The sequence below is a fragment of the Scyliorhinus torazame genome, chromosome 18 (genome assembly GCF_047496885.1).
Source record: "Scyliorhinus torazame isolate Kashiwa2021f chromosome 18, sScyTor2.1, whole genome shotgun sequence".
NCBI classification, from domain to species: Eukaryota; Metazoa; Chordata; class Chondrichthyes; order Carcharhiniformes; family Scyliorhinidae; genus Scyliorhinus; species Scyliorhinus torazame.
This window is the reverse complement of record NC_092724.1, coordinates 150334828-150578620: the sequence shown is the minus strand read 5'-3', so window position 1 is coordinate 150578620 and position 243793 is coordinate 150334828. Positions and strand designations below refer to the sequence as shown.

General features: G+C 49.1%; 2 protein-coding genes across 5 annotated transcripts; one reads left to right on the top strand and one right to left on the bottom strand.

The window, feature by feature from the left end:
- Positions 1-293: 293 nt before the first annotated feature.
- Positions 294-79292, top strand: tmem235b (transmembrane protein 235b). 2 transcript variants are annotated; one of them, XM_072483582.1, is made up of 4 exons: positions 294-636; positions 35095-35175; positions 50704-50841; positions 78772-79292. In XM_072483582.1, exons 1-4 carry the CDS (start codon positions 387-389, stop codon positions 79002-79004), a joined length of 702 nt encoding a protein of 233 aa, XP_072339683.1. In that variant the 5' UTR covers positions 294-386; the 3' UTR covers positions 79005-79292. The 2 variants fall into 2 exon arrangements, with proteins under 2 accessions (XP_072339683.1, XP_072339684.1); XM_072483583.1 differs by lacking the exon at positions 35095-35175.
- Positions 79293-88857: 9565 nt separating this feature from the next.
- tha1 (threonine aldolase 1) lies at positions 88858-178623 on the bottom strand. 3 transcript variants are annotated; one of them, XM_072483594.1, is made up of 7 exons: positions 178291-178623; positions 141634-141717; positions 104924-105012; positions 96608-96790; positions 94250-94387; positions 92726-92918; positions 88858-91814 (listed from the first exon to the last, which is right to left on the bottom strand). In XM_072483594.1, the coding sequence occupies exons 1-7, from the start codon at positions 178490-178492 to the stop codon at positions 91522-91524; spliced, it is 1182 nt and encodes a 393-aa protein (XP_072339695.1). In that variant the 5' UTR covers positions 178493-178623; the 3' UTR covers positions 88858-91521. The 3 variants fall into 3 exon arrangements, with proteins under 3 accessions (XP_072339695.1, XP_072339696.1, XP_072339697.1); XM_072483595.1 differs by lacking the exon at positions 178291-178623 and adding an exon at positions 175848-176020; XM_072483596.1 differs by lacking the exon at positions 178291-178623 and adding an exon at positions 147759-147989.
- Between the last annotated feature and the right edge of the window lie 65170 nt (positions 178624-243793).

Genomic DNA, 243793 nt, shown 5'->3' with positions numbered 1-243793 from the left:
TGCAGCTTTCCTGTTCCATGTTCCCTGTGTATTATCGCCACCAATCATTGGCGAGGTCTATTAAGGGCTATAAATGCACCCTGTCGCCAGGAATGTGCCCTGTAACCAGCCAGTGGGTTAACCATCTGCTTGTAAAACCTTTTGAATTGATTGCCAAAGCGTTGGAAATTGAAATTGATTCGGTAAAGAAAGGCGAGTATAATGCAGGAGACCATCTATAAATGGAACTCGTTATGACGGAGGGTGGGGAGGAGAGGAGGGAATTTAACATCCAACTGCAGACATTTTCTGCCTTTCAAAGCGTTCGCCTAATTTCTCCTCATCTCTAATTGCGAGGAAGATTGCCACGGATGGGAGTGGTGTGAGCGCAGTGTCTGCACAGGGACATGCAGAAAGGGGAGGACTGCAGTGATAAAGGCACCTCGCCTGCCACACTGAGCGATATTTGGAACAGGATGACTGTGGGAATAGTCTGCCTGACCGCTGGCTTAACGGGACTCTCAAGTTTTGTGTTTCTGACGGTGGCGATCGGTACGGATTATTGGTATGTCATCGACGTCTCAAACTCCAGGTATAGCTATGGGGAGGATTGGGAAGATTTAAACTCCCATTCTGGTCTCTGGAGGATTTGCGAAGGTAGGGAAATCTAGAGGACAGCGATTCTTCAAGTTATATTTCATCGGGGTAGTAACTTGTGAGTGGGAAACGATGGGACATTTCGGAAGGGTTAACAGCCCTGGGTGTTGTAATGAACCATGTTAGTTTCACTGTGTGTGGCTGCAGTCTCACCCAGCTGTGGACTGGACATTGCACCTGTCTAAACACTGTCTGACCAATTGACACATAGCGAGCAGCACTTTCTCATCATCAGACCTGAACTTCCATCCCGTTTTCTTCCCGTCTTTGCTATGAAATTATTGCTGTCGGTACAAAAATAGTCATTCCCCGAAATTAGCCTGGATTTCAAAGATAGACACAGCTGGTTTTCCGGGATAGTAACTATCTCCCCAATTCAAACATTGGAGTTCAAACCCTGTCCAGCATTTAACATAAAAAAACGAGCCTTTTTACAGGACGGGGACAACTTTATTTTCTTTCTAGAAGGCAGCAATTGCAGTCACATTGAAAAATATTTCGAAAAGTAAATCTTAATAAAATTCGAGGTGAAGCATGCTGTTAATCTCCAGTCTCGGGTGGCGATTTAGATGTGAATGATAGGTCGCATAATTACTAACAGAAAAATAGGGCGCAAAATCATAATCAGCAAAAGGCAAATGGACATTTTCAAGGCTCCAGAACACTGTTTCACTGGGCTGGCCAAATCCAATCTACACATTCTGTGTCTCAGAATGTAGGAATGCTGTCGCAATAAGGTCCTTATATATATTGTGGCTTTGAGAGGAAAATTAAAATGCCCTTTTTCCTCCAGCCACTTCGGGAGAAGCAATAAAACAATTTGAATGTATTTGCTGGTAAAATTTGGGGTTATTCGGGAGCTGCTGGCTTGCAACAGGGCTCTATTGGATCAGCAAGTATTTAGTTTAGGGCGGTGTCTGTGACTGGCTCCGGTGTGCAGACCAAGATAAGCATTGCAGATCTGTACAGCCATCTGAGCTGGATCCCAGCTAATCCCTGCGGTCCTCCCTATTGATTCTGTTTCTGATCATTCTAGAAAATAATGTAACTGGCGTGGATTGATGTGGAATGAATGCAGTCCAGCAACATTCTCAGACTGGAAGTTGGTCTGGCTGGACCACATAGAGCATAGAAAACATAGCAGCAGGAGGAGGTCATTCGGCCCTTCTAACCTTCCCCCAGTCATTCATTATGATCATTATCATCCAACTCAATAGGCTGATCCTGTTTCTTCCCCACCCCACCCCCATATCCTTCAATCCCCTTTGCCCCAAGAGCTATATCTAACTGCTTCTTGAAAACATACAGGGCGGGATTCTTCATCCCACCACACACGTTTTCTGGTGCGTTGCACCCCCGCCGACAGCGGGATTTTCCGTCCCGGCAGCCGGCCAATGGTGTTTCCCATTGTGGGCACCCCTACGCTATCGGTAAATCCGCAGGCGTTAGTGCGCTGCCGGCGAAATGGAGGATCCCGCCGACGGAGAATCCAGCCCACAATGTTGTGGCCTCAACTGCTTTCCGTGGTAGTGAGTTCCACAGGCTCACCACTCTCTGGGTGAAAAAATGTCTCCTCATCTCAGCCCTAAATGGTCTACCCCAAATCCTCAGACTGTGACCCCTGCTTCTGGACACCCCCACCATCAGGAACATCCTTCTTGTATCTACCCTGTCCAGTCCTGTTAGACCTTTGTAGGTTTCTATGAGATTGCCCCTCATTTTTCTGAACTCCAGTGAATACAATCCTAACCGACTCCATCTTTCCTCATAGGTCAGCCCCGGCAAGAGCATCCTTCCTCAGATAAGGAAACCAAAACTGCGTACAATATTCCAAGTGTGGCTTCACCAAGGCCCTGTACATTTGCAGCAAGACATCCCTGATCCTGAACTTGAATGTCAGGTCCTACTCTCATCTACTATCATCCCGGAATGCAAAGATGACTTTTGGTGTCTTTTCTCTACTGTAAGCTTCTTTTCTTATGCTCCTCTACCCTGTCTCCTCCACGCTCACCAAACAAGTGTGAGGAACCCATGGACTTCTTCATCATTAAGATTGAGACCATCTGATCAGCTGTCTCTGCCATTTCCCTTCCTTTCGACCAATGGATTAAATTTCTTAAAGATTCTCCAATGCCTGAATTTGCATCTTTCTGTAATCCCTCTTCCATCTCCCTTCATGCACTCTCTCAGCTCATTTTGCCCATAAAACCACTTTCTGCTCCCTTGACCCAATTCTGACTAAACCATTGACCACCCAATGTTCCTTGTTTGGTTCCATGTCAGCTCACAGTGTTTCCCCAGGTCTCCTTCTCCTTCTGATCTGCTGCCTTCACCTCACTCCATTAAAAAAAATCCTTGATCCCTATGTTGCAAACAGCCATTCCATCTTCAACATCTCTTTCCACTCCAAAGTCCTTGAATGTGCTGTCACCTTCCAAATCGATGCCCATTTTTCCTGGAATTTCATGTTTGAATCCCTCTACCAGGTGTCCACCTTTGCCACAGCACTGCAACACCAGCAACAACATTACCAACATCTATGTACTTCAGTTCCTTAAACCAACCCATATTTTGATTTAAAGGCAGGCTAAACCTGCATTGCAGATCAAAACCTTTTATACTTTGGAAACTTCACAGCCAGAGAAAATCAGACCCTCTGTATCTGAATGTTTTACTTATTTTATAAAAAGAAACCCAGGCATGGACGTAATGAAATAAATCCAAGATTTCATAGTTCATGATTCTCAGAACCATCTCCTTTAAAACAATTACAGAAGTGATTGATGAAGATCCAAGTCTATGTTCTTGTAGTCTCATTGTAACCGTGTTAGAGCAGGGACACTTCTTAACCTTTATACTTTCTAACTCTGCCTGTGATGCTCTTGGCTGTTAGCTGAATCCACAATTAATCACATTAGAGGTACTAATGATGTGCTTTATTTCAGTAAAGATCACTGAGATCTCTGATGTGCTTCTGATCAATACTTTCAAACACTCGCTAGCATTGATGGTTACAAAGTGCTTTAGGGTGTGCTGTGTTTTTTCAAAGGTGATTATACAAAAATAATGTTACTGAGATGATACCGCACTGTTCTGACCCTGGTCTCCTTCTGATTTATCATTGCCCCCTCTTATTTCTTATCTATATACTGTTCCTTGGCACCATATGTAATTCAGGTTCCACATGAACACTGTTGATACCCAGCTTGATATCACCACCACCTCTTTTTAGCCCTCTGTTGCTTCCATGTTGTCCAACTGTGCGTCCAACAATGAAGCGCATCGTGCTAGGCTTGGTCTGGAAAGTTCATAGCAGTAATAATCTGCAATAAGAGAGAGTCCAACTATCTTCTCTTGGCATTGCCATTCATAAATCCCCACAATAAATATCCTGGGTTGGAGGTCACCATTGAAGTTCACCTAGATCAGTAACTATAACAGTAGTAAAGAAGCTGGGTATTCTCTGGTTAGTGACTCACCTCCTCAAAGCTATTCCATCACCTACAACGTACAAGTCAACAGTGTGATGGCATACTCTCCATTTGTCTGGATAAGAGAAGCTGTAACAATACTTATGAAGCTGGATACCATTGAGGCTAAACAGCCTGCTTAATTGGGAACCTACTCATTTCTTTAAACATTCACTCCCTCCACCATCAGCCCAAAATGACCACAATGTGTACAGTGTATAAGATGCACTGCAGCAACTCGCCAAGACTCCTTCTGCAGTACCTTCCAATTGCATGACTGTTACCAACTAGAAGGACAAGGGCAGAAGATGCACAGGAACACCACCATCTGAAAACTCTCCTCAAAGCCACACACCATCCTGATTTGGAAATTTATCAGCATTTCTTCAGGTAGTTGGATCAAAATTCTGGAACTGTCTAAAAGCACTGTTGGTATACATATATCACATGAACATCACCACCATGTTCTCAAGGGCAATTAAGGATGGGCAATAAACGTGGCCTTGTCAGTGATGCCTACATCTCTTGAATGAATAAAAACACAATCCAATCAAGGCAATTAGACATTAGTCTCCTGCTGGAAACTCTGTTCCCTCAGCACCAATTCCACACTCGGCTATCCCAGTGCTTTTCTGCTCTGACACTTATTGCAAGGATTGTGGGGCGAGGCAGGTGGAGGGCAGGTCACAGGTGGATAACCCTTGGTAGCTGGGTGAGAGATCACCTTGGAGGGGCTGCAGTGAGAGACTGGAGGTGGCAGATATACCCTGGATGTGCGATGAAGGTAATTCATCTTCCTGCACTGCTGCCCTATCCTCTTCTGGAGTGAGCTGGCACGCACTAATGCAGCTATAGCCTCCCAGGCGGGGATGGTCACCTTGCTGGTCGGATGCTTCCTAGAGTACAGGTACAGGACGTCCTGCTTCTACTGCACTCCATCCAAAGTCTGGTCAGAACTCCCTCTGAGAATCTTGGTGTAGGTTTCTTGGCTGCCACCCCTCCAGTGGATCTGGAACAAGTGGGGAGGAATTTAAATGAAGCTCCCCAGTGACTGCAGTGTTTAAGTTTCCCCGGGGTGAGTGAATCAGCGGGAGGCTGCCAAAAGCGCGGCGTGATTCAAGTGGCGAGAAAAAACTATTCTTTAATAGGCTTAAAATAATTCTTTGAGAAATTTGCACTGTTTTTCTCACCAGTTCTGATACTCTGCCAATTTTTGGTAAGATTCCACCCGGGGTTTTTCCGGCTGTTGGGCCTGGCTGGAAAACCCACCAATTCCTCTGGTTATGACCTCGTTAATTGTGCACCTGGGTGTTTTGCGCTGTATTCAGTGGTGTGACAGGTCTGGATGGTATGTAGCCTGCCATCGTGTCTGGGTGCCATGTTGAACATCGCTGGCCCACTATTGAAGAAAGAAGGTGGACCATCTGAAAATGAAGATGTATCTCTGGGAGCACTCTGAGACCGGAAGATGGACTTCTTGAGAAAGAAGATGGATCCCTGGGAATATTCGGAGGCCGGAAGATGGATCCCCCTCAAGGACACTGAACTTGGAGGGCCCACCTGCACATGCTCCCCCCCACCCATTGGTGTTCCAGGTCCAGGGTTGCAAGCGACCTCCATCCTGAACTCCGGAGGAAGCCCCAGGCATTGTTCAGGTAAGTCCCGACATCTGCATTCAACGTTATTCCAAATATGTTTCACACTGACATGGTTCCCTGCTGGCATGACAGAGAATCTGGCATGCGGGGGGGGAGGGTTGGGCCTTTATCTGCATCCTGTTGACAGGATACAAAGGGGTTCACTGCGGCCTCTGGCGGGTTTTCCAGCCGCCATGGCAGGCACCAGCAGAAGATCCTGCTATAAATTCACGCCGACATCAAACCAATATCTGGGCCTCCTGTCATATTATTTGCCCACACTCACCTGCCATGGGAGGGTTGGGACAATTCCGTCCATTGGTGTTTTCATTCAGCCTTGTTCATTTGCTCTGCTCTGCCATGATCTGATTGAATGGCGAAGCAGGCTCGAAGGGCTGAATTACCTACTTCTACTCCTAATTCCTATGTTCCTATGCCTACTCTCAATCCTAATATACTAATTCTATTGCAAAACACAGTAACAATTTAATCGCGCCTGTTGTAAAATTATTAACTAATTTTTCACCATCATAATGCATAATCATAAATATCAGTGAGAAATGAAGTTTTGAATTGAGCAAATATGATGAGCAGTGAACAGATCAAAAGCCAGGTTTGCTGACAATATCGGGCAGATTATAGTGACCCTGTGAGGGAGAATAAGAAAGTTTGACAAGTCTGAAGGGTTTCAATAAATAAACAGCAGATCCAGTTACCAGGGAATTGAGGGTCAAAGCTGTCTTTTATATTTATTATAGGGAAGGATTCCAATTGAAAGAAAAATATAAATATGAGTCTAGGTCATAACTTCCTCTTTTTCTAAGGCACCTAGAGGATAATCTGATCTTTCAGCATATTATTTGATTTGAAATTATTTTGTGTAACCATAATGTGCCATGCGTTTTGGATCTTGCCTTAGATGGTCTCTTGTTTACTGTGAAACTGGATGTTATCATTAGTTGTCTGATCATTTTGTATTCAAAATGTGCTTGTATTGCCCAATAGTTAATTATGCAGTTGTGCAACCCTGGAGTGTAACAATGTGACTGCCAGATGATCAGAATTGGATTTCCTGCACATGTCCTGACGTATATCTTTGCAATCTTTTCAAGGGCAAACTAACACTAGGTGAGACAAGTTAGACGTGAATGGCCAAGCTGATTTATTTTACAGATAGCAAGTGAACATAAACTAAAGACAAAATAAGCTTTTATAAGGTGACGAAGGAGTCCACATCGAGTAGTTCAAAGAAACCTAGCTTATTTACAATAACTTTTATATACATCACACGGTTGATCCCTCCTGGGTCTGGCTTGCCAGTGCCTAACTGGCCAGCTTTATATGCCATACAGCTATACATTGTTTAGAGGTACCCCACTCCCTTAACAGGGGAGCTCATAGTCTACCAGGTTCACAGAGAGGTTAACTGTTCCCACCTCGTAAGATACTTGCAGGTTCTAACATCCCTCTCCCCAAAGGTCCAAAGAATCCTCCAACATCTGTGGGGAAAGAGGGCACCGAATTCTCTTTGTGCCTGGTCAGACATCGCACATCCAAGGTGCCGGATCGGGAGCCATGCACCTGAAAGGCGGATGCCGCTTCCATTTGGAACGTCGCAGTGGTTGCTCCGCCGCTGAACTATTGACTCCCCATCGGAGATTTCCGATGCTTGAGTTTCCATCTCTGAATTAGTGTCCATGACCTCAGTCATCTCGCCATCTAGACCCACTCGGGGTCCCGTTAGGGGCTGCTGTGGCCTCAGAGTCTGCTGAATGAAATATTTACGCTCACAAGGAAGCTGTCAAAGAAGTGGTCGTCTGGACCGAATGTGATCAAGATGCTTTTGCATGACCCGACTGTGGTGATCTCATGGTTGTGTTGTAATTCACCGATTGACCACTAGAAGTCTCATTAGTATATAAGTGAATGGTAGAGTCAGGTGACTGCAGACTGACTGAAGAGCCAGAAGAGAAAGGTTGCTTGTGCATGATCATACTGTTATTCATCTATTGTTTTGTATATAGTTGACCCACGGTTAATGTTAATAAATTGTTTATAGCTTTAGCTATAAGTGTTCTTGTAATATAAATCAAGCCACCCGACAGGAACATTACATGGTACCAGGGCTGGATTGTATTAAACACAAAAAAAAACTATCAGCCTGCCACGAGGTCCAGAGATTTGAAGATTTTGCAGACTGCCAGAATTAACAGCAGGGAGTCATTGAAACCACCAATTAGTCTCATATTTCATGGTAATGTGGACAACAATTTAATCTGTTTCTTACTGCAGTAAATTTAGGACATCAATCAGATTTGTGTAAGGTAGCGATGCTCCTAACAGCGGCAGACCCAAAGCAATTGCTGTGTTTAATACGTTTAAATTTGCAAACGATGAAGATAGTAAAAATTTTAGCAAAGTAAATTGAAGATTTGATGCACGTTGCAGCCCCAGAAGAATGAAATTCATGAGTGCTATGTGTTTAGATCACGTTTACAGAAGACAGGAGAGTCCATAGACCATTTCATCACTGATTTAAAGTTAAAAGCTAAAATCTGTAATTTTTCTGCGGTGGAATCTTCAATGATTTGGGACCAGCTTGTGTTTGGTGTGAATGAAAATAAGCTGAGAGAACAGTTGCTGAAGGAATCAGTGCTGTCTTTGGAACAAACAGTTAAGATTTGTCAGGCTCACGAACTAGCAGCACAGCATTCTGAAATGGCGGCGTCTTCTTGGAGGAAAGCACCTTTTTCCAAAGAGGCGGGAAACTTCAGAAAAAAAGGTGGGAAAGTTCCTGCAGCTCCTCACACACCAACAAACAGGTTAAAGAGCAGGACAAAGTATTTTTGTGTTAAAGATGTGGTCAAAGGCACAAATTAAGGCAGTGTCCAGAGCTTGGCAAATTTTGTCCCAGATGCAAAGGAAAAAAATCACTTTGCTCAGAATTGTTACTCTAAGATCAAACCCAGATCAGTCAGCACAGTGGAAGACACAGTCTCCAGTGATGAAACATCATTGTTTGTTGGAGTAATAACCAAGAAGAAGAATTTTGGAGACATCAAATCATTCTCCAGCATTAAAAAAAATGCAAACTGATACTCCATTTAAAATATCATAATCATTATTAAATAAATGTGGTCGAAGTGGCTACCACTTGAAGTGAACGGTACAGTAATCCAATTGAAGTTAGACACTGGTGCCAAAGCCAATTTAATCAGCATGATTGATTTAAATTAGAAGAATTCACAAAATATCTCAGAGATTATAATGGTTCAAGCATTAAATGTTATGGGGCTTGTGACCTGAGTGTGGTGGTGACGAATAGAGTTTATCCCGTCCCTTTCTGTATTGTATCCGAGGGCTTGGATTCGTTATTAGGTGATCAGCCCTGTGAACAATTAGGTCTCGTGCAGTTGCTATATAGTATCCACAAAGGATTTGATCAACATTCAGACGATTCTGAGAACATTATCAGCAAATTCAGTGATAGGTTCACAGGTTTTGGTATACTACTATTGACCTACAAGATACAACTCAAAGAGGATTCAAAACCTGTGAGGCACCAAGAAGAGTACATGAACCTCTTCGGGATCGTCTCAAAAAGGAGCTCGACAGAATGACAAAATTAAAAGTAATCAGAAAGATAGAAGAACCTACCGATTTGATAAACTCCATAGTTTGTGTTTCCTAAAGGTCTTAATGAGAATATCAGATGAGAATATTACCAAATACTAAAGTGCGCGGAAATCACATGATGGCTGGTGCACAATTCTTTATGAAACTTGATACATCTCAAGGTTTCTGGCAATTAAAGCTAGAACAATAAAGTACAAAATACTGCACTTTTAATATGCCATTTGGATGGTATTGCTTTTTGAGAATGCCGTTTGGCATAATTTCGGCATCAGAAATCTTTCACCGTACCATGGAGTACATAATCGAAGGCGTACATGTGTACGTGGATGATATCATCATTTGGGGCTCAACCATTGAAGAGCACAATACGAAGTTGCTTAAAGGTCTCCGGAGCGACAGAAGAAATGGGCTGAAGCTCAACAAGCAAAAGTGCCAATTTGGATTAACTGAGGTCACATTCCTAGGTAACAAGCTCTCATCGCATGGCATTGAACCTGACAAGGACAAAATCCAAGCAATTCTCAACATGCCAAACCACATGACAAGAAAGCCATCTTAAGAGTGATGGGTACAATCAATTTTTTAAAAGAAAATATTAAAAATAAATAAATTTAGAGTACCCCAATTCATTTTTTCTAATTAAGGGGCATTTCCAATTAATGGGCAATTTAGCGTGGCCAATCCATCTACCCTGCACATCTTTGGGTTGTGGGGGCAAAACAGGGAGAATGTGCAAACTCCACACGGACAGTGGCCCAGGGCCGGGATCGAACCTGGGACCTTGGTGCCGTGAGGCAGCAGTGCTAACCACTGTGCCACCCTGCTGCCCAGGTATGATCAGTTTTATAGGAACATTAGTTCCAAACCTGTCAGCAAAAACAACACATCTACGTGAACTCCTGCACAAGACAAGAGATTTCACTTGGACTGAGCAACGTGAGCAAGAGTGGAAGAAGCTCAAGACTTCACTAACCACCACGCCAGTTCTCACATTTTTTATCCCACCTAAGTAGATTGAAATGTCAACAAATGCGTCCAAAGGTGTTCTGAGAGTAGTTCTTCTGCAACTCAAACATGACAGTTGCAAACCAGTCGCGTATGCATCACGATCCATGACGACAACCGAGCAGCGGTACGCTCAAATCGAGAAAGAATGCCTGGGTTTGTTGTAGGCTTGGGGAAATTCCACGGCTACATGTATGGGCTTCCAACTTTCACAATTGGGACAGATCATCGTCCTTTGGTTAACATCATCATGAAAAATCTCAACCAGATGTCTCCGTGCATTCAGAGGTTGATGATGAAGTTACAAGGCTAGGACTTCAATCTCATCTACATGCCAGGCAAATATTTGTTCTTAGCAGATGCATTATCGAGAGCGGCGATACAAAATATTAGGAGTGAAATTGCTGAAGATGTAGACCTGCATGTCAATCTTATTTCCACACTACTACTAGTATCAGATATGAAACTATGTGAGATCCAAGAAGAGACCAGGAAGGATCAAACTCTTCAAGAGGTGATGAGGAACATCAACTCACACTGGCCCAGAGGTCAATGTATGGAGTTCTACAATATAAGATCTGAACTCAGTATTATTGACACCCTTGCAGCTCCTGGTTGTGGTGCACTTTCGCACCTATGTCAGGTAAAATCATACGAAGGCGGGTTTAAAGCCTACGTCCCATCAGCAGCTAACCACTGCGCCACCGTGCCACCCCCATTGAAGTAAATAAATATAATCTAATAGCTATTGTTGAGTCCTGGTGACAAGATTGGGTGCTGAATATTGAGGGGTGTATTAAAGAAGGAAAAGAAGGCAAACAAACTAATTGAGCTCGGGTTGACAGGTTTTTGGGTGCTGATAGATTTAAAAGCGATGGCAAGAGAGGTAGTAGATGCGTTGGTCTTAATTAACCAAAATGTTCTTTATTCTGGAAAGGTTCCATCAGCTAGAGAGTAGCAAATATAACCCCTCTATTCAAGGAGGAATTAAGGCACAAAATAGGGAACTGATAGGCCAGTTAGTTTGATATCTGTTATGGAGAAGGTGCTGGAATCGATTATTAGGAGGTTGTACCTGGACACTTCGAAAAACTCAAAATAATAGGGAAGAGTCAGCGTGGTTTTGTGAAAGGGAAATCATGTTTAATCAATTTCTTAGAGTTCTTTGATGGAGTAACATGTGTTGTGGAAACTTGGATTTCCAGAAGACATTTGATGAAATACCACATCGAAGGTTATTGCGGGAAATGAAAGGTCATGGTGTAGGGGGTAACATATTACGCTGGAGAGAAGATTGTTTGGCTGGCAGAAAACAGAGAGTATGCATAAATGGGTCTTTTTCTGATTGATAAGATGTGATATCTTGCAGGGGTCTGTGCTGGGGCCTCAACATTTCATAATTTATATCAACAACTTAAATAAGCGGAATTAAGGCATGATAACTAAATTTGCAGATGACACAAAGATAAATAGGAAAGTATGTTGTGAAGAGGACATAAGAAGAGATTGAAGATATATATAGATACATTGAGTGATTGGGCAAAACTCTAGAAGATGGAGTACAATGTAGGAAAATGTGAAGTTGTTCATTTTGGCAGGAAGAATAAAAAAGGAAGAGCATTATTTAAATGGAGAATGGCTGCAAAATTCTGAGGTGCCGAGGGATCTGGGTGTTCTAGTGCATGAGTCACGAAAGTTGGTTTGCAGGTACAGCAAGTAATCAAGAATGCTATCCTTTATTAAGAGAGGAATTGAACATATAAATAAGAATGTTATGCGTCAGTTACATAGGGCATTGGTGAGACAACATCTCAAATACAGTGTGTTAGTTTTGGCTTCTTGTTTAAGGAAGGATGCAAATGCGTCAGAAATTATTCAAAGGAGGTTTACTAGATGGAGACCTGGAATGAGCGGGTTGTCTTATGAGAAAATGTGGAAAGACTTGTTTTCACTGGAAAAGTGAGGGGTGACTTGACTGAAGTGATCTTGACAAGGTGGGTGTGGGAAGAATGTTTCCTCTTATTGGTGAGTCCAGAACTAGAGAGCATTGTTTTAAAATTAGGGTCACTCTTTTAAACAGCGATGAGGAGAATTTTTTTCTCTGCGAGAGTTGAGCAACTTTGGAACACTGCCTCAAAAGGTGGAGGAGGCGGGGTCATTGACTACCTTTAAAGGTGGAGGTAGATAGATTCTTGTTAGTCAAGGGAATCAACAGTTATTGGGCATGGATGGGAATGTGGAATTTGAAACGAACAGAAGATCAGCCATGATCTTATTGAATGGTGGACCAGGCTCGAGGGGCCAAATAGCCTACTTCTCCTATTTCATATGTTCGTATTCTCCAAATGACTGAGTGCGACAAAAGTGGGATTGTTGCTTATTTAAGGAGCTGACAGAACACAGACAAAATGCACAAAGTTAATATCAATTCTCACAGGGACAAAATGTGCAAAATTCAAAGAGCTAAAATGACTTTCACCCGTTTTGGCTCTGACCAAAAAATAGTATTGTTGGTTTTAATAAAAGGATAGGTACATTTTGTCATTTCAAAATCTCTTTTCTTGAATAGGATTTGTAATTAAGACATCGAAAGAATGAAGTAGAAAAGACTGCAAAAAGCGTCATTGGTCAGATTAACTTATTTAGAAAGTATTACAATTTTAGATTTTTGCAGTACAATTTTCTCTCCTGAATGGTTCTGCAATTCCTCCAACAATTGTTCATTACCTCCATGGTCCCAAAAGCTTTATTTTTATGTAATTTGCCCTTGCATAGTGCTGTGAGCCTAAGGGTTAACAGTTGTCTTTACTTAAAGTGATCTATTGACTGAATTAAATGGAGCACCACGCAGCAATATCCCACTCCCTTAGGAATACTAGAAATTAGATTCAAATCAGATTTTAAAGGCTAAACAACTAATACATTTATTTTTTGCTAAATGGAAACATGAAGTTGGGTGAACGTTAATGCCATAATATAAATATTGAGGAAAGTCTGTACTGGGTCAATTATCCAATTACTGATAGTAAGCACTCCTTTCTAAATAAATACAATCATCCTCTCCATTTGAAAACAATAACCATCTTGATTACTAGCAAAATTGATCCATTCATCATTACATTTTCTTGTGCTGATCTCTGTATTGAGGCAAAATATCATATCACAATACATTGAACAGTGTCTCCCAGGTAAGGAGCAATGCACAAATCTTCCCTTTATTCAAACAACGCAATTGGTCATATCTAATGAACAAAAGCAACCTCATATTTTTAACCCCTCAATTCCTCTGAGGTCAAGATGAACATACTATTTTATTGTTACTTTGCAGTTATATCACAGAGAAATGCTCCATAACAATTGTATATATGCAGACACGCCTCTTAAATCCACCAATCCAATCAACACGTAAATAACATTTTTATTTGTGAATACCAAAATACCCCATTTCTGATCAAAGGAAACATTTAGGGCAGCATGGTAGCATAGTGGTTAGCACAATTACTTCACAGCTCCAGGGTCCCAGGTTCAATTCCCGGCTTGGGTCACTGTCTGTGCAGAGTCTGCACGTTCTCCCCGTGTGTGCGTGGGTTTCCTCCGCATGTTCTGGTTTCCTCCCACAGTCCAAAGATGTGCAGGTGGATTGGCCATGCTAAATTGCCCTTAGAGTCCAAAATTGCCCTTAGTGTTGGGTGGGGTTACTAGGTTATGGAGATAGATTGGAGGTGTGGGCTTGGGTAGGGTGCTCTTTCCAATAGCCGGTGCAGACTCGATGGGCTGAATGACCTCCTTCTGTACTGTAAATACTATGATATTAGAAACAAAACAATTTAAGATTTGTGGCACGAAGGAATTAATGAAATATGATACACCAGAAAATGCACAAAGAAGATTCAATGACATTGTAATCCCTCACTTAAAAGACCAAGGTACAAATTGTGTTCATTCCAGGGTAATACATCTCAAATGCTCTGAAGACAGAAACATTCACTCTTTTCAATTTGCAACACACTCGGTGGTTGGCATTCATGTTCTGTGAGAATACATATGAAATTTGTACATAATTGTGTACATGAGGGCGGCATGGTAATGCAGTGGTTAGCACTGCTGCCTCACGGCGCCGAGGTCCCAGGTTCAATCCCGGCTCTCGGTCACTGTCCGTGTGGAGTTTGCACATTCTCCCCATGTCTGCGTCGGTGTCGCCCCCACAACCCAAAGATGTGCAGGGTAGGTGGATTAGCCACGCTAAATTGCTCCTTAATTGGAAAAAATGAATTGGGTACTCTAAATTTGTAAAAAAAAATAATTGTGTACATGATGGTGACCAGTTTCAAACAACATTACAGTGCAACATCCACTAAATACAAGTTTGCTTTAAAATTAGTCAAGTAATAAAGTACTCCTGGACTTATTCGATAGGCTATTAGTCAAAGATTGCTCAGTTAAACATAATGAAGGATAAGGATTCATATTTAGTTTTTGGATTCATAATCAAAGTCACCCAAAATTTAGATAGTTAACCACCCATTATCCAGTAAGAACTCTGTCATTGGTACAATTCTGTTCTACTGGTGATTATTTATTTAACACACCATTTTTTAAAATACATTTAGAGTACCAAATTATTTTTTTTCCAATTAAGGGGCAATTTAGCGTGGCCAATCCACCTACCCTGCACATTATTTTGGGGGGTGAAACCCACGCAAACACGGGGAGAATGTGCAAACTCCACACAGACAGTGACCCAGAGCTGGGATCGAACCTGGGACCTCGGCGCCCTGAGGCTGCAGGGCTAACCCACTGCGCCACCGTGCTGCCCCTCTTGGTTGGCTTTCTGGACATCAAGTAAACATATAGGGTGGAATTTTCCTGAAGAATGTCACCCAGGGCCCAATGAGCACCTCGAGGGAGAAGGAACCACTGGAGCTCATCCCAGGACCTCCCCCAAGGAGACTTTGGTAGTCCCCCCCCCGCCTCCTGACACTGGCGCATCTGAGGGGCAATGGGCAAAACAGGGTGACACGGCATCACAAGTAACACCTGAAGGTTGGCTATGTCCCTCCAGATCCAAGCCCTCCAGAGGATGCCCACCAAGGGCATCTCAGACTACATGGTGCAGAAGTCAGCTGGCCACCTCCACCTCTGATGTGCACCCTGGTAACACACCTAGATGTAGTGGTAGGCTTTGTAAGATTAAGGAGTTCTAGGTGCACAAGAGTGGGCACAGGTTAAGTTAGGCACCGGTTGTTAGGGTTTGAACAATGTGTTGCTATTACTAGCCACCAAAATAAAATCTTTTAAAGATCAAAGCCTTAAGGCCTCACTGTCTTTGACCCTTCTGCCACATGGAAAGGTCATCACCCCATCTGAACTCAGCTCTCCCCACAGGCCCTCAAAGCTGAGGGTAAGACCCAATGACACCCTCAGTGAGAGACTCTCTAGCAGACCTCGGCTATCACTCAGTAAACCCTCCACCTTTCCCCTCTTCCCCCTTTGGAGCTGCAGAACAAAGGAATGTTCCCCCGCTCCCTCACTCAGACAGGAGACCGGGAATCAGTCAGCACACCGACAGGAGTCAGACATCAGCAGAGCATGAGGAGCATCGCAGCTTTCCTCACTGTGAATCGTCATCACCCTCCTGCCTTGACATGAGATTTACAAACGTGACCAATGCAGGCCCAGCATCCTGATCAGATGCTAATTAACCCTTCTGCGGGGGGGGGGGGGGGGGGGGGGGGGGTGTTGGAGTACTTTGCGGGGGGGGTGATTTGTGGAGATGCTGGACAACAATCCTCACTAGGCGGTGGGCAGCACTGTGCTGCAGGGGTTAGCACTGCTGCCCCACGGCGCCGAGGACCCAGTTTCATCCCGCCCCTGGGTCACTGTCCGTATGGATTTTGCACTTTCTCCCCCTGTCTGTGTGGGTCTCACCCCCACAACCCAAAAGATGTGCAGGGTAGATGAATTGGTCACGCTAAACTACCCCTTAATCGGGAAAATAAATGACAAACAATCCTCCTATTGGGAGAACATGGAAGCGATGAGGGCATCCCTGGTCTTCCTGCCCATGCGCACCCTTGCCGCTGCCTGTCCTCCGTCCTCCTCGGGCATCCACACATCTCCCTCCTGGTCCACCTCCTCATCAGAGGAAGTGACACGTTCTTCCTCATCCTCCTCCAGGATGTCACCCTGCTGCTGTGCCAAGTTGTGGAGGGCACAGCAAACCAGGGCAATGTGGCAGAACCTCTGGGGACTGTACTGCAGGACCGCACCAATCAAACTATGTACTTGTTGCGGACACCTTGTGGTCCTGCGTTTGTGCCCAAGCACAGATTGGCATTTAACCAGTATCCTCCGCCTCCTTCAGGGGCCATGCCGTACGAGGGTATTGGTAACCATGGTCTTCCATTGGATCGGTACCTGATTATGGTTGGCAAAGTACTGCAGTGCTTTGCCCTTGCCGTCTGCAGTCTGGCTGACCAGGAATCATCAGGCACATTGGAAGGATTTACAGGCTGATTGTCAACCTGTGTGGCCACATAATGAACACACCTTCTGTGGGCAGAGGTAGGGATGTTACCCACTGCTCCACAAGACGTCTGCCAGTGTCACAAAAACTCAACTTAAAGTCACTGTAGAATGTGGCATGAGTGGGTTTAGCCCTGTCATTTAATGATTCCTGAAATTGTTCACAATGGTTTTGGTATCTCACAAGAAGTAGGATGGAATAAATAAAACCACTCAGGAGAGTTTAAAATATTTTTTGCATTTCTGCTGAAGGCAGTTTGAGGGAAAGCAGATTGAAAGATTGGACTTGTTTGGTTTAATGGTTCTTGTTCCTAAGGAGTGTCAAATTCTACTCTTATGTTCTTCTTTTGAGTGTGAAAGAACATTCTTTTTTGTGTTTATATTTCTTGAATTTCCCTGCAGCACACACCAATCCCAGCTCAGAGGCTGGGCAGGGATCCTGGGCGCCATTCTCCGACCCCCCAGAGGGTCGGAGAATGGCCGTTGGCTGCCGTGAATCCCGCCCCCGCCGGTTGCCGAAGTCTCCGAAGGGAGAAAAGTCGGCGGGGCGTTAATGTCGCCGCTGCCGCGGAGAATGTCACGGGTCTGCGCAAGGCAGCCGATTTTCGGCCTGCCGATATTCTCCCTTCCGGATGGGCTGAAGTCCCGTCGACGTGATGACCGTTCACGTCGACGTGAATCAAACCTCCTTTTCATCGGCGTGACCCGGTGCTCCAGGCTCACGCCGACCAGCGTGGAGGTGAGTGACGGCCTGGGGGGTTGGCTCTGGGCAGGCGATGGCGTGGCCGCAGTCTGATTGCGTGAGGAGGGGTGTGTCTCGGGTTGTGTGTGTGTGTGTGCGGCGGGGGGGGGGGGGGGGGTGGTTAGAGTAGGCTGGGCTCCGGGGGAGTGCTGGGAGGGGGTCCGTGCCGAGGTGGAGGTTGGGGGGGGGGGGGGCGTGCCGGGGTGGAGGTTGGGGGTTGGGGGGGGGTCCGTGCTGGGGTGGAGGTTGGGGGGGGGTCCGTGCTGGGGTGGAGGTTGTGGGGGAGTCCGTGCTGTGCCGGGGTGGAGGTTGGGGGGGGGTCCGTGCTGGGGTGGAGGTTGGGAGGGTCCGTGCCGGGGTGGAGGTTGGGGGGGGGGTCCGTGCTGGGGTGGAGGTTGGGGGGGGGGTCCGTGTCGTGCCGGGGTGGAGGTTGGGGGTTGGGGGGGGGTCTGTGCTGGAGTGGAGGTTGGGGGGTGGTCCGTGCTGGGGTGGAGGTTGGGGGGGGGTCCGTGCCGTGCCGGGGTGGAGGTTGGGGGGGTCCGTGCTGGGGTGGAGGTTGGGGGGGTCCGTGCCGGGGTGGAGGTTGGTAGGGGGGTCCGTGCTGGGGTGGAGGTTGGGGGGGGGTCCGTGCTGGGGTGGAGGTTGGGGGGGGTCCGTGCTGGGGTGGAGGTTGGGGGGGGGTCCGTGCCGTGCCGGGGTGGAGGTTGGGGGTTGGGGGGGGGGTCCGTGCTGGGGTGGAGGTTGGGGGGCGGGGTCCGTGCCGGGGTGGAGGTTGGGGGGGGTCCGTGCTGGGGTGGAGGTTGGGGGGGGGTCCGTGCTGGGGTGGAGGTTGGGGGGGTCCGTGCCGGGGTGGAGGTTGGGGGGGTTCTGTGCTGGGGTGGAGGTTGGGGGTTGGGGGGGGGATCCGTGCTGGGGTGGAGGTTGGGGGGGTGGTCCATGCTGGGGTGGAGGTTGGGGGGGGTCCGTGCCGTGCCGGGGTGGAGGTTGGGGGGGGGGGTCCGTGCCGGGGTGGAGGTTGGGGGTTGGGGGGGGGGTCCGTGCTGGGGTGGAGGTTGGGGGTTGGGGGGGGATCCGTGCTGGGGTGGAGGTTGGGGGGGTGGTCCGTGCTGGGGTGGAGTTTGGGGGGGGGTCCGTGCCGTGCCGGGGTGGAGGTTGGGGGGGGGGGTCCGTGCTGGGGTGGAGGTTGGGGGGGGGGTCCGTGCCGGGGTGGAGGTTGGGGGTTGGGGGGGGTCCGTGCTGGGGTGGAGGTTGGGGGGGGGTCCGTGCTGGGGTGGAGGTTGGGGGGGGTCCGTGCCGTGCCGGGGTGGAGGTTGGGGGGGGGTCCGTGCTGGGGTGGAGGTTGGGGGGGGGTCCGTGCTGGGGTGGAGGTTGGGGGGGGTCCGTGCCGTGCCGGGGTGGAGGTTGGGGGTTGGGGGGGGGGGTCCGTGCTGGGGTGGAGGTTGGGGGGGGGTCCGTGCTGGGGTGGAGGTTGGGGGGGGTCCGTGCTGGGTGGAGGTTGGGGGGGGTCCGTGCCGTGCCGGGGTGGAGGTTGGGTGTTGGGGGGGGGGTCCGTGCTGGGGTGGAGGTTGGGGCGGGGGTCCGTGCTGCGGTGGCGGTTGGGGGGGGGTCCGTGCCGGGGTGGAGGTTGGGGGTTGGGGGGGGTCCGTGCTGGGGTGGAGGTTGGGGGGGGGGTCCGTGCTGGGGTGGAGGTTGGGGGGGGTCCGTGCCGTGCCGGGGTGGAGGTTGGGGGGGGTCCGTGCTGGGGTGGAGGTTGGGGGGGCTCCGTGCCGGGGTGGAGGTTGGGGGGGGATCCGTGCTGGGGTGGAGGTTGGGGGGGGGGGGTCCGTGCCGGGGTGGAGGTTGGGGGTTGGGGGGGGTCCGTGCTGGGGTGGAGGTTGGGGGGGGTCCGTGCTGGGGCGGAGGTTGGGGGGGGGTCCGTGCCGTGCCGGGGTGGAGGTTGGGGGGGGGTCCGTGCTGGAGTGGAGGTTGGGGGGGGGGGTCCGTGCCGGGGTGGATGTTGGGGGTTGGGGCGGGTCCGTGCTGGGGTGGAGGTTGGGGGGGGGTCCATGCCATGCCGGGGTGGAAATTGGGGGGGGGGTCCATGCTGGGGTGGAGGTTGGAGGGGGGGTCCGTGCCGGGGTGGAGGTTGGGGGTTGGGGGGGGGTCCGTGCTGGGGTGGAGGTTGTGGGGGGGTCCGTGCTGGGGTGGAGGTTGGGGGGGGTCCGTGCCGTGCCGGGGTGGAGGTTGGGGGTTGGGGGGGTTCGTGCTGGGGTGGAGGTTGGGGGGGGGGGGGGTCCGTGCTGGGGTGGAGGTTGGGGGGGGGGGTCCGTGCCGGGGTGGAGGTTGGGGGTTGGGGGGAGGGTCCGTGCTGGGGTGGAGGTTGGGGGGGGTCCGTGCCGAGGAGGGGGATGGGAGGGCAAGTGAGTTGGTCCACCTGGCCAGGTGCCAGCCTCCAACAGTTGGACCCATGCGGTCCATGCCACCTGGCTGGGGGGAGGAGGGGATATGGGCAATGATGACATGTCGTCGTTCCCCTTCCCCCCACCAGGCCGTCATGTTTTCAGATCATCCAGCGATGTTGGCCGCCGTGGTGGCAGCTGCTCATGTCTATGTTGCCCTGGATGAGGAGGAGGAGGAGGAGGAGCATGCCAGAGAGGCGGCGCAGGCTGCCGCAGAGGGGTAGGCGGCAGCCGCCCAGGCTGGAGGGACACCTGACTGACAGGACGAGGAGGGGGAGGAGGACGTCGCGGCCCCACGGCAACGGAGGCACCCGAGGGCGCCCGTGTGTACCGGCCCCGGCAGTCATACCAGGACCTCACGGACCGGGAATGCAGGAGGAGACTCCGGATGAGCCGGGAAACCGTGGCACACATCTGCCACCTGCTGGCACACCTGTCACCGCGTGGCACTGGCGGGGGACACCCTCTCCCCGTGTCCGTCAAGGTTACGGTGGCCCTGAACTTTTATGCAACGGGGTCATTCCAGGCACCGAGTGGGGACCTGTCCGGCATATCGCAGACATCGGTGCACCGGTGCATCCGGGCAGTGACAGATGGCGCACCGCTACATCCGCTTCCCCGTGGACCAGGCCAGCCAAGATGCCCGGGCCGTGGGCTTCTATGCCGTTGCCGGGTTCCCCATGGTCCAGGGCGCGATCGATGGGATGCACGTCGCCGTGCGGCCACCTGCAGATAACAGGGCCGTGTTCACTAATAGGAAGGGGACCTATTCGATGAACGTACAGGTGGTCGGCGACCACCGCATGATGATCCTGCACGTCTGCGCCCGTCACCCAGGCAGTGTACACTACTCATTCGTGTTGTCGCGGTCATCCATCCCCGGCATGTACGAGGGACGCCATCCCCGGCTGAGGGGCTGGTTGCTGGGCGACAGGAGCTACCCATTGCGATCGTGGCTGATGATGCCTGTACGGAGGCCACGCAATGAGGCGGAGAACCGCTACAATGATGCCCATGTAGCGACAAGGGGAGTGATCGAGAGGTGCTTTGGTGTGCTGAAGATGCGTTTCAGGTGCCTGGACCTCTCTGGGGGCGCCCTCCAGTATCGGTCAGATAGGGTCGGCCGCATCATTGTGGTGTGCTGCGTCCTGCACAACATAGCCCAGCAGAGGGGCGATGTGCCGCAGGCAGAGGAGGGCGGAGTGGAGGAGCAGCAGGAAGAGGCCCAGTCCTCCCCAGATGAGGGGGATGGGGGCAATGGTCAGGGCAGACGGGGTAGACACAGGCGGGTGGCTGTCCACCGTTACCGGCTGGCCCAGCGGGCACGGGACAGACTGATAGACGCCCGCTTCACTGACTAGATGGGCGTGGGAATCGGGTAGTATGGCCACAGACCGCACACCATGGCAACAGCCGACCACCCACACCCCCCACCCATCCACCCACCCAGCACCCTCACCCCCCTCCCCAACCCCACCCACCCCACCCGCATGCACACCACCCACCCCCCCCCCCCCCCCCATTGCCGATCCACCTGCGGCACAACGGGCCGGGCTCACACAGTTGTGGGTGGACGCGTGTCTAACGCAGGCCATGGAGGATGATGACAACCCGCCCTGCGATGAGCCCCTGGCTCAACATCGTTGGACTATGTCTGACCCATGGCCACAGTACCACCATCCACCCGGACCATCCCTGCATGCGGCTGTGACACTGCAGCGCACGGTCCCGTCCTCTGCCCGGGGGATGTTGATGGCGGCCCAGGGGGAAGGGGGCAGACTCACCTGGGGCTGAGGTAAGACCACCCCTCACACACACACTTGCGCTCAACGTACATGACACCCCCGCACACTTTGGACAGAGCACAAAGGCAGCTTCGGTAGGTGTAACATTGACTTTAATAACCAAAGGAGTTCATGCACGTGCCCTAGCCCCTAAAACTCATCTGTGCCCTGCACCCATGCCAACTTACTCAGTGTCTAATTGTTTGGCCTTACGGGCCCTTTGACTACATCTACGTGGTTCCCCAGACGGTACAGTAGAACTGGAGGTGGACTCCTGTGATTCCTGCCCTCTGACACTGGATCCCTTTGGCGGCCGTTTCCTGGGGCGTCCTGGCCTAGATGGGCCAGGCTGCGGCCCGGGCGACTGGGATGGCGAGCTGCCAGCCTGTCCTGCCCGTTGCCCACCCGATGCACCTGGGACGGAAGGGGGGGAATCCGAGGTGTCGCGGTGTACCGGGACCTCCCCTACAGAGGGAGCCGGGACGGACCACACCACCTCCTCCTCCCTCGGGGTGCCCGATGGCCCCCAGGCCTCTACATGGGTGGGGGATGCGAACGGACTGGCCATCCGACGCCCCCCCGACATCTGGCGCTGCCAGTCCTGGAGGCCCGTGCTGGTATCGACAGGGGTCTGCAGGTTTGCAGCCATGGAGCCCAGGGGGTTGGCAAACCCTGTCTGTGACAGTACGACGCCGGCTCGCACATGGCCACTGATCTCGATGCCCTCAGCGATGGCCTGCAGAGACTGGGCCATGGCCTGCAGAGACTGGGCTATGGCGTTGAGCGCCTCTGCCATCTGGCGCTGGCACTGGCTCATGGCGTCCTGTGAGAGGGCAGCCATTTCCTGGGCCACAGACGCCGCCTGCACGGAAGGCCCCAGGCCTCGCAAACCGTTCCCCATGTCTGACACCGTCGCACCCATTGCCTCCACCGCGGACGCCACCCGTGCGGTGTCAGCCTGGGTGGCACGCATGACCGGCACCACTCCCAGCTCCTGGACGCGGGTGGACTCCTCCACCTGCGACCGCAGCCGCCGCAAGCCGCCCGTCACCCTCTTCGCTCGTCCCCGGGTCGGTGGTTGCATCGGATCTATGTGTGGGTGTGGTAACTGCAGGAACCCGGGATCCATCTGGGCGGCAGATGTTCGCTTGGGCTGGGCTGCCCTCCGACCGCCCGGTCCCTCTGCTGCTCCTACCTCCACCTGCTGTACCGGGACGGCTGTGTTGTGCGCACCAGTGAGTGTACCAGACGCCTCATCACTAAAGTGCCCAACCGTGGTGAGTGTTTCTGCGATGGTGGAGGGTGTTGGTGACAGCAGTGGCGTTGTGTCGTGCTCTTCGTCCCACTCTGAGTCCATGGCACTTTGGGGTGGGGGTTCGTCTCCACCCATCCACTCTGAGTCACTGTCCGGTATTTCGTCTTCCTGGGTAGTGCTGTCCCGGGTAGGGGTGTCCTGGGTAGTGGTGTCCTGGGTAGTGGTGTCCTGGGTAGTGGTGTCCTGGGTAGTGGTGTCCTGGCTTGGATGTGACGGGGGCCTGTGGCTGCCCCCCTCGTCGCTGGGTGGTCGCTCCCGCACGTGACGGGGGTGTCGTCTCCCTGTTGCTCCAGGTCTCTCCGTCTCCCGTGGTGTGCGAGGGGCATCCTGCGGGCGTCGCATGCCGGAGGGTCCGGGTCTCTCCGTCTCCCGTGGTCTCCGAGGGGCATCCTGCGGGCGTCGCATGCTGGAGGGTGCGGGTCTCTCCGTCTCCTGTGGTCTCCGAGGGGCATCCTGCGGGCGACGTGCATCTGCGGGGATGGGTGCCTGGACGTTTGGTCCTGCGATACACAATGAAGCATGCATGGTTAGACATCAGGCAGTGATCAGGTGATACGGGGGAGGGGGATATAGGGCAGGGGGGATATGGGGACGGGCTGTCGGTGGCTCACTCGCTAGTACGCCCCCGACCTCTGCATCAGCAACCTCCCGGTCCTCAGGTCCGCCAGCCAGTTCCAGGGCCCTTTCCTCGTGTACGGTCAGTGGCCTCTCATCAGCGGGCCCTCCTCCAGTCCTCACATGCTCCCTATTGTTGTGTGCGCGCTTCTCCTGTGGGGGGGGGGCGGGGCAGGAGTAAAAGGCAACAGTGTTAGGCAGGTATATGAATGCACGCCATCGGTTGCGCGTGCATTGCAGAGGTTAAGGTTAGGGCTGGATTCACTTGGGGATATAGGGGATATGGGGGAGGGGGGATATGGGGGAGGGGGGATATGGGGGAGGGGGGATATGGGGGATATGGGGAGGGGGGATATGGGGGAGGGGGGATATGGGGAGGGGGGATATGGGGGAGGGGGGATATGGGGGAGGGGGATATGGGGGAGGGGGGATATGAGGGATATGGAGGAGGGGGGATATGGGGGAGGGGGGGATATGGGGGAGGGGGGATATGGGGGAGGGGGGATATGGGGGAGGGGGATATGGGGAGGGGGGATATGGGGGATATGCGGGAGGGGGGATATGGGGGAGGGGGGATATGGGGAGGGCGGGATATGGGGGATATGGGGAGGGGGGGATATGGGGAGGGGGGATATGAGGGAGGGGGATATGGGGGATATGGGGGAGGGGGGATATGGGGGAGGGGGGATATGGGGAGGCTCACCCTGCCTGCTCTGACGAGGTCGTTCACCTTCTTGTGGCACTGGGTGCCTGTCCGTGGTGTCAGGGCCACAGCAGTGACGGCCTCTGCCACTTCCCTCCACAGACGCCGGCTGTGGCGTGGGGCAACTCTGCGGCCGTGCCCGGGATACAGGGCGTCCCTCCTCTGCTCCACCGCGTCCAGGAGCGCCTCCACATCGCATGACTCGAACCTCGGGGCTGAGCGACGGCCAGCCATCCAGTCGGGTGTTGCGGTCGGGTGTTGCGGTCGGGTGGGGGGGGAGCAGCGCGGCCTTATGAGCCGTCACGCCGTGCAGCGCGTATGACGCTGCACGGCGTGAACCACTGCACAAGCGCGGATCCCGTTATGTCGCTGCTAGCCCATTTTGGGCCGGAGACTATCGACCCATTTTTCCGACGTGACGCAAGTCGGATTTGCGCCGTTTTTTGCGCCGATCGGCGGACTTTCCACCGATAACGGAGAATTTTGCCCCCTGTTCTGAGGCCTCAACCAGTAGATTTTGATATGGCCACTGGAGAGTGCCAGATTAAGATTAACAAGCATCGTCTCTCTGAGGTCTGTGTGGTTCCAGGATAACATCTGGCGACAGAAGTTATGAATCAAATCAACTGTCTATGGTAGACTTTTCTAATCCAATAATGAGCTTGAATGTGCTTTGCACTGGTTGTCTGTGGGTTTTCACTGGTTAAAGCCCACAGTAACCCTTGGGAGTCTGGATACTCTCTATCACTACGACCCTTGGGAATCTGGATACCCTCTATCACTACGACCCTTGGGAATCTGGATACCCTCTATCACCACAACCCTCGGGAGTCTGGATACTCTATCACTACGACCCTCGGGAGTCTGGGTACCCTCTATCACTACGACCCTCGGGAGTCTGGATACCCTCTATCACTACGACCCTCGGGAATCTGGATACCCTCTATCACTATGACTCTCGGGAGTCTGGATACCCTTTATCACTACGATTCTCGGGAGTCTGGATATGCTCTATCACTACGACCCTCGGGAGTCTGTATACGTTCTATCACTACAACCCTCGGGAGACTGGATACCCTCTATCACTATGACCCGTGGGAGTCTGGATACCCTCTATCACTACAACCCTCGGGAGTCTGGATACCCTCTATCACTATGACCCTTGGGTGTCTGGATACGTTCTATCACTATAACCCTCGGGAATCTGGATACCCTCTATCACTACGACTGGAACCAGATAAAGAACAAAGAACAAAGAAATGTACAGCACAAGAACAGGCCCTTCGGCCCTCCAAGCCCGTGCCGACCATGCTGCCCGACTAAACTACAATCTTCTACACTTCCTGGGTCCGTATCCTTCTATTCCCATCCTATTCATATATTTGTCAAGATGCCCCTTAAATGTCCCTATCGTCCCTGCTTCCACTACCTCCTCCGGTAGCGTGTTCCAGGCACCCACTACCCTCTGCGTAAAAAACTTGCCTCGTACATCTACTCTAAACCTTGCCCCTCTCACCTTAAACCTATGCCCCCTAGTAATTGACCCCTCTACCCTGGGGAAAAGCCTCTGACTATCCACTCTGTCTATGCCCCTCATAATTTTGTTTGTTGCTGTTGGGTGAATTGGACATTCTGAATTCTCCATCAGTGTACCCGAACAGGCGCCGGAGTGTGGCGACAAAGGGATTTTCCAGTAACTTCATTGCAGATGCTTCCTGACTGCTCCCATACATCACCAAGTAGCCCAATGGTTAGCACTTCACAGCGCCAGGTTCTCAGGTTTGATTCTTGGCTTGGGTCACTGGCTGTGCGGCGTCTGCACGTTCTCCCGTGTCTCCGTGGGTTTCCTCCGGGTACTCCTGTTTCCTCCCACAAGTCCTGAAAGACGTGCTGTTGGGTGAATTGGACATTCTGAATTCTCCATCAGTGTACCCGAACAGGCGCCGGAGTGTGGCGACAAAGGGGTTTTCCAGTAACTTCATTGCAGTGTTAATGTAAGCCTACTTGTGACAATAAAGATTATTACTATTAATTATTTTTAAAGTTTGTCCAATTGACTTGTACACACCAGCAAGGCTCCCAATTTCAGTATCCTGTCTGTGGTGAATCAGCTGAGAAGATATCGGCTAACTGGCTTCAATGCCCTCGAGTGAAGATCAGCTAGATTTCCTGCTTCTGATAGCACCAGTGACTGATCCTTACTGGGAGTGAATGTGTGTGATGAAATTAGGATGTGAACAGGACTGGGCTCCGAGATGACGCCCGACAGTCAGATTCCCCTCTACACTCACTATCTAGTTTCACATATGAATATACTGAGGTACTACACGTGAGCCTGTCAAGGATTGTACCTCAGCAAAGCCATCATGTGAAGAAAGAAAGGGAGAGAACAAAGAACAAAGAAAAGTACAGCACAGGAACAGGCCCTTCGGCCCTCCAAGCCTGTGCCGACCATGCTGCCCGACTAAACTACAATTTTCTACACTTCCTGGGTCCGTATTCCTCTATTCCCATCCTAGTCATGTATTTGTCAAGATGCCCCTTAAACGTCACTATCGTCCCAGCTTCCACCACCTCCTCCGGCAGCGAGTTCCAGGCACCCACGACCCTCTGTGTAAAAAAACTTGCCTCGTACATCTCCTCTAAACCTTGCCCCTCTCACCTTAAACCTATACCCCCTAGTAATTGACCCCTCTACCCTGGGTAAAGTCTCTGACTATCACTCTGTCTATGCCCCTCATAATTTTGTAGACCTCTGTCAGGTCGCCCCTCAACCTCTTCCGTTCCAGTGAGAACAAGCCAAGTTTATTCAACCTCTCCTCATAGCTAATGCCCTCCATACCAGGCAACATCCTGGTAAATCTCTTCTGCACCCTCTCTAAAGCCTCCACATCCTTCTGGTAGTGTGGCGACCAGAATTGAACACTATACTCCAAGTGTGGCCTAACTAAGGTTCTATGCAGGAGAAAATCAGTAAAGAAGAACATATAGTAATTTGTACCACTTTCTATTTATTATCCCTGTAATTTTACAAGGTGGAAAACAAAGTGAATCATTTTAAAATGTGGATCGCACACTTCCTTTTCTGTTTGGTTGTCCCTGTTTCCTATGGGATTTTATTAAACTCAGCTTTCTTTTCTTCGACGTTTACTGAGATGAAAAATGATTAAATATTTTATGGGCTTAATTTATTTCTGAGATAGGTTTGCCTCAAGATGCCATCCAAATTGCTTTTATTACCAAGATCAATGAGGCAGGACACCACAAACAAATTTTGAACAAAGTGCTTATTCTGACAGCATTTAACCTTAATCGGTAACACTATGTACTTGTAATTTATCTCACAAATGTCAGTCACAAACCTTCACACGAATATAAACTAATATTTAAAGCCTAAATATGTTAGAAACACCAGCAGAGCGTAATAACAGGGCAAGTGAGGAGGTGTGTAGCCATTTCCATTTTCTGGCATGCAGTTCAAGGACACCGGAGCTGCTGCCCCAGTGCTGGGGGATGGGGGGGAAGGGGGAGGGGAAGGGGGAGGGGGAGGAGGGAGGAGGGGGGAGGGGCAATTGGGGGGGATGGAGGTGGGGGGGATGGAGGTGGGGGGGATGGAGGTAGGGGGGGTTGGGGGGAGTTGTGGTGGCATACCTCAGGGGCTTGGGCTTGGTTAGGGGGGCTGAAGCATTCTAGATCAGGGGGGTGAGGGGCTTTGCATCTGTGAGGCCTTCCAAACCCCCCGAGGACAGAACCCTTCTGCAGCTTCTATCCTGAAATTCAATTTCACCCCCTTTGACTGTGAGCAGCCTCTAGCTTCACAGTTGAAGGCTATTTCAAATGAGGAAGTGGCCTTGTTAGTTGTGACTTCACGCTCCTCAACTCTCAAGTACCTCCCGAGAGGGCACACGTGCCATGCCTCAGAGGATGATTAGTGTACTGCATGTCCAGCAACCTCTGATGCCTGAACAGTGTGCCTGAACACTAGGAGCATCAGCACCATAGAAGCAGCTGCCAACAATCAAACACTACAGAGCAGGGCTTCACCACTGAGAATTTTCTTGCGGGCAGAGGGTAGGTGTGTGGATGAGCGGAGGGCAGCTGAGCATGTCCTCCGCAATGTTCCCGGCAGAGATCTGGGGTCTAGGGGTTCCTGACGTGGCCGGGGGTCAGTGTGCAGAGCAAAGTTTGCCAGCACAACTGGCTCGCTGGACGGCACTCTGAGAGAAGGCGGGACAAGTAAGGGTGGGGGAGGTTTGAGGGATTTGAGGGTCCCGGGGTGGAAGGCCTAGCTGACTGTCAGTCTCTTTCCTTCTCCAATTCCTCCCAAGTAAAATGATGTTTGGTGGAATCGATCCTCTGGAGGCTGCCCTTGTGTTGCTTGTGGCTGCCGAGGTGGACAGACGCTGTGGAAGGCAGCAGCTACAACGCACGCTGGAGGTGGCACCCCGTGTGCAGAAGGCTGCTGCACATCCTGAATACCTGGCCACCCATCAGGCCGATGAAGGACCCAGAAGGGGAGGCCTGCGTGTACAAAGTGTACAGTTGTCGTTGGTCATTGAATGAGCTGACGGACACCATGTGCCACAGAAGACTGCATCTCAGAAGAGAGACAGTGCCGCACTGGTGCCACATCCTTGTGGACATGGCACCTCATGCAGGAAGAGGACACCCACTCTCAGTGGCTGTGAAGGTCAATGCAGTGTGACCTTTTATGCCTCTGGATTGTTTCAGGGGACCTGTGTGGCATATCACACTCTTCCGCTCACAGCTGCATCCGGAAGGTGAGCGCTCTGTATGCCCGGGTATCCAACTATGTCACCTTCGAGCTGGACCAGGCCCACCAAGATGCCTGGCCTCCAGAATTTGCTGCCATTGCCAGATTCCCCAGCACCAGGGAGCAATCGATGGCACGCAAGTAACCCTGCGAGCACTGGGGCATTAGGGAGTGTCCTATATTAACATGAAGGAGTTCCACTCCCTGAATGTTCAGATCGTGTGCGAACACCACTTCTGAATCATGCACGTGTGTGCCCGCTGGCCTGGGAGCTTGCATGACAGCTACATCCTGGGGCACTCAAACATCCCCGGTATCTTCGAGGACACCCCAGGATGACGGGTTGGCTTGTGGGGGACAAGGGATACCCGCTGAGGTCTTGGCTGATGATGCCAGTGCAGAGCCTCCTCCCTCATGGTGTGTTTGTGCCCTGAGGGACTCCATGGGATGGAGGGGCAGCTGGAATGAGCTCCAGAGGCCTATGAGTCACCTGGCGCTGCCAGTCCTGGAGGCTCCCCATTGTCTGCACTGGTGTTGAGCCCTCAGCGATGGTCCTCAGTGACTGGCTCCAAGCTCTGGAGTGCTTTGGCAATGCCCATATGTGTCTGGGACATGTTCCTCAGCAACTAGGACATGATGTTGCGGCCCTCAGCCATGGTTGTCACAGACTGAGCCATGCCGTGGTCACCACCACTCAAGATCAGGGGGTTGGATAGGGTGGACAGTGAGAGCCTTCTCCCGCGGATGGATATGGCTGGCACGAGGGGACATAACTTTAAACTGAGGGGTAATAGATATAGGACAGAGGTCAGAGGTAGGTTCTTTACGCAAAGAGTAGTGAGGCCGTGGAATGCCCTACCTGCTACAGTAGTGAACTCGCCAACATTGAGGGCATTTAAAAGTTTATTGGATAAACATATGGATGATAATGGCATAGTGTAGGTTAGATGGCTTTTGTTTCGGTGCAACATCGTGGGCCGAAGGGCCTGTACTGCGCTGTATTGTTCTATGTTCTAAGATGCGGACATTGTCCTCCAGGTCCACAAAGGACATTCACACCAATAACTGTGACAATTACTCAAATTATCCACATGGAATACTCATTGAGCACAACAAGAAAAAAAAAACACAAGAAGCACAGCAGAAACAAGAACAACAACAGCCAGAACAAAAATAACATGAAGCGCAACAAGAACAACAAAAACCACAAGAAGCATTGCAGGAACAAGAACAAGCACAACAACAAAAACTACAAGAGCAACAAAAACAACAAGAAGCATAACAAACACAACAACAAGCACGATAAGAACAATGATGAAAACAACAAAAACAGAAACAACAAGAAGAACAACGAAAACAACACGGCAGCACGGTAGCATGGTGGTTAGCACAATTGCTTCACAGCTCCAGGGTCCCAGGTTCGATTCCCGGCTTGGGTCACTGTCTGTGTGGAGTCTGCACGTTCTCCCCGTGTGTGCATGGGTTTCCTCCGGGTGCTCCGGTTTCCTCCCACAGTCCAAAAGATGTGCAGGTTAGGTGGATTGGCCATGATAAAAATTGCTCTTAGTCGAAAACTGCCTTTAGTGTTGGGTGGGGTCACTGGGTTATGGGGATAGGGTGGGACTGTGGGCTTGGGTAGGATGCTCTTTCCAAGAGCCGGTGCAGACTCAATGGTCCAAATGGCCTCCTTCTGCACTGTAAATTCTATGAATGAATGAAGAAACAACAAGCATGACAAAAACAACAACACGAATGACAACAACAAGAACGACAATGAAACAACAAAGACAGAAACAACAGAAACACCAACAATGAAACAACGACCTGTACAACATGGTGCAACTTTGCACAATGCCACAGCATGCTGCAAAACAATGACAAGACTATAAACATGCCATGGCATGACAAAGAATCTCACGGATTCACATCTGCTCCAGAACAAGCAAGCACACCAGCTTTCAAGGCAGATGACACATTAAATCGATACCACAAGCACAAAAAAACGTCCATGTCAGTCAACATCAGTGGTTCGACCATTCAAACACCTCGGGATGACTTGTTGGTTACTTAACACACAAGAACACTGACGACATTCACAAAGGAGTTGCAATATCAATATCACCACGTCAACAAAAAAAAAGAAAAAAAACTCAATGACCAAATTCATAAAGTTTGGACTCATAAATGTTTTTATTCAGATTGGACTCATAAATATCAATTGACTTTGTATAATAATCAATATCATCACCACTTGTACAGATATACATATCATAAGTAATCTAACTGTTTTGTACAATTTTCTTTACCACTGTACAGAAAATATGTAAAAGAAAAAAAGGGGGATGTAGTGATCTGTATATATACAAGGGGTCAATGTAGATGCAATACAACTGAGCAAGCACCAGAGGGAGCACGGGAGAGGTATAAATAGAGACAGACAGGAAGTTAGAGGGCACTTCACAGGAACGGCAGCTGGGAGCAGAACAGACAGGCAGCTCAGATGTAACATAAGTTAAGCGCAGGAGAGAGAACAAACTCACAACAAAGCATCTACTTCAACTTTAAGACTACGAGCTTTATTCAGAGACAAGGAACAACACAGTCACCTCCCTAGCAGTGTTGGCCTCAGGGCCATGCATTGTTGGCACCATTGCCTGCGCCTGCAGCCTTTGGGGCTCCTCCAATCGACTGTACAGTCGCTGAAATGTCGCTGACACCCCCTCCTAAATCTCACGGCTGTGCCCTGTCATCTGCATCAGCTCTGGGAGAACCTTGTCCAGAGGCTTGGCATCTGGCTGGGACCCAGCTGAGTCCTGGGAACCAGCAGACCTCCGACTGCTGTCTCCATTGGATGTTCCTGCCTCCACCTGATGTGCATCAGCAACGGTGTGGTGCTCACCAGATTGTGCCCCAGAGGCCTGTCCATCTATGTTACCCACCGAGCTGTGTGCCTCTGATCTGATAGAAGGAGCGGGTGATAGCCTTGACTCCTTGCCGGTGCCCTCCTCGGAGCTTTCCTCTGAGGTGGTCTCTTGGGCGGCAGGGGGTGGGGAGTTGGGGGGAGGAAATGACTCTGGATGCCCCGGCCCCATTAGATGGAGATCCTGCGAGAGAATGGATATGTGGTCAGTGAGCGGGAAGGATCATTTTGGCTGACATGAACAACTCACTTGAGACAGATCATCTGGGTGAAGAGACATTGTTCACTGTCTAAAATTACTAACTGCATAAGTAGCTGTCAGACTGTGCTGTGGTTAAGGGGTCACTGACTTGGGACCGTACAACATGTGTCATTTCCCCTAACAGCACTCAGTTTCGTAGAGAACTTAGCCCATCCTTTATTTGAATGGGATGAAATCAGATCCATTGCACCAGCTGTCTGATATGATGTGGGACACATCTCACAATTGTTTCCCTTCCCTTCCTTTGATCTCACAGGTAATGCACATGAAAGGCAGGGGATCAGAGAACTGGAAAGCTGGCCCCACTCTGAGAAACAGGTAAAGAGTTTCTAATGGTTAACTCCATTCTACCTGCGGAAGATGGAGAGATGGTTGGGATATTGCACGTTGCAGGTGTACAGGTGCAGTCACTATGGCTTCCTTGTGAAGCAGCATCAAGCCAGAAATTTTTGTAACCTTCTCTGTCTCCTTGGGCCTAAGGGGTATAAGCTCACCCATTCTGATACCCTTGTTTCCTGCAAATTTATCACAGTGGAGGGTCTGATGATAAAGAAAAAGATGATGAAAAGGAGCAGAAGTGAAGGAACCAAGCGCTCACAAACTATGACGATGACGAGAGTCTCCAGAGCAAGATTTGGCTCCATGTTCCTCTGCCCCAACCCCCTGGTGTTACTTCCTATGTCACTTGCTTTGTTACAGCCATACATTGACTAAAATACTCGTATTTTCCATTCATGGGATGTGGTCATCACTGGCAAGGCCAATATTCATTTCCAATCCTTAGTTACAGTAGAGAAGGTCGTCGTGAGCCATCTTCTTGAACTGCTGCAGTCCAAGCAGTGAAGATATTCCCACAGTACTGTTGGGTAGCGAGTTCCAGAATTTTGACCCAGCAATGAAAGAATAACAATACATGTTCAAGTCAGGATGATATCTGGTTTTGAGGTGAACTTGGTGGTGGTAGTGTTCCCGTGCAGCTGCTGCCCTTGTACTTCTGGGTGGAAGAAGTCACATATTTAGGAGATTTTGTCAATGAAGCCTCAGCTTACTTGGGGCAGTGTATTGTGTAGTTGCGTACATACTGCTGTCACTGTACACTGGTGGTGGAGGGAGTGAGTGTTGTTATGATCCCCGCAGAGACAGATAGCTTCTAAAAAAATAAATTTATATTCTCTAGTGATCAACTCAAAGAAACACATGACAAGATTTTGTGTTTTAAGACTTTTATTGTAACAAACAAACTAAAAGCAACATTGACTAAACATTTCTAATAGGCAACTAATACACTAAACTATAGGGAAATATATCACCCCTTTACTTCCTAACACAACTGAAAACCCCATGTCATGTTTATACTTTACACTGCAATCCCCACAGAATTGCAATCTTCAGGGGAACCGGGCCAAAGTTACTCGCAGCTTTTCCCCATTTCGTTACCATCCAGTGTCCATCAAAAGTAATTTTCATCAGTCTACTGAGAATCCCTGAACCGAGTTCTAGCAGCAAGGCCCACTTCAGCTATTCCTTCTCCTAGCCATACCAGGGTGAATTTTCCAGGGTCCTTAAATTTCCACAGGTCCCGTCTACACGACCAGAGAATGGGCTCCCACCATCAGCTTGCCTCATAACTAATAGAAATCTTTCCTCTGTCTTTTCCTCTGCTAATTACAGCAGTTGCTTTTCAATCTTCATCTGTCTAGGACCTCTGAGTCAGTAAATCTGTCTGCAGTAAGGCCAGCTGCTTTTTCCTTTGTCTCCAGCTGTTAAAGATTGGCATCTCTCTTTCAATAGGGCTTGACCTGGACCCTGTCCCCATGGCAACCAGGTCACATGGTCTTGTTGCCAGGCAGAACTAGGAGGGGGTCAAATTTTCCTCTCACCCACTCCCTTTTACCTTGATTTAAAGGAGACAGTTTAAAACATAACTATCTTTTAAAACCTCACATTTGTAACAAAGCATAAGGTGCTAGATGGGATGTCAAGCAGACTGTTTTGTTCTGGATAGTGTTGAGTTTCTTGACTGTTGTTGCAGTTGCACCTAACCAGGCAAGTGAAGAGTATTCGATCCTGACTTGTGCCTTGTAGACATTTTAGAGACTTAGCGGAGTCAGAAGGTGAGTCGCTTGCTGCAGAATACCCAGCCTTTGACCTGTTCCAATAGCCTTGACATTTATGTGGCTGCTTCAGCTTCTGATCCATGACAATTCCCAGGCTAACAACGTTAGGGGATTTAATGATGATAATGACATTAAATACGATGATGGCTGGTCAGACTCTCTTGTTGGGGATCCTCTTTGCTTGGCACTTGTTGTTGAACAAAGTTTACTTGCCACATACCAGTCCAGGGCTTTTGTGACTGTATGTTAAGAATTAGATGTGTTATATAAGGATGTCTGTAAATCACCCACCCCCTTATATTAGCAGTTCCCTAATTTTACAGATAAACTTTATAAAACTGAAATGAATAAAAGTTAAACTGGTGCATGCAATTATTAATGTACATTAATCTGAATAATAATCTAATCTAATAATGAAGGTTGTTACATTCACTACTCTTTACTACAAATATTTAAACAATATTTAGGGTCCTGTGTATAAAATATTTTAAGTCTCATTTTTATTTTACTTTCAGGTAAAAATGCTTGCATTGCTTTAATAGACCCTTTTGGGGAAGAGAGTCAGAATGTACCTGAATCACAACGTCACTTACTGTGTAAGTCATAGTATATTCTGTGTGAGTCCTGGCATTTTGTGTGCGAGTCCCAGTGTTTTCAGTATAAGTGGCAGTATTCTCGGTGTAAGTGCTAGCATTTCATGTGTGAGCCCTTGTATTTTTTTCTGTAAATGCCAGCTACTTCTGTGTTTGTCTCAGTAACTTCTGCATGAATGATACCTTCAGGGAAGATTTTTATTGAAGGGACAATGAAATTGTGGAGCAGATTACCAGCAGGTGCAATGGAACAAAAACCCATGGCAAATTTTAACAGTAGGAAATGGATAGTTCCGTAATCACAGTAAGAGAAGTGATGAGGGGTGGAAGTCTCCGACCCCACGCTGGGTTGGAGAATCGGCCGGTCGGGGTATGTACCGACTCTCCGGCCCGGGTCCCGGAATGGGCGGCGATGCCGGAGTAAAACACTCCCCTTTGTACTCCGGCATCGGCACTTAGCCGCCGTTGGGAGAATCCCGCCCGAGCTATTTAAGGGATCACATGTGGTCTGCCTAAAATACTAGTGTTTCAATGTATCAATAGCACTCACTTCTTGAAAGTAACCCATTTAATCACAGCCTCCACCAGTTTGCTGAGAGAGATGAGAGGAGAAGGTAGTAGATTTAAGGTGATTGTTAGAAGGAATGGAGGGGACATGAGGAAAAGCTTATTCACCCAGAGGTTGGGGGGGGGGGGGGGGGGGGGTGGCATCTGTAAGTCACTTCCTATGTTGGTGGTTGAGGTTGAAATGCTCAACTCATTTAAAAGGTACCTGGATCTGCCTCTGAAGTGCTGGAAACTGCAATGCTATGGACCAGGAAAATGGGATTAAAATAAGCGGCTGGTTTATTTTTTTTCTCTTGCTCTGGCCAGCGCAGACACAATAGGCTGACTGGCCTCTTTCTGCTTCATAACTTGTCCACGGTTCCATATGGAAAGAGGGAGATTGTGAGGTTAACAATTTGTGCAGAAGAAAAGAGATTCGGGAAAGAGGGATGGAACGAGGAACGGAGATTGAAAGAGAGACAGATTCTTGAGTAGTGTGAGAAAATAGGGAAAGAGACAAAACAAACAACGGTGCAAGAAGAGGAAGCGGTTTCGCAGGAGGCCATCCGGCCACAAATTTCCCCTCCTGTGGATAAACATTCCAGCCAATCTGATCAATTGCCTCCCTCCTCCTCGTGGAACAATTGGTGCTGCAAACTCCTGCCCCTCCAGCCCAACAAGTGAAGGCTCGTCTGGCTACTGAATTAGTTGTGGACTTCATTCTGACCTCCAAATGTCTGAGCATGCACAGAACAAGTGGGTGAATGACAAAGAAGCAGCAGGTGGAGGCAGCCCAAAGGATGATGTCCTTATTCCAATTCACAGTTAATTGTTCAAGCCCTCACATCAGAATAGCAGTGCAATTGGAAAGGCATGATCTCATTGGTGGGAGGGAGGGAGGGCAGGCTGTCAGGAGGATACAGATGGTTTACGGAGAGATATTGACAGGCTAAGTAAGAAGGCAGAAAATTGGCAAATCAAATTCAATGTGGGAAAATGTGAGCTGGCTCATTTTGGGCTAGTTTAGCACAGTGGGCTAAACAGCTGGCTTCTAAAGCAGAACAAGGCCAGCAGCGCGGGTTCAATTCCCGCACCAGCCTCCCCAAACAGGCGCCGGAATGTGGCGACTAGGGACTTTTCACGGTAACTTCATTTGAAGCCTACTTGTGACAATAAGCGATTTTGATTTTGTTTGGATGAAAGAATGAGAAGGCGGATTATTATTTAAATGGAGAGAGAATGCAGGAAGCTGTAGCACAAAGGGACTCGGGGGTTCCTGTTCATGAAATCCAGATAGTTAGCATATAGGTGCAGAAGGTCATAGGGAAAGCAAATGGAAATCTGGCTTTTATTTCAAGGGGGCTGGAATAGAAAAGTAAAGAGATGTTGATGCAAATGTACAAGGGACTAGACATGCCAGATTTGGCATACCGTTTACAGATTGGTCCCTTTATTTACGGAAAGATATATGATCTTTGGAGGCAATGCAGAGAGGCGGTTTACTAGGATGATCTCGGGTATGGAGGGACTGCCATATAAGAAAATTAAACAGGTTGGGTCTGTACTTCTTGGACTTCAGAAGAATGAGAGGTGAGATCATTGAACCATATAAGATTCTTAGGGGGATAGACAAGATAAGTGTTGGAGGATGTTTCCACTCATGGGAGAGTGTAGGACGAGGGGAAAGTCACAGAATAAGGAAGTGCTCATTTAAGACGGATTTGAGGAAGAATTTCTTCTCTCAGTGGTGAATTTTTGGAATGCTTTACCCCAGGAGGCTGAGTCCCTGAGCATTTTCAAGGCTGAGATCGATAGATTTTTAAAAATAAATTTAGATTATCCAATTAATTTTTTCAAATTAAGGGTCAATTTAGCGTGGCCAATCCACCTACCCTGCACAGCTTTGGGTTGTGGGGGCGAAACCTACGCAAACACGGGGAGAAGATGTAAACTCCACACGGACAGTGACTCAGAGCCCGCATCGGACCTGGGACCTCGGTGCCATGAGGCAGCAGTTCTAACCACTGTGCCACCGTGCTGCCCAGATCGATAGGTTTTTAATCAGTTGGGGAATGAAGGGTTATGGAGAGAAGGCAGGAAAGTGGACATAGTGGGGTTGATCAGCCAGGATCTTATTAAATGGGGGAGCAGGCTGGAAGGGCTGAATGGCCTACTCCTCTACCTATTTCTTATGGTCTATTAAGGGTCTGAGAAGTGTGGAACTTCACCCCACAAAAGCAGGAGGTAGTAGCTGGATCAATCATTTTCAATCAGGAATTGATAGTTCTTCACCAGCTAAGGTATTAAGGGACATGCAAGCAAACTCAGAGGATGGAGTTGGGATACAGATCAACCATGATCTCATTCTTATGGAAGCTACACACAAACACACACGTGTCAAAGAGCTAACCATATTGCAGGACAGCAGACAAAGGCTGGAAGAATCCCATCTGGCATCACCTTTCCCAGAATTGTTACTTCATTACGGTTCCACATTCCCATGAGGAGCCTGGGAAAAGTTAATTCCAGAGGGCAGACCCCGATACTGAAAGAAAATTAACAAGAGGAAAAGAAACAGAAGACCACAGGGCATGCCTTGCTTCAGAACTCCCTTCGACTTCTTTCTTCCAGAAGTGCACCTAACCTCGCCAAGCCAATCTGCTGTGTTTTCCTCCCACCCAGTGATGAACAAACTCCAGAGAGCCTGTCCAGGGAAGGTTGTCATTTTAATAAGGCCTGTCTTTCAAAACTGTAGGGCGGCACGGTGGCATTGTGTTTAGCACAATTGCTTCACAGATCCAGGGTCCCAGATTTGATTCCCGGCTTGGGTCACTGTCAGTGCGGAGTCTGCACATTCTCCCCGTGTGTGCGTGGGTTTCCTCCGGGTGCTCCGGTTCCTCCCACAGTCCAAAGATGTGCAGGTTAGGTGCATTGGCCGAGCTAAATTGCCCTTAGTGTCTAAAATTGCCCTTAGTGTTGGATGGGGTTGCTGGGTTCTGGGGATAGGGTGGAGGTATGGACCTTGGTTGGGGTGCTCTTTCCAAGAGCCGGTGCAGACTCGATGGGCCGAATGGCCTCCTTCTGCACTGTAAATTCTATGATTCTATGAAAACAGGTGGAGACCTCTCTCATCAGGAGTTGCTGACTGTCTGAGAGTTAACATCTCCTCCTTTATCCCAAGTGCATTATCGCTAGCTCCTGCCTCATGGTGAACCCACTTTCCCCATTACTACAACCAGTAGAGAAAATATGTACAGTACAACATTAATATCGACCAAATCACTATCACAAATGCATATACCAAACTTACCAAGATTGTCATCAGGGACCAGCAAAAAAATCAAATTTGTGAACACGGGGACCACCTTATTATTAATAATCAATTAAAATTACACTTTCCAGTGATTTCATTGTTTAAACTAGGTTTGTATTCCCTGGAATATAAAAGATTAAGGGATAATTTGATTGAGGTTTTTAGGGTTTTTGAAATAAATTAATAATATTCCCGATCTTCCTGTTGGTGGGGTAGTCTAGGACGAGAGAACATCACCTTAAAATCAGAGCTCGGTTACTCAAGAGGGAAGTTAGGAAAGGCCTTCTTCCTGCAAAGGGTCTGAGAAGTGTGGAACTTTACCCCACAAAAGCAGGAGGTAGTAGCTGGATAAATCATTTTCAATCAGGAAATGATAGTTCTTCACCGGCCAGGGTATTAAGGGATATGCAAGCAAACTCAGAGGATGGAGTTGGGATACAGATCAACCATGATCTCATTGAATGGCTGTCAGGGCCGAGTGGCTGAATGGCTTATTCCTGTTTCTATTAAAGCAAATTACAGCGGACGCTGGAATCTGAAACCAAAGAGAAAACATTGGAAAATCTCAACAGGTCTGGCAGTATCTGTAGGGAGAGAAAAGAGCTAACATTTCGAGTCCAGATGACCTTTGTCAAAGCTGAAAGAATTAGAAAGTGAGAAATATTTGTACTGTGGGGTAAGAGAATGAAAGATGAGTCATGGCCACAGAAACCAAGGGAACAGAGTGCAAATAGCCACAGAAACCAAGGGGAAAGAGTGCTAATGGCAGTCCCCAGAGAGAACAAAAGGTGTGAAAGGCCAAACAGCAGAGAAACTAACATCAGAGGGTAAACTGTGACAGATGTAGCTGTGGGGGGATGGGAAGGGGAAGCAAAGGGGAGAAAAGGTAAGGGAAGGGTGGATAAGATTGGGGGGGGGGGGGGGGGATATATATAAAGAAAGACAAAAATGAAAGAAATGGTAAAAGACAGTTAAAATGAAATCATTCAGTTAGACTTCTAAGGGTTGATATTATAATCTTTCAATCCCAGGTTTGAGTCAGAACAAATGTCATCCAGGACACCTGTGTCCAGGGATCCATATTAATTCACAGACACTCTTGAATGTGTTTAAAGATATTGACTGGATGAAGCAGGCTTGTGGCACAGTGATTGCTGAGGATCTGACTACACGTTTCTTATGGTGATGGATGCAAAATCAATGGGCAAATCAGCACAGGCTATTCCTTTGTACCTTATTGGAGCAGTCTCCAGAGCCATATCAATGAATGCCTGTTAAATCAAATGCGATATCATTTAATTCCAAAACTTCTTTTACATTTTAAGAGGCAGATCCTGCCATATTGTTACTGTTTGTTCCTGTGAGAAAATATCTAGGGATTCAAGTAAAATTAAGGTAACATTACAAACACAACTGTTGTTGACAGTCAATTAAAATAAGGGCATTAAGATGACGGTGATACTTCATTGAAATATGATACTTAGGTTTTGTTTTGCAATGGTTTTACACATCTACTTGTACATCAACATCAACTGTTATTCTTTGATCTTAAATGATCAAATTAGATGTTCTAAACTCACCCACAAAATTATTAAACCACTGTTGTAAGACCAGAACATAAACAACATTGGCAATTTCTGGAGCAATTTTCTGCCTTTCCATCTCCTGCTCATAGAATGCATCAAATCAATGGTCAGAAACTCTGATCCCTGCTTTGTTAGCATTGAGCAATTGTCCCACACACTTTCTTCTTTGAATCACCTTCTCAAGTGGTAGCTCATATTCTGAGACCTAAACAATCCCTCGAGTCATGTCAAACTTTCAGCTTGGAGCAACAACCTCGGATAAATGAACAGAACAGAACAGAAAGGTCAAAATCATCTTCTAAAATGGCTCTCATTTTGTTAGTTTTCCAGCAGGAGTGAGAGTATTAAGAGGGACTGGACATAACTAGACATTCACCAAAAACAAAGTCTGGAGAAGAATCATAGAATTTACAGTGCAGAAGGAGGCCATTTGGCCCATCGAGTCACACCGGCCCTTGGAACGAGCACCCTACTTAAGCCCATACCTTTACCCTATCCCCGTAACCCCACCTAACCTTTTGGACACTAAGGGGCAATTGATCATGACCAATCTACCTCACCTGCACATCTTTGGACTATGGGGATGTTGATTCCCAAATTTCTTTCTCTGTCAGTCTGGCCTCAATAAAAGTTGAGATGGATTCGCACGTAAAAAGAAGTTATTTATTTAGCTTGCAAGCTTGATTCATTTCATAGAAATATAAGAGACATCCAGTTTCCTATATCCCAGAAAGCGAATGAACAAAGAAACAAAGGAATCTCTGCAAATCAATTCAAATGGTATCAAGTTTCACATACTCGACGCCCATAGGTCAGCCTATATCCCTCCTGACCTGTTTGATCTATTCTGATTGGCTCACTTCCAATCCCTTTCTCTGGCCCCTATCAATGCAGCATCACTCTCATAGACACACCTCTTCCTGCTTTTTCCATGCGGTCTCAAATCCCTTTCTCCCTAACTGCCAGAATCAAAGTGGCTTATTTCTACATTACATTAACTAGTATCTCTAAAGTAACTATTTTATATCACATTCGTCATTCCCTCCTTTTATCATTCCATGATAACCGAACTATCCAATCCATAGCTACGGTTCCTCATCTAAAAGATCCGTCGCTGCATTTCCAATTCCTGTCTTAGCCCCCCTTCATCTGCCTCACCCTCATGGATTTTAACAGTTAAATTTTTTTTCGATGATTGGGGCGGTGATCTGATCCAGTGCACCCCGCATTCTACCCATCACACATTTAAGGATGGCCAGGCCCACAAAGATGCAGCCGATAGCTACCACTAGATACATGGCCATATTTATCAACCAGTCCTTCCATCCTCCAAATCCCCAGTTACCCCAAGAGCCAGGATCCTGCATCCCGTCCAAGTGATCCCGTATGCGATCCATAACTTTAGTGATGTTAGCGGTCAAGTCCTGAACTCCCATGATACACTTGCCCTGTACTATGGCGCATACCCCACCCTCACGGGCCAGAAGATAGTCAAGAGCATACCGGTTCTGCATTGCAAACAACCGTAGCTGAGACAACTCCTTGGTTATTGCCCCGAGGGCTCCCAAGGTTTCATTTCCCAAGATGGTAAGGCCGCAAATAAAATAATTCCGATCACTGACAGCCAAGGGACCCCCCACACCTCCCAGTTTATCCAACTTTGAAATGCCATTCGGGCCGCCCAGCAATGCGGAAAGCCCTAGTCCCAACAGTGATATGAGAGACATTCGCCCAGCCACAGAGGAGCTGGAGGCCGGCGTTCAATGGAACGCAAGTAGTGTTGTAACAAACGCATTGGCCAGACGCCTGGGTGATATGGCACCTCCTGTCCGTACAGGTGGGAAACAGACATGTTATATTTGTGTCCACCTCTACCAGCAAACAGCCATATCCTTCACTGCTGAAGCAATTCTCGTACGACCGGGAATCCCTATTGGGAGTGAAGTGGCTAGGTATGTACGCCCTCCACCGTCGCAGCCTATCGTACTGTGAATGGGAATTATCCTGAGGAAGGGGAAGGCAAATAGCCGGTGGTGCTGAACCCGGATCGTAAGGAAGAGTGACCTGATCGGGCAGTGGTTCGGAATGCTGACAATGAACCACCGTTTGGGGAGTGCCCCAAAGCGGTGAAACAGAAAATAACCTAGACACCGCTGCGGGGTTTGGGTAGCAGACAACCCGTCCCTGGCCATACAAGCGGTGGTAAATCTGGTAGAAGAGATTCATACTACCCGGGTTTTCCTCAGTTTGGCCTTTAATTAACTTAGGTGTATCTCCCGGTAACCTACGTTCTAGCTGTACTTCCCTTCTCATACGCCCCGTCCTCTCTCTAGTCCCTTTCTCTTTCTCATAGCCTCTTCCTACACTCTTCTGACAGCCTGATTTTACCTTTATTGTACCACTCTTAACACATCCAAAATCAAATTTACAAGTATTTCAAAAACAAGGCAATGTCCATATAATGTTCCCTTCCCATCGCCGGGACCGGTGCAACTGCTTCATGACTCCTGCATTCTCCTTAACTTTGATGACCTTCCATGAGTCGATACCATGTCCTCGTATATGGGGCAGCGAAGAACATCACCTTTGCATAGGTGATGTATCCTTGTAGATTGGTTGGGGCTACACAGATACATAATATTCCCCTTTTCTATGTCCATCGCCAATAACACACCAAGTGAAGTGAGGCCAAATATCAGACAGACGATGCGTAGCCACTCCATCATGCTCCACACCTGTAAAATAGCACTGGAGAAGGGAGGCAGGTTAGTATCCAACCTTTTACAGTAGTGGAGATGGACTCAATTTACAGTGATGTAGGTGGACCCAAGCACTTCGCCCCTCCACTTTAACTGCTGTGGGGGTGGTAAGGAGAACTTGGAAGGGCCCGTCCCATCGCGGCTCCGACCCCTTCCTAGTCCAATTTTTGACCATGACATAACTACCGGGCTGGACTGAAAGTGAGCTAGGTACTGGGGGCAATGGCTGGTGAGCCGCGCGGACCTGGCCATGGAGTTCCTTGAGCACTTGCGTGAGGGCTAGAACATAGGCGGTCATTTCTTCAGTCATCTGATGAAACTTTGGGCAGCACGGTAGCACAAGTGATTAGCACTGTGGCTTCACAGCGCCAGGGTCCCAGGTTCGATTCCCCACTGGGTCACTGTCTGTGCGGAGTTTGCACGTTCTCCCCGTGTCCGCGTGGGTTTCCTCCGGGTGCTCCGGTTTCCTCCCACAGTCCAAAGACGTGCAGGTTAGGTGGATTGGCTATGCTAAATTACCCGTAGTGTCCATAAGGGTTGGGAGGGGTTATTGGGTTGCGGGGATAAGGTGGAAGTGAGGGATTAATGTGGGTCGGTGCAGACTCGATGGGCCGAATGGCCTCCTTCTGCACTGTATGTTCTATCTATCTATCTATCTAAACTGAACCAGTCTGGGAACCTGCAGGCTCCAGGGAGTTCTAAGAGGCCTGCCATAAAGAATCTCGGCGGGAGAGAGCCGGGCCGGTCCCGCAGGTGTAACCCGCAGCTGGAAGAGGGCAACGGGGAGCAACTTAAGCCATGTCAGTCCCGTGTCTGCTCTTAATTTAGCCAATTTAGTTTTGAGGGTCTGATTGTGTCTCTCAACCAACCCGGCCGCCTGCGGTCTGTAAGCACAGTGTAACTGCTGGCGTATGCCCAACTGGGAGCAAAACTCCTTGTTAATTTGTCCAATAAAATGAGGCCCATTATCAGAACTTAACTGAGCTGGTATACCGTACCGGGGAATGATTTCCCTCATCAAGACTTTAACCACAGTAGCAGCTTTATTATCGATAGTCGGATACGCCTCGACCCATCTGCTGAACACATCCACAATGACCAAAACATATTTGTAACATTGACACCTTTCCAACTCAATGTAATCCATTTGGAGCGTCTCAAAGGGACCACTGGGCAACGGGGTTTGCCTCTTCCCACAAGGGATACCTTTTCCGGTGTTATATTGCTGACAAATCAAACACCGATTACTGATACTTTGGGCCAACCCCTGCATTTTAGGGTGCCATCAAGTGTCCAGCAACAAATCACTAGTCCCTCGAGCCCCACAATGAGTTGCAAAGTGTACACATTCAATGACCCATAAAGCCAGCACATCAGACATACAAGTCTGATGTGCAGGCGTGGTCCATAAAGAGGAAACAGAATCATATGTACAACCTAACCGTTTCCACATTTGTTTATCACTCTCAGGAGCGTACTCCTGTAACCATATGACGTCTTGGATGGTTGGCATTGACTTGTCAGAAGCAGACATATTTATAGTAGATCGTTTAGTCTGACTTAACATCTTAGGCACCATCACTTGCTGAATTTGCGCGGCTGTTCGCGCTGCACAATCTGCTCGTTCATTACCAACGTCAACTGGGGTTGTACCATTCGTGTGGGCAGCGCATTTAATAACGGAAATCTGCGCGGGCATAAGGAGGGCCTGCAGTAGGTCATTAACTAAACCCCGGTGGGATATTTGACCACACATAATCATGTCAGGTTGTTCTGACGAAATGTCACTCAAATCGCCCCTTATTGTGGTAGTTTCCTGAATCAAGGCTAAACAGTCGTGGCCAGGTGCGTCTTCATGGACAGGGGGACCACTAAGAAAACAGGCTGGATTGATAGTGGTACAGTATTTAAATGTCAGACGTGGATTGTTCAAAAGGTATATCTCATACCTATTCTGACGAGCTGCGGTAAGATGCTGAGTCTGCAGTTGCCTCAGTAGTGCGATGACCGAGTGGGAGCTATACACCGTAATATCCTGTTGGAGGGTGAGAGCATGTAACGGCTATGCAATGGCATTGATTGAACGTAAATCCTGTACTAATCGGTACTGGTCTGGTTTGGCTGGTTTAGGCACAGCAAGTATGGGGGTGTTACATTCTGATTGGCAAGGGACCAAAATACCCTGTTTCAACAGCTCTTGAATTAATTTATCTATTGATGGAGCAGCTTGAGATTTCAGGGGGTATTGTCGAATGGAAGGTAGCTTTACATGATCCTTAATCATCACCTTAATAGGTGTAACATTTGTCTTTCCCACTTGTGATGGGTATTCCGCCCAGACTTGTGGATTGACATATTCCAACACATCATGTCCCCTGTGATGCTGCAGTCGAGTGTTAATCGTTTCAGGGACCTCAAAATATTTTATGGTAGTGCCGTCCGGCATGACTTGAAGTGCGTAGTCTGTTGGATCCGAATGATCCACTGCCCTCCTGACCATTCGCCCCATATCCCTGGCATGGTATTGGTCATGGACCTGACGTGTAATATGAGGGCTTACCGAAGCTGACTGTGGCCATAAATGTGGTGATATTGTAACAAAATCGGCTGTACCTTCTTTTCCCGTGACTGTGGCTGTAACCTTGACTGGCCATTCGGTCTCAAGTAATGGCCGGTATTTGTCCTCCAACTCCCTGTTTCGTCCAGTTCTGTCATAGGCCAGGGTAACGTGATGCAGTGACTGTTCAACGTCTAACGTCCACTACTGGGGGGTGATAGAAATATAGCACTGTTGTCTCATCCTCCTCTTCGCTGATCCACCCACCCAAAGTCACTATATTGGGGCTCCTGCTGGTAAACTACCATTTCTGCCGCTTGTTGGGGTCGCAGATCATCCTTTTTCATTACATACTCAGTCTTAACCTTTGTAACTGAGCCTCCTTCTTGGCCTACACTCTCCTTCCAGTAAAATCTGACTGCCCTTGCCATCTGGGAAGGGTCGTTCTCTGTCCAATTCATGTTATTACATTTCACAGCAGTAACCACAGAAGGTGGTAGGCAATGCATTAACATAGCACAGTATTGAGGGGAATTCTGACCATTTTGATACAGCAAATCGCCTGACTGCCCCCGGAAGATTTCATTAAAACGCTCCAGAAATTCCCCTGGCTCTTCAGTTTTCCTAGGTTTTAGGTCTAAGATAACAGAAAGATTTATGGGCCTTTGAAATGTGCTATTCAACGCATTCAAGATCTGTGTCCTTCTTTTCTCTATTTGCTCTTTTTTTTTTTAAACTTAAAAATGTTTGAAAATTCAAATTGAATTACAGCAACTTGCAAGCTTAGCTCTGATCTCAACTCAGAACTAAATTTACAATTTGCTTAACACAAACTTGTATAACATTTACAACTTAATTATTTCTTTATCTTAACAATTTTTCTTTTAACAAGTTTTTTTTTCTTTTACATACACATAAGTATTAGCAAAATCAACTATCATCTCCAGATTGACACTTTTTAAAATGGTGTCCATGATCTTCTTTAAGTTTCTATTAATCTCCAGATAAAATGAGATAAACCTTATTTCAAGTAAGTAAAACTTAAGATTCTGGCAATTTCAATCAATTGCTTTCGAAAATAATAACTTTTATCAAAGAGGTGGAGAAACCCACTGGTTTCCTTTAATTAATTCAAAACGTAACTTTGCTGGTGTTCACTGACTCAAAGGAAAGGTATCCGATTACACTACGGCTGCTGCTGTTATCTCAAAGCCTGAGTGAGAAGCACTGTCTGTTTTCAACTTCGCCTGCTGCTGTTAACCCTTTGAGAGACTTCTGCTTCAACCAATATGCAGCATTCCTCACAATCTCAACTAGACCTCGGAACTGCGTTTTTCGCCAATACAGTCCAAGGAGACAATTTTAGCTTAATCAACTATATATTTAAAACACTCACACATAGAGTTGAACCATCTTCAGATTTAAAAACAGTTATACTGGACTGAACCTTCATCTATTGAAGTCCCATCAGCCCCTGAACCCATATAATAGACTGAACCTTCATTACTGAAGTCACATCAACCTCTGAACCCTTATACTTGGAATTGAATCATCATTTGAGATGTCCCATCAACCCAAAACCCTAACCCAAGCCGAAACAACAATATGAAATCCCATCAATTAAATTGCTAATCCCCAGACTGACCTGTGATTTCGTCGAGGCGGTCTTTCTGTGCCAACCGCGAGTGACCAGACTAATCAGACGATAAGAAGAGGGGAACAATCAATGCGCGGTCGTTTTCCAGTTCTACATTGAGGGCCCTTTGTTCCCCATCCTCCTGTTCATAATCAGTCTAATTCTGATTTCGCAGTTGGATCAGGACCGCCCTGAGAAATCCCGGGTTTCGGCACCAAATGTTGATTCCCAAATTTCTTTCTCTGTCAGTCTGGCCTCAATAAAAGTTGAGATGGATTCGCACGTAAAAAGAAGTTATTTATTTAGCTTGCAAGCTTGATTCATTTCATAGAAATATAAGAGACATCCAGTTTCCTATATCCCAGAAAGCGAATGAACAAAGAAACAAAGGGATCTCTGCAAATCAATTCAAATGGTATCAAGTTTCACATACTCGACGCCCATAGGTCAGCCTATATCCCTCCTGACCCGTTTGATCTATTCTGATTGGCTCACTTCCAATCCCTTTCTCTGGCCCCTATCAATGCAGCATCACTCTCATAGACACACCTCTTCCTGCTTTTTCCATGCGGTCTCAAATCCCTTTCTCCCTAACTGCCAGAATCAAAGTGGCTTATTTCTACATTACATTAACTAGTATCTCTAAAGTAACTATTTTATATCACATTCGTCAGGGAGATACCAGAGCACCCGGAAGAAACCCACGCAGACACAGGGCGAACGTGCAGACTCCACACAGAGTCACCCGAGACCGGAATTGAACCCGGGTCCCTGGAGATGTGAGGCAGCAGCGCTAACCACTGTGCCACTGCGCCGCCGTAAACTGCAGGCAACCCGTTCCAGCATTCACATATAGTGCTGAGGACTGTGTCAGGAATTAAAATTACTGCTGCGTGATTGTTGAAAAAAGTGTTTCTAAACTACAATGGAAGGCTTGAATGCAGAAAAAAATTACCATTACCGAAATTCAATTTCCTTCCTGTACGTTCTGAGAATGTGATAATGAGACACAGCTCAACCTTTTTCTTGCACAGACCAGGGATTAAATCTGAGAGTTTCCATATGCTTTGTTATCTGTGTGAGAATATTAATCCATAATAATGATCAATTGCAGCTGCCTTTTTATGTCGCTGATGAAATGTCGTTCCTTAAAATTTTAAGGTGCTTTTTCCTCTCTCTGGCATTTTTTGTTTTTATTTTTTAGAATTATGTGGGTAGATTTTATGGTCAGCACTATTGTCACTTAGTGTGTGTGAACCATGGGCGTCATTGTCCGACCCCCCGCCGGGTCGGAGAATGGCCGTTGGCCGCCGTGAATCCCGCCCCCGCCGAAGTCTCCGCTCCCGGAGATTGGGCGGGGGCGGGAATCCAGCCGCGCCGGTTGGCGGGACCCCCCGCTGGATTCTCCGGCCCGGATGGGCCGAAGTCCCGCCCAGGAATTGCCTGTCCCGCCGACGTAAATCAAACCTGGTATTTACCGGCGGGACCAGGCAGCGTGGGCGGGCTCCGGGGTCCTGGGGGGGGGCGCGGGGCGATCTGACCCCGGGGGGTGCCCCCACGGTGGCCTGGCCCGCGATCGGGGCCCACCGATCCGCGGGCGGGCCTGTGCCGTGGGGGCACTCTTTCCCTTCCGCCTCCGCTACGGCCTCCACCATGGCGGAGGCGGAAGAGACTCTCCCCACTGCGCATGCGCGGGAAACTTTCGGCGGCCGCTGACGCTCCCGCGCATGCGCGGGGAAACTGACAGCGGCCGCTGACGCTCCCGCGCATGCGCCGCATTTCCGCGCCAGCTGGCGGGGCAACAAACGCCATTTCCGCCAGCTGGCGGGGCGGAAATCCCTCCGGCGTCGGCCTAGCCCCTCAATGTTGGGGCTAGGCCGCCAAAGATGCGGAGACTTCCGCACCTTTTTGCCGGCGCGATGCCCGTCTGATTTGCGCCGGCTTTGGCGCCAGTCGGCGGGCATCCCGCCGTTGGGGGAGAATTTCGCCCCATATTCTTCTCATTCTTATTCCAATACAATCATTAACCCATTTAATTTAATAGTGTCCAGGGATGACGTTCTTTACAAATCTCCCTTCTCATTGTCTGGCCTCCATATCAGGGTCCCAGGCTCGATTCCCGGCTTGGGTCACTGTCTGTGTGGAGTCTGCACGTTCTCCCAGTGTCTGCATGGGTTTCCTCCGGGTGCTCCGGTTTCCTGCCACAAGTCCTTGTTAGGTGAATTGGATATTCTGAATTCTCCTTCTGTGTACCCGAACAGGCACGAGTGTGGCGACTAGGGGTTTTTCACAGTAAGTTCATTGCACTGTTAATGTAAGCCTATTTATGACACGAATAAAGATTATAATTATATAATTAGGCAGCAGCCTAGCTAAAACAGCCCAGACCAGCAACTTGGGGAGTTCAACTTCCCTATCGAGTACATTCCTAATATCCTGCAAGTTGAAACTCTGATATCCCACAGCAATAGTGCCCCTGTTACTGTCAAGCTTTGTAAGAAATAAACACATCCGAATCACTAAGCAATATTATATATATGTGCATGATGTACTCACCTTTTCCCGGGAAGCAAAACAATGCAAAACAAAGCTCAATTGTGATTTTTAGAATGATAGTTTATTTTTCTGCAACTTATTTTGTGCTAGTCATGCACTTTGCATTGAAAACTAGAAACAAGCATATTTGCTGCTCAAAGTATGATTTGAAAATCACAAGCCAACAGTCAGTCTCCTGTACTGTGTCAAGGTATATATTTTGTGCACCTCATCTTGATTTTCACGACATTTCAAAATTATTCTATCTGCACTGAAGATATTTAATTCAATCATGTTTCTTCAGTTACTCCTAGCTCTCCTAACTTGGGACAATATTTATCTATCCCAACTCATAAGATATGGACAACCAGCCAGGGAAAGTGTCGAAGCAAGGCACATTAAAATATAACTAGACTCTGAGAGCACTGGATTCCATTAGAGGTGGACTTCATATTCTACCAATTATTGTGTCAGATTTATTTGCTGTATTTATAGCTCCACTTCTGTGAGATAATTGATGCACTGGCCCATGTCTTATGTTCACTGAGTTTCCAACATTTCTTAATGGAGCAACTAACTGGCCATTTTTCTCTTTTCAGTAATGCAGAAAGTGTTTGTCATTTTGCTCCCTCTAAGTCTGGTTGTCCTGGTGATTGGAGGTATCTGTGGGCTGGTCAGCTCTTTGGCTCACGGTCTCTACATGTTGCTGTTCACTGGTTCCTACTTTCTGGTTGGAGGTAAGATTTCTTAATGTCTTAGTTCGGATGGAAATAGAAATCCAGTGCTGGTACCTTTTTGAGACCCATTCATTTTCTTTCAGTGAGACAGAAATGATTTCACAGTGAATCATTCAAAAATTAATGTTTAATTGAAAATATTTCATTTGAGAAATAGTGTTGAAATGTTTCTCTTTCTGGAAAAGATAATGGTGCATCTTGTGATTGGCGATAGGAGCTGGCAGACTCAGTTCGGTAAGATGTTGGGGGGGATTATGAGCCGCACTCGCTGTCCGAGAGAAACTCGGCAAGGGATCAAAATCCTGAGAGAATCGAAAATCGTGATTCTGTCTGGCGTGATTGGTGTTTTCAATTTCCATCTCCCTCCCTTTAACCTGGTGTTGTAAGATTTCTTACTGTACCCATCTCCCTCTCACCAGTGGAGTGATGTGAATTGCACAAGATGCGCTTCTGGTGTCTGGATTGGTTGGGGATGGGGTCTGGGGGGGAGGTGCTGCCGTCCAATATAGCCCCAAGAGGGTGTCCTGCATAATTATGGCCTGCTGCCCTCTGCACAACCTGGCAGTGCAGAGTGGAGACTGTTACGACATTCTGGGCTGGGTCATTTCCAGACCACATGACCCAGACTCGCAACACAATTGAATTAAGCAATAATTCATCAAAAGATACCTGGTCAGCGCACGGTAGCACAGTGGTTAGCACTGCTGCCTCATGACACTGAGGACCCGGGTTCGATCCCGGCCCCGAGTCACTGTCCGTGTGGAGTTTGCACATTCTCCCCATGTCTGCATGGGTCTCACCCCCACAACCCAAAAGGTGTGCCGGGTAGGTGAATTGGCCACACTAAATTACCTCATAATTGGGAGAGAAAAAAAATTGAGTACTCTAAATTTAAAAAAATTAAATAAAAAGAAAAGTCTTTGAGCCTTGGCTGGCCAATAATTGCAGTTGTTAGGTTTGTAAATTTAAACCCAATTACTTTTTATTTGTAACAAATGCTACAATGAAATATTCAGCAAATACAACTGGTTAATGATCAACTAATTGATAATCCATCACCCTCTATACATACGCACAAACACATAAGACTGACAAACACTGAGGGGATGAGCAAAGTGAAAATAATAAGTAAAAGGAAAAAGAGTCTTTGTTTTAGATGGTTGACTTTAATAATAATAATAATAATCACTTATTGTCCCAAGCAGGCTTCAATTAAGTTACTGTGAATAGCCCCTAGTCGCCACATTACGGCGCCTATTTGGGGAGGCTGGTACGGGAATTGAATCCACGCTGCTGGCATTATTCTGCATTACAAGCCAGCTATTTAGCCCAGTGTGCTAAACCAGCCCCAGCAGACCTTAAGCAGACCTTTCTTCACAGTAAGCTTTCAGATCCAGGTCTCTGTTTGCAGCCTGTAATGGTTTCACTGTAGATTCATTCAGGTCTCTGCAGTTTCAGAAATACAGCAACTCACATCATTTCTGGAGGCAGACGGAAGAAGTTGATCAGGTCCTTTCCCTGAGTGTCCATGATTCAAACTGAACTCCAAGGGTCTCTGAAAATCATTCCACTCATGTAGGACCCAATCACCATCAGTTATCGGGCAGAATATGGCCTTTTGGGCAATTCATTGGCCTCCAGCCAATCAATCGAACCCAAGTCCCACAACACCTTTGGAGGAAAGTCTGGTTCTTGCTGTCCAAAGCTAGCAGCACCATATACAATTGCAACTTCTTGAATACCTCTTTCTCTCTGCTGCGGATACATGTCCATTAAACATACATCGGTTGAGGGCAGCATGGTGGCACAGTGGTTAGCACTGCAGTGTCACAGCGCCGAGGTCCCAGGTTCGATCCCAGCTCTGGGTCACTCTCCGTGTGGAGTTTGCACATTCTCCCCGTGTCTGCGTGGGTTTCGTCCCCACAACCCAAAGATGTGCAGGGTAGGTGGATTGAACATGCTAAAATTGCCCCTTATTTGGATAAAATGAATTGGGTATTCTAAATTTTTATTTTTTTTAAATAATTGGTCAAAACTGATAACAGCAAAAATAAAGAAAGGGGGGTGTCATCACTAGCCCAGGTTGTCGCAACAACACTAATGAACCAAAAGAAGAAATAGGGGGCACAATTTAATCAGAACAAATCTATGTTCGGTTTTGGCGTGTTTAGCATTGTGTTTCTCAGCAGCTACAGAGCCGTGAAACACCCGCCTATTGACTTTGGGGAGTTTTCTCCAGCGAGGCCGCACTGAGTGTCATTTTCTGCTGGCGAGCCCAGCAGGAAAGGCTCTTCGCAGATTGGGACGTCATTTTGTCCAGCTGCTCCGATCTTTCTCCCGATACCCCCCCCCCCCCCCCCCCCCCCCCCGGCATCTTAGGGAGACCTGGGAATGCCCCTCACCCTCCTCCACCTGGTAAAGGCCCTCCCCCCTGGCCCAATCACTGGCAGTGCCACCCTGGGAGACCTTACAGGGTGCCAGGGTGTCAGGATGCCAGTTTGGAACTGCCAGGGATCGGACCTGGGGGCTTTATCAGGTTAGGGGGTGGAGGAGGGGGGAGGGGTGGGGTGAGGAGGGGGTGTTCGGGGGGCCATCCCAAGGTTGAGGGGAAGGGTGTTCGGAAACGGGGGTGGGGTGCATTGAAAGGTGTGGGGGAGGGGGGGGGGGGGGAGATCATGGCAGCCAGACAAAATGGCGCCCCAATGTGGGAGGAACCTTTTGTGCTGGGCTCGGCAGCAGAAATGAGTTGAAGTGAGGTCTGGGCGGAGAGAAACTCCCAGAGGCCTAAATAAACGGCCAAGGTCCGTTGAATAGTCGGTTGTATCTCTGCACTGCAGCTACAGAGAAACATCCCACCAAACACACCCAAAACCCGACACGGATTTTGTCCGGTTAACTCGTGCCCCTTAATTTATTTAGTTGCTCCTGAAAACGGTTGCTGTGATAATATGGCAAACAGTTTTTAACCCCTGAAGTTTCATGTTCACTCTCCCCACTGGGAGGTTCCTCTCATTCAGTAAAAAAATCAAAATTCCCATTTATCCGTGGCACATCTCTTGAGCCAATGAATTTTGTCGGCAAATACAGGAGAGTTTATTGCACTCATGAGGCACCAGAAACAGCAGTGAAACAAAGGATCAGATAATCGGTTTTGGTTGATGCAAGAATGTTGCTCAGGCCACTCAGAAAACACTCCGCTCTTTGTAACCATGGAAACCTAGCATGGTCCCAGTTTAACATCTGATCTGAAAGAATCTTCTCCAACAGTGTAGCACTCCCTCAGCACTGCACTGGAGTGTCAGACATAACGCCTCAGAGGCAAGAATGAACCAAGCTAATGCAAGTGAAAGATAAAATCGCCATAGTCCTAGGCTACTTTCCCCTTTGAAGGGGAGTGCTGACTGGTGGTGCTTAAACCTGTGGATCACTACACCTCAGGCGAGGGTGATACCCACAATGCTGGCCTCGCTCTGCATCATGAACCATCATCGCGACATCGTAGCACAGTGATTAGCACTGTTGCTTCACAACTCCAAGGTCTCAGGTTCGATTCCCGGCTTGGGTCACTGTCTGTGCGGAGTCTGCACGTTCTCCCCGAGTGTGCGTGGGTTTCTCCGGGTGCTCTGGTTTCCTCCCACAGTCCAAAGATGTGCAGGTTAGGTGGATTGGCCACGCTAAATTGCCCTTAGTGTCCAAAAAAGGGTAGGTGGGGTTACGGGGATAGGGTGGAGGTGTGGGCTTGGGTAGGGTGCCCTTTCCAAGTACCGGTGCAGACTCGATGGGCTGAACGGCCTCCTTCTGCACTGTAGATTCTATGATTCTTGCTGTCTAGCCAACTGAGCTGAAAGGTAAGTAAAGAAATATAAAAGGCTGGACCCTCTCAGGATTCAAATCAAAAGCCCTTTTATCTCAACTTGACCAGTTAAGCTACCAACATCTGAAATATAGATAGAAACATCAAATAATGCTTTCGATTTTTTAAGTGAATTTTTAAAACTTTTTTTCTTTAACTTTAACGTACCCAATTGTTTTTTTCCAGTTAAGGGGCAATTTAGCGTGGTCAATCCACCTACCCTGCATATCTTCTTGGGTTGTGGGGGTGAGACCCACGCAAACACGGGGAGAATGTGCAAATTCCACACGGACAGTGACCCAGGGCCGGGATCAAACCTGGGTCCTCAGCACCGTAGGCAGCAGTGCTAACCACCGCGCCCAACTGAATTTTTAACTTGTCCTGAAATTCATAATTTCCAGCCCCTGTTTTGAAATTTGATGATCCACTGTATTATTCCTTCGTGCGTTTATAGGGGAACGTGAACCTAATCTCAAAAATGGCTTCCTCCACCCTCTTTCCCATGGCAACAGCAAACACAAAAGTTTTGTATATAAGTAAATATGCTAATATTTGACGACGATATACAGCAAAGAAAAAGTGTTCAGCAAAAGGAAGGGGAAATGCGTTAAGGGGAAAGTTAGACTTCAGGGACCATGATTTAAACATTCCTGTTTAAAAAAAACCAACAAAGAGAGAATAAGTCTTCAGAATGTTCTACAAATCGCAGTTTCAGCAAAATACTGAAGTGTCTATGTGGTGAACCATTGTATTATATTGTACATACTGTTCTTACTTATGGTACTTACTGTTCTTACTGTTTGTTACATGTCTGGGTTTGTCCCTGCTGGCTCCGCCCCTCGGGCTCAAGTATAAAGGTGGTTAACCTCCAGCCCTGTCCTCATTCTGGGACCGGCTGCCAGCAGGTATCTTTGGCTGATTAAAGCCACAGTTTACTCTTCCGACTCTCGTCTGTCGTCATTGATGGCACATCAATTTGATCAGCTAAAATTTTAAGATGGATCCATCACTCAAGCCTGATTGCCTGGAGCTGGACCCCCAAGCAGCCAACACCACTGCCACATTTGAACACTGGCTAAGCTGCTTCAAATCTTACATTGATTCCTCCGCCGCCACCGTTGCTGAGACCCACAAGCTGTGAGTCCTCAACTCCCGGGTGAGCCTGCAAGTTTTCCTTCTTATCAGAGACGCTACCTCGTTCGAGGATGCGATAATGCTGTTGAAGGGGCAGTATGTTAAGGAAGTCAACGAGGTGTACGCTAGGCATCTCCTTGCCACGAGGCGACAGCGCCCCGGAAAATCGCAAGCTGAATTTCTGCGCGCCTTGATCCCGCGGTACATGTGCCAGCGCACAAGTAGACTGACTTCAGGCCCTCCACAATAACCTCTGTTACCCGAGGGTCACCCGTTTTTTCCATTTTATCAAGGCCCGCAACCTGCCTTACTCCATCGAGGAGGTCAGGACCATGACCAGGGACTGCCAGGTCTGTGCGGAGTACAAACCACACTTCTATCGGCCGGATAGAGCACACCTGGTAAAGACCTCCTGCCCCTCTGAGCACCTCAGCATCGATTTCAAAGGGCCCCTCCCCTCCACTGACCGTAATGTGTACTTTCTCAACATCATTGATGAGTACTCACGTTTCCCTTTCGCCATCCCGTGCCTTGACATGACCTCTGCCACAGTCATCAAGGCACTGCACGGCCTCTTCACCTTGTTCGGTTTCCCACTTACATCCATAGCGATCGGGGTTCCTCCTTCAGGAGTGATGAGCTGCGTCAGTTCCTGCTTAGCAAGGGCATCGCCTCACGCAGGACTACCAGCTACAACCCCCGGGGAAATGGACAGGTGGAGAGGGAGAACGCGACGGTCTGGAAGGCCGTCCTTCTTGCCCTACAGTCTAGAAGTCTCCCTGTCTCCCGTTGGCAGGAGGTCCTTCCCGATGCGCTCCACTCCATCCGGTCGCTCCTGTGTACGGCCACCAATGTGACCCCTCATGAGAGGATGTTTGTCTTCCCCAGGAAGTCCACCTCAGGGGTCTCGCTCCCATCCTGGCTGACGGTTCCAGGGCCCGTCCTCCTCCGGAAGCATGCGTAAAGTCACAAGTCGGACCCCCTGGTCGAACGGGTCCTTCTCCTCCATGCTAACCCCCAATATGCCTACATGGCACACCATCACGGGCGGGAGGACACAATCTCCCTTCGGGACTTGGCACCTGCAGGTTCCCCAGCGATCATCACCACTACCCCTGACTCTACACCGTCTCTCTCCGTTGCTACTTATTCGGAAGACGACACGCTCCTGGATATGCAGGCCTCAATACTTCACCCGACACCAGTGTCCTCACCACAGCCGGGACTGAGGCGATCACAGCGGAAGGTCAGAGCCCCTGAGAGACTCGATCTCTAATTCAACCCGTCCACTTCACCCCCGCCGGACTCTTTTTTAACAGTGGGTGAATGTGGTGAACCACTGTATTATATTGTACATACTGTTCTTACTTATGGTACTTACTGTTCTTACTGTTTGTTACATGTCTGGGTTTGTCCCTGCTGGCTCCGCCCCTCGGGCTCAAGTATAAAGGTAGCTAACCTCCAGCCCTGTCCTCATTCTGGGACCGGCTGCCAGCAGGTATCTTTTAGCTGATTAAAGCCACAGTTTACTCTTCCGACTCTCGTCTGTCATCACTGATGGCACATCAGTCTAGTTCCAAACTACTAGACCAATTGAAAAATGCCACCAACCCCTTATATTTCTAATGGTGTCTGCAGTATGGAGGCTTTGCTGTGCACAAAATGGTTCACGTTTTAGAAATAATTACTTTTCTTGAAACATTTCAGGACATACTTAGATAGTTTTATAAAAGTGTGTAGAACACTTAAATCATTTGGCATACAGTGAAATAAATGGGCTTTCGTAAATTTAAGATATTTTGCCTAGAGTCTGAGATTAATGCACTGATTGTTGCGAGAATGATGACTTCAGGGTGTACCCCTGCAACTCAACATCAGCTGGTGATTGTTTGATATTACTAATACTCAGTCGGTTATATAAATTAAATGACTGCCTCTCTGGGCAGTGAAATGAAAGCATTTCTGGAGCAGCAATTACATTTCTCTCACTAGTGATATATAAGGATCTACAAGCACCATCAGACGTATCTTCAAATGCCACTTGTATATGTTAATTCAACAAGTTATTTGTATTGACGTGAATTTGTAATATGACAGCCTACAGTTTTTTCCCCCGTTCCAATTACAAGTACTCCTCTAGTTCATAATAACAAAATGAGCATACCTGTCCACTTTGTGCAGGCTTTGGTCAGAGGATATGATGGAATGCCAGGCAGCCTGCATATAGTACGCCAGCTAATTCAGCTACATGTAATTCTGTGTAGGGATGTTACAATGTCAGTCCTGGATGAAACATATCCTTGCTCCTGCAATATTCCCACCAACTTCATCAGTGCATTTCACACACACATGCACGCACGCCGAGACACATACGCATGCACGCCGACACACACACATGCAAATGCATGCACGCACGCTGACACACACACATGCGAATGCATGCACGCACGCTGACACACACACATGCAAATGCATGCACACACGCCGACATACACACACATGCAAATGCATGCACACACGCCGAAACACACACATCCAGTTGTCAGTGTGTTAATATAGCATCTTTCACAATATTCCTCCGAATATTGCAAAACATTGAAATCATAGGATCACTACATGCAGAGGAAGGCAGTTTGGCCCATCAAATCTGCACCGACCTTCTGACAAAGCACCCTACCTAGGCCCAGACCCCCACGCTATCCCTATAACCCAATTGATGCTCGATCAATAATTCCAGAAGCGAGATTGGAGACAATTGAAGGCTTTATTACACTAGATGTTTCCCCCAGCAGCGAGTACAGAAGGCAGCTGCTGGGGCGACACGGGCTCTTGTACCCGGCCTTGCTGGGCGGAGCCAGCAGGCAGGCTTAACCAATGGGAACAGAGTATCTTCTACACCAATGGTCTTCCGGCATTACAGAGTACCGTAATACCTCTAATACTGACTACCACACCAATAACCCCACCTAACCTTTTGGACACACAAAGGAGGAATTTAGCACGGCCAATCCACCGAACCGGCACATCTTTGGGCTGTGGGAGGAAACCCGAGCACCCAGAGGAAACCCAGAGGAAACCCACGCAGACACGGGGAGAATGTACAAACTCCACACAGACATGATTTAGTGATCACCATACCCAACGACATAAATGATGACAGAGCGGAGCCTGGAGGATGAAGGAGTGCAAGAAAAAACTAGGCTGACAGCGGAGCTTGGTAAATAAAAGAGCGGGAGAAGAAGTGAGACTGAGTGTGGAGCCAGGGGGATCAAAGAGAAAGAGCGAGACTGACAGCAGAGTCAGGGAGATAAAAGACCCCGAGAAAGAGCGGGAGTCTGAGAGTGGAGCCAGAGAGACAAAGGAGTGCGAGAAAGAGCTGGAGTGCTAGCTTGGAGTTTGGAGCTCCTGAGGTGGCATCAGGATTCAAAAGTGACACTGGACAAGTGGAATCCACTGAGTGGGTGAGTACATTTGGGTAAGTATTTAAAATAATAATAATCGCTTATTGTCACAAGTAAGCTTCAATGAAGTTACTGTGAAAAGCCCCTAGTCGCCACATTCCGGCGCCTGTTCGGGGAGGCCGGTACGGGAATTGAACCCGCGCTGCTGGCATTGTTCTGCATTACAAGCCAGATGTTTAGCCCACTGTGCTAAACCAGCCCCTGCCTACTGTGCTAAACCAGCCCCTACTACTTTAATTACTTATAGTTTGTACGGTTTATATTTTGTGGTCTATAGTTTGCAAAGGCTATATTCTGTAGTAAAGCGGACCAGGGACAAAGGGCCGAGAATAATTTGGATTTGCTTATTGTCATGTGTACCGAGGTACAGTGAAAAGTATTGCTCTGCATACAGTTCAGACAGATCATTCCATACATGAGAAAGATACATAAGGCAAACTTAAAATACACAATGTAAATACATAGACACAGGCATCGGGTGAAACATATAGGAATGTAGTACTACTCAGTGTGTGAAGAGATCAGTTCAGGCCATAACAGGGTCATTTAGGAGTCTGGTAACAGCGGGGAAGAAGCTGTTTTTGAGTCTGTTCGTGTGTGTTCTCAGACTTTTGTAACTCCTGCCCAATGGAAGAAGTTGGAAGAGAGAATAAGGGGTCTTTGTTTACGCTGCTTGCTTTCCCAAGGCAGCGAGAGGTATAGACAGAGTCAATGAATGGGAGGTGGGTTTGCATGATGGACTGGGCTGTGTTCACGACTCTCTGTAGTTTCTTACGGTCTTGGGCTGAGCAGTTGCCATACCAGGCTGTGATGCAGCCAGATATTTAAAGGGGTAAGTCATAGCAGGAGAGCGTAAAGCCGTGTTGTGCTCCTCCTGCTCTATGTGGGAATCCAGGGACATGACCAGTGCATGTATGCAGGAAGTGACTCCAGCTGTAGCTCATGGAAGCCTGTGTTTCAGAGCTGGAGAGGCGGCTGGGGAATCTGCAGCATTCACAAGGCAGAGAGTATCATAGACTGCACGTATAGAGAGGTGGTCTCACCACAGGCTAAGACTCCACAGGCAGGAAGGGAATGAATGACCACCAGGCAGAGCAAGCAGACTAAGCAGGCAGTGCAGGAATCTCCTGCGGCCATTCCCCTGCAAAACAGGTATCCCACTTTGGATACTGTTGGGGTGAATGGCCTCTCGGGGGACAGCAGCAACAGCCACATACTTTCAGAATGCTGCACAGGAGAGGAGTAAAATGTGAGGCAGCAGTGCTAACCACTGTGCCATCCTCCAAAGTGGATGATATGGCACTGGCCCCTTCAAAAAACGACAACCATTTCTCAGACCACCATCAACTGGCAGAGCATTTTGTTTATTTGATAATCTGAACCCGGATAACATCAGTTAAGAACAAAACGGAACTGACAGACATTCCAGAACAATGTGTTTTTTAATAAGTGTGCTGTGCAAGTAAATGAGACAATCTCCTGTTATTGACTGTTAAACCCAGGGAAGAGGTATAATTCACTACATGGCTGGATCTTGCAAGCTTTTCACCAAGTGTCATTTCATCGAACAAACTGCTCAGAGGGTGGAAATCTTGTGTTGTGTTATGTAATTTGGAATAACACAAGCTGCCACTTGATGCAGATTTGAGTAAAAGATGCTGCAGACTTTGAAGTGAGTTCAATGTGTTTTATTGAACTATTAGCACAGTTCTCAATGAGTTCGACTCTCTGCTAATCAAAATGTAGTAACTCAGTCTAACTGAACCAGCCTTGCTCTAAGCCACGTGCTGGGTTGTGATGCTGAAGGTACACCCTGTCTCACTCTGTAGATGTTGGTCTGTGGAAAGAGGCAGGGTGAGAGTGCCTCATCCCTTTTACAGTGAGATACCACCCCTGAGTTGGTTGTGTCCTATTCTATGTGTTCATTAGCTGCATGTTTGCATATCATGACATCTCCCCTTTTTTATGGTTTGTTGGCGTATGTGAATGTATTTACATGTGAATGAGTCTGTCTAACGTGACTAACGGAGGACAACAGAACAGAGCAAACAAAACAAATGTTCACAAATCCAGTCTCTGGGGCTTGCGTCTGATCCTGGTTGACTGCCGGAGAGGTGGCGGAGGGGACGGACGGCGCCTTGACAGGCGGGATGGAAGCCTGACTGGTGGCCTCGTGGAGCGAGGTATCAGGAGGTGGCAATTCAACATATGGAAATGGAGGAGAAAGTGGTTGCGGGCAGGCAACTTTGCGCAGTGCCCGTCGATTCCTTTGCACAATGGAGCCATTAGCCATACATACAACATAAGAGCGGGCGCGGCCTGTCGAACAACGACAGCCGGGGCAGAGCACCCACCATCTGATATCTTGATCCTGACAGTGTCTGCCGGGTATAGCACGGCCAGATCGGTGGCATGAGCATTATAGCCCTGCTTTTGACAGTCTCTGAGCTGCTGCATCTTCTGCAGCACCGGGAGGTGATCCAGGTTGGGCAGGTGTAAGGCTGGAAGCATCGTCCGCAGGTCCCTGTTCATCAGGAGTTGAGCCGGCAACATACCAGTGGACAATGGAGTCGCCCTGTACGCGAGCAGTGCAAGATGTATGTCAGAAGCAGAGTCCACGGCCTTGCAGATGAGCTGTTTCACAATGTGCACCCCTTTCTCGACTTTTCCATTGGACTGCGGATAGTGCGGACTGGAAGTGACATGCTGGAAATTGTATGACCTGGCAAACGTGGACCATTCTCGACTGTTAAAGCACGGGCCATTGTCGCTCATGACGGTGATTGGGATGCCATGCCTTGAGAAAGTCTCCTTACAGGCTTTGATGACGATCCGAGAGGTGAGGTCCAGGAGCTTCAGCACCTCAGGGTAATTCGAGAAATAATCGATGATCAATACGTAGTCACGACCATTCGTATGAAAGAGGTCGATGCCAACCTTGGACCACGGAGAGGTCACTATGTCATGCTGTTGGAGCGTCTCCATGCTCTACGCTGGCTGGAACCACTGGCAGGTAGCACAGTGCAGGACCATGGTCGTGATGTCCTGGCTGATGCCAGGCCAGTAGACAGCTTGCCGGGCTCTGCGTCTGCACTTCTCGACGCCCAGGTGTCCCTCATGAATCTGGCGCAACACCAAGCTCTGGAGACAGAGCGGAATGACAATCCTGTCCCGCTTGAGGAGGATACCATCAATCACCATCAGGTCCATCCTTCAAATTGTAAAATTGTGGGCACTGCCCTTGCTGCCAGCCATTGGTGAGGTTGTGGATGACGCACTACAAGAGGGGGTCTTTGGCTGTCTCATCACGGATGAGAACTACCTTCTCATCTGTTGCCGGGAGAGTGCTGGCACACAGCTGCACCTGCGATTTGATGTGCTGGATGATCTCCAGCGGCTCACTGGGCAAGGTGATGGAGCGGGACAATGCATCAGCGATGATGAGCTCCTTGTCAGGTGTGTACACCAAGTTGAAGTCATACCTCCTAAGTTTAAGCAGGATCCTTTGCAACCGAGGTGGCATGTCGTTCAGGTCTTTGTGGATGATGTGGACCAGAGGCCTATGATCCGTCTCGACAGTGAATGTCGGCAGTCCGTAGACATAATCATGAAATTTGAGGATGCCGATGAGAAGACCCAAGCACTCCTTCTCAATCTGAGCATATCTGGTTTCAGTGGGCGTCATCGCCCTTGATGCGTAGGCTACTGGTGCCCAGGATGATGTGTCATCTCGTTGAAGCAACACCGCACCGATGCCATCCTGACTCGCACCTGTTGATATCTTTGTCTCCCGGTCCGGGTCGAAGAGTGCCAGGACTGGTGCAGTGGTGAGCTTGGCTTTCCGCTTCAGCCACTCTGTCTGGTGTGCCGCCTTCCACTCAAAGGCAGTTGACTTTTTCACCAGGTTGCGTAGGGCCGTGGTGTATGTGGCCATGTTTGGAATAAACTTGCCCAGAAAATTGATCATACCCAAGAAGCGCAGCACCGCCTTTTTGTCCTCAGGGACCTTCATTGCCTCGATTTTGGCTGTGTCCGGGCGCACACCATGCTGTGAGATCTGGTCGCCTAGGAACTTGAGCGTCGATGTGCCAAAACAACATTTGAACCTGTTTAACGTTAGGCCGTTGGCATGTACACGGCGGAATACCTTCTGGAGACGGAACACATGTTCTTCAGGGGTCGTGGACCATATGATGATATCGTCCACGTACACACGAACCTCTTCAATGCCTTCCATCATCTGCTCCATGATGCGATGGAATATCTCCGATGCCGAGATTATGCCAAATGGCATGCTATTGCAGCAGTATCTGCCAAAAGGCGTGTTGAAGGTGCAGAGCCTTCTGCTGGACTCTTCCAGCTGGATTTGCCAAAATCCCTGTGATGCATCCAATTTGGTGAAGAAGCACACGTGTGCTGTATATTGGTGCTGCTTCAGTGGAAATTTCACCAGCCCACGCATGGCCCATGCAGAAGCTAGAGCAAGATCTAAAACCAGGGAGAATTTCCACCAGGGTTTCTGAATCTACCCTCCCTATGGCAACCCCAAGATAGGAGTATGAAGAAATCATAAACCATTAACCAGTGGAGAAGGTGGCACAGGGAGTGGAAATGAAAGAAAAAAACTATTGTAAATAACTGGGAACAAGGTTGTTCTTGCGTGGATCAGGTTAAACATATAATTATAGTTCTGTAATGTGATTTATGGATTTTTGTATCTGAAAACATGTACAATGCAGGGTCCATATACCTATTATAAATCATGAGGTGGGTGCGTTGGATGGCATTGTGCGGCCCCCTTGGCAAGCACTGTCAGCAGATGAATTTGGCCCCCCTCCCTCCCTGCTCACCTCATGTACTCCCACAATGGTGCAATTCTATGTGCGTTTAGAATCCAGCCCTGGAGAGTTCCATTCCCCAGCAACATAGGCCACATTCAATTTCAACATAATTTCCTCTTCTTGCTGCTAGGTGACAGGAGGGCCTAGCACATCGCTGTCTTTAAAACATGAAATGAACTGAAATCGCTTATTGTCACAAGTAGGCTTCAAATGAAGTTACTGTGAAAAGCCCCTAGTTGCCACATTCCGGCGCCTGTTCGGGGAGGCTGGTACGGGAATTGAACCGTGCTGCTGGCCAGCCTTGGTCTGCTTTAAAAGCCAGCGATTTAGCCCAGTGTGCTAAACCAGCCCATAATCGCTCGAAAGAGTCAATGATACTCCAACTGTATGCCTGAATAATGTTTTTCAATATGCTCATGGTTATAACTCTTAAAGTCTTTTGGCACAGCAGATATTTGTTTGGCCAAGGGCCCTGATGTTTTGCACCCACCATCACTTAAATCTGGCCTGGGTCTCTTGATGATGCCTGACCTTTAATGGATGTTATTCTTGAAGCGGTCACTGTCTCCTGTTGGTGAAGCTGAGCAATAGATTGATGGGCAGTGCTCAGCAAGTGGGACCTGCCACCCCGAGATTCTGATCCTATGGAAGGCCCAACAGTGGCCTGTTGATTGCCTGACTGGGGAAGGCCTGCTGAATTACGAGCTAAAGGAGGCAATATAATACGTACAGTATTTCAAGCCTCTATATGCCTCCCCAGTTAAATTTGATCTCATTCTTAAAGTTGCAAAGCCAATGTGCAGAGTGGACAGGGCAAGCCCCAATCCATCTCATTGCTCCAAAAACCAAATTCAAGTCTTCACAAGATCCAAGCTGAAAAGAAAAGGCATTGCACCTCATCTTAGGCTCAATCTGACCCTTTATCTTAGACAAAAGGCCAAGTTAAAAGTGTTAGTAATCGACGCAGATGCACAGCACAAAACCGGCCATTGTTTCGCATGCAATGGTATGAAACATCAGAGTCTTATTTTGATGTAAGATAGAAATGTCATTGTTAACCTTCAGAAACATGCACAATGTTTTTCAAGGAAAAGGTTTGTGTAGAAGGTTATTTCAGTGTAAACTGTAAATTAGGATGGGAAGACTGGTTTATGAGGATTAATGGGCAATAATGTGTAAAAAAAATACAGCTGAAATAATGGAATTGATAAATCAGTACAGCTGCTAACCAGGAGAAAGGCGAATTAACCATCGCAAAATAGGACTAGATTAAATTGCTGTGTAATAACACCATAGTCAATTAGAAAGGAAAATTGAGATTACTGCACTAATTGTGTGACTAATGGGAAGGGACATGATCTTGGAGACATGCTGCCTCAGGTACTAGCTCTCATGAATTCACTTGGGCGGCAGTGGTTATAATAATAATCTTTATTATTGTAACATAGAACATACAGTGCAGAAGGAGGCCATTCGGCCCATCGAGTCTGCACCGACCCACATTAATCCCTCACTTCCACCTTATCCCCGCAAACCAATAACCCCTCCCAACCCTTATGGACACTACGGGTAATTTAGCATGGCCAATCCACCTAACCTGCACGTCTTTGGACTGTGGGAGGAAACCGGAGCACCCGGAGGAAACCCACGCGGACACGGGGAGAACGTGCAAACTCCGCACAGACAGTGACCCAGCGGGGAATTGAACCTGGGACCCTGGCGCTGTGAAGCCACAGTGCTAATCACTTGTGCTACCGTGCTGCCTAGGCTTACATTAACACTGCAAACCACTGATACCATGCAGCACTGTTGCTTCATAGCATCAAGGACCCGGGTTCGATTCCTGGCTTGGGTCACTGTCTGTTCGGAGTCTGCACGCTCTCCCTGAGTCTGCGTGGGTTTCCTCCGGGTGCTCCGGTTTCCTCCCACAAGTCCGAAAAGACGTGCTTGTTAGGTGAATTGGACATTCTGAATTCTCCCTCAGTGTAACTGAACAGGTGCCAGAGTGTGGTGACTAGGGGACTTTCACAGTAACTTCATTGCAGTGTTAATGTAAGCCTACATGTGACACTAATTTAAAAAAAATTAGGTTGAGCATTACAGCATAATTTTTGGAAACTTGTGAGACAATCCCTTGAAGATCTTTGACTTGAAGGCTTTAATATGCCTGGCCATTTCCTCTGTGATATACTTATCCTTTGCATTGATAAGAACTTAAAAAATTATTTTACATCAGTTTGAAAGTGGCAATGATGGTCCCTTCAATATGTTTATCATTTGTTAATGTTTAATCTCTGAAGATTTTACACAGATTTTCACTCCCAAAGATTCTGGTTGAGCTATGAATTATTCTGAGCGAATAAAGAGACAGATAGTATAAAGATAGTCACACTGACAAATTGTGAACTGTGAACCTGAACCCGAGAAGACACCCATGGAGCACAATGCACCCAACATATTGTTGAATGGATGGGGCCTGAAGTCATCACACAGGTTGGGAGTGGGCCTCATTAGACTTTCCCTGGCCCACCTTAGATTTGTTAAGATCTTTCTCACCAATGATGGTGGGCGTGCGCTGGGGCAATATGGACCCATGGTTGGGATTTGACCCTTATTACCCTGTGATCCACTCCTGATAGTTTTCCATCCCATTTGGTGGGAGGCGTTGACGGCACTAATCATAATGCTAATATATAGCTGCTCTATAATTGTATGGAATGCATAATTGTATGGAATGATGCTGGTTCTGTACTGGGCCTGAGACGGGTTATGTAACATTGTCTGGTGCATGTAACATCCTTTTAGAACTGAGGTTCTCGAGAATTTCTTTGTTTTTTTTATGGACGTGTATAAAGAATCCGTGATTGGATCCTGCAGGGGTACAGGCAGATCTGGTATCCGGGGCAAGGAGGTGACGGGTGTGTCATAGGTGCCTCTGGCACTACTGGAGCTAAGGGAGATGTATATTGGAGTGCACCTGAACATGGTGTGAAAAGTTTATCCTGAACTCTTGTGATAATTGCGGCCAATCACCGCGTGGGAAGGAGTGCAGCATTCTACTGTTTTCATTGCTTTATCCTGTTTCTCCCGTTTTCTCTAGCAGGACTTTTAGAAGTTTCAGTTTATGTTGAATGATTGTATTGTTGGGATATTGTTGCAAAATCATTTCTGTCCTGTGTTCCCCTTCTTATCCCTGTCCTGTTACCTGCTTTGATCTATAGTCTTCTGGTTAGATGCTACAACATTACTACACCCTTTGGGAATTCTGTTTAAATTACAGTGTTTGGACACTGAAACACCCCTGTCCTGTTCGGCCAGGCCAAGACGTCCCCTCTAGGTTCTACGGCAGAACCTGTGATTTCAATCTGATAGACTTGGCAAGCGCCAAACGGTGTATATCGAATTCGTAGCCAGCTCCTATTGTTGCCTGTGATTGGTGGAGCCAGTCAGAAACTTTCAGGAAAGATGGCAGGTCTTCTGCAGAGCTCCATCTTTTGTTTCAATTCTGTGCAGGAAGCCAGCTAGCCAGGACCTTGAAGAAATGAAATGAAAATCGCTTATTGTCACAAGTAGGCTTCAATGAAGTTACTGTGAAAAGCCCATCGTCGCCACATTCCGGCGCCTGTTCGGGGAGGCTGGTACAGGAATTGAACCGTGCTGCTGGCCTGCCTTAAAAGCCAGCGATTTAGATCAGTGTGCTAAACCAGCCCCTCTCTCCTTCTCTGTCTTTGGCAGGCAATTTTAAGAGACATTTTAACTAAATCTGTGAAGACTTTCTTGGTTAAAAGACACAGAGAGAAAACAGGCCTGCATAAAAGATCTCTGGAATGAGAAAGTGCCAGCCATTTTCCACGTCGGTAACATTCTAACGCCGTGTCTGAGGGGGCTGGAAAGAGTTTAGATTGAAGCTTAAACTAAGAATATTCCTGAAAGTAAGGCTGGGGTTTCTGTGCAGAGTTCAGACAAAGGGGATAAACACTGGGTTGGGATTTCCATTCCTGCGTAAGTGCTGACGCCAAAGGAGGATCCACGGAGTCTTGCGACAGTAAAATAGGTGCCACACCCGCACTGATTCCGCTACCGGTGATGGGCGAGCACCGGCACCACGTGAAATACCCGCACAACATGCGGAAAATGGTGGGAGAATTGCCGGGTCTTTGCTGGTCACGGGCGGGGCTGGCTGGCGGGCTAGCCCCCCCCCCCCGCCAAATTGTACCGATCGCACCTGAAAAGATGGCACCAGTTGTGCTGGACCACGTACCTCTATCTCTGCAGCCACCATACCATGCTCACGACTGTTGAGACCACGCGTGGACTGCGCGTCGGGAACTTGGCCCATCAGAGGTGGAGCATCGCGGGAGGGCCTGATAATGAGGAGATGCGAACGCAGTTTCAACTGTGTGCGGCACGGTGATGCCGATTTGGAAGGGGCCAAACAGGACAGGGGTGTTTCGCGACCAGGCGTCAACCTGCGCCTGCCATGATTTTGGCTTTGGGAGCTATTCTCTGCCTGATCGACGTTCCCGATTTAGGCATCGGGCAACGGAGAATCCATCCAATGTGTTTACTCAGGAAGGCTGCAAAAATTTCACAGGGAGACAAATGCTCCATTTTGTACTGATCTGAACATCCTGTGAATAGCAGCCGGTGGCCGGCATTGGGAATTGCACTGACCTGAACATCTTGTACCTGGCTCCATCCTGTGGTGGAAAGACAGAACTGTAGCGATTATAATTCCTTGAGCAAATCTACTCCTAGAGAAGCAAACACAACAGCGAAGACACCCCTCAACCGTTTCTCTTTAATCCTTGTTTTCTTATCCTCACCAATCCTTACCTTGTGTCTTGTCTTGTGTCTGTCTGGGTGGAGGGTGTGACGTTGTCTTGTGATTAGGTAGACTGGTAGACCATTATCCTGTTATTTATTTTCCTCTTTTTATTAATGAACAGTTTGTTTAATGTTTTACTTATAAATCTGGTATCTGTAATTCATTGGAGCAGTCGAGTGTTAAAGATCTTCGGAAAACATGAATTATTGGTTAATTCCCTTATGTTGCGATTCCGGGGTCTGTGGGGCTGAAACTGACCGTGCACTCACCCAGGGTGTCATAACAGTATTGGCCCAGTTGTACTGTTGTTCTCCCTTTCCCCTCTGTATTCATGTATGTGGAGCCGTGACATTTTCTTGTGGTGCTGGACCACTTCTGTGGTTTTGTTGTGTTGTTTGTTAAATGTAAAACCTTAATAAATATAGCTTTAAAAAAATATATAAGCTTCGGCATTTGTGGTGCGTCCTGAGCGAAGCAGCTAAGGGAAGCTGACATTAAGTGCTTGGGCCAGACCATTTGAGTAGTAAAGAGTTTAACTGAACCTGGCTCCTATGGCATAGGGCACTGAAATGGAAAAATGTCCCTTTCCCTAGTTCAAGGTGAATATGCAGACTCGATGGGCCGAATGGCCTCCTTCTGCACTGTAGATTCTATGATAATCTATGATATGCTTTGCTGCCAAAACAGCAGCAGCCAGAGCAGTGGCACCACGACTGGCTCTGATGTTCAGCAGGGAGGGTCAAAGCGCAGAAGAGCAATGGTCATAGGGGACTCTATAGTCAGGGGCACAGATAGGCGCTTCTGTGCACGTGAAAGAGACTCCAGGATGGTATGTTGCCTCCCTGGTGCCAGGATGTCTCAGAACGGGTAGCAGGCATCCTGGAAGGGGGAGGGCAAACAGGCATAAGTCGTGGTACATATTGGTACGAAAGACATAGGCAGGAAGGGGGTTGAGGTCCTGCAGCAGAAGTTCAGGGAGCTAGGCAGAAAGTTAAAAGACAGGACCTCAAGGATTGTAATCTCGGGATTACTCCCTGTGCCACATGCCAGTGAGGCTAGAAATAGGAAGGTACAGCAGCTAAACACGTGGCTAAACAGCTGGTGTAGGAGGGAGGGTTTCAGTTATCTGGACCACTGGGAGCTCTTCTGGGGCAGGTGTGACCTGTATAAGGACGGGTTGCATCTAAACTGGAGAGGCATAAATATCCTGGCCGCGTGGTTTGCTAGTGTCACATGGGAGGGTTTAAACTAGTATGGCAGGGGGGTGAGTAGCAGAGCAAAAGGTCAGAAGGTGAAAAAATTGAGGGAGAACTAGGAAATAGGGCCACTATTGCTCTGAGGAAGAGCAGACAGGGAGAAGTTGCTGAAAACAGTGGGACTGGTAGCCTGAAGTGCATTTGTTTTAATGCAAGAAGTATTATGGGTAACTATGATGTGGAGATGCCGGCATTGGACTGGGGTGAGCACCTTTCCTGCAGCGTATGAGGTAGACAACGTTGGCCGAGTCGCACGCGTATGTACCGCATACCTGGTGGGTGGTGTTCTCACGTGTAATGGTGGTATCCATGTTGATGATCTGGCACGCCTTGCAGAGATTGCCATGGCAGGGTTGTGTGGTGTCGTGGTCACTGTTCTGAAGGCTGGGTAGTTTGCTGCAAACAATGGTTTGTTTGAGGTTGCGCGGTTGTTTGAAGGCAAGTAGTGGGGGTGTGGGGATGACCTTGGCAAGATGTTCATCTTCATCGATGACGTGTTGAAGGCTGTGAAGAAGATGTCGTAGTTTCTCCGCTCTGGGAAAGTACTGAACGACAAAGGGTATTCTGTCGGTTGTGTCCCATGTTTGTCTTCTGAGGAGGTCGGTGTGGTTTTTTGTTGTGGCGCGTTGGAACTGTTTAGGGTGGAAGCTGGAGAAATGGAGCATCGTGGGTTTGCGGTAAAGCGAAGTGCTGAGGTGACCGTCCTTGATGGAGACGAGTGTGTCCAAGAATGCAACTGATTTTGGAGAGTAGTCCATGGTGAGTCTGATGGTTGGTTGGAACTTATTGATGTCATCGTGTAGTCGTTTCAGTGATTCTTCGCCGTGGGTCCAAAGGACAAAAATGTCATCGATGTATCTGGTGTATAACATAAGAACATAAGAACTAGGAGCAGGAGTAGGCCATCTGGCCCCTCGAGCCTGCTCCACCATTCAATGAGATCATGGCTGATCTTTTGTGGACTCAGCTCCACTTTCCGGCCCGAACACCATAACCCTTAATCCCTTTATTCTTCAAAAAACTATCTATCTTTTAACGTCGGTTGAAGGTCCTGTGCGGTGAGTAGGTCTTGTTCAAACTTGTGCATGAAGATGTTGGCGTATTGGGGTGCGAATTTGGTCCCCATGGCTGTTCCGTGCATCTGGATGAAGAACTTGTTGTCGCAGGTGAAGACGTTGTGATCCAGAATGAAGCGGATGAGTTGCAGAATTGAGTCTGGAGATGCAGTTGTCTGTGTTGAGTACTGAGGCTGTTGCAGCAATGCCGTCGTCATGGGGGATGCTGGTGTAGAGTGCCGAGACGTCCATTGTGACGAGGAATGTTCCTGGTTCAACTGGTCCATGGGTGCTGAGTTTCTGTAGGCAGTCCGTTGTGTCGCGACAGAAGCTGGGCGTACCTTGTACGATGGGTTTCAAGATGCCCTCGATGTAGCCAGAGAGGTTCTCACACAGGGTCCCATTGCCTGAAACGATAGGACGGCCTGGTGTGTTGGCCTTGTGTATTTTCGGGAGGCAGTAGAGATCTCCAATGCGGGGAGTACGTGGGATGAGAGCACGTAGGGTGCTCTGAAGATCTGGATCCAAGGTCTTGATCAGTCTGTTAAGTTGGCGGATGTGTTCCTTGGTCGGATCTGCGGGTAACTGTCTGTAGTGTTCTTGGTTGTTCAGTTGTCGGTATACTTCTTTGCAGTAGTCCGTTCTGTTCAGTATGACAGTGGCCCCTCCTATGTCTGCTTGTTTGATGACGATGCTGCGGTTGGTTTTGAGAGCGCGGGTGGCATTGCGTTGTGCTTGGGTGACGTTCGGGGCTGTCTTGTGAAGGCGACTGATGAATCTGGCATTGACGCGACTCCTGATGCCTTGAGCATACATGTCGAGTCGAGGGCAGCGGCCTTCCGGAGGGGTCCAATTCGACTCTTTCCTCTTCGGTTGTCGCACCGCAGATCTCTCGGTCTGCTGTTCCGGTTCATTGGTAGTCTGCTTGGGTTCGCTGTTGGCCTCTTGGGGTCTGTGGAAGAATTCCCAGAGCCTCATTCGCCTGATGAATTCCTCCATGTCTGCCGCGAGACTGATGGGGTCCATTTTGGTGGTGGTGCAGAAATTGAGCCCTCTGCTGAGGACTTCGATTTCATCTGGTTGAAGGGTGTAGTCTGACAAGTTGACAATTGATTTCCCTGTATTGTTTTCTACTGTGGTACAGGGGGTGGCTTGGTTGCTGCTGGTGGTGATGCCGAGTTTCTCAAGCTTCCTGTTCTTGGTATGCATATAGGTGGCATAGTATTGTTGTCTCATCTGTTTGGCGGTGTTCTGCAGCTGGTCTGCTGCGTCCTGAGTGCAAGTTGAGAATATGGCCTCTATCTGTGTTTCCAGGTTGCATCGTCTGCTGTAGAGCTGGCGTACGAGGTGGTTGAGGAGTGTGAGAGAGGTGCGACGGCAGAGTCTCTCAGCGTAGTCTGTGTTGTATGTCGACTTGAGTGGGTTTGTGATCTGTAGCCCTTTCAGGATCTTTGTCTGCTTTCTTGCATCTTTGTAGAAACTTAATGTCAGTGTCTATAGAACAACAAAGAACAAAGAAATGTACAGCACAGGAACAGGCCCTTCGGCCCTCCAAGCCCGTGCCGACCATACTGCCCGACTAAACTACAATCTTCTACACTTCCTGGGTCCGTATCCTTCTATTCCCATCCTATTCATATATTTGTCAAGATGCCCCTTAAATGTCCCTATCGTCCCTGCCTCCACTACCTCCTCCGGTAGTGAGTTCCAGGCACCCACTACCCTCTGCGTAAAAAACTTGCCTCGTACATCTACTCTAAACTTTGCCCCTCTCACCTTAAACCTATGCCCCCTAGTAATTGACCCCTCTACCCTGGGGAAAAGCCTCTGACTATCCACTCTGTCTATGCCCCTCATAATTTTGTATACCTCTATCAGGTCACCCCTCAACCTCCTTCGTTCCAGTGAGAACAAACCGAGTTTATTCAATCGCTCCTCATAGCTTATGCCCTCCATACCAGGCAACATTCTGGTAAATCTCTTCTGCACCCTCTCTAAAGCCTCCACATCCTTCTGGTAGTGTGGCGACCAGAATTGAACACTATACTCCAAGTGTGGCCTAACTAAGGTTCTATACAGCTGCAACATGACTTGCCAATTCTTATACTCAATGCCCCGGCCAATGAAGGCAAGCATGCCGTATGCCTTCTTGACTACCTTCTCCACCTGTGTAGCCCCTTTCAGTGATCTGTGGACCTGTACTCCTAGATCTCTTTGACTTTCAATACTCTTGAGGGTTCTACCATTCACTGTATATTCCCTACCTGCATTAGCCCTTCCAAAATGCATTACCTCACATTTGTCCAGGTTAAACTCCATCTGCCATCTCTCCGCCCAAGTCTCCAGACAATCTAAATCCTGCTGTATCCTCAGACAGTCCTCATCGCTATCCGCAATTCCACCAACCTTTGTGTCGTCTGCAAACTTACTAATCAGACCAGTTACATTTTCCTCCAAATCATTTATATATACTACAAAGAGCAAAGGTCCCAGCACTGATCCCTGTGGAACACCACTGGTCACAGCCCTCCAATTAGAAAAGCATCCCTCCATTGCTACCCTCTGCCTTCTATGGCCTAGCCAGTTCTGTATCCACCTTGCCAGTTCACCCCTGATCCCGTGTGACTTCACCTTTTGTACTAGTCTACCATGAGGGACCTTGTCAAAGGCCTTACTGAAGTCCATATAGACAACATCTACTGCCCTACCTGCATCAGGTGCGCGATCTTCCTGGAGATCCTCTCCACTTTGAGCCGGCAGTTTGCGGTGTCGATGGTAGCCATGATGTGGAGATGCCGGCGTTGGACTGGGGTGAGCACAGTAAGAAGTCTTACAACACCAGGTTAAAGTCCAACAGGTTTGTTTCGATGTCACTAGCTTTCGGAGCGCTGCTCCTTCCTCAGGTGAATGCGGAGGTATGTTCCAGAAACATATATATATAGACAGATTCAAAGATGCCAGACAATGCTTGGAATGCAAGCATTAGCAGGTGATTAAATCGTTACAGATCCAGAGATGGGGTAACCCTAGGTTAAAGAGGTGTGAATGTCGCATTACATTCATCCCCCACCATCTGGCCTGCGAAATCCTTCCAACTGTCCTGGCTTGGCACAATGGTGGCACACCATTCATCACCTGGATTGACACTTCACTGGCATTGGCTGGTGGGTCCTGCTTGGAGACATCCGGTTCCTGTCAATGACCGCAACGCGGAAGGCTTCCCGGTCGTCTGTATCACGGTTTGTCTATCGTCCAGGTATGACTCGGAGTACGGAGGCTGAATGGTCCACACGTCCCTGCGAGGCTGTCGGAATTGGGGAGCGTTGGCAGGTTGAGCTGCTTGATAGCAGGCAGCGTAGTGGCCCATCTTGCCACAGCGGTGGCATTGTCGGTTCTTTTCTGGACATTGCCGCTTTAAATGTGCGGATCCACAGTTGCCGCACGTCGTGACGTCATGGCGTTCGTTGCGCCACCGCGCATGCGCAGTTCAGTCCTGCGTAGAGCGCGCCTGCGTGTCACGTCCCTCTGCGTCGACATCTCTTTTGGCACGTACAAGCGCGGGAGGCCGCGTAAAGCGAGCAAAATGGCCGCCCTCGTCCGGGCGGAACCCGATCGCCTGGACCCGCTCGGCCTCGTAGGACCCCTGCCGCGCCGATTCGGCCGAGTAGGACCCCTGCCGCGCCGATTCGGCCGCCTGGAATTGGGAGTAGCGGCTGGTCACTTTTCATGAAGGGCATAGGCTCCGATTGAGGAGGCTAGGGTGAGGCTTTTAATTTTGAGGAGCTGCTGGCGTAGGGTGCCCGAGGTGACCCCAAAAACAATCTGGTCCCGAATCGTGGAATCGGAGGTGGCCTCGTAACCGCAGGACTGCGTGAGGATACGGAGGTGTGTTAGGAAAGATTGAAAGGGCTCATCCTTACCCTGCAGGCGCTGCTGGAAGAGGTACCTCTCGAAACTCTCATTTACCTCGACGTTGAAGTGTTGCTCGATGTTTGAGAAGGACCGTCTGTACTTTGTCTTGTCCTCACCTTCCGCGAACACCAGGGAGTTGTAGATGTGGATGGCGTGTTGCCCTGCCGTGGAGAGGAGGAGGGCGATTGTCCTGGTGTCCGAAGCATTCTCCCTTTCTGTGGCTTCTAGGAAGAACTGGAAGCGCTGTTTAAACAGCTTCCAGTTAACGCCGAGGTTTCCAGCGATTTGGAGCGGCTGTGGCGGGCTGATGGTGTCCATGGCGCAGGATGGCGGATTCATTAAGATGCGTAGGTAGGTCTCACAGTAACTGGGTTCCAATCCTGGTACTATGTTGTGTTGGGTGCTCTGCTACACAGACGAACCAACACGGTTGCGGATGGTACAACTCAGTTTTATTACTAACAATAACAACATCTGTAAACTGGTTACTGTGGTTCGTTCATTACCCTCTAATCTGTGGACCTAGCCCGAACACTATCTTGGAGAAGCAGTCAGCACATGGTGGATGTCTGAGTGGCTTGCTGTGAGCTCTGTGTCCTGAGCTGTCTCCCGCTGGAATGCGTGGGAAGTATCGTGTTCCCCGTTTTATAGTGTGTATGCTCTTGCCTGTGATTGGCTGTGATGTTGTGTGTGTATTGATTGGTCCGTTGATCTGTCCATCAGTGTGTATGTATGTTTGTACCATGATGTTTATCTGAATATCATGACAAGGATGACCAGTAAGCACACAACACAGCACAGCCAATCACCAGACAGGACACTATCACCATAAAGCCAGAGGGCACTAGGTTTCCCGCTCTCTTGGGACCCAGCCACTGTGACAGTCAGAGTCCACGAGTTAGCAAGTGCAAACACCATGCGGTAGCTAGTAAATCTGGTCAGGCTAGACGTCTGTTTCTAACTTCCCTGCATCGAGTGCAGTCCACATCGAACCTACCTGCCTAACTCATCAATAGGTTGACAGATTTTGGAATGGAGTAAAAGCAACAGGGTTGTTGTGATGGGAGACTTTAACGTCCCCAATATTGACTGGGACTCACTTAGTGCTAGGGGCCTGGACAGGGCAGAGTTTGTAAGGAGCATCCAGGAGGGCTTCTTAAAACAATACGTAGATAGTCCAACTAGGGATGGGGCTGGACTGGACCTGGTATTGGGGAATGAGCATGGCCAGGTGGTAGAAGTTTCAGTAGGGGAGCATTTCGGGAACAGTGACCACAATTCAGCATGTTTTAAAGTGCTGGTGGGCAAGGATAAGAGTGGTCCTAGGGTGAATGTGCTGAACTGGGGGAAGGCTAATTATAACAATATTAGGCGGGAACTGAAGAACATAGATTAGGAGCGGATGTTTGAGGGTAAATCAACATCTGACATGTGGGAGGCTTTCAAATGTCAGTTGAAAGGAATTCAGGACCGGCATGTTCTTGTGAGGAAGAAGGATAAATATGGCAAATTTTGCGATCCTTGGATAACGAGGGATATTGTAAGCCTCGTCAAAAAGAAAAAGGAGGCATTTGTCAGGGCTAAAAGGCAGGGAACAGACGAAGCCTGCGTGGAATATAAGGAAAGTAGGAAGGAACTTAAACAAGGAGTCAGGAGGGCTAAACGGGGTCACGAAAATTCATTGGCAAATAGGGTTAAGGAAAATCCCAAGGCTTTTTACACGTACATAAAAAGCAAGAGGGTAGCCAGGGAAAGGGTTGGCCCACTGAAGGACAGGGGAGGGAATCTATGTGTAGAGCCAGAGGAAATGGGCGAGGTACTAAATGAATACTTTGCATCAGTATTCACCAAAGAGAAGGAATTGGTGGATGTTGAGTCTGGAGAAGGGTGTGTAGATAGCCTGGGTCACATTGAGATCCAAAAAGACGAGGTGTTGTGCATCTTGAAAAATATTAAGGTGGATAAGTTCCCAGGGCCTGAAGGGATCTACCCCAGAATACTGAAGGAGGCAAGAGAGGCAATTGCTGAGGCCTTGACAGAAATCTTTGGATCCTCACTGTCTTCAGGTGATGTCCCGGAGGATTGGAGAATAGCCACTGTTGTTCCTTTGTTTAAGAAGGGGAGCAAGGATAATCCAGGGAACTACAGGCCGGTGAACCTTACGTCAGTGGTAGGGAAATTACTGGAGAGAATTCTTCGAGACAGGATCTACTCCCATTTGGAAGCAAATGGACGTATTAGTGAGAGGCAGCATGGTTTTGTGAAGGGGAGGTCATGTCTCACTAACTTGATCGAGTTTTTCGAGGAGGTCACAAAGATGATTGATGCAGGAAGGGCAGTGGATGTTGTCTATATAAGGTCCCCCATGGCAGACTGGTACAAAAGGTGAAGTCACACGGGGTCAGAGGTGAGCTGGCAGGATGGATACAGAACTGGTTAGGTCATAGAAGGCAGAGAGTAGCAATGGGAGGGTGCTTTTCTGATTGGAGGGCTTTGACTAGTGGTGTTCCGCAGGGATCAGTGCTGGGACTTTTGCTGTTCGTAGTATATATAAATAATTTGGAGGAAAATGTAACTGGTCTGATTAGTAAGTTTGCGGATGACACAAAGGTTGGTGGAATTGTGGATAGCGATGAGGACTGTCAGAGGATAAAGCAGGATTTAGATCGTTGGAGACTTGGGCAGCGAGATGGCAGATGGAGTTTAATCCGGACAAATGTGAGGTAATGCAGTTTGGAAGGTCTAATGCAGGTAGGGAAAATCCAGTGAATGGTAGAACCCTCTAGTGTATTGACAGTCAGCGAGATCTTGGTGTACATGTCCAGAGGTCACTGAAAGGGGCAACACAGGTGGAGAAGGTAGTCAAGAAGGCATACGGCATGCTTGCCTTCATTGGCCAGGGCATTGAGTATAAAAATTGGCAAGTCATGTTGCAGCTGTATAGAACCTTAGTTAGGCCACACTTGGAGTATAGTGTTCAATTCTGGTCGCTACACTACCAGAAGGATGTGGAGGCTTTGGAGAGGGTGCAGAAAAGATTTACCAGGATGTTGCCTGGTATAGAGGGCATAAACTATGAGGAGAGGTTGAATAAACTTGATTTGTTCTCACTGGAACGACGGAGGTTGAGGGGCAACCTGATAGAGGTCTACAAAATTATAAGGGCATAGAGAGACTGGATAGTCAGAGGCTTTTTCCCCAGGGTCAATTACTAGGGGGCATAGGTTTAAGTGCGAGGGGCAAGGTTTAGAGTAGATGTACGAGGCAAGTTTTTTTACACAGAAGTAGTAGGTGCCTGGAACTCGCTGTCGGAGGAGGCGGTGGAAGCAGGGACGATAGTGACATTTAAGGGGCATCTTGACAAATACATGAATAGGATGGGAATAGAGGGATACGGACCCCGGAAGTGTCGCAGATTTTAGCTTTGACGGGCAGCATGGTCGGCTTTTAGGGCCGAGGGGCCTGTTCCTGTGCTCTAGTTTTTTTTGTTCTTTGTTCTATACCTCCTTCTGAATGGGATACACAAAAATAGCAACTGTGTGGATGTATTTCGAGGTTGAAGTTTTAACATCACTTGTCCTGTGTTTCAGGTGCGCTGACGCTGGCTGGGATCTTGGTATACATCGCTTATTCGAAAGCAGCCTTCGCCATTGTAATGCGTTTGTATGGACACACGCTGTTTGACAATGTTCACATCGGGTTCAGTTGGTCCATGGGCTTGGCCTGCCTTTCTTGTGTCTCGGAGGTCATTGCCGGGGGTTTATTCCTTCTGGCTGCCAAGCTCGCTGCCATGCAGCACCCAGAGCAGTCAGCAACAATATGAGCACTTTGTTAATGTGCCGCCACGCTGCAACTTGTTATTGATAGTATTGTGCCGAGTTTTGTAATAAGCTAAATCGAGGAAATGTAACCAGCGCTGCTATCTGTGAAACTGTCTTGCTAATTTGGGATATATTTTTCTCTGGGTGTTAAAGTTTAATGAAAAACTGGATGCAAGTAAATAAGACCAAGATGATCAGAGAGAGGATATTGTTCAAGACCAATATGACATGTTTACACAGATTTAAATGGCAGGGATAGAAGGGAATAAAAGTTGAATACTGAACACATAATCGGGTCTGTAAGTTTTGTTTTTTTAAAAATATGTTTATTCAAGTTTTCCAACAACATTTTTGACAACCCCCCCTAATAACAGATAAAAGAAACGCAAACACGACAATTAAACATTGTACATTGTACAAAACATTCACATTGGGTTTCCCCATGTACAATAGCCCCCCCATATGACATTTAAAGGTACTCGTAGGGAAGCCCCCCCCCCACCCACCCCCATTTCCCCACCAACAGAACCCCCCCCCCTACCCCACTCTAGGATTGCTGCTGCTGCTGACCTCCTCCTAACGCTCCGCGAGATAGTCTAGGAACGGTTGCCACCGCCTGAAGAACCCCTGCACAGACAAACTTTATCCTCTCCAGCTTAATGAACCCTGCCATATCATTTATCCAGGCTTCCACACTGGGGGGCTTCGCGTCCTTCCATAATAACAAGATCCTCCGCCGGGCTACCAGGGATGCAAAGGCCAGGATACCAGCCTCTTTCGCCTCCTGCACTCACGGCCCGTCCGTTACCCCAAATAATGCCAACCCCCAACTCGGCTTGACCTGGACTTTCACCACCTTGGACATAGTCCTTGCAAGACCCCACCAAAACCCCTCCAGTGCCGGGCACGACCAGAACATGTGGACGTGATTTGCCGGACTCCCCGAGCACCTCCCACACCTGTCCTCCACCCCAAAGAACCTACTCAACCTCGCCCCTGTCATATGCGCTCTGTGAACAACCTTGAATTGTATTAGGCTGAGCCTGGCGCAAGAGGAGGAAGAATTAACCCTACTCAGGGCATCAGCCCACAGACCCTCATCTATCTCCTCCCCAAGCTTCTCCTCCCACTTGCCCTTTAGCTCCTCTACCGCGGCCTCCTCCTCTTCTTTCAGCTCCTGGTAGATCGCCGAGACCCTGCCCTCTCCAACCCATACACCCAAAATCACCCTGTCCTGGGTCCCCTGTGCCGGGAGCAGTGGGAATTCCCTCACCTGCCGCCCCACAAACGCCCTCACTTGCATATACCTGAAAGCATTCCCCGGGAGTAACCCAAACTTCTCCTCCAGCGCCCCTAGGCTCGCAAACGTCCCATCTATGAACAGGTCCCCTATTCTCCTAATCCCTGCCCGATGCCAGCTCCAAAATCCCCCATCCATCCTTCCCGGGACGAACCGATGATTCTCCCGAATCGGGGACCCAACCGAAGCTCCCACCTCGCCCCTGTGTCGCCTCCACTGCCCCCAGATCTTCAACGTCGCCGCCACCACCGGACTTGTGGTGTACCTTGTCGGCGAGAGCGGCAGTGGTGCCGTCACCAGCGCCCTCAGGCTCGTGCCCACACAGGACGCCATCTCCAACCTCTTCCGCACCGCCCCCTCTCCCTCCATTACCCACTTACGGATCATCGCCACATTGGCTGCCTAATAGTATCCGCACAGATTCGGCAGAGCCAGCCCCCCCCCCCCCCCCCCCCCCCCCGCTGTCCCTACCCCGCTCCAGAAACACCCACTTTACTCTCGGGATCTTATTTGCCCAAACGAAACCCATGATGCTCCTGCTTACCCATTTGAAAAAAGGCCTTGGGAATCATAATGGGAAGGCACTGGAACACAAATAGAAACCTCGGGAGGACCACCAATTTAACTGACTGCACCCTGCCCGCCAGCGAGAGTGGCAGCACATCCCATTTTTAAAAATCCTCCTCCATCTGCTCCACCAACCGCGTCAAATTGAGTTTGTGCAGGGCCCCCAAACTCCCAGCCACCTGGATCCCAAAGTACCAAAAGCTCCTTTCCGCCCTTTTCAGCGGCAGGTCATCTATCCCCCTTCTCTGGTCCCCTGGATGCACCACAAAGAGCTCACTTTTTCCTACATTCAAATTATACCCTGAGAAGTCCCCAAACTCCCTTAGGATCCGCATGACCTCCGCCATCCCCTCCACTGGATCTGCCACATACAGCAACAGGTCGTCTGCATATAGCGACACCCGATGTTCCTCTCCCCCACGGACCAGTCCCCTCCATTTCCTGGACTCCCTTAGTGCCATGGCCAAGGGCTCAATTGCCAGTGCAAACAGCAAGGGGGACAGGGGGCACCCCTGCCTCGTCCCTCGGTACAGCCGAAAGTACTCCGACCTCCGCCGATTCGTAGCCACGCTTGCCACCGGGGCGCTATATAACCATCTGACACAGCCGATAAACCCCTCCCCGAACCCAAACCTCCGCAACACTTCCCAAAGATACTCCCACTCCACCCGGTCGAAAGCCTTCTCCCCGTCCATAGCTGCCACTACCTCCGCTTCTCCCTCCACCAAGGGCATCATAATCACATTGAGGAGCCTCCGCACGTTAGTATTTAGCTGCCTGCCCTTTACGAACCCCGTCTGGTCCTCATGAATTACCCCCGGGACACAGTCCTCAATCCTCGTAGCCAGCACTTTTGCCAGCAACTTAGCATCCACATTAAGGAGTGAGATTGGTCTATACGACCCACACTGCAGTGGGTCCTTGTCCCGCTTCAGGATCAGAGAGATCAGCGCCCCGGACATTGTCGGGGGCAAGGTCCCCCCCTCCCTAGCCTTATTGAAAGTCCTCACTAGCAACGGGCCTAGCAGTTCCGCGTACTTCCTATAAAATTTGACCGGGAACCTGTCCGGCCCCGGGGCCTTCCCCGCCTGCATGCTCCCCAATCCTTTAACCAGCTCCTCCAACCCTATTGGTGCCCCTAAACCAGCCACCTCCTGCTGCTCCACCCTCGGGAACCTCAGCTGATCCAAGAATCGTCGCATCCCCTCCTCCCCCGCTGGGGGCTCAGATCTGTACAAATCCCCATAAAAGTCCCTAAATACCTAATTTATTCTTACTGCCCCCTGCACCGTATTCCCCCCTCTATCCTTAATTCCACCTATCTCCCTCGCTGCCTCCCTCTTACGAAGCTGGTGTGCCAGCATCCGACTCGCCTTCTCCCCATACTCATACATCGCCCCCTGCGCCTTCCTCCAATGTGCCTCTGCTTTCCTTGTGGTCAACAGGTCAAACTCCGTCTGGAGATTCCGTCGCTCCCTGAGTAGCACCGCCTCCGGGGCCTCTGCATATCTCCTGTCCACCCTTAAAATCTACCCCACCAACCTCTCCCTCTCCCTGCTCTCTCTCTTCTCCCTCTGGGCCCTAATGGAGATTAGCTCTCCCCTAACCACCGCCTTCAGCGCCTCCCAGACTACCCCCACCTGCACCTCCCCATTGTCGGCCTCCAAATATCTTTCAATGCACCCCCGCACCCGCCCACACAACTCCTCATCCGCCAACAGTCCTACATCCAGGCGCCACAACGGGCGCTGGTCCCTCTCCTCCTCCAACTCCAGCTCCACCCAGTGCGGGGAGTGGTCTGAGATGGCTATGGCCAAGTACTCCGTTCCCTCCACTTTCGGGAGTAGCGCCCTGCTCAGAACAAAAAAATCTATCCGGGAGTAGGCTCTTTGGACGTGGAAAAAGAATGAAAATTCCCTGGCCTGGGGCCTGACAAACCTCCATGGATCCACTCCCCCCATCTGATCCATAAATCCCCTCAGCACCTTGGCTGCAGCCGGCCTCTTACCCGTCCTGGACCTAGAGCGATCCAATGCTGGGTCCAGCACCGTGTTGAAATCCCCGCCCCATTATCAAGCTTCCTACCTCCAGGTCTGGAATCCGACTCAGCATGCGTTTCATAAATCCGCTATCATCCCAACTCGGAGCATATACATTTACCAGTACCACCCACACCCCCTGCAGCCTACCACTCACCATCACATATCGACCTCCACTATCCACTACAATATTCATTGCCTCAAACGACACCCGCTTCCCCACTAGTATTGCAACCCCTCTGTTCTTCGCATCCAGTCCCGAATGGAACACCTGTCCTACCCATCCCTTTCTCAGCCTAACCTGATCTGCCACCTTCAAATGCGTCTCCTGAAGCATAACCACGTCTGCCTTCAGTCCCTTTAAATGCGCGAACACCCGGGCCCTCTTGACCGGCCCGTTCAGGCCCCTCACATTCCAAGTTATCAGCCGGATTGGAAGGGGTCCCCCCCCCCCCCCCCCCCCGCCGACTAGCCATCTCCTTTTCTAGGTCAGTCACGTGCCCGCGCCTCCCGCACCCTCCAGTCCCCCAGACGGCGGACCCCCGCCCCGACCACCTCTCCTACTTCCAGCTCCCCTTTGGCTAATGCAGCAGCAACTCTATCCCCGCCCCTTTACCCACCCCCCTCCCCCCCGCTAGATCCACATCTAGCCCTTTTGCTCCCCCCATACCACTCCCGTAAGTCAGCTGACTCCTGCTGACCCCGGCCTCTCCCGCCATTCCATCGACCCCCTCCAGTGTGAGAATCCCCCCTCCCCCTCCCTGACAGTCAGTGTGCGCCCCCCTCCAGCACACACACCCCCCCCCACCCCCACCCCCGTCCTTCTCTAGAGTGGGAAAAAGCCCGCGCTTTCCTGAGCTGGCCCCGCCCCCTCTAGCGCAGCTCCTTTTGCGGCCTTACCCCAATTCCCCTCCCCGGGCCTCCACTCCCCCTCTTCCCTCATGGGGGTCTGCCCCTCCCGCACCGACGCACACACTCTCCCGCAGTCTCCCCATCAAATCCCTTCACCCATCCCCAGCCAGCACCCTAACAAAAAGAACATTCCCCAAACGTAGCAAACACAGCAAACATCCCCCCACACCTACCCTCAATCTGAGTCCAACTTTTCAGTCAGTATGAAGCTCCATGCCTCATCAGGCGTTTCGAAGTAGTGGGGCGAAATTCTCCGGTATCGGCGCGTGTCCGCCGACCGGCGCCCAAAACGGCGCAAATCAGTCGGGCATCGCGCCGCCCCAAAGGTGCGGAATCCTCCGCATCTTGGGGGGGCCGAGCCTAACCTTAAGGGGCTAGGCCCGCGCCGGACTAATTTCCGCCCTGCCAGCTGGCGGAAAAGGCCTTTGATGCCCCGCCAGCTGGCGCGGAAATGACATCTCCGGGCGTCGCATGCACGGGAGCGTCAGCGGCCGCTCACGGCATCCCCGCGCATGCGCAGTGGAGGGGGTCTCTTCCGCCTCCGCCATGGTGGAGACCGTGGCGAAGGCGGAAGGAAAAGAGTGCCCACACGGCACAGGCCCGCCCGCAGATCGGTGGGCCCCGATCGCGGGCCAGGCCATCGTGGGGGCACCCCCCGGGCCAGATCGCCCCGCGCCCCCCCCAGGACCCCGGTGCCCGCCCGCACCGCCTTCTCCCACCGGTAAGAGAGGTGGTTTAATCCACGCCGGTGGGACAGGCATTCCAGCAGCGGGACTTCGGCCCATCCGCGGAGAATCACCGGGGGGGGCGCCGCCAACCGGCGGGGGGCGGGATTCCGGTGCCGGAGAATTCGGCAACCGGCGGGGCGGGATTCACACCAGCCCCTGGCGATTCTCCGACCCAGCGGGGGATCGGAGAATCTCGCCCCAGCTCTTTTCTTAGCCACCTCTGCACTCCAGTCCTGGTAGATTCGGATCTCCGTATTCTCCCACCTACTGCTCCGCTCCTTCTTGGCCCATCTCAGGACACACTCTCTGTCCATAAAGCGGTGAAACCTCACCACTACAGCCCTTGGAGGCTCATTGGCCTTGGGTCTCCTTCCTAGGACCCGGTGAGCCCCATCTAGCTCCAGAGGCCTCGGGAAGGCTCCCGCGCCCATCAGCGAATTGAGCATCCTGCTCACATATGCCCCGACATCGGGCCCCTCCACTCCCTCAGTGAGACCCAGAATCCGAAGATTCTTCCTCTTCGACCTATTCTCCAGGTCCTCAAATCTTTCCGCCCACCTCTTGTGCAGCGCCTCGTGCGCCTCCACCTTCACTGCCAGACCCAAGATCTCATTCTCGTTCTCCGAGGCTTTTTGCCGCACCTCTCAAATCGCCGGCCTTGGGCCTTCTGGGTCTCCACTAGCTTCTCAATCTCCGCCTTCATTGGCGCCAGCATTTCAGTCTTCAGCTACTCAAAGCAGCGTCTAAGAAACCCCTGCTGCTCCTGTGACCACTGCGCCCATGCTGCTTGGTCTCCACCCCCCGCCATCTTGTTTTTCCTCCCTCTCACTTTTCGTTGCTCCAAGATCACTTTTGTCACCGCTCCACCCCTGGTCCAATCCATATACTGCCGGGGGGGGACCTTGTTGTCACCTTCCCACACTGGAAGCTGTCGAACAATTGCCGTTGGGGTCCTCTAGAGAGCCCAAAAGTCCGTTCTCGGCGGGAGCTGTCGAACGTGCGACCTACCTAGGCATAGCCGCAACCGGAAGTCGGGTCTGTAAGTTAATTGTTCAAGGGAAGAGGTTGGGGTGTTCATTCCCAGCACACTGACACAGCAAGCATTCACAGGAGGATGGGCAGATGCAGGCTGAGTGTGCAAGAGTACATGGAGGCAATACATGGGCATGAGTGCATGGACAGGGGTGGGCGAGGGGGAGAGACCTCACTGAAATTAGTCATTCAACCCAGAACTGCAAGGAGAGGTTTTCGCATTCCCTGTGCTATCAGTGAATATCTTGGTTCTCTTCAACTGTCCTGCCCCAGTCCATTCTGGTGTACACAGGGGACATCTTAAGTGTCAGCCATTTTGACATCTGCGATTCCATTCAGGAGTTAACTAAACCGCTGCATCACCAGTGTGGCCATTCATACAAACTTTAGAACTGAGCACATGATCAGGTTGATGTTTTCTCCAAATTGGTGGCTTTCCCCGAGATCTGTAGCATCTTTGATTTTCAATATGAAGTCATTCGGGCATCAACCGACAATTCAATCATTGCCACCATAATGAAGTGATGAACCCCCCACCCCCGAGGTCAGTGCTGAGATGGACCCTGTGGCATACAGGTCAGAGGACAGCAGTGACCTTTCACACCAGTGATATGAAGTGTGAATGGAGACTGTCGCCCTCCACGTCTCGATGAACTGATAGCACAGTCCACACCTACGCCCATCATTGTGTCCTTCATCACAGGATTAGTTTAAAAAAATGTTTTATGAGACATGAGCATCACTGGAATGACCAGCATTTATTGCCCACCCCTAATTGCCCTTGAGGGGGCAATTAGGAATCACTGCTGTGGGTCTGGAGTCACATGTAGGCCAGATCATGTAAGGACGGCAGATTTCCTTCCCTAAAGGCCATTAATGAATCAGATGGTTTTTTTTACAAAAATCAACAATGGTTTACGGCCATTATTAGAATTTTAATTGTTGATTTTTACAATTGAATTCATATTTTAACCATCTGCTGCGGTGGGATTTGAACCTAGGTCTCTGGACTACTACATGACTACTAGTCCAGTGACAGTACCACTAGTTCATTATCGCCCCTAAAATTATATTGTGGGACGTAAGTGCGGTTGGCAGGACCAGCATTTGTTGGCCATTCCTAATTGCCCCTTGAGCCAAGTGTCTTGCTAGGATCATTTCAGAAGGGCAGTTAAGAGTCAACCTGGAGGCCAGATCGGGTGAGGACGGCAGATTTCTTTCCTAAAGGGGCATCAGTGAACCAGGTGGGTTTTCACGACAGCCGATGACAGTTGTCATGGTCACCATGACTGAGGTTCGATTTCAATTCCAGATTTTATTAATTGAATTTAAATTCCACCAGCTGCCATGGTGGGATTTGAACGCCTGTCCCTCGAGCCTTTGGGTTACTAGTCCAGTGACATTGCGACTATGCCACCGTCTTCCCCTTCCGTGCATCTCCTTTCTGCCCCCTGTTGTACTTTCTGACACGCCTGATCTGATGTTTAATGCTGTATACCCTTTTGAATTGTCCCATAGTACGTCGTGATCCTGGACAAATTCTTAGCAAATAATATTTGTGAAGCCACTTTGGGGCAGGTGAGCTTATCCGAGAAGCATTGATGAGAACTTCTGGAGACGAGGATGTGCTGAGTAGTCGCACATAGAACATACAGTGCAGAAGGAGGCCATTCGGCCCATCGAGTCTGCACCGACCCACTTAAGCCCTTCACTTCCACCCTATCCCCGTAACCCAATAACCCCTCCTAACCTTTTCGGATACTAAGGGAAATTCATCATGGCCAATCCACCTAACCTGCACGACTTGGGACTGTGGGAGGAAACCGGAGCACCCGGAGGAAACCCACGCGCACACGGGGAGAACGTGCAGACTCCGCACAGACAGTGACCCAGCCAGGAATCGAACCTGGGACCCTGGCCCTGTGAAGCCATAGTGCTAACCACTGTGCTACCGTGCTGCCCGTGTTCACTTTTTAAGTCAGTAAAATAAGTCCTGGGGACACTGCTTATCCAATCGCTCCAGTTGACCATTGTATCTCCAACTATTCTCACCTCAATTGCTGTGACATCCTGGCTCTCCTCCAGAACACAGCAAAATAGGCACTTTTAGCCGGAATTAAGAGCAGGAAATCGGACTCATTCATCCACTCACCCACAAAGACAACAGAGAGGAGACAAATGCCAGGAAGCAGTTAGCTAGAGAGGCCGCAGGGAAGCCAGGAACTGGGGAAAAGGGCAGGAGCAGCGAGCAAGGAGTCCCTGACAACCCCGAGAGAGGGAGACCGGCGACACGGACAGTGGGCACCCCTCTCCCCTCCACCAGGAGACATTCCTAACAAGGAATTGACCGCAATGAAGGAAGGTAAGGTGGAGATCCAAACGGCGGTAAAAGTGGCGGTGGCGGGCGGGGGGGGGGGGGGGGGGGGGGGGGGGGGGGTAGAAACCCGGAACATTATGGGACTTAACGGCCCAGTGAAAAGTTCCAGAGTCTTCGCCCACCTGAAAAGTATGAGAGCTGACATAGTCGTCCTGCAAGAGATGCACCCATCTCCTCACGCTCTCGTACCAGAGGGCCAGGTCTACCAAGCCCCTTCTCCCGTTTAGTACTGTTTCGGGGCTTTTTCCCTCCCCACACAAACGCCATAATACGGGGTATCGGATCAGCCGGAAATACACATGGGGAGGAGGACGACGCCCTTACCTTTACTTCCCGAATAGTCCGCTGGAGGATCCTGCTCGGCTGGCGATCAGCAGCACCACCTACAGCTGCAGACTTATCGGAATTTCTCCACCTGGAGAAGATTAAGTTCACCATCCGAGGGTCAGAGGAGTGGGGGCCATTCACACCAACTAGTTCCAAGACCTGTTCGAAGTCAAGAACCAATGGCGGGGGGGGGGAAACGAGTGGGAGTCTAGAAAGCGGCCGACACAGGGACCCAACACAAGGCCACACGGTAGAGAATCCTCAAAGGCAGGCCGACAACAGGAGGGGAAAAGGAGGGGGGGAGGCCAAGTGACAGGGAGGGAGAGGGAGAAGGAGGGCACGGCCCACATATAAACATTGAACAACCACCCACAGTGGAGCAAAGGGTCAAGCAAAGGAGCCTGAAACAGCGAAAGAAGGGAGGTGGGGGGGAAGGGGAGCAGGGGAGGGGGAGGGAGAAACCGAAGAAGAACTTCTTGTAAATTGTAACCATCTCATCTGTCTTTAAGGAAAGAACAGTGTAAAAATGTAAAACTTCAGTTAAAATATTTCAACGGCAGAGAAGCATTGACGAATTGTCCACTCATGTCTTTATTCATATCCACATTCTCAGAAAAGCAGTGGCATCCCCCAAAACACCTACAACTTGCTGCAAAAGGCGACCCACTTAGACAGAAAATTACAGACGAGATTAAAAGGTAATAAGTAGAAAACATTACAAAATGTGAAAATGGGGTTTACTGTGAAGGGCGAGGACCCCAGCGAGGCTTCAACACTCAGCACAAAGGCTAGTTCCCGAGCACAAGGTGACACACATTGTGGAACACAAACTGAACTCATCTGACCTGCATTGATCAAAGACAAACATCCAAATACAGAGGCGCAATTAGGAAATATTATTAGTGCTATAATTATTGAGACAGCTCACTGATTAACTTGGACATTCATGTCACCCCACCCCTTTGGGGTTAATGGGTGCATTATTTCTCTCTCTCGCTGTTAAAATCCAATGAATTATGTGAGGAACCAGACAGTCAAAGCGGTAAGCGGCTGGGTAGCGACACCTCTGCTGAGATGACATTTGCTGACCTGGTTTCTGCCTTGTGTGTGAGCTATCATGGTTAACCCATCCTGAGCCATACACAAGTGAGCAACAGAGAGGCTGCTAGACAACCTGCTTTCAGGGTTCTTGCTCGAAACCAAGTGTAAAGAGATGCTTCAAGCCCAATGACAGCTCTAACTCTTGATTTTTCTTCCTGCGTAGGGAATTGTGAGGGATAAGGTTTGATTAAATCATTAGAATGGGCCATAGGATGTGGAGATAACAGGATGTGGTAAGTGAGTCAGGAAGTGGGTCAACTACCACAAACAATTGCGCTACTGCGACTGCGTAATAAACTAATGCATATTGTAAAATACGCCCCTAAGGCGAGCAACTGACGTTGACGTGAACATGCAATGTAACATATGGTAGGCGTACCGGAAAGAATGTGAACCTCGACAACCTGAACCAATCAGGCAAGAGGGGAGGGAACTGGGGCGACGGGATTAGGATAAAAGGGATAGAACAATTGCCGTAGAGTGTGCTTCTCTAGTGGAGGCCCCGACCCTGCAGACTCGAAACTAATAAAGGAACTTGCTTCTACCACTTTGTCCTCAGTGTCAGTGATTGTGAGCACACCCACATCTCACAGGAATCATTTGGTCTCTCACCTTAAATTCTTTCCTCTTCAAAAGTGACAACGCCATTGTACTGATATGATGAGATGTATTGATCAGGTGGTGTACAACATAATAACAATATGGGACAGTAGTATCAGGAATGGTACTTTATCACTAATAGCAACAGACTATGTTTAACAGGGCACAAGGGAGTGATCAAAGCGACGGTGTGTTGTGTGTTACTCAGAGGTGAGATGGAGCATTGAAGGATTGAATTTGTGCTGAGCTGGTTAATGCATTTGAACGACATTCCTTTGTTCTATATTCTAATGAAGTTTTCTGAAATTAGTTTAATCCAAAGTATTTGAGAAATTTGTTAGTGATCGTGCACAAGCTGACTTGGACCTTTGTGTCTTGCTGGATGGGTAGACGGGTGAACTGATTTTAATACCGAGTGCCAGACATGCAGAGAGGAAATGACAGTGCCTCTTTGTTCTGTACAGTGACTCCCCTGAGACACACTGATTCATTGCAAGGAAAAGACATGGACCACTGCACTGATTTCTAGTTGAGCAATTTTGATTAGGCTCCTGATTGAGAGCAAGCTAGTGCAGGTCACATCTGATATGCTCCCTTTTCACACAGTTTTACCAAGTCAATAGGGGCCTTTGTACCTTAACCGCCCCTCCGCCAGCTTCATGTTTTTTAGGAGTACTAATTGGCACCCGCGTGACCACTTGCTGGGGAGGCCGTTAGATAGGGGGTCGCTCCCGTTAATTGTATGGCGATTGGGATTAAGTGGTGATTAGTGGTTTCTCACCACGCTCAGGTGGAATCCTGATTCTGCCAACAGGAATGGGCTGGTTAGATTGCAAACAGATCGGCGCCCGCGCGTTCCCTGATTTTGGCCTTTCCCGTGATTTAACAGTCTCGTCACGCTCTCACTTAAGCGCAACCTGGCCATACAATGGTGCCCATAATAACTAGGTATCTAAAAGCTTTGACACACACAACTTATTCAGTTGAATTCAGCCACCAGTATAAATTGGAAGCTGGCTCCCACTCTATTGAGTCACATTGTACATTCTGGAGAGCAGAACATAATTGTCATTGTGTACATTTTAAATCATATTTATAGTGGGTTTGCTTTCTTCTAGTAAATGCGACATGTTTTCCTGATCAGTCATTGATCTAGTTGTCAGTCATAAGCAACATTTCGGGCCTGGTTTTGTGAACTGATATATGAACAGCTGATTGCCTATTGGTGAACTCTACACTTGCTCAGTGGCAATTCAGCACATCGGACACCAGGGTTGCGAGACTGGAGATTACAAAGTTGGGAGGGTCAAGGCCATGAAGCAATTCATGGGGAAAACATGACGAGAATTTTTAAATCACCAGGAAAGTACAACACCCGCAAAATATGATTTCCAAGAACAAAGCACTGAGAATAATGCCATCAGCCCTGACAATTAGATCCAAATGATCACACCCATTCTTCACCTGACTACTTTTCATTCCCTTCAAGCCATGATTATTGCATTTGAAGGATTGCAAAGTTTGGTTTGTCCATTGCTATTTTTGATTGACTTTCTCTATCACATACTGTAGTTTCCATAAGGCCAGGTCAGTATCCTCTTCTGATACGTCCAGGTGCCAAACAGCGCGGACTTTGCAATCATACATATGATGTAGCAACACTTGCACACCACATCCCATCGCAGTCACTTCCTCCTCAGTCACTTCTGCCATCTTGTCACAGAATTCCTTGGCTGAGATTCTTGGGTCATTCACTGGGAACATTATAATATTTGTTTCCACGGCATTGATGTCGATGTCACAAATGGAGGAGGAAAATGCTTGGACGCCTGTGAACAAGATTTGCCAAATCAGACTCTGTAGTGTGGTAGAGCAATAATGATTGGTCATAGGAACAGGGGTTGGTCAATCAGCCTTTTCAGCATGTTCCACTTTACAATGAGATGATGGCTGATCCGTAATTTAATTCCACCTGGTTTGGCTCCATATCCTTTCATATAGGGGGTGGCATGTTTGCACAGTGGTTAGCACTGCTGCCTCACAGCGCCAGGGATTTGGTTCAATTCCAGCCTTGGGTCACTGTCAGTGTGGAGTCTGCGTGTTCTCCCCGTGACTGCGTGGGTTTCCTCTGGGTGCTCCAGTTCCCTCCCACAGTCCAAAGATGTGCAGGCTAGATGGATTGGCCGTGCTAAATTGCTTCTTAGTGTCCAGGGATGTGCAGGTTGCTTTACAGGGATAGGGCGGGATGGGCAGAGGAGTGGACCTAGGTAGAGAGTACTTTCAGAGGGTTGGTGCAGACCTGATGGGCCGAATGGCCTCCTTCTGTACTGTAGGAATTCTATGGATACCTTTTGATTCGTAATTTGGAGTCTCAGGTCAGCATTTGGTGCCTTGGCCTTCATTTTAGGCTTCAATCGGACAACTCAGCTGTGCCAGCTTTGAGCCTGGCCTGCTGTGTTACACAGAGCAGCAGGCGGTCCTTTCAACATGTGAACCAACCCATGGATCAAGCAGCGGCAACTGCAGGCTCCTGAATGCTCGAGCACCTGGCTAACGGCAGGGCCGAGGGAGCAAATCATCCATCAGTAATTCGTCATGTCGGGCCCCTTCACTTGTCTGGATTTACTCGCTTTCGAATAAGGAAATAGAAATGTTGAATAAATTGAAAAAAGAGACAGAACTGCAACAGTTTATTTTGAGTAAGGCGGTGAACTATGAAACAATTATATCGGGTTGGTACCTTGAGCAAATTTCCTGGTATTTCTGTGATCATCCCGGAGCCTTTCAACCATATCTGACAAGGAGATGAGTCCCGCAGCGGCCAACACCCCGGCCTGTCTCATGAGCCCTCCAAGTACTCTCCGCACACGGATGGCCTGATTAATAAATTCTTTTCGGCCGCCAATGAGACACCCGATTGGAGATCCTAAACCCTGCACAATCCACAAACACAGTCAACTTAAACAGAAAGATTGTCCTCAATAGAAGTTCGGGCCACATTCCAGGTGAACACTGCCTCACAAAGGCATTACTTTTTAAAAATAATTTTAGAGTACCCAATTCTTCTTTTTCCAATTAAGAGGCAATTTAGTGTGGCCAATCCACCTAACCCTGCACGTCTTTGGGTGGTGGGGGTGAAACCCTCGCAAACACGGGGAGAATGTGTCAACCCCACACGGACAGTGACCCAGAGCCGGGATCGAACCTGGGACCTCGGCGGCGTGAGGCAGCAGTGCTAACCCACTGCGCCACCATGTTGCCCCATGAAGGCATAACGCTGCCGTCTCCGAGCGCCAGCTTCTGCAGTTGGAAGGAAGTCGGCAGCGTGAGGGAGACAAACCACGGAAATGTCCTAATCACAGCTGCGGTTGTGATGATTGGCCGTGTGGCCCTGTCTTCAGCTCACGTCTGCAGGAGGATTATCTATTGTGGCAATGCTGAAGTGGGGGGGGGGGGGATGGTGAACGGGGGGTTTAGCCGGCACTCAGTTCCTGTTTCTGGATCACCATTACCCAGACAAGGAATTGGGAACCTATTTACTGGAACATTTTCTCCTGTTTGTCAGAGTTATACTGGGGCCGAGGTGTCTGGTGTGAAAGATCACACTCTAACCCCACAGTGTCTCAATGACAAAAAGACAGCACGTCAGAGTTGAAAAGGAAGTGTTAAGCGCCACCTGGGACAAAGGCTACTTAAGCGTATATCCCATTTAAGAAATTCGTAAGTTTGAAAACAGTAGGGTTGTTTTTTTGTTGGAACAGAGAAGGCTACAGGGGTGACCTAGATGAAGTGTACAATACTATGAGGGGCTTAGTTCAGGTAGTCAGGAAAAACTTGTTTCCTCCTAGCTGAGGGGTCAGTTACCAGGAACATAGATTTCAGGTGATTGGTAGAAGGATTAGAGAGGACAGGAGGAAAAAGGTTTTCACCCAGAGGGTGGTAGGTGTCTGGAATTCACGGCCTATATTTGTGGTTGAGGTTGAAATGTTCAACTCATTTAAAAGGTACCTGGATCTGCCTCTGAAGGGCTGGAACCTGCAAAGCTATGGACCAGGTGCTGGAAAATGGATTAAAATGAGCGACTTGTTTATTTTTTCTCCTTTTTGGCCGGCACAGACGTGATGGGCCAAATGGTCTCTTTCTGCTTCATAACCTTTCTATGGTTCTTGGCTGCCCAAGGACACCTGACGCACTTGGCCTCTACCCAGAACGCCCCACCCCTCTGCCTGCAGGGACGCCCTTCTCCCAGTTATATGGTGCATACCTTGTTCAGACACACGGACACAGAGTCACAGAGTCGCAGAATCTCTGAGGCCTTAACATCCAAAGCTATAGCTGCGTTCATCAGGCGAGCTCCATCCATGTGGATAGGCAGCCCGTACCTGTCAGCAAGAGCTCGGGCCTGTAACATAAGCAGAGGAACAGTGACTTAGAGGAGAACGACCAGTCGACACAGGCAGTGAATGCTGCTACTTCCAGCATCTCACACAGTGGGAGCTGACGATTGTCCTACAAAATGAAACTGAACATTTGTGTACAATGTTACTGGAGTCTCAACTCTCTGCACCGACTCGCAACCAGAGTGTTGCTAATCTTCCGAGACTGGCCTAGAGACTCCAGGGATAACCGGTAAATTTCCTGCATAATACTGGATACAATCCAGGGATTCGGTGGGGTAGTGGTATTGGCGCTGGACTAATAAACCAGGGACCCAGAGTAATGTTCTGGGGATGCAGGCTCAAATCCCGCAACTGCTGATGGTGAAATTTGAATTCAATAAAAATCTGGAATTAAAAGTCTAATGATGACCATCATTGGACTGTCGATTGTTGTAAAAACCCATCTGGTTCGCTAATGTCCTTGAGGGAAGGAAATCTGTCGTCCTCACCTGGTCTGGGCAACATGGGACTCCAGACCCACAGCAATGACCCTTACCTGCCCCCTCAAGGGCAATTAGGGATGGGCAATGAATGCTGGCACAGCCTGCGACGCCCACGTCTCATAAGAGATTTTAAAAAAAATCCCACCAATAAATCCCCAGTAAAATTTGTCACCCAAAAACAGCATCAATTTTCATATGTTGCTAACGTCCACGAGCTAGACCTCACAATTAGCACTCTAAACCCTTCCGCTGTCTCGAAATTGCCAGGCTATTTTGCTGATATGCAGCTCGGGATGTGCAGAAATTTTCTCCAACTAATTACTGAGTAGACAAGGATCCATTTGCTCCTTGCCACAAACCCCACTCCCTCACCGCTGATTCCATCCCACATCCTGAAACTAACACAGTCTGAGGGTAAAGGACACAATTTACCCTTGGATGAGCTGCTGCCCACATATCCGTAACGTCAATGCCCATCACCAAGGGTGGCGCAGTTACGCCAGTGCTGAGAAGCTGCCTGAGCCCTGAAGGATCTATCTGTCAGACGGGGCATCCCAGTCAGGGAATCACCAAGAGGGAGAAACTCACCAATCTACTCGTCGCAGATGCATCTGTCCATGACAGTATTGGTAGGAGTGACCACCAGGCAGGGCCTTTTACTGGATCAAAATCCTGGAGCTCCCTTCCTAATAGCACTGTGTGTATACCTGCACCAGATGGATTGCAGAGTTCTCAATGTTCACCCACCACCACTCTCACAAGGGCAATTAGGGATGGGCAGCATATGCTGGCCTTACCAATGACGCCCACGTCCCAGGAGATAATCTATTGTATGCCCTATATTTTTCATGTATGGAACAATCTGACTGGACTGTACGCAGAACAATACTTTTCAATGTACCTCGGTACACCTGACAATAAATCTAAATCTAAATCTGTTGTGTGGTACTATTTTCGTGTTATATGGGATAGACTCAGAACAGGTCAAACTCAAAAATGAGGCGCCGTGGGCCAGGGCAGCAGCAGAATTACAATCTGTAACCTCATGGCCCAAGCGTGTCCCCCACCCTACCATTACAGTCAAACCTCAATGAGGAATGCAGGAGGGCATGGTGGTGGACAATTAAACAATTAATTGGAGGAGGAGGATCCGCAAATATCCCCATCTTCAATAATGGGGGAGCTCAGTACATCAGGGCAAAAGACAACGCTGATCCATCTCAGCCTCCCGTCATCACCTTCAGCCAATTTGATTCACACCTCGTGATATCAAGGTTGAAGGCGCTGTGGGTGTACCTACACCACATGGACTGCAGCAGTTCAAGAGGGCAGCTCACCACCACCTTCTCAAGGGAGATCGAAGATGGGCAATTAATCTCACATCCCACGAACGAATAAAAAACAAATGTGCTTGCTGTCAGATTTTGTCTAATGTTTCACTATGTAAACAGCACTCTATGAATACAAGTTGTTGCTGATTGATGATCAGTGCTGAGCTTGTGCCCCCCCTGGTGGCTGCAGTGAGCATACCGATCGATCTTCAGTCAGATATGGTGAATCTGAATCACCTGCAGTCTGGGCCACACACAAACTAAAAAAGGCCTATTCCGTGGTACCTCCTTTCCTGATTGTCCTGGCTGTTACTGAACTAAAGCGGTGCCTGTGTCTTGCCTGGATAAAAGTTTGACTCTTAAAGTTTGATTACCAAAAGCAGTCTGGACAGTTTCAAGATTGCCTCACCTCCTGGAGAAAGGAGAGTGGTGGAACCCGCCCTCCTGTGAAATTTTGAGTGTTCTCAAGGCAGATGACGGAGGTCCGGGGGCAGTGGGTGCCTGATGAATGACGTATTTTGGATTCTACTTCATTTAAATCAAATGTTCCATCTGGAAGGTTCTTCACAACTCGTGAATGAATTCCAGCAATCTGAAAAATAATAAGAATAATTATCTTTCTTGTCACAAGCAGGCTTACATTAACACTGTAACGAAGTTACTGTGAAAATCCCCTAGTCGCCACACTCCGGCGCCTGTTCAGGTACACAGAGGGACAATTCGGAATGTCCAATTCAGCTAACAAGGAGGGGCGGGATTCCCCGGCCCCCCAGCCGGGTCGGAGAATCGCCGGGGGTCGGCGTGAATCCCCGGAGAATCGCCGGGGGTCGGCGTGAATCCCACCTCCGCCGTCCTCCGAATTCTACAGCCCCCCAAAAAATCGCCCTGGCGTGAATCGCGCCCCCCCGCCTCGGAGAATGGGGGGACCGGCGCAACTCAATGGGCCCCGGGGCCACCTGAATTCTCCGGCCCGCGATGGGCCAAAGTCCCGCCCGTGTTTTGCCAGACCCGCCGGCATAAATTGGAGTAGGTCCTTACCGGCGGGAGCTGGCGGCGAGGGCGGCCTCCGGGGTTCTCTGGGGGGCACGGGGGGATCTGGCCCTGGGAGGTGCCCCCACGGTGGCCTGGCCTGCGATCGAGGCCCACCGATCCACAGGCGGGCCTGTGCCGTGGGGGGCACTCTATTCCTCCGGATCGGCCGCTCTGGTCCTCTGCGATGGCCGATGCGGAGATGAACCCTCCCACGCTTGCGCCGGGATGACGCCAGCACATATTGGCGCTCCCGCGCATATGCCAACTCCGCCGGCCGGCGGAGGCCCTTCGCCGCCGGTTGGCATGGCGCCAAGCTCCTTCCCCGCCGGCTAGCGCAGTGCCAAACACTCCGGCACCGGCCTAGCCCCTGAAGGTGCGGAGGATTCCGCACCTTTTGGGACGGCCCGACGCCGGAGTGGTTCACGCCACTCCCCAGGGCCGGTACTCCCCGCCCCGCCGGGTAGGGGAGAATCCCGCCCCACGTCTTTCGGGACTGGTGGGAGGAAACCGGAGCACCCGGAGGAAACCCACGCAGACACGGGGAGAACGTGCAGACTCCGCACCGACAGTGACCCAAGCCGGGAATTGAACCTGGGACCCTGGCGCTGTGAAGCAACAGTGCTAACCACTGTGCTACTGTGCCGCCCATGTGCTAAAGACGATATTTCCAGTGATCAGCATTTATGCTTTAATACCTTTGTTAAAGAGCAGGGACAAATACAGTGGGCTGCATAACCTCCTTCTGATATGGGTGATTCAATCCTGTAAATACGGAGGATTAACTGTGGATGCAGCCAAGCAGGAAAACCAGTGTGAGACAATCAGGGACCAAAAGATAGACAAACAGGAGAGAAAGAGAGAGATAAAGTGGAGAGAAAGAGAAGGATAAAGCCAAGATGCCCACAAACAAGGCTGATTAAACTTCTCACTTTAAAGCTTGATTTTCCCAAATTCTGTGGTCAGCGCATGCAATCATAAACTGAAATTTATCAAAGCACCACTAGAGGGCAGCAGCTACACAGTAATAGGATTGCTTGACCAAGCAGGGCCAATGGCAGCTACTTACCAACAATTTTCCCCATATTATAATAATATAATAATAATCTTTATTGTCACAAGTAGGTTTACATTAACACTGCAATGAAGTTACTGTGAAAAGTCCCTAGTCGTCACACTCCGGCGCCTGTTCGGGTACACAGAGGGAGAATCCAGAATGTCTAATACACCTAACAGCACGTCTTTCGGGACTTGTGGGAGGAAACCGGAGCACCCGGAGGAAACCCACGCAGACACGGGGAGAACGTGCAGACTCCGCACAGGCAGTGACCCAAGCCGGGAATCGAACCTGGGACCCTGAAGCTGTGAAGCCACAGTGCTAACCACTGTGCTAACGGATATTAAACCTACTTTATTAATTTTACTTTTACATTCCAAGTTAACTTTACTCGTCGAAAGATCTGGTTTGGGATTGTTTGGGTAAATGCCACAGTGCAGCAAGGAGAGCGGAGCTGGGAGGATAGAAGACCCGGAGAAGAGTGGGAATGGGGCCGGAGTGCTCGTTTGGAGCTGCTGAGGTGGGGGCAGAATTCAAAAGTGACGTGGAGCAAGTGGTGGCTGTAGTTCGGGTGAGTACCGTCGGGTAAGTATTTACTACTTTTATAGCTTATAGTTTGTACGGTCTATATTTTGTGGTCTACAGTTTGCAAGGGCTATAATCTGTAGTAACGAGTACCAGGGAAGCAGGGCCCTAGAGTAATTGATATTATTTGATTTTAAGAACCTTCTAATTTAAAAGGCTTAATTTAAAGGGGTAAGTCATAGCAGCAGAGCGCAAAGCTGTGGTGTGCTCCTCCTGTTCTACGTGGGAAGCCTGGACCATTTCAAATGTCCAGGGCCAGCATGCGTGCAGTGCCTCCAGCTGCAGCTCCCGGAGGCAGATTTTGGATCTGGAGCAGTGGCTGGGGACACTGTGGAGTAGGCGTAAGACGGAGAACATCGATAGCAGTATGGTCAGGTGATCACACCGCAGGCTAAGACTCCACAGACAGGAAGGGAATGGGCGACCACCAGGCAGAGCAAGACAATTAGGCAGGCAGTGCAGGAATTTCATGTGCCCATTCCCCTGCAACACATACATAACGCTTTGGATACTGTTGGGGTGAATGGCCTCTCAGGAGAAAGCAGCAACAGCCACATACTTTAAGAATGCGGCACAGGGGAGGAGCAAAGTGTGGGAATTCCATAGTTTAGGGGATTCAATTGTAAGACGATAGGATAAGAATTTCTGTAGCTGCAAATGAGACTCCAGGATTGTATGTTGCCCCCCTGGTGCTCGGGTCAAGGATGTCTCGGAGCTGTTACAGGACATTCTGGAGGGGGAGGGTGAACAGCCGGAGGCTGTGGTACACATTGGTACAAAAAACATAGGTTAAAAAAAGGGATGAGATCCTAAAAGCAGAGTAAAGGGAGTCAGGAAGAACGTTGAAAGTAGGACCTCAAAGGTTGTGATCTCAGGATTACTTCCAGTGCCACCTGCTAGTCAGAGTAGAAATAACAGGATATATCAGATGAATGGGACAGTGGAACCGGTTCTAGGGGAGGTGGTACAAGAACAAACTGGACGGGTTACACCTGGGCAGGACAGGGACTGAGTCCTAGGGGAAGTATTTGCGAGTGTGGCTTTGTAAGGGTTTAAACCAAAATGGCAGGGGGATGGGAACCTATGCAAAGAGTCATAGGAGGAGGGGGAAAAATGAACAAGAATAAAAGACAAGAAAGGGGAATAAGAAAAGTGATAGGCAGAGAAAACAGGGGCCAGAATCAAACAGGGCCACAGTGAAAAATAGTGGGAGTGGGAGAAGGAATGTTAAAAAGATAAGCCTGAAGGCTTTGTACCTTAATGCGCGGAGCATTCACAATAAAACGGATATGATAGAATCGGGATTACAGAGACATGGCTGCAGGGTGACCAGTAATCGGAATTAAACATCCAGGGGAATTCAGTATTTAGGAAGGACAGACAAAAAGGAAAAAGCGGTGGGTTTGCAGTGCTGGTTAAAGAGGAAAATAAGGCAATGGTGAGGAAGGATGTTAGCTCCAACAATGTGGAAATCTGGGTCGAGCTGAGAAACATCAAGGGGCAAAAAACGTTATTGGGGGTTGTATATAGACCCCCAAACTGAAGTGGTGATGTTGGGAATAATAAGAAGTCTTACAACACCAGGTTAACGTCCAACAGGTTTGTTTCAAATCATTAGCTTTCAGAGCACTGCTCCTTCCTCAGGTGATGTTGGGAATGGCAGTAAACAGGAAATTAAAGATGCATGCGATAAAGGAACATCTGTAATTATGGGTGACTTTAATCTGTATATAGATTGGGCTAATCAAATTAATAGCAATGCCGTAGAGGAGGAATTCCTGGAGTGTATACGGAATGGTTTTCTGGACCAATGCATTGAGGAACCTACTAGAGAACAGGCCATCTTAATCTGGGTATTGTGCATCATTGGTAAACTCTTTGTGCGAGGCTCCTATGACAGAATTCTTCATCAATATGGAGAGTGACTAAGTTGATTCTGAGACTACGGTCCTAAATCTAAATTAAGGAAACTACAATGGTATGAGGCCCAAGTTGGCTATGATGGATTGGTGAATGTTACTTAAAGGGATTGTCATATGAGAGTACCTTTAAGAAATGGGTGTTTATAAATGGGTGTGTATATAAATATCTGTAGTGAGAGTACCTTTAAGAAATGGGTGTTTATTACTGCAGTGATGTCAGAGAGTGGGTGGAGCTGGGCTGTCTGTCAGCTTTTTACTTTTGTTTTAGGCTGTTTGCTGCAGGGTGTGTTTTAGTTTCGTTTTCAGTGCTGAAGCCAGACAGAGCAGCTGTACTGTTGATCTCTCTGCCATCAAAAGACTATCACTTGATCATTTGATGAATTCAGAATTATAAATGTTTTCAGTAGTGACTTTAACCTGATGTGCTTCTGATAAACGTATTGTTTTTCAGTCGTATGGATGTTAAAAAGGAAAGCTTAAAGGTTTACTTAGTGTTGTAGTCTTTGGGGGTTGTATTTGAATTGATGGTTGCTAAGATGTTCACTGTATGTTTTAAAAAGGTTAACTTGAGTTTGTAGAATAAACATTGTTTTGCTTTACAAAATACTTTTCCATTTCTGCTCTACCACACCTGTAGAGTGGGCCATGTGCTCCCCATACCACAATCTATTAAAAGTCGTGGGTCAGGTGAACTCCATGATACACTTTGGGGTTCTCTAAACCCTGGCTCATAACAGGATGATGGTGGACATTCAAAGAGCTCTTGGGTGAGCTGCAAAAATTGTTCATTCCTGTTTGGCGCAAAAATAAAATGGAAAAGGTGGCCAAACCATGGCTTACAGGGGAAAATAGCGATCCTATTAGATCCAAGGAAGAGGCACAAATAGGCCAGAAAAAACAGCAGATCTGAGGATTGGGAGCAGTTTGGAATTCAGTAAAGGAGGACCAAGGGGTTGATTAAGAAGGGGAAAATAGAGTACGAAGTAAGCTAGCAGGGAACATAAAAACTGACTGTAAAAGCTTCTATTGGTATGTGAAGAAAAAAAATTGGTGAAGACAATGAATCCCCTACAGTCAGAAACAGGTGAATATATAATGGGAAACAAAGAAATGGCTGACAAACTAAACACATGTATTGAGACCAGTCACGGATGGTAACCATGCAGGTGCAGCAGGCAGTAAAGAAGGCAACTGGTATGTTGGCCTTCACAGTGAGAGGATTTGAGTAGAGGAGCAGGGATGTCTTGCTGCAATCATACAGGGCCTTGGTGAGGCCACACCTGGAATATTGTGTGCAGTTTTGGTCTCCTTATTTGAAGAAGGTTGTTCTTGCTCTAGAGGGAGTACATCGAAAGTTTACCAGATTGACTCCTGGGATGGCGGGACTGAAGATGAGGCGATATTGAGTCAGTTGAGATTATATTCATTGGAGTTCAGAAGAATGAGGGGGGAATCTCATAGAAACCTATAGAATTCTAAGAGGGCTAGACTGGGTAGATGCAGGAAGGATATTCCCGATGGCGGGAGAGTCCAGGACCAGGGGTCACTGTCTAAGGTTATGGGGTAAACCATTTAGGACTGAGATGAGAAGAAATTTCTTCACCCAGAGTGGTGAGCCCGTGGAATTCTCCACCACAGGAAGTAGCTGAGGCCAAAACATTGTACGTTTTCAAGAAGGAGTTAGATAAAGCTCTTGGGGCTAAATGAATCATAGAATCCCTACAGTGCAGCAGGAGGCCATTCAGTCCATCGAGTCTGTACCGACCCTCCGAAAGAGCACCGTACTTAGACATAATTCCGCACCCTATCCCCGTGACCCCACCTAGGGGCAATTTAGCACGGCCAATCCACCTAACCTGCACATCTTTGGACAGTGGGAGGAAACCGGAACACCCGGAGCAAACCCACGCAGACACGGGAAGAATGTGTAAACTCCTGGGCGGCATGTGGCACAGTGGTTAGCACTGGGACTGCGGCGCTGAGGACCCGGGTTCGAATCCCGGCCCTGGGTCACTGTCCGTGTGGAGTTTGCACATTCTCCCCATGTCTGCGTGGGTTTCACCCCCACAACCCAAATATGGCCAGGTTCGATGGATTGGTCACGCTAAATTGCCCCTTAATTGAAAGAAAAAAATAATTGGGTACTCTAAATTTAAAAAAAAAGAATGTGTAAACTACACAGACAGTTGTCCGAGGTTGGCATCAAACACGGGTCTCTGGCACTGTGAGGCAGCAGTGCTAAGTACTGTGCCACCGTGTCGCCATCAAAGGATCTGGCGGGGGGAAAGTGGAAACAGGTTACTGGACTGGATGATCAGCAATGATCATAACGAGTGGTGGGCAGGCTCGAAGGGCCGAATGGCCTCCTCCTGCTCCTATTTTCTATGGTTTATGTTTCTACTGTTTACAGAGTCAGCAGCCACGACTACAGAAGATGCTGCACCTTACACATGGATGAGAATCATCAGTTCAAACAGAGTGGGACTCATTTTTGTCTCATAGTTTTAATCAGACCATAAAACAAAGTCAGGCCTTGAGCTCTTTGAGTTGGAATTTGGATGCTGCGAGAGGGGGAACCATAGATTTTCACTGTCTGAATGGATAAGGTAAACTGGGATAAATACTCATCTCGCGTTCCGAAAAACTTTTGATTATAGCAAAATACAGCATCGGATTCCAGAAAGGTTTGGTCCCAGACTGTCTGCAACTCCTCGAGTTTCTGATTGCTCACGTCTACATCTGCAGGATTTCACTCTGGTTATGGCTATTTGCGGGAGCTTGCTGTGCGCAAATCGGCTCCATCCTTTCCTCCACGACAACAGTGATTAAATTTGAAAAAGATCTTCATTGGCCTTAAGGGTGTCCTGAGGCGGTGAAAGGTGCGATGCAAAGATCTTTCTTCCACAAGGGCCATCAGTTTAACACCTCGCCCGATGGGTGCTGTGGTGCAGTGGACTGCATTGTGGTGTCCTCCACGATTGTATGAACAAAGAACAATACAGTGTGGGAACAGGCTCTTCGGCCCTCCAAGCATGTACCAGGCATAATTCCACCCTTGGTCAAAACCCTTCGCACTTTCTAGTGCCGAATCCCTCCATACCCATCCTATCCATGTATTTGCCGAGATGCTTTTTGAACGCCGTTAATGTATCTGTTCTGACTCCTGCTGTGAAAGTTGGCCAGCGATCCTCTTACTCAAGAGAAGGTGCTACTGAGGTAAGACTAGATAATCCGTTGTGTCTTAACGAGGACTTGTCATAATTCTGCAACACAGCCTCGCTCTGAAGTTAGTGCCGGGGGGTAATCACAGCGGCCGGGTGTTAGCTGTGGGGAAGTGGAGATGTAGATTTGAATTGAAGCAAAGTCCTAAAGTCTGCAGGAAAGTCGAAATATTAGGAACGAGACTGCTTCCCAGTTTGTGGCAGAGATACAGATTTGGGAAGTCCAGGGAGTGTTTTATTTCACATCTGGGATTTATGAGGCTGACACCGGGTGGATTAAAAAAAGCTCAGTTTCACAGCATCGCCTCCACATGCATGAGCAGCAAGCTCCATTAAGATTAACCTTAAACCAAAAAAAAAAAGAGGCTATTGTGCTAATTGTGGGTTAATTATGGAGGTAACTAACATGAAAAAGAGTGAGCCTCTTCCGGGGGCTGTGATAGTGCACTCCTCCCTCCATCACTGGGAGGGGTAGAGTTAGAGATTCTGAACAGTTACTGTTCGGACCAGGGCTGTGCTGGGTTTTAGTCACAGCACTTCAGTTGCATATTAAATATATCTCTGGCGGTTTAGTAACTTGCTCCACGACTTGCTAATTAGCACTGCAAATATCCAGAAATGATTGCAGCTGTGTAAAATCCGTGTGCACACCGGGTTTGGGTGTGTCTGTGTGTGTGTGAGGAGGCCCAACTGTACTTTACAGACTCAGCATATTTAAATTTGATTTCATGTCATACTGGATCAACCTCCCGCACCCGGCCGGCGCCAAATCTAAATTTAGTCAACATTATTATGAGGCTTGACATCAAAAAAATAGGGACACGCTGTACTGTTTACTGACAGCTTTAATTAAGTGTCACATTCTCCTACTCTCTGGCCCCCATTGTTAAGTGCTGAACGGGCTGCTGTACCTGAGCCACTCCTCCCTGTTCGCAGAGATGAATGTGAGCCTGGTCCCCGACAATCAGTTCAGCTCCCCTCTCCGGACAATGGCACATAACTGCAAAGGCGAAGAGAGACTCCAGTTATTATTTAAAACAGTGAGATTCCTGGCACTGGAGCTGCTGCTGGAGTGGTTGGGGGAGTCGCCAAGGGGGACAGGCCTCGTTGGGGGGGGGGGGGGGGGGATGGGAACCATCGGTGTGGGGCCGCCCCTGGGGTGAAGATGTGAGAGGTCCAGGGCCCATGGGTCCTACAGGCCCCCCCCCCCCAGATTATGTGCCCCCATAACAGGTCCGACTGCAGCTGCTACCTGTCTGTCCCACCAAACACCCCCAGGGCAGAGCCCTGTCTGTGGTAATATGGCGCAGGTCACTTGAACTCCTTTTGACTGTGAGCAGCCTCTGGCTGCACAGCTGACTGCTATTGCTAACAAGGAATCGGCGTTGTTAGCTGTGGGAGCACTTCGCAGCTGCAGCTTGTGTTTGCTGCTCCTGCTGCTGGCTGGAGGCGGCTGTTTCTGATTCCTTTCCTTTTCTGCGGCCGGAAAAGAAGGACAATTTTTTCCAAGACAGCCTGCAGTCCTGGAACACGGGGTTCAGGGGGATGTATGTGTCCAGAAGGCATTCCGGTTTGAAGCAAGGAGACGCTGCAGGACCTGGTGCGCGACATTGTTCCAAATGGGCCACCTGATGGAGCCGCTGAAGAAATGTTCCCGCAGATTTCTGATGCTGTTTTCTGCTGGTGTGGTGAGTGCTGCATGTAATTGTCACGTCACCGCCGGTTAAACATGCTGCAAATCAAGGCTGTTCAACTGCACCTGAGCGCTATTGCCGAGCATTCCAATCAAGCCGTGAGGCCGGACACTCTGCCTGAACACTGGAGGTATCAACATCACAGAGGCAGCAGCCAACAATCAAACACCAAAGAACTAGGCTTCAGCACTGGGGATTTACCCTGCGACCAGAGGGTGAGTTTGTGTGGATTGGAGAGGGGACCAGAACCAGGTCCCCCGAGCGTCCCCAGCACAACTGGCTCATTGGATGGCACCCTGAGAGAAGGCGGGAAATGTAAGGGTGGGGGAGGCTTGTGGGATTTGAGGGTCTGGGGGTGGCTGACTGACTGTCAATCTCTCACCCTCTCCAATCCCTTACAGATATCACATTATGGATGGTATTGTGGACCTCACGGTGCGGGCGACAGTCCAGCTGGCCAGACGGAGGAGAAGGCGGCGGCGGCAGCGTCAATGCAGTCTTCAGGTGGGAGCCCATGTGCAGGGGCCTGTCGCAAACACAGAGGGCGTGGCCGCCCATCAGGCGGGGGTGGGACCCAGACGGGGATGCCAGCCCAAGGTGTACAGGTGTCGTTGGTTGTCTTAGGAGATGACGGACAACATGAGGGGATGGTGCGACAACCGTGCCATGCCCTTGCGGATACCCGCTCCTGGTACCTGCGTCTTTGCCACCGGTTCATTCCAGACCTCGAGCAGGGACTTGTGTGGCATTTCACAGCCTACAGTCCACAAGTGCATCTGTGAAGTCACCCATTTCCCACCCCACCACCCACTCTCTGCCCCCCTCCCAGCCCCGCATCCCGACTACCCTGTCCCACCCTCCCAGGGTGTGTGTAACATCACTCCAGGGTAATGGGCCTGTGTCAGCACTGTCAGCGGGTCATTATACAAGGCAGAAGTCTGACTCCTGTCTCTTTGCTGACAGCACGGCCACACCCACCACCTGCACGTGCTTTATGTCTCAGGGCTCCCGATCTAGGACCACTGTGCCCAGAGGGCAGGGGGAGCGGAGGACAACAGGGCATGGGGGTGCAGACCGGTCCACTATGCTGAATAACGTGACAGAGGCTTCACATGTCTCAGGCGAACCATGTTTTAATTGTGAACATTCAAACCCCTAACTGTCCTTAGCTACCCATGGTGCCCCCCACTCCGATGATGTCTCGCTCCCCCCCCGTGCCCACGCAGTGAAATGAAATGAAAAAATGAAAATCGCTTATTGTCACAAGTAGGCTTCAAATGACGTTACTGTGAAAAGCCCCTAGTCGCCACATTCTGGCGCCTGTTCGGAGAGGCTGGTACGGGAATTGAACCGTGCTGCTGGCTTGGTCTGCTTTCAAAGCCAGCAATTTAGCCCTGAGCTAAACAGCCCCTTCTTAAGCTTCCGTGCTCTGCCGCTACATCTAGGTGTGTCCCCAGGATGTACACCGGAGGTGGAGGCAGCCTGCTGCTTTTCGCGTCCTGTGGCCTTTGATGCCCCTGGCGGGTGCCCCCTGGATGGGCCTGGGACCGGAGGACCTTGGCCACCTTACTGGTGCCACCTTGTTCTGTCTGCTGACCTCGAGACGTGCCAGGGTACAGAGGGGGAGATTCGGCAGAGCTGGAGATTGCCGTCATCTCCCTGGTGGAAGGCTCCGGGTCGGCCTCCGGCACTCCCTCCTCCCGGAGGGTGCCGTAGGGCCCTTGGGGAGTTTCCATGGGATGGAGTGAGCTTCAGAGGCCCCTGCATCATCTGATCATGCCGCCTCCCCATTGGCTGCCCCATGGCGTCGACGCCCTCAGTGATGCTCCTCGCTCTGGACAGCCCCGGCAATGCCCACCTGCGACTGGGAAATCCACAACGGTTTGATAATTTCCTTCCCTAAAGGACAGTAGTGAATCAGATGGGTTTTGCGACAATCAACAATAATTTTATGGTCATTAATGAACTTTTAATTCCAAATATTTTATTGGGTTTAAATTCCACCACCTGCTGTGGTGGGATTCGAACCCAGGACCCCAGATCATTATCTTGGGTCTCTTGTCCAGCGACAATGCCACTATGCCACTGCCTCCCCCATGCCTTTGGGACTCCTCCAATTGGCTAGACACATCCCCTCCTGAATCTCACGGCCGCACCCCAGTGTTTGCACCAGGTCCGGGATAACCCTGACCAGAGGCTCGGCATTTTGAGTCCTGGGATCCAGCAGACCTCCAACTGCTGACTCCGCAGATGTGTCCGCCTCCAGCTGATGGGCATTAACAACTGTGTGGTGCCCCTGAAGCCTGTCGCCCTCCGAGGTCTGGGACTCTGCACTGGTGGAAGGTGGGTGTGACAGTTGTGACCCCTTAATGGAAGGCAGGAGGGATGGTGGGGGGGGGGGGGGGGTAAGGGGACCCTGGATGGGCCATCACCAACGGATGGAGACCCTGCGAGAGTTTGGACAGGTGGTCAGTGAGCGGGAAGGATCATTTTGTGAGACATGAACAATTCACTTGAGACAGGTCACCTGGGTGGAGGGGCAGCGGACCCTCACCCCTGCAGCACTAACTTGGTGACGGCTCTATCCTCGATTGAATGCGGTCCTCCTGGTCACGCTGTCCGGATCAATGGCCACTGCCTCCCAGGCAGCACTGTCGGCCCTGTGGCTGACCCTCCGAGCCCTTTAGGAGAATAGGGTGTCCCCTCTCGACTCCAGGGCGCCCAGCAACCAGGTCAGGTCGGCATCTCCGAAACATGGAGCAGGTCTCCGTGGTGCCATGGTGTGTGCTGTCTGGAGTGGATGTCTCCGTGGTGCGAGGGCTGTGTGCTGTCTGGAGTGGGTGTTTCCGTGGTGCGAGGGCTGTGCGCTGTCTGGAGTGGATGTTTCCGTGGTGCGAGGGCTGTGTGCTGTCTGGAGTGGATGTCTCCGTGGTGCCATGGTGTGTGCTGTCTGGAGTGGATGTCTCCGTGGTGCCATGGTGTGTGCTGTCTGGAGTGGATGTCTCCGTGGTGCCATGGTGTGTGCTGTCTGGAGTGGATGTCTCCGTGGTGCGAGGGCTGGGTGATGTCTGGAGTGGATGTCTCCGTGGTGCCATGGTGTGTGCTGTCTGGAGTGGATGTTTCCGTGGTGCGAGGGCTGTGCACTGTCTGGAGTGGATGTCTCCGTGGTGCCATGGCTGTGCGCTGTCTGGAGTGGATGTCTCCGTGGTGCCATGGTGTGCGCTGTCTGGAGTGGATGTTTCCGTGGTGCGAGGGCTGTGTGCTGTCTGGAGTGGATGTCTCCGTGGTGCGAGGGCTGTGTGCTGTCTGGAGTGGATGTTTCCGTGGTGCGAGGGCTGTGTGCTGTCTGGAGTGGATGTCTCCGTGGTGCCATGGTGTGTGCTGTCTGGAGTGGATGTCTCCGTGGTGCCATGGCTGTGTGCTGTCTGGAGTGGATGTCTCCGTGGTGCGAGGGCTGTGTGCTGTCTGGAGTGGATGTTTCCGTGGTGCGAGGGCTGTGTGCTGTCTGGAGTGGATGTCTCCGTGGTGCCATGGTGTGCGCTGTCTGGAGTGGATGTTTCCGTGGTGCCATGGCTGTGTGCTGTCTGGAGTGGATGTCTCCGTGGTGCGAGGGCTGTGTGCTGTCTGGAGTGGATGTTTCCGTGGTGCGAGGGCTGTGTGCTGTCTGGAGTGGATGTTTCCGTGGTGCCATGGTGTGCGCTGTCTGGAGTGGATGTCTCCGTGGTGCCATGGCTGTGTGCTGTCTGGAGTGGATGTCTCCGTGGTGCGAGGGCTGTGTGCTGTCTGGAGTGGATGTTTCCGTGGTGCCATGGTGTGCGCTGTCTGGAGTGGATGTTTCCGTGGTGCCATGGCTGTGCGCTGTCTGGAGTGGATGTCTCCGTGGTGCCATGGTGTGCGCTGTCTGGAGTGGATGTCTCCGTGGTGCCATGGCTGTGTGCTGTCTGGAGTGGATGTCTCCGTGGTGCGAGGGCTGTGCGCTGTCTGGAGTGGATGTCTCCGTGGTGCCATGGTGTGTGCTGTCTGGAGTGGATGTCTCCGTGGTGCGAGGGCTGTGTGCTGTCTGGAGTGGATGTCTCCGTGGTGCGAGGGCTGTGTGCTGTCTGGAGTGGATGTTTCCGTGGTGCGAGGGCTGTGTGCTGTCTGGAGTGGATGTTTCCGTGGTGCCATGGTGTGCGCTGTCTGGAGTGGATGTCTCCGTGGTGCGAGGGCTGTGCGCTGTCTGGAGTGGATGTTTCCGTGGTGCGAGGGCTGTGCGCTGTCTGGAGTGGATGTTTCCGTGGTGCCGTGGTGTGTGCTGTCTGGAGTGGATGTTTCCGTGGTGCGAGGGCTGTGCGCTGTCTGGAGTGGATGTTTCCGTGGTGCCATGGTGTGTGCTGTCTGGAGTGTATGTCTCCGTGGTGCGAGGGCTGTGTGCTGTCTGGAGTGGATGTTTCCGTGGTGCGAGGGCTGTGTGCTGTCTGGAGTGGATGTTTCCGTGGTGCGAGGGCTGTGTGCTGTCTGGAGTGGATGTCTCCTTGGTGCGAGGGCTGTGTGCTGTCTGGAGTGGATGTTTCCGTGGTGCGAGGGCTGTGTGCTGTCTGGAGTGGATGTCTCCGTGGTGCGAGGGCTGTGTGCTGTCTGGAGTGGATGTTTCCGTGGTGCCATGGTGTGTGCTGTCTGGAGTGGATGTTTCCGTGGTGCGAGGGCTGTGTGCTGTCTGGAGTGGATGTCTCCGTGGTGCGAGGGCTGTGTGCTGTCTGGAGTGGATGTTTCCGTGGTGCGAGGGCTGTGTGCTGTCTGGAGTGGATGTTTCCGTGGTGCCATGGTGTGTGCTGTCTGGAGTGGATGTTTCCGTGGTGCGAGGGCTGTGCGCTGTCTGGAGTGGATGTCTCCGTGGTGCGAGGGCTGTGCGCTGTCTGGAGTGGATGTCTCCGTGGTGCCATGGTGTGTGCTGTCTGGAGTGGATGTCTCCGTGGTGCGAGGGCTGTGCGCTGTCTGGAGTGGATGTCTCCGTGGTGCCATGGTGTGTGCTGTCTGGAGTGGATGTTTCCGTGGTGCGAGGGCTGTGTGCTGTCTGGAGTGGATGTCTCCGTGGTGCCATGGCTGTGTGCTGTCTGGAGTGGATGTTTCCGTGGTGCCATGGCTGTGCGCTGTCTGGAGTGGATGTCTCCGTGGTGCCATGGCTGTGTGCTGTCTGGAGTGGATGTTTCCGTGGTGCCATGGCTGTGTGCTGTCTGGAGTGGATGTTTCCGTGGTGCCATGGCTGTGCGCTGTCTGGAGTGGATGTCTCCGTGGTGCCATGGCTGTGCGCTGTCTGGAGTGGATGTCTCCGTGGTGCGAGGGCTGTGCGCTGTCTGGAGTGGATGTCTCCGTGGTGCCATGGCTGTGCGCTGTCTGGAGTGGATGTTTCCGTGGTGCCATGGTGTGTGCTGTCTGGAGTGGATGTTTCCGTGGTGCCATGGCTGGGTGCTGTCTGGAGTGGATGTCTCCGTGGTGCGAGGGCTGTGCGCTGTCTGGAGTGGATGTCTCCGTGGTGCCATGGCTGTGCGCTGTCTGGAGTGGATGTCTCCGTGGTGCGAGGGCTGTGCGCTGTCTGGAGTGGATGTCTCCGTGGTGCCATGGCTGTGTGCTGTCTGGAGTGGATGTCTCCGTGGTGCCATGGCTGTGCGCTGTCTGGAGTGGATGTTTCCGTGGTGCCATGGTGTGTGCTGTCTGGAGTGGATGTTTCCATGGTGCCATGGCTGGGTGCTGTCTGGAGTGGATGTTTCCGTGGTGCCATGGCTATGCGCTGTCTGGAGTGGATGTCTCCGTGGTGCCATGGCTGTGCGCTGTCTGAAGTGGATGTCTCCGTGGTGCGAGGGCTGTGTGCTGTCTGGAGTGGATGTCTCCGTGGTGCGAGGGCTGTGTGCTGTCTGGAGTGGATGTCTCCGTGGTGCCATGGTGTGTGCTGTCTGGAGTGGATGTGTCCGTGGTGCCATGGTGTGTGCTGTCTGGAGTGGATGTTTCCGTGGTGCGAGGGCTGTGTGCTGTCTGGAGTGGATGTCTCCGTGGTGCCATGGCTGTGTGCTGTCTGGAGTGGATGTTTCCGTGGTGCCATGGCTGTGCGCTGTCTGGAGTGGATGTCTCCGTGGTGCCATGGTGTGCGCTGTCTGGAGTGGATGTCTCCGTGGTGCCATGGCTGTGCGCTGTCTGGAGTGGATGTCTCCGTGGTGCGAGGGCTGTGCGCTGTCTGGAGTGGATGTCTCCGTGGTGCCATGGCTGTGCGCTGTCTGGAGTGGATGTTTCCGTGGTGCCATGGTGTGTGCTGTCTGGAGTGGATGTTTCCGTGGTGCCATGGCTGGGTGCTGTCTGGAGTGGATGTCTCCGTGGTGCGAGGGCTGTGCGCTGTCTGGAGTGGATGTCTCCGTGGTGCCATGGCTGTGTGCTGTCTGGAGTGGATGTCTCCGTGGTGCCATGGCTGTGCGCTGTCTGGAGTGGATGTTTCCGTGGTGCCATGGTGTGTGCTGTCTGGAGTGGATGTTTCCGTGGTGCCATGGCTGGGTGCTGTCTGGAGTGGAAGTTTCCGTGGTGCCATGGCTATGCGCTGTCTGGAGTGGATGTCTCCGTGGTGCCATGGCTGTGCGCTGTCTGGAGTGGATGTCTCCGTGGTGCGAGGGCTGTGTGCTGTCTGGAGTGGATGTCTCCGTGGTGCGAGGGCTGTGTGCTGTCTGGAGTGGATGTCTCCGTGGTGCCATGGCTGTGCGCTGTCTGGAGTGGATGTTTCCGTGGTGCCATGGTGTGTGCTGTCTGGAGTGGATGTTTCCGTGGTGCCATGGCTGGGTGCTGTCTGGAGTGGATGTCTCCGTGGTGCGAGGGCTGTGCGCTGTCTGGAGTGGATGTCTCCGTGGTGCCATGGCTGTGTGCTGTCTGGAGTGGATGTCTCCGTGGTGCCATGGCTGTGCGCTGTCTGGAGTGGATGTTTCCGTGGTGCGAGGGCTGTGTGCTGTCTGGAGTGGATGTTTCCGTGGTGCCATGGCTGTGCGCTGTCTGGAGTGGATGTCTCCGTGGTGCGAGGGCTGTGCGCTGTCTGGAGTGTATGTCTCCGTGGTGCGAGGGCTGTGTGCTGTCTGGAGTGGATGTTTCCGTGGTGCGAGGGCTGTGTGCTGTCTGGAGTGGATGTTTCCGTGGTGCGAGGGCTGTGTGCTGTCTGGAGTGGATGTCTCCTTGGTGCGAGGGCTGTGTGCTGTCTGGAGTGGATGTTTCCGTGGTGCGAGGGCTGTGTGCTGTCTGGAGTGGATGTCTCCGTGGTGCGAGGGCTGTGTGCTGTCTGGAGTGGATGTCTCCGTGGTGCGAGGGCTGTGTGCTGTCTGGAGTGGATGTTTCCGTGGTGCCATGGTGTGTGCTGTCTGGAGTGGATGTTTCCGTGGTGCGAGGGCTGTGTGCTGTCTGGAGTGGATGTCTCCGTGGTGCGAGGGCTGTGTGCTGTCTGGAGTGGATGTTTCCGTGGTGCGAGGGCTGTGTGCTGTCTGGAGTGGATGTTTCCGTGGTGCCATGGTGTGTGCTGTCTGGAGTGGATGTTTCCGTGGTGCGAGGGCTGTGCGCTGTCTGGAGTGGATGTCTCCGTGGTGCGAGGGCTGTGCGCTGTCTGGAGTGGATGTCTCCGTGGTGCCATGGTGTGTGCTGTCTGGAGTGGATGTCTCCGTGGTGCGAGGGCTGTGCGCTGTCTGGAGTGGATGTCTCCGTGGTGCCATGGTGTGTGCTGTCTGGAGTGGATGTTTCCGTGGTGCGAGGGCTGTGTGCTGTCTGGAGTGGATGTCTCCGTGGTGCCATGGCTGTGTGCTGTCTGGAGTGGATGTTTCCGTGGTGCCATGGCTGTGCGCTGTCTGGAGTGGATGTCTCCGTGGTGCCATGGCTGTGTGCTGTCTGGAGTGGATGTTTCCGTGGTGCCATGGCTGTGTGCTGTCTGGAGTGGATGTTTCCGTGGTGCCATGGCTGTGCGCTGTCTGGAGTGGATGTCTCCGTGGTGCCATGGCTGTGCGCTGTCTGGAGTGGATGTCTCCGTGGTGCGAGGGCTGTGCGCTGTCTGGAGTGGATGTCTCCGTGGTGCCATGGCTGTGCGCTGTCTGGAGTGGATGTTTCCGTGGTGCCATGGTGTGTGCTGTCTGGAGTGGATGTTTCCGTGGTGCCATGGCTGGGTGCTGTCTGGAGTGGATGTCTCCGTGGTGCGAGGGCTGTGCGCTGTCTGGAGTGGATGTCTCCGTGGTGCCATGGCTGTGCGCTGTCTGGAGTGGATGTCTCCGTGGTGCGAGGGCTGTGCGCTGTCTGGAGTGGATGTCTCCGTGGTGCCATGGCTGTGTGCTGTCTGGAGTGGATGTCTCCGTGGTGCCATGGCTGTGCGCTGTCTGGAGTGGATGTTTCCGTGGTGCCATGGTGTGTGCTGTCTGGAGTGGATGTTTCCATGGTGCCATGGCTGGGTGCTGTCTGGAGTGGATGTTTCCGTGGTGCCATGGCTATGCGCTGTCTGGAGTGGATGTCTCCGTGGTGCCATGGCTGTGCGCTGTCTGAAGTGGATGTCTCCGTGGTGCGAGGGCTGTGTGCTGTCTGGAGTGGATGTCTCCGTGGTGCGAGGGCTGTGTGCTGTCTGGAGTGGATGTCTCCGTGGTGCCATGGTGTGTGCTGTCTGGAGTGGATGTGTCCGTGGTGCCATGGTGTGTGCTGTCTGGAGTGGATGTTTCCGTGGTGCGAGGGCTGTGTGCTGTCTGGAGTGGATGTCTCCGTGGTGCCATGGCTGTGTGCTGTCTGGAGTGGATGTTTCCGTGGTGCCATGGCTGTGCGCTGTCTGGAGTGGATGTCTCCGTGGTGCCATGGTGTGCGCTGTCTGGAGTGGATGTCTCCGTGGTGCCATGGCTGTGCGCTGTCTGGAGTGGATGTCTCCGTGGTGCGAGGGCTGTGCGCTGTCTGGAGTGGATGTCTCCGTGGTGCCATGGCTGTGCGCTGTCTGGAGTGGATGTTTCCGTGGTGCCATGGTGTGTGCTGTCTGGAGTGGATGTTTCCGTGGTGCCATGGCTGGGTGCTGTCTGGAGTGGATGTCTCCGTGGTGCGAGGGCTGTGCGCTGTCTGGAGTGGATGTCTCCGTGGTGCCATGGCTGTGTGCTGTCTGGAGTGGATGTCTCCGTGGTGCCATGGCTGTGCGCTGTCTGGAGTGGATGTTTCCGTGGTGCCATGGTGTGTGCTGTCTGGAGTGGATGTTTCCGTGGTGCCATGGCTGGGTGCTGTCTGGAGTGGAAGTTTCCGTGGTGCCATGGCTATGCGCTGTCTGGAGTGGATGTCTCCGTGGTGCCATGGCTGTGCGCTGTCTGGAGTGGATGTCTCCGTGGTGCGAGGGCTGTGTGCTGTCTGGAGTGGATGTCTCCGTGGTGCGAGGGCTGTGTGCTGTCTGGAGTGGATGTCTCCGTGGTGCCATGGCTGTGCGCTGTCTGGAGTGGATGTTTCCGTGGTGCCATGGTGTGTGCTGTCTGGAGTGGATGTTTCCGTGGTGCCATGGCTGGGTGCTGTCTGGAGTGGATGTCTCCGTGGTGCGAGGGCTGTGCGCTGTCTGGAGTGGATGTCTCCGTGGTGCCATGGCTGTGTGCTGTCTGGAGTGGATGTCTCCGTGGTGCCATGGCTGTGCGCTGTCTGGAGTGGATGTCTCCGTGGTGCCATGGTGTGTGCTGTCTGGAGTGGATGTTTCCGTGGTGCGAGGGCTGTGTGCTGTCTGGAGTGGATGTCTCCGTGGTGCCATGGTGTGTGCTGTCTGGAGTGGATGTTTCCGTGGTGCCATGGTGTGCGCTGTCTGGAGTGGATGTCTCCGTGGTGCCATGGTGTGCGCTGTCTGGAGTGGATGTCTCCGTGGTGCCATGGTGTGTGCTGTCTGGAGTGGATGTTTCCGTGGTGCGAGGGCTGTGCGCTGTCTGGAGTGGATGTCTCCGTGGTGCCATGGTGTGTGCTGTCTGGAGTGGATGTTTCCGTGGTGCGAGGGCTGTGCGCTGTCTGGAGTGGATGTTTCCGTGGTGCCATGGTGTGTGCTGTCTGGAGTGGATGTCTCCGTGGTGCCATGGTGTGTGCTGTCTGGAGTGGATGTTTCCGTGGTGCCATGGTGTGTGCTGTCTGGAGTGGATGTCTCCGTGGTGCCATGGTGTGTGCTGTCTGGAGTGGATGTTTCCGTGGTGCCATGGTGTGTGCTGTCTGGAGTGGATGTCTCCGTGGTGCCATGGTGTGTGCTGTCTGGAGTGGATGTTTCCGTGGTGCCATGGTGTGTGCTGTCTGGAGTGGATGTTTCCGTGGTGCGAGGGCTGTGTGCTGTCTGGAGTGGATGTCTCCGTGGTGCCATGGCTGTGCGCTGTCTGGAGTGGATGTCTCTGTGGTGCGAGGGCTGTGTGCTGTCTGGAGTGGATGTTTCCGTGGTGCGAGGGCTGTGTGCTGTCTGGAGTGGATGTTTCCGTGGTGCGAGGGCTGTGCGCTGTCTGGAGTGGATGTCTCCGTGGTGCCATGGCTGTGTGCTGTCTGGAGTGGATGTTTCCGTGGTGCGAGGGCTGTGTGCTGTCTGGAGTGGATGTTTCCGTGGTGCCATGGTGTGCGCTGTCTGGAGTGGATGTCTCCGTGGTGCCATGGTGTGCGCTGTCTGGAGTGGATGTTTCCATGGTGCGAGGGCTGTGTGCTGTCTGGAGTGGATGTTTCCGTGGTGCGAGGGCTATGTGCTGTCTGGAGTGGATGTCTCCGTGGTGCGAGGGCTGTGTGCTGTCTGGAGTGGATGTTTCCGTGGTGCAAGGGCTGTGTGCTGTCTGGAGTGGATGTTTCCATGGTGCCATGGTGTGCGCTGTCTGGAGTGGATGTTTCCGTGGTGCCATGGTGTGTGCTGTCTGGAGTGGATGTCTCCGTGGTGCGAGGGCTGTGTGCTGTCTGGAGTGGATGTTTCCGTGGTGCCATGGCTGTGCGCTGTCTGGAGTGGATGTCTCCGTGGTGCGAGGGCTGTGTGCTGTCTGGAGTGGATGTCTCCGTGGTGCGAGGGCTGTGTGCTGTCTGGAGTGGATGTCTCCGTGGTGCCATGGTGTGTGCTGTCTGGAGTGGATGTCTCCGTGGTGCGAGGGCTGTGTGCTGTCTGGAGTGGATGTCTCCGTGGTGCGAGGGCTGTGTGCTGTCTGGAGTGGATGTCTCCGTGGTGCATGGTGTGCGCTGTCTGGAGTGGATGTCTCCATGGTGCGAGGGCTGTGCGCTGTCTGGAGTGGATGTCTCCGTGGTGCGAGGGCTGTGTGCTGTCTGGAGTGGATGTCTCCGTGGTGCGAGGGCTGTGTGCTGTCTGGAGTGGATGTCTCCGTGGTGCCATGGTGTGCGCTGTCTGGAGTGGATGTTTCCGTGGTGCGAGGGCTGTGTGCTGTCTGGAGTGGATGTCTCCGTGGTGCCATTGCTGTGCGCTGTCTGGAGTGGATGTTTCCGTGGTGCGAGGGCTATGCGCTGTCTGGAGTATATTCGAGGGGGTGGTTTTTGTGCTGTTTCCCCTTGTTAGCGGGAAGCTTTCGCGTGTGGTCTCGGCTAATCAGCTGGCAGGTCAGCCATTTCCGTTGTGACGTCCGTAGAAGTTCATTTCCGGCACTAATTGCCGTTAGATACCGGCTGTGGTCTCGCTGGGTCGGCCGTCGAGCAGCACCCGGGAAGTCGCGCCCACTATGGCGCTTAGTACTTCACCTGTTCGATTGCATGAAAGGTTTGCAAATGCACTGCAGGGCCAGTGCCCAAGTTGCTCAACCTAAATATGAACCCAATTTACTGTAAGAATCACAGTTAAAAGAACTGTGTTGTCCAGTTATGGGACGTGATCTGGCCATCAGGAATTGCTGTAATGGATCTTATTGAAGACACATGTCACTTTACAAACATCATTCAATTTTGTGACTTTTTCCCATGAGTGCATCTGTCTTCAGTTACTTTCAACCAGCTGCGATCCCAATGTAGAAATCTACATTGTTGAACATAAATGTAGACTACCCAATTATTTTTGTCCCAATTAAGGGGCAATTTAGCATGGTCAATCCACCTATCCTGCACATCTGCATATAAGGGGCTGGTTTAGCACAGGGCTCAATAGCTGGCTTTCAAAGCAGACCAAGGCAGGCCAGCAGCACGGTTCAATTCCCGTACCAGCCTCCCCGAACAGGCGCCGGAATGTGGCGACTAGGGGCTTTTCACAGTAACTTCATTTGAAGCCTACTTGTGACAATAAGCGATCTTCATTTCATTTCATTTTTGGGTTGTGGGGGTGAGACCCACGCAGACACGTGGAGAATGTGCAAACTCCACATGGACAGTGACCCAGGGCTGGGATCAAACCCGGGTCCTCAGCGCTGCAGGCAGCAGTGCTAACCACTGCGCCACCATGCCGCCCCCGGCAATCTGCATTTTTGAGAGAGAATAAAAAGGCCTTTACCCGAGAAAGATATCTGACCTGGAATGCAAGGCAGAGATTTGGTTGCCGCCTCTCTCCCTCGCCACCCCAAGTTAGTGATGGCCAGCTGCAGCACCGAGTGAAGCAGAATGAAAAATTGCACAAAAAAGTAATATGTGTGACAGCCGCGTGTCGTTCTTTTTCCGTGAAATTTCAGTCAATCAAGTCAAAGTGCAACAATATAGTTTGCTTATTATTGGGTGTTGTGGAGACAGGTGGCTGGCAAGAGGTACAGAGATATGCAGCAGTTGTGAAAGCCCACCCTTCCAAGAGCCAAAGAGAGCTAGGCCTTGCCTTCACGTCCACATCGCAGGGATGAAGAAGAATGGGTAATTCAGAGAGGTATTTTTGGGTCACATGGTCTGATAACTTCCTTGTTGATGAGTTGACATATTCTCAGGAACATGTTGAACCCCCCTTCCTAAATCCAATATTTATCCAGGTTATGTTGCTACAAAACTATGTAAAATAGCTAAACTCCTACACAAATCCTGCTGATACATCCGACATGCTACTACACGCACCAGTCTTTATAATACTGGAACACTACACAACACATACATATGGATCCGATAATCTTCTTACCAGGCAATCCAGTTTACCATTAGGAGTATTCAAATCTTGTTTATTTGCATCATAGCCACAAATATTAAGCAGACAACGCTCTCAAGTTGCAATTTTTGCCAAGTTTAGTCATCTTACACGGACTTGGGCAAACAACAGACCATGGGGTAATATTTGCCACAGATTCTTCTTCACAGAATCATTCTGTCACAATAACTTGTTGCAATATCTCAAATGCAACAGAGTTGGAGATTAACCAGATATCCATGAATCAGCCATCCTGGTGTACACTGTATTCCAATGCCTGTAAATGGGGCTCTGGTGAGCTTTGCTCTCCTGCTGTGTGCCCCATATCTTCACTGTGGAAATGTGGAAATAATTAGCACAGCCTGCTTCTGAGTCAGGATTTTCGCCTGCTCGTCCTTTCTATGTTTCTTGTTAATTATGTTTCTTGCTCAACCAGGATCTTTTTGTACGCATTGTCAGCGGTTTCTTCTCACATGGTGTGATCAAGAGGCCATTTAATAAGGGCAGCACGGTGGCGCAGTGGGTTAGCCCCGCTGCCTCACGGCGCTGAGGGCCCAGGTTCGATCCCGGCTCTGGGTCACTGTCCGTGTGGAGTTTGCACGTTCTCTCCGTGTCTGCGTGGGTTTTGCCCCCACAACCCAAAGATATGCAGGGTAGGTGGATTGGCCATGCTGAATTACCCCTTAATTGGAAAATATGAATTGGGCACTCTAAATTTATATGAATAAAAGAGGCCATTTAATTCCTTCTCCTCCAACCCAAATCCTATTTCTACGATAGAACTTCATGTACTCAGAAAGACAACAAAAGTACTGTCCCTTACTGTTGCCCGTTCTGAATGTATCCCCCCCCACCCCCTCCGGGTCGGAGAATCGCCGGGGGCTGCCGTGAATCCCGCCCCCGCCGGTTGCCGAAGTCTCCGGCACCGGATATTCGGCGGGGGCGGGAATCGGGCCGCGCCGGTTGGCGGGCCCACCCGCTCGATTCTCCGGCCCGGATGGGCCGAAGTCCCGCCGATAAATTGCCTGTCCCGCCGGCGTGGATTAAACCACCTTTTGAACGGTGGGACAAGGCGGCGTGGGCGGGCTCCGGGGTCCTGGGGGGGGGGCGCGGGGCGATCTGGCCCCGGGGGTGCCCCCACGGTGGCCTGGCCCGCGATCGGGGCCCACCGATCCGCGGGCGGGCATGTGCCGTGGGGGCACTCTTTCCCTTCCGCCACCGCCACGGTCTCCACCATGGCGGAGGCGGAAGAGACTCCCTCCACTGCACATGCGCGGGAAACTGTCAGCGGCCGCTGACACTCCCACGCATGCGCCGCCCGGGGATGTCATTTCCGCGCCAGCTGGAGGGGCAACAAAGGCCGCTTCCACCAGCTGGCGGGGCGGAAATTCCTCCGGCGTCAGCCTAGTCCCTCAATATTGGGGCTCGGCCCCCAAAGATGCGGAGCATTCCGCACCTTTGGGGCGGCGCGATGCCTGTCTGATTGGCGCCGATGATCTTTCTAACTGTGTGTGTGCACATTACATTGTTCTTCCTGTTCTGCTTGACTGTTTTCACTGCTTCAAACCTTCCCTTGCATCACTCAAAGCAACAACAACTTACATTTATACTGTCCCTTTAACTTAAAAAAAAGGCCCAAAGGGCTTTACAGGAGAATTATGGAACAAAATTCGTCAAACTAGGAGATATTAGGCTGGGTGGCTTGAGCGTTTGGGTAAAGAGGTAGGTAGGATTCAAGGAGCATCTTAAAGGAGGGAGGAGTAATGAAGAGGAGAGATATGGTGAGAGTTATAGGGAGGGTATTTTGGAGTTTGGGGCGCAGGCACCCAAAAGCATTTGCCATTTCGTTCTGAAATGGCAGTTTTCACATCTCACAACAATTGAACCAAATGATTTGATAGAAACCAGCAGTTTTATTTTGAGTAAAACATGGGCCTGAATTATTGCATGTTGGGTACGCACACTCGACTGGCCCAGAAATGGGCATGAAACGAACAAGCTTCCGGCTGCAAGCGGCCCCGGAATGCAATATCGGCCGGCCAATTAACGGACTGCTAGCGTGAAATGCATGCTGGGCAAGGCTCAGCCCTGCTATAAGTATATAAAAAGAAAAAGATTAGTGAAGACAAATGTAGGTCCCTTACAGTCTGAAACGGGAGAATTTACAATAAAGAACAAGAAAATGAATGAGCAATTAAACAACTGGAACATACAGTGCAGAAGTAGGCCATTCGGCCCATCGAGTCTGCACCGACCCACTTAAGCCCTCACCTCCACCCTCTCCCCGTAACCCAATAACCCCTCCTAACCTTTTTGGTCACTAAGGGCAATTTATCATGACCAATCCACCTAAACTGCACGTCTTTGGACTGTGGGAGGAAACCGGAGCACCCGGAGGAAACCCACGCACACACGGGGAGAACGTGCAGACTCCACACAGATAGTGACCCAGAGGGGAATCAAACCTGGGACCCTGGCGCTGTGAAGCCACAGTGCTATCCACTTATGCTACCGTGCTGCCCAAATAAAGGCACAAATAAATTCCCAGACATGCTAGGTAACCAAAGATCTAGTGAGAAGAAAATTAGTATTACTAAAATGATAATGCCAGAGATATTAATGGGACTGAAAACCGATTAATCCCCAGGGCCTGATAATCTACATCCCAGGGTACTATTCGTTTAAATGTATAGAATTCTGACAGGGCTGGGCAGACTGGATACGGGAATGTTGTTTCCTTGGCTGCGGGAGGGGGGGGGGGGGGGGGGGGGGGGAGGGAGTCTAGAACATAAAATTGACAGTTCCAGGATTCTGGGTAGGACATTTAGGACTGAGATGAGGAGAAACCTCTTCAGTCAAGAGTGTTGAACCTGAAGAATTCTCTACCTGTGAAGGCCAAGTCACTGAGTATATTTAAGGAGGCAACAGATTTCTAGACATCGAGGGATATGGGGAGAGCGTGAGAGTATGGCGCCGAGGAGGTAGAGGATCAGCCATGATCATATTGAATGGTGATGCAGGCTCGAAGGGGCTGAATGGCCTCCTCCTGCTTCTATGTTTCGAAACACAAACCTCAGTCCCCAGAGGCCTTTGAAAATTTTACTTCAGCCCTGTAATTTCTTCCTGCTCTGGATCAAGGTCGCAGCAAAAAGGTAAACACCATAAAAGCAGAGGAGCCATGAAAAATTGATTTTGCCTGCTTGATTGTTGGTTGGTGTGCTTCCAACCCTTGCATGCATCCACCGACCAAATTATCGCGCGGGAGTCGCACTTTTCATCCGATTTCCCGCGCTTGCGAGTCAGGCACGCCTCCCAGAATAGAGTAAAATTATGGCCCTGGCACAATGAGTTCCTGCACCACGTGTAAATTAGTGACCTGCAGTGATGTGAATGTGTACCTGCGACGGTAGCACGGTGGCGCAGTGGGTTAGCCCTGCTGCCTCACGGCGCCGAGGTCCCAGGTTCAATCCCGGCTCTGGGTCACTGTCCGTGTGGAGTTTGCACATTCTCCCCGTGTTTGCGTGGGTTTTGCCCCCACAACCCAAAGATGTGCAGGGTAGGTAGATTGGCCACGCTAAATTGCCCCTTAATTGGAAAAAAATAATTGGGTACTCTAAATTAAAAAAAGCGAAAGTGTACCTGCAGAATTATTTAGGCTAACGGGATCAGATAGACTCAGATCGGTGTTTATGATCACTCATCTGACTCTTTTCAGAGCCACGCATAAAATCTAATTTTAATTTCCCCTCAATCTGCAGACATTTAAAGTTGCTGATATAAATAGGTCTGGTATTCGGATTTAGGATTGATCCATAAATAAGATAAGAGTCCTTAAAACAGCCCCTTTCCAAACCTTCAAATCCACAAACTGCCGAGTTGCAAACCGAGCTGAATTGTGCGTGCATCGTGAGCTGCGTTCTCACTCCTCAATTACTACATTAAAAGTGCCAAACATGAAATTAAAAGCACAACTAATCTAACACATTGTTCGGCCTCAGTTCAGATTTTCCAATTGTGTATTCATGTCTATTTTTAGGAGCTCGGCTCCATTCTGCTCAACATTTTGAAGCGTGGAACCTCCCAGCCTGACAAACAGTTACAATAACATTTAATGCAATAAAAAGTGTTCAGCTGCCTCCAAACGGTTGGCTGGGTGAATGCAGCTCCAACAATACTCAAGCTCAACACCGTCCAGGACAAAGCTTTCGACATTCACTCCCCCCACCACATATAAACAATGGCAGCTAGTGTGTGCCATCTCCAATGCACTGCAAGAACTCACCAAGGCTCCTTTTAAAGCCACTCCCAAACCCATGACCTCTACTACCCAAAGGACAAGGAGAGCAGGTGCATGGGAACACCACCACCTGCAAGTTTCCTTCTACCACCATCCTGACCTGGATCTATTTTGGCATCTTTAACTGGCATGGCATCAAAATCCTGGCACTCCCTGCCTAGGAGCTGGTTTAGCACAGTGGGCTAAATAGCTGGCTTGTAATGCAGAGCAAGACCAGCAGCGCAGGTTCAATTCCCGTTCCAGCCTCCCCGAACAGGGGACGGAATGTGGCGACTAGGGGCTTTTCACAGTAATTTCATTTGAAGCCTCCTTGTGACAATAAGTGATTATTATTATCAACACTGTGGGTGTACCTACACAACATGGACTGAACAAAGAATAAAGAACAATACAGCACAGGAACAGACCCTTCAGCCCTCCAAGTCTGTACCGGTCATGATACCACCCTTGGCCTGCAGCGGTTCAAGTCCTGGTTCACCATCACCGTCTCAAGGGCAATTAGGGTAACAAAAGCTGACCTTGCCAGTGGCCTTCACGTCACATGAAAGAGTACAAAAACCATGCTCCAGATTTGACCAACAGAGGACAATCAGCCTCAATGAGGCTTTCCACGAACAGAGTGATACATGGGCCATGAATACCTCACCGGCTGTGACATTTTACTGTTATCTCTATACATACTTGCATCTTACTATTTATTTATGCAGACTGTTTTCTATTAAAGACAGTGAGTATTCACCACATTGTTGGCTGACCTGGATTTGAGACAGTGCAGCGGCAAAGTTGACTAACATCAGCAGGTATTAACCCAGTCTGCCTCAAGAAATAAGTCATTTCAACACAGGATGTTCATTTACCTCCACCAGGACTCCCAGCCCATTAGTATCACAATGAACTTTGATCAGAATTAATTTGCTATTTGATTTTCAAAAGAGGGCAGAACTACATGTTAATCAAGCTAATTGTGGTCATTTGAATTTTGACTTTTTAAAATTCCTTGATGGGATGTGGCTGGGCCAGCATTTATTGCCCATCCCTAATTGCCCTTGAACTGAGTGGCTTGCTAGGCCCTTTAAGAGTCAACCACATTGCTGTGGGTCTGGAGTCACATGCAGGTCAGACGTGGCAAGGATGGCAAATTTCCTTCCCTCAAGGGCATTAGTGAACCTGATGGATTTGTTTATTTAAATTTAGAGTACCCAATTCATTATTTCCAATTAAGGGGCAATTTAGCATGGCCAATCCACCTAGCCTGCACATCTTTGGGTTGTGGGGGCGAAACCCACGCAAACACGGGGAGAATGTGCAAACTCCACACGGACAGTGACCCAGAGCCGGTACTGAACCTGGGGCCTCGGCGCTGTGAGGCCGCAGTGCTAACCCACTGCGCCACCGTGTTGCCACCTGATGGATTTTTAACGACAATCAACAATGGTCAGCAGTAGGCTTTTCATTCCAGATTTTAATCAAACTCAAATTTCAAGATTCAAATCCCGATCCCTAGAGCGTCATCCTGGGTCTCTGGATTATTAGTCCAGTGACAATACGCCTCTGCGTCCCCTTCTGAGGAGTAATGGAATAAAGAGAGGGGAGGGGGAGTGGGAAACTAGGGGAGGGGTGGAAATGGTGTGAGGGCGGGCTTGGAGAGTTTTTATGCAGCATCTTTGTCTTATGTCGCAAATGGTGGTGTTTTACAAGATGGAAATAGGAAAGAGAAAAACTTTCTCCAAATGTTCTAGAAAACTGAACAATGCTGTAAATATCTGGAGAAATAAGCAATGGTTCCTGACTGCAGAGGAAGATTTTCTGCATTAACCTTTTCTCAGATAACGAGGGAAGTCCATTTTTTGAGATTAGGCCTCACGTTGGAGTAAAATGTCACTCAGTACCTGGCAGATTGGAAATCAACACGAAGTGCTGTAGAAACTAATATTTGTGATGATATTTTCTGCTTCCTTGCGTCTTCGATAATACGTAAGCATATTTCAGACACAGATGTGTCCAGCTGAACTCAGTCGAGGGTTCAGAAACCTGTGGCTCGTTGACCTGGTTAAATATGGGACAGGCTGGCTGCAAATAACTAGTTCTCTGATTCAATCTAACAATTACAGCTAGTCCACAATGTTGCATCAATTTAATGGGCGGCATAGTGGTTAGCACTGCTGCCTCACAGCTCCAGGGTCCCGGGTTCAATTCCAGCCTCGGGTGACTGTCTGTGGGGAGTCTGCACATTCCCCCCGTGTCTGCGTGGGTTTCCTCCGGGTGCTCTGGTTTCCTCCCACAGTCGGAAGATGTGCAGGTTAGGTGGATTGGCCATGATAAATTGCCACTTAGTGTCCAAAAGGTGAGGAGGGGTTACTGGCATATGGTGATAGGTGTGGGCTTAAGTAAGGTACTCGTTCCTAGGGCCGGTGCAGACTCAAAGGGCCGAATGGCCTCCTTCTGCACTGTAAATTCTATAAATTCTATAACGACCGGGTGCCTCCTACATTTCCAGATTCAGGGCAATAATCATAGGGTTAAGAAATCCAGGATGGAATGTATGAAATTAGATGAGTGACTTTAGTGCTAAAAGTTAAAAAGGTATTTTGCGGTTAGCCTTTATATGCAGATCACTCTGCTAACTCTCATCTTGCACAGTTAGATACACCTGGAACATAAATCACAGATTTCATGTTTTAGTACACAAGCAATAAGTTACTGACACAGAGCAGGTTTGATCCAAATGAGTGATTTAGTATCACTTCCAGTGCTCTGCATGTTATCATATAATACTTGAAAACCTTTAGGCTTTTTGGCTCCTACTTTTAAAGTTTGACTTATTAAAGTCTATGGACAGGAACCGTCAGAGCAATGCTTGCCTTTCTACCAGGAAACTGATAAATCCCCAGGGCCTGACGATCTCCGACTCGGGGTACTAAATAAAGTGGCCATGGAAATAGTGGATGCCTTGGTTGTTATCTTCCAAAATTTTATAGATTCTGCAAAAGTCCTGGCAGACTGGAGTGCGGCAAATGTAACCCCGCTGTTCAAAAAATGAAGGAGGGAGAAAACAGATATTAACAGACCAGTTAGCATAACATCAGTTGTAGGGAAAATGCTCGAGTTTGTTGAAAGGATGCAGCAACAGGACATTTAGAAGTGGGATTACACAAAGTCAACAAGGATGTGTGAAAGGGAAATCATGTTTGACAAACCTACTGGAGTTGTTTTGAGGACGTAACTAGTAGATTTTGTGAGGAGAGAGCTGCCGTCTTTCCCGGGGCTGCTGCCTCCGGTGTTGCAAGATAAGCTTCTGTTGGAGGACGAAATAGGGGAGGGGAAGGTTACAGATATTTACAGGAAGGTTACAGGGAGGGAGCCCTGGTGGAGGATGTTAAGTGCAAGTGGGAGGAGCTGGGTGGGGTGGTGTGGGCCAGGATGCGGGCAGAGGCCTTGCCTAGAGTTAAGCATCATCCAGTTTAAAGTGGTGCATTGGGCCCACATGATGGTGGCGAGGATCAGCAGGTCTTTTGAGATGGTGGAGGATAGGAGTGGGCGATGCGCACGGTGGGGGGGGGGGGGGGGGGGGGGGGGTGCTGCGAATCATGTGCACATGTTTCTGGCGTGTCCAAGATTGAAGGGGTCTGATTGGGGTTCTCGGATGCGATGTCCGAGGTTCTGGGGGGTGAGAGTGTCCCCGAGTCTGGAGGTGGTGATCTTTGGTGTGTCGGAAGACCTGGATAGGGGAGGAGGAGGCCGATGTATTGGCCTTTGACTCCCTGATAGCCTGAAGACGGATTCTGTATTTTCACAGTCACTTCATTGCAGTTCTAATATAAGCCTACTTGTGACACTAATTGCCGCCGAAGGCAAGGGTGTGGGTGAGCGATCTGGCAGAATATCTGTGGTTGGAGCAGGTTACGTTCGCTCTGCTGGGGTCAGTGGAAGGGGTCACTCGGAGATGGAAACTGTTCATTGATTTTTTTCCAAGGATTGAGGGGTCAGCAAAGGTCAGGTGGACCTTTGGGGTTAAAACGAGGAAGGCGGGACGTGGTTGAGGGTCGGGGGGGGGGGGGGGGCTGGAGGGTTGGGGTTGATGTGATGTTCTTCTGATGCTCTTTGGCCTGGAATTTGCTGCCAGGGGAGGTAGTGGAAGCAGATACGATTGTGACTTTGAGGGGCGTCTTGACAAATACATGAATAGGATGGGAATAGAGGGATATGTTCCCCGGAAAGGTAGAGGGTTTTAGTTCAGACGGGCAGCATGGTCGGTGCAGGCTTGGAGGGCCGAAGGACCTGTTCCTTCGACCATAAGACCATGCGCTGTAATTTTCTTTGTTATTTGTTCTGCGCCAGACACCAAACTGTTTGCAATGAAACCAATTGTCACCACTTACGCTAAGCTCAATTTCCATACAATTAACGGGAGCTACCCCATGTCCAGCAGCCTCCCGACATTCAGCAACCTCCCCAGTTGGCGCCGATTAGTATTACTTTTGAAAAACGTGAACCGCGGGGCGGCACGGTGGCGCAGTGGTTAGCACTGCTGCCTATGGCACTGAGGACCCGGGTTCGATCCCGGCCTTGGGTCACTGTCCCTGTGGAGTTTGCACATTCTCCCGGTGTCTCGCGTCTCAAGATGTACAGGTTAGGTGGATTGGCCACGCTAAATTGACCCTCAATTAGAAAAAATAAGGGGATACTCTAAATTAAAAAAAATAAATAAATATAAAAGAAAAACATAAACCTGATGGATGGGCTTCTGTGGGGAGCCGAGAAGGTGAGGAGCTATCTTTGCTCACAGGCACATAGACTGAGGGCGCTCAGCTTTCCGCCCCAGTGTTTGGTTGGGGCGTGGGGGACTCTTGGCTAGGGGCGGGAACCCTCCGCAGGGGTGGGCTGCCATGGGAGTGTGGGGGGAGGGCGTTGGGGTGGGGGGTGGGGGGCACCATTCTACCACGCCAACCCCTGGACCATTTACACATTCCGAGGGCAACCGTTGTCCCTGCCCTTGTGGCGCACCGACCACCCATAACCTGCACCGACTGCCGAGGCCTCTGGCCGTGAGGCCGAAGGCTATTGCCAATAAGGAATTGGTAATCGTGGTTGCGCGAGCACTTCACACAACCCAAATGGATTCCCGTGGGCGGGCGGGCCATGTAGCATGTGGGAGTCATTGTCTAGCATCCCAATCACACCTTGATGCCTGGACACTGTGCTTGACCACTGCGGGAGGCAACACCAGACATGCAGCTGCCAACATCCAAACACCCAAGAGATGGGCCACAGCTCTGGGGACATGTCCACTGCTGGAGGGTAGGTGAGTGCAACGGGGAGGGGGAGATGCCTGGGGAAATGGGCCAAGGGTTTGGAGGTCAGTCCGCATTGCGGAAGAAGGTGACAGAGGTGTCATAATGGTTGCGCACAATGGTGTTTTATAATCCCCCACTCTCCTGATGGTGCCACCCACCCACCCTCCCCCACCCCTCCTTGCCCAGTGCCCTTAGTGATCCTCAACGTGTTTAGCTCTCCTAGTTCTAGCACCATGTCTAGGTGTGTCCCCAGGTTGCGCATCTGAGGTGGAGGCAGCCAGCTGCTTGGCTCGTCCCTTCGATGTGCCTGGTGGGCGTCCTCTGGGGCCTCTGAGGCCGGAGGGCCCTGGCGCACTTGCCGGCAGCAAATGCACCGCTGTGCCACCCTGTCCCGTGTGCTGATTGCGAGACACGTCCTCGTCAGACGGGTGGAGCTCGGGGGAGCTGGTGGCCATGGTTGCTACTCCATGGGATCCAGCGCCCCCTCCTCTCGGACGGTGCCCAGAGGGCCCTGGGGTTTACCTTGGGACAGAGGGGCAGCTGGTTCCTGCATCCTCTGGGTCTGCCAGCCCTGGCGGCTCCCCATGGTCCGCACCATCGTGTTGACGCCCTCGGCGATGCTCCTCAGTGATTGGGCCATGCTCCGCAGCGCCTCAGCTATGCCCATCTCAACCTCATCAAGGTCAGCCTGGTACTGGGTCACAACCCCCAGCGAGTCGGACACTCAGCCATGGCTGTCACCACATGCTCAACACCTTGGACACCTTCACTGCTGGTGCTGATGTTGTGCACCAGGCTCGCCACCTTAGCAGTGTTGGCCTCGATGCCACTCATTGCCGGCGCCACCTCCTGTGCCCAGAGACTCTGGGACTCCTCCAAGCAGCTATGGATCTGCTGGAGTGACGCTGACATCTCCCTCTGAATGTCCCGGCTGCTTCCTATTGTCTCAAACAGTTCCGAGTACCTCTGTACCACAGGCTCAGCATCAGGCTGGGGCCCAGCTGGGTTCTGGGAGCCAGCAGACCTCTGACTGCTGTCTCACCTGGGGGTTCCTGCCGTCACCTGATGTACATCAGCAGCAGTGTGGTGCTCACCAGATTGTGCCCCGGAGGACCTTTCCACTGACATGTCCCACCGAGGTGTTTATCTGCACTGGTGGAGGGTGGTGATGACAGCTGGGCTGTGACTATAACGGTTGCATCCTCGGAGCTCTCCTCCGAGGTGTTTTCCTCGGAGTCAGGAGAGGTTGCTGCCGGGGATGGGCCGGGGGAAGAATGAACATATGGTCAGTGGGAGGGTTGGGTCAGTCAGTCAGTGAGGCAACAATAACAACCCACGCTTGGCAGGTCGTCCGGGAGGGGCCCGGTGGTTCTTCACCTCTGCAGCATCTGCCAGCCTCCGCCTGGTTGACCGCCCTGTCCTCGGCCACTGCAGTCAACTCCAGGGCCCGTTCTTCGAAAGAGATGAGGATTCTTAAATCTGACACCCCTGCGTCAGTCTGGGCCCTCTCCCAACCATTACAGGAGAGCTTTTCCTAAAGAGACACAGAGGGGGCATCGTTAGCCACACACGTGGGGGAGGGGGATGTGAAGGGAGAATTGGGGGGGGGGTGGAGGGAGGGGTGAGGGGTTGGGGGTCGCATGCGGAGTTGGGGTGACTGCTCCCTTGGGGGTTGGGGTATTTGTGTCTACTCACCCGTGCTGCCTGTTGTAGGTCATTGACCTTTTTCCTGCACTGGAGGCCAGTCCTTCCGGTCACACACCCGGAGCTCACAGCTGCCACCACCTCACCCCAGGCAGCACTGGCTGTCCTGTGGCTGACTCTCCGGGACCCTCGGGGGAACAGGACAACCCTCCCTGGCCTCCAAGCCATCTAGCAACCTCCCAGATCAGCACCCCCGAATCTAGGGGCTGGTCTCCTTGGCACCGTCACTGCGAGCTGGCTGGGGTTGGCTGAGCAAGTACAGATCAACCTGGTTAGCGGGGGGGGAGGGGGGGGGGGGGGGGCTGGCGAGAGCGGGCCCGGTGAATTGAATCAGCTGCCGAGCCTTCATTTGCGGCGAGAAGCCCGTGAGGCCTCATTAAGCGGACCAATTAACGTTGAATCGTGTTTCCGGCCTCACTGGGCTGAATGCCGGGAAGCTCACGGCAATTCCCGCTCGCTACCACACTTGGAAAGTTTTCCGGAGAATCGCCCCCCCCCCCCCAAAACCTCAGGCTCAGAAGTGATATTTCAGGAGCACAACCTGTGACATATGAACAAGGTGCCGTGGGAGAGCAAGCTTTACTTTTATCCCGTAACTCAGGGTCTGATCACTCCTTCACACGAGTTGTGCACTCCATGAAGTGTGGAAAAACATCACTATATTCCTGGTAAAATGTGGTGTGAATGACTATCAAACACAATTCTTCAATTTGGTGAAATAACTAGTGTCTCACTCTTTTCAAGCCTAATCAGAGAACATCTTACACTTGTGTGCAGGAAAACCCCACAACATAAGGTTCTGCCAGGCACTGCAACTTATTATTTACTAGGGTGTAATTAGGATCTTTAGGTATTTCTATAAAATATTACATTGAAGAGTTTAGATAAAAGAACAGTGATGACCATTACAAGTGGAATAGGATGGAGTAAGTGAGGTGACAGCCTTGGCTCAGTGATAGTAGTCCTGGCTCGGAGGCTGAAGGTCACGGGTTCAAGTTCCATTCCCATGACCTGGGAGTGCATCGGCGCTCAGGCTGTTGTCTCGATAGAGAGCTGCACTGTTTGGAGGTGCCACCTTTGCGATGGGACATAAAACCGAGGCCCTGTCTGCTCTCTTCCGTAGAAGTGAAAGGTCCCAGTGTACAAGGCAAAGAAGAGCACAGGCGTCCTCCCGGTGTCTCAGTCAATACTTAATCCTGAACCAACATCATCGAAGCAGGTCATCTGGTCATTTGCCTCACTGCTGTGTGGGTGGTGCCTTGCTGGTGTCATGGGAATGTCACTTTAAGAAATGTTTGTCTTCTCAAGTGGCTGCAGTGATGTCAGTGTGTGGGTGGAGCTGGGCTCTGGCTGCTTTTTACTTTCGTTTTGAGCTGGAAGCTGTTTTTGGCTCTGAGTTTTAGCTTCGTTTTCAGTTTTGTTTTCATTTGGAGAGCTGCATTCAAACCAAGGAGGTGTATTTTGGTCTCTCTCTCTGCATGCTAAAGAATGTCTCCAGATCACTTGATGATTTCAAAATAATACCTGTTTCTATAAGGAATGCAAACATACTGTCTTTGTTGAAAAGGGTCTTGGAAAGGATGTTGTTAGGAAATTTACTAAGGGTTACCTATAAGAGTACTGCATCTTTGGGAGGGGGGGGAGGTTATCAGTGTTGGTAGTTGATAAGATGTGTGCTTATAAAATGTTAGCTGGATTCATAGAATAAACATTGTTTTTGTTTAAAAATACTTTAGATCTCTGTTGCATCACACCTGTAAAGTGGGCCCTTGTGCTCCCATAACCAAAATCTATTAAAAGTTGTGGGTCAGGTGAACTCCATGATATACTTTGGTGTTCTCTAAACCCTGGTCCATAATACTGGGCACAAACTGGTTGCCATGTCATTGATATGACTGAAATTAGAAAATTGCAGTTACTACTGTTAGGCTGCTCATGTTTGGTACAATGAGGTTCCCGCAAGACCTATTGGGCAGTTAAACCAATTTAACAGTTTCCTCCAAACGGTGTCTGGTTCAACCACAGGACAATGAAATGTGCTTTCTCTCACAACAAAGCCATTTTCCTTGGGCTGCGTACTGATGCCTGAATTTGAAGGCTGCAGTGAAATTCTACCTCAAGTTCCTTACCACAGCTTTAGTTGACCTTTCATCGAGAAAAGGCAGCATGTTTTGCAACTGTTTAGTATGTTCTCCAGCTTGTTCCAAGGATAGAAGCTAGTGTAAGGTTTACAAACAGTTGCTGGTTGTTGGAACCTGAACTTTGCTGATGAGAGAGACTCGTTGCCGAATCATATTGTCTGGCGCTCATCAAGTGAAATGCAAGGATGTCAAATTACAACCAATCACAACAGTTTTTATACCATGGGAGAAAAGGGGTGCTGATTGGCTAGCAAGTTGATTCCAGGGGAAGTATAGTCTCCCCAACCTTCCAAGTAATTCAAAAAAGGTGCAAGGTTTGAACATATTTCTTTCATTTGCAGAGAATAGGACCCAGGGGGTGAATGTATTTCACTTTTTTTCTATTCATTAAAGGGATGTGGGTATAGTTGGCCACACCAGTATTCATTGCCCATTGACTACTTCAGTATATTAAGAGTCACAAATAGTGTTGAACACATCAGCGAACATCTCCACTTGTGACCTTATGATGGAAGGAAGTTCACTGATGAAGCAGCTGAAGATGATGTGGCCTTGGACACTCTCCTGAGGAACTCCTGCAGTGATGTCCTGGAGCTGGGATGACTGATCTCCAACAACCACAACCATCTTACTTGGTGCCGGGTATGACTCGAACCAGCAGAGAACTTTCTCCCTGTTTCCCAATTGACTCCAATTTTGCTTGGTCTCCTCAGTGCCATACTTAAGTCAAATGCAGCCTTGATATCACGGACAGACACTCCTACCTGACCTCTGGCATTCAACTCCTTTGTCCATTTTTGAACCAAGCGTGTAATGAGATCAGGAGCTGAGTGGCCCTGGCAGAACCCAAACTGAGCGTCCGTGAGCCGGTTATTGCTGAGTTAGTGCTGCTTGATTGATTGATGATGACCCCTTCCAGCACTTTGCTGATGATCAAGAGTTGACTGATGGGGCGGAGATTGACCTGATTGGGTTTTCTTGCTTTCCGTGTACAGGTCATACCTGGGCAATTTTCTCCATTGACTGATTGATGCCAGTGTTGTAGTTGGACTGGACCAACTTGGTTAGAGCCGCGGCAAGATCTGGAGCACAAGTCTTCAGTACTATTCCTGGATTGTCAGGGTCCTTTGCAGTATCCAGTGCTGTCAGCCTTTTCTTAATATCATATGGAGTGAATTGAATTGGCTGAAGACTAACATTTGTGATGCTGGGAACCCGAGATGAATGATCCTCTTGCACTTCTGGCTGAAGATTGTAGAAAACGCAGCCTTATCTTTGGTATTGATGTGCTGGATTCCCTTGTCATTGCATGTGGGAATGTTTGTGGAGCCTCCTCCTCTGATGAACTGTTTAATTGCCCACCACCATTCACGGCAGAATGTGGGAGGACTGAAGAGCTTAGATTTGATCCGTGGCATAAATATGCCATGTTACAAGCTCAAGTGATGAACTTGTTGGTTGTTAGTGTAGCTATTAGCTCACTCAGGATTGTTCAGCAAGTGCTGCCCACTCATCCAAAAGAATGTTCTGCCAGCGACACAACTGAACTACACAGTATATGAAGTTCAGCGCTGATGGGATGTCAGGCACATCGGCCACACGTCCTATGAATTGGCTCCCCCGACTGTTTGCAATTGGCAGGGTACTGAACCAGTCAGTGCTTACAAAAACCCTAAAGCAAAATGCCTGCTGTTGAAAGCGATTCTGCAACTGGGTAGCACTTTCTGAACAATCCCGAGTGCGCTAACAGCTACACTAACAAGCAGTCGAGCTCGTAATGTGGCTCATTAATACTAGGCTAGAAGGGACACAAATTCACACAGAGCACCCTTTCTCTACAAACAAAAGGAATCTGTTCCAAGTCTTATGCCTTTGTAGAATTGACCGGGAATGTGACCGGGAGCAGGGGGAAACAATTCCCCATTGATTTCTCCATGTCAATGCCTCAGCAGGAGTCCACTTGCCGACCAATCCACACCCCTTTCCCCCTGTGGTATGAAATTTGTCATTCTGGCATTTGTCCTGATTAGTGAAGACAAACAGCTTTGTCAACATATCTCCCTTTTCAATAACATCAGGAGTATGATTCTTGCTATTCCCCCAACTCTTCAATCTCTTGCAGACCTCTTAGTTTAAAGTATAGAATGTCAGTTGATGGCCAAACAAATGTGAATCAGCAGAGGTCTCTGGGTACGACAGCGTGGCTTGGAGCTGGATGAGATCATATGGCTGATGTGCACTAATGACCAATACGTGGAGTACAGAATGGGCATCCAATCGTGGAAAAACACACGGTGGAAACCTCCATTCAACCAAGTCAAGGTAACGTTCATGGGCATTCTCGTCCGACGTAGAATGTTTGGAAAACTTGACAATATTTTCAATACTTCTGCAAGGTCAACATGTTTGAAACTATTTGAAGTGCTCCAATCTTTTGCAGGAATTTGCATTTAATAATAATAATAATCGCTTATTGTCACAAGTAGGCTTCAATGAAGTTACTGTGAAAAGCCCCTAGTCGCCACATTCCGGTGCCTGTTCGGGGAGGCCGGTACGGGAATTGAACCCGCGCTGCTGCCTTGTTCTGCATTACAGCCAGAAGTTTAGCCCAGTGTGCTAAACCAGCCCCATTTCACTTTACTCAAAGCCGACTTACAATAAGAAGATACAAATATCCATAAAATAAAAGCAAATTACTGCGGATGCTGGAATCTGAAACGAAAGAGAAAATGCTGGAAAATCTCAGCAGGTCTGGCAGAATCTGTAGGGAAAGAAAAGAGCGAACGTTTTGAGTCCGATGATTCTTTGTCAAAGCTAACAGACAGAGAAAGTGGGAAATACAAATATCCATAACTGCAACTCTGGAAGGCAAGAGAATTTTCTTCAGCTTGTTTTCACATTGGAAACGTTGCATGGCATGAAATATGTGGGATCCTGTAATTAGGAAATACCTGGAGTACTGCAATGTAATATGCACTGCTTTCCTATGCATGGGCCAAAGAGTTCAATTATAAATCCTGTCAACTCGCCATGGTTTCTTTACATAAACCTTAAAACTGTGGGTTCAAAATGGTAATCAGCTGCAACTTTACACTGTCAAGTATTTAAACTGTTATCGCGATTTGATTCAGTTATTTTATATTTTCTCTCTAAAAACAACAATGCAGCAAAAAACTGTGCGCCATTTACGGTTGCAGTGTTCGTGCCTTCCCTTTGTGGTCAGTTCTCATAAATGTTGTCAGATTGACAGAGCGAACTGCACTAGCTGCACACTATACTCGTACACAGCACAGGAAAGTCAGTCCAGATCTACATATGGTTGTGAACGTTACGCGATCCAACTTCCTGTGTTTTTTCCTCTCAGGCGTAGCAAGCTAGACACCTTCCTCAAAAAAAAAGCTAGTCGGAGAAATAATCTTCAGTCTATTTGTGCCGTTTTTCTAAGAACTAGGCAGGATGCAAGGCATTTTGAAGCAACGTTCTGATGCATGAGCTCACACCTGTGAAGAACTCAGACACCAACAGATTTTCGTTTCATAATCCAGCACGCGACCCTCATCGACAATATAAAAGATCAAATGCTGCTTTATTTCTCTGTAATCTCAAAGAATCTCTTCTTTGCAAAGGGTGAAGACCAAATCCTGCAAAGCCACTTTGAGAGTTTTGTCAACCAGTGCAGACTCAATGGGCCGAATGGCCTCCTTCTGCAATATAAATTCTATGAAACCTAAGAGATGAATTTGTTTGGTGGAAGTAGTCACCCAGAACTCGATATCTGGGAGGTAGATCAACAGTGTAATACAATAGTTGCAACTTCTCTCACTGTTTGGGAGGTCGCTTAACAGAAGGAGATAGTTCAATGGAACATTCTGTCTTGAACCGAAATGATCTTCTTTTCTGTTTGTCGGACATTCTTGTCCTATAATGAGAAATTCCTAGGGAGTTGCCACGGCAGCACGGAAATTTTACTCAAATTTCCATCCAAGTTAAAGATTTCAAATGTGGAAACATTTTACTCATTCAGAAATCACAGCAAAAGACTCGCTCATTGCCATAAACCAGGAAGAAAGGACAATCAAACTTTAATACAGATTCTGTGATTTCTCACCGTAACTTTGGCAGGAAGTTAGAGAAATTGTTTACGACACTTAGCCAAGCTTTCTGCTGAACTTCTTCCAAAGTTACGACAGACAATTGGAAAAGAGAAGAAAAATCAGATGGGGGTGGCAGGGGTGTGGCTATGTTACTGTGCTACTTAGTAACCCAGAGGCCTGGATGAATAATCCGGTGAAAGCAAAGTTCAACACCCACGGTGCCAGTTTGAAAAATCTGGATTCAGTTTGAAATCTAGAAATAAAACAAGCTGGTATCAGTAAAGCGACCACAAAATTGCGAGATTCTCAAAGATCTAAACTGGTATTGGGGAAGGAAGGCTGTCATTTTGACCTGGTCTGGCCCGTAGGTGACAGTCTCCACACTAAAAAAAAGTTGCCTCTCGGCTGCCACAGGAGTGATCAAGCAAGCCCATCAGTCACACCAAACTCAGGGAAACGGAGAGATAATAAACAAATCCCCACATCCTGAGAATGAATAAAAGACCTCCTACATTCATTACTGGAAGAATCCTGAACCCAGTACATTGAGTGCATTATTTGAATTGTACAAATGTAGCCCAATTCTCCTGGACCAAGAAAACACTCTGATTCACAAAGACTTACTGTTCAATGACTTTATGGGAATCAGCCTCAAAGCACACGCCTAGCGTGTATCCCAGGCTGCTGACGCATCTCTCTACTTTTTAGCACTTCACTCCAACTACATTCTACTGGGAATTCAAGTACCATTGGAACTGTTCAGTGCATGCCAGCAGCATGAGTCTATTAAAAACATTAATTTGTTTGTTTGGGGTAGAGAGGGCAGAAAGGGAAGGTGGACAGGGAATATAAATGTAACCCTTTTACGTTGTGTGAAAATGATATGGAGCATACTGCACACAGAGGTGGATAATGCTGGCAAAAACAGGAATCTGGACTGGCTTTTGACAGAGAAAACACAAAAGGGGATAAGAGACTAATGACTCTGGTATTTTTCACATTTTGAGACTGGCCAGATGAACTGCAGTAGCCTCGACTGACCTTATATATATTTTGATAGTCAGGAAAAAGGACATGAGGCGGATGGATGCCTTCTCTTATTCCATTTTTTGCTTTTTAATTTAGAGCACCCAATTATCTTTTTGTTTCCAATTAAGGGGCAATTTAGCGTGGCCAATTCATCGAACCTGCACATCTTTGGGTTGTAGGGGTGAAACCCACGCAGACACGGGGAGAATGTGAAAACTTCACACACGGACAGTGACCCAGGGCCGGGATTCGAACTTGGGTCCTCAGCGTCGCAACACCAGTGCTAACCACTGCACCACATGCAGCCCCTTCTTCCATTCTAACGGAGGCACAATGGTAGCACGGCTGCCTCACAGCGCCAGGGACCCGGGTTGAATTCCCACATCAGGTGACCATCTGTGTGGAGTTTGTATGTTCTCCCCGTGTCTGTGCGGGTTTCCTCCGGGTGCTCCGGTTTCCTCCCACGGTCCAAAGATGTGCAGGTTAGGTGGATTGGCCATGTTAAATTGCCCCTTAGTGTCCCAGAAAAGGTTAGGTTGGATTACTGTGTTACGGGGATAGGGTGGAGGCATGGGCTTAAATAGGGTGCTCTTTCCAAGGGCTGGTGCAGACTCGATAGGCCGAATGGCCTCCTTCTGCATTGTAAATTCTATGATTCTACACTAATCTCAGGGTTGTTGCCCATTTTGGTTGTGCTAGTGTGCCCGAACAGAGTCCATAATTACTTTAAAATTGTGTGGAAAACCTGACTTAAGTGTGAAAGATTTTCATGTGAAGGATCTGTTTGAACCTTGGATTAAATTCAGAAATTGAAAGGAAGCTCTGAGCTAGTGATATCCAAAGAAATCTGCCATCATCAGGGTGGAGTGCTTATACCATCTACAAAATTTCTACCAGCTCACAATCCCAACTTCTGTTTAAATAATATCGAGGGGCGAGGAAGGGATTCTCAAAATAGTGAATGCATTCTCATACACTTGTTTAGGATTGGGGCCTCATGAAAACGTTGGTGTTGTGGAGGCAATGGGCAGCCTACGTCATCGTTTTTCAAAGTGTGGGTCGCGACCCACAGGTAGGTTGCGGAGCGATCGATTGCATAGTTTCCACGGTGGTCCCGATCGCAGAGAAGCGCCCAACGGCCGCAACCGGCTTTTAAATGAAAATGAAAATAAATGAGACTGTGAGGCGTCTTCCAGCCAGAAATTCCGGCCTTGAGTCACTGTCTGTGCGGACTCTGCGCGTTCTCCCCGTGTCTGCGTGGGTTTCCTCCGGGTACAAAGCAGTACAAAGATGATTTCTTGAGGTATGGTTTTGCCAATTGTGCTAATGCAAATAAGGATGCAAAGCCCAAGTGTGTTATATGCAGGGAAGTATTGGAAAATGAGGAGAGAATTTTCAGATTTTAAAATAGAAGTGATGGGTGAAAAATTCATTATTCTTTTCTTTAAATTTTTCCAATTAAGGGGCAATTTAGTGTGGCCAATCCATCTACGCTGTACATCTTTGGGTTGTGGGGGTGAGACGCATGCAGACACGGGGAGAATGTGCAAACTACACATGGGCAGTGACCCGCGGCCGGGATCGAACCTGGGACCTCAGCGCTGTGAGGCAGCAGTGCCGCCAGAAAAATTCATTTTGAGGTTGAGACCTCACAGTCAGTTATTAACTAACAGCTGACTCAAAATAAAAAGACTGTAGCTGACCTATGATACCACATTAAAAACACACCAAAAGCCCATGAAGCGGTCTGTATGCTGGACTAGTATCTCGCGGGAGTATCCAGTGCTGAGAAAAACAAGCATTTTGTTGCTATTGTCCTTCACAACGACCTACTTGTGCCAGGTTGGGTTTTCCGTTCTCACAAAAGATGAAGAGGACACAAAGGAACTGGCTGAAGTAAGGACCTGATATGCGCATTGCCCTCTCCTCCAGTGAACCTGATTCAAGTGAGATTGTGAGGACCAAACAGGCTCCCCTTTCGTATTAAAGGTAAGCGAACATGGTGTATGTCGCGAAGGTCGGCCGTCGTGAGTCGCGAAAGTCGGCTGCCGTGGGTCGCGAAGGTCGGTTGGTTGGGAAAAGTGGGTCCCGGGAAAAAAGTTGCAACAACACTGGCCTGTGCAACATATTAAATACTGCTGTATGCTAGGAATAGCAACTAGCATCATGTAGATTAAATAACTATCCGAGAGACAATTGGCTCTTCTCGTACCGTATATATTTAAAAAGATTTACTATTCATAGTGAAAAGGCACATCCCATTAAAGCAGTGGAACATTGTCCCTAACAAACTAGTGGAAATTTAAAAATCTGAACAGATATTGGACTAGTCAGGAGCTGAATATACTTTTACCCCATCATTTTGGGAGGACTAACAATTCAAGAGAATACAGAATGATTGGCAGGACACTAGAAAGTGCAGGGGACCAGAGGAACCTTGGGGTGCATGTCCATAGAACCCTGAAGGCAGCAGGACATGTAGATAAGATAGTTAAGAAAGCATATGGGATATTTGCCTTTATTAGCCGAGGTTTAGAATACAAGAGCAGGGAATTAAGATGGAGCTGTATAAAACAGTTGTTCGGCGACAGCTAGAGCACTGTGTGCAGTTCTGGTCGCCATACTGTAAGAAGGATGTGATTGCATTGAAGAGGGCACAGAGGAGAATTCGCCAGGACATTGCCTGGGTTGGAGCGGTTCAGCTATGAAGAGAGGCTGGCGTTGTTTTCCTTAAGAGCAGAGAAGGCTGAGAGGAGACCTGATTGAGGTGTACAGAAATATGAGGAACATTGATAAAATGGATAGGAAGGAACCTTTCCCCTTAATAGAGGGGTCAATAAACCTTAGGGGCCTTAGATTTAAGCTAGGAGATTTAGAGGGGATTTGAGAAAAAAAACATTTTCAATCAGAGGTGGGAATCTGGAACTCAAGTGCCTGAAATGGTGGTGAGAGGCGGGAATCCTCACAACATTTAGGAAACATTGAGATTAGCACTTGAAACACGATAGCATACAAGGCTTCTGACTAAGTGATGGAAAATGGGATTAGAATAAGTAGATGCCTGATTGCTGGCACGGATAAGATGGGCCGAAGGGCCTCTTTTTGTGGTGTAAAACTCAGCGACTCTAGGCCTCAGACAGCTGACCCTCACTGTAAAACCAGCTAACACTAGCTCAAACACTAGCCCAAAAGGGGGGGGGGAAGATGACAACCTCCCTAACTTCCTCCATCACAATGTTGTCTCATCTACTAGCTCCACCTCACAACATGCAATGATCGATCTCCTCAGTCACCCTCCCAACCACATTTCCCCACTTAGATAGTCAGCTGCCTTTTCGGATTGGAGCATATCTCTCAGTGGCAGACAATCTGTCAACTAAATATATGATTGTACTTGCACACCCATTTTATGCACTTGTAGGATTACAATTAGAATTTGGGAATGCAGTGGCGGAGTAGTATTGTCACTGGACTAGTAATCCAGAGACCCAGGGTAATGCTCTGAGGACATGAGTTCGAATCCCACCAGGGCATATGGTGGAATTTGAATTCAATAAAAAAAAAAATCTGGAATTAAAAGTCTAATGACGACCATTGTCGATTGTTGTAAAAACCCATCTGGTTCACTAATGTCCTTTAGGGAAGGAAATCTGTCCTCCTTACCTGGTCTGGCCTACATGTGACTCCAGATCCACAGCAATGTGGTTGACTCTTAAATGCCCTCAGGGAAGGGCAATAAATGCTGACCCAGCCAGCGATGCCCACACCCCATGTACGAATAAAGAAACAAACAAATTGGAATGTGACATGCGCAACACCCTCTATGGTACCAGATTCACATTTACATTGTGCCTTTTATGAGTTCACGTCGCCCAAGTGTTTTGCCTTTTCAATGGGATCACAGCTGTAACATAGGAGATAAAACAGTTAATTTGTGCACAGCAAGCTCCCACAAACATCAATCTATCTCAGTGATGTTGGTTAAAGGATAAATATTGACCAGGACGCTAGTGAGAACGTCACTGTTCTTCTTCAAACGCGTGTCATAGCATCTTTTACCTCCACCTGAGTGAGCAGGCAGATCCTTGCTTTGCAATCTCATCTGGAGACGGCAGCTCAGCAATGCAGTACTCCCTCAGCACTGCCCTGGGAATTTAGTCCAGATTATGTGCTCAGGTCTCTGGAACCCACAAATGGTTTGACTCAGGATTGGGAGGGCCACCACCAATGAGTCACGTCTGACACCAGCACTGTATTGTTAGTACGTTTGGACTTTCAGCTGTTTCGTTCATTGTGATTAGATTTAAGAGCGGTGTGGTGTCTTGCTGTGGTTACACTGACCTGAAATCAGGTTCGCCATTGTTCCACTGGGTACAAACAAGGTCTCCTCCATCCCAAACAGCTCAGCAGCTCGTCTCTGAAGTTCTGTGAGGGGAGGAGAAAGGAAGAGTATCTAGTTTGAGCTGTTAAACTCCGTGAATTGAGAATCGTTACAGAGCCCCATATTATTGATTCATTTCTGATTTTTTTCCCCGCGTGGCCTCCCATTTGCTTTTTAAGCCTTATGCGTAGCAAAACAAAACCCATTGACACAGCAACTTCCAGCCTCTATCACATTCTATTTAATAATCAGGCCTAGAAGCTTAGCACAGCTAATTACACGTTCTTGTTTCAATGTTTTGTGTTCGAGCCCAACACCAAGAGATTGAACTCAAAGGACCGAGCAGCGTGCGGCATACACCATTAAGGAGACACCGTAAACACCGTGATGTGTTTTGCGCTATAACCCTTTGGAAGTGTGGCAAGGGCAATGGGACAACTGGGATCTCAGTGAACAAAATGACCAAGCATCCATCCCCCTAAACATTGAGATTAAGGATGACTTCCGGTTTCGGTATGTAGATGGAAGTCGCATGTTGGGTGGCTCCTGCTCAAGGCTGTGTTTTTTGGAGTTTAATGCCCGGTTTCAAAAGAACAAAGAAAAGTACAGCACAGGAACAGGCCCTTCGGCCCTCCAAGCCCGTGCCGACCATGCTGCCCGACTAAACTACAATCTTCTACACTTCCTGGGTCTGTATTCCTCTATTCCCATCCTTTTCATGTATTTGTCAAGATGCCCCTTAAATGTCACTATGGTCCCTGCTTCCACCACCTCCTCCGGTAGCGAGTTCCAGGCACCCACTACCCTCTGTGTAAAAATCTTGCCTCGTACATCTACTCTAAACCTTGCTCCTCACACCTTAAACCTATGCACCCTAGTAATTGAACCCTCTACCCTGGGGAAAAGCCTCTGACTATCCACTCTGTCTATGTCCCTCATAATTTTGTAGACCTCTATCAGGTCGCCCCTCAACCTCCGTCGTTCCAGTGAGAACAAATCAAGTGTATTCAACCGCTCCTCATAGCTAATGCCCTCCATACCAGGCAACATTCTGGTAAATCTCTTCTGCACCCTCTCTAAAGCCTCCACATCCTTCTGGTAGTGTGGCGACCAGAATTGAACACTATACTCCAAGTGTGGCCTAACTAAGGTTCTATACAGCTGCAACATGACTTGCCAATTCTTATACTCAATGCCCCGGCCAATGAAGGCAAACAAAGAATGCCTTCTTGACTACCTTCTCCACCTGTGTTGCCCCTTTCAGTGACCTGTGGACCTGTACACCTAGATCTCTCTGACTTTCAATACTCTTGAGGGTTCTACCATTCACTGTATATTCCCTACCTGCATTAGAACTTCCAAAATGCATTACCTCACATTTGTCCGGATTAAACTCCATCTGCCATCTCTCCGCCCAAGTCTCCAAACGATCTAAATCCTGCTGTATCCTCTGACAGTCCGCAACGCTATCCACAATTCCACCAACCTTTATGTCGTCTGCAAACTTACTAATCAGGTTTCAGGAGCAGTTTTTGAATAAGCTGGTGCAGGAAGGTATAAGGAAGGTGGGGAATGTCTTAAGACCCAGAAGAAGGAGGCGAGCAAAAGTTCGCCGGCGAGTTTTTTCAAAATTCGCTCTTGTGATGTGAGCATCGCTGCCTGGGCCAGCCTGTGTTGCCCTTTTTTGACCACACGGCGAGCTGGGGTTGCGCTGAGATGGTGGTGGGTAGCGTGTTGCGGGATGGTGTCAAGAAAACTTGCATCGAAGACTGTCTGGAAGGATGAGAGCATGCCGGACGATCTCAGAGACGCCTTAAATTGTGACCCTCTTCAAAAAAGGAGACGAGGCCGACTGCGGAAATTACCGAGGGATTTCCCTACTCTCTGCTATGGGAAAGGCCATTGCGAGAATACTCCTCAACTGCCTCCTCCCAGCTTCTGAACAGCTCCTCCCCGAGTCTTAGTGAGGCTTCCGCCATCAAGAGGCTCAATGGACATGATCTTCAGAGCACGACAAATCCAGGAAAATTGCAGGGATCAGCTTCAACTTCTGTACATGGCCTTCTTCGATCTTGCAAAAGCCTTCGACTCTGTCAACGGTGAGGGATTGTGGGACATCATCTTCAAATTCGTCTGCCCACAGAAATCCGTCACCATTCTCCACGATGACGTGCAAGCCGTGATCCTCACCAACGGAACCACAGAACCAATACGTGTGCAAACTGGGCTCAAACAGGGCTGCGTCATCGCACTAACACTTGTCTCCACCTTCCTCACAGCAACACTCCATTCCGTCAGCCTGAAGCTCGCCGCTGGAGTGGAAGCAATCTACCGGAGAAGCTGGAAACTGTTCAATCTCCAATGCCTCTGGGTCAGAACCAAGACCTCTGTCAGCGAGCTGCAGTTCGCAGACGACGCCTGTGTGTGTGTGAAGCCGAGCTACAAACCATCGTCGATGCATTCACCGAGGCGTATGAGAGAATGGGCCTCGGATTAAACATTCGGAAAACAAAGGTTCTCTACCAGCCTGCTCATGTCACACAAATCTGCCCCCTGACCATCAAGATACACGGTGAGCCTTTGGACAATAGGGATCATTTCCCATATCTCGGGAGCCTCCTCTCGGTGCAAGCAGACATTGACAATGAAATCCAGCATCGACTCCAATGCGCCAGTGGAGTCTTCGGACGCCTGAATGTTCGAAGACCGAGTCCTCAAATCCAGCGCCAAGGTCATGGTCTACAGAGCAGCCGTGGTCCCCGCACTCCTCATACATCTGAAACATGGGCAATGTGCAGAAGACACCTCAAATCCCTGGAGAGATATCACCAACGTTGCCTCCGCAAAATCCGACAAATCCACTGGCACGATAGGCGTACCAACGGGAGTGCCCTCTCCCAGGCCAATATCCCCAGTATCGAGGCACTGGTCGCGTTCGACCAGCTGCGATGGGCGGGCACATTGTCTGCACGCCCGACACAAAACTCCCAAAACAAGGGCTCTACTCCGAGCTCCGCAATGGCAAGCGATCATGAGGAGGGCAGAGGAAACGCTACAAGAACATTCTGAGAGCCTCCTTAAATAAATGCAATATGCCCATCCACACATGGGAATCGCTTGCCTTAGAAACGCACAAATTGGAGAAGAATCCACAAAGGCACCAATCACCTCGAGCATGCGAAGGCCAAGTGTAAACAGCGGTATCCAGAGCATTCCACCCAATCACCTCATCAAGCAGCACCTGCCAAAACCTGCGGCAGAGTCTGCGGAACCAGTATTGGACTATTCAACCACCGCAGAACCCACCTCCCCAGAGGGGAAACAAGTCATCCTCGACCCTGAGGGACTGCCCAAGAGAGAGGGGGGTGGATAGTATGCGTGTAGCAGTGTATGATGGTGAGGGAGGAGTCCATGAAACAGGGAGAGAAGTATTTAGAATGACACTGAATATCATGGAGTTTTAACAAAGCTTCAAGAAGACCACCATCATACCGGTGCCAAAGAAGAACCAGGCAACGTGCCTCAATGACTACTGTCTGGTGGCCCCGATTTCAGTTGTAATGAAGTGCTTCGAGAGGTTGGTCATGAAGCGCATCACCTCCATACTCCCAGAACACCTTAATCCACTGCAGGGCAGCACGGTAGCATTGTGGATAGCACAATTGCTTCACAGCTCCAGGGTCCCAGGTTGGATTCTGGCTTGGGTCACTGTCTGCGGAGTCTGCACATCCTCCCCGTGTGTGTGTGTGGGTTTCCTCACAGTCCAAAGATGTGCAAGTTAGGTGGATTGGCCATGATAAATTGCCCTTAGTGTCCAAAATTGCCCTTAGTGTTGGGTGAGGTTACTGGGTTATGGGGATAGGGTGGAGGTGTTGACCTTGGGTAGGGTGCTCTTTCCAAGAGCTGGTGCAGACTCGATGGGCCGAATGGCCTCCTTCTGTAAATTCTATGAATTTGCAGACCGCCGCAACCGGTCCACAGCAGAAGCCATCTCCCTGGCCCTACACTCATTCCCAGAGCATCTCGACAACAAGTACTCCTACATCAGACTCCTATTTATTGACTACAGCTCCGCCTTCAACACCATAATCCCAGCCAAGTTTATATCAAAGCTAGGACTTGGCTCCTCACTCTGCAACTGGATCCTCGACTTTCTGACCCACAGACCACAATCAGTAAGAATAAACAACACCTCCTCCACAATAGTCCTCACTACAGGGGCCCCCCAATACTGCGCACTTAGCCGCCTACTATACTCCCTACACAGGGGACTGCGTGGCAAAATTTGGTTCCAACTCCATCTCCAAGTTTGCTGACGATACGACCATAGTGGGCCGGATCTCGAATAACAATGAGTCAGTATACAGGAGGGAGATAGAGAACCTAGTGAAGTGGTGTAGCGACAACAATCTATCCCTCAGTGCCAGCAAAACTAAAGAGCTGGTGATTGACTTCAGGAAGCAAAGTACTGTACACACCCCTGTCAGCATCAACGGGGCCGAGGTGGAGATGGTTAGCAGTTTCAAATTCCTAGGGGTACACATCTCCAAAAATCTGCCCTGGTCCACCCACGTCGACGCTACCACCAAGAAAGCACAACAGCGCCTATACTTCCTCGGGAAACTAAGGAAATTCGGCATGTCCACATTAATTCTGACCAATCTTTACAGATGCAGCACAGCAAGCATCCTATCTGGCTGCATCACAGCCTGGTATGGCATCTGCTCGGCTCAAGACCGCAAGAAACTTCAGAGAGTCGTGAACACAGCCCAGTCCATCACACAAACCTGTCTCCCATCCATAGGCTCTATCTGCACCTCCCGCTGCCTGGGGAAAGCGGGCAGCATAATCAAAGACCCCTCCCACCCGGCTTGCTCACTCTTCCAACTTCTTCCATCGGGCAGGAGATACAGAAGTCTGAGAACACGCACGAACAGACTCAAAAACAGCTTCTTCCTCGCTGTTACCAGACTCCTAAACGACCTCTTATGGACTGACCTCATTAAAACTACACCCCTGTTTGCTTCACCCGATGCTGGTGTTTATGTAGTTACATTGTGGACCTTGTGTTGCCCTATTATGTATTTTATTTTATTTCCTTTTCTTTTCATGCACTTAATGATCTGTTGAGCTGCTCGAAGAAAAATACTTTTCACTGTACCTCGGGACACGTGACAAATCACTACTGGACAGAACCCGAACACCACTGGACAGGACCAGACAAAAATGGGAGGACGACCTGGGGACAAAGGTAGAATGTGGACTCTGGAGCGAAGCACGGAGCAGGGTGAACTCCACCTCCTCCTGCGCAAGGCTAAGCCTAATGCAGCTCACAGTGGTGCACAGAGCGCACCTGACCAGAGCCCGAATGAGCAGGTTCTTCCCGGAGGTGGAGGACAAATGTGAGTGGTGCCAGAGGGGCCCGGCCAACCACACCCACATGTTTTGGGCTTGCCCCAAGCTTGCTGGGTTCTGGATAGCCTTCTCCGAGGCAATATCCAAGGTTGTGGGGGTGAGGGTGAAGCCATGCTGAATTGTGGCAATCTTCGGGGTTTCGGAGCAGCCAGAGTTACACATGGGGAAGGGGGCTAATGCCCTCGCTTTCGCTTCCCTAATCGCACGCCAGAGAATCTCGGAATTTCTCCACCTGGAGAAGATTAAGTACGCCATCCGAGGGTCAGAGGAAGGCCTGTTCCAAAACCTGTTCGAGGCCAGAAACGAGGAATAAGCCAGGATGAAGAACCAAAGGACTGCGCAACCCGGGGGGTGGGGAAATGGGGAAACCACAAAAGAAGAGAACGGGTGCTGAAACCAATGGGGGTGTGGGGGTGGGGCGGAAGGGGGGAATATCATAGACCGATCCAGAGGGCAGCAAAACGTGCGTACAGTTAGTCAAATGAAGGACAATACAAACCTCTCTGTAAAATAAAGCAAACTAGTGCGGGCAAGAAAAATGTAATGTATATAAGCAACAACTGTTTATAAATATGAGAAAAGCCAATAAAAAGATTTTAAAAAAACAAAAAACAAAATCAAATCAAATCAAAGGGTCCACACCCGAACATTCAGTCAGCGATTCTCTTACCTGCTGAGTATTGCCAGATACTTCTGGTTTTGTAGTTGGGTTGGGTTTGACTCTGGCTATGACCTTTTGATTGCTTTCACTGCCCTCAGACAAACTACCAAAAAGGTTCTGGCAAATTACAAATTGATTTCCCACACTTCTTGGGCGTCATTCTCCGCCGGCGGGAGTCTCCGTTTTGCCGGCGCCCGGGGGTTTCCCGACGGCGTGGGGCTGCCCCACAATGGGAAACCCCATTGACCGGCCGGTGTTACGGAGACTCCCGCCGGCCGGTCGACGCAGAAATGTGGCGGGGCGGGTAGGAGAATTTCGCCCCAGATGTTCGATTAACCATTGTAAAGTTGAATCATGTCCGCAATCTTTTACTCCTTGCACAAGAGGATTACGTGAGCCACTCCCATGGCCTCAGGGCAGTTGCTGTATTTACACATATATGTTAACTGATTACACCTATTCTCTTACTCAATCCTTGGATTCTGAAGTGCATTGCGATCGCTCTAGCTATTTAAGTACACTCCTTGTACTGTCTTCATAGACCTGTCATTTTCCCCCCTTCTAATAATTATCCAATTCTCTTTTGAATTTTATAACTTAAAAGTTTTAACTGACGCCCATCCAAAGCGTGGGAACCTTATTAAATGCCTTCTGAAAGTCAAGATAGGAACAGGAGACCATTTATCCTCTCGAACATGTTCCACCATTCAATTAGACAGTGATTGATATGTATCAACTCCATTGATTCACATCCTGTGATACCAAACAGAAATATACCAATTTCAGTCCGGAAAATGTAATTAACCCAGAATTTAAATCTTTTTCAGATTTCTACTAGACTTTGTGTGAGAAAGGGTTTCCTGATTCCACTCCTAGAAACTTGGATAAGGAAGTCTTTACACGTTCGCCAAGTCAATTACATATCTGATGAAACGTGGATGGCACAATCGAAATTCCTGCAGAAAGCAACTTGTCATATCAGAACCCTTTCGGCCTCCGTCACCTTCATCCTAATCAATTACCAGTTATGTTGCAAGGATATACCCAATCCCATGGAATTTTATTTTTTACGAGTGATCACTTTGGGGAATTTTATGGCATGCCTTCTGGAAGTACATGCAGGTAACATTTCCCTATCCACCATGCAGGTGATCTCCTCCGTGATTCAGGCTGTAATGATCAACGCCAGTAACTTTTCTCGCCACATCCCGGCGCCTGTTCGGGTAAGCTGGTATGGGAATTGAACCCGCGTTGCTGGTCTTGTTCTGCATTATAAACCAGCTGATTAGCCCGCTGAGCTAAACCAGCCCACAGCACTGCTGCCTCATGGCGCCGAGGTCCCAGGTTTGATCCTGGCTCTGGGTCACTGTCGGTGTGGAGTTTGCACATTCTCCCTGTGTTTGCGTGGGTTTCGCCCCCACTACCCAAAGATGTGATGGCCCCTTAATTGGGGGATGTTTAACATCTTCAGAGAGAACGGAGGTGACAGCAGTTCTGAACATCAGAAAAGTTCCTTTTATTTAGGCTTCAGTCATTTTAAAGCCATTTTTCAGTTTCTCAATAATGGTGTGGATTCTCCGTGCCGGAGGCTATGTTCCCCCACCAGAACTGAACGGGTGCAATTCACGTTTCACCCAGAGGCTCTCTGAGCCTACACAGGATACAGTGAGCAGTCAGCAGTGTGAGCAACCAGGAACCTATAAGCTGCAGCAAAGAGGTGGGTTTCAATGATACACTGCAGCATGACAGTCAGAGCCAGGCCATCCCAAGGGGGCAGGCCCCCAGGTCCCCCTCTCCCCCCCGAGTGCATGGACTTGGCGCCACATCGTTCACCACTAATCCCTGTGATAAAGACAGACACCCCCCTAGCAAGTCCAAAATGTTTTGAGAGTTTTCTTACCTTCTTCACCCCCGTCCGGGCCCCGTTCCTAAATATTTGCAGCAATTTACGCCCGCGTGACTCGCGCCTACAGCACTGCGGAGGGTTGGAGCATTCAGTGTCCAATGTGTTAATCGCAGTCAAATCCATGCAAATGATGGATTTGCATGGCACTGCAGCCAGTGCGGGACCCGAGTATCGCACCTGATTCGGCGCCGGGCGCAATTCTCGATTTTTGCTCCACACGACATTCTCCGCCCGATCGCGATTTCCGCTGCCTATGTCAGGCAGCAGAGAAACCAGCCCACTGTAGAGACTTCATGAAAATATAAAGTGAAGTTTTAGCCCCCTAACACTGGAGAAATTTGGAAAATCTAGACTGATACACCTTTGAGGTGGCTAACCATCAGTTCCTGCAGAGTTGCTATTCTTAGGTTTCCTTGTTCCTGGTATTTTGTCCAAACTGCCAACAAGATTATTTTCTTTATTCTTTCATGTGATGTGGGCATCCCTGGCAGGGCCTGCATTTGTTAACCGTCCCTAAGCGCCTTTGATTTGAGTGGTTTGCTAGGCCATTTCAGGAGACGCAGAATGCAAATAGATCAGGGCTCGGAGGAACCTCTCCTGGTGTATTCATTTCACAAGTGACGAAATTCGAAGCTTTACTCATCTACTTCCAGCAAGTTTGCACAAGTGTGTAATACTTAGTGGGAAGGAAGGTTCACATCTCTTTCCCAAATGTCAAGAGAAACAGGATTTCTTCTTCCTGGAAGGTCATGCATGTCTTCTGTCCTTTAATGAATCACTATATCAGAAGGGTGATTAATTCTACTTGCATTCTCTGTGTCCGCTCAATGCAAACTATTGCTGAGCAGATGTTATCTATTTTCAATATTCTGCAGCCGGTTTAAAAGATTTACTGTGGTGTGATGTGACTTGCCATTTTGCTCAAGGCAATTGGGCTCAGATAACATCTGCAGCAATGGGAAGGTGGGGATTTCTCCAACGTTGACCAAGGCCCGCCTTGGGCATCATCAACAGGAGAAACAACTGAAACTGCAATATCACAACTGAAAAAAACCAACCTTTCAGGTTAAAACTTGAGAAACATTCTGGTAATTCCACGGGCTTCCACTTCATCTGGAGACATGCTGACGTTATGTATGGATCCTAATGAGAGGCCACTGACCCGAAATGAAATGCCTCTCTCTCTCTCTCGCTTTCCACAGACGCGGTCTAACCTGCTGAACATTTCCAGCATTATCTGTTCTCATTGTCAATTTCTGGCATCTGCAGTATTTTGTTTCTGTGCATCTTTCAATCTACACCACCACAACAGGCAAGCGGGTCCAGCGGAGATTCACACGGATGATCCCAGGAATGGTAGGCCGAACATACGATGAACGTCTGAGGATCCTGGGGTTATATTCATTGGAGTTTAGGAGGTTGAGGGGAGATCTAATAGAAACTTACAAGATAATGAATGGCTTAGATAGGGTGGACATAGGGAAGTTGTTTCCATTAGCAGGGGAGACTAGGACCCGGGGGCACAGCCTTAGAATAAAAGGGAGTCATTTTAGAACAGAGATGAGGAGAAATTTCTTCAGCCAGAGAGTGGTGGGTCTGTGGAATTCATTGCCACAGAGGGCGGTGGAGGCCGGGACGCTGAGTGTCTTTAAGACAGAAGTTGATAAATTCTTGATTTCTCGAGGAATTAAGGGCTATGGAGAGAGAGCGGGTAAATGGAGTTGAAATCAGCCATGATTGAATGGTGGAGTGGACTCGATGGGCCGAATGGCCTTACTTCCACTCCTATGTCTTATGTCTTACGGTCTTAAAGTGTGGAGGGGAGGTTGACTGTTTATCAGATGACACCTGCTACAAGCCTATCAAGGTCCTGGACTGCAACAGAAAATAAAATACCCTTGCCTATTAGGAACGATATTTACCACCTTAGAGGGTTATTGGAAGTCAACCCCCTGGGCGGCACGGTGGCGCAGTGGTTAGCACTGCTGCCTACGGCGCTGAAGACCCGGGTTCGATCACGGCCCCGGGTCACTGTCCGTGTGAAGGTTGCACATTCTTCCCGTGTCTGCGTGGGTTTCACCCCCACAACCCAAAAGATGTGCAGATTAGGTGGATTGGCCACGCTAAATTGCCACTTAATTGGAAAAGAAAATAATTGGGTACTCTAAATTAGAAGGACACAGAAGTCACCCCTTAACTTGCTCTAGTTACAAAAGTGACGGTGCAACCTTGAGTAGCTCTGGCTGTTGTCAATATTCCATACCCTGTTGAGCTGGGGAATAACTGACTAATCTTACTTTAAATCACACGCTGCTGGAGATAGCAGTTGCGAAAGCATCAGGGGTTTGCCATACAGTAATTTCGTAAGAACGTTCAGGATATGCAAGACAGTATGTTGCAAAACACAATGTGGCTCCTCCTCTGTCAAGGGGCCCACTCATTTCAACATATTCGTTCTAAAACAGGAGCTTAAGAGGCAGTTGTTAAAAATCAGGAAATAACATTGACTAAAATACAGAATTGTAAAATATGCTTTTAAAGGTGGCAGCGCTCCCAGCGTCAGAATCGGGAAAATGATTTATTTGTTTCAATACAGGCCATGACAGGATATCTGTTGAATGACCGAGGCTACAACAACAACTTGTATTTACACACTTGTGTCCCAAGACACTTCATAAGAGTGTTAGCAAATAAAATTTTAATACTGAGCCACATAGGGAAATATTTGCACAGATGACCTAAAGTTCGGTCAAAAAAGGTAGGTGTTAAGGATCATTTTAAAGGGAGAGAGGAAGATAGAGCGGAAGGTAATCAGAGAATTTAGGGCTTACAGAGATGAAAACAAGGTTGGCAATTGATAAGGGACTAAAAGACAGGGTTGGGCAAGAGGCCAGGATTAAATAAACAGCCAAGTTTTGGAGGGTCGTAAGGCATGTGACCTCACTTGCCTAGAATGTTTAGCAGAACAACTGATGCCTAATGTCTTAATTGGGAAAACAAAGTGATAGATATGAGCAAAAGGCGGTGTCTAAATACCGAACCTTTTTCAGGTATTCACTGACTAACAATGGCAGCTATATTTGCTTTTGTAATCCTTTATATTCCTGCTATCAGATAATTGGGCTCATATAAAAACTTCAGTCAGCTGGATTTACTCATTAGAACAATCCCTTAAACCATGGTTTAAGAATCATAAAATCCCTACAGTGGAGAAGGAAACCATTTGGCCCATCAAGACTGTACCAACCCTCCGAAAGGGCCTTCTACCTAGGCCCACTCCCTTGCCCTATTCCCGTAACCCTACCTAACCTGCACATCATTGGACATTAAGGGGCACGTTAGCATGCCCAATCCACCTAACATGCACGTCTTTGGGCGGAAACCAGAGCACCCGGAGGAAACCCACGCAGACACGGGGAGAACGTGCAAACTCCACACAGACAGTGACCCAAGGTCAGAATTGAACCCGGATCCCTGGTGCTCTGAGACTGCAGTGCTTCACTGTGCCGCCCTAATACATTTTGCATCAAACTTATTTGCAACAGGCCTTATTAGAACCACTCACCCCTCCTGACTTGGAAATATAGCACTGTTCCTTCACTGTCGCTGGGGCAACATCCTGGAACTCCCTCCCTAACAGCACAGTGGGTGTACCTACACCTCAAGGACTGCAGAGGTTCAAGAAGGCAACTCACCACCTTCTGAAGGGCAACTAGGGATGGGCAATAAATGCTGACCTAACCAGAGACGCCCACGTCCTGTAAATGAATTAAAAAATTAAAATAATAGGCTTGTTGCCCTGGGACATTCGGTCAGTAGGTCACTGGCACAGTTCAAATCAATGTGGAATATTGAAGTTTACTCACACTGCTGTGCTTAGAAGTCAAGACAGTCAAGTCATCGACAAAACTACACCACAAAGATTCCACACGGACTGGTAATGTCTGACCCCTCAGTAACCCTTCGCAATATGGTTTACACTCGCTCAAAAAGGTGAGGTTTTTCTAAAGTTGCCTTGTAAGCACAATTGAAACCATGTTCAATTTCTCGGTTTACATAGTAATCTTCCAGCCCATTTCCTTCGTAATTATCCACTCAGCAGTGACTTTGGTGACTTCTTCACATCAAATCGACCAGAAAAGTAACATACTGGAAATCTAAAATGAAAATAGAAAGTGCTGGAAAAACACAGGTCAGGCAGCATCTGTGGAGAGAAGCAGAGTTAACGTTTGAAGTCTGTATGAGTCTTCTTCAGTCAAACGGACTTTCAATGTTAACTGTTTCACTCTCCACAGATGCTGCCAGACCTGGGTTATCCCAACACTTTGTTTTTATATTATATGGAAAATAACAGATTGTACTAATTTGGGCAAGAGGGGAGAAATGAAAATCAGCCACAAGATTTAGTACTTTCCAATTCTGATATGGTACAAATCCAATTTATTAAATTCTGCAAACTCTTCAAACTTTGCAATATTAATGTCCAGAAACAGTAGAAACACTGAAGGAGGAATAAGAATGGATCAGTTTCCATTGACCCATCAGACAAAACCACTGAACATTCAACCCTAAAATTACACGGGCATTTTGAAATAAAGGAATCGTTCACTCTCAAATAATTATTTTTGGGTTCTTCGGTGTGTGAAGCATGCATTTATAGGTGTAATATGAGAAAATGATCGACTAACGTTTGAAGACAGTCACCAAAGTTACTGTTTGCGATCTGAAAATCAACTCCCGTGCCCTAAAAAAGTGATGTTCAGATCATTCCTGGTTGACACTTGGATTTTACGAATGACTTTCACGTATTGTACTGAAAATATCGAGGGGGATAATGCAGAGGGACAATGCAGTCATGAGAATGTGATAATAGTATGTAATTATGCACACTGTTAGTACACGCAATGCAAGTAAACTTCTAGATTCACATGCAAATCCTCAAAATTGGGCTCTTAGCCAATCGCTCCATTTCAACAAGGTTTGTTTCCCCAGTTAGGTGAACTCACTGCTAGGTCACCGAGATTGAGGTGGTAAGTAGTCAGTTACAAGCTGCCAAAAAAAACTTGATGCAAGATCCCATATCTGCAGAGCTGGTGACAACAGCAGAAAAAAGGAAGGCTGACTGGAAATGATGGGATGTTTCATGCAAGCTGACGCAAACTTGTCAGGGCCTGTATGAATCAGCCTGATGATCACTGAAAGGTGAACAGGCTTTACCTGGAGCATTTCTACACAATAGAGTGGGAATCATTGGGTCACCATTACTGCACAGCAGTAATAAATACTTTGCTTACTGTTGCATCTTGCACCCAACGCAGCAAAACTATTTGGTTTTGGCCTTTTCCTCAAAAGGAAAAAAGTTCCAGACTCCTACTACCCTTACTGAATGCTTCCTGACTTCACCCTGAATGACTAGCTCTAATTCTGAAATCATGCCTCCTCGTTCTGGGCTCCCCCTTCCAGAGTTCCTAAGGTCAATCACATTAAGCTTTCCCGGATCTCACTCCTCAACGAAAGCCTCAGGCTGCTTTAGGACAACAGTCTAGCGCCCAGCTGTTTTTTCCTCTGAGTGGAGGCAATCTGGAGCAAGGGAACATTGCCAGAAAAGCAGAGCTAGGCCATTCAGAAATGAAATCAAGGAGCGCCAGAAAAGCAGAGCTAGGCCATTCAGAAATGAAATCAAGAAGCACCAGTTTCACTGGAAATTCACTGGTAATGGAAATTTGGAATACTCTCCTCCAAAAGGCTGTGGATGCTGGAACAATTGGCCCACATGCAATTGATTTTTATTAAGTAAAGGGTATGGAGCAAAGGTGGGAAACTGGAGTGGAGGTGTGGATAAATCATCCAACTGAATGGTGGAGGTGGAATGGGTCTCAAGGGACTGGATCGTCTATACCTGGTTACTAATGTTATTATGGTACTTATAATTTCCGTAGCTCTGTCCAATGACAAAAAGCTGGTCAACTCGTCAAAGCAGTGAATAGTTGATCTGTACAGTGCAAAAGAGTTCTTCAAAGGACTCCTGGTCTGTGGTGAGTGATCTCACTGCAACTGGGCTTGGGAAATGCATCGGCTGTAGCCCTGTGAATAAATGATCCAGAATTTAAATTGCCAAAAATATATCACAGACCCCCAAAACGGGAATCTACAAGTGTGTTGCCAAGTTAAGGTGCTGTTACCAGTGAAGTATATGTCTCTTATTATACAAGGGACCTCAAGACTATTTCCTGTACAGCACTATGTGATGGTGCAAAGGCCAGAGGACGTTACTGTGTCAAAGTAGGGTGAACATATGCCGAGGTAAAAGAGTCTGATGTTGCCTCACAAACCACTGGTTGGTAGTTCTGACATCAAGAAGAGTTTCTGCAGACGAGCAAACCTGCAGATTGCACCCAGCTCCCCTACTCAATATTGTAATTGCTCTCCCCCCGTGACACCGGCAGCCCCAGCCCAGTGCAGGAGGAACAAAGACAAAGCTGAACCTGTGATCATACATTACTCGCCACAATGGAGACACCATCGAGGTTTAACATCCAGCACGACATGAAAACAAGTAGATACTCACTTAAAAAGTAGGAAGCAGAGCAGCCAAATAGTGTGCAGCGAGGTCCCACAAACAGCAATGAGATAAATGATCAGCTATTGTATTTAGCGGAATTGTTTGAGGAATAGTGTTCCTAGACACCTGGATGACTACTTTGATCTTCTTTCAACAGCACCTTGGGCATTTACATCCTCCTGATAGGGCAGATAGATTCCTGCTTTAACATTTCATCTGAAAGACGGCACCTCCGATGGGGCCACAGTCCTTCTGTACTGCCTCAATGAGTGTAGATTTTATCACACCAAAGTCTTTTGTGCAACATCCATACTTTTGAATGCACTGGTCCTAAAACAGTGCAATGTTACAGATTTAACTGCTGACACCGAGTTGTAGGATGGTTTGCCCACAACCTATCCCCACTTACGATCTCTCCTGAAGGCTCCAATTGCTGCATGTATAGATTTTGCTCTGCTACCTTACCTAAGCAGCTATTATTTGTGTTTTCATTAACGGTGAGTATTTCTGATGACACCAGCTTGCATTTAAAAAGAGCCTTTTAAGGAAAAGAAACCATCCGAAGAAGCTTCGCAGGAGCACCATAAAACAATCATGACATAGAGCTACACAAGGCGATACGAGGTCACATGACCAAAAGATTGGTCAAAATAGATACATTTTAAGGAATGTCTTAAAGGAGGAGAGAAGTTCGGAGGACATTCCTATTCCAGAGCTTAGGACCTAAGCAACTGAATGCATGGCCAGCCAACAGTGAAGTGATTACAATTGGGGAAGTTCGGGAGGCCAAAATTCGAGAAGCGCAGATATCTTGGAGGATTGTAGGACTGTAAGAGAGATTAAAAAACAGAGGGAGAGTTGAGGGACGAACTTGGGGAAAATCACATCCTCACCTTTAAAAAAAATTTATAGTACTCAATTAATTTTTTTCCAATTAAGGGGCAATTTATTGTGGCCAATCTACCTACCCTGCACATCTTTGGGTTGTGGCGGGTGAGACCCACACAGACACAGGGAGAATGTGCAAACTCCACATGGACAGTGACCCGGGGCCGGGATTGAACCCGGGTCGCGGGCGCCATGAGGCAGCAGTGCTAACCACTGCGCCACCGTGCCGCCCTGCAACTGATGTTCTGATAGCAATTATCACATTCCTGGTTAGGACAACCGATGGAGCAGAGAATTTTTCAAAATGGTCCAAATCTGCAAAGTCACAGCCTCAACCAGCTGGCCAGTTTCTTGTCATCTGGCAGTGCTGCGAGTTTACCAGATGTAATCAAAGGTCTCAGACATCATTAGGATTGCTGTCCTGTCATTCTCTCTCCCCCCCCCCCCCTCCCCGTGAGAACGGGACTTCAAAGTGCCAAATTATAGCTGAGCCACTCGTTGGGAATGTATTTCAGCCCACAATAAATACTCATCATTTTCTTTTGACAATTAAAAAAAATCATTACTCACTCAACTAATGAGTCATTAGCAGCACCAAGGATAAAAAGTTTCTGGTTTCTTTGCACACTTTCTTTAACTCTGCGTCAAAGACCGTGGATCCAGAATTCAGTTGGGAGAGTGAAGTTGTCCAGCTGTGCACTGTTGCACAGCCCCATCACTTGGGGATCTCCACAGGAGGTAAATGATAAAAGATAAACACTCGCCGTCCTCTCCCAACTCTCCCTTTCCAATTGACTGAAACGAGAGGTATGAATTCATCCCCTGGAGGAACCCACAAGCATCAGTAAGGGAGCCGTGCAAGTTGGCATTTCATTCAAGAAGTCAACGCGCTTTCTAACTTTTGGATTATTGTTTTTTTTTAAATATATGTTGTGATATTTGTGAAAGATTTCTGACAGTATTATTGTAGAAGTATTGCTGGACAAGTATATTACATCAACATTTGGGGCAACACAGTGGTTAGCACTGCTGCCTCAGTGCAGGGACCTGGGTTTGATTCCGACCTTGGATGACTGCGTGGAGTTTGCATGTTCTCCCCGTGTGTGCGTGGGTTTCCTCCCGGATGCTCCAATTTCCTCTCAAAGTCCAAAGATGTGCAGGTTAGGTGGATTGGTCATGCTAAATTGCTCCTTATGGGGACAGAGAGGGGGGAGTGGGCTAGGGAGACTGCTCTTTCAGAGGGTTGATGCAGACTCGATGGGCCAAATGGGCTCCTTCTGCATTGCAGGGATTCTATGGTTCAATGGTTCTAACTCTGCCTGATGTTCCAATGGATAAAATACATTTTAATGTGGTGCTGAGGTATTAGGACCAGAAAGGTCCCAGGTTCAAGCCATGGTCTATGGTGATTTAGTCAATCGTCAACAACACACTGGTGAAGGTGATGGCGGAGAGTGGGAGTGTGTGGGTGAGAATGGGATCAGACTGGCAGGTGATATATCCCATGGCCAAATAATCAACTACTATTTGCAGTCAATGCTTAGTCATGAAGAAGGACACGAGAGACACTTACAAAAGTTACTAGAAGGTCGCTGAGCCGAGCATGGTGCACTTGACCCGCTTCGCCCGACGCAATCTGGATCACGTCCTGCAGATCAGCATATTTAAATGAGTCTTTACACTCATTTAAATATGCACAGCCCATTCGAGACTGGAATCTTCTGGCTCCAGGTATTCACCGTCCCCATTGGCCAAGCCGGAGGCCTGCATGAATTAAAACTGATCTCCAAAACTGGAAACCAGACATGAAAGAAACAGAAAAAATAAGCAGGAGGAGGCCATTCAGCCCTTCGAGCCTACTCCACCATTCATTATGATCATAGCTGATCGTCAAGTTCAATACCCTGATACCCGCCTTCTCCCAATATCCCTTGATCCCTTTAGACGCAAGAGCTATATCTAATTCCTTCTTGAAATTATACAATGTTTTGTCCTCAACTACTTTCTGTGGTAGAGAATTTCACAGATTCACCACTCTCTGGGTGAAGAAATTTTTCCTCATCTCAGTCCTAAAAGGTTTACCTCTTTACCCCAAACTACGACCCCTAGTTCTGGACTCCCCACCATCGGGAACATTCTTTCTGAATCTCCCCTGTCTAATCCTGATGGCCAAGCCGGGGGGCTCAGAGGCCATTGAGGCCCCCGGATGATGTGGGCAGGGCACAGCAATGCCAACCTGGCACCCTGGAAGTGCCAACCTGGCAATGCAGAGGAGTCAGGTTGGCACTGCTCATTGCTGGGGCAGTACCTGGGTGCCAGGTTGGCACTGCCCTGGTGCGAAGGGCACTGACAAGCGTGGTGCCTGAGGAGGGCCATGGCTATAAAAGAGGGGGTGAAGGGGGGCATGAAGGGGATGCATGAATGGGGGGGGGCATGAACGGGGCAGTCCTGAAGAGAGCAGAGATGCCTGAAGGGGGGGGGAGGGAGGAAAGAGACCTGAAGTGATGTATGAAAGGTGGGGCCTGAAGGGTGGGTATGAAGGGTGGGGCATGAAGTATGGGTATGAAGGCTGGCAGAGTAAAGGCAGATATGAAGGGGGAGTTATGATGGATGGGGGGGGAAACATGATGGGGGCGCAGTGGTTAGCACTGCTGCCTCACACTACCGAGGGCCCGGTTTCGATCCCGGCCCCGGGTCACTGTCCGAATGGAGTTTGCACATTCTCCCAGTGTCTGCGTGGGTTAAGCTGTCAGGGTACACGAATTGGTCATGCTAAATTGTCCCAGAATTGTAAAACAAAATTAATGGTGGGGTGTGAAAAGGGGGCCTGAAGCAGGCGCATGGAGGGGCCCAAAAGGTGGGAGGGGGGCCTTTAAAGGTGAGGGGGGCCCTCAACAACTCCATAGTGGGGTATGCTCACTGGGGGCAGCAGGGGTGACCAGGATGGATGGACATGGGCCCGGATCACCCTCAAGCCTGGGCAGTGTGTGGACACGTGGACGTTTAGTGATCCATAAGACCATAAGACATAGGAGCGGAAGTAAGGCCATTCGGCCCATCGAGTCCACTCGAGTGATGGGGCAGGTGGGGAGGTTGCCGCTCCGAGGTGGTCTCAATGTCTGTGGGTGGGTGTGGGAGTGGCTCTCAACCTAACTTTGAGATCGGGCCACTCTTTAAAAGTGGAGTACCGATCTCTAAGGAGACCGGTCTTGCTGGTATCTTTAATTCTCCACTGCGAAATTCTAAGGGCGTGATTGAATGGTCACGAATACTACAGGCCGCCCAACAGCCAGCTGGAGATAGAGGAGCAGATAGGTAGACAGATTTTGGAAAAGAGTAAAAACAACAGGGTTGTTGTGATCGGAGACTTCAACTTCCCCAATATTGACTGGGACTCACTTAGTGCCAGGGGCTTAGATGGGGCAGAGTTTGTAAGGAGCATCCAGGAGGGCTACTTAAAACAATATGTAGACAGTCCAACTAGGGAAGGGGCTGTACTGGACCTGGTATTGGGGAATGAGCCCGGCCAGCTGGTAGAAGTTTCGGTAGGGGACCATTTCAGGAACAGTGACCACAATTCAGTAAGTTTTAAAGTGCAGGTGGACAAGGATAAGAGTGGTCCTAGAGTGAATGTGCTAAATTGGGGGAAGGCTAATTATAACAATATTAGGCGGGAACTGAAGAACCTAGATTGGGGGCGGATGTTTGAGGGGAAATCAACATCTGACATGTGGGAGGCTGTCAAGTGTCAGTTGAAAGGAATTCAGGACCGGCATGTTTCTGTGAGGAAGAAGGATAAATACGGCACATTTCGGGAACCTTGGATAACGAGAGATGTTGTAGGCCTCGTCAAAAAGAAAAAGGAGGCATTTGTCAGGGCTAGAAGGCTGGGAACAGACGAAGCCTGTGTGGAATATAAGGTAAGTAGGAAGGAACTTAAGCAAGGAGTCAGGAGGGCTAGAAGGGGTCACGAAAATTCATTGACAAATAGGGTTAAGGAAAATCCCAAGGCTTTTTACACATACATAAAAAGCAAGAGGGTAGCCAGGGAAAGGGTTGGCCCACTGAAGGATAGGCAAGGGAATCTATGTGTGGAGCCAGAGCAAATGGGCGAGGTACTAAATGAATACTTTGCATCAGTATTCACCAAAGAGAAGGAATTGGTGGATGTTGAGTCTGGAGAAGTGTATGTAGATAGCCTGGGTCACATTGAGATCCAAAAAGACGAGGTGTTGGGCGTGTTGAAAAATATTATGGTAGATAATCCCCAGGGCCTGATGGGATCTGCCCAGAATACTGAAGGAGGCTAGAGAGGAAATTGCTGAGGCCTTGACAGAAATCTTTGGATCCTCACAGTCTTCAGGTGATGTCCCAGAGGACTGGAGAATAGCCAATGTTGTTCCTTTGTTTAAGAAGGGTAGCAAGGATAATCCAGGGAACTACAGGCCGGTGAGCCTTATGTCAGTGGTAGGGAAATTACTGGAGAGAATTCTTCAAGGCAGGATCTACTCCAATTTGGAAGCAAATGGACATATTAGTGAGAGGCAGCATGGTTTTGTGAAGGGGTGGTCGTGTCTCACTAACTTGATAGAGTATTTCGGAGAGGTCACAATGATGATTGATGCAGGTAGGGCAGTGGATGTTGTCTATATGGACTTCAGTAAGGCCTTTGACAAGGTCCCTCATGGTAGACTAGTACAAAAGGTGAAGTCACACGGGATCAGGGGTGAGCTGGCAAGGTAGATACAGAACTGGCTAGGTCATAGGAGGCAGAGAGTAGCAATGGAAGGGTGCTTTTCTAATTGGAGGGCTGTGACTAGTGGTGTTCCGCAGAGATCAGTGCTGGGACCTCTGCTGTTCGTAGTGTATATATAAATGATTTGGAGGAAAATGTAACTAGTCTGATTAGTAAGTTTGCAGACGACACAAAGGTTGGTGGAATTGTGGATAGCAATGAGGACTGTCAGGGGATACAGCAGGATTTAGATCGTTGGAGACTTGGGCAGAGAGATGGCAGATGGAGTTTAATCTGGACAAATGTGAGGTAATGCATTTTGGAAGGTCTAATGTAGGTAGGGAATATACAGTGAATGGTAGAACCCTCAAGAGTATTGGCAGTCAGCGAGATCTAGGAGTACAGGTCCACAGGTCACTGAAAGGGGCAACACAGGTGGAGAAGGTAGTCAAGAAGGCATACGGCATGCTTGCCTTCATTGGCCGGGGCATTGAGTATAAGAATTGGCAAGTCATGTTGCAGCTGTATAGAACCTTAGTTAGGCCACACTTGGAGTATAGTGTTCAATTCTGGTCGCCACACTACCAGAAGGATGTGGAGGCTTTAGAGAGGGTGCAGAAGAGATTTACCAGAATGTTGCCTGGTATGGAGGGCATTAGCTATGAGGAGCAGTTGAATAAACTTGGTTTGTTCTCACTGGAACGACGGAGGTTGAGGGGCGACCTGATAGAGGTCTACAAAATTATGAGGGGCATAGACAGAGTGGATAGTCAGAGGCTTTTCCCCGGGGTAGAGGGGTCAATTACTAGGGGGCATAGGTTTAAGGTGAGAGGGGCAAGGTTTAGAGTCGGTGTTTTTTTTACACAGAGGGTAGTGGGTGCCTGGAACTCGCTGCCGGAGGAGGTGGTGGAAGCAGGGACGATAGTGACATTTAAGGGGCATCTTGACAAATACGTGAATAGGATGGGAATAGAGGGATACGGACCCAGGAAGTGCAGAAGATTGTAGTTTAGTCGGGCAGCATGGTCAGCACGGGCTTGGAGGGCCTGTTCCTGTGCTGTACATTTCTTTGTTCTTTGTTATGCACAAGCAGCAGCACATTTGGCGCAACATGGCCAGCATAAGCCAAGAGACTCCGCTCCCGGGATCTACCTGGCTCGCAATGCCTCACAAGGTCTAATGTGATCTTGCGAGATTTTGCAATGTAAATCCTGCCAATTGTGGGCGGGATCACTTTTTGGCAAATCTGCACATTAGAGCGAGACAGCTCGTCTCACTTTAATATGCAGTTTGCCGAGATACCTGAAGCGTTGGGATCGGAGGCCTCCGGCGAGCGCTGTTCAGCACTGCTCTCCACAAACAGGGATCAGACAGAACGGTACTTCTGGGGGGCCTCCCACGGGATCGGAGGGCCCCAGATGCTGGTGCCATCCAGGCACCGCGAGCCTGGCACCCTGACAGTGGCAATCTGGCATCCTGGAAGTGCCACGGTACCCAGGTGGCACAGTCAGGGTACCGGGTTGGCACTGCCAAGGTGCCACGCTGGAATCTTTTGCTCGGTGACGATCGGGCCGGGGGCCCCCACATAGTGAGTTAGGGCTGAGGGGGGTCACATCGAGGGATCCAGAGATCGGGAAGTCATTTTTAAATGGTGTCCCAATCTCTCGCTACACTGAGAAGATCTGGCGAGCGGAGCTTCTCAGTGCTGTGCCGCTCAGCCGCTGTGCGCGGCTTCGGCTGCTCCTTCCCGCGGAGGTCCCCTATCAAAGCGAGTGTCGTACGATAGCTTTGTGTTTCTTGGCGCTGTGAGCATCGGAAAATACACGGCTAAACTGTTTTGCTATGGGACTTTGTATGGGGCAATTTAACTAAATGGGAACAGTGTGGAATGATTCAGTGAATCACCCCAATGCTCCAAAAAATGACTATGTGTGGATGAATAGTCATCTGGAAAGCGCCCAAACACCTGGTGGGAATCACCACACAAAACCTGCCCAAAATGACACTTTAGTCGTTTTTTGAGTGAATCGCGCCCAATTTCTCCTCCAGCAGTTGTGTGCGATCATGCGTTTCAAAGGTTATACGCATTGGGTTAAATTGGTGTATTCAAGGCGAACATCCTATCTCGATCAATCTTGATTAAATCTATACGCGAATGGAGTTACCTAGAAAATGCAAGAAAATGAAACGTTGCCACAGAGTTTGAGGCTAGCCTACATGTTGCGATATAAATCGTTTCAAAGTATTAAATACGTGGCAAACTAAGCAAGCAGCACCACCTGCATTAAATGTGGTGAATTATATTCTCCAGGAGGATGTTTTACGCAAGATAATGTTTCACTTGTATATAGAAAGATAGAAAAGAGGACAAGTAGGGTAAGACCATAAGACATAGGAGCGGAAGTAAGGCCATTCGGCCCATCGAGTCCACTCCACCATTCAATCGTGGCTGATGCGTATTTGGCCTTTTGAGCAGCTCTGCCGTTCAATATGATCGTGGCTGGTCCTCTATCTCAACACCATCCTGCCGTGCTCACCCCATACCCCTAGACACCTGTAGAGTCTAGAAATCTGTTTCCTTCTTAAATAGATTCAGTGATTTGGCCTCTACGGCCTTCTGTGGTCGAGAATTCCACCAGTTCCCCACCCTCCAAGTGAAGATGTTTCCCCTCACCCCAGTCCTAAATTGCCTATCCTGAATCCTGAGACTGTTGCCCCTTGTTTTAGACCCCGCCCCCAGCCAGAGGTAACAACATCCCGGCCTCCAGTCCGTCCAGCCCTGTCAGAATTCTGTACGTTTCAATGAGATCCCTTCTAATTTTTCTAAATTCCAGTGAATACAGGCCTAGGCTTTGGAGCGGGTGCAGAGGAGATTTACCAGGATGTTGCCTGGTATGGAGGGAAAATCTTATGAGGAAAGGCTGATGGACTTGAGGTTGTTTTCGTTGGAGGGAAGAAGGTTAAGAGGAGACTTAATAGAGGCATACAAAATGATCAGGGGGTTGGATAGGGTGGACAGTGAGAGCCTTCTCCCGCGGATGGATATGGCTGGCACGAGGGGACATAACTTTAAACTGAGGGGTAATAGATATAGGACAGAGGTCAGAGGTAGGTTCTTTACGCAAAGAGTAGTGAGGCCGTGGAATGCCCTACCTGCTACAGTAGTGAACTCGCCAACATTGAGGGCATTTAAAAGTTTATTGGATAAACATATGGATGATAATGGCATAGTGTAGGTTAGATGGCTTTTGTTTTGGTGCAACATCGTGGGCCGAAGGGCCTGTACTGCGCTGTATTGTTCTATGTTCTATGTAGTCAACCCAACATCTCCTCATCGGACAATCCTGCCAGCCCAAGAAACAGTCTGGTGACCCTTCGCTGCAATTCTTCCATGGCAAGTGTACCCTTTCTTGGATAGAGACAAAAACTGCACACAATACTCCAGGTGTGGTCACCAAGATCCTGTACAGCTGCAGTAAGACATCCTTGCTCCTGTACTCAAATCCTCTTGCAATGAAGGCCAACAGCCCATTTGCCTTTCTCACTGTTTGCTGTAATTGAATGCTTGCTTTCAGTGACTGGTGTACTTGGACACCAGTGTCCCTTCAATCACCCTTTATAAAGCACTCTGTCATTTCTCCATCTGAAGTGGATAACTTCACATTTAACCATGTCATGCGGCATTTGCCATCTATTTGCCCACTCACTCGACTGGTCTAAATCACCTTGAGGCTTCACATCTTCCTCACAACTCACGTTTTATATATATCTTCCTTCCACACAGCAAGACAAAATGGGAGAGAGAGGTAAACATGCACATTGTTAAAATAATGGAAATCTACATTCGGAAGAATGCACATTGTCCTTTCTTCATTATACTTTTCAGACCATTTTTTTCTTCCCCACTCGGGATCCCCTCGCTGATGCAGCCAGATCTGCTGTTTCCAGAATGTTCTGTTTTTATTACTGGTGTTCTTTGTTCAGTGGTTCGAGTGGGGTCAGGTCACTCTGGCAACTCTCATTGCTGTTTCCCAACTGAGCAATGAAAGATTTGTTTCAATGGGATGGGTTTGGTCTCACTATTCTGCCCATGCTGTCCCTCTGCCGCCCAGCACATTATCTGTGGGCCAAAGGATTTGTTTTTGCCCCGACATCGGCACCTTCACTGTGGAATCCAGGGGGAGAGGAAGACGGGGCAGAGAGGCTTCAGAGGAAAGGTCTCGTGCATAGGAGTCCCAAAGTGACTAGGGGCACAATTATCAAGAGTGGGGCGAATAGGGGCAGCAGGTGGCGCAGTGGTTAGCACTGGGATGGCGGCACTGAGGACCCGGGTTCGAATCCTGGCCCTGGGTCACTGTCCGTGTGGAGTTTGCACATTCTCCCCGTGTCTGCGTGGGTTTCACCCCCATAACCCAAAAGATGTGCAGGTCAGGTGGATTGGCCACGCTAAATTGCCCCTTAATTGGAAAAATAATAATAATTGGGTACTCTAAATTTATTTTTAAAACAAAAAATAAAAATAAATATCATTGTGAGGCTTCAGAATTCCCAATGTTTAATTACAGGAAATTGGGGCTCATTAAAGACTCCATGTCAGGGAAGCCCTTTGACGACACATGCTGTGGAACAATGGTCTTCAGCCCTTGTTTCAAACTCCGTGTCCATGCCATTCACTCCATTCCCCTCTGTGGCCAGTGTCTCCAGTCCAAGTGATTATCTGATCCTGAGTTGAGCTTCTAAAATTCCCTGCACTCTTTCTCACAAAGACCTTCTGCTTCCATCTCTGTATGAATGCCAATCTCCACCCCTAATCCGTTTGCCACTGAAATTGTTGACCGTGCCTCGATCATTTTCTGACTTGATTACTCCAGTATTCTCACAGCCATCCTTAAACTTCAGCTGATCTAAAAATCTGCTGCCCATATCCTATCCTAACCAAGTCTCACTGGCAGCATCCCTCTCCCTCTTTGTGCTGACCCTGATTTGCTCGCAGTTGCTGAATGCCACAGATTTAAAGTTCTCATCCTCTCCTTGAAATACTTTCCTGGTCCCACCTCTCCCTACTTCTGTAACCCCTCCTCCCTACCCTTAAGCTCTCTTCCATTTTCTACAGATGTTTTCCATCACCTCACCATTATTAGCCTTGCTTTGAGCTGCCCAGGCCGTGTAACAATATGTGTATAGTAAGGAATACACAGGGTTAACAATAAGATAATAATGCTTCTCACCATCAGGTAGAGATAAGGAGCAGTCGTAAAAATATCATGTGAGGGCAGCACGGTGGTGCAGTGGTTAGCCCTGGGACTACGGCGCGAAGGACCCGGTTCGAATCCCGGCCCTGGGTCACTGTTTATGTGGAGTTTGCGCATTCTCCCCGTGCCTGCGTGGGCTTCACCCCCATAACCCAAAAGATGTGCAGGTCAGGTGGATTGGCCACACTAAATTGCCCCTTAATTGGAAAAAAAATAATAATTGGGTACTCTAAATTTATTTTAAAAATAAAAAATAAAAATAAATATCATTTGACTCCTTGGATTCTGGGAGAAGGTGGTTAGGCGTGTGTGTAGATTAGTTGCATAGCATAGAGTTATGTTGAAAGAGATATCGTATAGTTTTTTTTAAATTTAGTGTACCCAATTATATTTTTTCCAATTAAGAGGCAATTTAGCATGGCCAAACCACCTAACCTACACATCTTTGGGTTGTGGGGGTGAAACCCACGCAGATATGGGGAGAATATGCAAACTCCACACGGACAGTGACCCAGGGCCGGGATTCGAGCCCGGGTCCTCAGCGCCGCAGTCCAGTGCTAACCACTGCGCCATATGCCACACCGTATAGTTGTATTTAGTAACTTATTCCTTGTTGACTGGTTAGATTCTTTAATTTAGTAGTGTAAATAAATCAGCTTTGTTCAATAACTCAGCTTGATGTTCTTTGTGAGAACACTAGGGGCGGAATTCTCCCCCCCACACGCCGTGTGGGAGAATCTCCGGAGCGCCGCGCATGTCCCGCCACGTCCCTCCCCGATGCCCGCATGCGATTCTCCTACCCCCCCCCCAAACCGGCGCGGCGAGAATCACGGCTGGCCACTGGGAGAATCACCGCTCGGCGTTGCGGGCGAGTGGCGATTCTCTAGTCCGGATGGGCCGAGCGGCCTGCCCAATACGACGGGTTCACACCTGGTCGCTGCTGACGGGATCAGTGCGGGAAAGCTGGGGGGGGCTGCCTGTGGTGGGGGGGGGGGGGTTCCTGCACCGGGGGGGGCGGGCCTCAAATGGGGCCTGGCCCGCGATCGGTGCCCACCGATCGGCGGGCCGGCCTCTCTGAAGGAGGACTTCCTTTCCTCCGCCGCCCCGCAAGATCCATCCGACATCTTCTTGTGGGGTGGCCTCGGGGCGGACGGCAACCCTGCATGCGCAGATTGGTGCCGGCCAACCCGCGCAGGGCGGGTGACGTCATTTAAGTGGCGCCGGCCGCGTCATTTTTGCGGTGCCGCTTTTACGCGCCGCCAAGGCCCGGCGCGTGTAAATGATGCGACGCCGCTCCTAACCCCCCGGGGGCGGGAGAATAGGGGGCTGGGAGCGGCCTCCAATGCCGGAGTGAAACACTCCGGTTCTCACTCCGGCATCGGCACTTAGACTCCCGATGGGAGAATTGCGCCCCACGTTCTCAAGACATCCTGATAGACTCAACAGAGAACATCACAGGCCCCAATCAGAAATTCCTTTATGCCTCCACCTCTTTCTTGTCCTTTAAGACCTTCCTTAAAACCCACCTATTTAACCAAGCTTTTGGCCAACCTTCCGAACCTCTCCTTATTTGGGATTACCTTTATGCCACCCTGGAGTACCTTGGAACCTTTCACGACACAGAAGGCACAATATAAACATTAAAGGTTATTAATAGCTTGTATGCCACAAGATAGCAACCTACAATATGAGTGGCAAGTGAAAGTCCTCATTAGTATCGTTTTGAGTGATAAACTACAGCTGTACTCCTGAGAATTTGGAACGTGCCTGAAATCAGTCTGAAATTACTGAAGAGCAGAGTAAAGTATGAGAAAAACCAATAACAAACCGAGAGTAGATCGTAGACAGCCATAACTGGGATTTTCTATTTGGTGGTCAATACATGTTTAGTGCTTGTGGACAATTGATACCACCAGAATTATTTTTTATGTCAGTGGTAAGCCCAATATTTGCATATAAAAACATTTTTCATTCGCGATTCAGACCTGTTAACCTCTGAAACTGTGCATACAGCAGATAATGAGCACTAACCACCTGGCTTCGATAGAACAGGCCAGATTTGGGTGATAGGGAGGGGTAGCTGGTGAGAGAGAAAGTCACAGAGGAGGAGCAGAGTTTAAGAATAGAACAAGATAGGGCAGCACGATGGCGCAGTGGTTAGCATTGCTGCCTCACAGCACTGAGGTCCCAGGTTCGATCCCGGCTCTGGGTCACTGTCCGCATGGAGTTTGCACATTCTCCCCCTGTTTGCGTGGGTTTCACCCCCACAACTCAAAGATGTGCCGGCTAGGTGGACTGGCCACGCTAAATTGCCCCTTAATTTGGAAAAAATGAATTGGGTACCCGGAATTTATTTTTTTAAAAAGACCAACATAGCACAGGAGAAGGCCATTCAATCCATCATTCCTCTTCTGTTCTACAAAAGTGGCTGCCTCCTTGAGCATCTTTGGACTGTGGGAGGAAACCGGAGCACCTGGAGGAAATCTACAGGGAGAACATACAAACTCCACTCAGTCACCCAAGATTGGAATATTTTCTTTAGGTATAATTGTTTTGATATTAAACACTAGTTTGGGCACATCACAAATACAAAACACACATTCATAATCTGGAAATGCCTTTGTAGATTCAGCAATATGTACCAGTAAATGTCCCCACAATAATCAAAAATTTAAAGTCTAAATTAAAATTTACTTGCGGGAACATTGTAATGTTCCATTTCCCCCACTTTATCTGTCAAATTTTCCCTTCCTTTTCTTCCGAAGGGAAGGCTTTCAGTCGATCACAGTTATACGGGCACCAATTTCTGGAGAATTGTTCAGAGGCTATTCTTCATGTGGCAGCCTAGGCACAGGTTATTTGGCACTTTAGAGCATCACACCACGCTCAGCCTAGCATCTGCCTGGTGTCTGCACAGATCCCCCCCACCCCCACAAACAGGGACGAGAGTTCTACAGAGGGTAGTGGGACTATTCCGTGTTCCCAGTTTTTGAATAGAATTTACAAAAAGGAAACAGGCTATTCAGCCCAACTGATCTGTGCTGGCGTCAAATGACCTTCACAACTTTCTTCTCGCCGTATCGGAATATCCTACTTCTATTCATCTCATATATTTATTGGTGGCACAGTGGTTAGCACCGCTGCCTCACAGCTCCAGGGACTCCGGTTCAATTCCGGCCTTGGGTGACTGTCTGTCTGTGTGGAGTTTGCACTTTCTCCCCGTGTCTGTGTGGGTTTCCTCCGGGTGCTCCGGTTCCCTCCCACAGTCCAAAGATGTGCAGGTTAGGTGAATTGGCCATCCTAAATTGCCCCTTAGTGTCCAAAAGGTTGGGTCGGGTCCTGGGTTATGGGGGTAGGGTGGGGGCATAGGTAGGGTGCTCTTTCGTGGGTTTGGTGCAGACTCAATGGGCCGAATGGTCTCCTTCTACACTGTAGGGATTGTATGAACTTGCCTATAAATACAGCCATGGTATTTGTCTTACCTGCTCCAAGTGTGACAAGTTCCACATTTTAACAGTCTCTGGGTAAACAGGTTTCTTCTGAATTCCTTAGTGACTATCTTACAATTAGCTCACACATGAAAATAAAAAATCCCTACAATGCAGGAGGCCATTCGGCCCATCGAGTCTGCATTGGCCCTCTGAAAGAGCACCGTACCTAAGCCTACACTCCCCAACCTATCCCCATTAACCCAGTAACCCCACCTCACCTTTTGGACACTAAGGGGCAATTTATCACGGCCAATCCACCTAGCCTGCACATCTTTGGACTGTGGGAGGAAACCAGAGCACCTGGAGGAAATCTACAGGGAGAACATACAAACTCCACTCAGTCACCCAAGATTGGAATATTTTCTTTAGGTATAATTGTTTTGATATTAAACACTAGTTTGGGCACATCACAAATACAAAAAGCACATTCATAATCTGGAAATGCCTTTGTAGATTCAGCAATATGTACCAGTAAGTGTCTCCACAATAATCAAAAATTTAAAGTCTAAATTAAAATTTAGTTGTGATTTTTTAAAACGTAACTGAAGCGACCAATCACATGTTTACCTTTTAGATCCAAAGTGCTCGTGTTATTTGAGGTTCTGCTGGTTGTATTGAATTGAATTGAACCTCATTAACACTACACCCTGTACGCTTCATCCGATGCCAGTGCTTATGTAGTTACATTGTATACCTTGTGTTGCCCTATTATGTATTTTCTTTTCTTCCCATGTACTTAATGATCTGTTGAACTGCTCGCAGAAAAATACTTTTCCCTGTACCTCGGTACACGTGACAATAAACAAATCCAATCCAATCCAGAATTGTTTGGATTCACTTTTCAAAATAAAATGTATGAATTTGACTGACCCTTTAAAGAATTGAGCCCTTAGTTATTAAAAAATAAAGACGTTATTTTGCTTTTCTATCTTACTGATGCATCTTGTCTGTAATACTGAGCTCAGCATTTCAATCATTTTTAGTAAACTAACTTTGTAAAAGTAGAGAAGCAAGAAGGAGGGGTGTGGGGGAGGGAGTTGGAAAACAGCTTGGGAATACATGTGATAAGGCTTCAAAGTTGCATCAGTTTTGGCACCAACTCTTAACACAGATAAGAACATGAGGACAGCAGAGGCCATTAGGCCCCTCAAGCCAGTTCCATCATTCAATCAGATCATGGCGGATCTGTGTCCCAACTCAATCTACTGGCCTTCATTCCATAACCCTAAAAAAAAACCTATCAATCTCAGTATCAATTACAGCAGAAAATTCCTCATGTTTTTAAACTACATTGATGTAAATTGATTTGAATGCGGGAGGAGGTGGAGGGCTACCCCATCTGATTCCCTGTGTCTATATAATGCACAGACTTGTACAACTGGAAAATGCAAACTGATTCCGAATGAAAAACTTCTGTGGCGGAAGGACGGCGCAGTGGTTAGCACTGCTGCCTCACAGACCGCCGATGGCCCGGGTTCGATCCCGGCCCGGGTCACTTATCTGTGCGGAGTTTGCACATTCTCCCAGTGTCTGCTTGGGTCTCACCCCCACAAACCCAAAGATGTCCAGGCTAGGTGGAGTGGCCACGCTAAACTGCCTCTTAATTGGGGGAAAAAGAATTGGGTACTCTAAATTTAAAAAAAAGTCTCCGTGGCTGGGGCTATGTTACTCAAGGCTCAAATCATACTCCAATTGGGTTTCACTGAAACTCCAACTTCTCTTTTGTTGTTTGCAATATGACAAATCGCTCAGAAATTTTGCCCAAGACAGGGCAGCACGGTGGCGCAGTGGGTTAGTCCTGCAGCCTCACGGCGCCGAGGTCTCAGGTTCGATCCCGGCTCTGGGTTACTGTCCATGTGGAGTTTGCACATTCTCCCCGTGTTTGCATGGGTTTCGCCCCCACAACCAAAGATGTGTAGGGTAGGTGGATTAGCCACGCTAAATTACCCGTTAATTGGAAAAAATGAATTGGGTACTCTAAATTTAAAAAAGGAAGAAATTTTGCCCAAGATTAAATTTAAAAAGTAGTTTCAAGGTATTTTTTCAAATCGTTTTTGAAACCATGTCAAAGTTTTGGCATCCTGTGTAGTGGCAAGAGTTAAATATACTGTACATTATAACCTTTTTGAGTACTGGACAAAGGGGAGGGAAATATGATTCAGGGTAGATAGCTCTATGTGAAGTTCAAGGACTTCCAAAAGCCATAAAATCTCCTTTTTTGCTGTCCTAAGGTTCTATGTATAATAACTGTGCTGCCCATAAAAACACTTTTTGAAAAATCACATTCTGTAACTATCCAATGCTAAATTAATTGCTAAGTAAAATAAAAACAGAAAATGCTGAAAATACTCAAGCACTCAACTGAGTAAAATAAGGGCCCATGGTATTCGAGGCAAGGTACTAACATGGATTGACGATTGGCTGTCAGGCAGAAGGCAGAGAGTTGGGATAAAAGGTTCTTTTTCGGAATGGCAACCTTTGACGAGTGGTGTCCCGCAGGGTTCAGTGTTGGGGCCACAGCTGTTCTCCTTATATATTAACGATCTAGATGATGGGACTGGGGGCATTCTGGCTAAGTTTGCCGATGATACAAAGATAGGTGATGGGGCAGGTAGTATGGAGGAGGTGGGGAGGCTGCAGAAAGATTTAGACAGTTTAGGAGAGTGGTCCAAGAAATGGCTGATGAAATTCAACGTGGGCAAGTGCGAGGTCTTGCACTTTGGAAAAAAGAATAGAGGCATGGACTATTTTCTAAACGGTGACAAAATTCATAATGCTGAAGTGCAAAGGGACTTGGGAGTCCTAGTCCAGGATTCTCTAAAGGTAAACTTGCAGGTTGAGTCCGTAATTAAGAAAGCAAATGCAATGTTGTCATTCATCTCAAGAGGCTTGGAATATAAAAGCAGGGATGTACTTCTGAAGCTTTATAAAGCATTAGTTAGGCCCCATTTAGAATACTGTGAGCAATTTTGGGCCCCACACCTCAGGAAGGACATACTGGCACTGGAGCGGGTCCAGCGGAGATTCACACGGATGATCCCAGGAATGGTAGGCCTAACATACGATGAACGTCTGAGGATCCTGTGATTATATTCATTGGAGTTTAGGAGGTTGAGGGGAGATCTAATAGAAACTTACAAGATAATGAATGGCTTAGATAGGGTGGACATAGGGAAGTTGTTTCCATTAGCAGGGGAGACTAGGACCCGGGGGCACAGCCTTAGAATAAAAGGGAGTCACTTTAGAACAGAGATGAGGAGAAATTTCTTCAGCCAGAGAGTGGTGGGTCATGTGGAATTCATTGCCACAGAGGGCGGTGGAGGCCGGGACGTTGAGTGTCTTTAAGACAGAAGTTGATAAATTCTTGATTTCTCGAGGCATTAAGGGCTATGGAGAGAGAGCGGGTAAATGGAGTTGAAATCAGCCATGATTGAATGGTGGAGTGGACTCGATGGGCTGAATGGCCTTACTTCCGCTCCTATGTCTTATGGTCTTATGATCAGAAAGGTCACAGACCTGAAAATATTAACTGCAACTCTCTTCATTAATGCTGCCAGACATGCTGAGTATTTAGTTTTAGCAATTTCTGTGTTGATTTCAGATTTCCAACATCTGCAGTCTTTTGCCTTGACATTCTTAATGTTTTTATACACAAACTCACCGACATCGCCTCTAAAAAGCCAAATATTTTCTGAAACTGGAAAAGTCAAAATATAGGCCATAGACACATGCAACCCACACTAGTTTGAGTTCTATTTCTGATAAAATTTATACTCATGTATTTATCTTGCTGGAATTTTGTGGGCCTGGAGGTTTGGCAAGAATCATTACCTTGAGGCAGTTTTCTCAATGATGAGCACTTTAACTGCAGTGCGGTTGTAGATCAAATGCAGCTTGAATCCAGAGCTGGGGCAACAGTTCTGGAGGTGCTGAGCTTATTCTGGGTACTCCTAATTTATGTTCCACAGATTTGATGCAAGTTTCAACTTTACACCAATTTTTTCAACAATATGAAACGTGTACTCTTAATTTCCACATCTTGACATGTATTCAAAATACCAAGCACATCCAATTAATCTCTAGATGTTGCTGTAAGACCACTGTGGTGTGCGCCTATGCGCCCTAGAAAGGCAAACCTCTTAACGATGCTCACAGACGGTCTACACAATGTGTGTAAATAGAAATGTGAATGAGAACAAGAGTGTGTGGAAACAAAACCTGAAGAGCACACGATTTATGGAAAACTGATAGCATCAGTACTTTGGGCTTCAAGTAACCAAATTTGAGGGGGTGGAGGTGCTTTCAGCACATCGGCATGAAGTGTAAAAAAAATACATTTCATAACGAACACTTCAGAAATACCAGAATAGAACAGGAAAACCAAATCATGTTAGCTAGCAGCTGTGAAAGCTGAATACAGAGAACAGTGGAAAATATTTTTCTATCTTTGAGGGACTGAATTTCCATGGGGGTAGGGTTTGAACATCTTTGGGTTGTGCGGGCGAAACCCACGCAAACACGGGGAGAATGTGCGAACTCCACACAGACAGTGACCCAGGACCGGGATCAAACCTGGGACCTCGGCGCTTTGAGGCAGCAATGCTAACCATTGCGCCACCGTGAGCATGGTTTCTTATTTCTGGATAGAAAATTGCCAAATCTTAATTAATTAGGTTTGATCTCCAACAGATTGATTTTCTTTCCTCTATCCTAGCCTGGGTTCCCACTACCAATAATTAAAATATCACTTTTGCCTAATCTGCTAATTTTGCACTTAAGTTGCATCAAACATCACATGATAGGTACAACAGTAAACTGTAATTATACATTCATCAACAAGTAGTGAGCAAAAGTATAGCTGCTACAGTCCATTGCCATGATTTCTGAACTGCAGCTTTGACATTATGCGATGGGAAAATGCTCATGTACAAATACAAACTACGCACTTTTACAAACAAATAATGGTCATTACTGGGTCACCAACACACTAGCAACTAGAATATATGTAAACAATGCATTATATACATTTTTATTTCTCTACTGTGATGATTATATGGAACAGTAATCAATTTGATGTTTGTTACAAGGCTTCAAGTGAATTGCAAATTCTGTTAAATTTACCAGCCAAATGCTGTAATGTCAATCTATCATGCCTCCATACAACAGCAACTGAGAAAACACATTTGCACCATTGTAAGAGTTAAACCAAAATTTATTTTTTATCGAGACTGATGTTTAATGCTCTCTTTGCAAACAAAACAAACCTTTAGGAGATTCCTGCAAATTACGTGGAGTATAATATTTCTTCTTCCACAAGCCGTCCCACCCCACCCTCTGCATGAACCTTCTGAACACAGTTCACTGGCACTGAAACATACAAAGCCTGGGAATTTCACAGCTCAGCAAGCTGATCCAATTAATGAGTTCTACAGAGGAGACGACCCCGGTGTGTTCTGATCCTAGTTAGGGAATAGGATGGGGCGGCTTCAACACCCTTCTGATCAGGAAGAAAGAAAACCGGCCGGATTTCATGTCCCGATGATCAGTTTATCACTATTGAAACTCAGTGCGTGGATGTTGAGCAAGATGCAATTAAACTGAACGACAAAGCCCCGAGAGTCAGCAATCCCACATGAATCATGGCAAGTTACAAGAGGTACCAAAATCAATATCTTCAGGGGACAATGGGGCAATCTGAGAAAGCAATAAGTAGAAAGGTGACTTTAATGGGCGGCACGGTGGCACAATGGTTAGCACTTCACAACGCCAGGGGCCCAGGTTCGATTCCTGGCTTGGGTCACTGTCTGTGATGGGTCTGCATGTTCTTCCAGTGTCTGGGTGAATAAATATTGCGATCCCCCAGTTCATTCAATAAAGTGAGTAGGCGAAACGCAAGGGGAAGAAGCGCACAGGTTAATTTCCCCATCTGTAATCATGTTGGTGATCTCAGGCAGTGCTGCAAGTGAGTTCAGCACTCCTGGGCGACAAAATGTTAAATAAAATTGGTCAGATTCCTTTTCCTGATTGCTAACCAGCATTCTGGGTGGTACATGTATAAATGGGCGGGAATGCACCCGGCTGTGTTATTCCTTCCCATGTTTCATGCAAGGACTTGCTTTCAAAGCTCAAACATGAAAATTACCCAACAAGGAGCAGAGAACGCAGTTCAATGAAAACAAAATTAAACCACGTTCAGATCCTAGTGTCAGTTCTTCGCTCTATCAGCAGTGTGCAATTCACAGCTATTTAGAAGCACACATCAGCAGCTTCAATGCTGGCTGCTAATTAATTTGCACAATTTCCACTGAAATGTCACCTCACTGTGCGAGCTTACCCTGACAGTTAATAACCACAAGCAGATGTAAAACTGCATTCTTAGAGCTTCGTGTTAACTCTGGTGGTTTGTGCAGTTATCACCAGTGGAGCTTTCCTTCCCCCACATAAGCTGTTTAAACCTTTGGTTTTGAAGAGGAATTATACCTATTGGCACCCCCAGCCCATCCCCAAACGCACGCACACACAATGTAAATCAGTTCATAAACCTTGGACAAGCCTGCTGTGGAGTTGGGAACCTTTTCACAGGTAAATTTAAAAGATCTTGCCAATGATCCCATATATCCTCTCAAACCCCATGCCTCTTCCGTGTATTCTCCATACCCATCTAATGTGCCTGGTCCCTTTAAGGTGCAATCAGCCTATAGGGGACTAGGGTGGGGGTTCACCCTATTAAGCATAGTCTTCTGCCTCAGATAGATTTGGGATGCTGACTGGCAGTCACCAAGCTGCCATACTCTTAAGATAGTATGTTGTAAATAAACATTAGTTATTTCATACCCAGTTGATGAGCCAAAGTTATTACATTGGCAAAGAGGATAAAGCAGAGGACGTGTGAGAATGAAGCCAGGATGTGTTTGATCCTGATAAAATGACCACAAGGAGGCAACGGAGGCAAAACGAAAGGTTTAACAAACACAATCTTACTATCTACAACTCCACCCTCCGAAGGATCTCCCGCCCTGGTCAGAAATTTCAGAAACAGATCAAGTTGGGTCACAGGAGATGTTGTAGTCAAGACATACCGCTGTCTTATGAAGTTAATGTACAAGATAGAACTGACAGGAAATATGTGGGCCAGTTACGAGGATGAGAGTTGTCCCAGCAGCCAGTACTACAGCCTGAAACCATATTACCAGCAGGAAACGTTGCTGGTTGTCGAAGTAGAGAAGGACCGAGTCAACCTGTGACAGGAGAGCCTGTCGTCACCAGGATGAGGGTGAGGTGCCAGTACCTGAGGAGATACCAGGTGTAGTAGTTTCAGCAGAAAGAACCCCAACAGAAGCACCCAAGTCACTTTGTTCTAGCGGTAACCTCCAGAGAGACTAAATCTATGATGGACTGGTTGAATAGGTTAAATGTTCAATTTATTAGGGACTCTACAGTTTATTGTATCATTGTGTAAAAGGAGTTAGGGGGGGACGGATGAGGTGTCCGGCGCCTTTAAGGGGTGATCAGCCAATAAGATCACATGATCTGGAAAACCTATATAACAATAAAAAAAGCTTTAATCCTCTCAACGTCTCTGAATTTTCCGAAATAAACAAGCAGGCATTGAAAAAACCATCCTGGCTCAATTCAGCGCCCTCTCCCCAGGTCAACCCCCTGTTCCTATTACCTCATGGACACCATGACCCCGCTTCCCATTCTCACCATTGACGGTCGGATCCTCTTCAAAGATATCATACCCGACCTGCGCTGCCGCCATGGCCGCTCTCATGGCCGGGCTCGGCCGGGTCACAGTGTCACTCCGCAGGTCCACCGTCCGCACAGCCCACGCGGAGCCAGCATAGCGGCGCTGGGGGAGGGCGCGAAGCTGCCGCGGCCGGAGCCGCCTCAGTAACAGGGGGAGCATCCCTTCCGCACGAGGCTTGTTTGGGGCGAGGGGCCAGGGTCAGCCCGGGATTTCCCCGCGTTACCGCTGTCCCAGCGGGAAGGATGAGCCGTGGCTTATACACTGACGGGCGGGAGAGGTGTGCCTGCCTCAATCAGACAGGGATAATCTTTCAGGGATAATTTGATCGTTGCCTGGGGCTCCCACCTGGTGAGTCTGTGCAAAAGCGATTTGCAGCTGGAGAAGATTTTAAAAGAGGTTTACAAAACCTCCAACCAACCCCTTCCTCCCTCCCAAAAACAATTTAAATTCAAACCAATTGATTTTGAAAAGAGGACCCGGGTTTGATCCCTGTCCCAGGTCACTGTCCGCATGGAGTTTGCACATTCTCCACGTGTCTGCATGTGTCTCACCCCACGGCCCAAAGATGTGCAGAGTAGGTGGACTGTCCACGCTAAATTGCCCCTTGGAAAAAAAATTGGGTACTCAAAATTTATTTTTAAAAAGAACAAATATTTCTGCAAAGACACAGTAGCACGGTGGGTAGCACTGTTGCTTCACAGCTCCAGGGTCCCAGGTTCGATTCCCTGCTGGGTCACTGTCTGTGCGGAGTCTGCACGTTATCCCCGTGTCTGCGTGGGTTTCCTCCGGGTGCTCCAGTTTCCTCCCACAAATCCCAAAAGACGTGCTGTTAGGTGAATTGGACATTCTGAATTCGCCCTCTTGTGTACCCCCGACCAGGCGCCGGAATGTGACGATGTGGGGCTTTTCACAGTAACTTCGTTGCTGTGTTAATGGAAGCCTACTTGTGACAATAAAGATTATTTTTGAAAAAGACAGGATAAATTCAGAACAGCCGTTCTTAAAAATCAGTGCCTCCAATTCTAACACCGGATCAAGCAGAAAATGGGGGAGAAAGAGGATAAGGCCTTATAAACAAGATAGGATAATATATCAACCTGCATACCTTTATGTATAGCGAATTCGCAATTTGCAATGTGGCTCATAGGAAACCTTGCAGGAGCAGGTCAGATAAAGCAGAGCCTAGAAGTTTGAGAAAGGGGTCCCACACTTTACGAAATGTATCAGACTTAGAACAATTCATAGACGTCAGGAATTCTATAAGGATACTTTCAATGATTGTAAATCATGACTGGAGATGTTCCATGTGGTGGCACAGTGGTTAGCACTGCTGCCTCACAGCGCCAGGGACCCGGGTTCAATTCCGAGGATGTGCAGGTTAGGTGGATGGCCATGCTAAATTGCCCTAATGTCCAGAAAAATGCAGGTTAGGTGAGTTGGCCATGATCAATGCACGGGTTATGAGGATCGGGCAGGGGAGAGGGCCTAGGTAGAGTGCTCTTTTGGAAGGTTGGTGCAGGCTCGATGGACAGGAGTCGCAGTGTGTGTGGTCCTCCGATGGACTTTGGGGAAAACTCCCTTACAGAGTTACATCCTTGGCCCACCGCCAAGTCCACCGCGCCAGGGCCATGCTGGGAAAACCTGCACCAATTCTTGCACCAGAGGACTGGAGATTCACGCGGTCTTGGAGAATCTGGTGCCCAGCCCATTAATACAATACAAATCCATTTGCATCCTCCCGCTGCCGTGGGACATGATCCTTGATGACACCGTCAGTGGGGGGCCGGAACATTTTTTGGTCTACGCTGAATTCTCTGCCGCATTGAGAATCCCGCTACTGGCGACAGAGAATCCAGCCCTAAGGATTAACTCTCGGATTAGGCAAGCATGTGCCGTACAAACAGGATAAATAGCGGATCAGAAAGCGAGTGATGCCAGAGCTGGCGGAAAAGCTGCCATTCCCCCGCCCGCAGCATGTGGTCCCCACACATGGATGATTAACCAGGTGGGAGTGATTTCGCTGAATAGGCCTGCGTGTTGGTAGATAAAAATGCTGGTGTTTTGGATAAACTGGAGCTTGTGGAGGAATGAGGTTAGGGTTAACAGCAGAAACAAAATGGGATTGGGGACAGGTAACTGAGCAGCTAATATCAGGCAACTGAGTGGGAAATGCAGATGGAGGAGACTAAAATAACTGAACTGTCGTGATTTTCTGGATGTCGACCCAGACTGTTGTAGCCACTTAAAATGGCCAACTCCCGATTCAAAATGGCGAATGGCAAAGGCTGATGGGAAAGTCAGCCAACAGGACAAAAACGAGCAGCTGCAGGTTGGCTGTGTATTTACCTCTGGAAAGGCAAGACAAGATCGATACCAGCAACCATCAGCATAACAAAACACCAGCCATCTGCATACTAATGAGCAATCCCCGGGAACAATAAGCAATATTTTGACACACAAAGCAAAACCAGACTCTTCGGCGCCAGCAGGAACCTACACAAAAGGAGGCGAACGAGCACCTCAAGACCGCCCATCGATCAGGGAACCGCTCCAGCATTGGAGAAAATCAAACCAAGCGATTGGGACAAAGTCCAATCACTTGGGACCAGGTACAGGGTCCGCCCCGAAAGGCGGGAAGCCCCTGGGAACTATAGGAATTGAGCCCCAAGTTCAAATCGCTCTCTTCTCCACCGCTTCTCCAGCTCTTCACTCTTCAGCAGCTGATCGAAACTGTAAGTCTTACTTCAACGCTCGCTACGAAATAGGCACTCCTAGCTATCAATCTGTACCAACTTCGAATCCCGCAGGCTCAGAACCCGAACGAAAGGCCATTTGTTTCCCTGACCTGGTGGGCCAGTTCCAAGTTAAGTATCGGCCTGTTAGTTGTAGAAGTAGCTTAAACGTAGAATTTGTACATGAGTAGTGATTACTGTGTATAATAAATGTGCTTTGATTTAAATCTTACTAATCGGTGTATTGGATTATTGATCATTACTCGGACTTGAACCACGTGACGGTATCATAAAGATACCTGGCGACTCAAGAGCAAAGGTGATAAAACAGAGCAATTGAACTAAGGCAAAGTTAGCAACACTGTATTTTATGAACATTTTGGAAGACTCACTGAATTCTTTGTTAATCTACTGCAATTTATAGGATTGCACATGACCTCTCCACCTGATGACAGTTTCCAGCCCTCTTTGATACAGACCTTATTACGTATGGTGCTTGTCATACAGGTCTCACTCCTTCCATGAAAGGTTAATCGTTGTTACTGGAAGTTTCTCTAGAATGGTATCTCCTTGACTTTTATTATTTTGACAAACTTTTGGAGATTATTTCACGGCCAGAAGAAAAAGCAGGCAGTAACTGGATTTCCTTTTATGTAATTTAAAAAAAAAATGCTTTATTAGCTGCGCGCGTCTGACACATGATTAAATGAAATGTTTATGAGACATAACTAGCCTGTTATCTCGTAAAATCTGAGGCAAAAAACCCCACGCCTCAAACAAAACAAACGAGAAGTGTTCTTCGATGGAATAGACCCTTTGTCCCCAGTTTTAATTTAAAATGAAAAGTCATTTGTTGGTCTCTCATCTGATCACCCACTAACACCAGGAATGAATTGTATTCGTATTGTGCTTTATCCTAGTAAAACATCCCAAGGCACTTCAAAGGAACGTTGTCAAATAAACTTGGAACAGTGCCACACAATGGGATGTTCGGTCAGATCACCAAAAGCTTAGGTTTCAAGGGCTGTTTTAAGAGAGTAAAGACAGGCAGAGATGTTTAGGGAGGGAATTCCAGGGCTTTACAGTTTTGGCTGCTGAGGTACAGCCACCAATGATGAAGTGATTAAAATCATTGTTCCTCAAGAGGCCGTGATTAGAGTGGTGCCGATACCTTGAACGGTTGTCTGACTGGAGGAGGTTACAGATATTGGGGGCAGGGCGGGCGGGAGCAGTGGCACATTGATGATGGGATTGCACACTGGGATTTGAAATGAAATGAAAATTGCTTATTGTCACAAGTAGGCTTCAAATGAAGTTACTGTGAAAAGCCCCTAGTCGCCACATTCCGGCGCCTGTTCGGGGAGGCTGGTACGGGAATTGAACCGTGCTGCTGGCCTGCCTTGGTCTGCTTTCAAAGCCAGCGATTTAGCAGCGAAAACAAGGATGAGAATTTAATTTCCAATTTCCAGAGAGTCGTACTCCAACACCCCTCCCCCACCACCCTGGCCCCTCAGGTTCCCAGATAAGAGTTATGTCCCGGGAAGAGCAAACTCCCATTGGGCAATTGCCCTCCGCTCACAATGAGCCAATACTCCAATTTAAATTGCACTCTTCCAAAGGCTCTGCCTGTCTAACAGTAATAGTTACCCAGGAAAAGGTAGAAGAATTAAAACTACTTCTAACTTCTGGGTAACTATAGTGCTACCCTCCTGGCCCCGGGTCACTGTCCGTGTGGAGTTTGCACATTCTCCCTGTGTCTGCGTGTGTCTCACCCCCACAGCCCAAAATATGTGCAGGGTAGGTGGATTGGCCACGCTAAATTGCCCCTTAATTGGGAAAATAAAAATAAAACAAATTGCACAGAGTGCTGTTTAATCAGATGAGAAAAAGGGTCTGTGAAGCTGAGGAGTTTCACAACACCTTTCCTCGCCTGACCCAGTACTCTGTGCAATTTTGGGAAAATTCCACCCACAGAGTACTCAAGCAAGGGCAGTATAATGAACTTTCATAAACTGTTAGCTGGTGCATTGTGTCCAATGAAGGGCACCACGGGCGTCATTCTTCGCTGGCGGGAGTCTCCGTTTTGCCGGCGCCCGGGGGTTTCCCGACGGCGTGGGGCTGCCCCACAATGGGAAACCCCACTGACCGGCCGGTGTTACGGAGACTCCCGCCGGCCGGTCGGGGCAGAAATGTGGCGGGGCGGGATGGAGAATTTCGCCCCAGATTTTAGGAAGGATATGAAGACTTCAGGGAGGATGCTGAAAAGATCCAAAAGAATGGTTCCAGGATGAGGAAGTTCAGTTGCACGGATGAATTTCATAAGCCTGTGCTGTTCTCCTTAGCGGAGATAAAGTTGAGAGGTGTGGTAAACCACTGTTGTCCATATATTAGGAGATGTACGGTAAGACCCTGTACTACAGGTACAGCGGTAGTCCCTGCCTGCTGGCTCCGCCCAGTAGGCAGAGTATAAATATATGTGTCCTCCGTGCAGCAGCCATTTCACCAGCTGCTGTGGGAGGCCACGCATCTTAGAGTAATAAAGCCTCAGTTGTATTCAACTCTCGTCTTTGTCCAATTGATCGTGCATCAACTTATTCCTCTAAGATTTTCAGAAGATGGACCTCTGCATCAAGCCGATCGCCTGCAGCTGGATCCGCAATCAAGCGACGCCAAAAAGGACTTTCAGTACGGGCTAGCCTGTTTTGAGGCGTGCCTTAATTCCACTCGTCAGAGACTGTGAGTGTCAGGCCGTTACGGCCACGGAACATTCGAACCTCCTTATGCGGGACGCTTTTGTTACGGGGATTGGGGCAGACCTCATACGCCAGCGACTTTTAGTGGGGGCCTCGTTCGATCTCGCAGAGACATAGAAGCTAGCACTATCCATGACGGTCGCCTCACGCAATATTCAGGCCTACACCCCCGGCCGCGCGGCCCACCCCTCCCACGCATCGTGGACCCCACAGACGGCCGCCCCAGCGGGAGCCTTACCCAGCCAATATGCCTGCGCCACGCGCCAGCCAGCCAACCCCAGGAGTCCCCGATGTTACTTTTGCGGCCAACAAAAACACCCCCGCCAATGCTGCCAGGCCCGCGCAGTCGCCGCTATCGCACCAGCCCCCCTCGTATACGCACAATGGGCATCGCCATCTTCGCCTCCCCGGACCACGCGCGGCCAGTGGGCACCGCCATCTTCTCCACCTCAGACCACGCGTGGCCAGTGGGTGCCGCCATCTTCTCCCCCTCAGACCACGCGCGGCCAGTGGGCGTCGCCATCTTCCCCTCCGCAGAACACGTGCGGCCCATGGGCGGCGCCTTCTTTTTCGACCCCCTCCACGTGCGGCCAGTGGGCGCAGCCATTTGTCCACCCCAAGATCTTCAGGTGCCGCCATCTTGTCTCCCCCATGGCACATGGGCACCACCATCGTTCCAGGACCCGTGCCCCCCGGGCAACCCATCATCTGACACCAGCGATGACCAGCCACAACTAGCCTCGGTCACCATCGACCAGCCTCGCCCACACAACCTGGCCACCGCCTCGCCCAGCGTTAAGATCGATGGGCACGTGACCTTTTGCCTACAGGACTCCGGGAGCACCGAAAGCTTCATCCACCTTGATACAGTAAGGAGATGCTCTCTCGCTGTACACCCCGCAAATCAAAGAATCTCCCTGGCCTCCGGATCCAACTCCGTGGCAATCCGGGGGTACTGTATAGTCACGCTCATGGTCCAGGGCGTAGAATTCAGTGGCTTCCGCCTCTACGTCCTCCCCAATCTCTGCGCTGCCCTGCTACTTGGCCTGGACTTCCAATGTAACCTCCAGAGCCTAACCCGGAAATTCGGCGGGCTCCTACCCCCCCTTTCTGTGTGCGGCCTCGTGACCCTAAAGGTCGACCCACCTTCCCTTGTCGCAAATCTAACCCCGGATTGCAAACCCGTTGCCACCAGGAGCAGACGGTACAGCACCCAGGACAGGACCTTCATCAGGTCAGAGGTCCAGCGGCTGCTTCGGGAAGGTATCATCGAGGCCAGCAACAGCCCCTGGAGGGCCCAAGTGGTAGTGGTGAAAACTGGGGAGAAACACAGAATGGTCGTGGACTACAGCCAAACCATCAACCGGTACACGCAGCTCGACGCGTACCCCCTCCCACGCATATCTGATATGGTCAATCAGATTGCACAGTACCGGGTCTTCTCAACTGTCGACCTCAAATCCGCCGACCACCAGCTCCCCATCCGTAAGGCGGACTGTCCATACACCACCTTCGAGGCAGATGGTCGCCTCTATCACTTCCTCAGGGTTCCCTTCGGCGTCACCAACGGCGTCTCGGTCTTCCAAAGGGAGATGGACCGAATGGTCGACCGGTACGGATTGCCTTCCCGTACCTAGAGAATATCACCATCTGCGGCCATGATCAGCAGGACCACGATGCCAACCTTGCAAAATTCCTGCACACTGCCACTCTCCTAAACCTCACCTATAACAAGGAGAAGTGCGTGTTCAGCTCGAACCACTTAGCCATCCTCGGCAACGTGGTCCAGAACAGAGTTCTGGGGCCCGATCCCGACCGCATGCGCCCCCTCATGGAACTCCCCCTCCCCCACTGCCCGAAGGCCCTCAAACGCTGCCTGGGGTTCTTTTCATACTTTTCATAGTGGGTCCCAAACTATGCGGACAAGGCCCGCCCACTCATCCAGTCCACCCATTTTCCCCTGACAGCCGAGGCTCCACATGCCTTCGACAGTATCAGAGCCGATATTGCCAAGGCCGTGATACATGCAGTAGACGAGATGCTGCCCTTTCAAGTGGAGAGCGACGCATCAGACGTCGCCCTAGCCGCCACCCTCAATCAGGCAGGCAGGCCCTTGGCATTCTTTTCCCGCACCCTTCATGCTGTCATAGTATATACGCAGGTACATGATGGTGCACAGACAGGCAGTGATTGACACACAGGATGACCAGTGAACACACAGAACACAGCAGCCAATCACCAGACAGGACACGGCCACTATAAAGCCAGAGGGCACTAGTTTTCCCGCTCTCTCAGGATCCAGCCTCTGAGACAGTCAGAGCCTGTGAGCAGCAACTAGAACATACACCATGTGGTAGTAAGATAGTCTGGTCAGGTTAGCCTCAGGTCTCCAGTCAAGTCAGCATAGTGTCAACCCACAGTTAAAGTATGTATGATAGTTAAGAGTTCAATAAAATCGAGTTGCATTTCTTCAAGTGTTGGAAGCCTGTCTCTCTCACTGCTGCAGTAAACGCAGTCCTCGCAGACCCGGCATACCCAACACATCATGGTACCAGTGAGTCATGCTCAAGTTTGACGGACCCACCTTGAGATAGTCTGCCTTTGACCAGCGATCAGCCACCCGGTAACATGGACAGCGTCCGCCCTCCCCCGCAGCTCCACATCGCCGGCAACCTCGGTGCTAACTGGAAGATTTTCAAGCAGAAGTTCCAGCTGTTGCATGACGCCACCGACCTCGAAACTCGATGCCAGGCAGATTGCTCTCTTCCTCTCTACAGCCGGGTACCACGCTATCCACATCTTCAACACCCTCATCTGTGCTGAAGGCGAGGACAAGACAAAGTTTAAAACAGTCCTGCTGAAGTTCGACAGCCACTGTGACATCAAAGTCAACGAGAGCTTTGAATGCTATGTGTTCCAGCAGAGGTTTCAGGGTAAGGATGAACCTTTTCAGTCCTTCTTAACCCATCTCCGTATCCTCGCGCAGTCCTGCAACTACGGCTCCACTTCCGACTCCATGATCCGCGGCCAGATCGTTTTCGGGGTCCACTCCGATCCCCTTCGCCAACAGCTCCTTAAAGTTAAGCAGCTCATCCTTACCATCGCCATCGAAACCTGCGTCCTCCACGAGCACGCTAACAACTTGTACTCCCATATCAAGGCGGCAGAGTTGACGCAGCAAGGCCCCCACTATCCGGAGCAGGTGCAGGCCGTAAAACAGCTCCAGGGCCCGAGTCTGGATGAGGGTGGCCATTTCCCGTGCTTTTCCCGGCCTCCTGTGCACGCGCGCCACGACCAAGGGGACGGCGAGGCCGACGACCGAACTGCGCAGGTGCGCACATCGTTCGACCACACCGCACATGCGCGGTGGCGCACGGAGCGCCCTGACGTCGGTGCCATGACGTGCAACACCTGTGGCTCCGCCCATTTAAAGCGGCAATGTCCCGCGAAATCTCGACGCTGTCTCCAGTGTGGCAAGCTTGGCCACTACGCAGCCCTGTGCAGATCTGCTCAACTGCCCAATACACAGCGATCCCAGTCGCAGCGCAGGAACATCCAGTCAGTACAGCAACCCATTGCAGACTCCGACTCCGACATGGTTCCAGATTCCGACACCGAGGGCCCCACATCCCCATTCCGGGTGGGCATCATCACCAGTCATACGATGCTTTCAGTGAAGAAGGTGAAACAACTCCCAGTGATGAGCATTGATCCTGACGACGAGTGGTGTGCCACCCTTACGGTCAACGAGGCTCGCATACGCTTCAGGCTGGACACCGGCGCTTCAGCGAACCTCATTTCAAGGTCTGACCTTGACACCATCCGCGTCAAGCCAAGCATTCTTCCACCGGCCTGCCAGCTCCTCGACTACAATGGCAATGCCATTGCTGCCAGCTTGCGGTATCCCATGGTTCTTCAAAAGCAACCCTGCGTTTTGAAATTGTAGGAACCAACAGAGCTTCCCTGCTCGGTGCTCGGGCCTGCAAAATCCTGAATCTTGTGCAGCGGGTTCACAGCATGTCGTCCGCAGAGGCAACGGCCTCGCCAGATGTCAACTTCCAAGCCCAATTAGATGACATCAAAGCACAATACCACAGCGTCTTCGAAGGTATGGGTACACTACCTTACCGATACAAGATACTGCTGAAGCCGAATGCCACACCTGTGGTTCATGCACCGTGTCGGGTGCCGCCGCCCCTCAAGGACCGCCTCAAGCAGCAGCTGCAAGACCTCCAGGACCAGGGCGTCATTTCTAAGGTCACTGAACCCACGGACTGGGTTATCGCCATGGTCTGTGTCAAAAAACCGTCAGGGGATCTTCGCATTTGTATCGACCCCAAAGATTTGAACTGTAACATCATGAGGGAACACCACCCTATACCTAACCGAGAAGAGCTCACCAGCAAAATGGCTCACGCCAAGTTTTCAAGAAGCTGGAGGCCTCCAAGGGGTTTTGGCAAATACAGCTGGATGCGTCCAGTCGAAAGTTGTGTACATTTAACACCCCGTTCGGTCGCTACTGTTACAACCGGATGCTCTTTGGCATCATCTCCGCCTCAGAGGTGTTCCACCGCATAATGGAGCAAATGATGGAGGGCATCGAGGGGGTGCAAGTGTACGTCGATGATATTATTATCTGGTCCCCAACTCCTCAGGAGCACATCGATTGCCTCAAGCGAGTGTTCCACAAGATCCATGAGCATGGCCTCCGACTCAATAGAGCCAAATGCTTGTTCGGTCAAGCAGAAATAAAGTTCCTTGGCGACCATATTTCGCAGTTCAGTGTGCAGCCAGATGCAGACAAGGTGTCGGCGATCAACGCCATGAAGACCCCGGAGGGCAAGAAGGCCGTTCTCCGCTTCCTAGGGATGGTCAATTTCCTTGAGACGTTTATCCCCAACCTTGCATCACACACCACAGCTCTCCGCAATCTTGTCAAAAAAACTACGGACTTCCAGTGGCTCCCCGCTCATGTGCAAGAGTGGCATGAGCTCAGAGCGAAACTCACCAAGGCCCCGGTACTGGCGTTTTTCGACTCTGCCAAGGAGACAAAGATCTCCACCGACGCGAGCCAGGCTGGCATTGCGGCAGTACTCCTCCAGCGGGACGAATCCTCCTCCTGGGCCCCAGTCGCATATGCCTCTAGAGCCATGACACCTACTGAGCAACGATACGCTTAAATTGAAAAAGAATGCCTGGGCCTCCTCACAGGGATTGACAAATTCCATGATTACATGTATGGACTCCCCAAATTCACGGTCGAGACAGACCACAGGCCATTGGTTCACATCATCCAAAAAGACCTCAAGGGTATGACGCCACAGCTACAACGTATCCTCCTCAAACTCCGCCGCTACGATTTCGACCTGGTCTACACCCCGGGCAAAGAACTCATTGTGGCCGACGCACTCTCTAGATCCATCACCACGCCGTGTGAGCAGTCGGACTTTGTCAGCCAGATAGACGCTCAGGTGAAGTTTTGTGCATCCAACCTTCCGGCCACTGATGAAAGGGTCGTGCAAATTTGTCAGGAGACGGCTAAGGATCCTTTACTCCAGCGGGTAATGCGACATCTCATGGATGGTTGGCAAAAGGGGCAGTGCCCCCAGTTTTATAATATAAAGGACGATCTAGCGGTAGTGGACGGCATATTAATGAAGCTGGACAGGATAGTAATCGCACAGAGCATGCGAGAGCTGGTCCTCGGCCAAATCCACAAGGGTCACCTGGGGGTCAAAAAGTGTCGCCGTCAAGCCCGAGAGGCAGTATATTGGCCAGGCATCAGTCAGGATATCGCCAACACGGTCCTCAATTGCCCAACGTGTCAAAGGTTCCAGCCGACTCAGCCCAAAGAGACTCTACAGCCGCATGAACTGGTGACCTCCCCATGGTCCAAAATTGGTATTGACCTCCTTCATGCAAAGGGCCGAGACTATGTCCTCCTCGTGGAATACTTTTCCAACTATCCCGAGGTGGTCAGACTGACTGACCTCACATCAGCAACAGTCATCAAGGCATGCAAAGAGACTTTTGCCCGTCATGGCATTCCACTTACAGTGATGACTGATAATGGCCCTTGTTTCTTCAGCCAGGAGTGGATGGATTTTGCCCGGCCGTACAATTTTACGCACGTCACTTCAAGCCCCCACTACCCCCAGTCGAATGGGAAGGCTGAAAAGGGGGTCCACATTGTTAAAAGACTGTTTTGCAAAGCTGCTGACTCGGGTTCGGATTTTAACCTGGCGCTGTTAGCCTACAGGGCGACTCCTTTGTCCGCTGGCCTGTCCCCAGCACAGCTGCTAATGAACCGCACACTATGGACGACGGTGCCGGTTATCCACATCCCGGACCTTGACAATTTTCCGGTCCTACAGAGGATGCAACAGTCTCGGGCTCAATGCAAGTCGGCGTACGATGCCCACACCACAGATCTCCCCGCTCTGGCTCCTGCTGACCGAGTTCGTGTTCAGCTCCCTAACGGTGGCTCATCTGCCACGGCTGTGGTGGTCAAGCAAGTGGCCCCGAGATCGTTCCTCGTTCGCATGCATGATGGCTCCTTTCTTCGGCGTAATAGGCAGGCACTGCGGCTACTTCCACGCCCGCCACCTGAACGTGATGTCCCGCCTCGCCTGCTGGTTCCTCAGGACGCGCCCTTCCGCGAGGCCACCGATCTGCCAGTTCTTTTACCGACCTCTACATTGGCGGCTGTTCTGCCCGGTCAAGTGCAGGCGGCCCCTGACCCACCCTTGAGGCGGTCAACCAGAATTCGTCGCCCGCCACAGAGACTGAATTTACAGACTGAATGTTGCATTACCTTGTGATCCATTTACACATCTGGACATATTGTTTCTTCCTAATTTGTTATCTGCCCTCTATCTACACTAGACACCTTCCCATGTAAATACGTTAACAGACTTTGTATATAGTCAGGCTCCTTTACACACACACACTCACTATTTATTGACCTACACACATTTTTTAAATAAGTAAAAAGAAAAAGGGGGGAAAATGTCATAATATACACGCAGGAACATGATGGTGCACAGACAGGCAGTGATTGACACACAGGATGACCAGTGAACACACAGAACACAGCAGCCAATCACCAGACAGGACACGACCACTATAAAGCCAGAGGGCACTAGTTTTCCCGCTCTCTCGGGATCCAGCCTCTGAGACAGTCAGAACCCGTGAGCAGCAACTAGAACATACACCATGTGGTAGTAAGATAGTCTGGTCAGGTTAGCCTCAGGTCTCCAGTCAAGTCAGCATAGTGTCAACCCACAGTTAAAGTATGTATTGTTGCTCTTATTAGCCTTAGTTTTATTAGCTCTAATTCTGTCACCTTTGCTCACGAGTCGCCAGGTATCTTTCTGATACCGCCACGTGGTTCAAGCTCTAGTTATGATTAATAAGTCAGCACACCGCTTAGTAAGATTAAATCACCGGTCATTTATTATGTACAGCAATAAATACTTACACAATAATCCTACTTTCTATATCACTACCTATCACTACTGGCCAATACTTAACTTTTGGAAATGGCCCACCAGGTCAGGGAAACGAATGGCTTATCGAATTGGGTCTGGCCTGTGGGATTCAGAAGGCTGATACAGGTCGATGGCTAGGAGTCTCTATCGGGTAGCGATCGCTGGAGTCAAACTTACGGTTTCTGGTCGGTGGTTCTTGCGAAGGTTGCGAGCAGGAGAAGAAGGGAGAGAAGGGTCGATTTGAACTTGGCCCCTATCTTTTATAGGTCCCAGGGGCTTCCCGCCTCTCGGGGCGGACCTTGACTCTGGTCCCAAGACTTGTTCCCAATCACTGGGTTCGATATGCTCCAATAATGGGGCGATTCCTTGATCGGGGGGGTGGTCGTTCACCTTTCTTTGTCTCGGCCACTGCTGGCGCCGAGAGGTCTGGCTCGGCATTCAATTGCTAATATGTTGCAATTGTTCCCGGGGATAGCCGATTAAACTGCAGATGTCTGGGTTGATGTGCTGCTAATGGTCGCAGGTATCGGTCTGGGCCGACTTCCCCAGAGTCGAATACGCTGTTCTGTCTGCAGCTGTCCGTTTGTGCCCTGTTGGCTGCTTTTCCCATCAGCCTTTTCGGTTAGCCATTTTACATCGGGTTTTGGCCAAATTAATCGGGAATCAGCCATTTTAGGTGGCTACAGTATGATAGTTAAGAGTTTAATAAAATCAAGTTGCATTTCTTCAAGTGTTGGAAGCCTGTCTCTCTCGTTGCGGCAGTAAACGCAGTCCTCGCAGACCCAGCTTACCCAACACATCACATGCCTCCGAAATACTGCACACCTCCATCAAAAAGGAGGCCCAAGCTATCGTTGAAGCTGTGCGGCATTGGAGGCTTTACCTGGCCGGCAGGAGATTCATGCTCCTCACTGACCAACGGTCGGTAGCCTTCATGTTTAATAACACACAGCGGGGCAAGATCAAATATGATAAAATCTTGAGGTGGAGGATCAAGCTCTCCACCTACAACTACGAGATTATATTATCGCCCCGGCAAGCTCAACGAACCCCCAGATGCCCTATGCCGAGGTACATGTGCCAGCGCACAAGTAGACCGACTCCGGACCCTGCACGACAGCCTTTGTCACCCGGGAATCACACAGTTGTACCATTTCATAAAGGCCCGCAATCTGCCCTACTCCGTCGAGGAAGTACGGACAATCACCAGCCTCAGCGTGGATTTCAAAGGGCCCCTCCCCTCCACCGACCGTAACACGTATTTTCTCAGTGTGGTCGATGAGTACTCCAGATTCCCCTTCGCCATCCCATGCCCTGGCATGACGTCTGCCACCCACCACCATCAAAGCCCTCAACACAATCTTCGCTCTGTTCGGTTTCCCCTACATCCACAGTGACAGTGGATCCTCATTCATGAATGATGAGCTGCACCAGTTCCTGCTCAGCAGGGGTATCACCTCCAGCAGGACGACCAGCTATAACCCCCGGGAAAACGGGCAGGTAGAGAGGGAGAACGGGATGGTCTGGAGGGCCGTCCATCTGGCCCTACGGTCCAGGAATCTCCCGGCCTCCCGCTGGCAGGAGGTCCTCCCCGAGGCACTGCACTCCATTCGGTCACTACTGTGCACCGCCACTAACGACACACCCCATGAACGTCTCTTTGCCTTCCCCAGGAAGTCCACATCCGGGATGTCGCTCCCAACTTGGCTCGCAGCTCCAGGACCCGTAATCCTCCGTAGGAACGTCCAACCCCACAAGGCGGACCCGTTGGTAGAAAGGGTGCAGTTGCTCCACGTGAACCCCCAGTATGCCTACGTAGCATACTCCGACGGCCGCCAGGAAACTGTCTCCCTCAGGGACCTGGCACCAGCAGGTTCCACACACACACACACACCTCTGGCCCAGATCCACCCACCCCTCCCCCCCTCCTCCGACGCTCCCAGCAGCAACCCCCCCAGGACCATCCGGCCCACGCCCGAGGATGAAGAGGATTTTGGCACGCTCCCGGAGTCACCGAGGACCAGACCAACATCGGAATCGCCGCCACCACTGCGTCGCTCCAAGCGGCACATCAAAGCCCCAGACCGACTAAACCTATAACTGGTTCGGGACTGTCTACCCACTGGACTTCAAAAGAAAAAATTGTTCTTGCAATACTGTACATTAAACTCAAACTTGCTGTATGTAGTTCTCCACCACCCCCGCCGGACTCAATTTTAACAGAGGGTGAATGTGGTAAACCACTGTTGTATATATATTAGGAGATGTACGGTAAGACCCTGTACTACAGGTACAGCGGTAGTCCCTGCCTGCTGGCTCCGCCCAGTAGGCAGAGTATAAATATGTGTGTCCTCCGTGCAGCAGTCATTTCACCAGCTGCTGCGGGAGGCCACACATCTTAGAGTAATAAAGCCTCAGTTGTATTCAACTCTCGTCCTTGTCCAATTGATCGTGCATCAAGAGGTAATAGAGGCATTCTACATCATGAGGAATCTAGATCCCGAGGGGTTTTGTGCCTTGGCTGGGTCAAATCCTGGACCTCCCTCCCTAACAGCAGGGTGGATATAACTACACCAGATGGACTGCAACGGTTCAAGAATGTGGCAAGGGCAATCTGGGATGGGCAATAAATGCTGACCTAGCCAGTGATGCCCACACCCATGAAAATTTTTTAAAAAAGGCAAATTGGAGAGAAATTGTTCCCATCTTTGGGAGGGTTGAGAATCAGAAGACACCAATATATGAGCAAATAGTGAAAAGAGGAAAAGCTTTTTTCAGCAGCAAGTGGTTACGATCTGCAGAGCACTGTCTGATAGCAGAGGCAGAAGGGACTTGTGGGAGGAAACCGGAGCACCCGGAGGAAACCCACGCAGACACAGGGGAGAACGTGCAGACTCCGCACAGTCAGTGACCCAAGCTGGGAATCGAGCCCGGGGTCCCTGGCGCTGTGAGCAACATCCTGTGCTATCATAATGCCCATATGTGGCGTTAAAATGGAATTGGATAAGTTAACTGGACAGAAGATTTGCAGGGTTAAGGGGCAAGGGCCGGGGCGTGAGGCTAGCTGATTTGCTTTCACAGAGAGTTGGCACAAAAATAAAGAACTCAAAACTCTGATCTTTGTAGCCGGGTGCCACATTGCATTTACCTCAGGGCCATTAAAGTAGCACACCACCGTTTTCCTCAAAAAATAACTGGAGTGAGGTTGTTCCACTAGAATGAACAGATAGAGTTGTTTCACTCTGTTACCCAATATGAATACATCAAGAGCAGCTGTGAATCAGTCTGATTCAGACCTGCCCAGATTTCAAGTGGTCAATATGAAGATAAAAGTGCGGTGAATAAAACGGTACAATATGATCTAATGGTGATAAACCATGAAAACTATTGCTACACAAGTTTGTGACGTTGACATTAGTTGGCAGTGACCCTGTGAGCAATTGTTCTGCAATTGGCCAAGGGCATTGTTGAGTGCAGTACTTCCTTTTAAAGATATTTGTCAAAATATAGAAATCTCTGAGAATTGAATTTCCTTTCCAGCTTTTAAGATGAATGTCCACAACAGGCGCGCTCTTTCATGTTCTCAGACACACCACAAACCATGAATCAGACGTTGTTTTGTCAAACAGGATTTCTTAGGCCTCCTGCAAAGAAAAGTGGAGGGGGGGGGGGGGTCCTTGGTTGGGACCATCCTGTTGATTTTTAAACGTTAATCGCAGATGTTTTCCGCATGTTCAGTTCCAAAGATAATCGAGGCAATTGAGCCATTAATCTCAATCAATTTAGTGTGTCTTTACTTCAGTAATATTTAGGTATTAGTATGGGTCCCAATAGCATAATGCCGTTTTGGAAATAACATACCCTTGCTTTGACTTCAGAAAATGGTAATCGTAAACCTTGAATTTAAACTGTAGGCTTTGGCTATAAACTAGCAGAATTATTCAGAGTCAATTGACCTGTCAGGTTTTCCTTTAGATATAGGAAATAACAAGAGTTGCCCTTCCTGATTTGATTTGATTTGATTTATTGTCACATATTCCGATTTGATTTGATTTGATTTATTGTCACATGTACTGAAGTACAGTGAAAAGTATTTTTCTGCGGCCGAGGAACGTACACAGTACGTACATAGTAGACACAATTAATCCTCCAATTAAACCAAGTATTAAATTGGTTTTGAACAAAGTCTGACCATAAGCTTTTGTAGAGATCTCTCCGAGCCTTCCACAGTGTATGTTTGCTGCTCTCCGTTTCTGCAGGTTCCGAAATGGGGCAAATCGATGCAAGAAATACTTTCTAAATTCTTTGGAATGCAACAAGTGGACAAGGGAGATCAAACGTATCACTCACGAATGTACCACACTGCCAAACAGGATGTGTGGTGCAATTAGGAGGGATATGTTTGTGATCTCCTTTGTTGCATTCCCAGAATTTGGTTCCATGTTGATGATTCAGGAAGGTTGCTTAATCAAAAAGCCAAAATGGGCTCTGCCCATTGAACAGCAGCGCAAGTAACCCAATCATCACATAATTGTGACAGTTCCCACCTGAGATATTACAGATATTTGTGGGAAGGGCAGCAAGTGGCAGCGCTGCTGCCTCATGGCGCCGAGGACCCGGGTTCGATCCCGGTCCCGGGCCACTGTCCATGTGGAGTTTGCACATTTTCCCCGTGTCTGCGTGGGTCTCACCCCCACAACCCAAAATAATGTGCAGAGTAGGCGGATTGGCGAATTTGCCCCTTAATTGGAAAAAAAGAATTGGGTACACAAAATGTATTTAAAAAAAGATATTTATGTGTAGAACGCTGCCCGTGGCATTGCACTAACAGACAATTGCAAATGAAAAGGTGCCTGGGAGGTTGGTAGAGATGGTTTGCCTCACAACATCCTTGCGGATGAGCACTTGGCACATCATAACATTCAAGGCGATGGGCCAAGTGCTGGCAACTGGGATCAGGTAGACAGGTCAGGGGTCTTTCATGCGTCGGTGCAAACTGGATGGGCCGAAGAGCCTCTTCTGTGCTGTATTATTCTGTGCTTCTGTGAAAACAATCTTTCGTTACAATGCAGTAAACAACAGCTGCAACATCCCTCTTTGTACAATTCACCTCAATCAGCCAGACTGGCTCATTGCATTCAATGAGCCTGGTTTTAACCCTGTAGGTACCGTATAGACAAAAATACTTTAATTTTGTTGCATTTTCTATTATTCCTACAGTAGTTTTCTATGTTAGCACAGAACAGGAAGACTCCATTCACTAATTCCATTTAATTGCCCGAATTCCAAATCCCTTGCGATCTAACAAACGTCTATCAACCTCAATCCTGGAAGCTCTAATTGCACCAGAATCCCCAGTTTTTAGAGGGAGAGAACTCAAAATTTCTACCCTCCTTTTCGTGGAGAAGCATCTTGATTTCCCTCTTAAATAGCCAAGCACCAATCTTAAGATTATTCCCCCATCTCTATTTTGATCAGATCACTCCTCAATCTTTGACAACGGTATCAAGTCAACTTTATGAAACTTCTCCTCATAATTTAAAAATCGAAAACCCATAATAAATGTGTTTGTTTGACAGAAATCAAGGTGAGTGTTTAAGGTGTTGCTACTTGTAATTGCTGGAAAACACATTTCAAAACTTTGGGCGGAATTCTCCCAAGCCTCTGCTGTTGGGTTTGATGATGGGCATGGGGGTGAATATGGCGGGAGGTTCTGTTTCATTCCGGTGTGAGCTTACAGTGGAATCTTCCGCTGGTTCCCGCTATGGTGGATTGGAAAACCCACCAAAAGCTGGCCGGAAATTCATTTGAATACCATTAATGGAATACAGACGCAGGCTTGACCCTCAAGCCAGATTCTCCACAATGCCCGCGTAAAACACTTTCGGGGCACTGTGGCATGCAGATGTCAGGGCTCACCAGTACAATGTCTGGAGCTGCCTCCGGAGTTCAGGATGGAGGCCACTGGCAGCCCTGCATCCCGGAACACCACAGCAGTGGGTGGGAAGGGCTTCTGCAGGTGGACCTTCCATGGTTCAATGTCCTGGAGGGGAGTCCATTTTCCAGCCTCCGAATGTTCTTGAAGATACATCTTCCTTCTCAGGAGGTCCATCTTCCGGACTCGGAGTGCTCCCGGAGTCCCATCTTCATTTTCAGGAGGTTCATCCTCTTTCTTCAATAGTGGGTCAGTGATGTTGGGCACCTTGGGCTGGATTCTCCGTTGCCCACCACCAGTGGCGGGTTTCTCAATCCAGCAAATTCCGGTTTCCCGATTCCGATGCTCCAGTCCCCCGGCGGCGGTGAGCTTCACACCCCGTGCCGGTGGCACCATGCAAATGTGTTATTGGCACCCATTTACATCCGGCTAACAGGCTGGAAGCCGGATTCTCCAGGCCCCATGATGCTCCAGCCCTCTCAACCGGGGTTCACGCAGGATTGAATTGCTGCAGGCATTTCAAGCGTGGTCCTGACGCAATGCACCATGTGGTGGGCTACGGAGGTCAGAGCAACGTCCATCAGAAGCCCCCCCCTCCTGACCACACCCCAAGCCCCTCAGTCCCCCCATCAGACCCCACTCAGATTCCCCCATCAGACACCCCCATCAGACCCCCCCCCCATCAGAACCTCCCATCAGAGTGTTTATAAACACGGTGGTTAGCATCAAAGCAGGGTAATGGAGATGCATTCAAGTGTAAAGGGAAAGATCAAGAGACAATCCACCAAGCAACTGTCTCTGGAGTAATAAAACTGTCAATCAATAGCTAATGCAATGTATTGCTATGTGAAATTGAATGGAAGATTTGCATTTCAAAGGCTGTCAAGGGATTTCAAGCCCTTTGAAGTGTATTTGCCTTTCGAGGAAGCCTCTGACACTTGTAATTGTTGCTGCTTTGAACACTTTTGTTTGAGGCAGCAGATGTTAGGAAAGGGTAAATGAACATGCAATGATTTTTCACCCTACTGCCTAGGCTGCTCTTCAGCTTCCAGGCAACGATCTCTGATGGGAGGGCCTGATGCAGATCTCTCGGGGATCTGAATGGTGGGGTCTCTGTTGGTGGTCTCTGTTGGGGGTCTCTGATAGGGGTCTGATGGGGGTTTCTGATGTGGTGAGGCTTGGGTCACCCTCGTGCATCGTGCTGTGGGGTGAGGGGAGGATGCGCCTACTTGTCAGTGGAGGGCTGGGGGGGGGGGAGAGGATTTGCATTGCGGGGGGGGGAGGGGGGCCAGCTACCAGACCTCAGAATCGGTCCATCGGCCCAAAATGGCAGCCTGATACCGGAATTCAAATAGAATCCAACAAGCTCCCCTCCAAACGTCAATTTGGATGGAAAAGGAAAGGAAATCGCTCCTGGGCACTGCTCGGATCACCAGCTTAGTCTCCAGAGCGGAGAATCCAGCTGCTTTTCAATATGGCACCCGGACCCAATGGCAGACCACGCACCATCCAGGCCTGCCCACCACTGAATACAACTCAACACACCCAGCCTCCGCAGGAACACTCCACGTTCCCACCCATGCCACAGCATTTTCTCTCAAAATGGGAGAATTCCGTACCACCCCCCCCCCCCCCCCCCCCCCAGTTTATATGTATCTTTGACGCAGCACCTGCACTACTTGTCACGTGCCACAAGTTCTGGGCTCCTCCACCCGGATCATATGGAATAAAGAACTTTGAGTTACAAAGCACCTCTCCTAACTTTTGAAACATCTTTGCAGCCAATGGAGTATACTTTTGAAGTGTGGACACTGTTGTGATGCAGACAAATCACGTTCTTCTAATTGAACGAAATGGCAATAAAAACTGCCTTTATCGAGTCTTATGGGCTATCGTTCATTTTTATTTATTGAACCCTGACAAAGTCCCAAAGAGATTTGAATGAACATAAACAAGCAGTACAAGGTCTAATTGCTTGAGTAAATTGCTCATGAGGTGAATTAGTGGATAATCTCTGCTGTTTGGAATGTTTTTCTTTATACTGGAAATGACGGACTGTTTTCCCTTTGCAATTTGTTTCATTAAAAGTAAAATTTGATTGAGACATACAAGACAAACCTCAGTCTATTACTTGCAGATCCACTATGGCATTGCTCTTCATTCATTGCATAATATTGGGAACAGGCATGGGGATGGGGGGGAGGGGGAATTTTAATTGCGTTCTACTGAAAGTAACATCAGGCAGTGTTTAAAACAGGTGGCTCCTCCGATATCGTCAGGTATCCGCCCGATGGGCGAGTTCAAAATGTTTCCCTTGGTGATGTCTGACAACAGAACCACACTGAGGAACATACTAATAAGGAGCAAGAGTAGGCCATTTGGCCCCTTGTCATGGGAATGTCACTTTAAAAATAGTTTGTCTTCTCAAGTGGCTACAGTGATGTCAGTGTGTGGGTGGAGCTGGGCTCTGGCTGCTTTTTACTTTCGTTTTGAGCTGGAAGCAGTTTTTGGCTCTGAGTTTTAGTTTTGTTTTCAGTTGGAGAGCTGCATTCAAACCAAGGAGGTATATTTTGGTCTCTCTTTCTGCATGCTAAAGAATGTCACCCGATCACTTGATGATTTCAAAGTAATACCTGTTTCTGTAAGAAATGCAAACCTACTGTCTTTGTTGAAAAGGGTCTTTGACTTATGGATGTTGTTAAGAAAGTTACTAAGGGTTACCTATAGAGTATTGTATCTTTGGGGGGAATACCAGTGTTGGTAGTTGATAAGATGTTTACTGTGTGTTTATAAAATGTTAACTGGATTCATAGAATAAACATCCTCTCCAGAAGACCACTGTGGGAGATGATTCTCCAGCAAATCTGGGTGTCGTTATCTTGAGACTTCTGGGGCGAAATTCTCCGGTATCGGCACGATGTCCGCCGACCGGCGCCAAAAACGGCGCAAATCAGTCCGGCATCGCGCCGCCCCAAAGGTGCGGAATCCTCTGCATCTTGGGGGTCGAGCCCTCACCTTGAGGGGCTAGGCCGGCGCCGGACTGATTTCCGCCCCGCCAGCTGGCGGAAAAGGCCTTTGGTGCCCCGCCAGCTGGCGCGGAAATGACATTGCCGGGCGGCGCATGCGCGGGAGCGTTAGCGGCCGCTCACGGCATCCCCGCGCATGCGCTGTGGAGGGAGTCTCTTCCGCTTCCGCCATGGTGGAGGCCGTGGCGAAGGCGGAAGGAAAAGAGTGCCCCCACAGCACAGGCCCGCCCGCGGATCGGTGGGCCCCGATCGCGGGCCAGGCCACCGTGGGGGCACCCCCCAGGGCCAGATCGGCCCACGCCCCCCCCCAGGACCCCGGAGCCCGCCCGCGCCGCCTTGTCCCGCCGGTAAGAGAGGTGGTTTAATCCACGCCGGCGGGACAAGCATTCTAGCAGCGGGACTTCGGCCCATCCGGGCCGGAGAATCGCGGGGGGGGGCCCGCCAACCGGCGCGGCGCGATTCCCGCCCCCGCCGAATCCGGAGAATTCGGCAACCGGCGGGGGTGGGATTCACGCCAGCCCCCGGAGATTCTCCGACTCGGCAGGGGGTCGGAGAATCTCGCCCCTGAGGCCTGAAGTCAAACCTTGAGCTGAAGGCCCAGTTTGAGGAGAAATAAGGTGTTTGTCTTGAAAGCCTGCTTCCTGTGAGTACTGTATTTTGTAACCTGCGGGAACCCTGAATGAGTGACTCTACGAAGACGACCATTACTGGCTGTAAACCAGAGATTTTAACCCGCAAACGTGCTGTGAATAACACGTGCTAAAGTACCACCATCTGAAGCATAAACCTTGTCTTTTGACCTTCATCCTTCCTCCCCAACCAGGGAGATGGGAAGGATTAACTACATCCCCAGTCAGAATCGCTTTAATAAATTCAACATATTTATGTTCATGAATATAATGCCCTTTCTTATTTAAAGGCTGGAATACTTTTGAGCAAGATTTTAACTTCGTCAAAACCCATTCACATAATTAAAGTCAGGCCCTGTATGTCAAGATACTTCCACCCTATTTCACAAATGAGCTGGGCTTATTATCGAATCAAAGAACACCCACAGTGTAGAAGGAGACCATTTGGCCGGGAGGAGGAGATACTGGAGCCAGTGCTGGTGATCCCCACAGGGGAGGTGCTGGAACACCGCAGCACCTCAGAACCCCCCCCCTTCATCACTGTCCATGGTGCATCTGGTTGGCAGTGGGCAGAATAGGGCGGCACCATGCCACCCGGGACGCCCGAGCAGCAGCCGGGTCCATCCAGGCCAGGTTGCCCCAGGAGATGTGCGCCAATGGGGACCCTTGACGCAGGGCAGGAGTCACAGCAGGCCGCCTCCACTCCTGGTGTACCGTCTGGGGAACCACCTAGGCGTAGTGTTGGGGCCCATAAGGATGCAGGGCACAGTTTAATCATAGGGGCTAGGGCACAGACTGTATATATTGCCTCACAATAAACACCTGTTAACACCGTGGGGGGTGGGGGACGGGTGAAGGCCCCGTGGGTGGATCATCCTCCCCACCCTTCCTTGCCCCGACTATCCCCAGCAATCCCACTCCAGCGATTAGACAGGACTGTGTGGTGGACTGGACAATGTTGCTCTGTTTCTCTGGTTCTGAATATGGCGGTCAATGTGGTCGCCTTCCTTAATCCTAATTATGTTTGCTTTAGAGTGGCCAGGTATCTCTCGATACCGCCACAAGGTTCAAACCCGAATACTGATCAAAGAGCCAATACACCAGTTAGTTACTTCAAAGTCAATACTATTTATTTACACATACAATAATATCTACACATGCACAAAGTACCACAAACTAAACTATCTCTAACGCTAACGCCTATACTTAGCTTCGGGTGCCCACTCAGTCAGAGGAACAATGGCCGTTGTTCGGATCTGTGGTTGTTGGGTTCAAAGTGGTACAGGAGAACAGCTAAGATCGTCCGTCTGGTAGCGAGTGTTGACCTTGGACTTACTTGCTTCTGGTGCAGCTGGTGGACGGGTCTCTCCGCTGTGAGAGCCAAGTCCAAGAGAGCGATTCTCTCTCGTGGGGGGGTTTCTTCTTATACCCGGAGGGGCTTCGCGCACTTTTGGGCGGACTTGAACTTGGCCCCAATTAATTGGGCCGCATTTTGATCACTGGTATTGATCTTGACCAATAAAGGGGCGGGTGCCCTGATGGCTGGGCGTGTCTTAGGTGGCCGCTGGCCTTGCTTTGTTTGCACTTTCGGTTTGGGGAACTGGCGCCGGGATGTCTGGAGCTAGATCGGTTGCTTGAGTGTCTTTCCTTTGTTCCCGGAGATGGGCCATCAATATGTTAATTGACCTACAGTTTCAGTCCCGTCTGGGAGCTGCCTTCCCAATACACATACAGGTTCTGTGCCTGCTTGCTTTCTTAACATTGTCCATAGTTCCCTACATTCGCAATGTGCATCCATTTTGTATTCTGGAAGTGGCCATCCCAGATGGCTACACCAGCTCACATGCTGGGATCACCCAGGTGGAAGGTGCTACTGTGGGCATGAGTCAGACATTGTCAAACGCTGTGGAGCACGGAGCTCATCGCAGAGTGGGCTGTCATCATCCTCCATCCCAAGGACCAGACCCTCTATCATTGCAAACCCAATGCCCACAGCTCATAGCCCGGCAGGTATGTATAACGGAGGGGGTGTGGAAGCGGGTGGTTTGGTGGTGTGGGAGGTGAGGGGGTTTGGTGGTGTGGGAGGTGAGGGGGTGTGGATCTGGAATGGTGGTGTCCATGCCCCTGGCAAGTGAGCCCCCTCTCTTCCCCGCCCCTCCCCTAGTCGGTGAAACGTGTCTCGACAAGTGTGTCCGTGCGTGCTGGCCCTGGTGATGGCGTTGTGCAGCCTTCCATGCCTACCCGGGCCCCATGTCCCACTTATTGTCCCCCTCCCCTTCGTCCTCATCGTCTGACGAGGCTTGCCCTTCCTCCTCATCCTCCTCCAGAACATCGCCCTCTGCTGGGCTATATTGTGGCAGATGCAGCAGACCACCAGGATGCGGCCGACCCTCCTAGCCTCGTACTGGTGGGCTTCTCCAGGACGGTCCAGGTACCTGAAGTGCATCTTCAGGACCCCGAAGCACCGCTTGACAACACCCCTGATCGCTGTATGGGCATTATTGTAGCGGGTCTACGCGCGGTCTGTGGCCTTCCTATAAGGGTCATCAGCTACAACCACAACAGGTAACCCCGGGCATCCTTGTTGGTGCGGTCCACAGAGTACTGGATGTAACGCTTCGCCTGGGCATACAGGTGTCAGTGACGGCAGAGATGCACCTGTACGCCAATGCCTGTGAAATCCCGGACAGGTCCCCACTTGCCGACTAGAACGATCCCGTCGCGTAGACATTCAACGCGACCATCATCTTGACGGCCACCGGGAGTGGGTGTCCTCCCCTATTCCACTGCGGTGTCAGGTGTGCCATCATCAGATGTGTCGCACTGTCTCCCTGCTCATCCGCAGTCGCCGTCTGCATGCCCGGTTCGGGAGGTCCTCAAATGACATGCGCCGCCGGTACACACGGGGCCTCAGCCGGTGCCCCCTTGGCACCTCCTCCTCTTCCTCCCCATCCCAGGCCTGTCAGGCGGGCGACCCTCCACCCGGAGCGGCTGCCACCTGCCCCTCTGCAGCGCATTCCTCTGCTGTAGCCTCCGCCTCCTCTCTGAGCGCCCCCCGCTCATGCTGCCACAGGGCTGCATGCAGGACAGCGGTCATCGGCACGGCAGCCGGCATCGCAAAGCCATTATTTTCTGCAGGGGGTTAAAGGCAAACATGTTAGCACGGGCATACACCCATGAACAACCAGATGCCATGGGCCCCCGCTAGGCACCGCGGGCCCCACCCAAGTGTCATCCCCCCCCCCCCAACCCCAGCCCTGTCGGTGCCCTGGTCCTGGTGCTCGTCCCTGCTTCTGGGGGCGCTGTTGGCTGGCACTGCCCTCACTGGGGGCTGCCGCCGGTGTGGCCCCGGGTGGTCCCCCGGTAGGTGGCTGCCGGTTGGGTGGGGTGGTCCGAGAGGGATGGGGCTTCTTACTTTGAGAGATGGCTGCTGAGAGAATGGCACCGCAGTGTCAGACCTGATTTTGTGTTCAAGTCCTGGAGCGGGACTTGAACCTGGAAAATGGTAACTCAGAGGTGAGGGTGCTACCGACTGAGTCGTGGCTGACATTTCTGTGCTGCTGTAATGCTGCGCAAAACTCTTTTTGAGTCCGAGTGATTGTGGGCAGACCAGGGTCTTGCTACAACATGTTCATCTGCTTTTCTGATAATGACTGAGGATGTGATGTCCACAAGAAGGAATTTTTTGACCTTCCCAAGTTGACCAAATGGCATTTTATTATACTTATGCTTTTTGATTTGCAAAAATTGACGGGACTTACAACACACTTGTGATCTGTAACGGTGCAAAAAAGATAGATCTAGTTTACATAAACCCAGTTGGAACTACAATGGGCAGGATTCTCTGATTCCCAGCCACATATTTCGCGGGGGTGCGCTTCCGGCGGGAAAATCGAATCCTGACAGCCGGACAATTCTGGCAAAGATCACTTTAGAGAGCTAAGATTCCAAGGTGGTAAAATGTTAATCTATCAGGTGCCATTCAGAGAGGACCCAGAGTCTGTACAAATACATTATATCAAAGAGGTAAAGTGGGATGTCTTTAATTTATTTCACAAAGAACCAAATATTTTGTGGTTTAAAGGAGGGCTGGGTACTGTCAGATCCAATAAATCTGAAGACCACTTCCGTCGTAAAAAAAATTCCCACAAATAAAAGCTTTGTTCAGAATATCCGAAAAGCCAATTAAATGAGAAACTTTTTGTGTCATATTGACCTGAGTATTAAATCCACTGGATTACAGGAAAAACATTGGATTTAGGGGATTTCTTGGTGGAGACTATACTTACTGGAGGATCATCTTGTTGATGTGAATAGTGCTCATTGCCCTAATGCTGTGCATTATGGTTTGTGGGAATTTCATTAATCATGATTTTTTTTAAAGGTTTGTCCAGAATCTTTCTTTCTGTGGCTGGAGTCTTTTGTGACAAAGAATATCCCTAGCTTTGACAAAGAGTCATCCAGACTCGAAACCTTAGCTCCCTTCTCTCTCTCCACAGATGCTGTCAGACCTGCTCAGATTGTCCAGCATTTTCTGTTTTTGTTTTACATTCCAACATTCATGGCAATTTGCTTTTATCCATTTATTTATAAACTGGTAAGATATGAGGTGAGGGGAAGGAGGTTTAGATTATCATAGAATTTACAGTACAGAAGGAGGCCATTCGGCCCATCGAGTCTGCACCGGCTCTTGGGAAGAACACCCTACCCAAGGCCAACACCTCCACCCTATCCCCAGTAACCCAGTAACCCCACCCAACAGTAAGGGCAATTTTGGACACTAAGGGCAATTTATCATGGCCAATCCACCAAACCTACACATCTTTGGACTGTGGGAGGAAACCGGAGCACCCAGAGGAAACCCACGCACACACGGGGAGGATGTGCAGACTCCGCACAGACAGTGACCCAAGCCGGAATTGAACCTGGGACCCTGGAGCTGTGAAGCAATTGTGCTACCGCGCTGCCCCTTTAGGGTGGGTTTGGGGTGGGTTTGAGGAAAACTTTTTTATCCGGAGGGAGGTGACGGTCTAAAATGCGCTGCCTGGGAGGGCGGTAGAGGCGGGTTGCCTCACATCCTTTAAAAAGTATCTGGAAGGGGGGCGGCACAGTGGTGCAGTGGTTAGCACTGCTGCCTCACGGCGCTGAGGTCCCAGGTTCGATCCCGGCCCCCGGATTACCGTTCGTGTAGAGTTTGCACGTTCTCCCCGTATCTGCATGGGTCTCACCCCACAACCCAAAGATGTGCGGGGTAGGTGGATTGGCCATGCTAATTTGCTCCTTAATTGGAAAAATGTTTTTAAAAAGTACCTGGATTCGCACTTGGCAAGTCATAATATTCAAGGCTATGGGCTAAGTGCTGGTAAATGGGATTAGGTAGACAGGTCAGGGGTCTTTCACTGGTCGGTGCAGACTTGATGGCCAAAGGGCCTCTTTTGCACTGTGTGACTCTGTGACACACTCTGAAATAGTACTTTAAGAAGTGACCATTTTAAACTGATGGGTGTGAAAACCAGAAATAAATGCTTTGAAACACACCAAGCCAGTTAGATGAGTTTTCTGTTAGATTAAGAAAACAAATTGAGGTTCCTGATGGCTCAATTGTTAAATGAAAGGTGTAACGTTGATCTTCCACCCATGTCCCTCAGGCACTATGCTCCAGTGCATAGGGACATTACACCTCTTATAAAGAGTGTCTTTGTTATTAGTGACTATCCTAACAATCTGTTGTTACATCAGGAGGTGCAATCTCTGCAGTGGAGGCTTTAGTTTTGCATAAAGCCTTCATAAAATTATTTTTAAAAATTATTTGGAACGGACTAGATTTTCTCAACTACCTTTGTCGGCATGAGAGATAAACTGGCTGTGATGCAAACAACAACGTTGTACAAAACTATTAAAAAATTTACATGGTAAAACTCTGCAGAGGGTTAGTATGAAATGATATTGAGTAACTGAACTTTGTGTTGAAAAACTGCACTTTGTTCAGCAAGAGACAGGACAGCTTCCCAATAGCAAAGCTGATTGAAGCAGTACGGAACTAAGTAATGCAAAGCAAGGTTTGGTAGGGTAGTCAAGATAAAGATCTAGGGTTCATAACTCTAAGATAGTCACTCCAGATAGCGTTGTGTTCTGTGACCTTGATTTTCACAGAACAAAGGAAAAATCTTCTCTTTTTCATTCTTCAGCATGTATCGCCTCGTCTTTTCCTGCTCTTACCTTTAAACGTTCATCACTCTTGGTACCATGTTGTGTTTTGTGACCTTGTTGTTGCAATGATTTTCACAGACCATCTGGTTGCTTAACCATAATGATGATTTATTGATGAGCATGTGGAAAGATAACAAACAGAATTCTATACAAAATTACTACGTGGGTTCCGTGCCCTCTCCTGGAACTACCCTTATGTGCGACTGTCCTGTTGTACGCCTTACTATCAATTAGCGAATGTCTCACATCACATGACCGATGTCTGACGCCACCAGCTGGTTGGAGATCGCATTGCTAACTATGTACAATACTATTCACAGGCATATCACCACAGATAGCATCTTCAATTATTCGAGGATCGCTGAACCATGGCTTGTGCTGTGATTTTACTTTGAGGCTGGGCAAGATGGCAATCCCAGGTCTATCTCAGCTGGAACATGGTTGGAACCCTATGCTATTGGTGTTATTCTGAACTCCAGGCGAGACGTGGCACCAATGCAGTCACTCATAAATCCAACAGGTAATTCTGGAGTAATTTCAGACAGTGGTTAGTATTTAGGCCCAGAAAGCCGAGCGGTAAGATAAACACAGATTTATTTATGGTCACAGAAAGTCTGCCCATGGTTGCAAACATATTTACAGAGCACAATCCCACTGGGACAACCAACATGCCGGTCCCTGACCAGTTCAACTGCATTGTGCTTTCCTTCTCAGGTGGGGCCATGTGCAAGGCCCTGGTTCAAGATGACCTCATCCTCATTGTCTGTCCAGGCGCGTTCTCTGATGATTCTGGCGGCCTTGGTAGCCGTGTGCTCTACGGTTGCTGCCGTAATGTTGCCGAAACTCCACCTTGTCCTCAGGGAAGGTGTCCCACTGGTCCATGGTGGTTCTCGAAAGTTGAGTCCCACTGCAGTGTTGTACTCTTGGTTATGATTTCGGTGGTGACCTGGCCATTCGGGTACTGCCCTGGGACATCGCTGGATTCCAGTGTGGGGGGGGCCGAGCAACACTAGGAACACTATGGTTCATGGACCTTGGAGATCCTGAACCCCTTTTTCCACCTTCTCCCAGGCCAAGCTAGCTCAATGGCTGTCGTGAAATCAAGCAAAGGCTCCACCAACAACGTCCTCTGTGTGGCCATGTTATTAATTCCGCATATCAACCGATCCCTCAACATCTTGGGAAGGGATGGCCCAACCACGCAATACACAGCCAACCTTCCGAGTCGAACTGATACCCCCGGAGTCCGCACAACAGTGTTGAAATGGGTACCATTGCACGATTACAGCTCTACCAACTCGTCAAACGATTTTGAATCTGGAGCAGCTGTCTACATGAGGTTTTTATAATGCCGAAGGTTGTCTCTCCGCAGGCAATCAGGAGGATTACCTCCTGTCGGTCCTCTCCAACGATGCCGTTCGCTTTGGAAAAAGTACTTCACCTGCTCTGCGAACTGAGCCCAATTTTCCAGGCCTGTGTCGAAGGCTGCTAATGTTCTGAAAAGCGGCATATTTAAAAGTCCGTTCAATGCGTTGCTGCAAAGCAATCCTCCGCAGAGGCTGGGATGTCCAGAATCGGAGTTAAAGGTTCTTTCACCTCATTGCCAGTAATATGACTCTGGAAGCCGAGCAGTAAGGTGAACACAGATTTATTTACGGTCACAGAAAGTCTGGGGTGGCCTTATTCTTGAGTTCTTCTGTGCCCCAGCTGGGCAGGTGGCCGTCCACTAGCGGGTAAGCTCATATTCCACAAGTCCCACGAGGAGATCAATCGGGGAATCCGTGTGGGCCTCATTGGGGTTGGGGTTATCCCAGTTACAATGTGGAACTCACTGTGTGAACAGCACAGATGCCTTCAAGGGAAAGTTAAATACGTCTGCGAGGTTAAGAAGGAATAGAAGACTGGTGTTAGTGAATTGGAAGGAGGCTCATGTGGAGCATGTAAGACCGTAAAACCATAGAACCATAGAATTTACAGTGCAGAAGGAGGCCATTCTGCCCTCGAGTCTGCACTGGCTCTTAGAAAGAGCACCCCATTTAAGCCCACACCTCCACCCTATCCCCGTAACCCCACCTAACCTTAAGACGTAGGAGCAGAATTAGGCCATCGGCCCAATGAGTCTCCTCCGCCATTCAATCATGACTGATATTTTTCTCATCCCCGTTCTCCTGCCTTCTCCCCATAACCCCGATCCCCTTATTAATCAACATACAGCAACAAGGACCAGTTGGGCTCAATGGTCTGTGTTGTAAATACTTTGTGCTATTTCGTAACACTTTATAAACCAGAACATTTCAGGTTCAGTTGATGGACATTTGCTGAGTGCTGCACTGGACCTCAGAATCCCGATATTTTAGGAGGATGGAGAAATGAATCAGGGATCTTGCTGCCTTTTGCTATCCATTGACACCCACTGGGGGCAGGATTCTCGGGGCTCTGCACGGCATGTTTCTTAGCAGTGGGAAGTGGCCCGCCATTGGTTAGTGCCGGGATCTTTCAGTCCTGTCGCTATCAATGGGTTAGCACTGCTGCCTCACGACGCCGAGGACCCGGGTTCAATCCCGGCCTCGGGTCACTGTCTGTGTGGAGTTTGCACCTTCTCCCCGTGTCTGCGTGGGTTTCACCCCCACAACCCAAAGATGTGCAGGGTCGGGGGATTGGCCACACTAAATTGAAATTAAATGAAATGAAAATCGCTTATTGTCACAAGTAGGCTTCAAATGAAGTTACTGTGAAAAGCCCCTAGTTGCCACATTCCGGCGCCTGTTCGGGGAGGCTGGCACGGGAATTGAACCGTGCTGCTGGCCTGCCTTGGTCTGCTTTCAAAGCCAGCGATTTACCTCTGTGCTAAACCAGCCCGTTAAATTGCCTGTTAATTGGAAAAATAAAATAAAAAAATCAATGGCTAGGACCAAAAGATACTGCCAGCGTGAAGAGCAGGTAGATCTCACTCTGGAAGTCTACATGTGTGACTGTTCAATAAGGTCGGGACTGGGCAAATTTTAATTAGCTTAATTAAGGAAAGCCAGCACGGATTTGTTAAGGGCAAATTGTGTTTAACTAACTTGCTGCAATTTTTAGTGAGGAAACAGAGAAGGTTGATATGGGTAATGCTCTTGATGTGGTGCACATGGATTTCCAAAAGGCATTTGATACAGTGCCACACAACAGACTTGAAGGGAAGGTTAGAGCTCATGGAATGAGAGGGAGAGTAGCAATGTTAATACATAATTGGCTGAGTGACGAAAAACCAAGAAAAGTGGTTAATGGAGTTAATGGTTAGTTTGGCCTTCCCTGGAGCATTGCTTCCAGTTCTGGGTGCTTCACTTTTGGAAAGATGTGAAGGCATTAGAGAGGGTGCATTAGAGAAGATTCACCAAACTAATGCCAGGGATGAGAAACTTAGATACTTAAATAGATTGGAGAGGCCCAGATTGTTTTCTTTGGAGAAGAGAAGGTTGAGTGGAGATTTGATCGAAGTATTCAGAATCTTGAGGGGCTTGGCCAGAGTAGATAGGGGGAAAGAAATTCCCAATGGTGGATGGATTGAGAACAGGAGGGCATGGAAAAGAAGCGATGGAGACATGAGGAGAAACTTTTCCGTGCAGTGAATGGGTAGGATCGGGGATGTGCTGCTGCAGAATGTTGTGGAGGCAGGGTGAATTGAGGTTGCAAAAGGCAATTGAATCAGTACCTGAGAAGGAAGAACGCGCAGTGCTGTGGGGGGAAGGCAGCAGAGCGGTACGAGGTAAACTGCCCCTACAGAGAGCCAACATGGGCATGACAGGCTGAATGGCCTCCTTCGGTGCTTGTAACAATTCTGTGATCCTGTGATGCCCCACAAGGTTAAATAGCTGACCAATATGCATCATTGAGACTCATACATCAAGAATGGCTCCTGGTGCCTGTGGAACAGTAGAGGGTAGGACATTCAGGACAATCATGGGAAAACAGGTGAGCAAATCGAAAAGAAAAGGAGAGGCCAGACATGAGTGAGAATGTAAGACAATAGAGAAGTTAACTTTGGTTCTTTATCTGCTGCGGTGGGATGAACGCCAATATCGACCGCTGTAACCTGAAATACAACCAGTTCTACTCCACCTGTGCAGATCATTTTGAATACTTGAAAATTTAAATACCAACTTCCTGAAAGTCCTGAATCAGCTGAAATGTTGTCCAAGTAAGTTTTTAAGTTGTCAGAAACGGGGCGGCATGTGGCGCAGTGGTTAGCACTGGGACTGCGGCACTGAGGTCCCAGTTTCGATCCTGGCTCTGGGTCACTGTCCGTGTGGAGTTTGCACATTCTCCCCGTGTCTGCGTGGGTTTCACCCCCACAACACAAAGATGTGCAGGTTAGGTGGGTTGGCCACGCTAAATTGCCCCTTAATTGGAAAAATAAATAATTGAGTACTCTAAATTTATATTAAAATTGTCAGAAACATCTTAGTTATCAGATCCTCAAAGAGATTTTGATTGTAGATTTAGATTTATTGTCTGCTCAAAATGAATTTGGCATCCAAAATGAATTTGGTGCGGCCCATCAGCCATTAGCAGACCCCCACCCCTCCCACTCCCCATCCGAATGTTTACCCACCCAGAGCGACAGCCAGTATTACAGGATGCTCTGACTAATTTGACTGGAAGGAAAATGAGTACCAAGGTCTGATGCTTACTGTAAATCCTTCATATCAGCAGAACATCTATGTTGTGAATCAAGTGCAGAGAATTCTGATCCAATCCAGTATTCTCTTTAAGAATGAAAAGCTCCACCCGAGTGGTTTCGGGTCTCCTTCTGGTAGACGGAGAGATACGAGGCTGGAAGGTTACTGATTGGCATATATCTGCAGCACCACCATGCCTAATGACAGTAAACCTGTTGCTGCCAAGTTTACTCCTGCAAGGAACAGTCTTTTGACATTCATTGTGTAGTAAGAACTCCTATGAGAGCATTTAATATATTGACGGGGTACACAGTGTCTTCGATCAAACGGAACGCCTGACAAAGCACTGTGTTCAGTGAATTAACTCTCTATTAGTCTTCCTTTGCGATTCAAACTGCTTTTTACTTTAAGAAATGCTGATTTATGACTGCTTTAACTCCATTCCATGGACAGTATTCAAGAGGAGCTAATGGACCTCAGTGAGGCTTCAGCATCCAACTTTAAATGTTCATTTAATTTACTGTTAAATCGAAAAGTAGTGGAAAAGCTTTCATTGGTTTTCCGGTCATGTTTATTTTAAAACCAACACAGTTCAGCAGTGGAAACCGAATAACTGAGATTAACATTCATCACAAAGCCTTTACAAGGTGAGTATATAATCGAGTAGGCAGGTGCCCAGCCTCAAATGGAAGACTATCAGTTATAACATTTGCTTTCCGACAAATTGTTTGTTCTTTGATTAAAACTGATTATAGATTCATACAATGCCTACAGTGCAGGAGGGTGCATTCGGCCCATCGAATCTGCACTGATCCTCTGAAAGAGCATTTTGCCTTGACCCAAGCACCCCCTCCCCCCCCCCCCCCCCCCTCTCCATTCCCAATCCCACCTAACCGTTGGAAGCTAATTTTATCATTGCCAATCCACCTAACCTGCCCATCTTTGGACTGTGGGAGGAAACCGGAGCATCCGGAGGAAACCCACGCTGACACGGGGAGAATGAGCAAACTTCACACAGTCACCGAGACTGGAATTGAATCCGTGTCCCTGTCGCTGTGAGGCAGCAGTGCTAACACTGTGCCACTGTACATTTTTTTCATTCCCGTTTGTGGGAACTTGCTGTGCACATATTTGTAGGGCGGCAACAGTAGCACAGTGGTTAGCACTGTTGCTTCACAGCGGCAGGGTCCCAGGTTCGATTCCCGGCTTGAGTCCATATCTGTGCGGAGTCTGCACGTTCTCCCCGTGTCTGCGTGGGTTTCCTCCGGGTGCTCCGATTTCCTCCCACAAGTCCCGAAAGACGTGCTTGTTAGGTGAATTGGACATTCTGAATTTTCCCTCTGTGTACCCGAACAGGCGCTGGAGTGTGGCGACTAGGGGCTTTTCACAGTAACTTCATTGCGGTGTTATTGTAAGCCAACTTGCGAGACTAATAAAGATTGTTATTATTATTATTGGCTACTGCTTTTCCTACATTTTTTGTTCACGAATATTCATGTCACACCCAGCGTTCGTTGCGAAACACCAACTAGGCAAACATCCCAGATCGAACTTCATTTTGTGTCCCTATTGCTGAGTTCTTGCCAGAGGTATAGATGGAGCGTAGCAGCAGGGGCTAAGTTGCAGATGTGGCTGCAATCATTATTCGAGTAAAATCCAACCCCTTCTGGGAAAAAATCTTATTCATAGATATTTTAGGATAAGCGCATCAACGTTTTTACACAGATGGGCTGATTTAAAGATACAGATTGGGTTTTGTAGAATTCCATGTAACTGAAATTCAGCTTTGTTTGTATCAGTTAACTTTTATTAGAAGCCTAGTAAAATTTTCATTGACTGCTTTACATCCAAGTTAATGGTGTCTGCTGACATTTACACCTTTCACACAGTTAGCACTGTGCCAGGACTTCCTGCCAGTCACCTCCCACTTACTGTTAATTCTACAGAACTGTAGTATCAGTAACTGACTCCAAAGTATCAGTTAACATGTTTGTGCTTTGCCTATCCATCCACGTCTTGCCCATGCTTAGCATGTAATCTGATCTACAACTCTGTCATGGTGGATTCTACAAAGCACCCCACATTGCTGCCATCGAACTTTGTGACATCTTCTGCTGCTCCACTAAATATATCTCAAAAGATACACAGACAAAACAGAGGCCATTTCAACTAGTGGGCAGGCCAGCTGCCCAATTTCCCCTTCCCCACTGCCTTGGCAGAAAACCATTGTGTGGGTACATAGGAACATAAGAATATAAGAACTAGGAACAGGAGTAGGCCATCTGGCCCCTCGAGCCTGCTCCACCATTCAATGAGATCATGGCTCATCTTTTGTGGACTCAGCTTCACTTTCTGGCCCGAACACCATAACCCTTAATCCCTTTATTCTTCAAAAACCTATCTATCTTTATCTTAAAAATAATTAATGAAGGAGTTTCAACTGCTTCACTGGGCAAGGAATTCCATAGATTCACAACCCTTTGGGTGAAGATGTTCCTCCTAAGCTCCGTCCTAAATCTACTTCCCCTTATTTTGAGGCTATGTCCCGTAGTTCTGCTTTCACCCACCAGTAGAAACAACCTGCCCGCATCTATCCTATCTATTCCCTTCATAATTTTATATGTTTCTATAAGAGCCCCCCGCATCCTTCTAAATTCCAACGAGTACAGTCCCAGTCTACGCAACCTCTCCTCGTAATCCAACCCCTTCAGCTCTGGGATTAACCTAGAGAATCTCCTCTGCACACCCTCCAGTGCCAGTACATCCTTTCTCAGGTAAGGAGACCAAAACTGAACACAATACTCCAAGTGTAGCCTCACTAACACCTTATACGATTGCAGCATAACCTCCCTAGTCTTAAACTCCATCCCTCTAGCAATGAAGGACAAAACTCCATTTGCCTTCTTAATCACCTATTGCATCTGTAAACCAACCTTTTGCGACTCATGCACTAGCGCACCCAGGACTCTCTGCACAGCAGCATGTTTTAATATTTTATCATTTAAATAATAATCCCTTTTGCTGTTATTCCTACCAAAATGGCTAACCTCACATTTGTCAACATTTGTATCCCATCTGCCAGACCCTAGCCCATTCACTTAACCTATCCAAATCCCTCTGCAGACTTCTGGTATCTTCTGCACTTTTTGCTTTACCACTCATCTTTGTGTCGTCTGCAAACGTGGACACATTGCACTTGGTCCCCAACTCCAAATCATCTATGTAAATTGTGAACAGTTGTGAGCCCAACACTGATCCCTGAGGGACACCACTAGCTACTGATTGCCAACCAGAGAAACACCCATTAATCCCCACTCTTTGCTTTCTATTAATTAACCAATCCTCTATCCATGCTACTACTTTACCCTTAATGCCATGCATCTTTATCTTATGCAGCAACCTTTTGTGTGGCACCTTGTCAAAAGCTTTCTGGAAATCCAGATATACCACATCCATTGGCTCCCTGTTATCTACCGCACTGGTAATGTCCTCAAAAAATTCCACTAAATTAGTTAGGCATGACCTGCCCTTTATGAACCCAAGCTGCGCCTGCCCAATGGGCCAATTTCCATCCAGATGCCTCGCTATTTCTTCCTTGATGATGGATTCCAGCATCTTCCTTACTACTGAAGTTAAGCTCACTGGCCTATACTTACCCACTTTCTGCCTACCTCCTTTTTTATACAGTGGTGTCACGTTTGCTCATTTCCAATCCGCCGGGACCATCCCAGAGTCTAGTGAATTTTGGTAAATTATCACTAGTGCATTTGCAATTTCCCTAGCCATCTTTTTAGCACTCTGGGATGCATTCCATTAGGGCCAGGAGACGTGTCTACCTTTAGCCCCATTAGCTTGCCCATCACTACCTCCTTAGTGGTAACAATCATCTCAAGGTCCTCACCTGTCATAGCTTCATTTCCATCAGTCACTGGCATGTTATTTGTATCTTCCACTGTGAAGACCGACTCAAAAAACCTGTTCAGTTGCTCAGCCATTTCCTCATCTCCCATTATTAAATCTCCCGTCTCATCCTCTAAAGGACCAATATTTATCTCAGCCACTCTTTTTTGTTTTATATATTTGTAGGAACTTTTACTATCTGTCTTTATATTCTGAGCAAGTTTACTCTCATAATCTATCTTATTCTTCTTTATAGCTTTTTTAGTAGCTTTCTGTTGCCCCCTAAAGATTACCCATTATTCCCAGGGTGTCATTAACAAGCCACAAGCAAGCACCCTCCAGGATAGACCTGGCCACTGCAGGAATTACTGAATTCAATTGAATTTGATTTATTGCCGCAGGTACCGAGGTACAGTGAAAAGTATTGCTCTGCGTACACTCCAGACAGATCATTCCATTCATTAAAAAACTTTGGACATGCATAAATACACAATGTAAATACATAGTGTCATGTGAGGGTACCTTTAAGACATGGATGTTTAAGCAATGTACCTTTAAGAAAACAGTGATGTCAGAGAGTGGGTGGAGCTCAGCTCAGTTCAGCCATTTTGCAAGTTTGGTTTTGCAGTTTAAAAAATGCCTGGCTGGTTTTGCTGAGAGCAGTTTTTGCCTCCTCATCAACACCTCCTGGTGCTCGGATGTGACGACCTCCGGATACTCTGTTTCATTTTTATTTATAGCGGTGTACAATTCATCAAGCACCTTCTTCATTTCCGCCTGGGGTGGGATGTAGACCGCTGTGATGATGGCTGAAGTGAACTCCCGTGGAAGGCAGCATGGGCATCATTTCACACTCAGGTATTCCAGGTCCGGGGAGCCAGGGTCGTCACGTCCGAGCACCAGGAGGTGTTGATGAGGAGGCAAATCCCTCCACCCTTGGCTTTGCCCGATGACACTGCGCGGTCCATCCGGTTTATTGAGAAGCTGTCAGGTTGTATGGCACAGTCCGGTGAGGCAGGGGAATTAAAAATTTGACTCCCAGACACTGAAACTGGTACAAATGAGAGAAAAACCGTAGGGGCATTACAGAAAGAAAGTGAGATTTATTTATCATGTTTGTTCATTTCTTATAACACTATTGAGGGTGGGTGTAAAAGGATGTTTGATAGGGAATCAGGAAGCACCCAATGGAATAATGGTTAGTATGTCTCCTTCACAATTGGCTTTTTCCACCAGGATGGGCAACCAATGGCGGCAGCTCGAGGATGAGGCAGGGATCATGTGATGAAACCTCCAGGAATACATCCAATCAGAATTGGCCACCCTATGTGTACCTTGAATAGACATTCCAGTGTTGCGCACTGGCTGACTCCGGACTGGGGCAATCCTACAGTGAGTTTTATTGACAACCAGAACAGATCTACAGGCCAGGTCAAGTTAACCCAATTCATAAATAACTTGTAACATAAAACTCATACTTATCCCTCAGGATCTCTTTGGTGCTTCCTGAAAAATGCCAAACATCCCCATAAAAACGAGAGAAGGATAGCTGATCCTTGTCACCCCGGCATGCAGTATCTTGCTTCATTTCTCGAACGCTTCTTACCCTGGTTTCTTAATCTCCCTCCCTTTGCTCTCACGTTCTTTGCTTCTGGCTGTTGCTTCCCACTCTGGAGAAGTATAGAGCATGGCGGCCACCACATCTTGTAGTTGCAAGAAGAATGATGATGACTGAAAACGATCAATGACTTCGAGCCTTTGAACAAAATACTTCAAATGCTCCAATTTTAAAAATGGTCTCATGTGCACACTGGGTAGAATTCGTGCATTAAACTCTGGTGATAAAGAGAAACTTTAGTTCAGTGCTTCCCAAACCTGTTCTCGCTATTACTCCCATTTAAACACTTGAAACTTACTGTCACCCCAAAGCAGGGAGATGTGGGGCCGGAGAGTCAGGGGGTGGGTTGCTGTGAGTGAGCAGTTGGAGCTGGGGGAAGGATGATAGCTGTCAGATCAGGGTTGGGGGTGGGTGGGGTGGGGGGTGGGGGGGGGGGGGGTGGGGGGGGGTAGAGAGCTGTCGGAGTGGGAGGGGAAGAGTTTCTAGGGCAGCGGCAGATGAGAGAGCTGTTAGAGTGGGGTGGAGGATGTTGGGGAGGGGGCGGTTGGAGTGAGTGAGCTGTCAGAATGGGGAGAGCTGTGAGATCAGGGCGGGGCGGGGAGGGGATGAGTTTTCAGGAAAGGGGAAGGAAGGAGTTGTGAGACTGCGGTGGGAGATGTGGGGTGTGCATTACAATGGGCCATAGAGCCAGTCCAAACCTGTCCAACAGAGTTCCCCTCCACAATCAACATTGCTGTCTTCGAGTTTATGACTTCAATTGGTCATCACACGACCCCACCAAGGCACATACTTGGGAGGGGGAGTGGGAGCAAAGAGAATCAATCAAAAGAGCGACAGGGCACTTTGAATAATTTTCTCGACAGGACATCTCACCCAGCTACACATTTATAATTCTTAATTCCCTGGAGTGTCTGAATAATTTATAATGCAATATCGAGATGAAAAAGTCTTTACTTTGCATTAATCACCTATTTCATCAGCTAAGCTTGTTCATCCTTTAAGCAAAACGTGATGGTGCAAGCCCAGTTCATGTAGGTACAGATTTGCTTTATACTGTGACCTGGGTCACGGAACAGGAAGAACAATCTTTCAACCTTTCTTGTTTGCATAAGACAATTGTTTCTCTTTACCTCCTGTTGCTCGAACCATCTGTGGAGAGGTGAGATGTCAACCGTCTCTTGGTGCTTCGCTTGCTCGTTTTATCTGACTGTCCACGGGGTAACAATTACACCACCGCTCCCTAATGACGCCAAAATAGGGAGAATCGTGGGTGAAAAGTAATGTTTCCGAATGCTCTGCTTCAAAACCCGCCACTGCAGATGGTGAACTTTGAATTCAATAAAAATCTGGAATTAAAAAAGTCTAATGATGAAACCATTGTCGATTGTCTAAAAACCCATCTGGTTCACCAATGTCCTTTAGGGAAGGAAATCTGCCGTCCTTACCTGGTCTGGCCTACATGTGACTCCAGACCCACAGCAATGTGATTGACTCTTACCTGCCCCCTCAAGGGCAATTAGGGATGGGCAATAAATGCTGGCACAACCGGCGACGCCCATGTTCAATGAATTTAAAAAAACGCTTTCACTGCACAGATACACTGGGTGGGATTTTCTGTTTTGCCGGCCGGTCAATGGGGTTTCCCATTGTGGGGCAGCCCCACGCTGTCGGGAAACCCCCGGCTGCCGGCAAAATGGAGAATCCTGACGGCGGAGAATTCAGCCACCTGTCTCTGCACAGATGGTGCAGATTCCTAAGTGTGGTATCGAGTGGGAACCGCTGCGAGCTTCCCGGCGCACAGCCTGGTGAGGCCAACAATGCACTGCAATGTTAATTGGTCCACTTAACGAGGCCCCGCAGGCTTCACGCCGCAAATGAAGGCTCGCCAGCTAATTCACTGTGATCGTGCTGCCAGCCACCCCCCCCCCCCCCTCCCTCTCTAACCAGGTCAAGCAGCGAGTCGGAGGCCTACTGGACCCCAGGACCCTTCTGGGTCCCAGCCTGATGCTGAGCCTCTGGAACTGGCAATCCCAGAGCTTATGGAGATGTTAAAGATGTCAGCGACACTCCATCAAGTCCATAGCTGATTGGAGGAGACCCAAAGGCTACGGGCACAGGAGATGTCGCCGGCAATGTGTGGCACCGAGGCCAACACTGCTAGGATGGCGACTGCCATGGAGAGCCTGGTGCACGACGTTGGCACCATTAGTGAAGGTGTCCAAGGCGTCGCGCAGTCGGTGATGGCCATGGCTGAGGGCCTCGGCAGAATGTCCGACTCACTGGGGGATGTCACCCAGTATCAGGCTGACCTTGATGAGGTGCTGCGGGACATGTCCCGCTCTCAGATCAGAATGGGGGTGACGCTGCGGAGCTTGTCCCAGTCACAGGTGGGCGTTGCCGAGGTGCTGCAGAGCATGGCCCAGTCACTGAGGAGCATCGCCAAGGGTATTAACACCATGGTGCAGATATTAGGGAGCTGCCAGGGCTGGCAGAACCAGATGATGCAGGGGCAGCCAGGGCTCAATCCAGCTTCCCCTCCATCCCAAGGTGAACCCCAGGGCCCTATGGGCACCGAGCTGGAGAAGGAGGTGCTGGGTGCCAACCTGGACCCATCCCATGGAATGGGGATGGTGGCCACCAGCTCCCCCGAGTTCCATCCCTTCTGATGATGCCGCGTCTCGCAGTCAACACACGGGACAGGACGGCATGGCCATGCATGTGCTGCCGACAAGTACTCTTTTTAAACGTAAATTTAAAGTGCCCAATTCCTTCCCCCCCCCTTTGTTTTCAATTAAGGGACAAATTAGTGTGGCCAATCCACCTACCCTGCACATCTTTTGGGTATGTGGAGGTGAGACCCACGCAGACACAGGGAGAATGTGCAAACTCCACACAGACAGTGAACCGCGACAGGGATCAAACCCGGGTCATCGGCGCTGTGAGGCAGCAGTGCTAACCACCGCACAGACAGTGACCTGTAGCCATCTGGGATGGCCACGCCCCGATTACAAAATGGACACTTTGCAAAGAATGCAGGGAAAATTGGACAATACCGAAAAAGCAAGCAGGTGCAAGGTCTGTCTGTTGATTAGAGCTGTAGCTCTCAGACAAGACTGATACTGCAGAACCATCTACATACTAACGAGCCATCCCCGGGAACAAAAGGCAACATTGAGGTAAACAATGCTAAGACAGACACCCCGGCACCAGAGGAGACCAAAACAAAGCAAACCAACGGCCACCTAGGACACGCTCAGCAACCAGGGAACCCCCCTCTATTGGAGGAAAATCGATAAGGACGATTGGGAAACAGCCCAATTAATTGGGGCCAAGTTCAAGGCCCGCCCAAAAGCGTGCAAAGCCCTTTTGGGTGTAAAAAGGACTCCCCAAGAGAGAATCGCTCTCTTGACCTTGGCTCTCAGCGAGGAGAGACCTGCCAAAGCTACGCCTGACCAAGTAAGTTCCAAGTCAATGCACGCTACGAGATAGACGCTCCTTGTTGCTATCCTGTAAACAGCTCGACCCAACAGCCTCAGAACTGAGCAACGGCCATTGTTCCTCTGACTGAGTGGGCACCCGAAGCTAAGTATAGGCTTTTAGTAATAGTGATAGTTTAGGTGTAGAGTTTTATGCATGAGTAGATTTGACTGTGTGTAAATAAATGAGCATTGCTTTTGAACTTACTAACTGGTGTATCGAGTCTTTGATCAGTATTCGGTTTTGAACCTTGTGGCGGTATCAAAAGATACCTGGCGACTCTTGAGCAAACGTAATTAAACAGAGCCAAATTAATGTTGCAAGTTAGCAACATTTACTGGCGCCATCTGACGGGACTCGATTTAGAAGTGGCCTAACCACTCTGAGAGAACCCAAATTTGAATTGAGAATCCAATTGGAAACAGAAAAACCACAAGCGTAAGAACAGTACTGATCAAGCCTCCGAGATACAGAAGTATTTTAATGCATGCGCACTAACAGGGATAGAAGGTAAACCTGAGAGATTTTGTTGCGTAAAACTGTCGGGAGTTCTGTAGGCCGAAAATTAGCATAAGCTGTACCCGTGTTTACATCACCACTTTATCACCCCCTGTTCCAAATTCAGTAGAGAACCTAGATAGATAAAATGGCAATGAAGGCCCAGGAATTTGAGGTTGCAGCGACCAGTAGAGTAGGACAGTGTCCGTTTGGGAAGAGGAAATCAGAAAATATCTCAAAGGGAAAGGATGGCCCCTTTGGAGTGAATTCTGCGATAATGAGGAAACAGGACCCGGGAGTACAGGACATACTTGGTGGGAGAACCTGTCAGAGATACACAAGAAGAGCTTGGGGAAAGCTCGCAAGCCGATGGCAATCGAGTCCTGTTTGACACAATTGCGAGGCACAGAGGAGGTCGTTAGGACGCTCCGTAGAGAGATAGAGGAGAGAGACAGAAGTAGTGAGGTAGACGTGAGCAAAGTAGAGAAGGAGAATAGAGATTTAAAAGAGGAGTTAGCAGCAAGGGACAGAGAGGTGGATGATGCCAAGAGGGCACATCAGTCTTGTCTCGCGCATTTGAGTATTTCCAAACGCAATACGATAAGGCCTACCAGGACACGGAATGTGCGGTCTTGGTTAGACAAGAGACCGAGCAACAAGTTGAGAAATTGCAGAAACAGTGCAATAATCTGAAAGCAGCCCTATGAGCACTCCATACTTCCACAACGGAACAAAGGCAGAGCTCAGTAGACCACGCAAAGTGCCGGAAGCAAATTGCAGAATTGCAATCTCTGCTTTCCGTTCAAAATGGGTTTCAAAGCACATTCGGACCCCAGTTAGATCAGGAAAACGGCCCGACTGGCAGGAATTGAACGAGACTGCCCATAGATACGTACATAGGACATGTACACAGGAAAAACCCCAGAAAAGGAAAGCGCCCAGCCCCCAACCGAACAGGCAGAACACACCCCCATGAATCCTGTGACCACACACCACAGGGCCGCAGCAGAAGGAGATGCAGATTTCCTTAATACAACCCCGTTAACCATAACCCAATTACGGGACGCGTGTGGAAAAATTACACCGTTCCTTCCCACATCAGAACCCCACCAATTTTTTGCAAAAGTCAAACAGCAGGCTACCATGTACAGCTTGGACGAAAAGGAGCAAGTGAAGCTCACAGTTTTAAGCCTCGACCCTTCAGTCGTGGCAGCCCTTCCCGACCCACAGAATATAGGAGGAGGCACACTCCAAGAGATGCACACAGCGATCCTTGATACGATCGGCTTTAACAGAGGAGACCCCGTAGAAGGCCTAAATGAGTGTAGGGAAAAGAAAACCGAGCACCCCACAGCGTTTGATGGACGCTTGTGGATACACTTCACAGCAGTTTTCGGAGAGTTAGCCCGCGCCCATTTGTCCCCAGATAATATGGCCAAATGGACTTGAATCCTAGACTCTCATGCGACAGACGCAGGACAGAAAGCTTGCGCAAACTAAGACCCTTCAGATGAGGCCCACAATGGAAAATGGGTTTTGAAAAGGTTGTTTAGGAGCAATCAGTCCAAAGCAAAACCGTATTCATAAAACCCGATGAAGAGCAGGCAGACATGAATCCAATTAAAGTGCACCAGAACCCCGCATGGGTAAATGAGGGCAGGAACAGCCCACCCCAGCCCAAAGCTCAAGAATGTTACAACTGTGGACAGTTAGGACACTTTGCACGAGAGTGCAATGCGCCCCAAAAGCAGCAGAGAAAGCAACAGACAGGCACCCTAAACAGGAATAGTGCAAAGCCGATCCATAGCGTTAGCGCCCGTTCAGAGAATGCAGACATGAACGGCACCGACTGACTGTGTTCGGGCTCCCCAACTTGGGTCTGTGACACCCTTTGGGACAAGTCCGGTAGACCGGTAGTAGTAGGCAAAGTCCGGGGACACCCCGTAGAATTTCTTTGGGACACAGGAGGGTCCCGCACCACACTCAATTCCTCCACGATGTTTCAACGAGACATGTGGCCCACAACAGACACCATCACACTCAGCAGTTTTACAGGTAATTTACAACAGGGACACATCACAGCCCCTGTAGCGATACAAATAGGTAACTTTACAACTAAGCACCCCGTAGTTTTGGTTGATCTGCCCCAGACAGCAGAACATATCCTAGGGATCAATTTTATGAGCTCCCACAACCTTTCTTTTCACCCAGTTAACAAGTGTGTTTGGAAAATGGCAAAGGCAGCACGAGCCCGTGCCACGCTCACGGTAGGAGAATACGTAAATAGGATTAGCTCAGTAGGAGACTTCTGGTTCGACCCTCTGGTTCGAGCCATTAGTGCAGACAAACAGGTTAGGGCAGTCCTGCAGGAACACAAAGCGGCATTTGCACAGCACAAGTACGACTGTGGCAAATTGGCTGACTTTGTGAACATCACAGGTTCCGACCTTAAACCCCAGAAGCAGTACGGATTTCCCCAGGGAGCAGAGGGAGAAATCTCCAAAGTAATAAGAGAGTTTGTTGGATCACTGCGTACTCAGATCAGTACCCTCCACAAACAACGCATCAATTTGGCCCGTCAGGAAACCGGATGGATCATGGCGACTGACCATTGATTACCGGGAACTGAACAAAATAACCCCAGCAGCAGCCCCCACCATAGCCACGAGTCCCGAGACCATGCTCAAACAGGGACTCCAGTCAAAAAAAATTTTGGTTCTGGACATTAGCAACGGCTTTTGGTCCATTCCATTGGCTAAAGCGTGCCAGTACAAATTCGCCTTCACATTCCAGGGACGACAATATACGTGGACGTGCCTTCCACAAGGCTTCCACAACTCCCCCTCCATTTTCCACCGACAGCTGGCAAATGGATTAGCAACATTTTCCCGCCCCGATTGTCTGGTCCAGTACGTAGACAACTTGTTACTACAGACAGACACAAAGGGAGAGCACATTTCGCTTCTCGACGAACTCCTAGGACTCCTAAAAGAACTTGGTTGTAAAGTCAACCCCAAGAAGGCCCAGATTTTGAAAGAGAAAGTGATTTACTTGGGAACAGTGATCACACACGGTAAATGCGAGTCCGAGCACAAGAGAATTGACTCGATCGTCAAATTGCCCCTTCCCCACAATGTCTCAGCCCTCTGGTCATTTTTAGGACTGGTTGGCCACTGCCGAAACCATATTGACGGTTTCGCCACTAAAGCAGCACCCCTTTCCGAACTTCTCAAGAAGCAGGCACCTTGGCAATGGCTTCCACAGCATATGGATGCCATGGATGCTTTAAAAAGAGCCCTCAGCACAGCCCCCGCATTACAGGTCCCAGATCCACTTTCCCTGTACGCAATCGAAGTTGCAAGCACCGACCGAACCCTTTCCGCCTTGCTCCTCCAGGAACGCCATGACCAAGTACGCCCCATAGCATACGCCTCACGCGTGTTAGACCCTGTAGAGCAAGGATTTTCTGCCTGTGAAAGGCGCCTGCTCGCAGTTTTTTGGGCAGAACAATACTTCGCCTACATTACAGGACTCAACCCCATCACCATCCTCACTGAACACACCCCAACACAGCTATTGTTAGACGGCCGACTTAAGGATGGCACAGTCAGCCAAATCCGCGCAGCCCGTTGGGCCCTTCTTTTACAGGGACGGGAGATCACAGTAAAAAGAACCAAGACCCACACCTATTGAACCCACCCTAGCCCACCTCAGACCGTTCTGCTGGTGGCCTGATTTAAAAGCCGATGTTACACACTACATAGAGAATTGCTTGATCCGTGCCCAGAACAATCCGGACAGATATGCGAAAAAGGCTCGACTTAGTCATACCCGCCCCGTTAATGGACCCTGGACAAATCTACAGATAGACTACATAGGACCCCTACCCCCTTGCAGAAATGGTTATAAGTATGTGTTGGTGGTCATCGACACCTACACAAAATGGGTGGAAGCTTTTCCATCGAGAACGAATACGGCCACGACAACGGCTAAAATACTAACACAGCACATCTTTACAAGATGAGGACTCCCCCGCAGTATAGAATCCAATCAAGGCTCCCATTTCACAGGACGTGTAATGAAAAACGTCCTCACGATTTTCGGCATTCGACAAAAGTTTCACATAGCATACCGCCCCCAGTCAAGTGGTATTGTAGAGAGGACGAATAGGACATTAAAAGCCACCCTCAGGAAGATGGTACAGCAGAATAACAGCACCCGGGATTCAGTTCTCCCATTTGCTTTAATGTTTATAAGGAACACGGTATCCACGTCCACAGGATACAACCCCCACATCCTCATGACCGGACCCCCCCTGAAAGGGACAGAGTATTTATTAGGACTGGATTTGGCCAGACCCGCAGTCACAGCCCTCACGCATGAAAATGCTGTACAACAATTGATAGAGAACATAAAGGCAGCCCAACTCACAGCAGCTGTGAGACTTGGGACCAGGAAGAAACAGAGCAAGGCTTGTTTCGACAAAACAGTACATGCCACTGAGTTTGCAGTAGGGCAGCAAGTGATGCTTTCCCTAAACAACCCCAGTTCATTCCTTTCCCCTAAATTCTCCGGACCGTATTCCATTTCGGACAAAGTCAGCCCCTCAGTATACAAAATTACATATCCCAATGGGAAGTCTGCGTGGTTTCACATCAACCAGCTCAAGGCTTACGGCTCGCAGCAAAGCCACACACACCACATCCTGCTCGCAGCAGCAAACGAGCACGCCCCGCCCACAGATGACGTATTCCTACCCTCCCCCAACCAGTCCAGCCCGTCCTCAGACACAACTTCAACTCCACCCCAGAGGCACGACTCCGCCTCTCCCTTCCTTCAACCAGCAGCGACAGCGACGTTGATAGCGATCACGATGACGATAGCCACAGCACACCACGTTACGACACTACCTCTGCACCAGGCCCCCACTCCCAGTGAATCTGAGCACGATTCCACTGACCCCTTCGAGATTACATATATCAAAGCCCCTGACCCAGACCCACCACCCGACGATTACGGATTGAACCATAGTAGCTCCAACCTCGACACACGATTCTGGCACCGAGACAATTCGTTCAGGCTCATTCGGAATGATGAGATGGACCTCAATTCGCCCCAAGCAGCTTTAGCACGGTTATTACAGACAAGAGTTTGGCAGCCGGGAGAAGATGATGACATAGAGTCTGACTCCCACCAAACAAATCCCTTTGCGACCCTGTTCGCTATTGAGCAGTGAGGTGTCCAGATAATGGGAAAATAAAAGGATCCGATGGAGAGATATGGTGTCCTTTCTGATGGAACCTGCACCATGTTTGTTGTATGTTTGTTCGTCAGTGTTAATGTTAAGTGTTGTTCGTAAACGCGAAGGTTTTCACGACCCCACGTCACCACTCCTTTGACGCCCAATGCCTGTTAGAGTTTGTCCCCAGACAACCGTTCAGAGGAACTAGTTTGTTAACAGAAACCAGTTTAGAGGTACAAGTTTGTCAGCAGACAACAAGGCAACCCCCACGACAACCACATTCTTACCCATTCTTGCCAATTACTCAGGCAGTGGAGAAACGGCACTGGTCCCCGCCCTGCCTGTGGACCCCCCTCTGGTCAACTACGCCTGGGTAGAGCACAAACGGCATTGATCACCATCCTACCCGGGGATTCCACCCATTTCTTACCCGCTGCGTCCCACACTCACCCCATTTTGGCACCTTCAGTTTGAAATTCTTTTGTTTGGCCTTTGGCGACCCTTAAGTTGCTTCCGTATGGTATTTACATCCTCAAACACTAGGATGGTAGATCGCACAGGCTGCAAGACAGCTCGCACTACGTCAGTATTTTTCTTGGATGTCTTGTCCCAAATACTTGGTTTTAAAAAAAAATGAGGGCGTCACAGATGGTGACCAGTTATAAAGGGAAATTGGCAACAAAGGACAGATAGACAGACGTATGAGAAGATCTTAAGCAAGATAATAACCAATATTATGCTTGTGTTCACAGAACTCGGGAACCTCAGGAACCCCAGAGGAAGACAAAGAAGAAGATAGAAAGACGGAAAGATGAAGACGACCTCCATCTTGTTCACCTGGGTCTTAGCGGGATCCCTTCAGTTGCCGCGGACGCTACCCTCCTGACCCCTACCACACAAGCCATGAATGATTCCCACCCCTGCAATACACAGAACCCCTGCCGTGGGCAGCACGGTAGCCTTGTGGATAGCACAATTGCTTCACAGCTCAAGGGTCCCAGGTTCGATTCTGGCTTGGGTCACTGTCTGTGCGGAGTCTGCACATCCTCCCCGTGTGTGCGTGGGTTTCCTCCGGGTGCTCCGGTTTCCTCCCACAGTCCAAAGATGTGCAGGTTAGGTGGATTGGCCATGATAAATTGCCCTTAGTGTCCAAAATTGCCCGTGGGGTTGGGTGTGGTTACTGGGTTATGGGGATAGGGTGGAGGTGTTGACCTTGGGTAGGGTGCTCTTTCCAAGAGCCGGTGCAGACTCGATGGGCCGAATGGCCTCCTTCTGCACTGTAAATTCTATGATTCTATGATAATCTATGATATCTAGCCCCGCGACAGCTAACAATACCCCGACCTGGTGTGATGAGCTTATCACCTGGTACACACAATCGTATGTAGTAGAAGCCCTCTTAGTACTGGCGATACTTTGCAGTGTCGTGCAGATACTTAGAGTCAGGAAATGGCGAAAGAGAGCCTACCGCTCTCGCACCGCGGTATACAGGATTAGGTCCCCAATTTTCGGATTCCACCAAACCCCCGAACCCCTTGACATGAATTAAAGTGCATCCATTTCTCTTTATGTATTCTGTTAAATAAAGAAATGTAAACTTCTGTGTCTGACTGCCAGGCCAGAGAAATTTGTGTGCTGCTATTTTGTACAGTTTAAAATGTTATAGATTATTTTTGGGATTGTTTGAGTGAGGATAGTTTATTGAGGATAGTTAGAGGTTCCAGTTTTTTTATTTTTCTGTAATGCATGCATTAATGTCATAGCGCCCCGTAGAGTTTTATAATAATGTATGTATTTAAAATGATTTAGGTAAAATTGTGTTTCATAGGATAGGGCAGAGTAGAGCCTGATTATGGGTGCCCCGTTTGGTCAGAGGACGAAGACGAAGACTCTTCGCATTGAGGATCACAGGGAGGGGGTGTAGCCATCTGGGATGGCCACGTCCCGATTACAAAATGTACACTTTGCAAAGAACGCAGGGAAAATTGGACAATACCGAAAAAGCAAGCAGGTGCAAGGTCTATCTGTTGATTAGAGCTGTAGCTCTCAGACAAGACCGATACTGCTTGTATCTACATACTAATGAGCCATCCCCGGGAACAAAGGCAACATTTAGGTAAACAATGCTAAGACAGACATCCCTGCGGCAGAGGAGACTAAAACAAAGCAAACCAACGGCCACCTAGGACACGTCCAGCAACCAGGGAACCCCCCTCTATTGGAGGAAAATCGATAAGGATGATTGGGAAACGGCCCAATTAATTGGGGCAAAGTTCAAGGCCCGCCCAAAAGCGTGCGAAGCCCTTTTGGGTATAAAAAGGACTCCCCAAGAGAAAATCTCTCACTTGGCCTTGGCTCTCAGCGAGGAGAGACCCGCCAAAGCCACGCCAGACCAAGTAAGTTCCAAGTCAACGCACGCTACGAGATAGACGCTCCTTGTTGCTATCCTGTAAACAGCTCGACCCAGCAGCCTCAGAACCGAGCAACGGCCATTGTTCCTCTGACTGAGTGGGCACCCGAAGCTAAGTATAGGCTTTTAGTAATAGTGATAGTTTAGGTTGTAGAGTTTTATGCATGAGTAGATTTGACTGTGTGTAAATAAATGAGCATTGCTTTTGAACTTACTAACTGGTGTATCGAGTCTTTGATCAGTATTCGGTTTTGAACCTTGTGGCGGTATCGAAAGATACCTGGTGACCATTGAGCAAACGTAGTTAAACAGAGCCAAATTAAGAGACAACAGCAAGTTGGCAACAGACCCAAGCCGGGAATCGAACTCGGGTCCCTGCCGCTGTGTGTTAATATAATCAGGGCCTAGCTTTAAGGCCGACTAAATTGGATAACCTAAATTGAAGAATTGGGCATTTTAAAATCATACTGCGGTCAAACCTCAGGCAGGCTGTTGGAATTCAGACTTGACCAAAGTAAAATATACAACCAACAGACAAGCTGGCAGAACATGTCTGGGCCTGTCCCGCCAATCACCCATCAGAGATCATTGCACTCTACTGAGACCCAGTAGGAGGTCATCGCACCCCATTGAAATGCACAGGTGTATTGTCTGTAGCCCAGATCGAGTCAGACTTTCCGTCACCCAGAGTTTCTACTGTTATCTTCTCAGAGAGCAGGTCATGTGCAGACCACGCTACCAGAGATGGGACACCTGGGGCGGGCTTAAGTGGTCTGTCAAACGGTCACCAACCAGACCATTGGCTGCTGAGACACCCCTCCTGAAGCATCATTGGCCGGAAGCCAGAGATGTTTCTGGAAAGGCGGGGAGGGAGGGGGATAAAGGTACGCATCTCAGACACATCAGGCACAAAGACTCGATGTGCGAGATTACCTTGACCAGACCAAGGAAGGAAGCCAGGAAGAGACTGCCAGCGAGAACCATCTTTGTGAAGTCGGACCAGAGGAATTCCAGCGATCCACAGCCTGCCAAGCCATCCCTGCGGGCAGTACACCTGAATCTGGGGTATCCTCTTGTTTTATGTGGCTAATTTAAGGGTTAATAGTAGTATTATTAATAAACTTATTGAACCTTTACTTGTGGTTGTCCTTTGCCCATCTTGCAACTAAGGGCCCCTGGGTAAAACCTTGATTGAAATCCTGGTCGAAGTATCTGAGATTTAGCAGATACAACAGCTGTGACGTAACAGTGCTAACCACTGTGCTACCGTAAATCCTGATGAGAAATTAGAAATTCCATTGAATTGAATTAATTTTCTTTCTCGTCATTTGGAAGCAGGAGGAGATGGACTCTTGTGGAACTGAGATTTACAGCCGAGGAGGACAGCCTCAGTTCCATCTCCCACCTGGCCACTGTCAATGCTGTTTGATGTCCGCCAGGACTCCATCCCTTTCTCTCAACTCCTTCTCCCCCGTCGCATTTGCTCCGATGATGCCACTTTTCAAAATGGTGCTTCGAAAATGTGTTCCTTCTTCCTCAACCGCGATTTCCCACCTACAGTTGTTGGCAGGGCCCTCAACAGTGTGCGGTCCATCTCCCGCGCCACTACCCTCGCGCCCCTCGCCTCCCTCCCAGAACAAGGATAGAGTCCCCCTCGTTCTCACATTTCACCCCACCAGCCTCCGTATGCAAAGCATAATCCTCCGCTATTTTCGCCAACTCCAGCGTGATGCCACCACCAAATACATCTTCCCTTCACTCCCTCTGTCAGCATTCCACAGAGACCGTCCCCTCCGAGATAATCTAGTCCAGTCCTCCACCATACCCAGTACCTCTCCCATCACCCATGGCACCTTCCCATGCAATCGCAGGTGTAACACCTGCCCCTTTACCTCTTCCATGCTTAACATCCCAGGCCCAAAACACTCATTCCAGGTTAAGCAGCGTTTCACTTGCATCTCTTCCAATTTGGTCTACTGCATTCGCTGCTCCCAATGTGGTCTCCTCTATATCGGAGAGACCAAACGCAGACTGGGTGATCGCTTTGCTGAGCATCTTCGGTCTGTGCGCTTTCAGGACCCTGACCTTCCTGTTGCTTGCCATTTTAACACCAGACTCTGCTCCCATGCCCACATGTCTGTCCTTCCCTGCTGCAATGTTCCAGTGAAGCTCAACGCAAACCGGAGGAACAACATCTCATCGTCTGGTTAGGCACGCTACAGCCTTCCGGTCTCAACATCGAATTCAACAACTTCAGATGATCAGCTCTACCCCACCTCGACCCATTTGTTTTCATCCCACTTCATTTTAACTGTCTTTTACCATTTCTTTCTTAATATATATATTAACTCCCCCCCCCCCCCCCCATCTTTCCTTACCCTTTCTCGGCTTTGCTTCCTCCTTCCCCTCCCCCCACATCTACAGTTCATCCTCTGATGTTAGTTTCTCTGCTGTTTGGCCTTTCACATCTTTTGTTCTCTCTGGGGACTGCCATGAGCACTCTTTCCCCTTGGTGTCTGTGGCCATTAGCACCCGGTTTCCTGGGTTTCTGTGGCTCTGACTCATCTTTCATTCTCACTCCACAGTATAAATATTTCCCACTTTCCCTGTCTGTTAACTTTGACAAAGAGTCATCGGACTCAAAACTCTTTTCTCTCCCCATAGATGCTGCCAGACCTGCTGAGATTTTCCAGCATTTTCTCTTTCGTTTCAGATTCCAGCATCCGCAGTAATTTGCTTTTCACCTAGAATAATAACCTTTATTTTTTATAATAATCTTTATTGTTGTCACAAGTAGGCTTACATTAACACTGCAATGAAGTTACTGTGAAAATCCCCGAGTCGCCACACTCCGGCGCCTGTTTGGGTACACAGAGGGAGAATTCAGAATGTCCAAATTACCTAACAGCACGTCTTTCGGCACTTGTGGGAGGAAATCGGAGCACCCGGAGGAAACGCAGACGTGGGGAGAACGTGCAGACTCTGCACAGTAACCCAAGCCGGGAATCTTGAATTGAATCTGGGACCCTGGAGCTGTGAAGCAGCAGTGCTAACCACTGTAACGGGGGTGGGAGGGGCATTAGAACTGAACTCAGTTAAGATGGCTACACATTCACTGCCATCAGTAAGGCAAGGGTCCTGAACAGTTTTCTCTGTGAAATAGGGAACCGTCAGGCCAGCTGGGGTGATTTGAGTGGCACCCAGGTTGAGACTAGTTATTGCAGCCTGGACCTGTGCTAAGTATGAGCTGCCTGACTGGACTAACTACTCACTCTATAGAAATCTGTGCCATCAGTCAGTCACACTACATGTCAAAATATCCACGCATGTATATACTGAAGTGCAGACAGGCAGTGATTCACACACAGGAGGACCAGTGAGCACACAGCACGGTGCAGCCAATCACCAGACAGGACACTACCACTATAAAGCCAGAGGGCACTAGGTTTTCCGCTCTCTCGGGACCCAGCCACTGAGACAGTCAGAGTCCACGAGCTAGCACAGTGCAAACACCATGCGGTAGCTAGTAAGCCTGGTCAGGCTAGTACAAGGTCTCCAGTCAGTTCAGTATAGTGTCGACCCACAGCTGAATATGTATGTTAGTTCTATCGTTCAATAAAACCGTGTTGGATCTTCTACAGTGTTAGAGGTCTGTTTCTCGCATCGCTGCATCAAGTGCAGTCCACACCGAACCGACCTGCCTAACACATCACTACATTCTCACGCAAATTCAACCTTCATTCTTGTTGCCTGTGACTTAACAGGTGATCACTGTTGACTATTGCAGGCTGGAAAATCTATTTCCGGATTGGGTAATCCTGGGCTCCCTTTACTTTACACAACATCCTCAATATTTATCCAAAGTTGGGATTACAGCAAATTTACTGACATATGCTGATCATTATGTTGAGGTACAAATAGCTCGAGTAAAACTCACAGTAATCATGATAAATATGTTAAAAAAAACAAAATCTGGGGCAGCTCGGCGGCGCAGTGGTTAGCACTGCTGCTTCACGGCGCCGAGGTCCCAGGTTCGATCCCGGCTCTGGGTCACTGTCCGTGTGGAGTTTGCACATTCTCCCCGTGTATTCGTGGGTGTCGCCCCTACAACCCAAAGATGTGCAGGCTAGGTGGATTGGCCACACTAAATTGCCCCTTAATTGGAAAAAATGAATTGGGTACTCTAAATTTATAAAAGAAAAATAAAAAATAAAAAAATCCACTCTGATTTAATTACTAAATCCGACAGGAGTAAAGAGTAAACTATCAGGAGCAACATAGAATGTGGGTTTTGTACAATCACCTGTAATGACAGATGTGGAACTGTAGGAGGTAGCACCATAACAGGAATTGCAGCACTTCACACCCCAACCTGTCATGTGAAGTACATTCTGCTGAAACCTGCAAACAATTAACATTATTAATATTGACAATGATGGATGCAGTGATAATACCCTAGATACCTGTCATTGAATGAATAAAACATAGCATTGAATGCTGATTATGGCTTGCAAAAGCAAAACAGTTGCCTGCAGTAGACCAGAGACATTGCACTATGAATTTTTGGAGTGTTGGAAGTCCCAGGAGTCCCGGGGGTGAGAGAGGCCGATGTTTTGGCCTTTGCCTCTTTGGTAGCCCGGTGAAGTTTGAATGGAGGGACTCGGAGACGCCAAAACGGGGGGGGGGGAGCGACCTCGTAGAATTCCTAAGGTTAGAAAAAATCAAGTTCGCCTTGAGAGGGTCTGTGGAGGGCTTTGCCTGGAGATGGAAACTGTTTATTGAATTCTTCCAGGATAGTTAAGTCAGCAGGGGGAGGGGGAGGGGGAGGGGGAAAGGGGGGGGGGGGGACTTTGGGTTTATAAAAGGAGGCTGAGTGGATGGGGGAGAACAGCAGGGAGGATGGGGCGCGGGGATTTTGGTTATTTATTTGTTGTAAGATTTCCTCTTTGTCCTCTTTTTGGATTGGATTGGATTTGTTTATTGTCACGGGGTACAGTGAAAAGTATTTTTCTGCGAGCAGCTCCACAGATCATTAAGTACATGGGAAGAAAAGGGAATAAAAGAAAATACATAATAGGGCAACACAACATATACAATGTAACTACATAAGCACTGGCATCGGATGAAGCATACGGGATGTAGTGTTAATGAGGTCAGTCCATAAGAGGGTCATTTAGGAGTCTGGTGACAGTGGGGAAGAAGCTGTTTTTGAGTCTGTTCGTGCGTGTTCTCAGACTTCTGTATCTCCTGCCCGATGGAAGAAGTTGGAAGAGTGAGTAAGCCGGGTGGGAGGGATCTTTGATTATACTGCCCGCTTTCCCCAGGCAGCGGGAGGTGTAGATGGAGTCAATGGATGGGAGGCAGGTTTGTGTGATGGACTGGGCGGTGTTCACGACTCTCTGAAGTTTCTTGCGGTCCTGGGCCGAGCAGTTGTCGTACCAGGCTGTGATGCAGCCCGATAGGATGCTTTCTGTGGTGCATCTGTAAAAGTTGGTAAGGGTTAATGTGGACATGCCGAATTTCCTTAATTTCCTGAGGACGTATAGGCGCTCTTGTGCTTTCTTGGTGGTAGCGTCGACGTGGTGGACCAGGACAGATTTTTGGAGATGTGCACCCCTAGGAATTTGAAACTTCTAACCATCTCCACCTCGGCCCCGTTGATGCTGACAGGGGTGTGTTCAGCACTTTGCTTCATGAAGTCAATGACCAGCTCTTTAGTTTTGCTGGCATTGAGGGAGAGATTGTTGTCGCTACACCACTCCACTAGGTTCTCTATCTCCCGCCTGTATTCGGACTCATTGTTATTCGAGATCCGGCCCACTATGGTCGTACCGTCAGCAAACTTGTAGTTGGAGTTGGAACCAAATTTTGCCACGCAATCGTGTGTGTACAGGGAGTAGAGTAGGGGGCTAGGTACGCGGCCTTGCGAGGCCCCGGTATTGAGGACTATTGTGGAGGAGGTGTTGTTGTTCATTTTTACTGATTGTGGTCTGTTGGTCAGAAAACCGAGGACCCAGTTGCAGAGTGGGGAGCCAAGTCCTAGGTTTTGGAGCTTTGATATGAGCTTGGCTGGGTTTATGGTGTTGAAGGCGGAGCTGTAGTCAATAAATAGGAGTCTGATGTAGGAGTCCTTGTTTTCGAGATGCTCTAGGGATGAGTGTAGGGCCAGGGAAATGGCGTCTGATGGGGACCGGTTGCAGCGGTATGCGAATTGCAGTGGATTAAGGTGTTCTGGGAGTATGGAGGTGATGCGCTTCATGATCAACCTCTCGAAGCACTCCATTACGACTGAAGTCAGGGCCACCGGACGGTAGTCATTGAGGCACATTACCTGGTTCTTCTTTGGCACCGGTATGATCGTGGTCTTCTTGAAGCAGGTGGGGACCTCGGAGTGGAGTAGGGACAGGTTAAAGATGCCCGTGAATACCTCTGCCAGCTGGTCCGCGCAGGCTCTGAGTGCACGACCAGGGATCCCGTCCGGGCCCGTCGCCTTCCGAGGGTTCACTTTCAGGAAGGCCACTCTGACTTCGGAAGCTGTGATGGTGGGTATGGGTGAATTATGGGCTGCTGGGGCACTCGACAGCGGATTGTTGGTTACCTGCTCGAACCGAGCATAGAATGCATTGAGTTCATCGGGGAGGGGTGCGCTGCTGCCAGAGATACTGTTCGGCTTCACTTTGTAGCCCGTTATGTTGTTTAGTCCTTGCCACAACACCCGAGAGTCTTTGGTTTTGGTTGTGTTTGATGTATATATATGTATATAAATGCCTCAATAAAAACATTATTAAAAAAAAGACATTGCATTATTCTCCTGAATACACTTCTGATACATTGCATGGCCTCTCAACTAGGAATACTTGTCAGAGTTTTGATGTACCGTCAATTGCCACAAGACGAGAATGGTGAAACAATCGAGGTTTTATTGAACAAGATGTTGTGCCTCCTGCAGCTGGAACCAGAATGGGAGCAGCCCAGGAGAGCATACACTTTTATACGTCGCCTGTTGGGAGGAGCCAGCAGGCTGGGATTTACTGTGGTACCTGTAATACAGTGGCAGTACCGTAATACATGTAGTGTGTTACCAGGGGTGTTTACCACAAGTTTTAATGCTGTGTGTGGAGTTATCAGTTGCTACCTAACCTGCTGACGTACTGGATCAACACAGCTGATGCTGCAAACGTCCGCTCTTTAGTTCTGCCACCAGATTAGCAGATCATTTCCAACCTCTTCTCGGATTCTGTTATGCTGCATCCAGGAATGGTGTTGGAGTTACCAATGGCCTTGTTAAGAATTAGGGCTGCCAACTCTCCAGAAGTCTTCAGGAGTTTGAAGCTTATTCTCCCAGGAGAATTTTTTTCTTTAAAAAAAAATATATTTATTAAAGTTTTTTAACACAATTTTTCTCCCTTACAAACAATAACCCCCCCCCGTAACAAAAAAAAAAACGAGAAATCACGCAGAGCAAGATATATACATGGCAAAATGATATATTTACACAGCTTTGTACACTGGCCCTCACCCGTACGTGCCAGTTTCCCGAACCCTTCATGTTATCTCTTGCTCATCCACCCTCCCAGGCAGTCCCCCCTTTCTTCGCCCCCTCCCCCCCTCCCATGACGTCCCCTCCACCCCCCCCTCCCCCCCCCCCCCCCCCAAGGTTGCTGCTGCTGCTGACCGACCTTCCTCTAACGCTCCGCGAGATAGTCTAGGAACGGTTGCCACCGCCTGTAGAACCCCTGCGCAGACCCTCTCAAGGCGAACGTAATCCTCTCCAACTTTATGAACCCAGCCATATCGTTTATCCAGGCCTCCACGCTGGGGGGCTTCGCCTCCTTCCACATGAGCAAGATCCTTCGCCGGTCTACTAGGGACGCAAAGACCAGAATGCCGGCCTCTTTCGCCTCCTGCACTCCCGGTTCGTCCACTACTCCAAATATTGCTAGCCCCCAGCTTGGCTTGACCCGGACTTTCACCACCTGAGATATTGCTCCCGCCACTCCTCTCCAGAACCCCTCCAGTGCCGGGCATGACCAAAACATATGGACATGGTTCGCTGGGCTCCCTGAGCACCTTCCACACCTGTCCTCTACCCCAAAGAACCTACTCAACCTCGCCCCTTCAAGTGCGCTCTGTGGACCACCTTAAATTGTATCAGGCTGAGCCTGGCACACGAGGAGGAGGAATTAACCCTACCTAGGGCATCAGCCCACAGACCTTCCTCGATCTCCTCCCCCAGCTCCCCCTCCCATTTACCCTTCAACTCTTCTACCAGCGCTTCCCCCTCTTCTTTCAACTCCTGGTGTATTTCCGACACCTTGCCCTCCCCGACCCATACACCCGAGATCACCCTGTCTTGAACTTCTTGTGCCGGGAGCAACGGAAATTCCCTCACCTGACGCCTCACAAAAGCCCTCACCTGCATATATCTAAAGGCATTTCCTGGGGGTAACTCGAACTTCTCCTCCAGTGCCCTTAGGCTCGCAAACGTCCCGTCGATGAACAGGTTCCCCATTCTTCCAATCCCCGCCCGATGCCAGCTCTGGAACCCCCCGTCCATCTTCCCCGGGACAAACCGGTGGTTACCCCTGATCGGGGACCACACCGATGCTCCCATTGCACCCCGGTGCCGTCTCCACTGGCCCCAGATCCTTAGCGTTGCTGCCACCACCGGGCTCGTGGTATACTTTGTCGGCGAGAGCGGCAGCAGTGCCGTCACCAACGCCCCCAGGCTCGTTCCTTTACAGGACGCCATCTCCATCCTCTTCCATTCCGCCCCCTCTCCCTCCATAACCCACTTGCGGATCATCGCCACATTTGCTGCCCAGTAGTAGCTCCCCAGGTTTGACAGCGCCAACCCTCCTCGGTCCCTACTGCATTCCAGGGACCCTCTCCTTACTCTTGGGGTCTTATTCGCCCACACAAATCCCATAATACTCCTGCCTACTCTCTTAAAAAAGGCCTTAGTGATCATGATGGGAAGGCACTGAAACACAAACAGAAACCTCGGAAGGACCACCATTTTGACCGACTGCACTCTACCCGCCAGCGAGAGCGGTAACATGTCCCATCTTTTGAAATCCTCCTCCATTTGCTCCACCAACCTCGTCAGATTCAGTTTATGTAGGGTCCCCCAACTCCAGGCTATCTGGATCCCCAGATACCGAAAGCTCCCCACCGCCCTCCTCAGTGGTAGGTCCCCTATCCCTCTTTCTTCGTCCCCCGCCTGTAATACAAAGAGCTCACTCTTCCCTACATTGAGCTTATAGCCCGAAAACTCCCCAAACTCCCTTAGAGTCTGCATGACCTCCACCATCCCCTCCATTGGATCCGCCACGTACAGCAACAGGTCATCCGCATATAGCGACACCCGATGCTCTTCTCCCCCTCGGACCACCCCCCTCCATTTATTAGACTCCCTCAATGACATGGCCAGTGGTTCGATCGCCAATGCGAACAACAGGGGGGACAGGGGGCACCCCTGCCTCGTCCCTCGGTACAGTTGAAAGTACTCCGACCTCCGCTGGTTCGTCACTACACTCACCATCGGGGCTCTGTAAAGGAGCTTAACCTAATTGATAAACCCTACCCCGAACCCAAACCTACGCAGCACCTCCCAGAGGTACTCCCACTCTACTCGGTCAAAGGCCTTCTCCGCGTCCATTGCTGCCACTATCTCCGCCTCTCCCTCCTCCGATGGCATCATTATCACGTTTAAGAGCCGCCGCACATTGGTGTTTAGTTGCCTGCCCTTTACAAATCCCGTCTGGTCCTCGTGGATTACCCCTGGGACACAGTCCTCGATCCTCGTGGCCAGTACTTTTGCCAGCAACTTTGCATCCACATTGAGGAGCGAGATCGGCCTGTACGATCCACATTGCAGTGGGTTCTTGTCCCGCTTTAGGATCAAAGAAATTGTCGCTTCCGACATTGTCAGGGGCAGGGTCCCCTCCTCTCTTGCCTCATTAAAGGTCCTCACCAGTAGCGGGGCCAACAGGTCTGCGTACTTCCTGTAGAACTCCACCGGGAATCCGTCCGGTCCCGGGGCCTTCCCCGCCTGCATGCTCCCCAAACCCTTGCTCAGCTCCTCCAACCCAATTGGTGCCCCCAAACCAGCCACCTCTTGCTCCTCCACCCTCGGGAATCTCAACTGATCTAGGAATCGTCTCATCCCCTCTTCCCCCGCTGGGGGCTGGCATCTGTACAGCTCTTCATAAAAGGCCTTGAATACCTCGTTTATTTTTGTCGCACTCCGAACCGTGGCTCCCCTTCCATCTTTGACACCCCCTATTTCCCTCGCTGCCATCCTCTTACGGAGCTGGTGTGCCAGCATCCGACTAGCCTTTTCCCCATACTCGTTGGTCACCCCCTGCGCTTTCCTCCACTGTGCCTCCGTCTTCCCTGTGGTCAACAGGTCAAACTCTGTCTGGAGCCGTCGTCTTTCCCCAAGTAAACTTTCCTCCGGGGCCTCTGCGTATCTCCTGTCCACTCTCAAAATCTCCCCCACTAACCTCTCCCTTTCCATACCCTCTGTCTTCTCCCTATGAGCCCTAATGGAAATTAGCTCTCCCCTGATCACCGCCTTCAACGCCTCCCATACCACCCCTACCCGCACCTCCCCGTTGTCGTTGGCCTCCAAGTACCTTTTGATACACCCCCTCACATTCCCACACACCACCTCGTCCGCCAGCAGTCCCACATCCAGCCGCCACAGCGGGCGTTGGTCCCTCTCCTCTCCCAGCTCCAGTTCCACCCAGTGCGGGGCATGGTGCGAAACGGCTATAGCCGAATACTCCGTTCCCTCCACCCTCGGGATGAGCGCCCTACCCAGAACAAAGAAATCTATCCGGGAGTAGGCTTTGTGTACATGGGAGAAGAAAGAAAATTCCCTGGCCTGCGGCCTTGCAAACCGCCATGGTCCACTACCCCCATCTGATCCATAAACCCCCTGAGCACCTTGGCCGCCGCCGGCCTCCGGCCTCTTGAGAATTTTTTTCATAAGGGAATTTTAAAAAAAATTGATTTTTAATTTTTTTTTTCCTGCAATGCTGCTTTTCATTGGTGAGAAAAATATAGGATACAGGGAAAAGAGGTATGCGTGACTGACAGTCAAGAAACAGATATGGCAATGAGGTACTTTCACTACATAATTGTCATGGGAAGACGATTCGTCATGTGGATGGGCGTAAACAGTTTCTCAATGTCTGCCTTACCACTGAAATACGTTGAACAATATGACGTATTTGCATCGTGGATATAAACCACAGAATGTTAAGTCTTGCCAGTTAAAGTCCAAGTATGCCTTCAACAATGTGATAATATGTGTTAATACTTGCCAATCAACTTCACTGGCACTGAAAATTAACTAACACAAATGTGGCATCTCCTTCCTTCTGGATTTAACTGTTGTCGGAGATTGTAAAACTATAACAGTTAAAGGATTTTAATTTCTAACTTTTTATTGTCTCTCTCTGAATCAATTAAACCATAAGAGGCCACAGTTCGCTGCAGCAGTTCACCTAACTGTGTTTGCTCTTCGTTTGACTTGCTCTTGCATGAGAAGATTCTACATTTTTCTGATAAGTTGCTGCAAGAGGACTCTGATAACATCACAGGGAGGAAAACATGAGCATCTGAGACATGAGTGATTAGGCAATCTATCATGGCCAATCCCCGAACCTGCACATCTTTAGACTGTGGGAGGAAACCGGAGCACCCGGAGGAAACCCACACACAGGGAGAACTTGCAGGCTCCGCACAGACAGTGACGCAAGCCAGGAATCAAACCTGGGACCCTGGAGGTGTGAAGCAACTGTGCTAACTACTGTGCTACCGTGCTGACCATTCTAATTCACTCATTCTGATTCATGCTTCCTTCTCAGTTCTGGCACTGTTAATTTTGCAATCCTTCAGTCTGATTGGTTAAGGAGATACACAGACACTTGTCCTAATCACTCAGGTCTCAGATGCTCATGTTTTCCTCCCTGTGATGTTATCAGAGTCCACTTGCAGCAACTTATCAGAAAAATGTAGAATCTTCTCATGCAAGAGCAAGTCAAACGAAGAGCAAACATAGTTAGGTGAACTGCTGCAGCGAACTGTGGCCTCTTATGGTTTCATTGACTCCTCTAGAACATTAGCAATACTTGTGTCAAAGGTGTTGTTATCAATTGATGATTGAATTCACAGTTAAAGCGTGGCATATTGACCAAATCTATCAGCAGTGGGCAGCTGTTAAAATGAAATGTATAACTGAATTGTGCAATGTCTGATTTTATACTGTTTAACCCTGATTTCAGACATCATTTTTTTTTTAGAACATATAGTGCAGAAGGAGGCCATTCGGCCCATCGAGTCTGCACTGATCCAGTTAAGCCCTCACTTCCACCCTATCCCCATAATCCAATAACCCCTCCTAACCTTTTTGGACACTAAGGACAATTTATCATGGCCAATCCACCAGATTGTACCAGACTACACAAGGCCAACACACCAGGCCGTCCTATCGTTTCAGGCAATGGGACCCTGTGTGAGAACCTCTCTGGCTACATCGAGGGCATCTTGAAACCCATCGTACAAGGTACGCCCAGCTTCTGTCGCGACACAACGGACTTCCTACAGAAACTCAGCACCCATGGACCAGTTGAACTAGGAACATTCCTCGCCACAATGGATGTCTCGGCACTCTACACCAGCATCCCCCATGACGACGGCATTGCTGCAACAGCCTCAGTACTCAACACCGACAACTGCCAATCTCCAGACGCAATTCTGCAACTCATCCGCTTCATTCTGGATCACAACGTCTTCACCTTCGACAACAAGTTCTTCATCCAGACACACGGAACAGCCATGGGGACGAAATTCGCATCCCAATACGCCAACATCTTCATGCACAAGTTTGAACAAGACCTACTCACTGCACAGGGCCTTCAACCGATGTTATACACCAGATACATCGATGACATTTTTTTCCTTTGGACCCACGGCGAAGAATCACTGAAACGACTACACGATGACATCAATAAGTTCCATCCAACCATCAGATTCACCATGGACTACTCTCCAAAATCAGTTGCATTCTTGGACACACTCGTCTCCATCAAGGACGGTCCCCTCAGCACTTCGCTTTACCGCAAACCCACGGATAACCTCACGATGCTCCACTTCTCCAGTTTCCGCCCTAAACACATTAAAGAAGCCATCCCCTATGGACAAGCTCTCCGTATACACAGGATCTGCTCAGACGAGGAGGAGCGTAACAAACATCTACAGACGTTGAAAGATGCCCTCATACGAACGGGATATGGCGCTCAACTCATCGATCGACAGTTCCAACGCGCCACAGCAAAAAACCGCACCGACCTCCTCAGAAGACAAACATGGGACACAACCGACAGAATACCCTTTGTCGTCCAGTACTTTGCTGGAGTGGAGAAACTACGACATCTTCTTCACAGCCTTCAACACGTCATCGATGACGATGAACATCTTGCCAAGGTCATCCCCACACCCCCACTACTTGCCTTCAAACAACCGCGCAACCTCAAACAAACCATTGTTTGCAGCAAACTACCCAGCCTTCAGAACAGTGACCACGACACCACACAACCCTGCCATGGCAATCTCTGCAAGACGTGCCAGATCATCGACATGGATACCACCATTACATGTGAGAACACCACCCACCAGGTACGTGGTACATACTCGTGCGACTCGGCCAACGTTGTCTACCTCATACGCTGCAGGAAAGGATGTCCCGAAGCGTGGTACATTGGCGAGACCATGCAGACGCTGCGACAACGAATGAACGGACATCGTGCGACAATCACCAGGCAGGAATGTTCCCTTCCAGTCGGGGAACACTTCAGCAGTCAAGGGCATTCAGCCTCTGATCTCCGGGTAAGCGTTCTCCAAGGCGGCCTTCAGGACGCGCGACAACGCAGAATCGCCGAGCAGAAGCTTATAGCCAAGTTCCGCACACATGAGTGCGGCCTCAACCGGGACCTGGGATTCATGTCGCATTACATTCATCCCCCACCATTTGGCCTGCGAAATCCTACCAATTGTCCTGGCTTGACACAATTCACACCTCTTTAACCTGGGGTTACCCCATCTCTGGATCTGTAAAGATTTAATCACCTGCTAATGCTCCTATTCCAAGCATTGTCTGGTATCTTTGAATCTGTCTATATATATGTTTCTGGAACATACCTGTTCATTCACCTGAGGAAGGAGCAGTGCTCCGAAAGCTAGTGACATCGAAACAAACCTGTTGGACTTTAACCTGGTGTTGTAAAACTTCTTACTGTGCTCACCCCAGTCCAACGCCGGCATCTCCACATCATGTACGTCTTTGGACTGTGGAAGAAAACCGGAGCACCCAGAGGAAACTCACGCAGACACGGGGAGAATGCAAACTCCACACAGACAGTGACCCAGCAGGGAATCGAACCTGGGACCCTGGCACTGTGAAACAACAGTGCTAGCCACGTGTGGACCGTGATGCAGTGTTAGGCCTGAGGAACTCCAAGAAACCTTCATCACATTTCTCAGGCAGTCTTAAAGGGTAAGAAGTAAAGTAAACTGGTGAAACAAGAGGATCTGGTGAAACAGAAAAGACAAGTGGCTGGATTCTCCGTTTCAGCGGCTAAGTGCCGGATGAACCTGAGAATACGTGGGCGTTTTACGGTGCCAAAATCGGCACCAAAATCGCACTGATTCCGGGACCGGTGAGGGGCTAGCAGTGAAACTCCCGGCTCCTGCTCCAAAAATGGCCGGAGAATGGCCAGGTCCCGAGCCGCGCATGCGCACGGCGATGACCTGCAGCGGTCGCGCTGTACAACATGGCGCTGGCCATGTGCGGACCAGACTCGCGAAAT

Excerpts from the sequence above, each read along its gene's own strand:
- tmem235b (XM_072483582.1), top strand. The coding sequence starts at position 387 with ATGCAGAAAGGGGAGGACTGCAGTGATAAAGGCACCTCGCCTGCCACA. Across the intron at positions 637-35,094 it reads TCTCTGGAGGATTTGCGAAG|GTAAAAATGCTTGCATTGCT; the intron begins GTAGGGAAATCT and ends TTTTACTTTCAG. Across the intron at positions 50,842-78,771 it reads TTCCTACTTTCTGGTTGGAG|GTGCGCTGACGCTGGCTGGG; the intron begins GTAAGATTTCTT and ends CCTGTGTTTCAG.
- tha1 (XM_072483594.1), bottom strand. The coding sequence starts at position 178,492 with ATGCTCCCCCTGTTACTGAGGCGGCTCCGGCCGCGGCAGCTTCGCGCC. Across the intron at positions 141,718-178,290 it reads AGAGGATCCGACCGTCAATG|AACTTCAGAGACGAGCTGCT; the intron begins GTGAGAATGGGA and ends CTCCCCTCACAG. Across the intron at positions 91,815-92,725 it reads TACCAGGAAATTTGCTCAAG|GCGTCCAAGCATTTTCCTCC; the intron begins GTACCAACCCGA and ends TCTTGTTCACAG.